At 42.3% G+C, this 202,363-nt stretch overlaps 3 protein-coding genes and 1 pseudogene across 6 annotated transcripts; 2 read left to right on the top strand and 2 right to left on the bottom strand.

Moving 5' to 3' along the window:
* Positions 1-57,119: 57,119 nt before the first annotated feature.
* POLR3K (RNA polymerase III subunit K) lies at positions 57,120-142,469 on the bottom strand. Of its 3 annotated transcripts, XM_072602308.1 has the most exons (9): positions 142,214-142,395; positions 82,926-83,021; positions 82,433-82,544; positions 81,332-81,510; positions 79,869-80,008; positions 79,222-79,438; positions 66,785-66,890; positions 65,932-66,016; positions 57,120-62,811 (listed from the first exon to the last, which is right to left on the bottom strand). In XM_072602308.1, the coding sequence occupies exons 4-9, from the start codon at positions 81,468-81,470 to the stop codon at positions 62,299-62,301; spliced, it is 1,200 nt and encodes a 399-aa protein (XP_072458409.1). In that variant the 5' UTR covers positions 81,471-81,510; positions 82,433-82,544; positions 82,926-83,021; positions 142,214-142,395; the 3' UTR covers positions 57,120-62,298. The 3 variants fall into 3 exon arrangements, with proteins under 3 accessions (XP_072458409.1, XP_072458419.1, XP_072458429.1); XM_072602318.1 differs by lacking the exon at positions 65,932-66,016 and having other exon boundaries at positions 62,538-62,811; XM_072602328.1 differs by lacking the exons at positions 57,120-62,811; positions 65,932-66,016; positions 66,785-66,890; ... (3 more) ...; positions 82,433-82,544; positions 82,926-83,021 and adding exons at positions 125,055-125,334; positions 126,631-126,718 and having other exon boundaries at positions 142,214-142,469.
* Positions 104,108-105,013, top strand: LOC140500061 (general transcription factor IIH subunit 3 pseudogene; annotated as a pseudogene).
* A 49-nt stretch (positions 142,470-142,518) lies between the features above and the next one.
* Positions 142,519-149,069, top strand: SNRNP25 (small nuclear ribonucleoprotein U11/U12 subunit 25). The gene is made up of 6 exons (XM_072602341.1): positions 142,519-143,063; positions 143,763-143,853; positions 144,196-144,301; positions 145,133-145,207; positions 145,947-146,005; positions 147,239-149,069. The coding sequence occupies exons 1-5, from the start codon at positions 142,680-142,682 to the stop codon at positions 146,002-146,004; spliced, it is 714 nt and encodes a 237-aa protein (XP_072458442.1). The 5' UTR covers positions 142,519-142,679; the 3' UTR covers position 146,005; positions 147,239-149,069.
* RHBDF1 (rhomboid 5 homolog 1) lies at positions 147,767-193,505 on the bottom strand. Of its 2 annotated transcripts, none has more exons than XM_072602294.1 (18): positions 193,406-193,505; positions 165,085-165,278; positions 164,660-164,790; positions 161,423-161,636; positions 158,550-158,756; positions 158,140-158,262; positions 157,699-157,859; positions 156,282-156,539; positions 155,203-155,314; positions 154,271-154,345; positions 153,828-153,989; positions 152,401-152,501; positions 152,046-152,109; positions 151,010-151,104; positions 150,728-150,803; positions 150,458-150,558; positions 149,877-150,030; positions 147,767-148,554 (listed from the first exon to the last, which is right to left on the bottom strand). In XM_072602294.1, exons 2-18 carry the CDS (start codon positions 165,250-165,252, stop codon positions 148,135-148,137), a joined length of 2,622 nt encoding a protein of 873 aa, XP_072458395.1. In that variant the 5' UTR covers positions 165,253-165,278; positions 193,406-193,505; the 3' UTR covers positions 147,767-148,134. The 2 variants fall into 2 exon arrangements, with proteins under 2 accessions (XP_072458395.1, XP_072458386.1); XM_072602285.1 differs by lacking the exon at positions 193,406-193,505 and adding an exon at positions 192,815-192,928.
* Between the last annotated feature and the right edge of the window lie 8,858 nt (positions 193,506-202,363).

Below are 202,363 nucleotides of genomic sequence, written 5' to 3'. Positions count from 1 at the left end.
CTACAGATGGGAAAACTGAAGCACAAAGAAGTTAAGCAGTAGCTTGGCACTGAAGCAGTAACACGGGTTTCCAGAATACTACCTATAAGACCCATTACATTATAAACTCCTTGAGGGCAAGAACTGTCTTTTCCTCTTTTTATATCCCCTGTGCTTAGCACAGTGCCTGGTCCATGGTAGGCACCTAGTAAATATTAAGTGATCAGCCCCTAATTCCCCAGCTACAGATACAGATACAGATACACAGAGAGCATGATGGGGATGCAGATGGGGCTGGGGGTGGGAGAAGATAAGGTATATAAAAGCACTTGACATAAGTTTTATCAGCAAGTTACCACTGAACGAAACTTTGATTCATATCCCAAAAAAGTCTCCCCCTTGGGGCAGCCATGGTGCCAGAAATTCTCACTGTTCATAAATTATTACAAACTGTGAGATTCTCCAGTCAGAAAAGACTTCAGAGGTCATCTAGTTCATCCCCTACCTGAAAAGGAATCCTTTCTTCAGCCTTTCTGAAAAATGGCCATCCAGCCAATATTTGAAGAATTTCAACAATGGACAATCCACTAGCTCCTGAGGCTACACATTTAAGCTTTAGATGATTAGGCAGCTTTTCCTTGTTGAACAGAAATTTTCCTGTTGTGGGCTGAGATGCCTATGAAGTAGACCAGCTTATCTTCCCCTCTCCCCCAGGTGGATTAACCTGAAATGCAGGGCAGTTAAAAAGATTGTTGACTGGAAAGGACCAGGTGTCTCAGGCAAATTCCAGAGATCTGATTTCAGGGGCTTTAGGGTCCAGGTCCTAAAGACATGGTCTTTTCCTTTTAGGGGTCCAAGGCTAATTTCCATCAGAAACATGTGACTATAGCTAAATTAAATCAATTTAATTTAATTTAATTAATTTGCCCTGGATTACGTGATGGTGGTGCAAATATGGCCCCACAGGAAAAACCTCCCAATTTGAGCTGTGGCTGATTGCTTGTCTCTGTTATGGTTAGGGCTCTGTAGGCAAGTTCTCCCTTTCTGTCTCCATCTGGATGAACAGCTGGGTCTTGATTCATTCTCCTGTCTAGTCACTGTGATGGGGTACAGACTCTGGGAACCCACTTGAACTCTGCTTGAATCTTCCCACTTAATCTGGTTTTTCATGCCCAAATCTGTTACCCTTAACCTAGCCTACCCCTCCATTCTCTGTTACCTTCAGATTGCCTCCAGCTGTTTCCCACCCTTGATCACATCAAAATCTCACTCTCTTGGTTCTGACCTCTAGTTACCCCAGTCCCATCAAGGTCCTCCTTAGAGTTCTCCTCAAGACCCTCCCTAAATCCCTCCTCCCATCACCCCAGATTAATAGACCACCCCCAGATCCATCCCACAGGCTTTCTGTATAGAATATCCTTCATCTCCATGAAGGTGTTCATATTCTATCTGGCCGGTTTGACAAGCATCACAAATGGTGAGACTTCTAAAGAGTCAACCCAGTATGGTGAATCTTTAATAAACTTTGTTTTACTTTGACTGAAAGAAGACTGGTAGAATTCATTCAGGCAGAACCTGGGGTGTCAGTATTTTGGTGTCCCAAGAACCCCATACTTCAACAACTGACCCAGAACCCTGCTACCCCAAAGGTCCAGGGGGCAAGACTATAAACTTAGGACATGAATCTTCACCTACTGCCTTGGCATGTAGGGGACGCTTTCATGCTGTCAGAGGGTTCCCTTGGCTTTGAAGCCATCCCCTATCTTACCCCTAGAGAATTTGTTGAGTCCTCATCATGGCAGAGAAAAACAAGGAAACCAAAAATATCCGGGATTGTCTCTCTAACAGCAAGATGAGGCAGTGAGTGCAGAAGTACCCTGTCATTGTCAAGCTTCTCCTCACACTCTCCTTCCCTTCTACACCCAAATGCTATGGATACAATGGATACAAGGAGACAATGGAGACATACCAACAATAACTGCTAGCATTTACATACCTCCAAAATGAGAAAATTCCCTCTCCTACTTCAGTCCCAAATCTTCTCTGCATTTTCTAAAGAGTACTTAGAGCACAGAGAAACTCTGACTTGCCTAGTCATACAATCTACATGTGTTCAGAGTCAGGACTTGAACCTAGGTCTTCCTGGCTTCAAGACTAGCTCTCTGTTTACCATGGCACACAGCCTTTCAGAAGTTTTGTCGCCGTGTCTGTGTCTGTGTCTATGTCTGTGTCTGTGTGTTGGGTGGAAAAGGAGAAAGAAGGAGACATTTCATTCATACCTTAGTTGAAACTGCATATTACAATTTTTGCCTAACTAGTTTTATACATACTCCAGCCAAACAGGACTAAGAGCTATTTTCCAAACTCTCTCTCTACATTTGTGTAGTCTGTCCCCCAAGCCTAGAAAACACACCCTCTTCATCTTGAGTCTTTCAAAAGCCTTCTTTTTCCTCAAGGGTCAGCTTAGATGCCACCTCTTTTCCTGATCCTCCAAGCTGTAAGTTCTCTCCCATCTATTTTTTTTCACTTGAGCACTTCAGCAGAGGCATGAAGGGTGCTAAGGGCTCAGTAGGTAGAGAGAAGAAGGGAGAGAATTCCAGGTGTAGGCAACAATCTATGGAATGCCCCTGAGAAAGCAGACAAGATGTCATAGGTTACCTTGCAATTTGAAAAATATTCATCTTTAGATGTTGAAATTAGTAGTATATTTTCTGTGTTCTGAGCAATCAATTGCTTTTGATGTCTTATATTTCCTTCTTAGAATTTCTAATAAGTCCTTAAAAATTCTGAGAACTTGACCTAAATTCTGATAGTTCACAAAATAAGTCACTATTTCTTCAAATTTGTTTTTTAACATATATGGTATCATTAACATTATGACTGATTGTAATAAACTTAAATTTTAAAATTCTACCATCTAAAAAGGGGGCAAATTGACAGTTATCATCAAAGTACACATATGCACTAGCTCTTCATTTTGTGCAGAATGGTGCCTTCTATAAGGTAACGTATTTTTTAAAAAATTTGTACAATTTGTGTATGAATGGAAATATTTTAATTTCTACTTTTCGTGTTTGTGTGTGTTGAAACTGTCATGAACTATAATAGCATAAGAAAAACCCAAAGTGGTGTTCAATTTTTAGTATAAAAATATTATTATATGTTGTTTAAAATGAAAACATTGTATCAACAATTAGAACATAAATTCTACTTGGTTTTTCTTTGCTAAATTATGATTTTGGTTAGGGGCAGCTAGGATAGAGCTCCAGTGCAGGAGTCAGGAGGACTTAAGTTCAAATCTCTCCTCAAACACTTGACACTCACTAGCTGTGTGACCTTGGGCAAGTCACTTAACCCCAATTGCCTGATCCTGGGTCATCTCCAGTCATCCTGATGAATATCTGGTCACTGGACTCAGATGGCTCTGGAGGAGAAGCAAGGCTGGTGACCTGCACAGCCCTCCCTCACTCAAAACAAAGTCAAGTGCAAGTCATGTCATGACATGAGTTTGGTGTGTTTTATATATTTATTGCAATTGTAATTATTTTAATTTCAAGAAGGAAGGAGTTATTGTATGACGTTTCAAAAAACAGGGTACCATGAAATGTAAAGACAATATCAACATTCTGTTCTCAGGTTTATTTGTACTGCCAGCATAACAAGTAGTACTTATTTTTAAAATAACAAATTTAAACTTCAGAGTAACAAACAATAAAAACTATCTTTAAAATGATCTATTTCATGAAACTGAATATGAAGGGCCATTTTTTCTCACATAGAACATGCCAAAACAGAATTCTGCTCTGTCAGCAAGGTTTTGTTCATAGTGTTTATTTTTGATACACATTTATTGCAAAAAGGGCAATATTTTCAGTATTTCTTATAATGTGTATTATTGAGAAGTCTGATGTATTCTAACTTCCAGATACCAACTATAGAACAACTTTGAAAATGCTTTGTGAAAGTAAAGCTATGAATTTATGTGGCATGTTATTGGACTGTTGGGCCACAAAGGAACAAGGTGAGTGACAACCTTTTCTGGAGTATATGAATAATAGTGTGGCAAAGAGAGGAGAGAATTAATGGTGCTTCATTCTTTAATTGCAAATAATTGTAACTTGAGTCACTTGGTGTAGACTATGATAGTAACATAGATTTAGACAGTTGTTTCGACTCAGTTCAGCGTTTGAAATCACAATATTTCTTATGGAAAGGTGAATGTTGTAAGCTAGTTAGTCTAAACATTCATCAACAAATCAGAATATCATATGGGTCCATGAACTTTACAATACATTTTAAAATCAAATTATTTATATAAAAGGCAATCAAAAAGATCTGCCCCACATACCCAAGGGGCAGCTCTGAGTTTAATAATAATAATCCTTTACATGTGTACTGCACTTTACAGTTTATTAAGTGTTTCCCTAGCTGTTATTTCATTTAAGCCCCAAAACCTTTGAAACAGGAAGGGCAAGTATTATTGTCTCCATTAGACTGATGGGGAAATGGAGGTTCCAAAAGGGGATGGTAATTGTTCAAGATCCACAAATAGAAAGAAATGGGGCTAGAAGTCAAACCCAGGTCTGCTAGCAGAATTTTTAGTAAGTAAACTGCCTTTCCCACTTCCTAGCGACCCCAGAGAGAATCTTGCTCTTCTCTCTCTCAGATCAGCCCATGAATGATTCCTTCCGTGAGACAATTTAGGACCACGACATAGACTAGAGTTCAAAGGGCCCTCGATTGATCCACCTAGAGTAAATGAATCTTTCCAGTTCCCTAAAGTGATTGGGATAATGATGCATCTAAGAGAAGGAAGAAGTTTGGAGAGGCTTTGAGAGAAGTGGACATAGAGAAATTGAGTGGTTTTAGGAAAATGATTCTTTAAAATTAAGTAACTAATGTTCTAGACTGATGAAGCCAAATGTCAACTTTTACCGTAACTATGTTTTATCATATTGTGAACTTTTCCTTGCTCAAGATTCCTCTAAATGTTACTTGAAAATGTCTTGATAGAAATTTGCAACAGCATAAGTGAACTCTGTCAGTTTCGGCATTTCCCTCTCCAGCAGAAACATGCTTGAATTTAGAATAATGATGAGCTTGTAATACTACTTCTGTGGTAGGTTTGTTCCTACAGAGTACAGTATTAATATTTCTTCTTTAACAAGTGGTATGTTGTATAAGTACACAGAGTGAAGTTAGTATAAAATCAAAGGAATTAAAAGCATTTTAAAACATCTTATATGGACTCAGTAAGCACAAAAGATATTTTCAGTGTTATATTATTTTGTACTGTGTTACAAATGGAAAACAATTACATTATCATTATTAACAAGTAACAATTACTTTATACTCTGTTCTAAGTTATGAGCAGGCAGGAGATTTACTATGTGAAATGGAATCTCTTGGGACTATAAATTTGGTTTATTATCTGTGCTTTCACTTTGATCCTGGTAAAAGTGTCTATGTTAATACTTTGACAGATCACAAACAGTCCCTCCAGTGTTTTCTACCTTGTGTCTCCAAGTATTACATCAGTTTTAGTGGTGGTAGACTGCTGGGAAGATTTGGAAAAGGCCTCTGAAAAATATATAGAATTCTGTCAACCCATTTCTCCATTATTTTGCTTCTCTAACAGATAGGAGATCTTTATGACCATTAGAAGATAGGTCTGGCTATTATATGCCTGAATAATGTGAAGTTATGATGTATAAATTCATTTTTAAAAAATATTTTCTCAACTTTACCTAGAATCAAACAGAATTGAGGTTTCATTTCAATATGCCTCATGAGAGGTACCAGTAACACTTAGAACCAGATCTCACAGAAAAATTTAATGTTGTTAGAGCCATGTTCCAATTCCCCTCTGAGGGGAATCCCCACCTTAGAGGGGTCAGTAAGACTCCTCTGACCAATAAATGCCTTATGGTAAGTTTCAGGTTCTCTCTACATCCTTAAACCCACAGTGGTGAAAATATAAAGAGAGAATCACTTTTTTTTTTAGAAGTCTGCCATTCTCAAATTATATAGAGCAAGGTTCAAGTGATTCTGTATACTAAAGGATGCTAATAAGGAATATGGTGTCCACTAAAGGAATGCAGCAGGTGAACCTCAATCTGTGAACTGACTCAAAGATACCTTTGTACATTCTTTTCCTCAAAAGCACACATTATTGATATAACCACAAGCAAAGGGGGAAAGGATGGAAAATACAGAAAGAATATTAGTTGATTTAAGTTTTATTTCTAAATCCAACAGTACTTTTCAAGTTGCCCTAATTATGAGACAAATTAGAAGCTTAAAAAGTTGAAATAAGCAGCTCACCCCATGCCCCTACCATGAAGACCTCTTGTAAACATACAGACTGGTACTAAATGTTCTTTTGGATATGTACTTATACGTGCTTGCTAACACTGAGGAGGAAGTGAAGGTTTTTTTTTTCCTATAAGAAAGCAGATACTGTTACAAATACTACAAAGGAATTTACTCACACAGATTTGGTATCCCTCTGTCTACCAGTAGAAAACAAAACCCATTTTACAGAACAAATTACAATATGAGGGAAATTTACAAGGCTTGGTACATTCAACAACATTCTCACTGCCCACATTACTCTAAGTCTGCAAGGGCAGTAGAATGACAAAATGAAATTTTATTCTTAAGAACAAAATAGCTAAGATTTTTGCTTAGACTAGAATTAAATGACCTGTTGGTCTTTCTACTGTTCTCCTGCACATTGGAAGCACACTCTTCTTAAAAAACACAACCTTAAACATATGACTATTCTTACATTTGCCCCAAGCAAATACCATCTAGACCTCCTGTTGTCCCAGTACCAAACAAATCTCCAACCATCGAACGAGTTGTGATCAGGAGCTAATGAAATGTGTTGTCTATTCATTAACAGCATTAGAAGTTGTGCCCCACACACCTCTTTCCCCAGACTCCAACTGGATAAAAGACTAAACCAACAATAGAAAGAATGCCCATTAACCCAACTGGAGAGGTCCATCCCAGGTATGGCTAACCACCATACCCTTGCCAGGGCTGTCAGTCATTAATTATGTATCATATCGCAAGGGAACCAACTCACCCTTTGAAGTAGACCTGTCTTCCTACCTACCTGCATTCCATCTAGAATAAGGAAAAACAAGCCAAGAATAGTCACACATATCTACCCCAATCATATATGAGACCTTCTACTCCTACACTACATGGAAACTCAAGACATGCATTAGAGTCTCAGATTCCCTGACTTTGGAATCTTACCACAGGTCCCCAGCTTAATGGAAGAGTTATATATTCAGTTCTTTGTTGCTGTCCTTGATATCTGTCACTCACCAGATCCACCATTTCCCTTTGTGCCACAGATCTCTAAGTACATGACCAGAGTACTAATAATTATCCCAACGCTAGCAACACCATCCAGTTGCTCCTCCTAACTCCTGCTCCAAAGGGTCCAGCTACTGATTCTGTATTTGTGCTATTTAATATAAATATAATTGAGTAAAGGAAGCTACTGGATTTTCAAAGTGGGGAGTGTGGAAGCAAAGAGAGAAGAACCCAGTATCTTCCTTCTTTCTACATGAGTAATTCCGACTTGAAAATTGGCCTCAATTCTATCTAAGCAAGAAGTCTCGCTTTCCTCTTTGTCTTTGTTCTTTAAAACCCTGCTCACCCAGGTCCATGCTACTAGGCAGATAATCCATACAGTCTTTTTTTTTTTTTTAGACTAAACAATAATAAAATTCTGCATGAAGGTTGAAATTCAAGATAAGCCTACTTACAAGGCTGAAAATGCAAATGAAAACCAGCTAGTGCCTTAGGGTACAAAAGCCCCCTCAGTTTCTGCAAGGAAGGGGCTACTTTCTAAAAGGACAGAGCTGTGCATGTTGATAGAATTTTCTGTGTCCCTAAGTGAAACCTAATGATCTTGCTAAAAATTGCAAGATGTGGTTTTTACCACAACATAAAGCTTAAAAGGACCTCAGAGGTCATCAATTCAGCCTCCTCGTTAGGTCTAGAGAGAGTTAAGGGATTTGTCTAAGGGCACACAAATGATAAGCCTTAGAGATGGAATTTGAACCCAGATCATGATTCTAAGGCAGGAAGTCTTTCCACTGTACCATGAAATAGAAGGATCATAAATTTTTATGAGGATGGCAGGTGGGGGGGGGGGGAGATTTACAAGAATGGGGATATTCAAGGACAACCATTGAAGGAATTCCTGAGTAGTTAAGAAAAAGAGTGAGAATGACAGGAAGTCAAAGACAGGAAGATGGAGTAAAAGGTAGAGAGGAGGAAGCAGGACAAGAAATAGGAGAAAAAGGCTAAGAGTAGGGAGGATTGGAATGGGAGAGAGGTGAAGGGCAAAGGTAGAGGAGAAAAGCAGAGAAAGAAAAAAGAGGGAAGGGGGAGAGGAGAGCAGAAGGGATAGAGAGAAGGGCAGTAGAGGGAGAAAAAGGAAGAAACAGATAAATAAAGGAGAGCAGGAAAAGAAAAGAGGAGGCGGAGGAAAGAAAAGGAAGAGAGCCAGGGAAACAAAAGGGGAGAGAAAAAAATATATAAAGAAAGAGGGAGAAGCCTAAAGGAAAGGAGGGGAGCTTTGGAGGGAGAGAGGAGGAGGTATATCAGTGAAGGGTAAAAGGAAATAGAGGAGGAAGAAAAGAAGAACAAAAGAGGAGGAGGGAGGAAGAAAAAAGGGAAGAAGGAGAAAGTAAGGGAAATAGAAAAAAGAAAGGGAAGGGAGACAGTACTGAGAGGTACTGGCAGAGGAAGTGGGGAAGGGGGCTCTGAAAACAAACGTTGCCAACTTTACATCTTGGCTGGGGACTTAGGAAAAGAGGAACATCAGTGTTGAAGTAGCTGTGATGGAGAAAAATTAAGTTCTTGACCATCTGGTGGATTTCACTTTCTTGGGGTCTCCTGGTTGCTGGGGTGATGCCTTGAATCACCCCTAACAGACACAGGCCTAGGTTAGTTCAGGCAGATTAGAAATCTGCAGAGCAGAGCTTTTCACCGTTTGCAGTTTCAAAATAATGTTTACTGAGATTTTGACTTTGATTAGTACTTAACTGTCAGAAATACTTGTAGGCTCAGATAAACATCTTCAAATTACATTTTCTTCTTCTCTAAATAAGGAGAGGTGGTGTAGAGCAATGCAAAGGGTACAGGACTCTACCTTTAACTGCAATGTGTTGGCAAGCAATTAATTTCATCTTTCTGGTCTTCAATTTCAATGAGTTTCAGTCCATGATTTCTGTCATCCACCAGATCCACCCGTTCTTTTTTCCGAGTTAAGAGATTCTTTCTAGCTCTGACTTTCCTGGACATCATGATTTTATGGCTCTACAAGAAGGGAGTAGAAGCCCTCAGGACTAGAAGATCAAGAAGATCTCAGAATTGTAGGTGCTTTGTACAAGTCCTAAAGGTATGCAGACCAGTTGGCAGCCCTAGGCTGAGATGCTTGGGCATCAGACATTGCATAGGAAGCCAAGATATCGAAGTCTATTGAAATAAACAGGGTGACAGACAACAAGATAAGGGAAGGGAACAAGCATTTTTTAAGCACCTACTGTTGAGGTTTGGGGCAGCTAGGTGGTACAGTGGATAGAGCTCCAGTGCAGGAGTCAGGAGTACCTGAGTTCAAATCTCACCTCAGACACTTGACACTCACTAGCTGTGTGACCTTGAGTAAGTCACTTAACCCCAATTGCCTGATCCTGGGTCATCTCCAGTCATCCTGATGAATATCTGGTCACTGGATTCAGATGGCTCTGGAGGAGCCCTCCCTCACTCTGAAAACAAAGTCAAGTGCAAGTCATGTCATTACTTCTCTGATGGCATGGTCTTCTTAGGCAATGAAGGATGAACACATACTGTTGAGGTTTAGGGGTGCTGGGAATCTTGAAATTCAAGGGCAAACAACACATGTCCTACCTCGAGTGAATTTGACCCAAGCCTTCTTTCAGTTAGACACAGGATTTATTAAAACACCAGTTGGGGTGGTGAGATTTTAAGAATCTGAGCTGTTGGCCAGATTCTTAAGGGATCTGAGCACTTTAACACACGCAAGATGGAACTTTTGTACAGACCATTGTGGGAAGATCTGGATGTGATCTAGGAGTGACCAAGTAGGAAGAGAGAAGGGCTCTAGATGGAGTTAAGAAGTGGTGGTCTAGGGCAGGGCCAGGTACAGACAATGGGTGCCCACAACGGAAGGGCAGTTAAAAGGATTAACTGGGAAGGTCCAGATATCCCAGGTGAATGCCAAGGACCTTGGCCATGTGGGAGAGTCCAGGGTCTTTTGGGGGTCCATCGTTACTACCCCATCATCCATTATAAGGCAAGCACTGTGCTAAGTGCTTTACAAATATCTCATGTGACACAACAACCCTGTGAGGCAGATGCAATTGTTATTTCCATGTTACCATTGAGGAAACTGAGGCAGCAGACCATTCCTAACTGTTTTGTGTTCTTACAAGGTTATGTGACTTGCTCAGGGTCACACGGACAGGAAGTGTCCGAGACTGGATTTGAACTCAGATGTTTCTGACTCTAGGCACAGCACTCTATCCAAAGCAATCAGCCTATTAGCCAAGTCACAGAAAGCAGAAAGTCTATTTAGTAAATCTACTTGTGGAAAGAGAAAAGGGAAATGTCATGGAAACAGCCCTGCACCAGCAATCCTAGGATTTTACAACTGGAAAAGATTTAGAGGCCATCTAATCCAACTCCCTAATTTTATAGATGAGAAAACTGGCCCAAAGAGCAAGGTCATTTGTTCAAAGTCACATGGGGAAGAATTTGGGTTCAATGTCAACGGATCAGACTCTAAATCTGGTGATCTTTCCCTTACACCTTGCTTTAAATCGTACATCTGTCATTAATTTGTTATGGGAGGGGTGAAGCCAAGATGGCGGAGTAGAAAGACGCACATACACATAGCTCCAAACCCACAACCCACAGAACGGCTAGAGGGGACCAACTCACGGTGAATTCTGCACCCAGAGGCCACAGAATATTGGAGCGAGGGAGATTTCTGTTCCGGAGAGACCTGCAAACCTCTCGCGGGGGGTCCTTCGCGCTGCGGACTGGGCGCCGGGACTGGGAGGAGAGGGCAGCCCTGCAGCGTCCCCGACACCGTGAGGAAAAGATCCGAGGGGGCTACGGGGACGGGATCTCCAGCGGCCACGCGGGTCCCTCCACCCACAGAGGGACCTGCAAACCTCTCTCAAAAGGTCCGTCCCGCTGCAGATGCGGAGCCCAGCCCAGACCTGCGGCGGCCGCGGCTCCGAGAGGTACAGATCCGAGCAGGCTTCAGGGACGGGATCTCCAGCTGCGGCACAAGCCCCTCCACCCACAGGTGACGGGGGTCAGTGAGAGAGTCTCTTTGGCAGGTCGAGAGGGGAGTGGGGTGCCCCCATGGCTCGGGCCCCCCCGGGAGATAGAAGCTGAGAGGCGGCTGCAGACAGGGGCTCCCCAAGCGGGCGGGAGCCTGGATCCATTGTGGAAGGTCTGTACATAAACCCCCTGAGGGAACTGAGCCTGAGAGGCGGCCCTGCCCTGACCTGACCACCTGAACTTAATTCTCACACTGAATAGCAGCCCTGCCCCCGCCAAAAGCCCTAAGGCGGGAAGCAGCATTTGAATCTCAGTCCCCAAACGCTGGCTGGGAGGACCAGGAGGCAAGGTGGGTGTGAGGAGAATATTCAGAGGTCAAGTCACTGGCTGGGGAGAATGCCCAGAAAAGGGAAAAGAAATAAAACTATTGATGGCTACTTTCTTGGAGAACAGACATTTCCTCCCTTCCTTTCTGATGAGGAAGAACAATGCTTACCATCAGGCAAAGACACAGAAACCAAGGATTCTGTGTCCCAGCCCACCCAATGGGCTCAGGCCATGGAAGAGCTCAAAAAGAATTTTGAAAATCAAGTTAGAGAGGTGGAGGAAAAACTGGGAAGAGAAATGAGAGGGATGAAAGAGAAGCATGAAAAGCAGATCAGCTCCCTGCTAAAGGAGAACCAAAAAAATGTTGAAGAAATTAACACCTTGAAAACTAGCCTAACTCAATTAGCAAAAGAGGTTCAAAAAGCCAATGAGGAGAAGAATGCTTTCAAAAGCAGAATCAGCCACATGGAAAAGGAGATTCAAAAGCTCACTGAAGAAAATAGTTCTTTCAAAACTAGAATGGCACAGATGGACGCTAAGGACTTTATGAGAAAGACAGATATCACAGAACATAGCGAGAAGATTGGAAAAATGGAAGATAATGTGAAATATCTTATTGGAAAAACAACTGACCTGGAAAATAGACTCAGGAGAGACAATGTAAAAATTCTGGGACTACCTGAAAACCATGATCAAAAGAAGAGCCTAGACATCATCTTCCATGAAATTATCAAGGAAAACTGCCCTGAGATTCTAGACCCAGAGGGCAAAATAAATATTCAAGGAATCCACAGAACACCACATGAAAGAGATCCAAAAAGAGAAACTCCTAGGAATATTGTGGCCAAATTCCAGAATTCCCATGTCAAGGAGAAAATATTCCAAGCAGCTAGAAAGAAACAATTCAAGTATTGTGGAAATACAATCAGGATAACACAAGATTTAGCACCCTCTACATTAAGGGATCGAAGGGAATGGAATAGGATATTCCAGAAGTCAAAGGAACTAGGACTAAAACCAAGAATCACCTACCCAGCAAAACTGAGTATAATACTTCAGGAGAAAAAATGGTCTTTCAATGAAATAGAGGATTTTCAAATTTTCTTGATGAAAAGACCAGAGCTGAAAAGAAAATTTGACTTTCAAACACAAGAATGAAGAGGACCATGAAAAGGTGAACAGCAAAGAGAAGTCATAAGGGACTTACTAAAGTTGAACTGTTTACATTCCTACATGGAAAGACAATATTTGTAACTCTTGAAACATTTCAGTATCTGGGTACTGGGTGGGAGTACACACACACACATGCACACACACACACACACATAGAGACAGAGTGCACAGAGTGAATTGAAGAGGATGGGATCATATCTTAAAAAAAAATGAAATCAAGCAGTGAGAGAGAAATATTGGGAGGAGAAAGGGAGAAATTGAATGGGGCAAATTATCTCTCATAAAAGAGGCAAGCAAAAGACTTATTAGTGGAGGGATAAAGAGGGGAGGTGAGAGAAAAACATGAGGTCTACTCTCATCACATTCCACTAAAGGAAAGAATAAAATGCACACTCATTTTGATAGGAAAACCTATCTCACAATACAGGAGAGTGGGGGACAAGGGCACAAACAGGGTGGGGGGGAGGATAGAGGGGAGGGCATGGGGAGGAGAATGCAATCCGAGGTTGACACTCATGGGGAGGGAAAGGATCATAAGAGAATAGAAGTAATGGGGGACAGGATAGGATGGAGGGAAATATAGTTAGTCCTATACAATACAACTAGTATGGAAATCATTTGCAAAACTACACAGATTTGGCCTATATTGAATTGCTTGTCTTCCAAAGGGAAGGGGTGGAGAGGGAGGGAGCTAAAGAAGTTGGAACTCAAAGTGTTAGGATCAACTGTAATGTTCTTACCACTAGGAAATAAGAAATACAGGTTAAGGGGTAAAGAAAGCTATCTGGCCCTACAGGACAAAAGAGAAGACGGAGACAAGGGCAGAAAGGGAGGATAGAAGAGAGAGCAGATTGGTCACAGGGGCAATTAGAATGCTTGGGTTTGGGGGGGGGAGGGGATAAAAGGGGAGAAAATTTGTAACCCAAAATTTTGTGAAAATAAATGTTAAAAGTTAAATAAAAAAAAAACAAAAAAACAAAAAAAAAACCTTGTTATGGGAGCTTATATGAATCACTTTATTCCTCTTTGTCTCATATGTAAAATTGGGATGATACTGATCACCTTTGCCTCTCCTCAACAAGAACACTGGGTTCACATGGACTGACTTTGATCCTGGGGAGGCCTTTGCCCCTTTACTGTGTCTACTTGGTGCTATTGAGTATCACTTCTGAGGAATACACCAGGAAAATTTCTAAAACAAATCTCAAGTATGATTACTGTGTAGGGTTTCCCCCTTGTGATAACAAGGTTCCCCCATTGGAAAAGTACTCAATGTGGCCATTGAGTTGTTGGTTATGGAACAGTTTTTTATTTTCTTCATTACAGAAAATAAATAAAATGTAAAGGACTCACAACAACTACTCAAATAGCCTTTTACACTCATTAGACTCCCTGAAAAGGTAAAGATTCTTTATGGGATAACTGAACAAACATTTCCTATTCAAGCTGGACCTGAACCATGCAAACATTTCAACTCAATGTCATATGAACAGTTGGCAAGGTCCAAATCTGAGGGCTCTTTATAGCATGGATTTAGTCCTTCACCTGCAGGATGCTTTCATTGGGATTCTTTTCTTTACCAGAAAGCTTGCTGTCAAAAAAGTCTCCCTCTCAGTTCTCAGTGGCTAACTCAGTCATTCTTGAACTCCAAGGACTCCTCAATTGCAGGTTACCCACCACGTAATCCCTAAGGTTGAAAATGCTCGTTCTCAGTCTAGTATAGGCTCTATATCTATTCCCTGAACCCCTAACCCTCTAAAGGCTGGACCCCTAGAGGACAGCTACTATAGCTCTCATTCCAGGCTCCAGGAATAATCCAGAGTATAGGGAAGCAGTCTTGATAATGCTATATAGCTCACAAACCCCCCATGGTGTGCTTCCTCTCCATGATCATCATTTGATGTCAGTTAGCCAGTCAGACTTAATTTTTAAATTTATACTTTAATTTTTTTCCAATTAGCAAGAAATTCAGTTGTTTTTCTCTCTCTCCCCTTCCATGGAAAAATAAAAAGACAAATCATGTAACAAATATGCATTGTCAAGAAAAACAAATTCTGATCTTGGCATCCAGATAACTAGCCTTTAGCAAAGGGTAGTTACTAAGGTGTGAACAATTAAGTGGTGCAGTGGATAGAGTGCTTGGCCTGGAGTCAGGAGATTTGAGTTCAAATACAGGACCTCAAATACTTACTAGTTCTGTGACCCAGGCAAGTCGTTTAGCCCTACTTGCCTCAGTTTCCTTATCTATAAAATGAGCTGCAGAAGGAAATGGTAAACTCTTCCAATATCTTTGCCAAGAAAATCCCAAATGAGGTCATGAAAAGTTGGATATGACTGAAAAAATTCAACAACGACAATAATTTACCAAGGTATAATGGTAAGAATAATTGGTACAAAAAATTCTACCTACTTAATGCATTGTTGGTGGAGTTGTGAATTGATTCAACCATTGTATAGAGCAATTTGGAGCTATATTCAAAGGAATATAAAACCATGCGTACCTTTTATCTAGCAATACTGCTATTAGGTCTATATCCCAAAAGAGGTTTAAAAAAAAAAAAAGGAAAAAGATCTATATGTATAAAAATATTAAAGCAGCTCATTTCTGAGGACAAAGAATTAGAAACTGAGGAGATGCCCATCAATTGGAGAATGTCTGAACAAGCTATGGTATATGATTATGATGGAATACTATAGTACTATAAGAAATGATGAGCAGGATGCTCTCAGTAAAACCTGCAAAGACTTACATGGAATGATGCAAAGTGAAATGTACTCTGTACAAAGTAACAACAATATTGTAAGATCATCAGCTGTGAATGACTTAGCTATTCTCAGCAATCCAATGATCCAAGACAATTCTGAAGGACTTGTGTTGAAAAATACTATCCATCCCGAGGGAAAGAACTGATGGCGTCTGAATGCAGATTGAAGCATACTTTTTTTACCTTTATTTTTCTTGATTTTTTTGTCGATGTTTTCTTTCACAACATAACTATTATGGATATGCTTTACATGACTATACATATGTAACCTAACTGCTTGCCTTCTCATTGGGGCGGGGGGGGGGGGGGTGGCAGGTGGGAGGAAGAGAGAGAATTTAGAACTCAAAGTTTTAAAAACGAATGCTCAAAAATTGGTTTATATGTAACTGCGAAAAAATTTTAAAATGAATAAATGAAAAAAATATTCCCTACAAAAGTATGTGACACAAAAGTACATGTGGAGTCTAAGGGAATGAATGTAGGCTCAAGATTAGAGGGTACATGTGGCAATGAGCTAACTCCCAAGCCCTGGAAGACCTTTTGCTGAAGTCCTAAAGATGTTTCTCTAAATGACTGAACAAGTTGTGGTATATGAATGAAATGGAATACTATTGCCCTATAAGAAATGACTAGCAGCCGATTTCAGAAAAACATGGAAAGACTTCCATGAACTGATGCAAAGTGATGCAAGCAGAGCCAGGAGAACATTGTACACAGTAACAAAAACATTGTGCAATGTTCAACTATGATTGACTTAGCTTTTCTCAATGGTATAACATCATAGCAATACAATGATCCAAAACAATTCCAAAAGACTCATGATGGAATATGTTATCCACATTCAGAGAAAGAACTAATGGAATCTGAATTCAAGTCAAAGCATACTATTTTTACTTTCTTTATTTTTTCATTCTTTTTTCTTTTGCAAATTATTATTTGCAAAATTGTTTTTTTCTTTCACACCATGGCTAACATGGGAATACATGATTACACATATATAACCTATATCAAATTGCTTACCATCTTAAGGAAGATGAAGGGAAGAAATGGAGGGAGAAAATTTGGAACTCAAAATTTTATTAAAAATGAATGTTAAAATTTGTCTTTACATGTAATTGGAAAAAATAAAATACTATTTTAAAAAATGTTCCCCTAAATAGTGGTATAACTTTTCTGCTGGGATCTTTGTAGAGCCTTAAATCTGCTTTCTCTTATCAGTTCCAAGTTGTCCTTGGCTCCTGATGCAAACACTGCCATCCTCTGTTCCAGGATCATGAATAAGAGGATGGAGGTCCAAATTCCTCTCAAACCTTTGACGTTTACAAGGTCTTTTTAGGGGAGTTACGGCTGGAAAAAAGATAGAGGAGAGAGCCAAGATGGTGGAATAGAAGCAGGGAGAGCTTAAGCTCTCCCTCCAAATCCCTTAAAAAACCTATAAAAAATTACTCTAAACAAATTCTATAGAAGCAAAAGCCACAAAATGACAGACTGAAGTAAATTTCCAGCCTAAGACAACTTGGAAGGTCGACAGGAAGGGTCTATTGCACCAGGCTGGGAGCAGAGCACAGTTCAGTGTGGGCCATGCTGGCATGGATGGAACTGGAGCAGGCCTTAGGGGACTGAATCACTGGCAGCAGCCATGGTTTCCAGACTTCTCAACCCATAAACACCAAAGACAACTTTGAGAGCTGTGGGAAGGGTTTCTCATCTGGCTGAGAGGGGAGCATTGTGTGGTCCCAGCCCCATCCCTGGGGCAGTGACAGCCACTGCTGAAGGTGACTGGCTACCTCTGGAGCCCTCCACTGAACAAAGAGCTCAAAAGTCAAGTAATTGGCTGGGAAAATGAATAAACAGGGAAAACAGAAACAGACTATAGATTCTTACTTTCTTGGTGAAAAGGAATTTTCTTATGTCATTGATGTCAAGGAAGATCAAAACATACAACCAGAAGACAACAAAGTCAAAGCTCCTGCATCCAAAGTCTCCAACTAAAATATGAATTGATCTCATGCCATAGAAGAGCTGAAAAAGAATTTTGAAAATTAAGCAAGAGAAGTAGAAGAAAAAATGAGAAGAGAAATGAGAGTGATACAAGAAAATCATAAAAAACAAGTCAACAACTTGCTAAAGGAGACCCAAAAAAATACTAAAGAAAATACTACCTTTAAATTAGACTAACCCAAATGGCAAAAGAGGTCCAAAAGCTCAATGAAGAAAATAATTTCTTCAAAATTAGAATGGAGGAAATGGAAACTAATGACTTTATGAGAAATCAAGAAATAATAAAATGAAACCAAAAGAATGAAAACATAGAAGACAAGGTGAAGTATCTTATTGGAAGAACAACTGACCTGGGAAATGGATAAAAGAGATAATTTATAAATTATTGGACTACCTGAAAGCCATGATCAAAAAAAGAGCCTAGACATAATCTTTCAAGAAATTATCAGGGAAAACTAATATTCTAGAACCAGAGGGTAAAATAGAAATGGAAAGAATCCCCCAATTACTTCCTGAAAGAGATTCCAAAAGGAAAACTCCTAGGAATATTGTAAATAATTTCAGAGTTCCCAGGTCAAGGAGAAAATATTGCAAGCAGCCAGAAAGAAACAATTTGAGCATTGTGGAAATATAATCAGGATAATACAAGATCTAACAGCTCCTATGTTAAGGGATTGAAGAGGGGGAAGGGGATAAGAGAGGGGGACAATAGGACTGCAGATTGAAGGAAGGGGTAATCTAAAGCAATCACTTTTGTAAAGGGACAGGTCAAAGGAGAGAATGGAATAAATGGAGGGTGGGATAGGATAGAGAGAAATATAGTTAGTCTTTCACAACATGACTGTTTTGGAAGTGTTTTGCATGACTACATATGTATAACATATTGAATTGCTTGTCTTCTCAATGGGGGAAGAAGGGAGAGAATGTAGAACGCAAAGCTTTCAAAATGAATGTTAAAAATTGTTTTTTACATGAAACTAAGAAATAAGATATATAGGCAATAGGGTATAGAAATCTATCTTGCCCTTCAGGAAAATGGAAGGGAAAGGGATAAGGGGGTTGGGGGTGATAGAAGGGAGTAATGGGAGGAAAGGATAATCAAGATACATGCTATCCTGGGTTGGGGGGAGGGGAAGATGGGGAGAATATTTGAAATTCAAAATTTTATGGAAGTATATGTTGAAAACCGAAAATAAATAAATTTAATTAGAAAAAAAGAAAAGATAGAGAAAGATCTGTGTCCACCCTATTCTCCCCTAAGTGATTTCTCTTTAAGGGTTTGACTTCCACATTAAAGGAGCAGAAGGCATGGAATGGAATATGATATTCCAGAAAGCAAAGGAGTTAGGATTACAACCAAGAATAACCTACTTAGCAAAACTGAGTATAATCCTTCAGGGGGAAAAAAATGGATATTTAGGAGTTTCAAGTATTTCTGATGAAAAGACCAGAGTTGAATAGGAAACTTGACACTCAAACACAAAACTCAAGAGAAGTATAGAAAGGTAAACATAAAAGAGAAATCATAAGGGACTCAATAAAGTCAAACTGTTTATATTTCTATATGGGAAGATGATATATAAATGATATATCCTAAGAACTTTATCATTATTAGGGCAGTTAGAAGGAATGTACATAGACAGAGGGAATGGGTATGAGCCAATTATGTTGGGATGATCTAAAAAAGTGAAGGAGTGGAAAAAAAGAAATGGAGAGGAAGAATAGGAAGAATTATCTCGCATAAAAGTAGCAAGGAAGAAAGAACTTTTTACAGTGGAGGGGGAAATAGGAGTGGTGGCAGGCAATGCTTGAACCTCACTCTCATCAAAATTGGTTCAACTGGTTCACACCCACTCCGATGGGTATAGAAATCTATCCTACCTAACAGAGCAAAAGGAAGGGAAAGGAAAAAAAGAAAAGGGGGGTGGGGGAGATAATAAAAGAGAGGATTAGTTAAGGGAGATAGTGGTCAGAAGCAAAACAAACTTTTGAGGAAGGACAGTATAAAAAAAGGATAAAGAGAAGAAAATAGAGTGGAGGGAAATATACAGTTTATAATCATAACTGTGAATATGAATGAGATGAGCTCCCCCATAAGATGAAAGCAGATAACAGACTGGATTAGAAACTAGAATTTAACAAGTTGTTTACAAGAAACACACTTGAAACAGAAAAACACACACAGAGTTAAAATAAGGAGACAGAACAGAATCTATTATGCTGTATTATTAGAATCGATTAGCAGAATCAAAAGGTGGGAGTAGCAATCATGATTTCAGACAAAGCCAAAGAAAAAATGGATTTAATTACAAGAGATAATCAGGGAAACTACATTTTACTAAAAAGTACCATAGACAATGAAGTAATATAAAAAAATTTGCAGTAAGTTTTTCTGGTAAAGGTCTCATTCCTCAAATGTATATGAATTTGAGTCAAAATTATAAAAGATCCATTTCCCATTTGCTACAGATATGAACAGGCAGTTTTCAGAAGAAATCAAAGCTACATATAGTCATATAAAAAGTGCTCTAAATCACTATTGATTAGAGAAATGCAAGTGAAAACAACTCTGAGAGACCACCTCATGCCTATCAAAAATGACAAATGCTGGAGGGACAAAGGAAAATAGTTACATTAATGAATTATTGAGGGAGTTATAAACTGGTCCAACCATTCTGGAGAATGATAAGGAACCATGCCCAAAGGGCTATAAAACTGTGCATACCCTTTGACCCAGCAATACCGCTACTAGATTTATACCACAAAGGGATCAAAAGAAAAGGACCTATTTGTACAAAACCATTTATGGTAGCTCTTTTTATGTGGCATAGAATTGGAAATTGAGGGGATGCCCATCAATTGGGGAATGGCTGAACAAGTTGTGGTATATGATTGTGATGGAATACTAGTGTACCATAAGAAATGATGAGTAGGTTGCTCTCAGAAAAACCTGGAAAGACTTACATGAGCTGATACCATTGTGCGTAGCAGCAACAATGTTGTAGTGATGATCAACTATGAAAGACTTGGCAACTCTAATTAATACAATGATCTAAGACAATTCCAAAGGACTCATGATGAAAAACATTATTTGTCTCCAGAGAGAGAACTGATGAACTGAGTACAAATTAAAGTATAATTTTCTCAATTTTTTTTGCTTTTTGTGTGATATGGTTAATATCAAAATATGTTTTATATTATTTCATGTATATATTTGATATATTGCTTGCCTTCTCAGTGGTGTGTGGGGGAAGGGGAAGTGGGGAGACTGAGGAAGAGATGTAAATGTGTTCATTAAGTGTTCATTAAGCAGTTATAAGTTTAATCTGCTTTATTGCCACTTAACTCTAGGCCAGGGGTGGGGAACCTGTGGCTTCGAGACCACATGTGGCTCTCTAGGTCCTCAAGTGCAGCCTTTTGACTGAATTCAAATCTGTTCTGTGAAGTTTGGATTCAGTCAAAGGGCCACACTTGAAGACTTAGAGGGCCACATGTGACCTTGAGAATGCAGGTTTCTTACCCTTGCTCTATACACAGCAAGGATGGGCAACAAATATACAGTGACATTTAGCTCATCTGGACTCTGTCCTCCTTATCTCCTTACAGAAACACATCTGATTAATGAGTCATCAGGGTATGGTGATTCCAATGGTCTCAGATATCCACCAAGCCAGACTCCAAATAACTGGGACTTTTTTTTTACTCCTTGGTGATCAGGAAGCTGCATCAGGGAAGCTGGGGCCAATCAGGTCCCAGGGACATCTTTGTCTTCTTTTAAGTAAAAGCCTCCCCATTAGTGGGTTGTAGCAAAGAATCTTTATCAAGTAAATGTTGATCTTATCACATTGATCAAGCTAGGCTGGAAAATCAAGCATTGGCTTGAAGGCTTCTGAAGAAGGAGAAATTACCACCCTTTGGGTCATGCTATTCCACTCTGGCATGGTTCTAATTATTAGGCAGTTTTCCTTGAGATCAAATGTGACAGTATTTGTAGATCATTGGGCACAGTACCAGAGAAATGGCAGGTGCTTCATAAAGGCTTGCTCCTTTCTTCTCCTTACCACCCCACCCCACCCCAACAATAATCCTAAATTGGCTTCTTTGCCCATTGCTCTAGTTTTGCCCTCTGGGGCCAAACTGAACAAGTCTAATGACCTCTGACACATGACAGCTCCTCAAAGGGATAACATCCCCTTGAATTCATCAAGGGCCACTAGCTGTTCTCTTATTATCTCCCTACTCATCTTTGGTATCAGATCCATACTGGTTATTGCTGTTCTATCATTTCCAGTGCAAAGCTTATTCTCTTTGACCTTGACCTCATTCTTGGAGGATAAATTGGTGGGGAGAGACTTGAAGCAAAGAGACCAACCAAAAAAAGTCTATTGCCATGGTCCAGGGAAGAGGTGATAAAGGCTTGAACGAGACCTTGTGTAAAGAGAAGGAGACATATAGAAGAGATATTCTGAAGGTAAAAAATTACAAGATTTGACAGTGGATGGGATGTGTAGGGTAAGTGAGAGTGAAGCGTAGAGGATAACACTTTGGTTTCTGGACTGGTGACTGGGAGGATGGGGGTAGCCTCAATAGTAATAGGGAAATTAGGAAGAAAGGAAGATTTGAGGGAGAAACAATGAATTCTGTTTTAGGTATGTGGAGTATGAGATGCCTATTGGATATTCAGTTCAAGATGACTAAGAGGAAGTTGGAAATGTGACTGCAAGTCAGGAAACAGATTAGGGTTACATATATGGATTTAGGAACCATCTACGTAGAAATGATCACTGAACCTATGAGAGCTGATGTGATCATCAACTGAGACAGTATAAAAAGAAAAGAGAAGGGAGCCCTTGAGTCTTAGGAGACACCTAGAAGTGTGCTGGTAAATGTTTAACAACTGGCTCTCCTCTCCAAAAGGGTTCATTAAACATTTTTAAATTTAATCTGCTTTATTACCACTTTCTTAACTCTAAATCAGGTGTGGGGACTCTGTGGCCTTGAGGCCACATGTGGCTCTCTAGGTCCTCAACTCAAGTGCAGTCCTTTGACTGAATCCAAATCTGTTCCATGAAGTTTGGATTCAAAGGGCCATACTTAGGGACTTAGAGGGACATCTCAGTGAATAAATGGTCTGAAAATTTTTTTTCAGTAAAATATGAAGTAAAGTTCTCAAATGAGAAGGTGGAGGGAAGAGATTGCCATGAGAGACATAAAGAAATATATGGAATAGCTGCTAAAAGAGAGTAAGACAATGAATTATTTAGGGAGGAACAAAATGTGTGCTTTGCTGCAGTGAGGGCCCAGATGAGACTAGAAAACTTGAATTTGTAAGGGGTCCAAGCAGCAGTTGCATGATTTCTCGTAACTCCATTCAAACACACACAAACAGACGTGAGAGGCATATGGAAGAAATAATCCAGGGTTGGAGCTTGGCAAGACATGATCAGGAATAGGACAAGTTGTCAAAGGAATTAAGGGAAGGTAGGATAGGGTTGAGTTGGTTCTCTAGGGATCTGAGATAGGGAAGGAAAGAGACTATAGTCAATATAGTAGTGACAGCCTGGGGCAGAAGTAGGGAATGGAGATCCCAATAAGAATGAAAATTAGATCATAAAGCAGAGGGAAGAGGGAAAGATTAAATGCTGTACTTGCAGAGAAAGTGCTCATCTGCACAGGCAGAGAAAGTTCTTCACCAGAGCCTTCCTCTATGGATGAAACCATAGCTCTGATTTTAAAAAAAAAAAGCTTAAAAATTCTTTGAGTTTATCTTTATGTTCCCTTGCCAGTGTCAGCTTGTTCTGAGTTTTGATACTATTTTTACTGGACTGTGCTCTCCTCTAATATTCATCTTCTATTACCTGGCCCTTATTCTATCTTTGGTTCTGTTTTTAAAATATATTTACACATATATGTATGTATTTATGTGAATATACATATATTCTGTATGTATATGTAAACTATGTGTGTATGTATATATACATACATACATACGTATACACATGTTGGAGGTGGGAAGGGGGAATCCCTGTGCTTCAGTCCCTTTAAACATATCCTATGTTTCCTCCTAATTGGAATTGTTTTCCTTTGTGTTTTCAGAACTTCCTCCCTGAGCATCTCCCATTCCTTCTGGGCTGGCTTCCTGCAGAATTTTTTTAGTTCATGGGAGCCTATCACTTCTCTTAACTCTTTGCAATCTGCTTTCCCCAAATCAAGGGTTCAACTTAGACTATATCCAGATTTCCTCTCCTCTGTCACAGACTCTAAGGAGAGAGTGATCACTTCTCCCAAGAGTTCCCATCATTTCTACCCCATCAACCAGTTCCTCTCTGTTAGTGAGAATCAGATTCAGAACAGAATTTCTCCTTATTGGTTCCTTCAACTTTATAGGATAATTAGTGATTATCACTAAGGTAGGTCAAGAAGTTATTAGTTGTTCTAGCTAAGTTATTAGCAGAAATAAAGCTCCAGCAGATGTCTGGATAATTAAAGCTTTCCATCACTACTATATCATGCTTCTGGGCCAGGCTGCCAATTTTTTTTCTCCAAAACTCATATATATTCTCTTTCTGTCCAGGCAAACTATAGTATATTCTAATGACAAAATAGTTTCTGTCCCCCCAGGATTCAGGTAACCAATCATCTGCAAGTAGCCCTAGTCACTCTGGACCAGTTGGAGATATTGCATATGTCTTCTCAGCAAGGAACTAGGATCTACCACTCTCACCAAGAGGCTAGGAGACATGGCTATCTCTGTGAGAGGTACTCCTTTCTCACAAATGTGCATGCCTTGTGTCCTCATCCAGCTGGTGAGAGATACTTATCAAATTAATCAGAAACTACACTGATCAATCCTAATTGCCTATCTATGATATAAAATTGCTATTATTATTACTATATACACTAAAGAGAAAAGAGTAAGACCTAGCTGTAGCAGATTTCTTTATTTAAAAATATTAAATTCTATGCCCCACAGCCAAATTAGTTGAAAGTCTCCTTCCCTGTCCAGCAAACCGCCCTCAGAAATACTCTTTTTACCTTCAGTACTTCATACCCAAGCATTAAGAGGCTGTTTGGCTAATCATTAGAACTAATGTTGGTATTCACCAAAAGTGGCTCCAGCAGCACTTTCCCAGTATAGAAAAGATTCCCAAGAGATAACTCAGGTTTAGGTTCACTTTGCATTGGGCCTAACCCAGGACTGTATAAAAATATAGGATCAATAAAGTTTTTGAATGATATTGAAGTGATGGTGGTTAGTGGGTGGAGATGGTGATTGTGGTGGTAGTAATGATTGCTGTGGATAATTATGATGGTGGTGGTAGTAGTGATGGCAGTGATGCCAGTAGCATTGGTAAGGCTTGATTTGATACCAATGACAATAAAGTCTTGATAATAGTGACTGGAATCTACGGTGAAAATGACCATTTTGAAGGTGATGATGCTGATGGTAGTAGCTGAGGATAACAGTTGATGAAGGTGGTAGTTGATGTTGGTAGTGCTGAAGCTGGAGAACCACACTTAGCCCTACCTACATAGATCTGAACCAAACAAGATACACATGAATCAGATTTGTCTTTACCTTTTAAAGTGAGTTAAAGACCAACTCATTCTTCTCTCAGAGTCATGGCTCCACAAAAATTGATCACCCTTCTTCTCCACTGTTGCAAGTTGGAAATTCACCTTTTTATGACAAGGCATACCTCCTGAAATACCACGTCTCAAAAAGGAGTGGGTTTTTTAGTACTACATATAGCAACTCCTCTCCCTAATGCTGAGGCCAGGGAAAAGGAGCCTCTATCATTGTAAAGTTAGCAAGAATCTCTTCCTAGGATTACAGTCCTCATAGTCTAGTGAGTGGTAGATATTGGCTCATGTTTTGGTACGTGTACCTGTAGATACTAATCTCACTTCTGATTGAGCAAAGCTGGGTGGCTATATATATATATTTTGAGTACTTTTCCCAGATCAAGATAAAAGCAGCATTTTAAGCTGAAAAAAAAATGAAGAGATGAACATTTTACTCTAACTAAAAAGGTCAAGGAGGGGCTGGGCTACCCAGCTTCCATTAAAAGGCCAGATAAATATAACCCTGAAAGCTGAGCCAGATAAGAGAAAGCTCCTAGCAGCATACATCTGCCCAAAAGCCATCTCTGCTCTGGGGCTCAATTTCACTATCTAAAATGAAGAGCTTGGATTACAGCTCCACTCTGACATTCTAAGTTTTATGTTCTAAGGTCCCTTCCAATTCAGACATTTTATGAGTCTGGATCTATTATCTGATACTCTCAAAGTTTTTCTGATGCTATGCTCTTCCTAATGCCAAAGTCAAGGCAGATAACTACCCCCATTGCCTTTATTTTTAAAAATATATACTTTTTGTTGTAAAATAATATTCCCAATAGGATGAGCCCTCAAACAAAAATTAAAAATAAAGTAAAATTCTAAATTACGTTTAATTTACATATCCTGTTTACAGGGCTGGGGAAACTGCTTCCTTGAGGCCACATATGGCCCTCTAGGTCCTTGGGTACAGTTTTTAACTGAGTCTAAGCTTTATAAGACAAATCCTTTTTGTAAGGGGATTTGTTCTGTGAAGTCTGGATTCAATCAAGGGGCAACACTTGAGGACCTAGAGGGCCACATGTGGCCTTGAGGAAGCAGTTTCCCCAGCCCTGTAAGCCATCTCCCTGAAAAGTACCACTTCTTTACCTTTATATCTTTGAATCCTTCCCTTAGCAACCTTTGAGGTTCAGCTCAAGTGTCATGCACAAGCCCCCTAGGACGAGAATCTGGTCATGGGAACATCCGGGTCTCCTGAGTATGATCTCAGGACTCTGCTCTCATTCTCAGTCCTCCATTATACTAGCAATTTTTCTCTTTAAATTACTTTAAATTGCCATCCCATTGCTCTAGGTCTCCTGCCTGGTCTCAAGCCTTCTACTGAAAGAGGAAAAACACCATTCCATCAGGCTACAGTCTCCTGCTTTGGGGAAAGAAAATGCAGTTCGATCAAATCTCCTGCCTTGGGGGAAGGGGAGTAGCATTAATTCTTCAGCTGCCTCCACTAGTCCCCGAACTTTGAGCTACCAAAAGCTCAGAAAGGGTTCCACCCTGAGGTCAAACCTCTAGGTAAATTGATAACCTACCAGAATTTATTCCTTACTGATTAACAAATTCCCACCTGGTCATACCTTCCTCATTCCAGTGATTCTGAATTCCCCTCCCCACCCTAATCATCATTCAAACTCTTTTCTCCATCCACCACTGCCTGACCCTTTATTCCCATTCTCTTTAATCCAACCCCCACCCAATGTCCCTTTCTAAAACTACCCACCCCCTCCACTGTGCTTGATGGGATGTCTGTTCAGTAGATTACAAACTTGGTTTCATCTTAAATCTCTTTCCTTTCTCACTCATTCCATCTTCTGGTTTATATTAACATCTAGCTCCCTCCTAATCATACAGCCTCCCTGGACTTCATTTCCAGCACTAATTGCTCTTTCCACTTCCCTCCCTCATTCATATGGTTCAAGGTGGGGAAATTGAAATAGTAATTGTTCCTCATTGTCACTTCCATATTCCCCATCACCATCATTCAATCAGTAACTCCCCCTCCTTGGAGGTTTGGGCAATCTCTATCTTCCACCCAATCAAAATGCTCGGGACCCCAAGCCAGATCCTGCTGAATGAATTCAACTCAAGCCTCCTTCCAGCCAAAGTAAAACACTTTATCAAAGGTTCACCATATTGGGTTAATTCTTAAGAAGCCTAACCATTTGTGACACTTCTACTGACAAACAGGCCAGAGAGAATCTCAGCTAGACACAGTCAGAACTGGATTGAATCTGAGCACCTTCATGCTGGCGAGACCGGTGAAAGATCCAGAGGTGGTTTAGTAGTCTGGGAGGAGGATCTTAATGAGACTGGGGTGACTAGTGGTATAATCAATGGTGGAAAACAATTGGAAGCAATTGGGAGTTATTAGACAATGGAGGACTTGGGTGAGGCAATCTAGAGGTAACAGAAAATGGAGGACCAGGTTAGGTTAAGGGTAACAAATTTGAGTATGAAAGGCCAGATTCTGTGCAAAAATTCAAGGGGAGTTCAAGGAGGTTCCCAGAATCTATACGCTATCATTAACCATTATCCATTTATCCCAAGGAGACCCCCCCTTCTTTCCTCAATGAGTTCTGTACCTGCTTCACAATCTTTCTCTCCTCCCCAACTCCTGCCCTCATACTAGGGAACATCAACAAACATTCTGATGCTCCTTCAAACATGCACCTTACAGGCAGTATTCACAGTGTGAGGGGTGGAAGATGGGGAGAATGAAATTGGATTCAGAATTCAGGATGAGAGCATTAGTGGAGTTGATGATGGAGGTGGGGGAGAAAAAAATTCCAATACACTAGATATGTTGCACACCAAACAATATCACCAAAAAATGAAAATAATGATGTCACAACAAACAGGAAATGAGTGTATAATAATGGAGAAGTCATTTCCAGGTTAGCTATTTGTCAGATCATTAACTAGTTGCAGCAAAGGTAAAAATCAACACCAAGTTAGAAAAAAAGATAAGAAAAGACAACAGAGTACAGTTGTAATAGTTTTAATTTGCCCTATTTAAACAAGCAATGGACGATGGGAAAATGAAATTAGAATGTGACCTCCTTGAACTCAGGGACTGCTGATGTTTGGGGTGCTGGGGACCCCAAAATACTGACCCACTAGGTCCTGCTCAAATGAATTCAACACAAGCCTTCTTTAAACCAGAGAATAGCAAACTTTATTAAAGATTCTCCATGTGGGAGGCTCTTAAGGAGCCTCCAGGTTTGTAATGCTTGTATTAACAAGTGGGCCAGATAAAATCTCAGCTAGGCAGAGTCTGAGCTGGATTGAATCTGAGTGCCTTCATGGAGACAAGATGGAACCTAAATACAGAAGAAGATTGTAGGAGGGATCTGGGGGTGGTGTGGTAGTCTAGGGTGATGGGAGGAGGGGTTTAGGGAAGGTCTTGAGGAGAAGTCCTAGGAGCTCCACAATGGGACTGGGGTGACTGGTCAAGGGTTGGAAACAGCTGGAGGCAATCAGGAGATATCAGACAATGGAGGGCTTGGGTGGGAAACAGGTGGGGCCATCCTGAGCAACAATGGAAGGCCTGGCTAGGCCAAGGGCAACAGATTTGAGTATGAAAGACCAGATTAAGTGGAAAGATTCAAGGGGAGTTCAAGGGGATTCCCAGGATCTGAACCCCATCCGGATCATGTTTTTCAAAACTTGGCCTTTCAGTCATTTCACATATGCCTGACTATTCATGACCCCATCTGGAGTTTGCCATTTGCCTCTCCAGTTCATTTCACAGATGAGGAAATTGAGGCAAACAGGATTAAGTAACTAGTAAATGTCTGAGGCTAGATTAGAACTCAAAGTCTTCTCCAGCCCACACTATCTACTGAGCCACCCAAAACAATAATGCTTGTTGACTGACTGTCAAAATGGACCAAGGAAAAAATATTGACTCCAATTTTCTAGCTGGGAGAGGAAAAAGAGAAGGAGGAGGAGAAGGAGGAGGAGAAGAACAAGATGATGCTGATGCTGATCCAGTTATATGTGCATCTTCTAAATAGTTGGTTCCCTGGATGATGGCTGCCTGGACTGGGCTAGAAGCAGGGTGGATGGTCTGGGAGGGTGGGTGTTGTTGCTATTTCTGGGACACTTAGTCTCAGGTTCCTGGTCTCCCTCATCAGGATCTGAAGGGAGGTGGTGGTTGAGTTGGTAGTTGGACTTGCCTGGCACATGCCATTTCATATCTCTCCTTAAGGGTATTTTGCTCCCATATCCCCATCCCCAATTAATATACAACTAATTCTCAACTTTTGTGGGAGTTATGTTCCTTGAAAGTAGTACAAAAATCAAAATGCAAATGTTAATATATTGAATCTATAGGAAATAGGGGGTTGTGTTCCCACAACCCCCCAAAACCATAATCTTTCACTGCCAGCAACAGCTACAGATATTCTGGCTCAAACACCTTTATTTTCTCACTAAGTCACATCCTTGACTTTGCACATCTGGGCATGGAACCCAAAGGACTTGCACTATGCTTTGGGGGCATAAGTTCAACAAAAAAATTTGAGTTTTAAGACAATCAGTGAAAATGTACATGAAATGCATGGGAGCTCTTTACAATGATAGGGTGAACAAGACCAGGGAAGCACCTATGGAGTCCCCACATCAGCCTCTAATATTTTCTTTACTGAGCATAGCCATGAATGTTTTGCCAATGCAAAAGTGAAAACAAGGTTACTAGTAAAATCACTCAGTGTTTGAAATCCCGAAAGATAAATGCACCCAGAATATTGAGGAGTGACTGTAACAAGATGCTGTTTGAGTTATAGAATCAAAGTTGTAAAGCTATCAATAAGTTTTAGATCCATCCATCAATCAAAAGCTAAGTGTACCATAGTCAATTGAGTTGGGAAGGAGTAAATGATTCAAGTCACTTGATGGAATCATATAATGAATTGTATTAGGACTGATCGACATAATTAGACATACCTCTGAACCTATAGATATCAGAGAAAGAAATTCCTTCAGAAACACTCTAGGAACTTTTTTGAAGTTAAGCTTTGGGAATACTTTGAGGAGCCAAATCTTTTGTGCTTCTCATCTGAGAGTAGCATTGGGGTGGGGTATGGGGAGGGAGTGTCATAATCCTCTCCTACTGCCCGTCTCTCCAGCCCCCATTGACCATATCTCTGAAGGTTTGAACAGTAATAAACCATGACTCTAGCCATGAACTGAAATAAAACTGGACTTGCTGAGGAAAAGCAGTTTAAGGGAGCATGACCTTTTTGGGGATAGAGAGAAGTACAGCTTTGGGACTCCACCTGAGAGAGTTATACATACCTCAGAGGAACTGTATGAGGGTTCTAGGAAGGGAGAAAAGTTACGCTTTGCCACATGTGCTCCCTAAGCTTGAGCCTGCTTTCCCCTAGGCATGCTATGTAGTTGTGGGGGAAGGTTTTGTAGCAACTCTTCTTATTATGCCACCTTGGAAATACCTTTAACTAAAGGCTAATTAATTCTGGCTGGCTAATTAATAATTGGATAATCAATAGGGAATATACCAGTGGGGGCTCATGAGCAACAGTATTAGAACTACTTTTCCCCTTCCTGTAACCCTTGAGGTTTACCCTTAAAACTCAGAAGTGAGAAGTAGTTAACCACTATTAGGGAACCAACTTGCCTGTGGGAATGGAAGTTAAGATAGTGAGTCCAAGAGCTGCTGCACTTAGGATCACAGCCTTAGCTGTATTTCTCTATGCCATAGAAACTAGAGTCACCGAAAAAAAATTCATTTTTCAGTATTTTTCCACCTAACCCTTTGAAGGAGGTCTTTGAGTCATTTAGTATTTTGGGCAATCATCAAAACTGCCACTATTCATTCCCAATTGGCTATAATGGATTCTGTCAAGTCCCCAAAAATGTGAATCCTAAGGTCCAGGGTGATACTTGATTGTTTAGACTGCAGGTATTCTATATCAAATTGCTCAGTCTTAGTGAGGTGGGAGGTGAGGAAGTAAGGGAAAAAAATTGCAACTCAAAATTTGAAAAAAATGAATGTTGGCAGAGCCAAGATGGCGGAGTAGAAAGACACACATATGCAGGGGCTCCCCACACAGCCCATAAAATACCTGTAGAGAGGGACTCTCAACAAATTCTGGAGCAGCAGAAGTGGAGAACAACAGAGTGGAGGAGATTTCCAGCCCAGGGTGACCTAAAAGGCCCATAGGAAACATCTGTTGCATGGGTCACGGAGCAGAGCACGGAGCACAGCCCAGCCTTGACCACAAGGCGAGGCTCGCAAACAGCCCTCAGGGGTGGAATCCCCAGTCCCAGCAGCAGCGGGATTGTAGATCCCTCAACCCACAGGCGCCAAAAGTCAGTGACGGGGTTTTTTCAGCTGTCCAGGAAGGGAGAAGGGCCTTCCATAGCTCTGGCCTTAGGCAGCTGCTGCAGAGGCCACATTGGCAGACCCAGCAGCCAGATCCATTATTGGAGCATAAAAACCCCTGGGGGCATTGAAGAGCTGAGTCTTGCCTCACCCTGTGTGGAGGCCCTAGGGGAGCTGGTCTTTGTCTCACACTGAATGGTGGCCCTGCCCATCCAGCTTGTCTGAAAATCAGCCCCCAGTGCTGACTTGGAGGAACTGGAAGCCAGGTGGCTGTGGAGAGGTAACCACTAAGATTCTGGGCACAAAAATCCCTCTCTGCATCCAGACCAGTACACAGTTGATTGTGCCACCTTGGAGGAACTGATATCTTACAGATTCCCAGAGTATACCCTACTCTTGACAAAGGACCCAAAAGGCAAGTAACTGGTTGGGAAAAATGCCCAAAAAAGGGGAAAAAAAAGACTATAGAAAGTTACTTTCTTGGTGAACAGATATCTTCTCCCATCCTTTCAGATGAGGAAGAACAGTGCTTACCATCAGGGAAAGACATAAAAGTCAAGGCTTCTATATCCCAAACATCCAAAATAAATATTCAGTAGGCTCAGGACATGGAAGAGCTCAAAAAGGATTTTGAAAATCAAGAGAGGTAGAGGAAAAATTGGGAAGAGATACGAGAGAGATGCAAGAAAAGCATGAAAAGCAGGTCAACACCTTGCTAAAGGGGACCCAAAAAAATGCTGAAGAAAATAACACCTTTAAAAATAGGCCAACTCAACTGACAAAAGAGGTTCAAAAAGCCAATGAGGAGAAGAATGCTTTAAAAAGCAGAATTAGCCAAATGGAAAAAGGGTTCAAAAGCTCACTGAAGAAAATAGTTCTTTCAAAATTAGAATGGAACAGATGGAACTAATGACTTTATGAGAAATCACAAAACAAAACCAAAAGAATGAAAAAATGGAAGATAATGTGAAATATCTCATTGGAAAAACAACTGACCTGGAAAATAGATCCAGGAGAGACAATTTAAAAATTATGGTACTACCTGAAAGCCATGACCAAAAAAAGAGCCTAGACATCATCTTTCATGAAATTATCAAGAAAACTGCCCTGATATTCTAGAACCAGGGGGCAAAATAAATATTGAAAGAATCCACCGATCACTGCCTGAAAGAGATACAAAAAGAGAAACTCCTAGGAACATTGTGGCCAAATTCCAGAGTTCCCTGGTCAGGGAGAAAATATTGCAAGCAGCTAGAAAGCAACAACTCAAGTATTGTGCAAATATAATCAGGATAACACAAGATCTAGCAGCTTCTACATTAAGGGATCGAAGGGCATGGAATAGGATATTCCAGAAGTCAAAGGAACTAGGACTAAAACCAAGAATCATCTACCCAGCAAAACTGAGTATAATACTTCAGGGGAAAAAATGGTCTTTCAATGAAATAGAGGACTTTCAAGCATTCTTGATGAAAAGACCAGAGCTGAAAAGAAAATTTGCCTTTCAAACACAAGAATCAAGAGAAGCATGAAAAGATAAACAGCAAAGAGAAGTCATAAGGGACTTACTAAAGTTGAACTATTTACATTCCTACAGGGAAAGACAATATTTGTAACTCTTGAAACTTTTTTCAATATCTGGGTAGTTGGTGGGATTATACATACATACACACACACACACACACACACACACACAGAGCACAGGGTGAATTGAATAGAATGGGATCATATCTTAAAATAATGAAATTAAGCAGTGAGAGAGAAATATATTGGGAGGAGAAAGGGAGAAATGGAAGGGGGCAAATTATCTCTCATAAAAGAGGCAAGTAAAAGACTTTTCAGTGGAAGGAAAAAGGGGGGAGGTGAGAGAAAAAACATGAAGCTTACTCTCATCACATTCAACTAAAGGAAGAAATAAAATGCACACTCATTTTGGTATGAAAACCTATCTTACAATATAGGATAGTGGGGGAGAAGCGGATAAGCAGGGTCGGGGGGATAATGGAAGGGAAGGCAGTGGGAGGAGGTAGCACTCATGGGGAGGGATAGGATCAAAAGAGAGAATAGAATAAAGGGGGGGCAGGATAGGATGGAAGGAAATATAGTTAGTCTTACACAACACGACTATTATGGAAGTCATTTGCAAAACTACACAGATATGGCCTATATTGAATTGCTTGCCTTCCCAAAGGGAGTGGGTGAGGAGGGAGGAATGAAGAGAAGCTGGAACTCAAAGTTTTGGGAACAACTGTTGAGTATTGTTCTTGCAACTAGGAAATAAGAAATACAGGTAATGGGATATAGAAATTTATCTTGCCCTTCAGGACAAAAGAGAAGATGGGGATAAGGGAAGGGAGGGATGTTAGAAGGGAGGACAGATTGGTGATAGGGATAATTAGAATGCTCAGTGTTTTGGGGGAGAGGGGAGAAAATTTGGAACCCAAAATTTTGTGGAAATGAATGTTGAAAACTTAAATAAATAAATTTAAATACAAAAAAAAATGAATGTTAAAAATTATCCTTACATGTAATTGGGAGGAAAATACTATTTTAAAAAAAAGACTACAGGTACTGTGATGAATTAAGTGAACTCACTGCTGATGAGGCTACTGGTTGACACCTGGTCCTCTGCATCCTTCAAATAAACCTCAATTCATTCCATAATTCTGACTCTATCATGTAGTCATCTCTTTAGGAAAAAAAAATTCTTTTGTCCTATGAACTTAACAATCGTCAACAAAACAAACACAGAGAACAAATAGAAATTGTGTACTTTTGCTATGCACCATTTATTCTTAAACGTGTATATTAAATTTAACCACACTACCACAATTGCTCTGGTTGTTTGGATCTCTTCAGAGCTTTTTATTTTCCATACATAGTCCTTAAATGTTTTGTTTTCTTTTAATCTCTTTAATTATCCACCAACTCAACCCCCACCCCCAGAATCCCTTATAACAAATGAGTGCACTCTAGCCAAACACATCAACATATTAGTCATAACTGAATATGCATGTGTCATTCTGTACCTCTAATCCACTACCTCTCAGCCTAGAGGCAGGAGGTTTAATGTAATCATTTCCTGTATCCAAAGATTCAAGTCCAGGCATTGATTAGCCAGTGCATCAGGCTAACACAATGACACAAAAAACAATTTTTAAAAAATTTATTTATATAATGTTTCCCCCAAAAGCATTACTTTTAAAGTAAAAGGATAGCAATGTTTAAAAGTCAAGATGATTTTAAGCAATTTCCTAGAGAAAAAGTCCAATTTCAGAAAAAACCCTTGACTTGGAGAAAGAACAAAAATAATCAAGACATGCTTAAGGAAATCTTGAAAAAGAAAAAACAAAAGGACCTGCAGGAAGATGGTGGTGTGAAAGATGTTACAAGAGAGCTCAGCTCTCCTTCAATGTCTCAAAAATAGAAAGAAAAAAGCTTAACAAATAAAAGAATGACCAAAAATCCTTGTAAGAAAATCTCCTAAACAAAGGGTGGAAATCAATTAAAGAAATAAGACCCGAAAAAGTCTCTAAGATAATTTTTAAAATTATGGGGTAAAACAGACTATTGAAAAGATGAAAAATGTTTAGAATGTTTAAAAAAAAGAAATGCATCAACAAGGACTTCAGAAACAAAACTGGATCAATTTCGAGGGGAAGAGGAATGCTTTTGAGTGTGGGTGTCACAGACTAAGAGCAAGCAAAGAGGTGGGAGGGAAAGGGTGGAACAGACAAACCCAAAATGTCACTCCTATTTGAGATTAAGCAAGCTTTGAAAAAATGTTTATCAGTACTACTAGGAATTTGGGAAGAGTGTTTAGGGTTGGATTGGGAAAGGGTTTCAGTGTATATGCCTGTGAGCATGCACATGTACAGTTTCACACAAATTTGGATAGTTGGAGTTCACACATTGGATTGATGCTAGTGAAATAAGGCAAATTATAATGTATTCTGAGAAAACAATATATGAAGCTATGGTTGAGGATGATTAGACTTTACCATTATAATGCTGCTGTTTGGTAGTGTCTAACTCTTCCTGATGCCCTTTGGGGTTCTCTTGGTTAAGATACTGGGGTAATTTGTCATTTCCTTCTCCAGCTCAATTTCCAGACTAGAAATTGAAGCCAACAGAGTTAAGTGACTTGCCCAGGGTTACGCAGCTAGTAAGCATCTGAGGCCAGATTTGAAGTCAAGAAGATGAGTCTACCTGACTCCAGACCCAGCAACTCTGCCCACCGTGCCACCCAACTTGGTGCTAAGCACTAGAGATTCAAATAAGAAAAAAAAAAGACAGTTCCTGCTGTCAGGGAATTTACAGTTTAAAGGGGGGAAAGACAGTACATCAAAAAAATTAAAAAAAGCTGCTTGGGGGCATGATCTTCTTGGAAACCAAGCAGAATAGCTCATGGAAAACAAAGAGTTAGCTGGCAACTTCTGAGCCCTCACTATATTATAATGTATTACTCTTATATTATAATATATAGCCCTCAAACATCCTAATAAGTGACTATAAATGTACTGAACTGCCTTCTACTGAACCATCTGAAGGTGTCTCTAAATTCTTGACCTTATTCTTTGATGAAAGACAAAGGTTCTCCGCCTTTCCAGGGATTATCCCCTCCCAATCCCAGAAAGGTAAACAACCAGCTCCCTTTGGTTTTCCAGAGATGACGATAGCAAAGCCTTTACATTTGTTCTTTTTGATCTTCATATTTTTGTGGTTACAGCACTCCTCTCCTTAGTTTGAGGGTGTGGTATATGCGTGATAAAACTATCCAATAATACTTCTTTGGCTAATACTGCCCCACCCACCAGGAAATTCCACTGTTCTCCTCATGATTTAACTTCATGCAGTTCTTTACTCATAACTTAGAAACAAAAGGAATCAAAACCAAATACATTAATTTTTTTAAAAAGAAATCATCATGTGGGCAGGCACCTATTACTCATTTCAGACTGCAAGTCACCCAACCCAGGTATTTAGGAATAGAGTTCAGATTAGTTGTTGTTTAGTTGTTTGTTGCTTAGTCATTTTTTTCTTTCTTGTCCAACTCTTTCTGACCTCATTTGTGGTTTTCGTACAAAGATACTGGAGTGCCTTGCCATTTCCTTCTCTAATTTCATAAATGAGGAAACTGAGGCAAATGGGGTTAAGTGATTTGCCAGGATCACAGGGCTGGCCAGGGTTCTAGTATTTAGAATCAAACCTCCCCCTTCCACTGTTTCAAGGAGGAAACAGCTAGCTGGGCAAATTCTAGGTCCTCAGAAGTCTTGCTCTTTCTCATCCCAATTTCTGTATGTTCTAGGTGTGTGTACATTGACTCCTGTTGTTACTGCTTTTCCACTAGCCACTCTTTTACATTGGTTGTGGGGGTGGGGGTGTTGTGGGTCTCCTCAGTCAGGACCATCATGGGTCTCTCTATCCTATTCAAAAACTGGCAAACAAACTTATATCCTCCGACCCCATTGTCCCTTTTCCTATTGTTTCTCCTCTGATTTGTGTGCTGGCTGCATCCTAGGTAACATCTTTCCCCCTCCCCTGCTCTTTGGGTTTGTTTGTTGTTGTTTTTCTCCTGTGATACGTTTTGGGGTATGCTTATCTTTGGAGTTTTATGGTCAAAGTCATTCCATATGCAAGGATTATGCTTCATCATCTAGAGAGATAGAAACAAAGCATAATGAAATATTCTGCCTCATATAAAGAGGGGCAGTTCAAAAATGTTTTAACCAACATCCAACTGTACTTTGCCTTGAGGAAACAGCTAATTCAAAAGAAGACAGATTCTGAATGAGTGACTGGAAAAGTGTTTATTAGGCTGAAGAGCAGCTAGGTGGCACAGTAGATAGAGCACCGGGCTTGGAGTCAGGAAGACCTAAGTTCAAATCCTGCCTCAGACACTTACTAGCTGTGTGACCCCAGGCAAGTTACTTAACCCAGTTTGCTTCATCTGTAAAATAAGTTGGAGAAGGAAATGACAAACTTCTTCAATATCTTTATCAAGAAAATCCCAAATGAAGAGTGAGACATGACAAAAAATGACTGAATGAAAACATACCTCATCTCTCATCTCCATGCCTTTGCATTGGCTACTCCCCAAACCTGCAGTACATTCCTTCTTCACATCTACCTCATGGAATCCCTTACTTCCTTCAAGGCTCAGCTCAAGCACCACCTTCTACAAAGTCTTTCCTGATCCACCCAATGCTAGTTCCTTCCCTATCTACCTTGTATTTATTTCATTTGTAATCATATACTATATAATACATATATGGGAGGGATCCAATGGGGGCTCAGTCTTTAGAGCATCCACAATATTCTCTTCTTGCTTCTAATCTACAAATAAGCTTGATGAGCCTTTTTTCAGAAATGCATGATATGGAGGGGAGGGGAGTCCTTCTCTGATTCAGAGAATAAGCAAATATTCTCTGATTTAATCAATGAACTGAAATGAATTGAGGGATTAAGAGAGATAAAGGGGGAAGCAATAATGTACTTACACACTCCATGGTCAATGAAACAATTTAGATATTAAATACATGTGTTAAAAGCAGCAAAATAACTAAATACTTAAAAATTAGATGAAATACAAGATTTAGGATTTTGAAAGGTAATAATAGGAAACTCAATGCTCTGCCAAGGGAATTAGACAAATCAAATAGAAAGGATAAGCAATGAAGAAGTTATAGACTTTAAAAGGATACTGGAAAAAAAGGGATTTGATAAAAACAGGGAAAAAATAGGTATTAGGAAATGTACTTATTCAAACATATATGGTAGTTATACATTAGTAACACTGGACATAAATAATATAAATAAATGCAAAAAGGCAGATATATTAAATACTTTATTTGGAAATCACAGTGATGAGGTATGGACCTAGACACCCCCTCCAATTCCGAACTTGCCCTGAACTTCCCCACAAGGCCCTGTCCCTGGCATTGACCTTTTACCTTAATTCTCCGTTATCTCTGACCCAACCTAGACTTTCATAGTCTGTTATCTACCACCCCAGGTTATTTCCCCAATCTTCAATTCTCTATTATCTCTGACCCAGTCCAGCCCTTGTAAAATGGAGATATTGCCCCCAATCACCCTTAACGACTTCCTACCCTTAATCTCCTAGGTCACACCTAGATCTCATTCAAATCTTCCCACAAAATCTTTTTCCCTTATAAAAGAGGTCAGTCTCATCTACCAAAATAGTAGGTTCTTAAAAGTCCTACTACCTCTGCTGACCAAACAAACCTTGTGTCTGAATTGTTGACCTGAAAACTTGGTTAGAGAAAAGGCAACATGGCTAAATGCATACATTTTATGATTTAATTAATTAATTGATCAATTCCCTATAAAGAAAACAGTTACATAGCGCTATGGAGTCAGAGGTGACTCTGACTACCTAATACAGAAATCATCTGTCTTAAGTACATTTTGCCATGAGAAAGAAACTCTCCTAATTAAGCAAATCATAAATTCAGTAAGACAGGACAATTAACAAAGCAATGTGAGTCAGGCCTTGAGATTCCAAGCTGGGTAAGCATATGTCTCGGTGATAAGGAAAGAAACCCCACCACTAGTAAGTGGCAGGCTTCCTCCCTTAAACAGATAATTGACATAGGAAAGGGTAAACAATGTTCAATAGAAATTATGATCTAAGATGTCTATATTTTCTTTATCATTAATATGCCATAACATAGTATATGTCTATAGATCAAAGGAAAGTCCCATTATTCATAACATAGTATGTGTCTATAGATAATAAGATTCATCAAAGGAAAGTCTCATTATTCATCAAAGGAAAGTCTCATTATTCAAGATATAGTGTCTTAGGTTAAAGGTCTCCTTAAGGAGTATAGAGTCGGCCTTGGCTGGCTTTTGCTGACATAGGAAGAGGCACTCTCTGAGTTTACTTCAGAGAGAACAAAGAGATTATTCCCAAATTTTATATTAAACATTATCAGAATGAAAGAAGGCTTGAATGAAATTCTTTCTAGGCAGAACTCATGCCTTTTGCCCTCGAATTACAGGTTCCCTTTTCCCGCCAAGTGATCTTCAGAATCTTCCTAAAATGTTTTAAATGGAAGCACTTCAATTTCCTGGCATGGCACTGGTAGACTGTCCACAAGCATACAACAATGAGATTAGCACAATGGCTCTGTACACCTTCAGTCTTCTAGTCAGTCTAATACCTCTTCTCTCCCAAACTTTTCTTTAGAGCCTCCCAAACACTGAGCTAGCTCTGGCAATGCATGCATCAATCTCATTGTCAATGTGTACATCCCTGGAAAGTACACTACCAAGGTAAATGAATTTAACCACAGCATTCAAAACTTCTCCATTTGTTATAACAAATTTGTTCCACGTATACATGGTGTGGTGGTGGCTGATGGAGCACCTCTGTTTTCTTGGTGTTAATGATTAGGCCAAAATTAGCACAGGCAACAGACAATTGATCCATACTTTGTTGTATCTCAGTTTCAGAGGCTGCATTGAGTGCACAATAATCTGCAAACAGAAAATCATGCACCAGCACTCCCTCCACTTTAGTCTTGGCTTGTAGCCTTTTCAAATTGAAGAATTTACCATCGGTACGGTAGTTGACCTTGATGCCATGTTCATCCTCATTGAAAGCACTTGATAACATGGCTGAAAACATCATGCTAAAATACATGGGAGCAAGCACACAGCCCTATTTCACTCCACTGGTGACTGGGAAGGCGCAAGAGCATTGTTCATTATCCCGAACCCAGGCAAACATGCCGTCATGAAATTGATGTACAATATTGATGAACTTCTCCAGGCAACCAATTTTGACATAATTTTCCATAAGCCCTCATGACTAACAGTGTCAAAGACTTTGGTCAGATCTACAAATGTTGTGTACAGACCTCTGTTCTGCTCCTGGCATTTCTCCTGGAGTTGTTGGGCAGCAAACACCACATCAACTGTTCCTTGGCCCTTTCTGAAGCCACACTGATTCTCAGGTATATGACCATCTTCCAGATGAAGGATCAACCTATTAAGGAGGACTCTAGCAAGAATTTTGCCAGTGATGACTAAGAGAGAGACCCCCCCTGTGTTTGTCGCAGGACTATCTATTCCCTTTACCTTTATAGAGATGGACAATGGAGGCATCCTTGAACTCCTAGGGGACAACCTCCTCTTGCCATATAAACTGGCAAATTTCAGTCAGTTTTTGTATGAGCAATGGTCCCCCTACCTTGCAAATCTCAGCTGAAATAGAATCAGCACCAGGTACTTTGCCACATGAAAGGAGACTAATGGCCCTCAAAACCTCTTCTTCAGTTGGAAGTTAAGCTAAGGAGGGATTGACGTCAACCTGAAGTAAACAGTCAGTGGCCTCAGCGTTGATTAATGATGGTCTGTTGAGAACACTATGGAAGTGTTCAGCCCATCTCTCCAGGATCATGTCCTTATCACTAATCAATGTGAGCTGAACTGCCAAGTATCCAAACTATGCTTCAGAGAGAGAAACTCGGATGGGCTGGCCATGTAGTTCAAATGCAAAATGTATGCTTGCCAAAAAGACTATTTTATGGAGAACTGGCAGGGAGCAGAGGATCACATGGTGGTCAAAAGAAAGGATAAAAGGACACTCTCAAGATCTCTCTCAAGAACTTTGGATTGGACTGTGCAACATGAGAGACATTGGCACAGGACCGCTCAGCATGGAGTGTCCACATCAGAAAGGGTGCTGTGCTCTATGAGCAAAGCAGAATTGAGACAGCACAAAGTAAACATAGGATGTGCAAATTTGGAGTAACCACCCCAAATATTCACACGGATTATCTGCCCAACCTGTGGTAGAGCATTCCGAGCTCGTATAGGTCTGATCAGCCACAGTTGGACACACTGAAATTTCACTTTCTCATGGTGATGTCATTTTGGTCCTGTTCGAGAATGAGGGACAGCTCTCTCCCTCTCTCTCTCTCTTTCTCCTCATTCAAGGTATGCTCTGAATCTGCACTGATACATTCACTTTTTATAGTCAGACAGTTGATGCAATTGGATCAAAACAAAAGCATTTGCTGACCTGTCATAGTGTTGTGGACTAAAGATGGTAGGAACCCTGAAATTCAAGGGCAAACAACAGGGTCCTGCCTCAAATGAATTTGACCTAAGTCTTCTTTCAGTCAGAGACAACATTTATTAAAACACGGGTTGGGGTGAGTGAGATTTTAAGAATCTGTGTTTTGAAAATGAGACTAACCCTTTTATAGGGAAAAGATTTGTTGGAAGATTCAGATGAGAGTGGACAGTAGGCTGGAGTGACTGGGAGGTAACAGAGAGGGGGTCTAGATGGAATTAAGGGTGGTAAATTGGGGTGAGGCATCCAAACAAAGAAGGATTGAGCTAGGTTAGAGATAACAGAGAATTGGAAGTTTGGACAAGGAGTCAAAATGAAAGGCCAGTTGAAAGGATTACTGGGATGGGTAATTACTGGAATGGGTAAACACCACAGGTTTGGCCATGTGGGAAAGTTCAAGGAAAGTTGGGAAGCTGGGGGGTTGTTTCCCGGGCCCATACCCCATCAACAGCATGAACAATAATAATAATAAAGTAGTTCCCCTATAAACCTGGTACACATTCAAGGTGGGGAGAGTTATGCTTCATTATTGTTCATTAGTTCATGTACATTTCGCTGTTTTCAGAATTTTGAAACATAGCTGAGAAACTAAAAATCAAAGAACTATTTGAGGACTATGGGAGAATTGTATATTGTTCATGTTATACCTGATAGAATTATGGATTTGGGGTTTCACAACCCAAATTAGAAATTGGCCACTGTTCATGAGGAGGCCCTGAATTGGGGCATTAGGAGTCAGAAGAAAAGATCAGAGGCATAAAGAGACACGGCTACAATCTGAGAAGAAAAGCTAATGATGAAACAGAAGCAAACCAGAGACTTCCCTCCGCTAAAAGAAGCGGAGGAAAGAAAAATCGGAAGATAAGAGCACCTGCTTCAAGGTAAAGCCAGGCAGATTCAGTAGCTGCTGTGGGAGCTCTTTTAATTGCAAGGGAGTCCTGTAGTTTCTGGGAGCTCATGGGAGAAAGTAAGAGATTACTTGGCTTGTCTGTGTTGGGTTTTTTTTTTTTTTTTGAAAGAGAGGAATTCCTCAGAGACCAGAGAGCAGATCTGAGCAGCTTTGTAGTTTTCCTCAGCTTAAGGGAACTGCTTGTTATTGAAATAGCTTAACACTGCTTCAGGGTCCAGATCAGGTTGCAGATCCAAAAACTGCACATTCCAGGCTAAGAGCTGCTATTTCACTGAAAATGTATAGTGAAAATGTGTAACACTGTGTCAGTGACCTAACAGTAGCAGAGGAGTCACTTTACTGAGCAGGAGAGTAGGGAAGCTTCTAAGAGGTGCAGATGACACTTGGTACAATCCCCTAACATCCAGGTTCGCAGTGAATTGTCCCAAAACCATGAGCTTCCCTACTTCTATGCCTCAGTGCTAAGTTTCTGCACCATTGTGCCCATTCCCTACCGTACCTTCTCCCCCACCATGGATATGGTGGGAAAGTGTAACCCAGATTTATTGGTGGACCATTATGTTTTGATTATTCCTGCTTTTGCTTTCACATTTAGTAAATGTTACATATTTAACAGTCAATGGTGTCGTTGTAGTGGATTTATATAAGTGGAAAGCCCAGCAGCAGAGGATTAGGAGTTACCATGGCCGGTAGTAGGAGTATATCCCCACTGCCAGCATTGCCCCCTAGGGCCCTAAGAGTTAGTAATAATAGTAGAACCACGGGTGAACCAACTCAAAAACTTCCAGACCTGACAGTGTGAGAAAAGTGGGGTATAAATGCAAAAATTGATAGAATGTCAGTGGGAAACAAAAGGAAACAGTTCTGTTTCCACAGGATAAAGACTTCCAGTTTTAAGTGGTGATAGTTAATCAGAGTTGTGACCTGGAGTGGTCAGGTAAAAAGGTCAGAAACTTGTGGGCAGGCTTGCCAAGTTGTTGGAGAGAAAGCCTATCAGAGAGGAGAATATAAAGTCATGTCCCCAATGGATGGTATGGCAGGAAGTCAAATGTGGAACAGTATAAAGGGCTTGCATTGGTCTGAACAAATTGTAGTCTTCCTGTAGCCTTACTTGGGAGCTACCCGTTCATTCAAGGGGAATGAACATAGAAGGCCCTCCTTTGTCCAGAAAAGAGGGGTGGGGCCTACTTTGACCAAAGCGTTAAATTCCTCTGAACTCTGCTGTAATAAATTTTCCTTGATACCTTTTTTGTGTGTCAAGCGTGTTTCTAACAATTTCCTTTATGGATTACACTCCCAGTATGAGGAGGTTGCTTTAATTTCAAGGCTAAACTTTCTGAAGCATTTTAAAGACAAACAGAGGAGATTATATTTTATCCTAGAGGCAATAGTGAGCCACCAGAGTTTTTGAAGTAGGAGAGTAGATTAATCAGAACTCTGTTTTAGGAATATCATTTTGGCAGTTGTTAAGGATGGGTCAGAGAGAAAGGAAAGAGTTGAGGAAGGAAAACCAATTAGGAAATTATTGAAATACTTCTGGGAAGAGTCCATCAGTCAACAAGCACTTATTAAGCCCTTACTAAGTGCCAGCCCACAGTGCTAAAGGCACAGGCCATATAAATACTATGAAAAAAGAAAGATTGGCCCTGCCCTCAAGGAGCTGAAGAAAGACAACACTTAAAAGAAAGCTGGAAAAGGGAATGAGGAAGTAGGGGGAGGCATGATGGAGAAGTTCACAAGAGTACAACCTGGTTGGGAACCATAGAGTTAGCTGGCTCAAGCATTCTCTCTTCTAGGAGGAGCTGTCCAGTCAGAGGGATGGACTCCAGAGGCAGAGGGTACTTCCAAGGCATGAGAGCCAGGGCAGAAGTTATCTACCAAGATGAAGACATTTCTGGGGCATGATGGAGAAGTTCAAAAGAGTGCAGCCCCATGGGAAATGAAGAGGGACCATGGACCCAGCCAGGGCTATGTGGGTAGAAAGAAGGAAATTGATATGAGAGATATTATGGAAATGGAATGGATAAGATTTGGCAATTGATTGGATGTGGGAGTAAGGGAGAGTCAAGTTGTAAACCTGAGAGACTGGAGGATAATAGTACCCATCACAGAAATGGGAAGTTAGATGGAAGATAATTCTATTCTGGATATGTTGAGTCTCAGATGCCTATGGGATAATTCAGATGGAGAAAATTAATGGACGGAGAGAGACTAGAACTGGATGCAGAGATCTGGGAGGGGTGTGTGTGTGTGTGTGTGTGTGTGTGTGTGTGCGCGTGCGCGGGCATTTGCCTCTTTTCTCAGTAATATATAAGGCAAGGACCTCTGCTGAAGAGGAGGAAGAGGGATAGGGAAGGAGGCTTGAGAAGAAAAGAAAGAGTTGCAATTAGATGCTGTGGGGAATGTAATGGAGAATCAATTAGGAAAAGAGCAAAAAAATTAACTTGCAACAATGAAGGCTCAACTGAGATTAGATTACATAAAGGTACATTGAACCTAGTCAGTAGCATGTTTGTAAATGCTGAGAAGATTCATTGGTTGTGGTTCAATCATTTTTCAGTTGTGTCTGACTCTTTGTGACCCCATTTGGAGTTTTCTTGACAAAGATACTGGAGTGGTTTGTCATTTCCTTCTCCAGTTCTTATTACAGATGAGGAACTGAGGCAAACAGTGGTTAAGTGATTTGTCCAAGGTCAAATGTCTGAGGCCAGATTTGAATTCAAGAAGATGAGTTTTCCTGATTCCAAGCCCGATGATCTATCCGCTGAGACACCTAGCTGCTTAAAATGCCTTGGAGAGTGGGGGTAAGCTAAGACAAAGCATGGAAGGCAACAGGACAATGGGACAAGTGTATAGATAGAGTGTAGAGGACGGTGTATGGTTAGACTGGTTAATTATGGGATCAAAATGAAGACAGGATGAAAGTGAAGGCTAAGCAGCATCAATAGCCTGGGAGGGGACTAAGAGATGAAGAATTTACATCGTGAAAATCATGATGAGGAGAAAACAATAAAATTCATGCTAAATAGGCCAATTAATTAATAAATATTTATTATGTTAGGTACTTTGCTAGGAACTGGGGATACTCAAATGAATCTGTGATTTTTCTCTGACTTAGCAATATATCATAAACTCTTCTTGCCTGCCCCATCCAGTGCTACATCTCTTGCCTGTATCTTCCCCAAAGTTCACCCCAAAGTTGGGCATCCACTCAACACAGGCTTTCTTTGCTCTCTCCTGACACCAAGAGGGTACCAGTGGAACTTATTGGTTGTCCGCTGTCATCTTTCCTTTTTATCAGGTCACTAGATTATCTTTTCTTTTTTTCAGAAATAAATGTATTATTTATTTTGACATTTTAAAAAATTTTTTTGAGTTCTGAGTTCTTTTCCTCCCTCCACTCCCTCTCCCACCCATTGAAAAGGCAAGTGATATGATATCACTTAGACATGTGAAATCATGCAGAACATATTTCCATATTAGCCATGTTGAAAAAAAGGCAAGAAAAATAACGCGAAAAATTATACTTCGGTCTACACTCAGAGTTTATCAAATTCTCTCTCTTTTACTATGTATGATGTTCTCCTGGTTCTACTCACTTCACTCTACATATAAGTTTCCTAGGTTTTTCTGAACCCATCCCACTCATCATCTCTTATAACCCAATAGTATTACATCAAAATCATATACCACAGCTCATTCAACCACTTCCCAACTGATGTAGCCCATCTTTTCTTCACAGGTGGAAGGCAAATGAAATATAACCACTGTAGCATAAGCAGATTAAACTCCATTATGTTTTTTAAAAAATAGTTAGAGGATGGAACAGAATCCAACCATATAGCAGATAGGAAATCTAATGCCAAAATAGGTATATGGATTCAAACTGAAAGCATAGATCAAAGTGCTACAGTTAGCTTATTTCAATCTGGAGTTGCAGTGGCAAAGTCCAACAAAATTGAATTCAAAACACAAAATTCTTAAACAGGTAAAGAGAGAAATAGCATGCTTAAAAAGTTCCTTTGATTAAAAGAGCATATTGGTACCATTCTCTGCTCTCATGTCTCCATCCAACTCAGCCCTCCCCTTGTCTGATTTCTTTCTTCCTCTGGGCACTTTGGAATCAAAAGCCATCATTAGTCATCTCCTTTTGTTCTACATTTCTTTTTGCACACTCTTTCCATTTTTTTTTTTTTTTGTACACACAAAAATCTGGTTCCTTTTTGGAAGACAGTGTATCCCTGGCAGCCCTCTCTAGGACTGGGCACTACTTCCCTCATGTCCTTGACATATTGGGTCAGGAGTAGTCAGGAACCAGCATGCTCCTTGATCCCTGTTGTTACTTTGAGACCTCTTTTAAACCACTACTCAGGTTCCATCTTTGGGGTTCTCTACAGACATCTACAATCTTACCAAATTATTTGAGTGTAAGCAAAATAATTACATTTATTGATTCATATAATATAAACCTTAACATATAATACACACACACACACACACACACACACACACACACACACACACATATATATAAAATATAAACCTTGGGATTTTTGGGATCTTAAAATAACCCCTTAAAGTATACATTATACTCTCTTTTTATTCCAGTTGTTTGCTTTACACAATTTGGCATTGAATTTAAAAAATCTTGACACATATTCTTTAATTCTCCATGGAACTATATTTGTTTTTAAACATATATTAAGGGTAACTTAGAGGAACAATCTTTTCTGCCAAGTCTATTGGTTTTCAGATGAGTTTCCAAATAATTAAAGCATGTTTGTCTTCACTTCTTGGATAAATTTCTTAACCATTTTTGACATGTGTGGCTTGATGGAAAGCCATGTGGCAGCATTCTACTCTAATCTGCAAATTTCTGTAATTGTAAGACATTTCTGCTTCTCAGTATATAAAAATATTTATCAGAATTCATTATTTCATCAATGGGGACAAGACTTCCAGACCTTTTACAACTAAAAAATACTCCAGACTTTTTTGGGGGTAGATGTTTTGCATTCTGATGAAGATGTCCAGATTATAACACTGTAACATCTAATACCACCCCCCCCCCAAAATAAAGTAGAATTGGTTTCTTCTGATAATGGTTTTAAATAGAGACTTGAATGAAAAATTTTCATCAAAAAAAATCAGCTCTTTCCAGTCTTCAGGACTCTAGTCTTTGTATTATTTTGCTCAGGAAAAGTATTTTTTTTTTTGCTTGTAGTGATAGTTAACAGCTGTTAACTGGTCTTCTCAAAGGTCTTCCAACTTTAGGCATCTTCCTAATGAATTAATAGCAAATACTACTGTAGAAGGATAAATAGTAACTCCTTTCTCTGCCAAGGTCTCTCTGAAAGTCTTTGCTTACTGTTTAAGATTTAAATAGTCTCTTTCACAGCAATAGTTTATTATTTCTTGGTGTCAAGTTTTTTTTTTTCAACCAACTTTCCTTTGCATTTCATTGTCACTGATACTGTTTCATTGTATGACAAATGATCCCAATAAGGTCTGACTTATCAACAGCTCACACAAAATCTGTAATAGTCATTAAAGTATGCTCTTTAGAGCTACAGATTTTGTGCATTTCCTTGGAATCATGTCCATTTTTTAAAATCATCTCTATATTTTAAAATACAACAAGAGAATAATGAAACACATGTGAATGAAACAATATCCAACACTCAGCTAGCAGAGAACTAACTAAAGGTGGGGAAACCATCCCAGAACAGTTTCATCTGGTCAGGATCAGATGTCCTAAGTCAGCTTAGTAGTAGAAGCACATATGAATGACCAACCATTAGTGTTACAAAATAAAACCATATCAATATTATTGCTTGTCACAAGTAATTCACATACTACTGTATTACCTCCAGTCTGAATCCTTGATATAATGGCTTCTAGGCCATTCTTCCTTTTTTCTCGAAGAATTCCATAACAGACCACACTCTCTCCACCTCAATCCCTATTTCTGGATTTGGGGACTTCAGTGCACATATTGATGTCTGCTTTGACACCAACTTCCTCAACTCCCATTCCCTACATTTTCATTCTATTTTAGTCACCCATCAAGATAGTGGTACCTCAGATCTCGGTGTCATCTATTACTGTACTACTAAAAATGTCTTACAAGATAAAGAAATTTTCTTTCCTGATTATAGCCTTTTGTCCTAGTACATAGTAACTGCTTAATAAATGCTTGTTGATTGAATAATCAGTCTCCACCAGTGAGGAGAGTCTTTTACAAATAGACTTGAACCTCTCCTTACATAATGAATAAACTAGGGACTGTGACCAACCCAGGAAAAGATAGCTCTCTCCTCAACACCCCTCATTCTGAAGGAGAGGGATTGCAAAAATCCTCAAAGATTAGAGAAATGTATGAAGGGCTTTGGAGGGTGCAACAACCACAATTCAGGAGAAAGACTGAAGCCTTAATAATGTGTGGAAGCATAAGCTGCTGTCAGTACCCACAACCACCTCTGTTTGCCCAAGCATAGGCTGCCCCAAGACTAGGGTAGAGATAGAGGAATTTCTGGTGCAGAGAAACCAGGCTGCCCTCCTTGCCTGCTACCACTGCTACTGCTGTTACTGCTCTTACCCTCAGTCCCTTACACAGCCTTTGTACCCAGGTGACTTTAACCAACAGTGACAGGAAACATTGCAGTCAGATGAAGTGGTTCCATCAAAAGCCATAGCCAAAAGACTGTAGTTGTCTTCCTTCGCCAAGAATGACAATGGGGACATTCTTCTCACCTTTCCCTCTTGGAAGAGCATGCAGCCATTCTAAAATTGATCTCTTTGAAGTGCATTTTGTCTTTCTGTTTACCTGGCCTCTAAAAGCTGATATTAAGATAAAACTGTGGTTAATCCAGTGCATAACTGTTCTATATGTATTTCATCAATTCAAAGGCAGCTAAGAGGGAGTGTATTGTCAATGTATTTTTCCTGCATAATGGAAAGATCTTTCCCATCCATTAATAGGCCCATGTGACCTGCTTGAGTTACATGGAAGCCTGAGTCACATGAGTCTGTGGTGGGAGGAACTCACCCAATGGGTGGAACAGGAAAGGGTAGAGCAGGAAGGGTGGAGCACAGCTGAGAAGAAGTTAGTCACAGCAGTTAGAGCTGAGGGAGAGAGAGGAAGCAGGCAGTGAGCTGTGAGTGTTCATTTGTGAGAAGGCTCTAACAGGGGGAAGGCTTGAGGATGGTGGTGGCCCCTACATTGTTATTGTGTATAGATTTCTTTGTTGCTATGACGGATTTGGCTCTCTGGTGTTTAAATAAATGTTTTGGTTCTGTCTTTCATGTGGAGAGTCTGTTATATTTTGCAATTCAGAATTATGCCAGCATATTCATAGCCACTGTAGGTACTGTGAATATCACATTGGTGCCACAGGAAGCTTATGATTAGTTCTACACAGAGAAAGGAGATTCTAGTTGGCTGGGATTGCCCATTGGAGGCTTGGGACAAACTAAAAAGATTTTATTGATGTCTATTATTAAAGTTCTCCAAAAGCAGGGGAAAAAATTAAAGGAATTGGTGTTCTCCTGGATTACCTTGAGCACAATTGTGACTCAATTGGGTCAAATGAGATAATATTTGTAAAGCACTTAGAATAGTACCTGTCACATAATAGACACTTCGTAAATAATTGCTCTTTTGCCTTCATTTGCCTCTGGAAAAATGGGCTGTTAAGGAGAAGAGACCTCTTTCTCCTATTTTCTTCTAAGGCAGGTTAAGGGCTCCATCCTCCTTCCCACCCTCAGAGTTAGAGTGGATGTCTGTGATTAAGGGAAAAAGGAGGATTTGGGAAAGAACGGTCCCACTTATGGCAGGGAAGGAGAGTATGAGAGAGGGAAAGGAATAGAGGGAAAGGGAGAGAAGAAAGGGGAAGTGGAAGAGGGAAGGGGAAGGGGACAAATGATGGAGAGAGAGAGAAGGGGAGAGAGGGAAAGAGAACAAAGTGGAGAAAGGGAAGGGAGAGAGGGAGTCACAACCCCTAATTTATTCATTATGTAAGGAGGTATAAAAGTCCATTTGTAAAAGACTCTCCTCATTGGTGGAGATTAATTATTTAATCAACAAGCATTTACTAAGTAGCTACTATGCACTAGGCACTGTGCTAAGTGGACAGAAGGCTATGATCAGGAAAGAAAATTTCAGAGGTCAGCATTATAAGGAATACAGTTATAGATGACACTAAGATCTGAGGGTAATACCAGAGAGGAGGAGAGAGGGCAGGAAAGAGAGGGAAAGAAAGGGACCAGGAGAGGGGAAAGAGATGGGAGAGAGTGGGGAAAGAAGGGAGGAGGGAGAAGGGAAGTGCGTAGGAGGAGGAGAGGAAAGAGAGGAAAGGAGGCAGAGAGGAGGGGGAGAAAAGGGAGAGAGATTAGCTTCACAACTCCTACCCCAGTCACTGTTAGTTCTATAGACAGATAAACAAAATACAAGCAAGAGAGATGAACCAGAGGTCCTAATTCTAAAGCAGGACATTTTTCTTAAGGGTCACCGAGACTCTGTAGAATGATACCTACAACTAAATATTGTCTCAAGAAGACATGGCTTATTAAAAAGGGGAACAGGTGGCATTCTCTATTAAAGTAGACACATATAAAGAAATCTAGGAACCAGAAAGAGGAAGCATAATAGAGAGCATTGGTGTAAAGGTCAATGGAGGGTGAAACAGAAGTCATTTTGTCATAGGAGTATACCATAGACCACCTGGGCAGAAAGAGGAAGTAGAACCAGAGTTCAGGAAACACATCACAAGTCTGGCAAGGAGTCATGATGTAATAGTAATGGGTGACTTTCCCCTGGGTAATGTTCTCTATGGTAGCTAGTGTAGGGAGTGTGTCATGACTATTTCTTCACTATCACCCACTATAGCAGAAGCGAAAATTATTTTCACTGTCATGATGCCTGACACCCTAGGTTGAGCCGTAATCCTCCTTTCCTCCCTCTCCATCCCCACTCACACTCCTCCCCCCACTCCTATTATATAAATCCTGTTTGAAACAGGAACTAAGAGGGAGCTCAGAAGCTCCTGATTCCGATCTGCTACACTGGACTGAATCTGATTTTGTAGCTTTTTCACCCTATCTCTGTCCATGCTGGATTATGATGTGGGCTTAGCTCAGCTCACAGTGGCCCTAATCTGCTACCCCAGCTCCACGTTTTTAGCACAGCCTCTGGTCTCATGACAAATACCAAAGGGACTGCCAAAGCTCATTCTCCTGCCCTGACTCTCACTTTCTAGTCAATCTAAACCCACAGCTTCTGCAGTCACTCTCACTCTGAACACCTCTGCAGCTTTACTTCCCAATCTTATTCTAGCATATAAACAAAATATATTCTCACCCAAATCACTGGTTCTTCCCACATTGCTGCATTCACAGCTCTACAAGTCAGTGTCTGAAACTACCAAAGGACATACATCAGCTCTGAGGCAGCCTCCTGATGCTCCTAAATTCCCCCAACTCACCTCACTCCCACCCTGGATAATTGCAAACACCAGGATCCCCATTGTAGTAGATGAAGAGGAAATCTTCAGTGATGGGGCACACCTGCTTTTTGCTTTTATCTTATTAACCCCACAGAGTTCCAAGTTCCTGAAAAATGTCTTCCCACTCTTTACATTTCAGTCAACAATAATTTTTTTCAGATTTTTTTTTTAAATCAGATCAGGTAAATATATTACTCTCAAGTCTTGATAGATGATCTCCATTTCCACAATTTCATATCTATCATCTATCTTTTAATTCCCTTTGTTTTATATCATATTTATTTTTAATTTGTGTTTATTTTATTTTTAAATTTATTGAATAAAACAAACATTTCCATAACATAGTATAATAAAAAGGATGATTGCACATGAAACTACATATCTAGTCTGTACAACTTGCTATTCCTTTTAATTAGAAGATATTTGAACATTTAAGAGAGGATTTTATATTTTATCTGGAAGTAATAAGGAACCATTAAAGTTTATTTTTAATCACTGAAGTTTATTATTATCATAAACAGACCTACGCTTTAGGAAGATAATTTTAAAAAAATTATTTATTTTTAGTTTACAACATTCAGTTCCACAAGCTTTTGAGTTCCAAATTTCCTTCACCTTCCTCCTCTTCCCTCTCCCCACAACAACAAGCAATCTGATATAGGCTCTACATATACATTCACATTAAACATTTTCCCATTAGTCATGTTGCAGAGAAGAATTATAACCAATGGAATGAACTACGAGAAAGAAGAAACAAAACAAAAATAGAGCAAATAGTATGCTTCAATCTGCATGTAGACTCTGTAATCCTTTCTTTGGATATGGATAACTTTAGGAAGATAAATTTGAGAGCTGCATGGTGAACTGAATGATGGATTGGAGTGGAGAGAGGCTTGTAGCAGGATAACCAATCAAAAAGATATTTTCTATGATAAGGCATTATTTTCTTCAGTATTTTGTGTGCCTCTTTTACCAGCTGTTAACTCTCTTGTCATAATTTTCTTGCATCATTCCCATTTCTTTTCTCAATTTTTCCTCTTGCTTGATTTTGAAAATCTTTGTTGAGCTCTTCCAGGAAATCATTTTTTGGGCCTGAGACCAATTCATATTTTTCTTTGAGGCTTTGCTTGTAGGTATTTTGACATTGTTGTCTTCTGAGTTTGTCCTGATTTTCCTTGTCATCATAGTAGCATTTTATAATCAGGTTCTTTTTTGTTGTTTGCTCATTTTTCCAGCATATTTCTTGACTTTTTACTTTATGTTATAGTTGGGCTCTGCTCCCTGAGTGGAGGAGGCACTTTACCAAGTTTCAGGTTTTTCATGCTGCTGTTTTCAGAACTAGTTCTGAGTGTCTGTAAGTTTTCTGTGCTTCTTAGGTGGTATGATCCAAGGAAAGTGGTCACTGCTCTCTTGGCCTGTGCTCTGGTCTTTACCCAAGATGGAATCTTGTTCCCCTATAGCCACAAATGTTAGTGTACCTCTTTGACCTGGAACTATGACTTGATTTGCTATTTTACTGCAGTCACAAACACTAGTGTTCCTTTCTGTCTGAGAACTGAGACCAGTGCCCTTGCTCCCTTGTGAATAACCATGATCACCCATGTGCACCCTTACGTGGCCTTAAGTGCTGGTGTTCTTCATTCTGCAACTGCATATGAGTCATGCAACAAGGTTTTGCACCCACTGCCAGCAAAGGATCCCCTATAATCTCTTTCTGACCAGTTGTCTGACCTCCTTACTGTCTGTGGGATGAGAGCTCTCAAAGGTGGAGCTGCCAATTTCACAACCATCTCCAAAGTCTGCTGCTGATATTGTGGTGGTATTGTGATAGTGGTTCTTGCCATAGCCTGTCCTGTACTGTGGCCAGAGCACCACCACAGATGTTTCCTGCCAACCTCCTAAGTTGTCTTGGGCTGGAAAAATGTCTCACTCAGACCTTTTGTTGGTTCTGCCACTTCCAAATTTGATTTGAGGTGTTATTTTAAAGCTGTTGAGAGGGGAATATTGGAAGAATTCAGTTGAATTGCTGCCTATGCTTCTCCATCTTGACTCCCCTTTCCCATGAGTTCAGTTTTGAACATGTTTGCTTTAAGATATCTATGAGACATCCAGTCTGAGATGTCCAATAGGCATTTGAAAATGTAAGACAGAGGTTGGGAAAGAGGATAAAATTGGATGTGTGAATCATCTGCATAGAGATGATAATTGAATCCATATGAACTGATGAGGTCATCAAGCAAAACAGAGCAGAGGGAGAAGAGAAGAAAGACGAGGAAAGATCCTTGGGGGTAATGCATGAGTAATAGGCACAGCCTGGAAAATCCAGCAAGGGAGACTGAGAAGGAGCAGACAGATGGCAGGAGAAGAAAGAAGAACTAGGAAAGAGACACTGGTAGTTTGGAGCCCCCTTTTCCCCCACAATTAATCCATACCTTTTACTTGATTATCTGCATACAAGTCATATTTGGTTGTCATGTATGCATGATGGAGAGTAAGACCAATGTAGTGTTTATCTTTGTTTTTCCAGCACCTAGCACCATATCTTGTGCACAGTGGGTGCTTAGATTTTGTGTTGAATTGAATCAAACAAATGGTCAATTCATCCATAATGTCCTAGAGTTTCTGTACCTTTTCTTTTGACCATCTGTCCTGCATCATCCTGCCCATTGAACTGTGCCATTCTACCATAGTTATGCCCTCTTGGTGGGGGAAGATTTAACCCTCTCAGCTTTGGAACTCCCAAAGGCCTGTGCTGCCCTGATGAGTGAGTATATCACACACTCCACTATATCTCTGTAGTCCCAGGCATACTTCACATTCCACCTCAGAGACAGCAAGGTGACACAATGGACAGAGCACCAGACCTGGAGACAGGAAGACCTAAGATGAAATCTAGCCTCAGAAACTTACTAATTCTGTGACCCTGGCCAAATCACCTAACCTCTGTTTGCTTGTTTCTTCAACTACAGAATGGAGACTATACTAGCTCACAGGGCTGTCATGAGGATAAAATATTTGTCAAGTACTTAACATACCACCTGACACATAGAAGGCATTTCCTCCCACCACTTCTTTGACATTCAGCTTTTCTGATGCTTCACCATCCTGGCAAGTGGACCTTGCCATACACCCCATTCAGGTAGACACATACCTTCCTTCCTCCCTCCCACCCATTATAATAACATTATTTCATTACTATTAGAAAGAGCATGTCAATCAAGTCCTCTATGGCTGTGTTCACCATTGATGTGACTTTCCAAACCAAAACACCCATGTCAGGTCACCATTCTCCTATCTGTATTATCTTCCCCTGCTGGAATTTAAACCCCTTGAAGACAGACACTTTTATTTTTAAAAAGTTTCACCTTTATATTCGTATTTCCAGCACTCTCAGCACAGTGCTCGGCAAACCATAATTACTTAATAAATGTTTTTGTCACCATTCGTTTCATCTTACTGACCTTGCCAAAGGTCAAATGCTTAACTCTACCAACAGGTTTTGCTGTTACTTCAGCCTCTTGGGATCTCAGACCCCAGAAGCAACCTTGGTACTGGCACAGTCTCGTCTTTTGGTTCACATAAGCTTAGGTTCTAATTTGAACTTCACCGTTACCTTTCTCCCAGGCCAGGATTAGGCTTGCCCTATCCTCACACTTGCCTACTCATCAGTACTCCCCAGATCTGGCCTAGGTAGTGAAGGACAGTGTTTTGAATATAACTTTCTAAGTCCACATATTTTTAATTGCCCCCTCCCACATTCTTCTTTCCCCGGTCCAAAAGTCCATATTGATCTGAATATAAGCTACATTTCCCCCCTAAATATGACTTGTATAAAAGTTCAGTATAGTAAATAGTCAACATCATTTGTTTGGTATGTTTATGTATCTTGCTCCCCCCCAAAAAAACCCAATAATCTCATTTTAGCTTATATTCAATCTAATTTTGGTATTTTGCAGTAAGTATTTTTGCACAGAGGCTCAAAACCTTCAGTGGACAGTAACACATAGGGATATAATTTTCAAAGCAATGTAGACGCAAAAGAGCAGCTTGCGACGTCCAATTGTGTTCCCAAATCTAGGCAAATCAAGGTTATATCATCCCCTCGCCTCTGAAGTATACTTTGACTACAGCTGAGTTTATGTATCAACATAATTCAGTTTCTACCTTCCCTCCCCAAGGACAGCTCAGTAACTGTCTAGTAACATAATATTGTTATGATAGTGAGTCCCTGGAGTTCTGTGGTCTGGTCAGCCTAGATAGGCAGGATGCCCAGGAAGTGAATTCTGGCTGGTATTTTTACACACCAAGTGGTCAGTTATTGATAATCCTTCCTACACCTATCTCCACAATTCTCTGAAATTGAAAGACATGCTCGTGACCTCACTACCACATGAGTATGTACAACAAGGCCCACACTATCACACTTCCTGAGGACTCAGAAGCCCAGACATCAGCAGACTTATTGTGCCAGGGAGAGGTTTATGTGTTGAGGAAAAGAACTTACCTGGAAGCCCAGAACAGGAAAACAGGAAACCAGACTATAATGGGCTAATGGACAAAAGCAGTTTTCCTTTTCCAGCTCTCAGTTTTCTCATCCATATAAGGAAGAAGTTGGTCTAAGTGATTTCTAAGTCCCTTTCTAACTGACCTTCCACATTTTATGTTGTAAGGCCTCTTACAGACATTCTGGACACCAAAGCACCTTCTAGTCCTGACAGTCTACCAGTCTTCTTTCCAAGGGACTTTCTGATTCTGACATTCTATGACCCTGTGAGAAAAATACATAGAGAAAAGAGACTGGTTTATTTGCTTTTCACTTTGAAAATTTTATTGATTTTCTCCCTTTCTCCCTCAATTGTACATGGTTGTCACTAGATTTACCCTTGGCTGACTTGTCCTGCTGTCTTTTCATGTCTCTCCTCTTCCCTCCCACCAAAAAAGCTGGAGTTATTTCCTCCCTGCTACAGTCTTTCCCCCTCCACCCATCCATCCAGCACACTTCAAAAGCCTTGCTTAATAAATGACCATACAAATGAACATACAACTGGGGGAAGTTTTAAAAAATGTTTTAATAAATAAATGATTATTGACTGACTATCCCATAATTCCTCTGTCGGTTCCCTCTTGTTAATTTAAGTCTAGCTGGTTCAGTCTGGTGGTCACAGCCCCTTTCTTCAGTTATGTCCACCTTGCATGTACACAGTTTCAGGGCCCCTCCAATCCAACTAGGCCAATGCTAGTTCTTACTGTCTCAGATAAGTTCTTGCCCTCTGCCCTCCGGTCCCATCATTGCTTCACATCATTTGTCATGTTCTCCTCCTCTGCCAAGCTTCAAATCCACTTCTGACCATACTTCGAAATCCAGCTTCCTCTTCCAGGGAGCCTTTCCATACTCCTTACCTTGGTATTCAAAGCTCTCTGGGATTCTTACCCCTATTGTTCCAACCTTATCTCCAACGTGAGCCACTTACTCTACCCAAACAAGTCCGCAGACCTTTCTACTGCCTTCCTGACGCCCACCTTGATTGCTTCTCCACCTGGATCCTTTCTGCTTCTCCAAGTCCTCAAAATCCTTCAGGGCCCAATTGCTCCTCCCAGGCCTTAATGATCACCATCCTCTCTGATCTCCCATGATAATCATGTAAGGAATACATCCACTGTGGACAGTGTTTCTACAGGGAAGCAGACTGAGATCATTTCCAGTTGGCCTTATGGATGGCCCATTCCAGATTATTTGCATAGTGAATGTGAGAAATACATGCTCATCGCTAGGATTATGGAGCATGAATAAGGGAGATGGGTCAGAAATGGTGCCTGGTGAGAGTTAATGAAGGGTAAGGCAGGTAGTGCAGTGGTATTCAGGAAGACCTGATTTTGAACTCAAACACTTATTATCTGTATGATCTTTAGTAAATCACTTAAGCTTTCTTTCATCCTGAATTTCCCCATCTGTAAAATGGGGATAATTATGTAGTGTCTACTTCACAAGAGTTGTGGTAAGGATCAAATGCAAATGCACTTAGAAAACCTTAACATGCTATATAAATGCTAACTATTATTATTTTTAATATCTGGGGCATATTATATACTCTCTCTGCACCCCAGTTTCTTTCTCTGTAAATTGGGGACAATAATAGTCTCTGGGTCATGAGATTTACATACCTGTATAATGATAATTCACCAATAGAGGGTGCTGAGAATATCAACCCACAATGGTTTGCCATTCTTCTGCTATCCTGGGTATCTGGGCTCTGCCTAAATTCAAATGTCTGTGTCCAAAGGTGTGTCTGTCCACCCAACCAATCAGTTCCGGAGCTCACCCAGTTATTCCATGTCAACTTTTTCATCTGCTTCACTAAATTACCTTTGCCAAGATCATCATTTTTAAAAATTTTATTGATATCTTTTTTACATCTCCTTAATTTCCAAATACATCCTTCCCCTCCCATACTCAAGGAGCCATCCCTTGAACAAAAAATAAAAAGAGAAAAAAAGCAATTTCATAAAACTAACTAATATATCTACTATGCCTGACAGTGCATACAATTGTGTGTTCTACACTCATAGTTTGTCACCTCTCCAAGGAAAGGAGAGGGATGCATCTTCTCATGCTTCAAGATCCTTACAGCCCTTTTAGAAGGCACTTATAAAAGAGGTGTTACCATACCCCACCTCAATAATTACAGGGGCTCAAATTGAATCCACTAACCAGAGATATGAACTAGGCATGAACAAGGCCTAAACATCCCTATTTAACCAATCAATCACTGAATGATAATGAACTAAATACAAATAAACTGATTAAATAAGCGGATGAGGAGTAAAAGTCATTGGATGAAGTGGGATGCTGTTTAAGAAGTATATTAGGATTGGCTGTGAACACTCAGTCACGTTCTAGGGGCCTGTATAATAATGTAAGCTAGTTTGGAATTAGTGGGCACTTTCAAGAGCGGCACAGCCCAGATGGAGAGCAATTCCAAACAAGGCCTTAAGAGGGAATTACTGAGGGAAACCAGAGAGGGAAAAGAGCTTCTTTCCTCCCTGTTGACCTTGTGGACTTTGAAAGGTTAGAGGATTTCGACTTCAAAATGTACCCTGGACATGAATTCAGACTAGTTAATAGCAACACCAGAGCCAAGGAGAAACTAGATGTTAAAGAAAGGCTACAAGGAGCCAGGATAGCTCCATGAGGAGAAATGGATTTCCAGGAACTATGAGTTATCCCCTTTCCTACATATGCTTTAAGCTTGAACCCACTTTCCCCTAGACTCCATATATACTGGTGGGAGAATGAGCTCCAATTTGGGCACTGATTTTTTTTTTTTTACCAACTGTTGTTATTAAATCATTTTCATAAATACCCATTTTGAAAAACTAAGTCTGAATGGCTAATTGATATTAATTGATAATCAATGGAGGAAGCACCCTAGTGAGGGCTGATGAGCTATATAGTACTAAAGAATCACCCCCAACCCTTCTGGGTTATCCCAAGAAAACTGAAGGGTGAAATAGGTAGCCACCCTCTGAGGATTTAGCTTGCCAATGAGAATGGGGGTTTGGGATAGTAGCCCCAGAACCTGTGCTACACATTTAACCAGACAGGCAAAAAAAAAGGATAAATAATAAATATAGTCATCATAGCAAACCACCCATCTCGCATATCCCAGGCCATCACTAACCTTTAGCCCCCTTTTCCCAACCTCCCAAGAAGCAGGAAGGGCAAAAGTTTGAAAAGTCAATTCTCAGTGGTATCCAGAGGGAAAACAACAATGATTAACTCACGAAGAACTGCCATCGCTTAGACTTTACTTATAAATACAGACTGTACATGATGAATGTAGGAAATGTAGGGTGCTTTTGGAGGCTGTCATGGCCCCTAACTTCCCAAGACTTGAGATCAGCTGCATGCATCCATTGATATCTTCATCCCATTAGAGTTAGAACTGAGGAAAGTTAGGCTAAAGAAAGGACGCATTGCCTTTTTATCAAAGTATTCCAATAGCAAGTGGCATGAAGGGATGCGGGAGCTGGTTTGTTTGTTTTTTCTATCATTGTCCCAAACCTTGGGGTTCTTCCTTTCAGATTTCCCATACCCACATAATCTTCTATAGATGGAAGCTACATGGACATGGTCTAAGTTTATCTGCTTTCATTACAGCTGACCAGGATAATGTAATCTGAGAATGAGAGGACCTCGGCTCAAACCCTAGTCTGATACTTACTATCTCTGTGACCTTGGGCAAGTCACTTTACTTCCCTGGGCATCAGTTTCCTCCATATATAAAATGAGAAGGTTGAGCTTCATGGTTCATAGGTTACTTCTAGCTCTATGATCTTCTGATAGCCCTTATCTCCTAAAGACCGATAAAATTGTTTACTAATCTCCAGGCTGAAGTGATTCTTTCCTGAATGTTCATTTGGGAGAATTGACTTAGATTCACTTTTCCCATAACCCAAAGGGACACTTTTGTGTCCCTTCTCTTTCCTAGGTGACAGTCAATGGGAATTCATGTTAATGTTAACCTTGAAAAATAGGGAAAGTTAACCTCTTGGTATGTCTATATATGCAATGAATCCCAAGCCAAGTAGAACATATTCAGACTCTCTGGTTTGGATGATCCAGATCATGGCTTCCTTTCATTGGTACAGGTCATTGAAAGAGAAGCATAGCAACCTGTTAGTGACTAATATTCCGTAATATTGCTCCTCAGAAACCTCTAAAGGACAATGGAGCAAGGTGGGAACATCCTCTGACTGACAGAGGTCATGGGGATTGGACATAGGGTTGTCTTTTGCTTATAATAGGCTGCCAGGTCCCGTTATACACAAACCTGAGCCTCCAGGTTGGGTTGGATTCACCCAAGAAAGAGATCAATCCATAATTCCTTCAAATGGGGTCATTTAAATTTATCCCCCAGAAGGGACTAGACCTTTACCTTGGAATCCAAAGGCCTCATTTTACAGAGGAAAAACCTGAGGCCCTAAGAGGTTAAGGGAATTGTCCAAGGCCATGCAGCTAGTAAATAAGAAGGGCCTAGGTCTTCTGAAGACATTATCAGAGCTTCTTAATCTTTTTTTTGTCCCAAGGATTCTTAATAGCATTCTTAAATAAATAAAAGAAAATACATTGGATTACAAAGAAAGCAAATTGTGCTGAAATATTGCTATCGGTATAAACGATAGCCTCATAGCCTCTCAGACCCCTGCACTCTTCCATATTGGTCCTGCTAAGCAGAAGAATGGGCCAGATAGGGGACAGCGAGGACCCAGACCAAGAAGAGCGTCAGGGCCTTGAGTAACAAGAGTCAGAACAGGGTTTAGCAACATGGACAACCCAGAGACTAGAGGGAGCAACTGGTAGACCTAAGGCCAAAGGATCAGCCAAAGAGAATAGAAGAGCAGAAGAGAAAGAGAAAGAAGGGTCTACAGGAAGGAGCTCGGGAGCAGCAGCATCTACCTTTCTACTCTACCAACCTTGAAGGAGTGAAAACCCCCACAGGACACCTGCCAACCCTGCTTCCTCCATCCCCTTCCCGGTACGTGAAAAGGCTTGTGGGAGGGGGATGTAGTCAAGGTCAGGAATGAAACCTGCACAGTTCCTTTCCTACCCCTTGCTCAGTACCTTAAAAACAAGGAATTCATTTGTTTGTCATAATTTATATCCCCAGTGTGCCTTGATCCCAGTAGGTGCTTTATAAAGGTGGAATTGCATTGAACAATTAGCTCAGGAAAGAAGAGGCATGGCCTAAAGTAACAAGCAAGACCCCTGACTCCAGGTTAGGAGGCAGGGATTTCCTGAAACTTTGATCCATTTTACTAAGAATTTAATGCTATGTACCCAGGCATAAAGAAGGTCTATCAGGCTGAACTCATTTAAATTAGTTTTGGCTAAGTTCTGGCACTTTGGGTACAAAAGAAAGAGGAGAAGGGAGTTGGGTCCAGGACCCAATCCATTCATCTGGATGGATTACAGGAGTGGGGAGGGGTCCACATACGCCACTCTAGGAAAAAGTAGGGAGGTGAGGGAATGTTTATAGGTGCTTCCTACCACCTGGCAGAAACCTATGGCTCCTGGAGAGATGAATAAACTTTGATGGCCTCCTGGTGTCTGAACCCACTGCCACTTAAAAATTGACATCATTACACAGGAGTCATCTGTGCTGGCTAGGCAGGGGTACCTGGATGTTGGTGAGCCCCAGGAAGGGGCCTGTTCTAGACACACTAGGGAATCACTGACCCACACTGGTCATTGGGCCCTGCAGCTCTCCAGCAGGTGCCAAGGCCTGGGGCATCTCAGTGCCACTCAGGGTACAGTATTCACTATTGCCAGGGGAGCAGCTCTCCAGGGTCTGGCCCTCTTGCTTCAGGGAAATGAGAGGGCATCTCATAACTAATGAACTAGCCTGGTTGGCTCCAGGGAAGTCTAGATGGCCCTGAGCATCACTCCTGTCACCATCCCTGTCTATCATCACCCCAGGCAGCCGCCACATCTCCAGTTCTTCAACACTGAGGTACTTAGACTCTGGTTCCCTCTGGGTTGCCTCCTCAGGAGGTCCTCTGGTCTTGCAAGGATCTTCCTCTTCCATGGCATCTACCCTCTTGGGCTTCATCGGGAAGCAGGTGAGTTGAGAAACCGACTCCTGGAATATGAGCCCCAAGAGTTCATCTCTGGTAAAGACCCTCCTCTCCACGGCCCCCTGCCTTCTGAGCTGGGCTCCCAGGAGATCAGATCTGGCCCACGTCTGAAACACAAGCAAGAACATCTGAATGGAGGGGCGAGGTTCCTCTGGGCCAGACTGGATCATGCACCAATTAGTCACACAAATGCTCAACCATGTTCTAAGGCTCCACAAAGCTGATATTCACTCATTCATTTGAACACACACTGCACATGGGAATTCCTACTTCCAAGCTTTTGCTAATGTCCTTCCTTTGCTGTGGAGTATTCTCCCTCTCCACTCCTGATTAGTGAAATCCTTCAAGCACTGATCCCAATACTGCTTCTCTTCCCTGACCATCCCTCCAACCCCACCAGCCAAGAAATGTCCTCTCTTCTGGACTCTGAGTATTTCTTTTAATCAATCATCTCTCTACTTGAAACTGTGCTAATGATTGGGGATATAAAGACAAAATGAAATAGTTCCTGCCTTCAGGAAGTTTACATACTACAAAGGGAGACAATGTGTACATGGGAAAGTATATGCGAAATAAATATAAGGGGAGAGGGGGGAGAGGTGGGAGCATTAGTGGGCAAAATCAGAACAGATTTCATGTAGAAGGTACTTCTTGAGCTGAGTCTTGAAGGAAATAAAGATTTCTTATCTGGCACTGATTGTACAATGCTGAGTGTTGCTGGTTATGACTCACCACCCATATATCACAATCACTACACTGTGGTAGATCCTTAATGGTAAAGACAATGGCTTAATCTTCTCTGATGCCCCTGCACGCACGCACACACTCATACAGGCCCACCTACACACCCAAGACACTTATTAAAGATGAGGAAGATAGTGTTAGAAGGCAATTTTTGTGAGAAAAAAAAAGATTTAGGGGCCTCAATGCAAGGGGAGGACAGGGTTAATGTGAAAAAAGCGTGATGTGGCCCCCAAGAAGCTAGTAGGAAAAGAAAAGAGACTTGTAGGATCTTAGCCTGTGTTAAAAGAAGTATAGTGTCTAGAATGAAAAGATGATAGTCATCCTCTCTCCTGTCCTGGTCAGACCGTATCTAAAGTGTTCCTGTTCAGTTTCTCCCTTGTCAACCTGGAGGAAGGCAATGACAATACTGAGATCTGAAACTATATCATGTGGGAAATTGAAGAACTAAGAAAGAAGCCTAGTAGGAAGACAGTTTATGTGGGGGAGAAGGTCTGGGGGCCTCTGGGAAAGAGGGAGATAAACTCACTATGAATACGCTTTGTAATAGGAAGTAGAAGGAGGGGGTTTTTGGAGGCACTCAGAGGGCGGGATGCCCTGACATTGAAAATGGGGCTCTCCTGTGGAAAAATGTTGGGTCCCACATCTCTGAGCCCTAAAGTCCAGTGGGTTGCCTTAAGAGATAGTGAGTTCCCTGTCACTAGAAGTCTTCAAACAGAGGCTGAATAATGCCTTGTCAGGAATGTTGTAGGGAGAGGTGATTCTTAGTCAGGCATGGGTTGGACTAACTAAATAACCTCTGAGATCCTTTCCAACTCAAAACCTCTGCATGATATCCAGGTGCTGTCTTTAAGTATTTGGGGGGGTTGTCATGTGGGAAAAACAATCAGACTTGCTGTGTTTGGCCCTAGAGGGCAGGTCTAGAGGGTACTAAGTTGCCAAGGCAGAGTTTAGCTCAATATGAGGAAAACCCTCCTAACAGGGCTTGCCAAAAGTACAATGGGTTGCATCAGGAGGTGGTGTTTCCCATCATCGGAAGTCTTCTATTAGAGAATGGATTGCCTCATGTTGGCAATGTTATAGAGGGAATTTCTACTAAGGTACCAGTTGGACCAGACAGCTTTCAGAGATTCCTTCAGAGGTCCCTTCCAACTCTGAGATTCTTTGGGGTCTGAGAAGACTTACTAAATGTCTCATTAAATTTGGTTTGGACCTTTCCTATGTTCTGATCTGTATTACAGTTAGTTATGTATGTCTTATTTTCTCCTTTAGACTGTAAGGTTGCTGAGAGCAGTACTTCTTTGCATCCTTCCCCTCTCTCCCACACACTGCTAAGGACACAGCCTTCCTCCTACAGAAAGTGACACTCGAGCACCATACCAAATGACGATCAGAACTGTAACGTACAGTTTGAGCTTATGCTCCCACTCCCAATAAAAGCCCTTCTTCCCTGGGAAGACTGAGAAAGAGAAGATGGTGATCTACTGACTTTGGTCTCTCTCTCTGGCTAGGGACTACAAATGATTTAGTGGCAAGAAGGGTGAGGAGACCAGATCTGGAGAAGGAGTTTGGATCTATCTGTGACAAGGAGAAAACAGGACCACACTGGGTTGGGAGGATCCCCCAGGAAGAAAGGGAGTACAGGGCACTCTGCAAAGGGAGAATTGTAGCTCAGATGAGATACTGAGCTGCTGCTCCATTAGTCATTCTCCATCCAGCAATGCCAGGTCACTAGGAATGCTGGGAGCTCATCTCTTGCTCACCACCCTCAGCCTTGGTGGTACGTGCCTAGGGCAATGACTTTCAGAAGAGCAGCCTCCGTTTCAGAGCTGGCTCTGCTATTCCTCTACTGACTTGTGGTTTTTGCCCTTTGCAACTTATGTAACCTTGGGAGATAGAGATTGCCAGCGTTATTGCCACCATTTTGTAAAACATAATAAAAACAAGCATTGCTGCCATTTATATGGCATTTTAAGGTTTACAAAGTGCTTTGCATACACAGTAGGATCTCATTTGATCGTCATAAAACCTCTGTAGAGCAGTGTGGTGGAGTGTTGGACCTGGAGCCAAAAAGACCCAAGTTCAATACAGCTTCAGAGACTTTCTAGCTATGTGAACCTGGGCAAGTTACTTAACCTCTGGCAGTTCTGTCATCTGTAAAAAGGGGCTAATAAACCTTCCAGGGTTGTTGCAAGGATCAAATGAGATATTTACAAAATACTTTGTAAACTTTAAAGTGCTCTATGAATTCTAGCTATTATTACTATTGGCATTATTGTCCCCATTTATGGATGAGAAAACAGGATCAGAGAAGTAAGTGACCTGGTTCTAGGGGTATTAACAGACAGGATTGTTCCCTCATGTCTCCTAGTGATCTTTCCATTAACCACCAATAAGGGGGAGAGGCATGAGAGGCCTGTCAGGAACTTCTGGAAACAATGTCTAGACTCTGGGGCATGGGGAGAAGCATGGGTTTCTTAGATTACCTGGAAGTTTCCATTGTGTACAGTGTAGAGGGGCCTGAAGAAAGCTTCAGGTGAGGGTACATTCTGGTAGAAGGTTTTCTTCACTCTGGAGGGCAGCAGAGAAATGGCAAGAGAGATCAGCTAGGGCAAGGGAGGACCAGCAGAAGCAGGGCTGGGATGAGGCACCAAATGAAGGAGTAGAGGCAAGGAATTCTTGAAGAATCTGACAGAAAGGAGCTCAGAGGTTATCTAGTCCAACCCAGGCCTGACCAAGAATCTCTCCTTCCTCCTCCTCCCCCAACCCTGACAAATTATTATCCAGCCTCTATTTGAAGATGTCTAGTAACAGGGAACTCACTACCTCTCCAGGCAGGCGTTCCTGGACACTGGGACTTATATATGTGGGATACCAGGGTCACATAGATAGTAAGGAGCTAGGCAGCATTCAAATCCAGATTCTTTGACTCCTAAACCAGCATTATTTCTATTACACTACACAGTAGAGTCATAATTAGGAGAGGATTCCTGGGACTTTGCACAGGGAGATATGCTTCCTCTCTGTGGCTGACTTACTCCCCTGCCTCTTCCTCCCCACAAATTGCCCCTGTTCAATTGCACAGAACAGGGATTCATTTGGTGGGAGAGGAAAACATACTCTTCCTCAACATCTGAATTCCCAGTTCTTCCTTTGGAACCCTAATCTCCTAAATGATGGATTGTCAAGATCCTCTTCCCCCATGAGTGTCTAGGGTAGGAGGCCTGGGAAAGGGACAAGTGACCATTCTGCTCCCAGTAGGCTCCCAAGGGAGGGGCATGAAGTTCTTGGAGACTATGACTGGGAAAGCTAGACCCAGTCTCCTCTGGAATCCTCTACCTGGGAAACAGCTTGAAAAGGATGTAAGGCAGGCTGATCAGGAAAAAGAAGACGGAGAAAATGATGATTGTGTTGATGGGGCCATCTTGGGGTGGGGAGGAGACACCTGGAAGACACCAAACCATTAATCCATTATCTCTGTCAGGTTATCTTCTGGGAAACCAATCCCTGCCCCCACTTCCCCCATGGTCAGTAAAATGAAGAGATGAATCCAAGTTCTTGTACATAAGAACTAGAGCTTCAGTTGACAAAGGCCAGATATCTTATTATTATAAATAAAGTCATCTTAGCAACCACCACTGAATGTAGTGAAAAGGGTCTTGGACTTGAAATCTAGGGACTTGGTTCAAGCAGAGCCACAACTAGGGCAGGAGAACTGAAGCTTTCCCCCAGAGCACTGAAGGTACTTTCTGAAGTTTATTAATAATAATAGCTAACATTTTATACAGTGCTTACTGTATCATGCTAGCCACTTTACAAACATTATCTCGTTTCACCCTCACAAAAACCCTGGGAGGGAGGTGTTGTTAGTATCCACCTTTTTCAGATGAAGACACAGGGGTGAAATGACATACCCAGGGTCACACAGCTAGGAAGTATCTGAGGCTGGATTTGCATCTTTCTGACTCCAAGCTCAGCACTGGTGCACCACCTAGCCCTGACCCTGCTACTTACCAACCATATGTCTTGAGCAAATCTTATAGCTCCCTTTAGACTCAGTTTTCTCGTCTATAAAATGGGGACAAATAATATATATACATATATATGTAAGCGTATATATAAATTATATATACACACATATATACATGTGTACATATGTATATATACATATATGTGTATATATACACACATACATACGTATGTGAACTATCATTATTATTGAGTTTGTTTTTGTATTTTTATAACTTTGGGCAAATCAACTAAACTTTTAAGCCTCCTGGAGTTCCAGCATCGTCCTAGGCACTTTGGGTAGCAATGAACATAATACAGCTTTTTTCCATCAAGGAATTTTCAGTCTACCTTTGCTATCTGTCTTACAGAATGAAGTGAAACAGCATATTTGGAAAATGCTTTGGAAAGTATAATAGAGAATTAGCAATGACACAGCTAAGTTCCTGATATATGAACATTTGACTTGCTATCATCTCTTAGATTGGTAGAGGGATTGGGAAAGTCATATTTTACCTCCTTTGAAACAGTATTATTTTCAACTATTCCACTTTTCATTGCAAATGGTCATAGAATGTTTCCATTTTATTAAGGATTAAATAGGCCTTTGTAGGTTAGTTAACCCACCATGAATAATGTGTTCAAAAAATGAACTTACTGCCATTCCCCTAAAATATCACCCATCCCTTAATGTCTATATTTGTGTTGAGGGCACTCACAGTATCTCAGGCTTAAAATTAGAGATGTATTTTTGACTCTTCTCTTAACTTTTATAGCCAATTACTTGCCAAAATCTGTCTGTTCTGCTCCCACAATAACTCTTAAATCAGACCCTGTCTTTCTACTCCCACCACAACCATCCCAGTTCAGGCCCTTACTCCCTCCTAGACTATCATAATAATTTCCTAATTGATCTCTCTGCCCTCCAGTCTACTTCTCAACCCAACCCATCTGTCATACTTTTTCAAAGCTAATATGTCACTATGATCATTTCACCCCTCAGCTGAAAAACCCTCATTCCCAACCCTACCAAATGAAAGGTAAATTCCTGGTCCTAGCTCCTGATCAAAGCTCTCCACAATCTGGCTACAACTACCTTTCCAGCCCTGGTCTCCTTCAAACTATAAGCAAGCATTTATTTAAGAACTTTCTTAAGTGACAGGCATTCTACTAGAAGCTACAAGTACATAAATGAAACAATCCTTGCACACAAAGAGATTACATTCTAATGGTGGAGACAACTAGTATGTCATATATATATAAATATATAATATAAACATAAACGTTGCAGGGGAACACTAACGGAAGGTGACCATCAGGATTTATGATCCTTCAGATCAAAGATGATGCTTGACTTACATGATCTCTGTGAGACAGAGGAAAGGAGTTAGTCCATTCCAGGCATGTAACACAGCCAGTACAAATGGGAGATAGGAGGCCATGTGTGAGGAACAAAGAACACCAGTGTGTCTGGACTGTAGAGTGTGGAAAGGGGAGTAAGGTCCAATGAGGTTGGAAAGATAGGTTGGGACCACTTGTTAAGTTTCAAAAGCTATACAGAGGAGTTTATATTTTAACTTAGAGACAATAAGACATCTCTGGAGTTGACTGAGTAGGGAAGTCATTATGTTCATGTTTGTGCTTAAGGAAAATTATTTTGGAAGAAGCTTATAGGTTGGACCAGAGTGAGGAGAGACAAGGCAGAGAAACCAAATAGAAAGCTGTTGCAGTTACCTAGGCAGGAGGCGATGGACACGTGAACTAAGGTGGAAGTTGTGTGAGTAGAGAGAAGAGATCAATTAGGAGATATATTATGGAGGTATATACACCAATATTTGCAACCAATTATGTAAGTGGGGTCAAGGAGGGTGAGGAATGTGGGATGAAGTCCAGGTTACAAACTTGGGAGATTGGAAGGATGGTGGTGGTGCTTGGAGAGAAATAGAGAAGGTTGGAAGAGGGATAGGTGTGGAGGGAAAGATAATGAATTAAGTTGTGGACATATTGAGTTCGAGAGGTAGCCGAGCTATCCAGTTTGCACTGTCTAACAGGCAGTGGGTGATGAGGGGCCCTTGCACTGGCCATCCCCCAGGTCTGGGATGCTCTGTCTCCTCCTACCCACCTCTAAGCATTGAGATTCAGTTCAAATGCCACCTTCTACAGAAGGCCTTTCCTGGTCCCCACAGTCACTCATGCCTTCCCCACTAAGGTTATCTTGTGTCTATTCTGTGTATTTAATATATGATGATTTACATACCTCTTGTCTCTCCCGTTACATTTTTAATGTCTTGAATGCAAAACTGGGTCCTGCTTCTCAAAGTATTACTAGCATTTAAGAAGTTATTTATTGTTGAATTGAATTGATAACACTCTTTCTATGGGGAAAGGAAACAAGGAGTATTTGGAGGGGGTAAAACAAAGGTGAAGGAGAAGGAGAAAGACTATGACAAAAAAAGCAAACATCTTTTTGAGAAAGAAAACTCATTCTAAGTTCTAAACAACCAACTCACCTGTGAACTTTTGGAAAACAGCTGCTTGATAAATTAGAGACTTGCAATGAATTCAACCCAACAAATATTTCTAAAATGCCTACTGCGTGCAATGCACTGTATTAGGCACTAAAGATACAAAAGTGAAAAAAGCCTTGTGCTCAAAGAGCTTAAGACCTAACGGCAAAGATTCAACATGATGGAAAGCACAGTGTGATGGAGGCAAAGAAGTGATCCAAAGTGATCTAGGAAAATTTGGGACGGGAAAGAATCATTTTGGAAGGATTGGGAGGTCAATAGGAGATCAGCAAAGGAGGTGGCAGCTGAGCTGGGTCTTGAAGGAAAGAAAGATCTGAACACACAGAGACCAAAAGGGAGAGTATACCAGGCACATGAGAGAGGCTGCAGGAACACAATGAAGGTGGGATAGCATGAGATGAGATCAAGGAACAGCTGGTAAGAAATAAGAAGTTTTCTAGGGTTGTATCTCAAAGAGATCATAAAAATGGGAAAAGGACCCACATGTACACAAATATTTATAGCAGCTCTCTTTGTGGTGGCCAAGAACTAGAAATCAAGGGGATGCCCATCAATTGCAAAATGGCTGAATAAATTGTGGTATATGAATGTAAAGGAATATTCTTGTGCTATAAAACATGATGAGCAGGTGGACTTCAGAAAAACGTGGAAAGACTTGTATGAACTGATGCTGAGTGAGGGGAGCAGAACCAGGAGAACACTGTACACAGTGACAGCCACAGTGTGTAATGACTGACTTTGATAGACTTAGCTCTTCTCAGCAATGCATGGATCTAAGACAATTCCAAAAGGCTCATGATGGAAAATGCCATCCACATCCAGAGAAAGAATTATAGTCTAAATGGAGATTGAAGCGTACAGTTTGCTCTCTCTCTCTTTTTGTTTTGCTTTGTTTCTTCTTTCTCATAGTTCATTCCATTGGTTATAACTTTTCTTTACAACATGACTAATATAAAAATATGTTTAATATGAATGTATATGTAGAGCTTATATTAGATTGCATGCTGTCTTGGGGAGGAGGAAGAGAAGGGAGGGGGAGGAAATATAAAACTCAAAGGCTTGTGGAACTGAATATTATAAACTAAAAAAATAGATTTTAAAAATTAAAAATAAATAATTTTTAAAAAGAAATTAAGAAGTTTGCTTTGGTTGTATCATAAAACATCTGAAAGGCACTGATGTAAAATAAGATGCAAGAAGGAACAAGACTGTAGGAATCCTTAAGTGCCAGGCTGTGGAATTTATATCTATGTTTTAGGAAACAGAGAACTCCTGAAGATTTTTGAACAGGGGAGTGACATGGTCATACCTGTGCACAAGGAGGATCATTTTGGCAGCTATGTGAAGGGTAGGTTGGAGAGGGGAGAGACTGGGGGAGGGGGCAGAAAAGCAAGTAGGACGCCATTATGGTAGTAACAGTAAAATGAGAAGTACTGATGGCTTAAACTGGGGTGGTAAAAGGGTATGTGGAGAGGAAGCAAATGCAAGAGATGTTATGGAAATAGGCTTGAAAGGAGTTGCTAACAGATGGGGGTGGGGGAAGATGAGGAAGAATAAAGGGTCAAAGATGACTCAGGTTTCAAGCCTGGGTGACTAGAAGGATGGTGGTACTACCAATGGAAATGGATGAGTCAGGAGGAAGGGCATGCATAGGCAGGGAGATGTTGAGACCAGTTTGGGACATAATCAATTTGATCCCCGGATATTTTGTAGTTATTTGGAATGAGATTTCCCTTTCTATTATCTCCTCTTGTGTTTTATTATTATATGCATAATAAGTCTGAGATGGATGTGTCCAGCAGACAATTAGAGATTCGGGTTTAGAGCTCTGGGGAACATTTGCACAGAGGTGATCATTAAAGCCATTGGAGTGAATAAGGTCACCATGGAAAAAAGAGTAGAGAGAGAAGGCTGAGGGCAAAGCCTTTGGGGACACACACACTTAGGGGGCAGGAGAAGGATGAGGGACAAGGAAAGGGATCAACTGTGATCAGAGAAGTCAAGAGAGGAAAGAATCCTCAGAAGCCAGAGAGAGTCGGTGGCATTAAATGCTGCAGAAAGAAGTCAAGGCGGGTGAGGAATGAGAAAAGGCCATCCAGTATTTGGTGATCAAGGCAGCTGGGGGCCTCACTGGGTACAGCCTTGAACCTGGGGCCAAGAAAACCTGAGTTCAAATAGGACCTTAGATATTTCCTAGCTGTGTGAATCCGGATAGTCGGCCTCAGCTTCCTCATCTCTAAAACAAGGATAATAATAGCACCTGCCTCCTAGAGATGTGACAATAAAAAGAGGCTACACATGGAAAGTATTTTGGGAACCTTGAAGTACTACACAAAGGCCAGCTATTATTATTATCCGAGTATCTAGCGAAGGGCAGGCATTAAGACAGTAAGAATCCCAAGGCTCTGTGCTTATCTCTAGAGCTCTTGTGAGAAAGGACTACCTTTTTTTTAGAAGGGAGGGGACCATGCGTCCATGGAGATGAGAGAATAGATTCAGAGGCTGAAGATCTGCCCCTTATTATGCCAGCTTGTCAGGAGGAGGAAGAGACACAATGTCTGTAGCACACAATTCAACACTTACTGTCTTGTGTTATCATCTTAACTCAATATGTGATCCTGTATAAGGTAATTTATCATGTAACTGTGTATAAATTGTGTGTATACAAAAATTGTGTAAGGCAATCTCTCTCTCTGGACCTCAATTTCCTCATCTGTAAAAGGGAGATAACTTAATATTAGAGCAATCTGTGTGGGTTCTCAGGATTGTTGTGGATATAAAATGAGACCATGTAGTGAGGGACACTGTGAGCCACGAGTGCTTTGTAAATATTTGGCTGATATTCCTCATATATTGCCTTGTCTCACAAATAAGAGAACGTGAATGCTGGGCATTTGTACAATTTTCCAAAGCAGGTTCATTTTCTTAATTTCATTCCATGGTCACAACAGTCCTCTGAGGGAAGTTGGGCAGAGGTTATGATCTCAGTTTACGGATGATATTCAGAGAAGTTATGCAATTGGCTAAGGACCACATGGAGCAGTTTAGGTGGTACAGTGGATAGAACACTAGGTTTGAAATTCCATGGGTTCAAGTCCAACCTCAGACACTTAATTTAACCCTGTTTGTCTTAGTTTGCTCATTTGTAAAATGAACTGAAGAAGGAAATGGCAAGTCACTCCAGTATCCCTGCCGAGAAAACCCCAAATGGGGTCATAACTGAAAACAATTGAACAGCCACAAGAAGAATCATATGACTAAAAAGCAGACTTGGATTCAAACTCAGAACCTCTAGCTCCAGTCCTGCAACCTTTCTGTCATACTGTATGGAACCCCAGAATCAGCCTTAGACGGGGAGAGTTGGTTTAGAGGTGCTGCATGGACACATCCAACAAGTCTTCTAATTCTTACCCCCCCAGCACACTCTAGCATAGTGCTGAACACATTGTTGGTGTTCAGGAAATACTTGTCAAGTTGAATGGAAATAATTTGAATTGAACTGAATTGGGAGAGCAAGTGAGTACAGAGACCTACAAGAGTTTTGGGTTTGGAACCAGGGCAAATGGGTTCAAATCTCTACTATTGGCTGTGTTGTTCAGCCATTTCTGACTCTGTGACTCCATTTGGGGTTTTCTTGGCAAAGATACTGCAGTGGTTTGCCATTTCCTTCCCCAGCTCATTTTACAGATATGGAAACTGAGGCAAATAGGGTTAAGTGATTTGCCTAGGGTCACACAGCTAGTACGTGTATGAGGCCAGATTTGATCTCAGGAAGACAAGTCTTCCTGATTTCCAGTCCACTGCTCTATCCACTGAGCCACCTAGCTGCCCTATTTAGCTGTGTGGCTTTAGCAAGTCACCTAATTCTTCCTGGTCCATGGTTTACTCCTCTCTAATAAAATGAAAGGACTGAACCAGATAATCTTAAAGGTCCCTGGGAATGTAACTCTAAAGCCCAAGATCCCATTAATTTAAATTCCAGTCCTTTCCTTCTTTGGGTTATTTCAAATTGATCCTGTCTATAGCTTGTTTGTACATAGTGATTTTATATGTAGACAGTGCGCTCCTTGAGGTCAGGTACTGTCTTTTACCTTTTTTTTGTATCCTGTATCCCTTATCACAGTACCCGGCACATAGTAGGTGCTTGATGAATGCTTATTGACTGACTGAATAACTGGATCCTTCCTTTCTGAGCTTAAATAGTTGATAGGATGCAGTCAGACCCACTATGAGTGCCACCGCCACAGCCCAGGTTTTCTCTACCTCAGGTCCTGGGAAGAAAACCTTCGCCTTGGAATGGAAAGCCAACGTGGAAGCTGGACCTAGAGAGAAATCAGAACCCCCAGAGGTGAGGCTGCTGTTGGAGCTCATGGCTGGTACTCTATGGGCCTCATATGTCAGACTGTCTACATTGCCTTTGTATTCTAGAGAGTTCGAAGGCCCTGCCTCCCAACACGCAGTCGGCCCCTGCACCCTGCTCCTGACTGTATGCCAGGGCATAACCAGCAGTTCTCAGGGGCTTCCTCCCTCCGATTGTCTTCTCTTCTTGACTTCTCTCTCCTCCCTCTATCCAATCCCCATCTCCTTAAATTGCCCTTTTCTTGGACAGGAGGAATGATCATCCTAATAATAGCTCACACAAACATAGGGCTTCACAAAGATTTACTCACAACGACCTGCTTGGTAAGTAATACAGATACTATTGTTCCTGTATTTTAGATGGGGAAACTGAGACTCAGAAAATTTAAAGGGCTTATCCAGGGTCATAGCGGTACTTAACTGTTAGATTTGGGATTCTAACCATGGTTTCTGACACCTAGTCTTGGAAAGCCAACATGGAATGTTAGGGCACTGGATTTGGAATTGAGAAGACATGGGCTCATATCTCATCCCAGATACTTATTAGATATGAGACACTAGACAAGTTATTTAACGGCTCTGTGCCTCAGTTTCCTCATCTGTAAAATGAGGTTGTAAAATAAGGAGACCTTCAAGGTCTCAATCTATGATCTTTCACTCTACACCATGTAAGGCTCTCAATTTTCCAAACTGAGCTGATGAATTTCTGGTAAGATTTTTGTCTCAGGCCAAGACTTAAATCTGTTTCATTTTGACACAATAAAACACTGCATTACTTAAACACTAGCACAAAAATACATGGTGAGCATAGGCTCCTCATAGTCTCCTGTAACCTATAAAGGTGCTTTGAGTAACCATATGTGGAGGCAGCCAAATGAAGCCTCAGATTCATTCCATCAGTCTAAGGCAGGGATGCAGAACCTGCAGCCTTGAGGTCCTCGAGTGCAGCCCTTCGACTGAATCCAAACTTCATAGAACAAATCTTTTTATTAAGGATTGAATTCTAAGGAGTTCATGAGAGACAGCAACTCTGTTTTTGTTCTTTGTGCTTTTGTTTTTGGAGGGGCAAATGCAAGGCAATTGGGGTTAAGTGACTTGCCCAAGGTCATACAGCTAGTGTCAAGTGTCTGAGGTCAAATCTGAACTCAGGTTTCCCTGACTTCAGGACAGGTGTTCTATTCACTGTGCCACCTAGCTGCCCCCAGACAGCAACTCTGGGTCCATATGCCCCACAGAGAGACTCTTCCCCTACATGTGTCCAACTACCCAGCCAAGGGCTCGTGTTTGTGCCCCAGTTCACACATCTGGTGGAGGTAGGAGCCAAGAGTGGTCCTGATCCACTAATGCCGCTGCTGTGTTCATCAACTGTCAGCCTGTTGCAGCCTGGAACCAGTGCCAGCACTGAACAGGGCTCCTCTGCAGAATGAGTGTCAGCTGCCACCACCACCACCTGCAGCCACAAATGCACACAAACCCATTCTGACCCACCGGGAACATCTGGGGATCTAGTGCCCTCAGCAGAATTGAACCCCAGACAAAGCCAAGCCCTTTTGGAAATCAGGTCAGGAAACATGAAGAGATAAGAGTGAATCATAGTGCTAACAAGAGCGCTTCCTTCTGCAACTTGTGGGCAGTCCCAACAGCTGCAGTTTCTCCTAGGTACTGACTGCCAACATAACAACCAGTAGCCCCACACAGAGAACCAAAGAACTTGGCTGGGTGAGGGTCTAGGGGAGGCTGCATCCTTCACTATAAACTGATAAACTGACCTCTGTGGCTTGGAGTCTAGGGGAAAGAGCACTGGATTTGGAGTCAGAGGCCATAGGTTGGAATTGTAGCTATACTCCCTCGCTAGCCTTGAGCAAGTCACTCTGCTCTTTGTGCCTCAGTTCCTCTCCTTGTAAAATGAGAGGATTGGACTAAATGATCTCTAAGATCCCTCCCAGCTCCAAATTTTACAATCCCAACTCTAAGTAGAAACAGGATCTAGAGAGTGTAATGAAGAGTAAATCTGAAGTAGGGAGACCTGGGGTGGTTTTGCCCATGATTTCAAAGCACCAACGACAAAGCACACTGCCCGCATCTTGACAGAGAAGTGATAAACTCACCATTACAGGAGGAAACACATTTTAGGACACAGCCAATGCAGGAATTTGTTGGGCTTGACTATGTGTGTTTGCTGTTGTTTGTTTGTCTCAGGCATATCCAACTCTTCATAGCCCCATTTGGGGTTTTATTGGCAAAGATACCAGAGTGGTTTGCCATTTCCTTCTCCAGCCCATTCAACAGATGTGGAAACTGAGGCAAACAGAATTAAGTGACTTGCCCAGAGTCACACAGCTTGTAAGTGTCTAAGGCTGGATTTGAACTTAGATCTTCCCTGACTCCAGGTCCGGTGCTCTATCCCCTCTGCCACCTAGCTGCCCATGTTTGCTACAATGGTGTATTAATTTTTTCAAGGCAGGGAGGCAACGTGGAAGGGAGAGAAAATACATACTTGTTAAATTGACCAAAAAAAAAAAAAGAATTTTAAAGAAAGATCTGATTGTAAGTTCTGGCTCTGATATTATCTAAAGGTTGACTGATAGATGGTATCACCTTGAGCAAGTCCTTTGACTTTTACGAGCCCTGGTTTCTTCATCTCTAAAATGGATAAAGGGGAAGAGGAGGTGGCCTCTGTGATGTCCAGGCTCCCTTCTAGTTCGAACACCATCACTCCTACTTTCCTAGTTTCAGTTCCCTTTTCAGAAAAATGGCCATGATGTTTTTATTGTCAATCCTATAGGATTATGGTGAGGCTCTCCCCAACTGCTAGCTAATGACCTCTCAGATGATCTTCCATCCATGTATACAGCTGATCTGCACCAAGTGGTTTATGTTTTGTCTCCTCCATTAGAATATGAGATCTTTGAAGGAAGAGACTGTTTTGGTCTTCCATTGTACGCCCCAGAGCTTATAGCACAGACACTTAATAAATGTTTGTTGACTGACTGACAAAATATTTTGTGAACCATTAAGGGCTTATGCTATTATTATGCTGGGAAGGAATCCTACGGTTCTGGCTATTTTAGTCCAGCCTGCTGTAAGGAATGAGGCTCGTGCATTCCTAGAGTTTGATGGAAGAGGAAGCCTGGCAGTGCCCTAAGGCCAGACCACAAACAGTAAGAAACAGAAAGGTATAATTGGAAAGAACATCATTCTCAGTCAAGATCTCAGCCCTGAGACTTGGTTTGGCACAACTCAAGATCAGAGCGCTGGACCTGGAGTTTACAACCAGCCTCTGATAAAGACTAGCTGTGAGACTGGGCAAGTCACTTAATCTCTGTCTGGGTCATTCTCCTCATCTGTAAAATGAAGGTGATAATGGCTCCTGCCTCCCTGGGCTGTCGTGAGGGTGAGATAATATTTGTAAAGCACTTTACAGTATAAAAGCACTATAAAAATGCTAGCTGTGTGACCTTGGACAAGACACAACATCAGCAAACTGTTGTCACGGAGTTACACACATGCTGGACACTCATTTGCTGTGTTCAAGATGCTGAAAATTTGTAAAACAAAACTGAATGAATGACTTTGGGTACCTTGCTATAACTGTCTCTGAAGAGAATACCTAGATCTTTCCAACTTGAGATACTGGAAGTTTCTTAACATGAAACTCTTAGGCAAGGGAGGAGAAACCATACAACTTTATAGTTGAAAGGAACCTTAGAGATCACCCAATTTTACGGATTGGAAAATCGGAGATCTGAGGAAAGATGTGACTTGCCCAAGGTAGAGTCAGTGGCAAGGCTTGGAAAGGAATCCAGATCTTCCTAGTTTCCATCAAGGCAAAGGTCATGTGCCATCTTAGACAAGAAGTCTTTCCTGTTCCTGTTAGCCATTAGTGTTTCTTCTTAACTTAGCAAATTATCATGCATAAACTGATCTGTTTATATATTATACCCTCCTCCCTCCATCAGAATGTAAGGTCCTTGAAGGAAAGGACTACTTTTCTTTTGGTTTTTCTATGCACAGCACCTAGCACAATGCCTTCCATACATATAGTAGGCACTTAATAACATAATAACACACTAGGCACTTAATAAGTGCATGTTGCAAGACAGTTCCAAAGGACTTATGATGAAAAATATTATCTACCTCCAGAGAAAGAACTGAAAGAGTCTGAATATCAATTGAAACCTATTTTTTTTTTTTACTTTATTTTTCTGGGTTTTGGGTTTTGCTTTGTTTTTGGTTTGTATTCTCTTTTGCAAAATGGCTAATATGAAAATATGTTTTGTGTGACTGCATGTGTATTATCTATACCAAAGTGCTTGCCTTCTCAAGGAAGGGGGAAGGGAAGAAAGCGAAGGAGGGAATTTGGAGCTCAAAAATTATGTAAGAAAAAAATGTTAAGCAAGTAGCTAAGTGATGAAATGGAGAGCAAGTCCTGGAATCAGAAGGACCTGAATTCAAATCTAGCCTCTGATACTTACTAGCTGTGTGATCCTAAGCAAGTCACTTAACCCTGATTGCCTCCCCCCAAAATTGTTTAGAATTGTTTTTAACATGTAAATGAGAAAAACATGAAATAAAAACATTCTAACAAAATAAGTGCTTCTTGAGTCACTTTGGTTCCTGACTCGGTCTCTTTCCTCAACATCATCGTGCCCCTACCCCTACAGCTAGGGAAAATTGGGGGAGCTTGGGCACAAGGACTTTGTGAGCAGGTGAAAGGAGTTCTACTCTTTTCTGGATATCCGTTGTGCCAAGGAATGCAGGACCTGTCCTAGAAAGGTTAGGAGAAAACAGAAGCTGTCCCTGTTCCACTGGTTAGAAGGGAGACTACCAGAGAGCTGGAAGCCTTGAAAGCTCCCAGGATAACCATAGCAGCTCACATACCTAGAGAGCTGGGAGACTGGAACTGCAGGACTGGACTCCACTCACTCCATTGGCTCCTATATCTGAAATCTTCTTCCTTTTCATCCAAGGGTTTACCGATTTCCTCGGAGCCCAGACGACAGCGCATCCGGGCCTCATAGGTCAAGTCAGGGCTAAACTCGAAGGCTTCGATGGTGGCTGCAGTCACCCCGGAAATGTGATCTTTGTGTCTCGCCCGCTGTGGGGGATTCATGCATATGTTAGTGGGCAGGCCCGAAGCTTAAGGCAGAGAGCCTGGATCCTGGGCCTCCAGAGTCCTAATCCCCACAGGCCCAGTCTGTATGAAATGTGACAATCTCCCAGACCACTCCTGCGTTATAGCAATCATAGTCTTGGACTCCTAGGTCTGTGTCAGGAGGTCTGTCTTAGGACAGCAGCCTCTAGAGAGCAGGGGCTGGGTCCATAACCACTTCTCTGGGTCAGATTCGGGTGCTAAAGAAAGGCTTAGGGGGAAGGAGGAGTGGGAATGAGAACACTGCTATTGGGTTTGGTCTATGAGCAGGTTAGAGAGGCTAGGAAAGATTTCCTATGTCAGACACCCCCACCCAAAAGGTTTCACAAGGTGGGGAAATTGGGGGATGCTGACACATCTAGGTCAGTATCCTTACCTCCCAGGCTTCCCCGAGCTGCCTCAAGGCCAATTCATAACTGAGGGATTTGTACAGCTCTTCAATCGGAGGGTCCCAGGAAATGATGCAGCCTCTAGAACTGACATTGCTTTGCAGGTTGGAGGGAGGATCGAGCTTGACTGGAACAGAAAGAACCCAACTGAATCTGGTCTTGGGATCTCCTGAAGGCTTCCAGTGACTGCTTCTGACTATTTGGTTGGAGAACTGAGCAAGGGTAAGTAGGCCCTTTTCAGATGAGAAGTCCACCTCCCCTACCCCATCCCATCTTCCAAAAGCTCAGTAGTGACAGATAGGGGACTGGGATCAAAGACATGGCAAGCAGGCAAGGATCTGAACAGGAAAGTGCTAGTCAGAGCAGGTGCCCTAAGAAGATCCTAGTGTTCTGGGTCTCGGAGGAGCCAGAAGAGGTTGTCTCTTTGACCTATCTACCTTCAGTTAAGGCTAGAAAACCTGGTTCCCCCTTTCCTTAAGAATCTGCAGAAGGCAGGTTTTAAGGCTTCCATTGGGGCTGTAATCCCTTCATTGTAGGAAGTTTTTGATTTTCCTGTGTCTAACTGAAGTCCTTCCTATTACCATTTAAAGTAATTCTCTCCTGTCTGATCCTCCATGGACACAGAGAATAGTGGCTCCTGGTCATCTAGGCTGGCCATCTCCGTAAAGGAAGGGTCCCAGAAAAGAATCATGCTCCCTCATACTGGTGGCAAGTTGTTAATTGCTCCCCACCCCCTTGCTCTCTCCATTCCCAAGGAATATAGAACTGTGTCTACTCTAGGCTCCAGGTCTTTCCTCCAAAACCTGATCTCCAGTCTGATTCTAAACAGAGACCCCAGACTTGCTCCTAATTCTAGGTCTTTCTTTGCAAAAGTTAGGCAGGACAGGAGGAAGCAATTGGGTAACAACAAAGTCCCATGGTAGCTCCCTAAGAGGCTGTAACATGCTCCTTCAAGGCAGTGGGTCCAAGCCCATCTTCCTTGGATCTAGCTACCCACTGAGATGTCTGACACATCAATATTTTCTTTTTCTTGGGAAGTGGGTTTGTTTGTTTGAGACCAGGTCTTCTTATCTCAGCCAAGGTGTAAATGCAGTTGCTACTTATGGCCTGATCCCAATACTGATAATTATGGAAGCTTTAATCTGCTCCATTTTTCCATCCTGGGCTGGTTCATATTTCCTCAGACAACCTGACCGTCCACTCCTGGGGATTTACCTTTTTAATGCTGGATTTAGTGTCAATATCCAATGAGCTTTAGCCCTACTCTCAGAACTCCCCAAATCAAGTGATCATCAGCCTCAGCCCCACCCAGTCATTGAGATTACAGGCATGCGCTACCATATTCAGCAACTAACACATCACTCTTCCTGAAGGCTAGAAAGTTTCCTTGCCTAGAATACCCAATGTTCCTACTCCCATCCTTCTGATCCTGGGATAAGAAAGCACTCACTGTTCTGTCTGGGCAGATACTTGGGGTCCAACAGATATACCAGGTCCAGTCCAGATACAATGCCATGGAAATTGATGGTGAACTCATCAAACACTGTTAGTATTTTGTCTGGTGGGAGTTCTAGTGTGCAGGTGCCCATCTGAAGGACGCAGCTGTAGTTTTCATGTGGTTCCAAGTTGCTACAAAGCACAAGTATGGAGGGAGCAGGCTAGTTAAATGTAAGAGGGATACTCCCTTAACAAAATACAAATGCCTCTGGATTCTTCATCTTTGATCTCGGGACCTAGGCCTTTTCCATATACCCACTCCTCTCTACCTCCACCAATTCTATGAGTCCCCAAGGTCCACCCCTTTCAGGAAGTGTTCCCTGATACTCTAGCCTATACTGATCTTCTCCTGTGAGCTTCAGTTACAAAGGATATAAAAAACAAATGAGACATGGTCCTGACCCTCAAGAAATTCAAAGTCTTAAAGAACATCAGAATGTAACATAAACGTGAAAAATTACAATACAGGTTACCATATGATGAGGGCGATAAAAGAGGGACAAGAAAAGGTATTGTGAGAATGCAGAAGATGGAGAGATCAATTAATTGAATGTAGAACTGCAAGGGTGCTTAGATATCATCCGGTACAAGTCCATCTTGCAAATGAGAAAATTGAGGTCTAGAAGTAACTTGTCCAAAGTCACATAGGAAGGAAGGAGTAAAACCAGTATTCAAACCCTTCTCCTTTGACTCCACCCCATTCCACTGCCTGGAGAAGGTAGCATTAGAGCTGGGCTCTCCATCTATCCACCCATGCATCCATACCTACATACACACATTTGTCTTTCCCAGAAATCCGGACCTACCACTAAGCATATAGTAGGTGCTCAGTAAAGACTTGCTGATTGGCTGGCTGTTAATATTCACTAACCACCTCTACTGGCCAAGTTAGGAACTGTCCTTACTGACCCTGAATCTGTCCTAGAATCCTAGGAGGGAGAAAGTATCCTCCCCTTCCAAACCCTCTCTAAAACTGGTGTCCAGGCCAAGAAGTCAATATTCCCCAAAGTCAAGGCTGGGACTCTCCCCCTTCTATGGGCCAGCTAGGCCTTACCTGGTAAAGAGGAGCTGATGGACTCTATCTTGTGTTGGCAGGGTGGTAGTCCAACTACAATGAATGGTAGTTATGTAATTATTGAGGCAGGTCAAGGCTCCAAGTTGCTGCGCTGCAGTAGGGAGAGAGCAGGGAGGGAGCAAAGAGGTGTTTGATCTTTACCTGGTGTCTTACTCTCCCTGGCACTCTTTCATTGGCCCCCAAGGGCAGGAGAGGGCTCTATTGCCTGAGATTCAGTTCTGGAGCTCTGTGGTGGAAAGCCATTTCTCCCTCCACCCTCAAAGCCTGAAGAGTACCCAGGCAACCAAGGGTTCAATCCAGTTGGAGCCAGTCCATGAAGGAAGGATTCTAGAAGGTGCCACAGTTTCCTACAGAATGGGGGACTGGATAAAAAGAAGATGGGAAGAAGGGCTCTAAGGGGTAACCTTTAGCTCCCTGGGGCAGCAGCATCTGTGTGCAAACTGGATCATCCCACCTCACCCCAACTCCTCACCTCCTCTTCCCCCTCCACTAAAGGACAGCACACAGAACCAGGTGAAAAGCTGTACACAGCAGGCTCTCTTCCCAGAAATGCCCACGGAACATGGTCCTGAAACAGAAACAACTGTTTCAACTCAATGAACATTTATCAGGTGCTTCCCTTAGTGCAAGGAACTGTCCTGGGTTCTGAGGGCTATGAAGATAAAAAAGGAAACAACCATTGTCCTCAGAAGCTTATAATCTAATAAATGTAGCATGGAAAAGGGCAATAAAAGACAGAAAGTGATGGGACAAAGGACATATCTAGGCAATCTGCCCTGGGAAAATTTGAGGAAGGAAGAGATACTTTCACCTGGGAAGATGAAGGAAGGCTTCATGGAGGAGCTGGCACCTGAGTTGAGCCTTGGAGGAAGAGAAGGATTATTACTGGCAGAAATGAAGAGGGTATGGTACATATCTGAGGGTTAACCTGCATCAATAAGAAGGAGAAATAGCAGCACATGATCCAGAAACAGCTAGTAGTCTAGCTCAATGAGACGTAGGCAAGAGAGGAAGAGGAGGTAAAGAATAGATTAGAGGAGAAGAGAGTGATGGCAGGGAGATCATCTAGGAGGTGGTTATAGTACTCCAGGGGAGAGATGATGAAGACTGGGGTTGTTGTAGTGGCAACGTGAGGAAGAGAAGCAGACCATTGTTCATCCTTCGTTCTCAAAGAGGACATCAGGAGGGTGACATCTCAACTTGCAAGTGAATTGAAGTGACAAAGTCATCAGCCTCTCTCTCCTCCAGAGTCATTGAAGTTCACTGGCAAGACATAGGTCAGGACAACCAAAGATGATCCCAAGAGGAGCAGACATATGCAAGGAGGTAGTATGGGTAGAGCAGAAATGAACATTAGAGATCATCTTCTCCAATCCCCTTATATGCATATGATAAAATGGTATGTGGGGGAGAGGGAGGATGGAAGTAGGAGTATCAAATATCCCTGAGGTTTTGACCCCAGGTGATTGGAAAGACGGGGACGCTATCAATATGAAGAGCTAAGCTGGAGGAGACTGATGGTCCATCTTTCACACAGGTGCCAAAATAGTCTTCCTAAAGTACAGCTCTCTGGCCCCCAATCAAAAAACTTCCTTTGCTCCTTACTGCCTCTGGGGTCATATGCAAACTCTTCATTCAGCTTGGCATTCAAGTCCCTTTACCATCTGGCCTCAACTTTCCATTCCGGCCTCTCCATGCTCCACTCCCTTTCATACCCTTCATGTTATAGTCAAAGTGGACTCCTAGGCAACCAACCCCTGTGTTCTCCCACATGATGCCCAGTCTCATGTCAGAGAACAGCAGAGAGTCAGGCTGGTGCAGTGGAAAGCACACCAGAAAAATAATCACAGTTCTGGGATGGAGTTCTAACTTTGCTGCTTGACTTGCTGTCTAGCCTAGGAGATATCACGTCTCTATCTCTCTAAACCTCAATTTCCTTGTCTACAAAATAGGGATGATAATCTCTACTGTGTCTACTTCACAGGGCATATTATGTCAATTACATGAGATAATATATGTAAAAATGCGTTGTAAGCAGCAAAACACTATATGAATGTGAGCTACCATCATTGCCATGGGTTAGATTTCTGAGGGATGAGACAGTTAACTATCCAGCAACCACTGAAATTCATCAGCAAATTCTCCTCTTCCATATCCTTCCCAGTAAGGGAGAAGGTGGCTGCTTTCCTTCCCAGCCTAATTCCACAATTTAATTACCATTATTACAACTTTCCCATCAAAGTTTCAATACACAGCAGGTTGGCAACAGAAATTTAATGGGAATTTAGGGGAAGTTTTGTGGAAGCCACACACAACACCCAAAAGCTAGTATATGACACAGAGCCTATGACCACGTACTTAACCTAAATTTTACAATAAGGTACTGTGAACACACCATAAAAGAAAATGAAAAAAATCAGACTTCTCTGGTAGGAAGGAGGGCCAAAAAAATTTTAGTCAGATTTTCTATATCGCAGGGTGATGCAGGGAAGATGGGCACTATGCCCCTCACCCCCTAGATGTGGAAGGGATAACTGTAAGCAATAAAACTAATTAAACACAGGCTGTGCTACAAAGGCAAAAGGGCAACAGTCCCTAGTCTCACAGAGTTTACATCGTATAGGAAGGGGTTTTAGGGATCATATAATTCAATCCCTTTATTTCATATAGGGGAAATTGAGTCCTAGAGAAAGGAAGCAACTTGCCAAGTTTACAACAGAACCAGGACCAGAACCCAAATCTACTGATTTTCAAGCTATGACACTTCTCACTATATTGCACTGCATCCCCTATTCATTCCTACAGTAGAGGAGATCCCATTTCTGAAGAAGCAGTTGTTACAGAAACACCATCTTCTTTCTCCCTCCCTCCCTCCCTCCCTCTCCCTCTCCCTCTCCCTCTCCCTCTCTCCCTCCCTCCCTCCCTCCCTCTCTCTCTCTCTCTCTCTCTCTCTCTCTCTCTCTCTCTCTCTCTCTCTCTCTCTCTCTCTCTCTCTTTCTCTCTCTCTCTCTCTCTCTCTCTCTCTCTCTCTTTCTCTCTCTCTCTCTCTCAACTATGATTATGTGTATCTAGAGAGGCTGGAACTACAGCACATGGTTTATCAGACCTGGAAGAGACATTAGTACATAGTATCTGGGCTAGGAGTGCTGGAGCATTTAATGTCCCAAAGAGCAAAAAGGGACGTTGGTGACAATCTAATCGAACCCTCTTACTCTATAGAAAAAGAAAATTGAGGTTTAGCTTCCTCTTGTCTCATCCAAGGTGTTACACAGTAATTGCCTGGCAAAGCCAAGACAAACTAAGGTCTCCAGGTTCACTGTTCATTCTTGTAAAGGGGAGAGCCCATTTCTGTCTGGTTTTTGGAAAAAATGGAAGAGAAAGACAAGAAGGCAAAGCTTCTAGTCAGCATGATTGAGCTGCCCTATGCTTCACTGTAAACTCAGAGGGCTTCTGGAGTGCAAGGAATCCTGGCTGATCTCTCAGTGTGCCTCCAGGATCGGGGGGCACAGGAGGTGCCCCTCAGAAAGGGTAGCTGGAGTGGGGGGACTGGTTCAGGAAGTACTCAAGGGGATAGGGTTAGTGGGGGCGAGGATTCAACAGCAGCTATCAGCTCATCAGTCATTCAAGATGTCACTGTGATAGCCCCAGGGTGCTACTGTACTTATTTGCCTGTTATATAAGTTGATGTTGCTCAGTGATAAGAGGCTTGTGGGTGACAGAAAGCAAACACTAAGACTCCCCAAGCCCTGAGATGCAGGACCTATGACACAGTCCCAGGCTGCCCTTATAAGCAGAGTAATCTTGAAGAAGTCAATTTGACTTTCTCAGTTTCTTTCTTTGTAAAACAAAGGGGTCCCTCCTTGCTCCAACATTCAATGCACTGCATTTCTTTCTAGCTCTGATGCTGTAACTAATTGATAGTCTCAGTGTAAAGATCAATCAATCAATAAGATTGATGGGCAATCAATGGGCAAGACTTGATGGGCAAGACTTGGTGCTAGACAGTGAAAATGCAAAGGCAAAAATGAAGCAGTCCCAGACATTAAGGACTTAGTTCTCTACTGGGGAAAACAAGACATACCCACATAAGTAAATAAAACAAACATTATTTCCAAGGATGTACTAACAACTAGGAAAACCAAGAAAAGCCTCCTGCACAAGGTAGCACTGGACTGAGCCTTGAAGGAGTAAGGGATTCCAAGAGGCGGAGTTGAGGAGTTCATCCTAGGCATGAGGGATATCCTATACAAAGGTACGGAGGTGGAAGATGAAATGTCCAGTGTGAAAAACGGTAAGACCATTTGGATGGGAAAAGCATAACTGGAGAAAATATTGTGAAATCTCATTACTAGAAAGATGGAATGAATCAATCAACATTCATTAAGCACCTAACGTGCCAGGCAGATTGTGAAAAGACATTAAATGTCAAAGAGATGAATTTGTATTTGATCATGGAAGCAATAGACAGCCTCTGAAGCATTTTCATCAGGAGAATAACATGGTCAGACTTTACCTGTGCTTTAGGAATCACAATTTGGCAGCTGTATGGAAGACAGATCAGAGAAGGTTATTAAGAAGCTATTGTGGGGCAGTTAGGTGGCACAGTGGATAGAACACTAGCCCTGGAGTCAGTAGGATCTGAGTTCAAATCTGGTCTCAGACACTGTGTGACCCTGGGCAAGTCATTTAACCCTGATTGCCTCAAAAAAAAAAAGTTATTGTGAGAGTCCAGGTGAGAGATGATTAAAACTGAGGGTGACAGTATGGCTACGTGGCAGGTGGGAAAGTTTGATTTCCAAGATGGTGTGAGGGCTGGGTTACTAAAGGTGGGTGAGCAAGAGGGGGTAGGGAGGGGAAGTAAACCCCTATGCTGTTGAGCACAAGGAGGAAGGGTAGAAGTGAGGGTCACTCAGGTCCATGAGTCCCTCAGCATGAATAGCCAGTGGAATGAGGAGAGGAGAAAAGGAAAAGAAATTGTTATAGTACCTGAGTGAGGACCAAGAAAAAAATTAGGGAAGACTGACAGCTTCTGAAAACCTTTTGTCAAAACTGCATTAGATCTAAGACAGGGGTGTGCACTAATTGTAAGGAGGTAGTACGTCTTCCCAGTCATGCTTGGCTAGGTTCAAACAATGCAATAGAAGTTTTCTCACAGTTCCCAAAATTGAATTGTAATTGTCACAGGTGACTAATTGTAAGGACCCATCTTGGCTCCAGAAAAGAGATGAAGAAGGACCTCCTTGCTGTCAGTAGATAAGCAGGGGCATTATGGGTACAAAATATTGCTGCACTATCAGATGAGATTGCTGGGTCAGGTAGTTTTGCTGAACTATTTTCCTTTGTTACCAAAAAGGGATCATTTGTTGTTGTGTTCTGCATTGTTGTTATTTTTGGTTTTTTGGAGGGGGAGGAGAATCTAGAAATGACTGTGATACAAAAACAAAAAACTTTGATTAAGCTCAGACTAAAATACAGTTTAAAAATAATAGTAACAAAAGGGGCCAAAAGACAAGAGTTGGACCCTGCTTAGCATCTTTCCAGATTTTCTTTTTTTGAATCATAAACTTGACAAACATCAATAAGAATGAACATTTCCATCCACAAAGAACAAAACAAAAAGAAGATGGCAGAAGAAAGTTCAGAAGGGGGCAAATGAGCAGACCAGCGTTGCCAGTATGAGGTTAGATTTAATTCATACTTTAAAAAGAAACAACCAAAATCTAACAGAGTTTCATGGTTTCGGTAAAATTTTATTTGTTTAAAAATAAAGTGCTTTGTAAGTCTTGAAGTATTTTTTTTTAATGTCAGGCAAACCATTCTCTTCATAAAAGGTGCTATACATAGACAAGAGTGACCAGGAGACCCCACTAAAGTCCCTTCCCTACAGTTCTGTAAGGCTAGGCTAGATACAGATTGTCTCATTCAATTTCACTGTGGTCCTTCCTGCCTGGAAATGGACAAGGAGAAGAGAAGTTTAGTCATGGTTCCTTCAGGCTCCTGTGTCCAAGTCTGCAGAGGACACAGCCTTGATGTGAGGGGTTGGGGAAGGATATCCAAGGTGGCCTATAGGTGCCAGTGGTGGGAAGTCCAAAGGGGCCTCCAAAAATACCAAAAATAATAATGAAAGATCACATTTCTGCTTTTCAAAGTCATTCCCTGTGGCAGGTGAAAGATGAAACGACTGAAGAAACAAAGGCACTAGCTTCCAAACATAATGATTTATCAAGCAGTGTATGACAACTGCACAACAAATTGCCTCCTCAGCTTTGGACTCCAAATACAGGGGGAAACAGAATTTTATGCCATAAAAACAATCAAATAAGACCAATTAATTAAAAAGAAAAAACAATTAGGGTTTCTAGGTGGCACAGTGGGTAGAGCACTGACCTGAGTCAGGAGGATCTGAGTTTGAATCTGATCTCAAATACTTGACACTTACTAGTTGTGTGACCCTGAGCAAGTTGTATAACCCTGATTGCCTCTCAAAAAAAAATTTTTTTTAACCAGGATATAAAATTAGGTAATCTGATTTCTAACTGGAGGAAAGATTAGAGACTTTCCCAGTTGTTAGAAGGACGAGTAAACAGGTACAATTCCCTGAAATCAGAAAAAGGAGTGTCCTGGTCTCTTAAGTGTCTGTATTCAGTCAAAGGAACAAGGAAATGGTAACTTATCAGTGTAGTTATTGAGTTGTTTCAGTCACATCCAACTCTCCATGATCCATTTGGGGTTTTCTTGGCAAAGATACTAGAGTGGTTTGCCATTTCCTTTTCCAGCTCATTTTATAGATGAGGAACCGAGGCAAACAGGGTTAAGTGACTTGCCCAGGGTCACGCAGCTAGTAAGTGTCTGAGGTCGAATTTGAACTCAAGTTCTTCTGACTCCAGGTCCTGCACCACTACACCACCTAGCGGCAGCTGCAGCTGCAGCAATTAATCAGTAAATCAGTAAAAGGGCCAGTTTTCAGATGAGAGACCTGAGTGTCTTCAGATCTAACTGAGTGTCTGGTCAGAGGTGATCCAGTTTCTCAGTCAAGCATGGTTAGGTTCAAACAGTACAACAAAGTTTTCTTCTAATTTCCAATAATGAATAAAGTTTTCTCACAAGACAGAAATTGGACTGGACCCATAACTGAACAGAAAGAGAACTGAGCCAGATACAGAATTGAGTCACAAGATGGAGGCGGTGTAGTTCACTCAATTTCCACAGAACTCTTCCCAAAAGTAACTAAACTTGCATACTCGTTAACTTAGTGATATTACTATTGGGCCTATTTCCTAACAAGATCAAAGAAAGAGGAAAATATCCTATATATACAAAAATAGTCATAACTGCTCTTTCTAGAGCAGCAAAGAACTGGGTGCCCATCAGTTTAGGAATGGTTGGACAAACTATGGTATATAGCAAAAGGGATGGATTCAGAAAAATATTGGAAGAATTGTATATGCCAAAGCTGAGTGAATTAAATAGAACCAGGAGAGTTGTCTATATAATGACAATAACATTACAAAACAAACAACTTTGAAAGACTTAAGAACTTCAATTAGCACAATAACCAATCATGATTCCATAGGACTAAGTATGCTACCTACCTGAGAGAGACTCAAGACGCAGAATGAGTTGCATAATTTCTAGACATGGCCAACATGGGAATGGAGTTTGACCATGTATATTTGTTCTAAGAACGTTGCTTTGCTTTGCTTTTTTTTTTTCCAATGGGAGGAAGTGTAGAAAGGAGAGAAAATAAATGAGCTAGTTAGTTCTTAAAAAGAAAGGAAATATTGACCAGAACTGATTCCAACATCTCTTCTTCCCCCAGTTTAGTTCTGCTTTGGTGTACTGGAGCTGCTCTATACCTGAATACTGGTTGACTGACAGGAAATGACAACTTGACTCCCTTGATCCTATGGGATATATCCCTTGATCCCCTTATGTTTACTCAGTCTTAATATCAAACTTAAACCTTGGTAAATGTCCTATTGACCACTAATTAGTCCTTGGAATCAGGCCAGAGCTCCAGTCTCCCTTGCCAGGAAATAAATGCCTTGTTGGAATCTCCATCCTCTTTTCCCTACCAATGTTACTGCAATCTGAGGGAGCCAGAAGCTATAGGAACTAAGAAGAATGTAGTGCTCCATGGACCCTGCTAGGGATTAAGTGCTCTCTGGGCCCAGGAACAGTTAAGTGGCTTTTCTTTCAGAGACAGGAAAAGCACCAGCAAAGTTATGCATTCACTTAAAAGAGATTTTTCCTCACTAGTTGCTTGCACATGAAGGGAACTGTCACGGTCATGACATGTTCCATGTCCAGAATTTCAGGTGGTCATCTTTGACTGGAAGGCTAAAATGTGGGCTCTGCCTGAGAGTTCCCCAAACAGTAAGACACACCAAAGGGTGAGCCTGAGATCGCAGCCCAGAGCAAAAGTAGAAAGTCCCTCAGACCAGGCAGCTCACTGGGTTATTTTGGTACCTGGAGCACACTGAGGACCTAGCATGCAGGGGGCTGACTTCTCCATAGCTGTGGGTGAGGACTGTGTGGTCACTGCTGTTTCGGGACCCAGCAGCCTTGAGGACTTCTTTTTTTAGCTCTCCTATTTTGGTGATGAAGACCAATCACCATCATAACCTTTACATATATGAAAGATGTTTTGTGGTTTTAAAGTGCTTTACAATCATTTGATCCTCAAACAACCTATAAGGTAGCTGGGCAGGCTTAGAGAGCTAGCTAGGGATTGATGTCGCCATCAAAGGCTCCCTCCAGGAGAATATTTCATGGGACTGGTTTTTTTTTTAGGAATAAATTTTTTTTGCTTCTGTTGTTGAGTTATTTCAGCCACATCCAACTCTCTGTGACCCCATTTTACATTACCTACACTTCCTAATGTATCCTTTCTCTGTTCCTTAGAGCCATTTCATCTAATAAAAAATTTAAAAGAGGAAAAAGACACATCAGCAAAACCAACATATTGAAAAAGTTTGACATTCTACCCAGTGCTCCCCACCCATGGTCCCCCTACCCCTTCAAGGAAGCAAGAGGAAGTGACTTCTCCTATTTCTTCTTTGGGGGTCAAGGCTGGTTATTGTAATTTCACAGCATTCCATTTACTTGTGGAAGTGTTTTACAAAATTTTGTTAGAGGATCTAGAATTTTAAAATATATCAATTTATGATGAACATTGGTCCTCCCAAACACGGCTCCAGAGAATAGATGAGGAAATATTCCTCCCTCCTTTTACCAGAGAGGAAGATGATGAGCGTAGAATGATGTCATTCAGCTATGTTCAACTCTTCCTAATTCCTTTTGAGGTTTTCTTTTTAAAGATGCTGAAGTGGTTTGCCATTTCTTTCTCCAGATCATTTTACAGATGAGGAAACTGAGGCAAATAGGATTAAGTGTCTTGCCCAGGGTCACACAGCTAGTTAAGTATTGAGGCCAGATTTGAACTAGGGTCTTCCTGACTCCAGGCCCTGTATTCTAGTCGCTGCCCCACTGTAGAGTGTATGTATACAATTATTGCACTGATTGTATTGATGGATACATACAAAATTTTTTTTCTTTAGAAGGGAAGACTCATGGGAGACAGAAGAGAGATAGCGGGACTACCTGGAAAGGACTGTGATGTAAAAAATAAAAGGCATTATGAAAACTTTTTCAAATATATTTGTTAAGGAAGCAACATGCCTGAGTAATCTTTGACCCTAAGTATAAGCACCACTGGAGGGTCTCAGTCTTAGGCTATAGAAAAGGAAAAAGGAAGAAGAAAAAGAGGAATCAAAGTGAGAGTGGAGGGAGAAGGAAAATGAGATATTTACGGTCCAAAATATTGCTAATTGTCCATTAAGTCATGCTCAGAAACTGGGGAACAGCTCCTAGTACAGCAGGGCTGGAGCCTTTTCCTCTTCCTCATCCCCAGTCTCCTTGTTGTTGCTTTGGACCAGCAGCCATGTCCATCCTAAACTGTCCAAAAGGGACCAGAAGTCCCAAAGGACTTCACCCATGGAAACAAAGCTGACTTCCCTCAGTCTCACTTTACACCCATTAGGGGCTGTCTGTCAAATCCTGCCTTCAGAGGCCTCCCAGCCCCCACAGCCCTGAAAGACGATCTGAGTCAAAAAGGAAAGAGCCTCTACCCGATTATTAACACAGTCAGACCCACTCTTGAATTTCTCTTCTTCCTCCTGCCAGCTTGCTTTCGAGTACCTTAGTGTGGTGATAACTTAGTGCCCCAAGCTTTCTGTGGGGAAATTTTTTCTTAGCAATACTGGAAATCTCCTAGTCAGTCATAAATCAAGGGTTCCCTCTCCCACATATATACCGTTAGTGCCTTCCTCTGAGAACACCTACCACTGATGCTGTACCTATCATGTATACACAGTTGTGTACATTTTGTTTCTCCTTATTAGAATGTGAACTCCTCTGGAGCTGGGACTGGGGTTTTTTGCCCTTTTTTTTGTACCTATCATTTAGCACAGTGCCTGAAAAATAGTAGGTATTCAATAAATGCTTGTTGATAATGATAATAAGCAATCTCTCCTCACTCCCCCTGTGAGATGCTCAAAATGGGGAATAGCTATTTGTCTCTCCCCAAGCTCAAGGGGGTTTGGGAATGGGCAAAAGTTGTAGCCCTTTTGGGATCTTGAAGGAGGTCTGAGCCTGGACTGGGACTACTTTTTTTTTAAATCAGTATACCTTCTTAGCCATGGAAACAACCAAGCTTCCTCTGGAACTCGAGTAGGGCAGACCCTCGGGGTATGAATCATTTGTTAGTTCTAACTGATGTCTCCTGAGGTTTAGCAGTGATGTTCATTGAAAGGATACTCACCTATCCAAAGGTAACCGCCAGGCCACATCTCCTTGACTCACAGCCCTTGGAGCAGATGAGAATTGTTCCTCCTGATCAGAGGCTGACTTATAATTAAACTTTTATTAAAGCAGATTTCGCCTGTCTAATTTCAAAGACAATCCTTCGGGCCAATGATATGGTGCCGAGCAGAGTAGGCTGCAAGAGAGCCGCCCACATCTGCAACCACAAGAAAATGTGTGTGTGTGTGTGTGTGTGTGTGTGTGTGTGTGTGTGTGTGTGTGCCTCATAGCTTCAACCAAAGGGTTAACAGATCTAACTGTAAACTGGTTGACTAGAGCTTTTAATTCCTCTTCAAGAAACAAGTGAGCTGTATTCATGGCAATGGTGGAGAACGGGGCAAATCACTAGAATAGTTGACTGTGGGGTGCTTATAAGGCAAAGATATTACTTCCTCTCTCAGACTAAATATAACTGTTTAGAAAAGGGGAATTATACCAAGGATTTTTTGGTTTTGGTTTTTGATCTGAAAGGGTGTTAGGGATTATAGGTTCATGAAGGTTTAGGGGCAGCTAGGTGGTGCAGTGGATAGAGCACTGGCACGGGAATCAGGAAGACTCATCTTGAATTCTAATCTGGCCTCAGACACTTACTAGCTGTGTGACCCTGGGCAAGTCACTGAATCCTGTTTGCATCAGTTTCCTCACCTGAGAAATGAGCTGGAGAAGGAAATGACAAACTTCTCCAGCATCTTTGTGGAGAAAACTCCAAACGGGGTCATGAAGAGTCAGACACAACTAAACAATAAAAATGTTAAAAATTGCATTCCAGTGGCTGGCCACCCACTTGCTGTGTGCCCCACATTTTATTTGTTGGCAAGATTTTACTCCTCATTCCAACTACTGTGATACAGAGAATTGAACTTGGATTAATGAGATATGAACAAGAATTTCAACTAAGCCACATTCAACCCCAATGTCACCACTTCCCCTCTGAAAAAATCAGGGTCTAGATGATTTCTAAGGTCTTTGCAATTCTAGATCTGGGATCTATTTTCTCTCTGAAAAAAAAAATAGCATAAGCATTCCCCCATCTAGGTTAAGTCTAAGCTACTGTATTTCCAAACAAGAACACGAGAAATTATTACCTGAACACCACCACACCCTCAAATTTTGTTTTTGACTGAGACCTCAAGAGGGGAAGTAGTGACTTACCCAGTCATTTGGGTAATAAATAGGAGAACTAGGCAAACCACTTCAATATCTTTGCCAAGAAAACCCTAACGGGATCACTAAGAGTTAGACACAACTGAAAAAACAACTGAACGATGACAACAGAATTCAGACCCAAGTCCTCTGGTTCTAAATCTCTTCCTTTTTCCTAGCACACCATGAAGATCTACCCTCTCACTCTACAAATGAAGGAAATGGCTCCCTATTACCTCTAGGATAGGATACCATCTGCTCCATTTGACATATTACAGTCTGGTTTCAGTCCACTTTTCTGAGCTTCTCCTACTTTATATACAGCAAGTTCTAGACAAACTAGCCCACCCAAGTCCATGACTCTGCATAGGCTGCTACCATGCCCAGAATACTCTCCTTACTCACTCCCACCTCTTCACATCCCTAGCTTCTTTCAAGGCTCAGCTCCAAGCACCACCTCCTACCTCAGGCACCTACCCTCGCTCCCCATTACTTTTTTTTTACTTTTATATGTCATATCATTTTCCCCCCAAGAGAATGTAAACTCCACAGAGTATTTCATTTTTACCTTGGTGTTATGGGCAGCTAGCCCAGTGCCTGGTATGTAATAATCACTTAATAAATGAATGAAAGAATGAATGAATGCATGAATGAACATAAGTAGAACGAAAGCCTCTTGTAGGGACTTCTTTTTTTTCTTTGTATTCTATCGTTTAGCCCAGTTATCTTTCATAATGTGATAGACTTTAAGCTAAAAGGGATCTTAGAGTTCATTCAGTCTGACCCCTCATTTTCACAGTTAAGGAACTGAGACCTAGAGACATTAAATGATAAATCTAAACTCACTGAGGCAGCCTAGGGCCCCAAGACAACTGGGGGGAATTTTTTCTTAGCAACACTGGAAATTTTACAGAATTTTACTGTACCTTCCCTCTGAGATCACCTCCCATTGACACTGTATGTATTTTGTTATGTGCATAGGAGAAGAATCAAGATTTGAGACCAAACCTTCTGATACCAGATGAACATTCTGGGTGCTTAAGGAACATTTTCCTGCATTGGAATGGAGGTGAATTGCCCCTGGTCCAAAAAGTTAGCTGAGCAGAGCCAGGAACTCTCCACTGTACCCTGCCCTTTACCCTTTCAGGATACTTTCAACATTTGAATAAATTAGACAGAGGATGAATTAGAAATTATTTTTTGCACTGTTTATAGGGAGGAAAGAAAGAGATTCCTGGAGAAAAAACCAAAACATTCATTCCTATTTAGATGAAAATTCAAATTTACCTTAAACAGAGAGGTGATTACTTATAGTAGAAAAAGTTTTACAGGATTCCCCTGCATTGCAAGCTCTCCATTGGATATTTAAAATCTGATTCTGTTTTTAAAAGTTCAACTTAGAGGAAAGTTCATTCATTCTTTAGAGCTGGAAGGGACTGCAGAAGTCAGGTAGTCCAATTTCCTCATTTTACGGAAGTCTAGAGCAGTGAAACGATTTGCCCTATGTCCCATCACCAGGAAGTGGATCAACCAACACTAGAACCCAGGTCTTCAGACTTTCCAGCCATTCTCTTTCTATTATACAATGTTTACTCTCACTTAAATTTTCAGGCACATGCTTTGTATCATGAGATTTGTGTTACTCAATAAAAGGCACTTTTCAATCACTCTTAAAACTATTTTAGCAACACATTTATATATCAACAACAATATGTTAACTATACATGATTCTTATCTGTTCCTTGAAACGGCCGATAAAATCTCTGTTTTGTGAAAGAAAGCTGAACCAGGGAAACAATACGCACAAATATACAATAATTATAACCCTGTAAATGGAAAATACAAAACAAAAAAATTTGGCAGATGATTACTGTGTAGTGATAATGACCAAGTGTTTTCCTGAAGACATACTAAAAATACACCTCTCTCTCCTCTTTGCAGAGGTAAGGAACTGTAAGTATGAAATTGTGCGTAGCCCCCCTTCCAGGATCCTCCTCCAACTTGTACTATGAATCCCAAAAATGTTGAGTGCTGTGTCCAGGTTGGTTTAAAGAGGACCCTTTGGGTCTCCACTCCTGAAGTTATAGCTCACTACACACACACACACACACACACACACACACACACACACACACACACACACACACCCTCACCATGTACTTCCCAGTAACAGTCAATCAGCAGCTAGTTGTGGTAACACAATTGAGTACCACAAAGGCCAAGGCATTTTCTAAGATGACATAGTTAACAAAAAAATGGACCTGCAAATACACACAACATATGTGGGAGGAGTGGACTCAAACTTAGGGAACCCTCTCTCTCCAAACTACCTTGCATCCATTTTGCGTGTCATGGATGTTACATGGTACATGTAACTGGTACATGTTGTTTCTCCTTTTAGAATGTTAGCACCTATTCCTAAGGCTTACAACAATGCCTGACACATAGGAAAGGTTTTAGAAATATATGCTGATTGAGTTACTTAGAGATTACAGGACAGAATGATCACTTCTAACTGAGAGTTTCATCCAAGACTATGTGGAGTAGGAAGCATTTGAACTGATTCTTGAAGGAAAAGAAGGATTTAAACATTAACTTGTGGAGGATGCCATGTAATTATAATATTTACACAGCACTTTAAGATTCACAAAATTCTTTTTTTAAATTAATTAATTTATTTTTAGTTTCCAACATTTACTTCCATAAGCTTTTAAGTTTTAAATTTTCTTCCCCTCTCCCCTTCCCAAGATGGCATATAATCTGATACAGGCTCTACGTATACATTCATATTAAACATATTTTCACATTAATCATGTTGTAAAGAAGAATTAGAACCAATGGGAGGAACCACAAAAAAGAAGAGACAAAAAAAAAGAGAGAGTAAAAAGTATGCTTCCATCTGCATTCAGCTTCCATAGTTCTCTCTCTGGACGTGAACAGCATTTTCCATCATGAGTCTTTTGGAGTTGTCTTAGATCTTTACATCGCTGAGAAGAGCTAAGTCTATAAGAGTTGGTCATCAGACAATGTGGTTATGATTGTGTACAATGTCCTCCTGGTTCTGCTTATTTCACTCAGCATCAGTTCATCTAAGTCTTTCCAGTTTTTCTACAGTCTGTCTGCTCACCATTTCTTATGAAAAAACAGTATTCCATATACTACAACTTGTTCAGTCATTCCTTAATTGATGGCCATCCCCTCAGTTTCCAATCCTTGACCACCACAGAAAGAGCTGCTACAAATATTTTTGTAAGTGTGTATTGTCAACCTGAAAGTTTGATCAAAGGAGGCAAACAGGATAGGTGATATGTAAATTCATATTGTTTATTCCCTTAAAGCTAGATGAGGCCAGTGAACTCATACATATAAGGAGCCAAAATGTAAGTTCTGACTGACTGATAAAAGAATGACCAAGCTTAAATATGTTTTAGAAAAAATCCCAACTCAGTATGTCTGCGTCACTCAAATTTATGATTTCCACATATATTTAATCATATTATGAGAAAGGAATTTTTCTAACTGAATAGGTAGTAAATATAACAAGATAAGAGAGTTGAAAAAGTGTCATTTGAAATTACAACCCAGGATATTTGTGTTTTCTTTACCATTAACATGCTATAACATAGTATGTGTCCATAAAATAAAAATATTAAGAGAAAAAAAGTCCCATTATTCAAGATAGTGTCTTGGGAGGGGAGGAGCCAAGATGGCGGAGTAGAAAGACACACATATGCTAGTGCTGAACCCACAGCCCATAAAATATCTGTAAAGAAGAATTCCCAACAAATTCTGGAGCAGCAGAAGCCACAGAACGGTGGAGCATTTGAGATTTCCGTTCCAGAGAGACCTGAAAACCTGACGTGAAAGGTCTGTTGTGCACCAGACCCAGAGCGGAGCCCAGCCCTGTCTTGGAGGCACAGCACCGAAAGAAGCAGATCCCAGCAGGCTTCAGGGACAGAATCTCCAGCAGCTGCGCAAGTCCCTCCACCCACAGGTCAGTGAGAGAGTCTTTTTGGATGGCTGAGAGGGGAGCAGGGTGTCCCCATGGCTCAGGCCCCCTCAGGAGGCAGCAGCTGAGGCAGCAGCAGAAGGGGGCTCCCAAAGCAGGCAGGAGCCCAGATCCATTGTTGAAGGTCTCCCCATAAACCCCCTGAGGGAACTGAGCCCCGTGAGGCAGCCCTGCCCCTACCTGAGCACCTGAACTTAATCTCACACTGAATAGCAGCCCTGCTCCTGCCCAAAGCCCTGAGGCTGGGAAGCAGCATTTGAATCTCAGACTGGCCGGGTGGATCTGGAGGCATGGTGGATGTGGAAAGAAAGCTCAGAAGTCAAGTCACTGGCTGGGAAAATGCTCAGAAAAGGGAAAAAAAATAAGACTACAGAAGGTTACTTTCTTGGTGAACAGATATTTCCTCCCTTCCTTTCTGATGAGGAAGAACAATGCTTACCATCAGGGAAAGACACAGAAGTCAAGGTTTCTGTATCCCAGCCCATCCAATGGGCTCAGGCCATGGAAGAGCTCAAAAAGGATTTTGAAAATCAAGTAAGAGTGGTGGAGGAAAAACTGGGAAGAGAAATGAGAGAGATAAAAGAAAAGCATGAAAAGCAGGTCAACACCTTGCTAAAGGAGACCCAAAAAAATGCTGAAGAAAATAACACCTTGAAAAATAGGCTAACTCAATTGGCAAAAGAGGTTCAAAAAGCCAATGAGGAGAAGACTGCTTTCAAAAGCAGAATTAGCCAAATGGAAAAGGAGGTTCAAAAACTCACTGAAGAAAATAGTTCTTTCAAAATTAGAATGGAACAGATGGAGGCTAATGACTTTATGAGAAACCAAGAAATCACAAAACAAAACCAAAAGAATGAAAAAAATGGAAGATAATGTGAAATATCTCATTGGAAAAACAAATGACCTGGAAAATAGATCCAAGAGAGACAATTTAAAAATTATGGGACTACCTGAAAGCCATGATCAAAAAAAGAGCCTAGACCTCATGTTTCATGAAATTATCATGAAAACTGCCATGAGATTCTAGAACCAGAGGGCAAAATAAGTATTCAAGGAATACACCAATCACCGCCTGAAAGAGATCCAAAAAGAGAAACTCCTAGGAACATTGTGGCCAAATTCCAGAGTTCCCAGGTCAAGGAGAAAATATTGCAAGCAGCTAGAAAGAAACAATTCAAGTATTGTGGAAATACAATCAGGATAACACAAGATCTAGCAGCTTCTACATTAAGGGATCGAAGGGCATGGAATAGGATATTCCAGAAGTCAAAGGAACTAGGACTAAAACCAAGAATCACTTACCCAGAAAAACTGAGTATAATACTTCAGGGGAAAAAATGGTCTTTCAATGAAATTGGGGACTTTCAAGCATTCTTGATGAAAAGACCAGAGTTGAAAAGAAAATTTGATTTTCAAACACAAGAATGAAGAGAATCATGAAAAGGTAAACAGCAAAGAGAAGTCATAAGGGACTTACTAAAGTTGAACTGTTTACATTCCTACATAGAAAGAAAATATTTGTAACTCTTGAAACTTTTCAGTATCTGGGTACTGGGTGGGATTACACACACACACACACACACACACACACACACACACACACACACACACATACACACACACAGCACAGAGTGAATTGAAGAGGATGGGATCATATCTTAAAAAAATGAAATTAAGCAGTGAGAGAGAAATATATTGGGAGGAGAAAGGGAGAAATGGAATGGGGCAAATTATCTCTCATAAAAGAGCCAAGCAAAAGACTTTTTAGTGGAGGGAAAAAGAAGGGAGGTGAGAGAAAAACATGAAGTTTACTCTCATCACATTCCACTAAAGGAAGGAATAAAATGCACATTCATTTTGGTATGAAAACCTATCTTACAATACAGGAAAGTGGGGGAGAAGGGGATAAGCAGGGTGGGGGGATGATGGAAGGGAGGGCATGGGGAGGAGGGAGCAACTTGAGGTCAACACTCTTGGGGAGGGACAGGATCAAAAGAGAGAATAGAAGCAATGGGGGGCAGGATAGGATGGAGGGAAATATAGTTAGTCTTACATAACACGACTATTATGGAAGTCATTTACAAAATTACACAGATATGGCCTATATTGAATTGCTTGCCTTCCAAAGAGAAGGGGTGGGGAGGGAGGGATGAAGAGAAGTTGGAACTCAAAGTTTTAGGAACAACTGTCAAGTACTATTCTTGCTACTAGGAAATAAGAAATACAGATAAAGGGGTATAGAAAGTTATCTGGCCCTACAGGACAAAAAAGAAGATGGGGACAAGGGAAGGGAGGGATGATAGAAGAGAGGACAGATTGGTGACAGGGGCAATTAGAATGCTTGGTGTTTTGGGGTGGGGGGAGGGGACAAATGGGGAGAAAATTTGGAACCCAAAATTTTGTGAAAATGAATGTTAAAAGTTAAATAAATTAATTAAAAAAAAAAAAAGATAGTGTCTTGGGTTAAGGGTCTCATCCTTAATGGTTATAAACAGAGGAAAAATGCTCTTGTCAGCCACATTTGGCTTTGTTGACATAGGAAGAGGTATTCTCTGAGTTTACTTCAGAGAACAAAGAAGCTGTTAGGTTCAGGCTCTTCTTCTGGTTATATTAGCTCAGGCTCTGGCACTTATTAAGGTCCAAAAATTATATTAAATGATTATCAGTGTCCTTTTCCCATGATCTGCAGAATTCTTTACATATGTTATCTCATTTGAACCTCACAACAACTTAGAGAGTTAGGTGCTACTGTTATCTTCATTTTACAGATAATGGAAACCGACATATATTAAATTACACACTTAACCTCAGGATCATGCACCTAAGTAAGGTTCTGAGGCAGAATTTGGACTTGGGTCTTTTGTCCCTAAGTCTAATCCTTTATCCATAGCTGTACAAATGTATAAGGTAGTCAATTAACATAATGCAGTAACACTAAGCTGTAAAAAATGAGGAAAAATACAACTCCGAAGGGCATGGAAAGACTTGTGTGAACCAATGCAGAGTAAACTAACCCAAACCAGAAGAACTATTATACAATAATATCAATCATATAAAAATGAGTATTTTTATTTAATATTTTTCCTCAATTACATGTAAAAACAATTTTTTAATATTCATTTTTAAAATTTTGAGTTCTAAATTCACTCCCTCCCTCCCCTCCCCCCTTATTGAGAAGGCAAGCAATTTGATATAGGCTATACATGTACAGTCATGCAAAATTTATTTCCATATTAGTCATGTTGTGAAAGAAAACACAGACCAAGAAAGCCAAGAAAAATAAAGTCTAAAAAGTATGTTTCAATCCACATTCAGATTCCATCAATTCTTTCTCTGGATGTGGATAGTATTTTTCATCAAAAGTCCTTTGGAATTGTCTTCGATCTTTGCATCACTAATCGCTAAGTCATTCACAATTGGTCACTGCACAATATTGCTGTTGCTGTGTACAATTTTCTCCTGATTCTGCTAAAAAAAAATTTTTTTGGAAAGACTTAAGACATCTAACCGATTCTAACCCTAATCCTAACCCTAACTCTGATCAACCCTGATTCCAGAGCCCAGAGTAGGTACAGTGGGCAGGAGGAGGGAGGAGGGGCAGGAACAGGGGAGTCCTGCCCCTCTCAGCTGAAGCGCCAGCAGTTCACCATGATCTCCAAATGTTGCTATCTAGGGGTTCTGTGAATCCCAAAATGCAAGAGAAAAGGGTGCAGGTCTGTCTCAAAAGAATCTGACCACTCAAGCCTTTTTTCAGTCACAGACAAGGTTAATTAAAACACCAGTTGGAGTGGGTGAGATTCCTAGTGAATCTGTACTATTTGTGATGCCAATACAAGAGGGCCAGATTTTAAGAATCTGAGGCATTTAATGGGGGGCAAGATGGACACTTTTATACAGAAAAACTGTGAGAAGATCTGGATGTGATCTAGACAAGTAGCCTAGGGTGGGGTCTGGTGCAGACAATGAGGGTCACAATGAAAGGATTGTAAAACAGATTATTGACAGGGATGAGTGATGCCTCAGGGTAATACCAAAGACTTGGGCTGTATGAGAAAGTCCAGTGACTTTTCCTTTTTGGGATCCAGATTCCAGAGACATGGTCTTTTCCTTTTAGGGTTTCAGATCCCTTCCCCATCACAAAAATGATAAACTAAACCAGGGTTGTACAATATACAGCCCTTGGCCAAAAGATTTTGGGTGGCCCTCGAAAAATGTAGGATTGCTACTGTACACATTCCTGTTTGTCATGTGATCCACAGCAACCAAACGTCCATCTGTCTGTAGTCTAACCTATCTGTGGCCTGAAGAAGTCTGGCCTATTTTAATTTTGACCCTTACCTATTGCCAAGTTATACAAGTCTGAATTAAACCTTCAAGTTATCATAATTGATATGAACCCAGTTTGGGGGAGAAACAAGCTTTGAAAGCATCTTAGTTCACATTATCAATATGATGAGGGTTGGAAAGATACAAGAACCCCAAGACTGGAGTTCTCTGCATGGGCCATCTGGAAAAGAATTCCAGGACTTGAGCATTCTTGAGATCAAGGTGGTAAAGATTTATTAGGCTTTTCAGCGGGCAAGAGTTCTTAGGGAACCTGCAACCTTAGAGAGGTACAGTTAAAGTTTATATAGGCTATTCTATAGTAAAATGTGTGCCAAATATGCTAACTAAGTGATTTAAGATGGGATTAGAGAGTGGTTAAGAAGTGGTTAGTTCTTAAAGGAATATGCACTTTTAGTATCTACTGAGTAGGTATTTTATCCAGAGTTCATTGGGAAATAGCCCACGATGGAGCTACAGTCACTAAATCAAGTAACGGTGAAGGCTGACAAAGAAATACCCAGGCTGCTCCCATCAATGTCTTGTTAGACAATATAAACGTAAGCGAGTATATGTATGTCTAAGTCTATGATACATATGATTGGTTAGTGACTAGTAAATACCTTTATGACCCAGTACATAGCTGGTTCAAACTGAGATGAGGAGATTGTGAAGACTTTTCATAATAAAAATATGAGGAATATTGGATTTTCTAAATAAAATTTCTCTTTCATAAGGCCTCCGTCCTTGGATACCTGAGTTTCAGGTACCCAGGGCTTGTGGACGGTCAGTTGGTCCCCACCCCCTTACCAGCTACCAACTTTCTTTGTGAAACTGCTGTGGGCTGTAGCTGAAACTTGGACTGTTGCCACATCAACGCTACCAGCTCCCGCTTCTCCCCCTCCCGTCCTTTCTAAAGCCACATTAGCAGTTAAATTAGATATTAGATGAGGTAATTATGTTGGGGTAGGTGAAGATTTCCCAGGGTTTGTGTAGTTCTTCACGCTTAGATTGTGAGCCTGTCTCCCAGACAATGGAGAGGTGGGATAGTGGGGAGGTGGGATTCTCTGCGTTGTGCTTCATTTTCTGTAAGTTGCCTCCTTCCATCAGATTCTTTGACCTGGTGGAAAGATGCCCCTTTCTCGAGAATTGTAATAAATCTTTTCTTTTCTGTTCTTACTGAGAAGCCTCTTCATTTATCTAAAATTTTGAGTAAGGGTCTTTTTAATCCCATACAAAACTAATAAGTTCTGTAGATGCAGCTTTTTACTGTATCAGAAAGAGAGATCTAGGGCAGGCTGTCCTTGGGCTGGGGATAAACTGCTTGGGATAGTGTTTTGAGGCTAGGTAGAAATGTGATTTTAGAACTGGGTCCAAGCACAGGCACCCAAACACCCCATCAAAAATTCATAGATTCTGTCATGGTGATGGGAAATTCTCCCTTGTTTATGAATTGTTCCAACAAACTTGCTGTGGTAGCAAGTCCTATTTAAGAGAGTCCATTCTTGTATTCTGGAAAGAACTGAAGATTTGGAGACTTATTTGGTGATCCTGGCAACAACTTTGGTGAGTATAATTCTTCAGGTAATAAGGATGGAAAATATGAGTTATTAAACTGCAGAAATGAAGAAATTGCTGAAGAGATTAGAGATCTCATGATCAAAATGACATTGGAGGGGCAGTGTACAGAAACGCTGCTGGCAGGATCTCTCGCAAAAGCATTCTGTTATATTCAAAGAATGGGCAAGGAAGTAAAAGATAACCAAGAAATGAAGTTGAGAACATTGGTCGTTAAGGTTGCAGGAGACAATGCGGTGCAATATGTTAATCTCGTGAATGTCCCCTTTGCATCACAGAAACAGAATATTGTGATTGACTCTTGTGTCTTAGATACTGATTCAGGGCTTCTCTGCCAGGTTTGTATTACAGGGGGCATATACATGAAGGTGCCCCAGATGCCATTTCTTCTTTAGCATTTATTATGGGTATTTCTTCCTGATCAAGACCAATAGTCTCAGTTAAATCTCTCCCTTCCTATTCACAGTGACTACAAAGCTGCTTGCTTCTAACAAAGAAATCTCATTGAAATTGGTTATGTCTGTTCTGTATGTTTGTCAATATTCTACAATTTCAGCTCTATTTGCATCACATGGGAGACAGCTTTTAAGATTTCACTGCCTCCTGTTCTGAAAATCAAGAAGAAATTCCAAGTATCCTCCTAGTGACCAAAAAACCAAAAATAACCCCAAACACTTAACTCTCTTTTCCCCAACCTGTTTTCCTACAATAGAGATTTTAACTGAGAAATCTGCACTGAACATGTTGTTAAAAGAAATGATACTTCAGAAATATCTGGAAACACTTAGATGCTGAGTGAGGGGAGCAGAACCAGGAGAACATCATACACGGTTACAGTCACATTGTGGGATAACTGACTTTGATAGATTTGGTTCTCAGAAATGCAAGGTTCTAAGACAACTCCAAAAGACTCATGTTGGAAAATGCTTTATCCACATCCAGAGAATTCCGGAGTCTGAATGCAGATTGAAGCATACTCTCTCTCTTTTGTTTAGTTTTGTTTCTTCTTTCTAGTGGTGCGTTCCATTGGTTATAATTCTTCTTTTCAGCATGACTAATGTGAAAATGTTTAATATGAATGTATACGAAGAGCCTAGATTAGATTGCATGCCATCTTGAGGAGGGGGAGAAAATTTAAAACTCAAAAGCTTGTGGAACTGAATGTTGTAAAGTAAAACTAAATAAATTAAATTTTAAAAATAAAGAAATAACTGTACATACATTGGTATATTTTACAAGACCATTCCCTTAAGGGCATTTTTTCAAGAACGAATTCCTACTGTGTCTTGGGGGGAGAGAGTTGGTTGGGGAGGTTCTGTTTCTGGGTAATAGGAGGGGGAGAACATTTTAGCTCACCTCTGAATTTTTAAAGCACTGTTATTTTCAATTTAGTTCAATAAGTATTAAGTTATTTACAATGTGCATGAGTATAGTGTATAATCATTTCTCGGGTAACCATTTATTAAAGTAACCGCTATGTTGATTACTGAAGTTATTACATGAATGTTTTGTCTTATGTTTGGTAGTCTTTTGTAAAATGCTGAATTTGTGAAATTTTCACTTAATTATGACAATTTAAATATATTTTTACTTGTCTCCAGTTCCTGTGGCTTTAATCAAGTCAGAGATTCTTCCTTAAGTAGTGAGCTATTAGCTTTTGCAGTACAAATGTAAACAAAATTCTCCATTCGTTAATTTGCTACTCTTTCTATCTGTCAGACATTAGCAAGTGTTCAGCCCTTAACCTTGAAAAAGTTTCTACTAAATAGTTATTTTCACCCAAACAATAATCACCGAATGATTACAGAGCCTTTATTTTTTTTTTAATAAATTAGGAAAGTGAATGTTGTATGGCAAACATATAAATGTTCTTTTCAAATGCAGTTGCCCTGAGAAGGGCATTGGCAAAAGCTAACATGTAGGCATTAAAGGGCGGTTTCCCAGAGAATGGAAAAATCACAGGAGCTTTCCCTTGACATGACTCCCCATTTTAATAATTTACTAGAAAATCTCTGGAAGTATTCACCATTCTATTGCAATCTTTCTTAAATTCAAAACAATTTTTAGATTCAGTTTTAGAGAAATAACTTTTCCATAAATAACTGGTTATTGAAAGTCCTTTTGTCTTCCAATGTATAGAAGAAGGATTACAAAAAAGAAAAATTATGGTACCAAATCAGAAAGTTTTCTTAGCATAAGACTTTTCTTATTTCCCAGAGAAACCAGACTCTTAATTAAATTCTATCTGCTGAGGGAATTCAAGACCAACTTTTCTGGTTTTGTTAAAGACTGTAGTAAAAAAAATTTGTGATAATTTTTGCAAGTATTTATTCTTTTAAAATTTAAATTTTTTTAAAAGTCTTCGCTCTTTCCAGTATGTTAGCTATTGTTTTAAAATTGTTGTTAAATATTGTGGGAAGAGGCATGAACAGGATTCATGTGCAATGGGAAGAGTCCTAGAGTTGGAGTCAAAGAACCTAGATTCAAATCCTGCCACTGGACTGAGTTTCCTTATACAATGGACGGAATTAGCCATCACCAATTGGGTTTCTTCCAGCTCTAAATCTTTAATCCTGTAATTTGAATTTAAATCCTTTTTCTGATATATTAATTTTGTGACTGTAGACAAATCATTTCATTTCCCTGAACCTTAGTGTTCTCATCTGTAAAATGGGAATTACAAATCTGTCTACTTCACAGGGCTGTTGTGAGGACAGTGTTCTGTAAAAACTGTAAAGTTTTTTACAGCTGTAAATTAAGCTGTTATTCTCATACTGGGCATTTGGATGTAATGGGGATCACTCTTTTAAGTCTAGCAAAACAGTTGGTTCCTTATAGGAGCTCTTATAGAGCTTCAGATGTTCAAGGGATCAGAAAAATTTCAGAACACTTGAATCTGGATTTTCTTTTCTCTTGTCCCATTTTAAAACTTACTAATTTGTTCAATTCTGTTACATTTTACCTTCATTGTATTTATGGTTAATTTTAATAGGAAATTTTTTCAATGAAACAACTTGCATTTTTTTTCAAAAAGAGAAAAAAACAGACCTACGTCATGACAGAAAAAGAATGAACTAATGTGCAAAATAAGAAATGCACTTTGGGATGGGACTAATATAGGAATATGTTTTGCCTGACTGTGTTTATGTGATACAGGGACTTCGTATTTCTTTTCAATGGGTGTGAGAATGAGGGAGGAAGAAAAAATGGATGCTGAAAATTTTTTTTTCAATTGTAAATATAAATATCTGTGCCATTCAGGAAATTTGTGATTGCCACAATGCATTCCATAAAAGCAAATTTTCAGTTGCTGTAGCCCTTTTCATAATATGTATAAGAATGTTGGAATTTCGTAAACTCTTCTTTCGTTGTGAATGAATTGACATTGCTTGCTAGAAAACATCAAAGAAAAGCTACAAACTCTTTGAGCAAAGTTTCATTATCTTTTCACCAAAGATGATTTCTCAATTAGACAATGGTCAAATTAGCAAGAGATACGTTCCATTCCATTGGTTATAATTCTTCTTTACGACAAGACTAATGTGAAAATAAACTTAATATGAATGAATATGTAGAGCCTATGTCAGATTGCCATCTTGGGGATAGGGAAGAAAATTTAAAACTCAAAAACTTGTACAACTGAATGTTGTAGACTAAAAAGAAATAATTAATTTTTAAAAAACTATTGAGAGATAAAGAAAACTTCATTAGAATACTTAAGTTCCTATTGATTGTATTACTGCTTGCCTATGCAACTTATTGGTTGTTTCCTATATTGCTTTACATCCCTTAACTCTCTGCTGTATCTTTTCTCTTCTATTATTAATTTGGCACTCATCAGCAAACATGAACAAATAGGAGGTTCTTTTAATGCTCCAGGTGAGAGATGATAAGAGCCTGAACTAGAATAGGGCTGTGTCAGTGAAAAGAAGGGGGCTGATAGAAGAGATACTGCAGAAAATGAAATGAGATCTGGCTGTCAATTGGCTGGTGGTGTGAGTAATAACGGTTTGAGGATGAACGTGACAAACAACAAACTTGATGATTTCCTGATACAAAGGACAGGAAAAAAATATCTATGAATCTCTGTTATATACAGCTTGGGTTTTTTAAAAGTACGGAACAAATAATTAACATTGTTTTTCTTATCTGGGTCTGTCTCTCAATTTCTTTGCACTCCTTTCTGTGCATTTTAAAATTGTTTTCTTGACCTTTGCTTTCTTTTCTTTTGGGGAAGGGAGGACATTGTTATTACTACCTACCGTTCACCCCGTAACTCTTCTTCCCAAAGAAAAACCCTGCCCTCTCTTTTAAGAAACAAGTATGGTAAAGCAAAACAGATCCATAAATTGATCTTATCAAAAAATACGTCTCAATATGCCTTCTCTGTCAAGAGGTAAGAAATACTTGTCATTATTACTCTATCCTCACTCCCACACAGATGCCATTCTCAGTCTCTCATAATTTTTTCTCACTTAGTTTATTGATCTATTCTCTCTCTCTCTCTTTCTCTCCCCCCCCCCACGTATATGTGTGCATGTGTGTGTGTGTGTGTGTGTGTGTGTGTGTGTGTGTGTATTGATAAAAGTGTTCAGAAATACAAATTTTCCCCTAAAAACTGCTTTGGTCACATCCCAAAAATTTTGATGTTTTGTCTTATCATTTTCTTTGATGAAATTATCTATTATTTCTACAATTTTTTTCCCTTAACTCATCATCTCTTTAGGATTAAAAGATTTAATTCCTCCTTCAAATTTTTATTATAATTATTTTATTTCATATTTTTATTGTTAATAAAGGATGTGGTTTAATATTTCTGCTTTTCTGCATTTTAATGAGGATTTTATGCCCTAGCATATGATCAATCTTAGTAAAGGTACCATGTGTAGTTGAGAAATATGCATAATCCTTTCCATGTATATTCCCATCCCAGAATCACAAAATTCTATCATATTTAACTTTTTAAAAAAATTCTACTTTTTTTATTCTAATTTCTTTCTTGTTTGTCTTTTTGTTAGATTGCCTCCTTCCAAAAGGTCTTACTTCAAATCTTCACCTACTATAGTTTCTGCTGTCAATTTCTCCCTATAATTCAATTAACTTTTCCTTTAAGTACACAGATGCTAAGCCATTTAGTGCAGATGTATTCAGTATTGATTTTTTATTTCATTTTCTATGTTGCCTTTAAATATAATCATTATGTTGCTCTTCTCATTTAACCATGTATATTACTACTACTGTCTGTCTAGTCTGAGATTTCTTGTTTTTAAAAATTTGCCTGAAGCATAATAAATTCTGCTCTTACCCCTGATTTTTTTAAATTCTATTTGTTTTCAGTGTTGTACAATCACTTCCATATATCTTAGATATTTCTCCCCTCCCTCCCCCACCTTCCCCCTTACCTCTCCACGCCCTCCCTGAGACAGCATACAATTTTATATAGGTTCTCCACATACATTCCTATTAAATACATTTTCATCTTAGTCATGTTACATAGAAGAATTAAAATGAATGGAAGAAATCATAAAACAAAACAAAACATAATACAAAAGAAAATGGTCTGCTTCATTCTGTGATCAAATACCATAGTTCTTTCTCTGGATGTGGAAGGCATTTTGCCCTAAGAGACCATTGTCACCCCTGATTTTATCAATGATAAATACTTATGTTTCAAGTAAGTATTTTTTTTTAAATAAATAACATTGTTGTATCCTGCTAGTTCTAATCCATTCTGCTATTCTCCATGCTATGGGTGGGCTTATCACACTCATTATCTTTTACACCATCATATTCTTATATATTTTCTCTCTTTTCCTCCTGTCTTCTTAATTTTTGCAAAGAAGGAGGTATGTGTGGGATAGGGGCAAAAGAATTTGACCAGCACTCCTATTTTATATTTGATATGATCTAATCCTATTCCTCTTTCTCTACTGTCTTTATTAGGTCCAGACTGCTCTCCATTTTCTTTCTCTTTTTTACCTTCTCATTGATGATCTGCCCTCTAAAGTAGTGACTTTCTACTTGTTTTTCTTATGCCTATTGCTCCCCTCAATCTTCCCTTCCTCTTTAAACTCCTTTTTCACCTTTTTCTGTCCTTGCTTATTTCCTTGTTGAGTTTAATATAGTTCTACACCAAATTTTGTGTTTGTTCAACCCTCCTGCATGTGACTGAGATGAGAATCATGAGGTGTCTGTTCTCCTACCACTTCCTCCATGTCCGTATACTTCGTTCATTCACCCCAATTATGGTAAATAATACGTTCCCCCACCTTCTTCCTCAATTATTAATAATCATAACACCTAACACTTAAATAGTGCTTTAAAAGGTTTGCAAAACATTTTATGTGTGTTATCTCATTTGATGTAACAATACTATGAGATAGGAGCTATTATCACTCTCATTTTGCAGATAAGGAAACTAAGCCTGAGAAAGGGTAAGTGACTTGCCAAGGGTCCCTGAGGTAGGTTTTGAATACGTGTCTTCCTCACTAGACTCAAGTCTAGGGCTCTAGTGACTTTGCCCTGCTGTGTCCCTAATGTATTCCTTTTTCTTTCCCCTGTTAAAATTAAGGAAACAGAACAAAACCACACTAAATCAGTGTATGTTTTTTAACTTCCTCTGTGACCCCTGAAGACAGTTGGATTCCAAAGAGACACTAATCTCTTCTTATGAGAATGTAAGCACTTTTATGATCCTTAGCCCCTTACATTTACTCAACTGCTCCTGAGTTTTCTAGGTTTCTTTCAACTCCTTGCTTGTGTTTAAATATTTCTAATCAGTTCTGCTCATTTTGATTACGTCCCATTAAAGTCTTCTGTTCTTCTCCTATTCTAGTCTAGTCTAGTCTAGTCTAATTTATTCAAGGTACATTTTTTTTCTCCTGTAGACTAATACACTGTTTTGTTGGATAAGTTATTCTTGATTACATGCTTTTTTTTCCCTTTTGCAATATATATTCCAAGATTTTCTTTCCTTTCTGTAATTTCAGCATGATCTTATGTAATCTTGGTTGTTATTCCTCTGTATTTAAATTCTTTCTTTATGACTGTTCAAAGTATTTTTCCCCCTGAACCTGAAAACTCTGGAGTTTGGGTACAGTACTCAAGAATATTTTCATTTTAGGGTTTATTTCAGGAGGTAATCATTCTTTATATTTTTACTTCGTCCTCTAGTCCCAACAGATCTAGGCAGTTTTATAAAATAATTTCTTGAAATACAACAGCAAGATTTTTTGTTTTGTCATGGTTTCCAGGGAGATTAAAGTAACTTTTAGATTATCTCTCCCCATCTGTTTTACAGGTCATTTATTTTTGGCAGTAGATATATGAGATTTTCTTCTGATTTTTTTTCAGTCTTTGAATTTTGTTCTAATATTTCTTCTTGTCTCCTGTAGTCATTGAGTTCTAATTGCTCCCTTCTATTTTCAGGGAGTACATTCCAGGATAAGATTTACTGCCTTCCCTTATAAGTTATTTATTCTCTTTCCAAAATTTTTTCTTTGGGAAAAATTTACCACAAGCTTCTCTGATAAAGATCTCCTCAAATATATTGAGAATAGAGCAAAATTTAAAAAAAAATAAAAATCATTCACCAATTGATAAACAGTCAAGGGATATGAATGGGCAGTTTTCAGAGAAAAATTAAAGTTATCAATAGTTGTATGACAAAATGCTCTAAATCACTAATAATTAGAGAAATGCAAATTAAAACAGCTCTGAGATACTACCTTATACCCATCAAATTGCCTAAGATGATAGAAAAAGAAAATGACAAAGGCTGGAGGGCATGTAGGAAAATAGATACACTAATGCACTACTGGTAGAACTGGAGAACAATTTGGAATATGCCCAAAGGGCTATAAAACTATGCATGCTTTTTGACTCAAAATCACTGTTACTAGGTCTATATCCCAAGAAGATAAAAGGAAAAGGACTCATTCGTACAAAAATGTTTGTAGCCTCTCTTTTTGTGCTGGCAAATATTTGGAAACTGAGAGGATGCCCTTAAATTAGACAATAGCTAAACAAGTTATGGTAATATTAATGTAATAGAATACTACTGTGCTGTAAAAAAATTATTAAGGGATGGTTTCAGAAGAACTTGAGAAGACTTTAATGAAGTGATGCAAAGTGAAGTGAACTAGGAGAATATTGTATAGTTATAATAATATTTTAAATATAATAGACTGTGAAAGACTTAGTAATTCTGATCAATAGAATGATCTACCACAACTTCAATGGACTTGATGAAAATGTTATCTGCCTCCAGATAGAGAACTGATGTACTGAGTATAGATTGAAGCCTATCTTTTCTCTTTTTACTTTTCTTGCCTTTTTAAAAATGTAGCTAATATAGAAATATGTTTTGTATGACTTCACATGTATTTATAAGGATTGTATTTCTTGCCCTTCCCAATGGATAGGTGAGGGGGTAGGAGGACAGAGAGGATTTGGAACTGAAAAAAATAATAATTTTTTTAATTGGTAAAAAAAAATTTTCTTTCAGAACTCTTAATTTAATTCAACTTTTTTAACCACTTGTTTCATTTTTCTGATATCTTAAAGTGCCTGGGGTGGTCTTTTTTTTCCTCTGATGCTTTATTTATTATTGTTATGAGTTTGTTTTTTTTAACAGGGACTATCTCATGGGGTTCTCTTAATCCATGTTATTCTTACGTTGCATTAATATTAGTATTATATTTACTGTTTTCTTTTGTTTACTCATATTATTCCCAGCATGGTTCCTATTGCATCACATGTAGGCTTAAGATCCCCTTACTATAGCTTGTGTTGATGTAATGCCAATGTCATACCCACAGCAGCTGCTATGAAAATGCATGTGTATTTCCAGTGTAAATTCACAAAATATAATACACTCTCCTCCTCAAAAGCAAAACCAAAATATTTATTTGGGACATCATTAGAATATCAGGAGGTAGGATTTAATTGGGTACTTATCACTAGTGCAGGGAGCACCGACATCTTAAACCTTCTTTCTGTCAGGCTTCCCCTCAAAAATAAGTTTCCCTAGACAAATTCCTTGCTCTGCCCACTCATAGCTTGCTTCTTTCTCTCTGCTCTGCCTGCTTTCATTCTCTGCCCCTGCTCTCTCTCTCTCTCTCTCTCTCTCTCTCTCTCTCTCTCTCTCTCTCTCTCTCTCTCTCTCTCTCTCTCATTCTTCCTTGGGCAAGCTCTTCTCAGTCTGAGCTCCATATGATCCAGGCTCCATGAGACCACAGGCTCCATGTGTTAGACCTATTAATGGGCAGGGAAGTTCTTCCTATTCTATTAGCATTACAGTTGGCTTCCCTCTAGCACCTCCAAGTGTATGGGATAGGTGATAAGGTAATAAGGGGCTAGAGAAGAAAGACAAAACTGTTCAATTCATATTTTGTTTTAGTTTCCTCTGTCAAGAATAGTTTTTGAACTAAAGAGGACAAAACAAAAATAAATGGAGAATTGATGCCAAAAATAATCAAGTTAATCAGAGAGAAGCACCTAGCTACCCTTGATGAGTTCATGTCACTCAGCCCATATGAACTATATCCTAGAATACTAGGGGGGAAAGAGCTGGAAAAATTGACTGCTGAGCTACTGTCAGTGGCTTTGAAAGACTGTCACAGGATTATCACCACAAGGCAGGAGAAGGGTAAATTTCCTGATTTTTATAAATAGGAAGGAGGAGGAAAAGGAAGAAGAGAAAGAGGAAGAGGAGGAAAAAGAAAAGGAGATAAAAAAGAACAACACCAACAATGAGGAAGAGAAGGAAGAGGAGGAGAAGGAGAAAGGAGAAGAGGAGGAAGAAGAGGAGGAAGAGGAGGAGGAAGAAGAGGAGGATGAGCAGCAAAAATGGAAATAGCAAGAGTAAGAGGAGAAGGAAAAGGAGGAGGAAGAGAATGAGGAAGAAGAGATGGGGAAAAGTGGAAGAAAAGGAAGGAGAAAAGAAGGAGGAAGATGATGGGGAAGAAGACAAGGAGGAGGAGGAGGAGGAAGAGGAAGAACTGAAGGAGGAAGAGAAAGAGGAAATGGAAGAGGAAAAGAAAGAGGAGAAAAGGAGGAGGATCATGCCAGACTAATTTTATTTTTTCATTTGATAGGGATGCTAAAGATATAATTTACAAGGATTTTCACAAAGTATTTGATAAAGTCTCTTGTGTTTTTCTTATTTAAAAAATGGAGGCCAAGATGGCGGAGTAGAAAGACACACATACGCTAGCTCCGAACCCACAGCCCATAAAATAGCTGTAAAAAAGAACTCCCAACAAATTCTGGAGCAGCAGAAGCCACAGAACAACGGAGCAGAGGAGATTTCTGTTTCAGAGAGCCCTGAAAAATGGACAAAATGTCTGTCGCGCCCCGGACCCGCAGCCCAGCCCAGCCCTGCCTTGGCCGCACGGCACTGAGAGGAACAGATCCAACCAGGCTTCAGGGACGGAATCTCCAGCAGCCACGCAGATCCCTCCACCCACAGGCGCCGGGGGTGAGTGAGAGAGTCTTTTTGGCTTGCCAGGAGGGGAGCAGGGTGTCTCCATAACTCAGGCCCCCTCGGGAGGCAGCAGCAGGAGCAGCAACGGACAGGGGCTCCCCAAGCAGGCAGAAGCCCAGATTCATTGTTGAAGGTCTCTGCACAAACCCCCTGAGGGAACTGAGCCCTGTGAGGTGGCCCTGCCACCACCTGAACTTAATCTCACACTGAATAGCAGCCCCGCCCCTGCTGAAAGCCCTGAGGCTGGGAAGCAGCATTTGAATCTCAGACCCCAAGCACTGGCTGGGAAGATCTGGAGGCGCAGTGGGTGTGAAGAGGACATTCAGAAGTCAAGTCACTGGCTGGGAAAATGCCCAGAAAAGGGGAAAAAAATAAGACTATAGAAGGTTACTTTCTTGGTGAACAGGTATTTCCTCCCTTCCTTTCTGATGAGGAAGAACAATGCTTACCATCAGGGAAAGACACAGAAGTCAAGGTTTCTGTATTCCAGCCCATCCAATGGGCTCAGGCCATGGAAGAGCTCAAAAACGATTTTGAAAATCAAGTAAGAGAGGTGGAGGAAAAACTGGGAAGAGAAATGAGAGAGATGCAAGGAAAGTATGAAAAGCAGGTCAACACCTTGCTAAAGGAGACCCAAAAAAATGCTGAAGAAAATAACACCTTGAAAAATAGGCTAACTCAATTGGCAAAAGAGGTTCAAAAAGCCAATGAGGAGAAGAATGCTTTCAAAAGCAGAATTAGCCAAATGGAAAAGGAGGTTCAAAAGCTCACTGAAGAAAATAGTTCTTTCAAAATTAGAATGGAACAGATGGAGGCTAACAACTTTATGAGAAACCAAGAAATCACAAAACAAAAACAAAAGAATGAGAAAATGGAAGATAATGTGAAATATCTCATCGGAAAAACAAATGACCTGGAAAATAGATCCAAGAGAGACAATTTAAAAATTATGGGTCTACCTGAAAGCCATGATCAAAAAAAGAGCCTAGACATCATCTTTTATGAAATTATCATGAAAACTGCCATGAGATTCTAGAACCAGAGGGCAAAATAAGTATTCAAGGAATCCACCAATCACCGCCTGAAAGAGATCCAAAAAGAGAAACTTCTAGGAACATTGTGGCCAAATTCCAGAGTTCCCAGGTCAAGGAGAAAATATTGCAAGCAGCTAGAAAGAAACAATTCAAGTATTGTGGAAACACAATCAGGATAAAACAAGATCTAGCAGCTTCTACATTAAGGGATCATAGGGCTTGGAACAGGATATTCCAGAAGTCAAAGGAACTAGGACTAAAACCAAGAATCACTTACCCAGAAAAACTGAGTATAATACTTCAGGGGAAAAAATGGTCTTTCAATGAAATTGGGGACTTTCAAGCATTCTTGATGAAAAGACCAGAGCTGAAAAGAAAATTTGACTTTCAAACACAAGAATGAAGAGAAGCATGAAAAGGTAAACAGCAAAGAGAAGTCATAAGGGACTTACTAAAGTTGAACTGTTTACATTCCTACAGGGAAAGACAATATTTGTAACTCTTGAAACTTTTCAGTATCTGGGTACTGGGTGGGATTACACACACACGCACACACACACATGCACACACACACAGAGACAGAATGCACAGAGTGAATCGAAGAGGATGGGATCATATCTTAAAAAAATGAAATTAAGCAGTGAGAGAGAAATATATTGGGAGGAAAAAGGAAGAAATGGAATGGGGTAAATTATCTCTCATAAAAGAGCCAAGCAAAAGACTTTTTAGTGGAGGGAAAAAGAGGGGAGGTGAGAGAAAAACATGAAGTTTACTCTCATCACATTCCACTAAAGGAAGGAATAAAATGCACACTCATTTTGGTATGAAAACCTATGTTACAATACAGGAAAGTGGGGGAGAAGGGGATAAGCAGGGTGGGGGGGATGATGGAAGGGAGGGCATGGGGAGGAGGGAGCAATTTGAGGTCAACACTCTTGGGGAGGGACAGGATCAAAAGAGAGAATAGAAGCAATGGGGGGCAGGATAGGATGGAGGGAAATATAGTTAGTCTTACACAACACGACTATTATGGAAGTCATTTACAAAATTACACAGATATGGCCTATATTGAATTGCTTGCCTTCCAAAGGGATGGGGTGGGGAGGGAGGGATGAAGAGAAGTTGGAACTCAAAGTTTTAGGAACAACTGTCAAGTACTATTCTTGCTACTAGGAAATAAGAAATACAGGTAAAGGGGTATAGAAAGTTATCTGGCCCTACAGGACAAAAAAGAAGATGGGGACAAGGGAAGGGAGGGATGATAGAAGAGAGGACAGATTGGTGACAGGGGCAATTAGAATGCTTGGTGTTTTGGGGTGGGGGGAGGGGACAAATGGGGAGAAAATTTGGAACCCAAAATTTTGTGAAAATGAATGTTAAAAGTTAAATAAATAAATTAAAAAAATTAAAAATGGAGAGATTTTGGCTAGAAAATATTAGAGTTATATGGATTCAAGTTAGAATGGATTCAAAGCAGATTCAGTGGCTGGACCCAAAGAATAGTAATTCATAGTTTGGTGACCACTAAGAAGGAGGTCTCCAGTAGAAAGTCTTAGCACTTTGCTGTTGAACACTTCTATCAATAAGTTGGACATCTGGTCATGGAGGGCAGGATTAGCAAATTTCCTTAGAACACAAAGCTGGCATCATAATCCAGCCAAACTGACCTTCTCTCTGTTTCTTAAACATCCCCTCTCCTGACTCCATGCCTTTGTACTGACTAGCTCCCACAACTGGGATGTTCTCCCTCTTCATTTCTGCCTCATAGATGCCCTCTCTTCCTTCAAGACACAGCTCCAGCACCACCTTCCACACAAGCTTTTTCTGATTCCAACTGTACTCACAAACTACCCAGGCCTTAACTACTTTGTATTTGCTTTCTTTATATATACTTGTGTATTAATGTATACTATAATACATATACATATAATACATGGACTTGTCTTATCCATTCAAATTTAAATTCCTCAAGAGAAGGGATTTTCCTCCTTTGTATCCTTAGAGTCCAGCGTGGTGTCTGGCACAGAGTAGGGGCTTAATAAATGCTTGGATCAGCTGACCAATTGATAGACAGGAATAGTAAATACAACAGGTGACATCAAATGGGTTGTGGAAGGAACCAGGAAAGGCAAGACAGTATTTGAGCTGAGTCCTGAAGGAAGTTTAGGGAAGTCAGGAGGAAGAGATTAGAAGGGAGAGCGTTCCAGGAACAGGGGACAGCCAGTGAAAAGGCATATAAGCAAAAAATCTAATATCTTGTACAAGGAGCAGCAAATAGGCTCGTGCTGCTAGATCATAGAGTACACAGAAGGGAATAAGATGTAAGAAGAATGGAAGAGGGGAGGGGCAGATTACAAAGGAGTTTAAAAGCCAAACAGTATCTTATATTTGACCCTAAAGGTAATAGAAAGCCACTGGAGATTATTGGGTGTGGGGAGGAGAATATAGTCAGACCTGCACTTTAGGAGAACTCCGTTGGCTACTGATTAATTGGTGGATGGATTAGAGTGGAAAGAGATTTGAGGCAAGGAGATCAATTAGAAGGTTACTGAAATAGTTCAGTTGTGAAGTGATAAGGGCTTGTATTAGAGTAGCATCTACATGAGTGGAAAATAAGGGTATATATGAGGGTTGTTGTGAAGGTAGAAAGGGCAAAATTTGGCAACTGGTTGGATATATAAAATATATATTGGGGATATAACCACATAAGGAGTACAAGATGACACCAAATCACCAAGTGACCCTGAGTGACAGAACAATGGTGGTGAATTTGGCAGTAAAAGGAAAACTGAGAAGAAGAGATTTGAGGAAAGATAATAATTTGTTTTGAATGTGTTAAATTTGAGATATGTAAGGGGAATCTAGTTCAAGATATGCAAAAGGCAGAGGGTGATATCAAACAAAAATTCAGGACAAAGAGTAGGATTGGAAATGTGGGAATTATCTGCAAATGACAATTGAGCCCAAAGGAGTTGATGAGATCACTGAACAAGATAACAGAAAAAGAGGGGAGTTGTGAAGAAAGCCTAAATCAGTCTTTTGGGGGCCATCCATGATTAGAAAGTACAACCTGAATAAAGATTCTGCAAAAGAGATTTAAGCAACAGACAGGAAGGAGAACCAGGAGAGAGCAACGTCATAAAAAGCTGGAGGAAAGAGGGTATCCAGGACGCAAGGGAGACCAATATTGGCAAAGGCTGTCAGAGATTCGGAAGATCAGGACTGGGAAAGGTCATTAGGCTGGATAATTAAGAGATCTCTGGCAACTGCAGAGACAGCAATTTCTGTTGAATGATGAGATCAGAAGGCAGAGGTTTAAGATCAAGGGAGAAGAAAAGAAGTGAAAATAATGAGTATAGACTGCTTTCTCAAGTTAAGCAAGGAAGAGGAGAGCTATAGGATTATAGCTAGCTGGGATGGTAAGGTCAAGTGAGAGTTTTATTTATTTATGTTTTTAAGAATGAGAGAGATATGTGTGTATTTGTAGGTAGAAGGGAAGTAGCCAGGAAATAGAGGTTGAAGATGAAAGATGCAATGAAGGTGATAAAGGGAGACGTCTGCTGGAGAAAATGGAATGGGATGAGATTAAAGACACTTACAAGGGTTTGCCTTGGCAAGAAGGTTTGGGGTTTTGTTTCTAATGTGAGACACAAGTGGAGGAACGAGTAGGGGAAGGCATCTGAGGAAAGAAGAGCGAGCTGTGGACAAATGGCTTCAACTTTTTTCAGTAAAGTATGAAGTGAGATCCTCAGCTAAGAGAAGCTTGAGAAGAGATGAGGATGTATGGAATAACTGCTATGATGACTGGCATCGTGAACTGATTAGAGGGGGATAAGAAGATTGCCTTGTTGTAGGAAGGGCCCAGTTATGATTATGTGACCTGGTTGCATGATTTTTCTCTCATTTTTCTCAACAGCACGTGAATAAGGTCAAAGGAGCCAGATGGTAGGGATAATCCAGGCTGAGGTCTGGCCAAACAGTCAGTCATAAGACAAAGGGGCGAGGGCTTCCAGTATAAAGGATGGCATAAAGCAGGGGCATCAAAGGCAAAAAGAAGATACCTGGGTCCCTAGACCCCTGCAACTCAGAAAACCACAAATTAACACCATCTGTCTTGTACTGCATTTTATTTTGTCAAGCAGCTCCCAATTACATTCTGGCCATGCAGTTTGACACTTTGGGTATGGAATTGATTCAATAAGGAGAACAAGGAAGGGAAGAAAGTCGAGTGCGGTCATCACATGGATGAATGGCCTGGGGAAAACTGAGAAGTAAAAGGATGAGGATAAAGAACAGGGTAAGGGGTTGTAAGGCATAAGGAAAGATGGAACGACAAAATATTAATATCAGAATTTCAGAGCTCATGAACATGGAAGTGGAACACCTGTGTGATGATAAGCTCAAGGGTCTGGCGCTCTCTGGGGTCCTGGGAGTAGACTGAGGAACTGGCAATTTAGGGAATTTGAGGAAGCACCACTAGGTGTATTGAAGTCTAACATATTCAAGCAGGAGTGGGGGAGCTCAGCACTGAACTCTCTGAGAAAGGGAAGAGACTGATTTGAGCGTTGATAGGTAACGCTCCAGCCAACACTGATCTCTCTCATTTGTTATCACTCACTCCCAGTCCAAAATATTCTAGAAGAATTTTGCTATAGAATCATCTACAAATGGCTCTTACTCTGGCTGTAAAATTGTACTCCAAGTCTCTGGCTTCTTAGCTAGAGTCTAAATTCAGATCCCTAACTCTGCCTCAACCTTTTCATTCCTAATGTTTGGTGCAATACGGAACATTTTAAACAGCGTAAGAGATTTGGCCACCGCATGAAATTCATGGCAATCTGCTTCAGGCACATTTCAAGAAACTCTAAGATGACTAGAAATGCAATGTCATTCTCTGTTTTTAAATGTATTAACAATAATACAGCAAATACAGATAACAAAAATAGTATCTAACTCTTCCTTTAAAAAAAGGCAGATGATTGCTTCTTGGTAAATATTTTGTAAAAAAAAAAATAGCAAATGTGTATTCTAAAAAAAAGAGTTAAATACACATAAATACATAATAAATAGCATGCATATTGTGTTTTAAGATTTGCAAAGAGCTATACGAATATTACCTCACTTTATCCTCAAAGCAACCCTGGGAGGGAGGTGTCATTAATATCATGCCCATTTTACAGAAGAGGAAACTGAGGCAGATAGAGGTTAACTGACTTTCCCTGGATCTTACAAATGAGTTGAGCATGAGGCAAAGGATATGAATTCAGGTGTCCCTGACTCTATCCACTACACCACCTAGTGGCCAGTATATATATATATTACTACATGGCATCCTTGACAGCTGACCATGAGAAAAATACACCTATTATTTAATCTTCCCCATGTTTATTCTTCAGGGAATGGGATAATAATGGTTCACATTTCTAGAGGACTTTATGACTTACAATGCACAGTCCTATCAATCCTAAAGGAAGGCAGTAGTAAGGTACTTGGATCTAGGAGTACTTTCCATTCTACTTCCTCATAATAGCTTTTGAATCCCAACAACCCTGTGAGGTAGATGGTACAAGAAATACTATCCTCATTTCACAGCTAGGTTTCCAATGGGGTTTTGTCTTTGCTCTTTCAATTGTGGAGAAAGAAAACAGATCCTCAAGAAAATAAATAAAGCTGAATTTTAAATATATCCTCATTTTACAGATGATGAATCAGTCTCATAGAAGGGTGGTGAATTATCTCGGGTCATACAGCTAATAAGTAGCAAACCCAACACTTGAACTTGGGCCTTCTCACTCCAATTCCAGGTGTCCCTGCACTAAGTGGTGGAGCCAAGACTCCAGCTAAGCTCTTCTGACTCCAAGGCCCAGCAGCCTTTCCACTATATCGTCCTGCCTTCCTTCTGTATCAGTTCTCCCATGAGCAGGGCTGGAGAAGTCCCTAGTATCTGATGTAGGCACCCTAGAGAACTACTTTTCCACCTCTTAACTTGTTCTTGTCTCTTAACTCTGGGGAAAATGATCAGTTCTTTCTTCCTTCACCAACAGTGTCGGTGTCTCTTTGGGGATAAAACATGAACATGAAAGTCTAAGAAGAACTTTCATGACAGTAAAACGGTGCAGTATAATGGCTGCCATATTGGTCTTGGTGTGTTTGGACCCTGCTTATGATAGCTATTAACTGTGTAATGACCCACATCTCAGCTTTAATTTCCTCATTTGTAAAATGAAGATAATACTCACTGTAATGCCCACCCTACAGGGTGGGGCCATTTTCTCTGGTCCGGGATTTACTGCCAAAACATATACTTCTGAAATCCAGAGGCAATGACCAACGATGGGGAAACTTTGGCTTTGAGGCCACATGTGGTCTTTTAGGTCTGAATATTTTGTTCTCTGAAGTTTGCACTCAATCAAAGGGCACCTGAGGACCTAAAAGACCACATGTGACATCAAGGCTGAAAGTTCCCCACCCCAGGACTAAACCTTCTAACTAAACCCATCAGTCTTCTGCTCCCCCACTGCACAGTATCCTGTGTCCAGCCCAACCTCACAGCCAACTCATAATCCAAATAGTATATGAGCAATCCCAGCCTCAAGACTCTAGCTCTCTAAAATTTACTTCCCTCATTTATGAAGCAGGGATAAGGCTTGGAATAGCTATCTTAAAAGATCATTATGAGAGCCTTTTGCAAACCCTAAATGCATGTTACATAAATGCAAGTTGTTATTACTACTGTACAACAACGCTAAGATAACCTGTCTTCCTAAGGGAGAGCTTTTCATGTTTTTGAATTACTGCCTCTAGTGAGGGGATGTAAAGCAACTTGTTGAAAAAGGAATTAGCATTCTGGAGAGCAATTTGGAACCATGCCCAAAGGGCTATAAAACCACGCATACGTACCTTTTCATCCAGCAGCACAAACACTAGGTCTATATCCCAAAGAGTTCATAAAAAAGGGAAAAGGACCCACATGTACAAAAATATTTATAGCAACTCTCTTTGTGGTGGCCAAGAATTAGAAATCAAGGGAATCTGGGGAATGGCTGAACAAGTTATGATATATGAATGTAATGGAACATTATTATGTATAAGAAATAATGAGCAGGCAGACTTGAGAAAAACCTGGAAAGACTGACATGAACTGATACTGAAGCAGACAGAGCCAGAATACTGTACACGGTAACGGCAACACTGTGTGACGACCAACTTTAATAGACTTAAGGATCTAAGACAATTCCAAAAGACTCACGACGGAAAATGCTATACACCTCCAGAGAAAGAACTAGGGAGTCTGAATGCAGATTGAAGCACACTCTTCTTTTTCTGTTGTTTTTTCTTTCTCGTGGTTTTTCCCTTTTGTTCTGATTCTTCTTTTACAACATGACTAATGTGGAAATGTTTAATATGATTGTACATGTATAGCCTATATTAGACTGCTTGCCATCTTGGAAAGGGGGCAGGGGACAGAGGAAAATAATTGGAACTCAAAATCTTATAAAAGTGAATGTTGAAAACTAAAAAAAGTAAGAAAAGAAAACAAGAAAAAGGAGTTAGGAGAGACTTGGGGATTTTTTCACCAGATGTATGAAAATACACTACTAGCTGATAGCTGGTAGGAGAAAACTGTTTAATCACGTGAACCACTTACTTCCCAACAGGACCCAGACTAAGTAAATGAGTGGAATCTTCTGAAATCCAATGAAGTCAACGTCAACAGCCTTTGATAAGTCCGCTAGTTTCACTAGGAGTAAGGACCGATTTCCTTTGATTTCATAAACGTTTAATCTTAGGTTGTTTACAATCACCTCGAAGAAAATGTTCCTTTCCTAGTATGCTGAACAAATGCTAAAAGAGTAAAAACTCAACTGAGGACTTCATGGACTCAGACAAGAGATAAAAATTAAAATTATAGAGGAAATGTTCACCTTATTAAGGGAACAAAATTTTTCCCCCAATTGCTTTACAATGCAATAAAGATGCTTTAATAGGATAATTATCTCATTATACGGCAAAATGAAAAAGGTCAGGAGAGTGCAAAGACTTGGGCATTGGCCCCAGCTTTCCCTCTAATTGTGGACAAGAAAATGAACATCTCCAGAGCTCCTTTTCTCCATCTATAAAAGGAGGGTTTAATTAATAACTTTAATGCTCTGAAGTGTGTAAAGATCTTTACCCTACTGTCTTATTTGAGCCATCCAACAACCCTGTAGGGTGGGCATTACAGTGAGTATTATCTTCATTTTACAAACGAGGAAATTGAAGCTGAGATGTGGGTCATTACACAGTTAATAGCTATCATAAGCAGGGTCCAAACACACCAAGACCAATATGGCAGCCATTATACTGCACCATTTTACTGTCATGAAAGTTCTTCTTAGACTTTCATGTTCATGTTTTATCCCCAAAGAGAATGTCAGGCTCGTGAGGGCAAATATTATTTGCATTTTATCCTCAAAATGAAGCACATTGTCTTCTACATGGTGTTTAGTATTTGTTGAACTGAATTATTGAATTATTTCAAAATAATGTCAATAAACCATAATGTTCCATCACAATCAAATAAAACCCAGAGAGTAAAAAAGGAAATACAAAGCCCCTCCACTCCCACTTCTAGATAGGCAGAAAATAGAAAATATTGCAACCGAAAGCTTTTAATACTCAGGCCATTCAGTAAATCGTTGCCAGATCCACATCATCAGCAAAATTAGGTGCCTGCCTACAAGTAGAGCTGGGCAGGATAACACAGGCCTTGTCCCACCCTCCCCAACTACGTACTGACCGACAGCTGTGTGGAGCCGCCCCTCCTTGCCTTTGCCTTACTTACCTGCATCTCTTGAGCAGGCAACAGGCAAAAGGCAGAGAAAGGAAAAACAGGAATAGCATAGCAAGGTTTATAGTTAAAAGTCTTAAAAAATGTTTAAGCTTTCATATTCTGAATTTTGGCTGCCCAGGAACATATTTCACAAATTGCAACTGTTCCTATGGAACTTGGTGGCCTCCTATGTTTTACTTAACATACTGTTTTCAAGAAATCAATGAACAATTCCATTAAATGAGGGTATCCTTAGATTCCATATTAGCAAGGCCAATTCAGTCATTGGGCTGTTAACTGTTTCCCTCCTTGAACCAGAGGTCCCAAGAGAAAATTAGCTTGCCGCCACACAAAAGAATTCCACCATTTATTTCTACAACCTATCATATATTATATAATAAACATTCCCAACTTGCAGCTCTCCCCAAGTCACAAAGCAACCAGAGAACACTGGGTATGGCACACATCCACATAGCCAGCCAGCCAATAGGAACAGGCTCCGGGACTAGTCCCGCCAGCGATGTCCACACTGCGCGTTGCAGCACTTGTAGAAAGTGGTCATAGGCTCATCGGCAGAACGAGTCTGAATCTGCATGAAGTAGGCTCGAGGATGTTCGCACTTGGGGCATGGCTCTGTGGAGGAAAAGAACAGATGCGCCATCCAACTTCAGTTTACAATTTCTCTCTTCTTTCTTATACAAAAATACTACTGAGCCATTACTAAACAAGTGCCTCTGAGGTGTTCTTTCTGTATTGGAGATGAACCCCAAGCACCAGTGTGGCCTCTGCAGGGGGACTGGCTCAGCCCCCAACGCTGCCTTTGTTGTTTCGGCTCCACTCTGTGCCCAACCAAAAAACTAACTGGTTCTCAATAAAGGGCACCACATGCCATGGGCTGCCCCTGGCTGTGGACTTTCCTAGAGGCCTTAATTCCATTTTAGGACCCTCGCCCTATTTTAGCCTTTATATGATTAAAAGCACCAAGGAAAATCAAAGAAATAAAATCGGCTTTCCCCCCACCATTCACCAGAAAACACCTAGAAAAGGGACGACATGTAAAGACAAGTGAAAGCTCAGAGCATTTGGACACAGCTGAGGAATAATGACGATAACTACCTCGATCTGGAAGCACTGATCCAAGCCCTGACTCACGTGGTCAAGCAGAGATACTATCCTATAGGGCAATGGCTTATTTATAAAGTAAGGATTGGAAAAAAGCTATATACAGGGGGTCCCAAAAGTCTTAGTGCAGCTTAAAGTTCTAAGGCTAGCTTTAACAGCACATTCCACATGTCTAAAAAGTGCTGTGTGGCATGTAGTTTTAAAAGTGACGTGAACCAAAACTCATTTGTTTTGAGAATTTTTTTAATACCCCTTTAAGAAAAGAGGAGTCCAAGAATATATGTGCTTCAGATAGGCATTCAGACAAAGCTTTCTATACCAAATTCTAGCAATGTCACTTACTTTTTTTAATCTAAAGACATACTTTCTTAAGAGAGAAGTACACGGTGGGACTGTGCTTTGCCTCCCAGGTCTGACACGCTGAGGCTTTTACTACTGCTCTTCTGCCTCTTCCCTCTCCCCCAGTGGCCTGATCTTTTTCTCTTAAATGGTAGTTCATACAAAAGTGAAGAATATTCTTCATCTGTTACAGATTTTATATTTCCTAATCTTAATTTAAGAAGTGGATGAGAGGCACATTTTCTCTGGGAAGTCATGCAGTATAAAAAGCATTTTAAATGGTGTAAGTAAAATGCTTTGCAAACTTTAAAGTATTATAGAAATAGCTCTTGCAAAAAAAAAATATCAAGCACTGCTCTGGTCCTCGTTACATGGGGAACAATTTCAAGCATGTGATGTGAAGGGAAGTGGTCAGCAGCCACTGGTACAACTGCTGTTGACGCCCTTGGCAGGAGGCCCGGCTCTCACCTGCAGTGGAGTCAACATTCTCCCAGGCAGCAGCTCCTCCCAGCACATCATCCACTTCTTTCAGCTTTGGATACTTCCGATTTGTTACCTAGCAAACCACATCACCACATCAGAACCCCAGAGGATCGAATGACACCCATCTGTCCCATCCAGGCAACATCATTTAACTCATCATTAACGTCATCCTACAGGGTTCAGAAAACTACTGAACAAGAGACAGACTGACCAAACAGATGGAAATGTATCAGTCAAAGCAGACCCTTGAGGGGAGGCCGCAGAATGGGAGAAAAGAAGTTTAGGTGTAAATAGGATAATCCAGAGAAGTTAGAACAGGAAGACCAAAGACAATCAAAACGAAAAAGCAAATGGTACACAACCGAGAGAGGACTGAACTGAAAGTCAGAATACCAGGCTCTGAATCCAGGCTTTCCCACAAGAAGTGTGATCTTGGGCAAGTCATTTCCTTTCTTTTGCTATCAGTTTCCACATCTGCAAAATTATAGGACAGGACCAGCTAGCCTAGAAGATCTTTCTTGGTTCTAATACTCAGTAGGTCAAATGCCAACACCCCTGAATAACAATACTGTAAAAACAAACAACTAAGAACAACTCTGGAACAGTGATCAACACAATGACAAGCCACAATTCCAAAGAACTCATGTTGAAACATGTCACCCACATCTAGGTAGAGAAGTGACTGACTCAGAACAGAGGTTGAGGCATATATTCTTCAGATGTGACTAACAGAGGAATCTGTTTTGATTGACTATAAATGTTTGTAACTGGATTATTTTTTTCCCTTGCTTCCTCAGTGGGGGAGAAAGCAGAAAATGTTAAGCTGAAAATAAAAATAATTTTTTAAAAAAAGAAACAATATGGTATTGAAAAATGGAGTATCCTGTACAAGTGTGTGGGATGGCTCAGGTCCCTACATAAATCAATTACTCAGAGGCCTCTCAAAGTGATGACAGAAAAGTGATTTATTCGATTCTCGAGAAGCGGGGCTCACCTGTAGGAGTAGGAAAGCCGAAGACAAAGAAAAGGACAGTGATTTATATAGACCCTAACGCAAGTCCCTCCTCCCCCCACTGACCATTATCCTCATTAGCTGAGAATATGGTCTTACATTCTAGACATGAAATCTAACCAATCCCTTTCGAAATGAAGACATCGAGGAATTATGTAAGTTTTGTCCAATCATTGAGACCCTAATTCACTACACAGTTTTATATCCTTATATGGAACTATTCTATTCTAAAAATATTGTAACCTTGAGCCTTTAGGACTTACCTCACCCCTGGGAGAAGAATTACAATCTGAGAAGTCTTTACTAAACCTATCCCACTCAATCCCTCCTCTTACTTATTAACCTGAAGACTTCTCACGGATATTTCAACCACAGCTCTGTAACATGATCTCACACTGTCTATTAATCTCCTCATCCCAATCAGGATCATTCCTGTCTCTTGTCTCCACAGGTGCCCAACCTTCCTTCTTTAATATCATCAGTCGAATGGCTCCTTCAGTCCTTTCTCCTACTCTAGCAAGTTTTAGCAAAGAATTTCTAACTATTTTAGTAATTAGTGAAATCAAAGAAGATAAACAAATAGGAAGTAATACAATACCACTAATTGCTATAAGGCCAAACCACAGTAACCTCTTCCACCAGCTCCCCTCAAACCAGGACCACCAGGATGTATTGAAAGGGGAGCCCCAAGTTTGTATGGGAACATGAGCAACTTTCCTGATATTCTTGGTGATCTCTTTCACTATCCTTCCATTATCATCAATTTTTAAGCAACATGTAGATAAATTGAGTTTCCCACAAACTCCTTCTTCTGCAAGTAAATAATCTAAGATTAATCTGTGTTGCAGTACTGCTTCCCTAGTTTGTGTGGCTTGATCAGCCAATAAGTCCAAAGGCTTTGCTGTTTGATTGGTTATAATTTCAACTACTGCTTGGAGTCTGATTAGTCTGTTTAACAGATATATAAGGGTTCTATAACCCCAGCTCCTGTATTGAGCCCAAGTTGCAGGCCCATACTCTCTGATTATCCTCTCAGGAGACCAAGTATCGCCCCACCCATTTGCATTTCCAGTCTGAGTGAGGGAGGTGTCGATGTTCCTCTTTCTTTTGCTAGATCATCATATAGAGGGACCCCTAGATGCTGTTTCCCTGATTCAGGCAAGAAAAAGAATTTAGGTCTCACCAATCCAATGTAACAAACACCTCTCCAGTTTAGCGGAAGGTGAGTATAGGCTGTCTGTCCACATATTCAATAATGCCCTCTCAAAGCAGGATTTTCCTCTAGAAACAGTCTTACTCTATAATCCATAGCCAGAAAGTACTTCACATCATCCGGGCCTAATGGTCCCCCTTTCATGATCTCTGACTTACCCTTCCATAGTTGTTGTTTCCTCTTCCATATACAATGTTGATAATTCTCCCCAGTTCTATTGATTACACTCCACAAAGTATCAAACATCATCCTATGTGTTCCATTCTCCCACTTCCATACCCATTCTTTATATTCTGTGTTATTCTTAATACTATTCATATTTACATATCTCCACAAATAGTCATGGTCGTGACACCCTTCACATGGTTTTCTGGGATCAGAGGGGTTGTAAAACTTATACCTACAACTTCTGTGATATTCCCCTTTTGTTCTCTCTTCGTATGAAGAGGGTGGGAAAAATGAATGGGTACAGGGAATCACCCTACCATCTGAACAGGTAATACCATTCTGATTCCATCTGTTTGCATACTGGGCACAGTCAATACGAGCCAGGGTTTCTGGCCTTTGTGTGAATGTCCATTTACAATTACATTTTCCCAGCCATGTCTTCTGCAATTCAGGTCCTGTTTGGTTTAAACAATGTTCACCTGGAACTGATTCGGACAAAGACCATTGGTGTTTCTCTTGGCTTGTCCAGAATCTTGTTCTGTCATGTACTACAGATCTATTACTTAAAATCCAGACTGGACTCAGCGGTACTGCTACCCATGGCCATTGGCTTAACCGCTGAGGTCCCCCACAAATCCAACAGTCAGATACCTCAAAGGTGTCTGCAATGGTCTGAATTAGGGCCAGGAAACTATTTTCAAGAGTGGGGTTGGTAACTGGGGCCTGGTGTCCCAGCAGTGGGAACAGGATCATGCCTAAAAGGGACATTCCCAGGGTATTACATTTTGGTTGCATTGTTCCCACGGTTTGTCAAGTCCACACAGCCTTAATAGAAGAGTCCTGTTTAGATATTGTGATTAATGGCTTAGGACAATTGCTGAACAGAGAATCCTGTTAAGAACAAACAATAATAATCCTAGTATAGTTCCCCAAATAACAAAACTTATAATGAATATATATATATATATGCCTCATTGGCTATCCCTTTCCAAATTCTGTGTGTTCTCACACACGCTTCAAACGGAGCTTTTAAATACTGACAAAGTGTGTCTCCAAGCATGAAGCTTGAGAGTTTAATAACTAATAGCAATAATTATAAATGACAGTAAACAACTTTAAAATTTTTAAATGCAATAACTTTCCATAACTTTGTCTACTGGCTTCCCAATCATGCTAAACATTTTCTGAATTGGGATGGGGGAATAGATAGTTCAAGGTTCAGCTTACCCATATTCCTCCCCTCCTCTTATTTTTCCTTTTTCCATACCTAAATCCAATCCATAAATACCTCTTCACATTCTTTCCCTTATGAATCCTTCCCTTCATCTATCTTCCTTTTTTTTTTTTATGAATATGGGAAGGAAGCAAAGTTGACTGACACATTAGCAAATTACAGGGGGCAGTCCCCTTGTCATAAGTACAGATACAGAGATTTAAATTAATGAACTGTCCATTTAGAGGTTCCATCTCATACAGCAGTCTGGGGAGAAATATCATCTTATGAAATTTTCTGATCTGGATGCTCCTTCAAACAGTCGTCAGCACAGCATCTCAGCATCTTCTTCTCTTCATCTTCTTGTAGAAATCCAGATGTCCACTCTCCTACAGAACTGAACTTAATACCATCTTAGATTACCACTCCTATCATTCTTACAAAAATCAAAATTGAAACTTTGACAAATTGTCATTTAACAAAAAAAGAAAATTCACATTAAAATGCAGCTTCTACATTTCACAGTAAGTCATTATTTATTCCCTCATTAGGAAGATGAGATTTCAGTAAGGAGTCAATACCAGGCTCCAGTACTTATATAAATACAATAAATAATCATTTTTAACACAGTGCATATCACATCATAAAACAATTCCAACTTCTGATCATGTGATGCTTCTTTTAAAGCATTTACAATATAGTCCACAAACCATTTTTCATTTAACACTAACCAACTAAGACAAAATAATAACTGTGCATGCTAGTCTCACAAGCCCTTGACCTAATCATCTCCACACTATTACTAAGAATTAGAGGACCCTAACTTATTGTTGTTGGTCTAAAGTCCTAAACCTGTTAGCTCAATTTTAGACTTAACCTCAAATGTTCCCCTACCAACAATCTATTATTCAACAGATCTGGTATTATTACTTACAAAACTTCTGATTTTAGGAATTTGCCACTAAGAGTAGGGACATTACAGGGAAACAACATCTCCCTTACTTCATGTCAGTTCCAGGCAGGAGTAGATTGTCAACTGGCATTCAGCCAGGCTTAAAGTCTACCAGGTGTCAGTGGGGAAATTGAGTCAGGAGAATCCTACCTCAGCTCAGGCTGAACAGCCGCTCTCCCAGCCTTCCCATGAGATCACCTTTTTGCAGTTCATACCAGCATCTCACAGGCTTATTGGCATCATGGATCAGTGGCTCAGACCACCTCTCTTGCTATCCACACCTGGAGTTAGACTCAGAAGAAAAGTCAGTTAATAGTCCCAGAAAAATCTTAAAATAGCAAGCTCCAATAATCAGTTTCAGACATGACTAATTTCACATTGGCCAAGGAACATCTTTGAAGAAGGTCTAAGTAGCCTACATGCCTTTCTATACATGTTCTAATTCCTGATTGAATAACGATCATAAGTCATTGCTCTAATAGATTTATATCTGTTTTCCAAACTACTTTATCCCTTTCTAACCCTGCTCAATCTAAAAGAATGAGCTACACATGTGATAAGTTCAAACACTAACTTGAATTTTTATGTTTATGTAATGGATTCAAATCAAAACAATCATTTAACTTTCAATGCCAAATATTACCAGAGGCTACCTACCTCTAAGAAAATTAGACTGAAATTCTTTTTCCCAAACTGAGGATGTCTCTGATTTAGTCTCAGTAATTAGTTCAGTTAATTGTTTTAATACTAATTGCTTTTACATCATTTTGTAACATGTAAAGATCTCATTCCAAGTTGGGACCTTTGTCCATTACCCCAAAAGAGTTTTAGTCTCATCTGTCTAAAGGCCCTGGAAAACCTCACCTTGAAAACTCCTTGTTTTTTGTTTTTTCCACGTGAACCGGCTCTTCTAAGGTCCACTCTTTCACTATGCCCAAGTCTATTCTACTTCCCACTCTTAATTCTATCAGTCCAAATCTCCAGTTCACTGGCCACTCCCATCAAGACCATTCCTGGAGCTCCCAGACCACCTGCCCCCCCCCCCTTTTTTGTAAGGGATTCCTTTCCTTGAATCCCCCTGTAAATAAAATACAATTACAGCTAACTTTGAATCCCAATTTTGTTCTATGTAACAATGACACAATATCTACTTATTCCCATTAAATTTAGAAAGAATGTTCCCAGAGATTTTATTTACCTCTTAGATCTTAAATTTGCCCTAAAGAGCCAATCACTGAAGATCATTTCTTGTACATTTTCAAATTCTCACCAAAGCAAGTTCTATATACAATCTCCTCAGCTTCTGGGTCTGTACTTGTTACTAGCCTGAGGACTGCTTCTTTCCCCACATATTCACACAGTGTACCAGCTTTAGGTTTTAGCATTAGAATTACAAATGGCAAACATAATTTTCATAAGTGATAACAAATTGCTTCAGCTATGAACCCAAACAATAAATTTCAGATGACACCAATTGCATTTTCATATCCTATTAGAGAAGCTAAATTCTTCCCACTTTTGTAACTTACAAATACAAATTGGATAGGTAGGCCTTCCAAAAACCCATACGAAAGATTTTACAAAGTATTTCTTAATACAACAAATATTTCCTCTCTTATGAACAGTTTGCAATTTATCACAATCCCCTTGAAACTAATTGACAGAAATCACAAGAAAAGACCTAAACCCAAAGCCTTTTCACATTTGCCCATAAACTTTCTTTTACAAAAATAACTTTAGAGTAAATGCTTGATTCATGGCAAAAACAATTTTAGGTAAATTTCCTTTTCAACAACAGAAATAAACTGTTAACATAATACATGCTCAGATGAAACAGGCTTGAAAATCACACCTATATATATATATATACATGTACATTTTTAAAGTGTTCTCATTTTCTTAATAAGAATGCTACAACAAGGAAACTCTTGTAAAAAAATTCATAACAGCTCTTTTTAACCAATTCATTAATTAACTTAACAATGCAATTTCTAATACAATATTTAGATGGATTACCTAAAAATTTAAACTTATTTAAGTTTACTTAAAACTTAAAAGAAGCCATTAACCTATTCAGCTCTTTTTTTATAACCAAATGTAAGTTTCAAATTATCAAATTTCTATCACATCTTTTTAAAACCCCAATCTATATGTAATAAATTACAAAATTTAAAATCGTGTAACAGTTACATTAGATCAATGTTGCATCTAACAAATACCTATCCTTTTGTTAATGGATCTAACATTTTTGGCAGAAATGCTACTGGGTGTCTCTGCCCTCCTCTTATTTGTGCCAGGATTCCCAAGGCCACCCCTTTCTGGCCCTCCCACCCTGCAAAGAAAAAGAAAAACCTAAACTTATTATCTTTTTACTTTAAATACATTGTCTGGCATCAAATATATTGATCTAATTAAACCTAAATCCAAAACTCTCAGCTCTAAGTTGCTTACTTGAGATTTTTTTACTTTCTAATCTTCTGCTTACTTCCACCAAACTTTAATAAATTCTAACCTATCTGAAACATTAAATTAAGAATGACACATTTCACCTATTCACAATTCCAAATACGACCAGAATGAATTCACTTAACTTTCTGTTATTCCCCATTACACTAAAATTTCTTCTTTTGGGTGAGGCAGGAAATGGTTAAATGGTTGCCAGCATGCCTCTTAGGTCTGAGGGAAAAAGATTTTTTTTTTTCCTTTCTCTCTCTCCTTGTCCCTCCGCCCCTCTGAAACTAGTCTGGAGGGGTTGAAGAAAGGGAGTAACAGGAATTTCAAGGACAGTTCAGCTCAGCCTTTCTGCTCCTGCTGGCTGGCTGGCTAAATTTACAACCTTATCAGATAAAAACAGAGACACACAGACTTTCATTCACACAGAAATACCAACACAGCATACACAGACAAAACATTTAACAGAATAGAATAGTACATATAGGTTTAAATTTTTGGCAAACCCAGTCCTCGGAGGAACCATATTTGAGCCAGACTGTGCCTCCTCCTCCTCCAATGTCTTTTCACCCCATATGAAACAACAGTACTTAATCATCTTCTTCTACATTCTTTTCTCTATAATTTGGTAATTCATGCCAATTTTGCAATCGGTTTCCCAAGGGACTATTTACCGGTATTTCTTCCTGACTCCACTCCGAAGCTCTATTCCTGGACTGCTTTTGTCCCATTTTGGTCAAGGGTTGTCGCCAACACCTCCGAGTCTGAGACTCAACGAATTGTGCTAGCTCCCTTGCTAGCTCTCCTGCTAGCTCCCTTGCTAGCTCTCAGGTGAGGGTCGCCCATCACCAGCAGTCACCCAGAAAACGTTTTTGGGGGGGCCCTTCACCCTGGGGTCCTGCAGTCCACTAATTTGGTTGGGAGTCGTCACCTTCTCCCCGAGTCTATCTAAGACTCAACGAATTGACCCCCAGGCCCCACCCTGCGCTTACCACTGGGTCGTATACGCGTACAAGTTGCCTGACTGCAACTTCAACACCAACCGGCTGGCATTTTTACACACTTCACAGCTTCGGAGTCTTTGGAGTCCCTATCTCTATTCTTTTCTGTCTTCACTTAGTTCCTCTGCTTCGGGTCGTTACCTTGCAGAGAGGGAGGCCCGGCAGCCCTTTTCAAGGACAATGGGGAAATCTCCCCACGGGCGCCCAGTCTTTGAACTGAGCTGTCAGCCGTCTCTCAGAAAGGTCACGGATCCCGGGCGTGCCCCCAAACTGTGTGGGATGGCTCAGGTCCCTACATAAATCAATTACTCAGAGGCCTCTCAAAGTGATGACAGAAAAGTGATTTATTCGATTCTCGAGAAGTGGGGCTCACCTGTAGGAGTAGGAAAGCCGAAGACAAAGAAAAGGACAGTGATTTATATAGACCCTAACGCAAGTCCCTCCTCCCCCCACTGACCATTATCCTCATTAGCTGAGAATATGGTCTTACATTCTAGACACGAAATCTAACCAATCCCTTTTGAAATGAAGACATCGAGGAATTATGTAAGTTTTGTCCAATCATTGAGACCCTAATACACTACACAGTTTTATATTCTTATATGGAACTATTCTATTCTAAAAATATTGTAACCTTGAGCCTTTAGGCCTTACCTCACCCCTGAGAGAAAAATTACAATCTGAGGAGTCTTCACTAAGTCTATCCCACTCACAAGGAACACCAAAAAGGCAAGTATCATTGGATCAAAGCGTATTTAGTGAAAGGGCAGAGCCAAGATGGCAGAGTAGAGGCAAGCACTCACTTGAGCTCTCCCAAATTCCCTTCAAATAACGTTAAAATAACACTAAAATGAATTCTGGAGCAGTAGAACCAACAAAAGGATAGGGTGAAACAATTTTTCCAGTCCAAGACCCCTTAAAAGGTTGGCAGTAAATGTATGTCCACCAGGATGACAGTAGAGCACAATCCAACACAGGCAGTGCCAGGCCAGGACAGCAGCAGGCCTTGGAGACAACTGAATCCAGCTTCCAGAGCTCTCAGCCCATAGAGGGTAAGAGAGCTGGACGACTGGTCAGAAGGCGATTGTGGGGGATCCTTTGTTGGCACTAAGAGAAAGACTCTGTTGCATTGCCCATACACAGTTCTGGGTCACAGTGCCAAGATAAGGAGGAACACTAGCACACTAGAGTGTGTGGCAGCAAGGAAGCAGTTCCAGGGAAGAAAAGAGTATTTGTGGTCACTCATAGACCAAAGTACAGGACAGGAGAACAGTGACAACACTTCTTCTTAGTTCATGCTACCTTGAAAAAACTAAAAACTTACAGACTCCCAGAACTAGCTCTGAAAACAACAGCACAAAAGCCTGAAGCTTGGGATAGTGCCCATTCTACCCCAAGAGAAGAGTCCAACTTTAACATACATAAAAAGTTACAAAATAGATTAGGAAAATGAGCAGACAACAAAACAGTAACCTGACTATGGTGAAAAAGAAGAGCAAAACACAAATTTAGATACAACAATGTCAAACTAGCTACATGAAAAATCTCAAAGAAAAATGTGAATTTGTCTCAGCCCCCTCAAAAAAAATTCCTGAAAGAGCTCAAAAAAGATTTTTAAAATCAAGTAAGAGAGGTAGAAGAAAAGCTGGGGAAAGAAATGACAGTGGTGTAAGAAAACAATGAGGAAAAAAGTCAACAGCTAAATAAAGGAGGCACAAAATAATATTGAAGAAAAGAACTCCTTAAAAAACAGAATATCTCAAATAGTAAAAGAGGCACAAAAAATCCAGTGAAGAGAACTCCTTAAAAAGCAAAATTGGTCAAATGGAAAAGGATATGAAAATATCCAATGAAGAGAAGAACTCCTTAAAAAGTAGAATTGGCCAAATGGAAAAGGAGGTACAAAAACTCACTGAATAATTCCTTAAAAATTAGAATTGAACAAATGGAAGCTAACGACTCCATTAGGCATCAAGAAACCAAAAGAATTTTAAAAATAGAAAAAAAAAGGTGAATTATCTTATTGGAAAAACTTGACCCAGAAAATAGATCAAGGGGAGATGATTCAAGAACTACTGGACTACCTGAAAGCCATGATCAAAGAAAGAAACTAGACACCATATTTCAAGAAATTATCAAGGGAAACAGCCTCAGTATCTTTGATCCAAAGGGCAAATTAGAAATTGAAAGAATCCATCATTCACCTCCTGAATGAAATCCCAAAATGAAAACTCCCAAGAATATTATAACCAAATTCCAAAGCTTCCAAGTCAAGGAGAAAATATTACAAGTAGACAGAAAGAAACAATTAAAATATTGTGGAGCCACAGTAAGGATAACACAAGATTTAGCAACTTCAACACTTAAGGATGAGAAAGCTTGGAATATGATGTTCTGGAGGGCAAAGTGGCTAGGATAAGAATTAAGAATTACCTACACAGAGAAACTGAGTACAGTCCTTCAGGGGAAAAAAATTGATACTTAATAAAACAGAGGACTTTCAAGCATTCCTGATGAAAGATCAGAGCTGAATAGAAATTTGATTTTCAAATAAACATCTCAAGAGAAGCATAAAAAGGTAAACAGGAAAAGAGAAATCACAAGGGATTCCATAAGGTTAAACTGTTCACATTCCCACATGAGAAGATGATACTTGTAATTCCTAAGATTTTTATCACTATTATGACCGTTGGAGGCAATGCTTGAACCTTACTCTCATCAGACTTGGCTCAAAGAAGGAATAATATACACACTCGGTTGGGTACAGAAATTGATTTTATCCTACAGGAAAATAGGAGGGGAGTTGGATAAGAGAGGCAAAATGATAGAAAGGAAAGCAGAAAAATCAATGTAGTCAAAATTAGAAGGAAAGCAGAAAACTGGGAAAACAATTTTTACAAGTAGCTTCCACTGATAAAGGCCTCATTTCTCAAATATATAGAGAATTGAGCCAAATTTATAAGAATATAAGCAATTCCACAATTGATAAATGGCCAAAGGATATGGTCAAACAGGCAGTTTTCAAATGAAGAAAAAGCTATCAATTGTCATACAAAAAAAGATCTAAATCACTATTGATTATTAGAGAAATGGAAATTAAAACAACTGAGGTACCACCTTATACCTATCAGATGGGCTAATATTACAGAAAAGGAAAAAAATGACAAATGTTGGAGGAAATATGGAAAAATTGGGACACTAATGCACTGTTGGTGGAGTTGGGAACTGATCCAACCACTCTGAAGAACAATTTGGAAGTATAGCCAAAGGACAATAAAACTATTCATAACCTCTGATCCAGCAATACCACTACTAGATATGTATCCCAAAAAAATATTTTTTCAAAAGGAAAAGGATTTATATACACAAAAATATTTGTAGCAGCTATTTTGGGGGGAGGTGGCAAAGAACTGGAATTGAGAGGATATCCATGAATTGAGGATGGTTAAACAAGTTTTAGTATGACTGTGGTGCAATATTGTTGTGCTAGGGGGTGGTGCCAAGATGGCAGAGTAATAGCACGGACTTTCTAGAGCACTATCCCAAGCCCAGCCAAATACCTATAAAAAATGGCTCTAAACAAATTCTGGAGCTGCAGAACCCACAAAATGATGGAGTGAAGCAAATCTCCAGTCAAGACAGCCTGAAAGGTTGCCAGGAAGTGTCTGTCACTCCACACAGGGGCAGGGTGCAGTCCAGAGTGAATCGCACCAGCACAGACAGGACCTGAGCAGGTCTTGGGGAGACTGAACCTATCACACCTGGGGCAGTTTCCAGACTTCATGACACCAAAACATCAAGGACAAATTGGAAGGTCAGTGGGAAAAGCCTGTGGGACCAGTGTGGGAGAGTGGAGTGGTCTGGCCCCAACCCCAGGGCAGAGCCCCCAGGAGGGGACGGGGGAACCTGCAGCAGCCACAGCAGCAATAGGGGCAAAGACAGCAACTGTTTCTGGAACTCCAGGCCCACAGATTGCGGGGGAATCCAGATGCTGGCAGTAAATCCCCTACCTCCACTAGAAGCAGAGACCTATCTTGACAAAAAGCTCAAAAGTTAAGTAAATGGCTGGGGAAATGAGCAAAAACCAAAAAAAGAATCAGACTATAGAACCTCACTTTGGTGACAAGGAAGACCAAAACATGCAAACAGGAGACAACAAAGTCAAAGCTCCTCCATCCAAAGCCTCCAAGAAAAATAGGAATTGGTCTCAGGTCATGGAAGAGCTCAAAAAGGGCTTTGAAAAACAAGTAAGAGAAGTTAGAGCAAAAACTGGGAAGAAAAATGAGAGCGATGCAAGAAAATTATGAAAAATGAGTCAAGTGCTTGCTAAAGGAGACCCAAAAAATGCTGAAGAAAATAACACTAAAAAAATAGACTAACCCAAATGACAAAAGAGATCCAAAAAGCTAATGAAGAGAAGGCCCTAAAAAGCAGAACTTGCCAGATGGAAAAGGAGGTCTAAAAGCTCACTGAAGTAAATGATTCCTTAAAGATTAGAATGGAGCAGATGGAAGCCAATGACTTTTTGAAAAATCAAGAGATTATAAAACAAAACCAAAGGAATGAAAAAATAGAAGACAATGGGAAATATCTCATTGGAAAAACAACTGAACTGGAAAAATAGATCGAGGAGAGACAATTTAGAAATTATGGGACTACCTGAAAACCATGATCAAAAAAAGAGCCTAGACATCATTTTTCAAGAAATTATCAAGGAAAACTGCCCTGATATTCTAGAACCAGAGGATAAAATAAATATTGAAAGAATCCACTGATTGCCTCCTGAAAGGGATTCCAAAAGGAAAACTCCTAGGAATATTGTAGCCAAATTCCAGAGCTCCCAGGTCAAGGAGAAAATATTGCAAGCAGCCAGAAAGAAATAATTTGAGTATTATGAAAATGCAATCAGGATAACACAAGATCTAGCAACTTCTACATTAAGGGATCACAGGGCTTGGAATATGATATTCCAGAAGTCAAAGGAACTAGGATTAAAATCAAAAATTACCTACCCAGCAAAACTGAGTATAATACTTCAGGGGAAAAAATGGTTATTCAATGAAATAGAGGATTTTCAAGCATTCTTGAGGAAAAGACCAGAGCTGAAAAGAAAATTTGATTTTCAAACACAAGAATCAAGAGAAGCATGAAAAGGTAAACAGGAAAGAGAAATCATAAGGGATTTACTAAAGTTGAACTGTTTACATTCCTACAAGGAAAGATAATATTTATAACTTGAGACTTTTCCCAGTACTAGGATAGTTGGAGGGATTATATGCATATAGACAGAGGGCACAGGGTGAGTTGAATAGGAAGGGATGATATCTAAAAAATAAAATTAAGAGGTATGAGAGGAATATATTGGGAGGAGAAAGAGAAAAATAGAATGGGGCAAATTATCTCTCACATAAAAGAGGCAAGAAAAAGCTTTTTCAATGGAAGGGAAGACAGGGGAGGTAAGAAGGAAAAAGTGAACCTTACTTTCATCACATTTGCTTAAGGAGGGAATAACATGCATACTCAATTTGCTATGAAACTCCATCTTACACTACAGGAAAATAGGGGAGAAGGGGATAAGTAGGTGGTCGGGAGATGACAGGAGGAGGGTGTAATTAGAAGTAAATACTTTTGAGGAGGGATAGGGTCAAAAGAGAGAACAGAATAAATGGGGGGCAGGATAGGATGGAGGAAAATAAAGTTAGTCTTCCACAACATGACTTTTTTGGAAGTCTTTTACATAACTACACATATATAACATATATCAAATTGCTTGCCTTCTCAGTGGGGATGGGTGGGGAGGGAGAAAAGGAGATAAGTTGGTACTCAAAGTTTTAAAAACGAATGTTAAAAATTGTTTTTACATGCAACTGGAAAATAAGATATATAGGTAATGGGGCATAGAAATCTATCTTGTCCTCCAAGAAAATAATGGGGATAAGAGAAGGGAGGGGTGCGATAGAAGGGAAGGTAGATTGGGGGAAGAGGAAATCAGAATGCATGCTGTCTTGGAGTGAGTGTAGGGGAGAGATGGGGAGAAAATTTGGAACTCAAAATTTTCTGGAAATGAATGTTGAAAACTAAAAATAAATATATTAGAATTTAAAAATAAAAAAAACTGTTGTGCTACAAGAAATGATAAGTAGGATGCTTTCAGAAAAAAACTGGGAAGACATACATGAACGTGAAGCAAAAAGCCAGGAGAACACCATACACAGTAACAACAATGTTGTAGGATGATTAACTGTGAATGACTTAGCTATTCTCAGAAATACAGTAATCCAAGACAGTTCTGCAGGATTTAAGATGAAAAATACTATCCACCTTCAATGAAAGAACTGATAGAGTCTGAATGTAGATTGAAGCATACTTTTTTCAAACTATTTTTCTTGGGGTTTTTTCAAGGGGGTCTGTGTTTTCTTTCACAACATGACTAATATGGAAATACACTTTTCAGGACTACACATGTGTAATCTATATCAAATTGCTTACCTTCTCAAGGAGGGGAGAGAGAAGACAACGAACTCACGAGAAAAGGGTTATGAGAGTTGGACTGATTCACATAAAAAGGGTTAAGATACGGAAGGCAAGAGAGTATAACCAAGGCAAGAGTGATGACTTGGGAAAGAACTGGGAAACAGGGACTGGAGGTCATGAGACTAAAAAACGGAGAACGCATGAGGAGTTGTACAACAGACAAATCTAGAATCCCTTAGTTTCTCCTCTTTAGCACTTTACCCATTTAATAGGTTTAGTCTTTAACCAGTAACTATTTGAAAAACCAGAGCTCTTTGATATCCCACTCTTTTATTATCAACTTGCCCTCCAATACTGTACTCTTCCCCTATACTCCACCACCACCTTTCTTTTACCTCTAACAACAAAGCTAACAAAACATTTCTGTCCTCAAGTTTGAAAAATGTCCCCTTAAAGTCAATAATAGATTTCCCCCTGTAACCCAAGCGATTTGTCATTTTAAAAAATACCCCAAAAAAAGACAGGGAGGGAAGAATTTTCTGTCATTAAAAACATGCATATTTTTTAGAAAGATGGAATCCGAGCCCTTACACAATGCCCGGCACATAGCAGGCGGCTTAATAAATGCTCATTAATTGCCTGGTCACCCTAACTGGCATCTCCTGACTGCCAGCTCCACCTAGCACAGTCTATTTCCCCTGTTCCCTTACATCCCACTTTGTGTCTCACACCCCCAGCCCTGGTCTCCCCAGCCTTCCTTCTTCCAGGGCAGGTGTAGCACCCCCTGCCCCAGCTTCTCCTGCATCCCACAGACGACTGCCCTCGACGGCTTAGGCTTACAGGACAGACTGGGAGCGCAAACTGTCCTCAGAGGCGGACGACGAAACTCCGACTCTGGGAGGTGGAAGTGACTTTTCCGGTCGCTTTGTTAGCCAAGGTCTGGGAAGGAACGTGAACCTCCCGGCCCAACGCTCTACATCCCCTAGACCACCCCCACCCGCACAGACCACGGGGCCCCCCGCATCCTTTCACTGCAGACACACGCCCCTGTCCTCTCCTCCCCACCCAGCAGGCCGGCCCGCACCTTCCTGGTGATGTTGTGCACGTAAGGGCACGTGTTGCAGGCGAAGCGATGGCAGCGCTGTCCCTCCTCCACGATCAGGCCGTTCCCGCAGCCCGGGCAGAAGAGCAGCATGTTCCTGGAGGTTCACCCAAGTCCACCATCAGAGGACCGTTCGACCTCACAAATCCGCGACGGCCCCGCCCCTCCACCTCCACCAATGGCGGTTCCCCATCGGCCCTGCCGACAACCCCGCCCCTCGTTAGCCCCGCCCTCTCTCATTTCATCCAAGGCAGTCCTGCCCTCCTGCATCCACCAATAGCAATTCTTCATAGGCCTCGCAGTAACCCCGCCCCTTATCGGCCCCGCCTCTCCCCCACCAAAGCCGCCCTCCTCTCCTTTTCCACCAATATCTGTTTCCCATTGGCCCTACGGCCGTCAGCCCCTCTCCCTCCACCAATGGTTGTTCCCCATCGGCCTAGCTTCAACAATGCCCCTTCCAACCCCGCCCCTGTCCTCTCTCCCATCGACCATCCCCCAGCCGCCCTTCGGAAGCCCCGCCTCTCTCTTTCCACGAATAGCCGTTACCCAGCAGCCCCTTCGGCAGTCCCGCCCTTCTCTCCACGGTTTCTCTGGTGTTGGCTTGGTAGCACTCGCCGGAAGTTTCCTGCTAAAGGCTGGCATGGAGGCCTGGGATGCGGAGGAGAAGCTGCCGGTCGTTAAGGAGGAGGTGGAGGCTGCGAGCAGCGGAGGCGGCGGGGAAGATGAGGATGACGAAGAGGAGGCGCTGCCTCACGCCGAGGTGGTGGACGTGTTTCAGGAGGGTCTCGCCATGATCGTTCAGGATCCGCTGCTCTGTGACCTGCCTATCCAGGTGTGCGAGGTGGAGCTTGGGGAGGGAGGGCACGGCCGCCCGGACCCAGGCCCGGGCTCCCGAAGGCTCCCTTCCTCCGCGGCCCTGTCTGGAAACACGTGAGAAGAACCCGCCGCGTATTGACATGTCTGTTACTAGCGAGGAAGGGGTTAAAAATGGTCAAGAAACTGCTGCGTGCCAGGCATGGTGGGTGCAAAAGCTAGAAAAAAAGACAGGTCCTGCCCCCAGGGAGCTTGCCGTCCAATAGGAGAGGGCGGGGAAGGGGAAGGTGCAGTACAGTGGAAAAGCCAAACAAGTCCAGTAGGACTGCAGCCCCATCGAAAATTAGCTCCTGGAATTTCTAGCTTGTGAGATCTCTATAAATGAGTCCGTGAGGGGTAGAGTATGTGTGTGGATCAGACAGGCCAGCAGCTGCCTATGGCTCCTACTCGGTTCCCTCTTATTAGTCCAGAACAGCGGAAAGTGTCAGAGTCAGTGTTACCATCTAAAACTAGGTGTGTAAAATGAGAACCTTCCTGAATCTCAGTTTTCTTCTCAAAAATGAAGATAATGATACTTCACCAGTCTCCCTTATAGGCTTGTTGTGAAAGGGCCCTTTGTAAACTTTAAAGAGATTGGGCCTCACTTCCCAGATGTAAATACAAAACCCTTTAAAGCCTATGATCCTTTTTTCTCTAATTAGTTATTATTGTGTTCTAGGTCACTCTGGAGGAGATAAATTCTCAGATAGCTCTGGAATATGGCCAAGCAATGACTGTCAGAGTTTGCAAAGTGGATGGAGAAGTGATGCGTAAGAACTTTTTAGTTACCCTTTACTTTTCCTGACTGCCATGGAGATATATTACACTTATGTTTCCCTATCATAATCATTTGTGAGACTTTCTAAGTGCTGATAAATTAATATTGGGGGAGGGGGATGAAACACAGGGCTAACAGGAGAAGGGAAGTGTTTTAAGTCAGGTCCGGGTCCCAAGATTCCTGCCCACTTCTTCTCTAGCAGTCTCTGAGGCACAGTTGCTCTCCTTGGAGAGCCCTAGCCCATTGTGGGCAGTTGGATTAAAGCTAGGTAAGGTGCACAGGGCAGGTTGTCCACTGGTAATTTTTACACACTCTGTCTGTGTCCATATTTCAGCTGTTGTTGTGGTACAAAATGCCACAACCTTAGACCTAAAGAAGGCTATCCAGAGATATGTGCAGCTCAAACAGGAGCGGGAAGGAGGCATACAGCATATCAGTTGGTGAGTTGTCAAAGTAAAGAGGATTTATCATCTTTTCTCTATCCCCTAGCTTGAGTAGGAGTGGAAGTTTTGACAAAGAGGTAGATATCGGATCAACCTCAGAAATCAAATAATTAGAGATCCTCTGTATAGAAAAGGCTGTCTTGTATGATGATGTGCTCTCCATCACTATGGGTGTCTGAGCAGAAGCTCAGTGATCCACTAACCCCCATTTCCCCCTCCCCCAAGCTGAAAACTAGATGCCTGTATTGGATAGGAGGTTGGACCGGCTGACCTCTACAGTCCCATTGGGCTTTGAGAATAATTTTTGAACAGCAAACTAAGATTTAGGGCACCTAGTTTGTAATCTTGGCTCTGCCACTAACCCACTATATGATCTTGGGAAGGTTACTTTCCATCCCTGGGTCTCTTTCTCCATTTATAAAACAAGGATTGAACACAAAGGTCCTCCCTAACATTCTGTGATCTGTAGAAGGGATTCCACCAGGTGGGAAATTTGAACAGGACCTCCTTTAAGATTCCTTCACCTGAAATTTTTGATCTTTGGAAGTACTTAAGGAGAGAGTGGTCTCAGTATATCAGTGAAGATAGACTACGAAAGGATCTTCTTAAAGCTAGGATCCTAGGAGAGAGCTAATATTTATTCGTTTATTCCAGGGTCTCTTTCCTCTTGGACAAAAAGGGACACTTAAATGGCCTTACTCTCCAGAGGAAAGCTATAGTCTTAGAAGACCTTTGGGATCTGTCTTTCGTAACAGGCTTTGTTTATCTTTCCACTGAGTTTCTGATGTTTGATTTTACTCCCTCTTAAATTCTTGGGGAGGTCTCCAGGTCATATATATGGAGAACATACCATCTCACTTTTGCTGGAGAGAAGTTAACTGAAGATGGGAAGAAACTCCGAGAGTAAGTAGGTCATTTCATTTGTGCTGCAGGAAGTTCTGGAGTCCCTGCCCCTCTACAATATCACCTGTGATCCCAGACATTCATGGTACCCATTTAATGTATAAAAGGACTGAGTAAGTGTACTCCTCCCTCAGGGTAGTCTTCTGTACATATGTACTAGAAGATGTGTACAACACAGGGTTCTGCATGTGCTTGATAGATGTCTTCCTTTCTGGGAGGTTTGGCTTTCCTGGAAAGCTTGGCCTGACCACAGTTTTGATAGCAAATGGGAAGAGAGGAGGAAAGGATAGGCGGACAAAGGTTTGAAAATGGAACAAGGTTGAAAGGCCTTAATAGTTGAATATTAGATGTAAAACACAAATTAGAAATGTGATGCTTGTTAGTCCAAAGTTGGCCTTTAGCCATGGAAACAGCTCTGGACCAAAGGAACCACACTGAAGGAAGGTTAGAACATCATCTGAGGTTAAAGAGATGGACTTGGATACTTTGCATCATCTTTTCCCTTAATGTGACTCCCTCATGTTAGTGAGTTAAATTTAGAAAGGGCTCAGAAATATTTTGAGAAGAAAAAGAATAAATTTTTTAATCCCACTTAGCAGGAAGACAGGAATTTTTACTGCTCATCTGAGCATCAAGCCCTCCATTCTCTCTGTCCTTTGTGACGGATCAAGGCCCTTAGACAGTGAAGGAGTCACCGTGGTGTCTGATTCCAGACTAGTAATCAGTGTTCCCTTTTCAGGTATGGCATCCGAAACCGAGATGAGGTCTCCTTTATCAAGAAGTTGAGGAACAAATGAGGTAATGCTTATGAAGGCCTTGTAAATAGTAGCAGGAAAGCCTTTTTATTCCAGAGATCAAGATGGAGTTGAACTTTGCAGAATTCACTTCAGTCCCTTTAGGCTCACCCTAGTATTATACTTTCTTTCCCTAGCCCCACCCCAGGGCTCAGTCTCTCTGGGCTCTGTGGCCTTCTTAGGCTAATGTCCCCTAGTTTGGGACCTAGGAGTCTAATAATTCCCATAGCTGATGGGGATGGGGATCAGGACTGGGCAGTGGCCTTGGTCTGTGTGACAGTCATCCTTTTTGTGCTATTTCCAGCCTTCTGAAGAAGGAGGATGCAGGAGGCTGCCAGGATATTTCATCTTCTCATTCAGATGATTTATGAGATGGGTAGGGAGTGGTGAAAAGAAACAGCTTTGAGGCAGAGATTCATAGACCTTTTTTTTTCCTTTTAGCTCAGCGGGAGCTTAGGGATCATTTAGTCTAACTTCTTCATTTACAGATGAGGAAACCAGGCAAGAGGTTAACATCTTGGCTCAGAGTCAAACAGCTAGTCAGTGAAAGAGCTGGGGTTCGAACCCTCATCTCTTTGGTCAGTTGCTCTTTCTACCACAGCATAAGACCTGAGTTCAAGTATTTGCTTGGCACTTATCACCCACACATATTTTATTGGATGTCACATTTTATTTTCCACATATAGAGAGGTAAAGGCTCTCTAAATATCTAAACTCTTCATCTCTCAGATTGAGATAATCATCTTTGCATGACAACCCAGAGTTATTGTGAGGCAAGTGTTTTGATAGCATTAACACTCTGGAAGTTCATAAACTTCTTAAAGAGTTTCTTTGCAACTTCTTTGCTTTCCACACAAGTCAGTTTGGATCTTTTGAGGGCAGGTACCAGTGACAGCTATTTCTCAAATGACTCTTCAGCTACCTCCTCCCCCAAGTACTTGCAAACTTTTTTAAAAAGTAGCTCTTTTTAAACAGGATACCTGTTAAGGCCTTTGTCCATCCACTTCCTAATCTGGTCTAGCATATCTCTAAAGCACCACCACCCTCCCCACCCTGACCAAAATTCCCTGTGATTTACCTAATCTGCCTAGTCCAAGTCTTTCATTAAAGGTAGAGGGCCCTAGGTCACACATCATCCATCACATTCTCTGGAGATCATGGGTCTAACTTTGTGGCAAAATAACCAAAGATTTTATTTATTCAGAGTTGCCTGATTGGAACGTTTCTTGTTTTACAGGGATCAACCTGTCCAAGCTCAGGAGTTTTGCTACTGTGCTGGGATATTTTCATCCAGCCCTGAACATGAGTGGAGAGAAACAAGATGACAAGATGGGGCTAGCTCCCAAGGAATAACAAGACCTGGAACTTGAAACTTGGTGTCTTGGGTACCACCTGCCTGCTGGGCCCATATAGCTTTATTTTGTTTAAAACAAGGGAAATGGGGCTCCAATTTCTATGGAGGAGAAGCACTGAGTCATTTTGCTCCCTCGTGTCCAGAGGCATCTTTTCTCATGCTGGTGAGATAGGGCCACTTTCAGCTTCCCCTTGCCCCTTTCCCACCTTCCTTCAGTTCTTAAAAATAATCATTTTGCCCTTTCCCCAACCCTAGTCCCAACTCTTGAAAAGCTGGTCTGAGTCTTCCATAGCTTTGTGGCTGCATACTATCTCAATATCCCCAGTACCCATGGTTCTTATTCTCTGGTTGCTTTTTCCCACCTCCCACCATCAAGGCTGGCTGCTAAGAAAGAGAAAGGCACAGGTGTGATCTGAGTTAATGGCAGCTAAAACGCTCCCGTTCCATTTATTGGCCACATGTGGTGGTCGTCAGCTGGGCTAGTTAAAAAGGTAGTTATGGACACTAGTGTAATAAAAACCTGGAGGCATAAAAGGGGTTCAACAAAACTGAACAAGGCACAGTCATTCTGTTTTCAGGAAACATGTGAGTCATGGTGAGATGAGGCAGGACCAGGCTGCACTGCCAAGTGCAGAAGCCTGAGTGGGAGATGGGCAAGGTTGGCCAGTGGGATGGGATCTGGGTCTGTCCCCACCTGGGGGAAAGGGAGATGCAGCTCCTGGCTCCGGTCCCAGCACCACTGTCCCCCCCCTCCAAGTTCCACCTCCCGTGGCCCTAGATCAGTGGAGTTGAGCGTCCAATTCATACTTCTCACAAAACTTGTCTGTGAAGGGGATACATGTGAGGAACTCGCACCACTCACAGCGGATTGGGTAGAAGTAGAAGAGAATCACCAGGCCAGAGAGGAGGCCCAGGAAGGTGACCTGGAAGACGATGATCTGGCACCGTTTTCGATACAAGTCAAACTTGCCAAAGCTGATGTAGGGCAGGAAGGCAAAAGAAAGGAAGAAGCCACTGACAAAGCCAGAGATGTGGGCAAAGTTGTCGATCCAGGGCAGGAGACCAAAGGCGAACAGGAACAGCACCACGGCCAGAAGCTTGAAGAAGGCTCGCCAAGGCCGAGCCAGGATCTGCCAGCTCTGGAACAGCTCCACGAAGAGGCAGGCAAGGATGCCAAACTGGGAGCCTGCGGGGCCAACCTGCAGGAAGAGGAATGGTGGGGAAGAGGGGGAACACTGGGGCTGACACAGACTCCTATAAGGAAGGAACTTGGAAGATTGGGGGGGGAGGGACAGGGAGAGTAGATTGGGACAGGGATGAGAGATGCCCTAGAAGGCCTTGCTGAAGGTACACCTGTACCTAGGGCACCACCTCTATAGTGGTTAGTACAGTGGTTGGAACATGGTAAAACCTTAATGTTAATGACCCTCACCACAACTTTCAAAGGAACCAAGGATCTGCCATGGTTCAAGATTACCTGATTGGGAGATTCTAAATTATCATGAATAAACCTGAAGTTCTTCACTTTAAGAAATTTGTGTAATCTTTGTAATAAATACAGACCTTTTCTAGTCTGTAAGTTGTAAGTCCAACCTTACAGAAAAGGAAACAGCAAAAAGAAAGTGAGGTTACAATGAACCAGGACTGGAACCCCATTAATTCCCTTCCTACATTAATTTTTTTTAAATTTTGTAAATAAATTTTATTGAAATGATTTTTGTTTTCATATCCCAGTCATTTCTGGATAATACTGCCACCTACCCCCTCTCTCACCTACACGCCACTTAATCCATGAGCCCTTCCCTCTGTAACCAAGAAAAGCAGTTTAAGAAATGACAAAGTGTTCCCATCTGTTAACATGCACCATTTCATTCCTATAGTCCCCAATTAGCCAAAAACAAGAAGGTTCATTTTATAAAAACCTTCCTGAGGCCACGATTTCCATATATTTAAGAGTTTACAAGTTCCATGGTGGCGGTGATTTTTGTCAAATGCTTTTCTTAAATTCTCCCCTATGGGGTCCAATACCATACTAAGGACAAAGTGGTTCAACATTTCTGATTTACAAAAACTGTTTAGGTATATTTTCTGAATTGTGTCTGCCAAATGAAATGAGGCCTCTAACTCTCAAAGGTGTCTTTATCAAGTACTTGGTATGTGCTCAGTTAAGTTCTTAAGGGAGATGGATACAGGCCCTGCACTTGACTTGACATTCTAGTTACAGAAATGAGATTCAAGAACAATGCAAAACAGAGCTGGATTCAAAGACCAAACTGAAAGGGCATAGGGCCACAAAAGGATGCTTAGAACACAGCACATAGGCTATCAGAGCTCAAAGAATCCTTACTGATCACCAAGTAAAATCCCCTCACTTTAAAGAGAAAATGAAACCCAGAAGGGCAAACCCAATGAGCCAGTGGCAGAGCCATCCTGAAGGGAGCCTGAGAGATAAGATAGATTGTAACAGCATCCAGACTGACTACCGTGCGTGCCCCATGGGACACCTCAGCCAGAGCCTTACCTCAGCCCGGTAGGGCAGGAAAATGGCACTGGCCAGGTTGCCTGTGATACCACTCAGAAGGTAGATGATGGATATGCGGTGCCACCCAGCTAGTTTCTCTAGGTCCCTAAGGATCGTCATTTGGAAGCAGACAGATACCAGGCAGTGCAAGATCCTGTTAAGGAAAGGGGAGCAGAACACTTAGAACAATATCGACACCCATTTACATACCCTAAGGTTTACCCTACCTATATTACTAGGGTTCATATGTTGTCCCCCTCCATCAGAAGGTGAGTTTTTCAGAGCTAAATGTGGCACTTTACACACAATCGTGGTTTCATAAATGCTTTTTCACCCATCAGGTATATTTCCTGAGGATCACTAAAGAAATCTGTATGTAAGATTAGGTTATTGTATAAGATGCAGAGTTTCAGGAAAAGTTATTTACTTTTCTACCCTCCATGCCTAACCCTGGTTCCTAACAAAACTGGATAGTGAGTATAGGGAAACCTAGGAGAAGGACCTGGTCATTCATATTCAACCTTGCACCACTTGAAGGCTAGAAAAGCCCCAGGCCCTAGCCCAGCAGGGCAGTGACTCACCCAGCATGTAGGAAAAGGGAGAGCCAAAGACGATAGAACTGGTCAGGAACCTCGGGGTTAAGGAAAGGCAGAAGGCCACAGACATCATCCATGCAGTGCACCTGTGGGAATAGAGTGGTCTATCGGCATCCCAGGAAGTAAAAGAGGTGGTTGGGGATAGAGGGGACAGCACCCAGGTGGGAAGGGACCCACAGAATCCTTTTGCCAACCCCACCCACCCACATCTTGCTCTGCATAAAAAAAAAAAACTACCTCCATCCCCATACCTACCTGAGAGCATAATGTAGCCTCCTCATGGAAATAGCCCCTCATGAAGTCACAGTATTCTCGAGAGGTGATTTCACACCTTGGAGGGAAGAAAATTCAGACAGAGGTCATCAGAGGGGTGCCCTGTAGTCTAGTCTCATCCTTCCCAGCCCCATACCTGTAACCTTCCCTAGGATAGTCTAATCAATTAAGTCTCCCTCCACTAACCAGTCTGTCCCATATGTCACCAGCACCTTCTGTGCCAGTCCCTGAGAAACCAGGTGGGGGAGGCTAGTCCTCTCTCACCTTCCTTTGGTACCAATGCAGCAAGGCCTCCCGGTGATGGCACAGTCCATGTGGAGGTGGTTGGTGCGGTTCCCAGCGCTGTTTTTGGTGCAGATCTGGGTTACAGATGGGTTAGAAAAGAAAGCAGGTCATTCCCACCCCATATGGGTGAGGAGGGGCAGGATTAGTCCAGTAAGGTGTCCCCTGGCTGTCTCCCCCACCCTTATAGTACCCAGAGCTAGCCAGAGCTGGGGATAAGGGTAGGGTCACTGGATACCTCCAAAAGACCCCTGGGCTCTCAGGCTGCGGGCCGAGGTCCTTGTTCTATTTCCAGAATTTACTTACTGGCCCTTACACCTATCTCTTTCCCTCTCTGAGTCTGTGTCAACATGACTTATGGGGACCATAAGCTTTGCTCTAGACTTTGATGAGATCATGGCTTTAGAAGAACTTGTTATTTGACTACAAGGGCTCATGTTCAAGGTTGGGAGCTGGTGTAATGGAGAAAATGGATCTGAAGTCAGAAAACTTGGGTTTGAATCCCAACCCTGCTATGACCTCAGGCAAGTCACTCTTTGGATCTGTTTCTCTTTATGTAAATTGAGGCACTGGGATGACATGATCTCCACGACTCTCTCCACCTTATGATCCTATGATGCTTTTCCTGACTGGTGTTTCCAAAATGAGCTCTCTGTCCCAGTTTTTACCAGGCATAGAAAGTGAAGCTGGGCTGGGAGAAGAACTGAGATGGACAAGACCATATAAATTCCAGGGATTGATGTTCTCCTATTGCCTTTATAAAGCAGGATTTGAGCCACTCCCAAACAATCTGTTTGGGAATGGAGTGGAACTGCCTGGAGACACCTGGACACCTGCCTGGCCTTTTTCTTCAACAGGCCAGCCCCACCATCTACCCAGTCAGGAAGAATAAGAACATTTGGCCCAGGCCTAATTGTTCCTGATACCCTCCAGTATCAAAGGATTTGGGGACAAATGGATCTCCAGAGTTGAAGGTGCCTATGGTATCCCTCACACAGATGTTGGGTATCTCGCTTACCGGCCATTTAGTGATGTCATCTGGCCATTCGTGTGGGCCCTCGGAGGATGGCTCGTCACATACCCTGTAGTGCCACAGCTGGTCAGACCCCCTTGCCCACTGGTCCCTCATCTTCCCAGGTCCCCTTTATGGTGGCCTCCCCACACCAAGCCCAAATATTTGCAGCCCCAAGAATCTAAGCATCTCTGATCCTATAGGCTCATCCCCTTCCACCTGCTCCACCCCTTCAATAGTAATACTATTGAGATCAAAGAGCCCAAATCTAGCATGTTGTGGTCCCTAACCCAGGGCAAGGGATTGGGAATGGGAGGGCCATCTGGGGAGGTCCCTCCAAGAACCTAGCATGGTGACCTACCTGGGGTCCTGATGGCAGACAGACCCAAACTGCCTCTTGTTCCCGGCCAGGTATGGAGTGCTGGGGTGAACAGGCCACTTCACCCATACAGCCAGCGTGGACTGGAAGAGAGTGATTAGGGTCAGCCTCACTAGAGGATTCTAGGTGAAGGGCAGCGAACAGGGTTGGGAGAAAGGGAGAAGTGCTGGCCCAATCCCTGGGGGAATGTGTCTTCTAAAGTATGACATTCATAAGAAACAACAAATAAAAAGAATTCAAAGAAATACGAGGAGACATAAGAAATGATGCAGAGTAAAGACAGCTACTCCAACATGCAGGGCTACAACAGAGGTGAGGGCAACAGCAGCACCAAGTTCATGTTAAAGACACAGTTAAATATATGTTTAAAAAAAAAAAGGAATATAAAAACAAGATGGATGATGTGGACTCTACTAAGGCAGCAAGTTCTAGTGGAAAGGAGTCAAGAGGCCTGGGTTCAAATCCCATCAGACACTTACTAGCCATGTGATCATGGGCAAGTCACAACCTCTCAGAGACTCAGTTTCCTCATCTGTAAAGCGGGGATAATAATACTTGCACTACCTACCCCACAGGGCTGTGGTGAAGATAGAGCTTGGCAAATCTTAAAAGTTCTACAGAAACGGGAGGTTATTAACATCACACAGTTTGGGGGCCAGGGTTAACAATCAGAAAATAACAGAAGCTTACAGACATGTATCACAGACAGACAGACAAACCCAGGTTTTAGTGAAAGTGTGGTGGGTAGTTTCTGGGACCTCATCATCTCCCTGCCTCCATCTGTCTGCCTCAGGGCTGGGGACAGTGCTGGAGCACGGAGCAGGTAGGGAGGCACAAACAGATTAAAGGTCACAACGTTAACTAAAAAACCAAAGAAGGGTGGTAATAGCATGCCAAGGTTTACAGGGTTTGCCTCATCATAGCCAGGCAGCACAAGACAAGTGAGGAAAATGGAGCTCAAGAGATAACTGACTCGCCACACACTCATTAGCCAGGTCTTGAGCCTACATCTTTAGAGTGCAGATCCACTGTTCTTTCTACTCTAGCATGGTGCTTCTCATAGAGCATCACCCCAGCCAGAAGTGCCCTTAGAGAGCATCCTCTGAACAGAGGACACCACATAAGTCCCATAAGGAATCGTGGTGAAGCCAAGCCCAGGAGCCTGGGTTATCCATGGCTACAAGACCATACCAGGCCAAGGCTATGTCAATGATATGCAAACCCCAAACCAGTCTCCACAGCTGCAGCCGCTTGCAGGGAAGCAAGAGACCCAAGAATCTTCCCTTCCTGTCCCTTCATCTGTACAATGAAGAGAAATTGGATGAAATGATCTCCCAGTTCCCCTGTGCTCCCAAGGTCACTAGGATCAGGGCAGGGCAGGGTCATTGGGAAAGGAGACAGGGACTCACAGAGCACTCCTCCTCGGAAGTCTGCACACAGCCCGATCGGTCATTCCGCACACAGCAGGCTGAGTGCTTCTCTCGCTCCCGAGTGGCCTGGATGAAGTTGTGCACTTGCTGGTCTTGCCGCATGCATGGAGAAAACTTGGCCCCGAGGTGAATGAGTGCCTCCTAAGGGAGAGTGAGCCAGGGGTCAGGTGGGGAAGATCACAGATCAGGTATGGAGAGACACCCCTTGCCTGGCCCCCCAAGCCCTTAAGGAGTTACAGAATTTCTAGGTGGAAGAGACTTTAGGGTATCACATAGTTCAAATCCCTCATTTCACATCAGAGGTAACTGAGGCCCAGTGAAGGGCCTCATCTAGAGGGTAGAAGCAGTGAAGGCAGGGATTCCAACCCTTGTCTGATTCCCAATCAAGGGCCCGTGCCACACAATGCCACAAAAAAACTTACTGAGCTTGGCCCAATCCAGAAGTTCTCCTGTTGCACATACTTAACATTCTCATAAACCCCTCTGTTCCTCAGGACCTGTTGGGAAAGTGAGGAGGTTGAAGCAGGTGGGACTGAACTGAGATTGGGTGGGGAACCCCAGGAAATGGCCACAGAAAGATGGAGCAGGGAGTACAACAAAGCTTGGAAGGGAAGGATACCAGAGACACCAATTAGGGAGACAGAACAAGGGGCCATGAGATCATTCACAGAACCATGTCTAGAGCTTGGAGGCAGTTAAATGGCTCAGCAGATAGAGCACTGGGTGTAGAGTCAGGAAGACCTGAGTTCAAATCCGACCTCAGACCCTGGGCAAGTCACTTAACCTCTTTGCCTTAATCCACTGGGGAAGGAAATGGAAAACCACTCAGTCTCTTTGCCAAGAAAACCCCATATGAAAAGTCAGACACAAACAACAAGAGGGACCTGAGATCAGGACCTGAGATCATCTGACTTTAGCCCCCATCATTTTACACATAAGAGAAAGGGCCAGGGCAACAAATGCCAAGGTCGCATAGACAGTATGTGGTAGGGAATAGGAGAAATGAATCTAGGTCCTCTGATTCTAAATCCAGTGGCTTTGCTTCTATATGCCCTCAGCCAGTGGAGGAAGAGGATTTCAGGGTCATCCCATCTTCCCTCTTTGGGACGTTCTCCATTCCCAGCCTAACCTGGCAGAGCCTTTGTCAAAGGAAAAGTTGAGGGATGGAGTTGAGGGCACAAGGGGCTGGTCCAAGATGGGATCCAAAGACCAGACATGGCACCAAAAAGAAACAGGCAGTATTATCCCAACTCCTGCCTTGCCCTGGGATGGCCTAAGACACCAAAGGTGGAAGCCAGGGAAGCCAGTGAGGCTAAAGGGAAGGAACGGAATCCCGGCCACCTGGGGTCCTCACCGAGTCTACCGTCTCATGCTGAGAGAAGCCAACAGGAGCAATTCCATAGATACACACAGCTAGGATGGTGATGAGGGAGTGGACGAAGGTCAGCCAGTAGGTAAAGAAGGGCCTGGAGGAAGAACACAGAGGTTCAGCACTGGGCCAGGCCAGCACCTGTCTCACAGCCCCAAGGAGACAGTGGCCAGACTACAATACATGGAGAGGCTTTACTTTCCAAAACAGACCTGCTCCCCCACACTCCCTCCCAAAAATACCTGGACAGATCCAATCTTATGAATAATAAAAGTGGGAACACAGGGCAGAGGACAAAATTCAAGTCTCAGCTCTTATGTTACCAACTTTTCATGCGATCATCTCTTTCCCTCTCTGGGTCCTCAGTTTCCTCAACTGCAAAATGAAGGAATTCCTAGCATTTAGAGCTGGAAAGGACTTCATCTTCACTTTGGAGGTACAGAAAGTGAGTATCAGAGAGGGAGAGTGCTTTACCCAAGATCCTGCAGGCAGCAGAGTCAAGATTCGAACCCAAATCCTCTGACCCCAAACCCAAAGCTCTGTGAAATCAGCCTACCCACTCAGTGATCTTAAAGTCCCCTTTAGCTCTCAAACTGAGCAGTCTATGATTGAACTCCATGGTGAAGCGTTCTGAAATATGGTATAATGGTGATGCACCTGACATCAGGCAGAGTGGAGTTCAAATCCTGGCTCTGTCACTAACTATGGATCATGAGTAAGTCACTTTCTCTCTCTGGGGCTCAGTTTCCTCATCTGTAAAACGGGAATAAGTAATACCTAGATAATACCCACTTCAGTAGTTACTATAAGGTTGAAATAAGGCACTGGACATAAAGCATTTCTCAAATCTTAAGGCACTATATATAAGGATCAATTATTATTACTAATGGAAGTCTTAGTACCAAATTGATCTTTCACACAAATCCAGATTTTCATTCTATGGGTGTGCTTAGAGGACTTAGCCTCTTAATTACCCTGTTCCTTCCACCCCTCGGTATCCACTACACTCCTGGTCACTCCGACTCCCAGCATCTGTGCCCCCATGCCCATTGGCCACTCCCCACCTGTGGTCATCCATGTCCTCAATCTGCCGCTTAACGTAGCTGTCTATGCGCTTCCGATAGGTGCGATTGGTGAGCCGACCCACCATGCCCAGTCCATAGGGCCTCTTCTCTTTGGCAAACAGCTTCCTGACTGGCACAGCGATGCGCTGACCCCGACGTGGCCCCGCCACACTCACCACCTCCTGCCGCAGCCGCACCTTGGGCTGGGGAGCTACAGCTGCCCCCTCCTTCTGCTTCCGCCACCCCCGCTCCAGAGGTCTGAAACACAGACAATAACCAGGCTCAGGCATGGGGATTCAGCTAGCCAGGCCCATCCTCTGATACCCAGAGGCTCGGTCACCTTCTCCTTCCCCACCTCCAAGAGTAGAAGTAGACTAGTACATGCAAATGACATGTAACTGTTATTATATATAACTGTTCATTGTTATTGTTAAATTTTAAAATAAGTTATATGGTATATGTGTACATATATGCATGTGTGCATGTGTGTATGTATGTGTGTATATACACACATACATACACACATACATACACACACACACATACATACATAACCATTAAATAAGCTCCCTGGAAAGCTCATCTATGAATATGACTGATTCAGGGAGAAATCAATAAACTTGTATTAGGATAGCTAGATGGCTGGGGCTGGAGTGAGGAAGACACATCTTCATGAGTTTAAATCCAGCCTCTGACACTTACTAGCTGTGTCACCATGGGCAAGTCACTTAACCTTGTTTACCTTAGTGTCTCATCTGTAAAATGAGCTAGAGAAGGAACTGGCAAACCACTCCTGTATCTCTACCAAGAAAACCCCAGACAGGGTCATGAAGAGTTGGACAGGACTGAAACAACTCAACAAAAGCACTACTATGTGCCAGGAACATAGGGAGAGGAGAGAGCACACAGATGACTCCTGTAGCAACCCCAAGCTAAAAGGCTCTCAGAGGTTATCTGGTCCAAAAAGAAATCTCTTCTCTACCCTTTGTTTCCTTCCAACATGGTTATTCTGCTTTCACTGGAAGATTCCTAGTGCTAGAAAACTCACTACTACTACCCCTTCTCTCCTGGAAATCCATGTCAGTTTTGGATAGAACTTCTCATTCCTTTTATCAAGCAAAAATATGCCTTCATCTGTTTAATGAAAGGAGGAGGAGGACAATGAGGTTGAGAGATGGGAAGTGATTTGCTCAAGGATACATCATTAAGAGAGAGCTTCAGGGATTGAACCCAGGACTCCTGACACCCAATCCAGGATTCTTTTTTACTGTCCCCTGCTGGGTTCTCCATCAGAGGATAAGTGGCTCAGTCTTTGGAGATTCAGAGGGTGAGCTCCCCCCAAGACTTGCCACCCCACCCCAAGATCAGGGGCACCTGCCCCCAAGAGACCCGTCCACCCAGCGAGGGAGCAGCTCACAGCATCAGATGGCTTCTTTCCAGCTCACTCTTGTCCAGGGCGCCCCCTGTGAGGTCAGCCTGCTCTGGCGGCTTCTCTTCCCACTCTTTGAGCGCGGCTTCTGAAGGTGATTCAAACACCTCATCTGGGTAGGTGGACAGCTCCTCATGGAGGACTCCTTCCTGAGCAAATGGGGTTGTGGGGAGGATGCTCATCACAGGAACAGCGAGGGAGGGGCTGCAGGGAACAAGCCTCTCGTGGGGGAGAACACCCAGTGGTAGACCAAGGAGGAAGAGGGCAGGGGACAGAGCTATGATGCAACAGGAGAAGGGATCCTCTGGGTGAACTAGAGATGAAGCAGGAGAAGCAAAGATAAACTCCCAAAAAGATGGGGCAGGGCAGACAGAGGGAAGCCATACTCAGAGTCCCTGCATCTGGGGACAAATGTGGCTTTTCATTTACCCGAGCAAAGAAGGATGTGTCCAGTTCATCAGGGAAGTCCACAGTATCTTCCTCTAGGAAGCTGGCAGGTGTGAAGCTTCGTCTCTGGGCCCTGCGCAGGGTGCTTTCCCTCATGGACCGGCCCTGCGAGGAGGAGAGGGAAGGAGGTGAAGTTCTGTGGACCCAGGGAACAGCCCCAAAGGGAGCCCTCATGTCTTCTCAAGACATTTCACACATGACGTCCACGTCCACATGCATGTGCCTACAGACACACAAGCACATTTTAATGAACAGGTGTTCGTGCCTCTCCCTACATATGTGTATATATGTGCAAGCATAAGACTTCTTAGTACACACACACAGTACTTATATGACCTTCCCCAAGGCCTGATGCATCTGTAGCTCCCCAGTGAGGTCCCAGCACTGCTTACCTTCACGAGAGCTGCAGCTGCCCGGAAGCTCATCTTGGCGACAGATTCCCTCTTCCGCCTCCTTGGCAGGCGATTGAAGCCGGAGCGGGAGCTAGTGAAGGAGCAAAGGGAGGTAGCCCCAGGTGTGATAGGTGTGTGAGGGATGCTGTAGCCATCCGTGTCATCCGCCACGCGGAATGCCCGGCCTCGGGCCAGCGGGTCGATGATCTGCAACCAGAGACAGGGCCTGGTTGGGATGGGGGAAGGGGCCGGGGAGGGAGGTGCAGGGAACTATCCTCTGTTGTTAGGGTCACACATACACACTCTTCTGTCCTTGTCCCAGGGGATAGAGAAGCAGTTGTCTCAGTGTCTTCACATTGCCTCCAAGGCCTTGTTAGTTGCCTCCAAGGCCTTGTTAGAGGACCGGGACCTTGGAGTTCCCAAAAAGTGGAGGTGATTGTGAGGGATGGGGTGAGACTATGTCCTGCAGGGGAAGCCGGAGAGGACCTCAAAGGTCATTCTGTCCAACCCCCTGCCCCAAAACAAAAACTTCTTCTACAAGAACACTGACAAGTAGCTTTCCAACCTCTGTTAAGAGACCTGTAACAAAAGGACACACAGCCCTGAAAACATTCAATTTTCAGATACCTCTTAACTGTTAGGAAGTTATTTTGTTATACTGAGCCAAAATCTCTGTCCTCCTTCAAATTCCACCCTTGGGTGTCTAGCCTCATACTGGGGACCCCCAAAGACAAGTTCCCTACCTACCTGAGGCAGCTCTGTTGGACTACCATTACCACAGTAATTCTTAGGTTAAACATGTATTTGTCGGCATTCTGTTCTACATGTATATTCTCTAGTTTTACTTATGGATGTCCAACCTCACCGACCACAATTGAGTTCTGACTGGGGAGGAACTACTCCTGCTCCCTGCTCTCTCTCCTCCTCCCCTCACCCACTCCCCGTGCCCATTGCCAGGTTCTGCACACACAGGGAATTCACTCTTGCTATGATGGTGACTAACACACCAACATCAGGGCAAAACAGGTTGGGTCAGATCCCAGCTCCAGGCAAGACATCCTAACTCATTCTGGGGTTCAGTGGGATACCAGTCTCTCATTCCTGTTAGAGTAATGTGTGTATATGTGTGTGTGAATAGATAGATATATACGTGAGCATGTATGTTTACACATATGCATATAGTCATGTGTCGATAAGCAGCACTGTATACCTAAATGTACACATACTGTGTATGTGAGCATACACATGCATGCCTATATGGATGCTGACATGTATAGCACACATGTGCATATGCATGAAAGCATAAGGGATTATCACTACGCATGACAATGGCTGCCATCATCGCCGTCACGTTGGGACACTGTAGAGCAATAGTGTTTCATCCCTTAAACCACTTTTCAAATAAATAAAATTCCCCATCGGATTTCCCCACTCTCTAGGCCTCTTCCGTGAGGCTCAGGGAGTAGGACGTGACAAGACAGAAAGAGAAGTTGACTTTAAAATGTGTAGGTTTCAAGAAGTAAGAACTCTTCCTAGAAACGGGATTTAAAGCCCTAAGGATCCCATAGAGAGTATAATCCAGGCTAAGCAGAAGATAAGTAAGCTGCTTGAGGGCAAGGAGATTCCCTTTTGTCCTTTTAGCCTCTGTACTTAGTATAGAGCCTACGCAGCAGGAACTACTAAATGAGAGCATACTGAATTGAACTGAACTGAATCCTCTTATTTTACAGAGGTAGAAATCAAATCTCTGAGAGATTTTACAACATGTCAAATGTCACAGGGCTAATGGAGCTAGGGGGCAGCTGGGTGGCTCAGTGGGTGGAGCACTAGGCCTGGAGTCAGGAGGACACAAGTTCAAAATCAGCCTCAGACACTTACTAGCTGTGTGACCCTGGGCAAGTCACTGAACCCTGTTTGCCTCAGTTTCCTTATCTGTAAAATGAGAAGGAAATGGCAAACCATTCAAGTACCTCTGCCAAGAAAACCCCATGGACAGGACGGTCCATGGGGTCACAAAGAGTTGGACACAACTCAACAACAACACAGAGTTAGGATCTGAACCCAAGTCTTACCAACTCCTAAGTCAACAAACTTGCTCACTACCATATAATCCTGACTTGGAAACAACAGGATAGCTCAGAGGATAACAGAGTGCCAGGTCTGGAGACAAAAAAATCTAAGTTCAAATCTGGTCCCCAGACACTTATTGGCTGTGTCACCCTGGGAGAATCACTTAAACCTGTTTGCCTCAATTTCCTCATTTGTACAAAGAAAACGCCTAGAGTCGTTATGAAGATCCAATGAGATAACATTTGTAAAGTGCTTAGCACAACGCCTGACACATAGCATGCACTTAATAAATACTTGTATTCTTCTTTCCTTTGACAGCATAAAGCTTTGAACATTGTTAAAAATTTGCCAGGGATCAAAGTCAGTTGGGACACACTGGTGTGGGGGAAAATCTCACACCGGGTGAAGTTATGTACAGTATTTCTTGTTTACATACCATTTTTCCAATTACAAAATCCTTTAAGTATATTACCCAATTTTTATCTTCATTAATATCCTTGAAGTAAGAAACAGTAAATACTAGAACCAGGACTTGAATGTCCCCAGATGCCTTACTCTCTGCTGCTCCCCAAAGTCTTACCATCTCCACTTGGTAGACAAGGGAGCTCAGGCTCAGACAGGCCCTCAGACAAGGGTGACACGATCCAGGTCACACAGCCTCAGAACCCTTTGACTCCTACTCTAATACCCATCGTCACCCACAGCAGCTCATTGGATGGGATGATTTCTAAGACGTTATTCCCCATATCAAACCCCGTAAGGTTCACTGAATTCCTTCCTGCCCCTGCTCCCTGGGCTCTCACCTTCTGCATGCCCAGCTGGCAAGGCCCTACGTAGAGAGGGGGAGGAGTCTCTGTGCTGGTGAGAGAGATGTTGTCCTGGCTTGGGAGATCCATCTCCCGGATCACTTGGGGCTTCAACTTCCCGTATCGCTGGCTGCAATGACGAATGCTCTTGCGCTGCCATTTCTGGTTGGTGTCACTGTCCTTGCTGACCCCAAACCAGTCAGCTGTGCCCCTGGAAGATGAGTGAGAAGGAAAGCAAGCCTGAGACAGGAAGAGTGGGAGAAAGGGATACCCCTCCCCTTCCAGAAACTAGGGGCTTTAAACTCCGCTACCCATCCCAATGCACAGTCCATTCTTCTCCGCTCTCCTTTCCCAGACCCCTGGTTTTACACTGTATCCCACAAACTTCTCTCCTTCCAGAAGGCTCAGGCCCACATCTCACACCCCCCTCCCTCTAACAGCTGGATGATGTTTCCCTCTGGCTTCCCATCCCAACTCCAGTCCTTGTTCCCTTTCTTTTAATTTGACTGCAGCTTTCTCTGCATCAAGTAAGAATCATCTGGTATTCCTCCTCCCAGTTTTGGCAGCCTGGGGAAATCCAAGTGTAACCAGTCTGGCTCATCTCTCCAACACAGCACTAATATTCCTCCTCCACCACTGCCTAGGCTATGGGGAGGAACCATGAGCTCCTCAGTCTTTCACCTTTCTCTCCACTTACTCCTGGTCAGGGGGAGAGAAAAGACACTGCCAAGAAGCTGGACAGCCCTGTGGACAGAAACCTAGTGCCAGGCCTCATGGCACCCTGACCCACTGCATGCCTATGGACAAACTGCCAGATGTTCCCAGAGTCTTTCCCCACTTACCCACAGTAAATGCACTGGGATTAGCCATCACTCAGGGCAGAAAACTAATCCCTGGCATTTGTACAGCAGGTTTTAAAATTCTCTTTCCATTCTTTATTTAATTTGATCCTTACCATAGTCCTGAAGTAAGGTAGTCAAGAATAATCAATAACCATTTGACAGAAAGGAAAGAGTAACTCTGAGAGATTAAAGTGCTTGCCCAGGGTCACACAGAGAGTTACAGAAAGAGCCAGGATCAGAACCCAGGTCCCCTGCCACTCAGGGCAGGGAGGCCACTTCCTACTAGGCATCTGCTTATTGCATGGAAGCCCTGGCACCAGACGCTCAAATGGGCAAATCTCTAGGCAAGAGCAGCCCTACTAAACACAGAAGAACTGAAGATACTTACAAAGCCTTTAGAATGAAGACAACAGAGAAAAGAACGGGGCCGAGGACAAGGGACTTTGGTGCATTCAGACATTCACTGATCAACATGCAAGTGGTATGAAAGCAGCATGCAAAGCAGTGGCCATCCCTGGGCTCCCACAGCCTGCTCAGCATCATCAAGGTTTCCGTCCATGTGCCCAGCAGGTTACACTGGCTCCTACAAAAAGTCTACACACCACACACTTACACACACACACATACACACGTGCAAGGGGCCAAGATAGTACAATGTGAGTGCAAAGTTCAAACACGCACACATACACACACACACATACACACACACGCATACACACACACACACACACACACACACACACACACACACATGCACCCACTTGCCCTCCCTCCAGATACCTGAGCAGGGAGCGAGAGAGCGACTGGCGCTTTCGTAGGGGCCGGCGGGAGGCCTGGTGGCCGAGGATGGGCAGGGTGTGGATTCGTTCAAAGTGAACCTGTCGGCTGCTACTTGGGAGGGATGGGAATGAGGGAGTAGGACAAAGATGCAGGTGAAAGATAAACAGAGAAGAAGGGGGGGAGAGGGAGAGGGAGAAAAGAGAAGAATGAACTGGAGGAGAAACAAAAAGACCCAGAGCTGGAAGACATAGGGGAGAAGTGAGAGACTGAGAGCGAGACAGGAAAAAACTACATCAGTGGCCACGAGAGGCCCAGGAAGCTGTTAGCAGGGGGTGGGAAGAAATGGAGAGAGGACAGCACATGAGACAGACAGAAAGTGCTGGCAAAAGGGAGAGGAGGAAAGGAAGGTGCGGAATAGAAACAGGTGGCATTCTGGAGACACAGAGGGAAAAGGAGAGCAGACAGCCCCTAAAGGGAAGGTATAGAGAGCCCAAGGCATGTCTCCAGGTAGGAGAGGGGTCCCTGTGTCTCCCAGACCCTACTCCTCACATCTACTTAGCAGCCTATGGTAAAAGGGGATCCCTGACCGGCCTCGTGGGAATCTGGGTCTCTGAGATCTGAGCCAACTGCAGCCAGGGAGGACATTTTGCAAGGCTGATTGGCTGTCAAATTACAAAACCCCCAAGATTCAGATTCAGGTAAAAACAGAACAAGACAGTAAACTTGGAATTGCTGCCAAGCGGCAATAGTGTGCTCAGGAGGGTTGGCTTCGTTCCACTATCTTCTAGAGCAGAAATTCTCAACTTTTTGTGTATAAATAATCTTTTGACAATCTAGGGAAGACTCCTTCGAAAAAATAATGTTTGTTTTGAATAATGTTTTTAAAGGCACTAACTAAAATACAAAGGATGACAAAGAAAACCAATTAGATTAAGTAGTTATCCAAATATTAAATAAAAATTCAAATTTAAGAACCCTGCTCTAGGTTTGGCCACCATGGGAAGGCAAGCACCAAGCTCCCACCCTCCTGGAAGGCTGACACACCCTGATAACTCCTCCTGCTGGCCAAGGCACAGATACAGAAAGATCCTGACCCTGGGCCCCTGTTTCCCTTTACATACATTCCCCTCTCCCAAGACAACAAGGGAAGCCAGTGGGTTCCCACTGCCTGTGTCTCCCAGGAATGGGCTCTCTGTGCCTGCCAACAGATGCCCTCTTTCCCCTTCTATCCCCTTCCCCCTACCCTAATTCTCCTGCAAACCCTTGTTCCTTTTTCTAACTGCTGGCCACTGCCCATCCTCCCTCCACCCTACCCAGGCTTTGTGAATGCACATGTAGCACACAGGGCCCATGACCAAGTCCCAGCCAGGATTCCAAGCAGATCAGAAGTTATTGGGAAGTTTCCCATTCCTGGAAGAGCAGCTGGAAGGGACTGGAGAGTTAACTTCCCTTCTCTGGAATGGGACCTTTCCAGTGCACACGGCCAGCAGAAGAAGCAGCATTAGAATCCAGTCCTTGGACTCTAAAACTTCTAGTCAGAGAGGCTGAATGACCTCGTGTATGGGAATCCAAGCTGCAGTTCTCAGGGGCCCTGGGAACAAGAGACCATTACCTGCGTATGGTCTGGGTGATGGACGTCTGTCTTTGCAAGGCTGGGCGCCGGGTTGGTTCATGGGGGGATGGTACTCGGGCACTTTCAGCTGGCATGCTGATACTCCGAAGAAAGGCCTGGCGCTTCAGAGGCTATTGGAAAGAGGGGAAGTAAGGAGGGTGAAGGTTACCACTGTACTCCCACTCAACATGCTCCCAGTCATTTCTATACCTCCTTTTACTCATAGTTCTTGGAAAGTTCAAGGGAATCAAGGAGATGAGATGAGACAAGATGAACCACCTCCCTTGGATCCCCACAGCAAGGCTCTGTATTCCCCTGTTTGTGCCCAGGATTTAGAGGGACTTGGTTTGGCTGGTAACTGGATCTCTGAGGGAAAGAGCAGACTCTTCTGCCCCACACCTGAAAGGTCCCCAAAGAGTTCTTACCGGCACAAAGATGGGCTCCTCAACTGCTGAGGCTGGGGCCGGGGCTGGGGCTGGGGCTGGGGCTGGGACCGAAGCTGGGGCCGGGGTCGAAGCTGGGATGTCCAGTTTGAGCCATGGTGGCTTCTTTCGCTGTAAGCTGCTAGAGCTGTCCCTCCGAGCCTCAGTCATTGTCCCAGCTCAGGCGGCAGGCGGGCCTAGGCACAGAGAGAGGTAATGGAGACAGAAGCCTGGCTCTAGGGCTTTTCAATGATAATATGATGTGTACAGAGGGACAGACCCCTCCACTCTCTTCAGCTGGTGCTCCTGATGGATGGATTCCCAAGGGCAAGAACCAGCTTTTTCCCAGATCCCACAACAACTAGTATGAGAGAGGTTACGGAGATGGGCTAAGAAAACAGAGAGACATAAAAGGAATCTCTCTTATCCCATCCCATTTATCTGGCAAAATGCCCTGGCATGCATGCCCCTCTGGCCCCAGGGCCACTTCAACTTAGCTACATATTCCCTAAGAACCACCAGAGGGAGCCAGGTCCTAAGAAATTTTGCAAGCAGTGACTAGGAACAGGACAAAGAAAGTTTCTAGTATCAAAGATTCCCAAAGCAGATTCCTGGTGGCTATGGACAGAGCATAGACCCAGATCCTCTTAAACCTACTGGCCTTGTCCCGAGGCTGGCAGAAAACCATAGAAGGTTAAACCTGGAAGACTTCGGAATACAGAGTATGTTAGACCATCAGAGCTAAAAGCATCCTTTGAGCAAAGAAACAAAATAGCTGGCAGGAAGGGAGCCTGGAAAGCACAGTCCCAATCCCTTTGTTTACATTTGGGGAGACCGAGGAACAGAGAAAGGCAGCAATTTACCTAAGACAATGACAGAAATGACTTCCCTTCCCTGTGGTATACACCTTGCTACTGTAGAAAAGCACTCACTCAGCATACGCCTGGCAATACTGAAGCATCCGTGCGCCGGGTGGCGTGAGACTCATTCCCATTCACCCTTCAGAGAGAAGTCCCTCTGGCTGAACCCCAGCCAAGCTCCTCATATACCACCCCCTTCTCTCCCCACTCTTCCCCGACAAACACATACTCCTAAGCCCACAGCAGGGCCCCTCCCTGTCTATTAGCTGTGGAAACTCAGCCAGGGCAGGAAGGTTTCATAGCCTTGGAGGGAAAGGGGTCAGACATATGAAGGGCTGAGCTCACAGGACAAAGAGCCCTTTGACAATCCGTGCAAGGAGGGTGTTAAGCAGGGAGAGAGAGGAGATTGAAACATGAATGCGGGGGATGCTCAGCTCTTCCAGGGTCCCTGACCCCACTGGGGATGGAGCCAAAAAACAACAGAATCTTACAGCAGGAGAGGACCACAAAGACCACCTAGACTCATGCCTTATTTTTAGAGAAGAGAAAGCTGAGATCTGAAGAGGGTAAAATATCTCATCCATGGTCCCACAGCTAGAATGTAGGGGAGTCAGAGCTAGAACCCAGGTCTCCTATATCCAGTCAAGGCCTCATTGTATGAAGCCACAGTGCCCCTGCTTCTCTGGGAGTCCCGTTCTGTCCCTGCCCTCAACAAGGCCAAAAATATTTTTTTAGAACTATCAGACAGAAGCTAGAAGCCCAGTGTATCCAGGCCTAGAGAACACAGTCAGGCACCACATTGCTGAATTCTAAAGCCCAATAGGTATTTAGAGCAGGAAGCCAGCAGCTTCAGAATACATAACAGCTGTCCAGACTGGCTGAGCTCCTGAAAGTACCTGACAGGGGCCACAGCCCAGACTGTAAAGAGGTTCTATAAAGGTCCAGATAAATAAATCCCTGGATGACAAATCCCAAACAAGTTAGCATCCATATTCTTCAAAGCCCAGTTCAGATTCCATAATCCTCTGACAAGTCTGCGAATTCCTTCCCTTCCACCACTGAGGTGGAGTGAGTGCAAATTTCACTTCTGACACTTGCTACACATGTGACCATGGGCAAGGCACTTAACCCAAGCCTCAATTTCCTCAGCTGTAAAATGAGGAAGATATTTAGTGTCTACCTCATATAACTATTATGAGCATCAAATGAGATAATTTATGTAAAGTGCTCTGCAAATATTAAAATGGTATGTAAATTACCTAAGTTATTACTGTTACTCTAGGCCCAAATCATCACCTCCTCCAAACTAATCCATAAAATGAACAGGTTCGATCTCCCACTTATGATGTTTTCCATACTAAAGGCCAAATTCCATAGTAGATCCTCAATCTACATTTCCTGTAACTTTGAAAGACTCAAGAACTCCAATCAATTCAATGACCAGAGTTCCAGAATACTCAGGATGAAACAAGCCACCCAGATCCCGACAGGGAGGTGACAGACTTCAGACTGAGACATGGCCAATGTGGGGGAACTGTCTTGCCTGATTTTGCATATTTGTTACAAGCATTTTTTTTTCAATAGTGGGGGAGGGAAAGTTATATTTTCATGAACTGAAAAAAATGAAATTGAAAACATTCTTATATTTGTTCACTGATATTGACAGCAAACTTCTCAGGTAAATTTGCATCCTTGGCCAAACCATCTCAGTGCTGTCTAATCAGAACAAGAGGGAATCAGGGGACCCATACCACAGAAATGCAAACTAAACAAGAGGTCAGCTACCAGAAGGGCTGAATGAGGGAGCACCCTCCACCTCTCTTCTCCTGAAGCCTCATCCCAAGTCACCAAAAAGCCAGGAGGCACAGAGAGAGATAGAGACAGAGACAGGACAAACAGAGAGACAGACTCTGGCCAGCTCTCAGACACAGAATTGAGAACACCTTATGGGGCTGTAATCAAGTTAGGATTACCTTTAATTAATGCCCTGTCCTGGACCACATGGTTTCATTTTAAGGCCAAGGAAGGAAGGAAGGAAATGAAAATTGGGAAAGGAAGCAAAGAGAGGAAGGAAAAGGGAAAGAAGTAGAGGAAGAGAAGGGTCTCACTCAGAGAAGTCAAAGGTTCTAAAAAAAATCACTGAAGGTTAGAGCTAGTAGCAACTCAAGCAGTCTGATGAACTCATTTTCTGCCTGGGAAGACTAGGGTATACCCCAGCCTCAGCACTTCCTCCCTGAACCCCCTGGAAATCTGCTAAAAGGGGAACGAATCATAGGGGACTCCACACCACTGGACACCCCTAGGGACCCTCACTGCTTGTGTTCTCAGAGGTTGCTAGCCCTGTATCATTCAGAGGAAATCCTTCTGGTGCCAGTGCTGCTGACTCTGGTGTTGGGTTCTAGCCTCAGCCCTACCACTGAGGAGTTATGTTTCCTTGGGCCAGTCACTCACCCTCTCTAGGTCCCAGTTTCTCCTGATAAAAATGAGATCAGACCAGATCTCAAAAGCTCCCCTATAGTTCTAAGGTTTTACCACCACTCATTCTGGTCACACCTAGTCATGGCCCCAACCCCATATTGGCCATTTTGATTTTAGATTCCCCTCTCCTCCAGGAGAATCTCTGACTACGGATTACCAACTTAGATCTCCCTGATCCATAGGGTTCTACCCACTAATGAGGCTGAAGCTGTATATAGGGCAGAATGGAAAAGAACACTAAAATTAAAGAGAGAAGACATGGGTTCAAGTCCTAACTCTGGCTGATTCGCTATGTGACCCGGTGTAATTACTTTCCATCTCTGAATCTCTGAAAGCAGGATGAAGGCAATGGGTTAGATGACCTCTAACCATCCATGGATTTATTTCCTGGGCTGGAAGGGGAAAGAGGGAGGGACTGGCATTCTCCTCCTTCCATTCCCCTAGACCTCTGGCAAACCAAGAATGAGGTTGGACATCAGTGAGTAAGCAGGGTGTGTAAGGTCACTCAGGGAAGATGGCTCAAATGACCAACTGTCCAATTCCTCCATGTCTGTCTATCTGTCTGCCTCCAGGCCTGCTGAGGGCTGCATTTCTGCAAGATCCCCTTTCCTTTGTGTCTGGCCTCTCCATGTAACCCCTAGCACAGTTAGGGGTCCAGGATCTGTCCCCTTATCTTATCCTTCTCCCAAGCCCCTTCACCCTTTCTCCTATGGGTTCTGAGAATGAGGGAATGTCCTGGACTTTACTCCCCTACCCCACCCCAGCATATTCTCAGTTCAGAGCAGAGCTCATATTTGGGGGAAGGAACATCAAGATTCTCCACACCCACAAGGCCAACTGTGCTAGGGGCCTTGGGAATCCAGGCACACCCTGTACACACATGGCAGCCCCCAACTAACTGTGCAGTATCAGACAGATAGGAATAGGGACAGGAATGGAAAAAAGAGAGGGAGGGAGAGAAGAGGGATGGGGAAAGCGAGACAAAGAGAGGGGAAGGGGAGAGAGGGAGAGAGAAAAGAAGAGGGAGATACTTTTCTTTTCAAAAATGACATCGTAACAATAACAGCCGCTCACATTTCTACACTAGGGCTTACAAAATGCCAGGATTCTCACCCTAAAGACCCACACGGAGTACGTAGTGAAGATAATAATACTACTTACAGATTGCCTAAAGGTTTGCAAAGTCCTTAACATTTTATCTCCTTTGAACCACAACAACCCTAAGGAAATTAAAACTAAGGAAGGTTGTGATTTACTGCAGTCTACATAGCTAGAAAGTGTGTCCCAGGCAGGATTCAAACTCAGGTCTTCCTGACTCCAAGTAGGAATGAAAGAAGTATTCATTAAGTGCCTACTACATGGCAGGTACTATGCTAACTAAGCCTTTACAAATATTACCTCATCTATTCCTCATAACAATCCTGGGTGCTATTATCGTTCCCATTTTACAGTTGAGAAAACTGAGGCAAAGAGAGGTTAAGTGATTTGCTCAGGGTCACACAGTTAATTAAGAATCTGAGGCTAGATTTGGACTCAGGTCTCTTGAGTCCAGCTCCTGAACTGTTTCTATGGACCACAAGGCATCAAAAACAAATCTCGCCAATAAAGTCTTGTGATGTTATAATGTATAATGTGGTTGGTCTATTATGATGTTCTGGAGCCCCAGGTTTTGACTGATCTGACCCAGTGATCCTCTCACTAGGAGGAAGGTCACATATGCAGCCCTTGGCAAGTCAATTCCTGACCTGCCCTGGCTTGGCAGCATATGGTTTCTGTTTCTCTTGAGTAGTCCGTCCTGACAAATGCATTCATGAAACAGTTTGTGGGGTGAAAGGGTGAGCCTAGGACTGGTCTGGTCCCCATCTTGGGTCTCTTCAGCCCTACAGCAGTCTCTTACCAGTACATTTGGTCACCATCTTGACCAGCTGAGGTCTACACATCTACTGACTGAAGCAGGGAAATGGCTAGGGAGGTGACAGAGGGACAGGCATCCCTGAAGGAGCCTGAGAAATAGGTTATCTTCATGGGATCATTGATTTAGAACTAGAAAGGGCTAGAAGTAGAACTTTTAAAAATTATCTAATCAGAAAGCAATATGGCAGTAATTAGGTTTAGAGCAACATCTAATACCATATCACAGTAATCTCAAAAAAGGATACATGACTCAAACATTAAACTCATACCAGAAAAAAAAAATGGAAGAAAAACAGTAGATCAAGTACACTTTACAACAATGACTAGGGATAGACCTGCCAAGCAAAAGACAGAATCAAACACAAAAGAGAAAATAAGCAATTTTGATTACAAGTTAAAAGGCTTTTATGATACATATTTGTAATGGGCTTTGTTTTTCTAGCCTTCTCAAAGAGTGGGGGAGGGGGAAGGAGAGAAGAGGGAGAGAATGTGGAACTGAAAGTCAAACTGAATTTAAAAAAAAAGCTTGACAAATAAAATTAACATGACTAAGACATGAAGGGAGGTGGTCAATTATGGAAATATATGAAAACTTTTTTCAAAACCGTGATCTATTAACAACTACACAAAAAATTCCTCTAAATCACTAATAACCAAAGAAATGCAAATCAAAACATCTCTGCGATCTCAACTCAAACCCAGCAAACTGCAAAGATGTTAAGTCAATGGGGAAGGGTTGTGGAAAGATAAGCAAGCTGTGGGACCTTTAAATTGCTCCAACCATTCTGGAAAGCAACTTGGAATTGTGCTAAGAAAGTCACTCAAATATCCTTTTGACCTAGACTGCTATGACTATGCTTTGACTATGACTGCTAGGCATACAGCAGAAGGTGATTCTATGACAAAAAGAAATGCACCAAAATATTCATGGAAGCACTTTTTGCCATAGCAAAGAAGCGAAAACAAAGTAGACGGCCATCTATTGCAAGGGCTGAACAAATTCTGGTACATGAACATGATGAAATGTTACTGAATGTAAGAAACAACGAATTGGATGAATTTCAAGAAGCACAAGAGAGCTTATATGAACTGATGCAAAGTGAAGCGCAAAGACCCAGGAGAACAACAGACACATATGACCAAACAATCTAAATTCTGTGGAAATTACAAAGGTCAATCTTAAAGAGATGAGAATGTACTTCCTTCTCCTCTTGGCAGAGGGGAAAGACCATGGATGCAGGACATTGTATATTATGTCAGACTTGGCTGCTGTGATGATTAATTATGGGGTTTATATTCTTTTTTTGAAGGATAGCTCAATGAGAGGGAAAGAAAGGAATGTTATATTGGGAAATAAAGAGATATTAAAAACAAAGAGGTTAATAAAAAAAATTTAGGAAAAAACCCATCTAATCCAACTTCCTTATTTTATTGACGAGAAAAGTTCAGCAAGATGAAATGAATTGGCCAAAATCACATGAACAGGGAGTAGAAAATTCATGATTCAAATCCAGGTTGTCTGACTCCAAATCTAGTGACCTTTTCTGGGCAGGCATCTGTTAAGGGGATGCTACCTAGTCATCCTATCACAGAATCTCAGAACGTCTGAGGAGAGGGATACTTCAACACCCTCACGGAATGATGAAAAGCCACTCCCATTTCTCCAGTCTTTAGAGATTTATAAGGCACTTTTTTTATAGAAACCTTGAGTTTTATTGCTATTTGGGTAACTAAAGCTCAGAGAGGTGTAATTACTTAACTGACTGGGATTACAGAGCTCTGGTTCATAAGGTCACCAACTGGACCAGCTCAGGAACGTAGGCATACGCTGCCTAAAAATGCACCAACCAACTTTATTCCCTCTTCAACAAAAATAATCATAATTCTAACAAAGAAGTGCCCTCATTCAAGGTCAAACAGCTAGTTAAGCTTCCAACTTAAGGTGAACACAGGTCTCCCTGGCTCCCTTCCAGTATGGTAATTTTATATCATTTATATCAGACTTCTATTCCTAGTTATCAACCTATTCATGAGTGGGAGACTCTGGATAAGAACTCCATCCAAGCCCTCAGGCATTTACGTGTAACCAAACAAACAAAAAGCAAAACAAAAAAAACCTGTTAAGCAAAACAGATCAACACAAAGTCCTCATCAGACAGTGTATGTAAGGTTCCCCTTCTGTAGTCCCCCACCTCCTTACTTCAAAGAGGGGGAGAGATGCATATTCAACTCTTCTACGGGGATTGAGATCAATCAATGTTGGTGGAACAGCATGGATCAGAGACTTAATTACAGGAACCCTAATTCACACAATCTAAGGATTCCCAGACTCCTCGGGAGGAACTAGAGCTAAAGCCTCCAGTTTGGTAACAGAGAGTAGTTGGAGCTGGGGACCCTGGATTACTACAGCAATTACTACAGTAATCCAGGTTGTGCTTAATGGTTTTTCTTTGTTAGAAGGGATGTATCATTGGGTTGTTGTGGGGGAAGGGACAGTAAACCTGAAATGACTGATATAAAAAGGCATCTCTAATTTTTTTTTTTTTTAAGAACAGTTAATAAATGCTTTTGGTGTACACAGGATGTACCCAGGATATTCAGCCATGAGGGAGGCAGGAAGAAAATAATAACAGCTCATACTCCCATAGTGCTTTCCTCAAAGTATTATTATCTCTATTTTACAGATGAGTCAATTGAAACAAGGAAAGACGCAGTAACCCAGGACTAAAAAAGGTCTCCTGACTCCAGGTCACCTGGGCTCCAAATCTACTGCCCTTTTCTTTACACCCCAGATGATTTGTATATACGCATAAACTGTATATTTGAATATGTGATCCTGGACTCCTCATTCTCCCTGATCCCACATATCCCATGAGTTGCCAAACTGTGTCATTTCTGTCTCTAATATAATATCTCTTGGATCTAGATTCTCCTGACTACTGGAGACCCTTATGACCTCTCCTCTGGACTATCACAATTGCCTCCCATCTGGTCTTCCTGCCTTCAGTCTCTCCCTTCTCCAAACCATCCTCCACAAAGCTGCCAAACTGATTTTCCTAAAGCTCTCCACTACTTCTAGTACCTTTTTTTTGTGGAGGGAGGAAATTGAGGTTAAGTGACTCACCCAGGGTGACATAGCTACTAAGTGTCCGATCCTTTCTAAGGATCCTGTTTAACTCAGAAGGCCCTACCCAACTCAGTTCCAACCTATTTTCTCATCCTCATTCTATGTTACTCCCCTTCCATCCAGCCCCCGTTGTCCTTGCTATTCCATCACCTGTCCTGGTGCCTTTGTTACTTACTATCCCTGCCTGTCTCACTCCGGCCAGGGCCAGTTCTGTACCCACACCAAGAGACATGGGGAAACTATTTCATTGTGGTTTCATCTTCCTTGCTTTTGTCTCTTCATGTATTTTATGAACCTTCTCCCCCTCCCCCTAACTAATGGGAGGACTCGGAATTGTATCAGTGGAACAAATGCCCCCAACAGAAACCCATCCAAGTATGCCTATTTATATAGTCAATCTGACCTAACCATTCTTATGCTTCGACTGCCACATCACAAGTCAGCAGTTACAAGGCAGCCATCAGAGGCCTCAGTGGGGTGGGAGCTGAGAATCAGGTGGAAGCAGAGGCAGCTCCAGGCCAGGAAGGGTACCGCCCAAGATGCCTTGAAGAACCCAATGCTCTAAGGAACCTTATGCAGGTTATCTCCACTAGTTGAACCTGATCTGGACCCAACCTAATCCCACTGTCCTCTTATTGGTAGCCAGGAAGTCTCCCTGAATTGGGAAGGCTCTCTATTCCCACATCCAAGAAGGCAAGGAAAGAAAATGAAGGAAGTAAAGCTCATCCTGGCCCCTCTTGGCTTCAGCTCTTGTTCATTAAAAAAAATATCCCCGAGGCTTCACCTCAGGGACATAGGATCCAGAGAAAGCACTGGATTTTGAGTCTTAGATTTGCCACTTACTGATGAAGTCATAGAGAAGTCACTTCTACTCTCTGGCCTCAGTTCTTCATCTATAAAATGGGGATAATAATACTATTACTGATATAAAGAAAAGTACCCCCAAAACCATAAAAAGGTATACTCATATAAGCAATTATTAACAAGACTAACATTCTACTTTTGCTGCATTTTCAACATCTCTCTTCCTACTATGTCCTACAACTTTAGTAAACTGTTAGAAGATAGTGAATGAAGTACTAGATGTGGAGTCAGGAAGATCTGAGTTCAAATCTTGCCTCAAGCACTTGGTGGAAAGGTGACCCTGGAGAAATCACCTTTCAAAGCCTCAGTTTTCATATCTGTTAAATGGGGGTGTTAATAGCTCCTACCTCCCTGTAGGGTTGTGAAAATCCAATGAGAGAACGTATGTAAAACATCAAGTCAAGTAATAATAGTAGGAGTGGTAGTGGTGCTAGCTAGCAGCCTTTATTATCACCCCCTTATAGTAAGGTATTGCCTTCTAGTTCTTTCCACCTCCACTCTTTATTTTGCATATTTCTAAGCATGTCACACTTCTGATCAAAAATCTTCCCCCACTCAATCAACTCCAGTGGTTCCCTATTACTTCCATGATCAAACAGGGTCTTTTAGAGCCCTTCATAGCATAACCCCTCCTCTCTTTCCAGTCTTTTTACACCCCACTCCCATCTCCTCCTCTTCCTTCTTACTCCATTATCCAGCGGCAATGGCCTCTTTGCTGTTCCTCCCAAGTTATGTCCCCGGTTGCCATTTCCCCGGCTGCCCTCTCCCTCCTCCTCTCCATCTCCGGGCTCCTCAAATCCCACCTTCTACAAGAAGTCTTTCCCAGCCTTCCTTAATTTTACTGCCTTCCCTCTGAGATTATCTCATTTATCCTGTCTATACCTTATTTGGACCCAGGTGTTTGCACGCTGTCTTCCCCCTTAGGCTGTGAGCTCCTTGAGGGTAAGGATTGTTTTATGCCTTTCTTTGTAGCCCCAGTGTTTCACACAAGCCCACCACAAAGAAGGTGCTCAATAAACGCTTATCAGTTTGACTTGACTTACCCCATTATTCAAGAACTTCCAACACCTAAATTCTACCTACCTTTCCAGCCAGATCTCATATCAATTCCCATCCTTTTACCCACCCTACGTTCACCCAACTTGAAAATTCCCCATACATGACCTACCTCTCCCACCTCTGAACCCTACCTACATCTGGATCCCCACTCAACTCCATCTACTGAATTCCCATCTGCCCGGTAAAAATCTATGTTATGACTAATGTGAAAATGTTTGGTGTGAATGTATATGTAGAGCTTATATCAGATGGCATGCCTTCAGGGGGAGCAGAGGGGGGTTGGAAGGAAAGGAGAGGGAGGAAATTTGGAACTCAAAAGCTTATGGAATTGAAGGTTGTAAATTAAAAATAAATAATTTTTTTTTTAATTTAAAAAAAGAATGTATATGTAGAGCCTATAACAGATCCCATGTTATCTTGGGGAGGTGGGAGGAAAGGGAGGTGGAGAAAACTTCAAACCTCAAAAGCTTACAGAAGTAAATGCAGAAAACTATAAATAAATAAATATGTCTGTTGGCTAGCATAATTATATTACTACCACAAATGCCACCTCCAGGAAGCCTTCTCTGCTTTCCTCTGTTGGTTCCGAAGTTTCCCCCAACTAGACTATCACATACCAACATTGCTTATATCTCATGTAATACAATGTAACAGATATCATTGTCTTAACAAAACTTTGTATCTCCTTCAGTGCCTAACTCGTAGCCTGAGCTCTCCGAAGGCACTCTCTGCTCCCTAATAGGACACTGGAGTCCATTCCCACCCCACCCTGTCCTCTATTGTATTCAAATCCTCCTCAGTCTTCCAGGCCTGCAGCCCATACCACCTTTATCAAGATGCCCTGTCTAACCACCCCAGATCTGCCAGATTTCCCCATCATCTAATTCCTCAGAGCACCTGCAGAACAAGCTCTTTAAACTCCATCCTCCTCCTCCTCCTTCCAATCGTACTCTTCTCCTCCCATCACCCTGCACACAGACACACACATACAGTGTCTCTCTCTGCCTCCTGTCTCTCAGTTTGTCTCACTAACACACACACACACACACACACACACACACACACACACACACACACACACACACCTCTTTCTGGGTACAGGGCATGGCATAGCAAAGTTATGATGACTGTCAGTCATGTAGCCCTACACCATACCTCAGCCTGGCATCAACAGTGAGTGGGAGCAGGAGCAGCAGCAGGAGGCTGGACTCAGGCCCAGTTCCCACCCACAGTCTCCTACTGCAACAAAATCCTGCATTGGAGGCAAGTTCTAGTCCCCTTTTCCTCACCAGCATGAGCAGCCTGCCCTAGCTCAGTTTCCCCATCTCTGCAGTCTTGATACTCTTACTGGCTACTCTGGGAATATGAAGCCCCTCAGCTTCCTCTCCCTTCACTGAAGGATGCCCCTTATCTCCCACCTTCTCTTCTCCAGGAAAAAAACCACCACCAATTCCTTGGCCCTTAATCTGTGGCTCTTCCCACAATGCTTCCCACTAAGCATGACTCTCCCACGGCAATCAATCCCATCCAAGGGTCATAAAGGTTTCCCAGCACCCTTATCTCTCCTACACTGTCTCCCCAAGGGGGATGCTCTCAGGCAGAAGTAAGGGGCTGGATAACAACAACCCATTTGATCCTCATAACAATCCCGGGAGACAGTGCCTATTATCATCCCTATGGATGTGACCAGGCTATGACTGAAGTTCTTAGGTTGTTTTCCCCAGAACTTAGCAAGAATGAAGGAATAGGGAAACAATGCTCTGTATCTGAGGCTCCAGACTCATTTTAGGATTATCTTCCAACTCACTAAATCAAATCAACAAATATTTATTGAGTCACATGCAAAGCCCTATCCCTAAACACCAGCTTCAAGTCAAGACTTAGGGTCTTCTTCCTGGACTGTGATCTCAGGAAACAACCAATTCCCTCTGCCCTTCCTTCTTCCAACATCTGCAGATTCAGTAGCTGCAAAAGCCCAGAGTGAAATCCTAGGCTCCATCAGCTTACTGGCTGTTTGGCCTTGGCTAAGTCACATAATTAGAAGCTACGCAGTACAGAATTACAAAATCTGAGAATTGGAATCTACACTATGAAAGGAATCCCTACTACAGAAAAGTAATCCAGCCTCTGTCTGACCTCCTCCCAAAAGAGGGGACTGTCTACTTCTCCAAGCAGCTGCTCAATTTCTGGAATGCTCTAAGTGTCAAGATGTTTGTCCCAAAGTTGAGTCTAAACTTGTCTCTTTGGACTAAATGGGATCCTAGATCACAAGATCACAGGTTTAGAGATGGTAAGGACCTTTGGGGCCAATGAGTCCAACTCCATTCTACTGATGAGTAAATTGATACACAGAAGTCAAATTACTTGCTCTGAGTCATACAGTTAGTAAGCGTTTTGAGTTTGAGGCAGGACTTGAACTTGGGTCTTCCTCCAAGTTCAGCACTCCACCCACTAGGCCATCTAGGTACTACCTGATCGTTTTTTCACTTTGTTGGGAGGTGAGTAGAAGGTGAATCCCAAGGGGTTCTCACTCCTGGCACCAAGAAAAAAACCACAGTAGTCTGGGAGTTTGACTAGGATAATACATCTGTCAAACCATAAGGCAGGTATCCTAAAATGAGTTCAGAAACCTCCCATAAAGCGGAAAGATAAAAGCTCATTTGGTCTTGATCTTTTCAGTATGAAAATACACTATGAAAGCAGAACCTCACAATCCTTCTAACTTTTAGGGTATTGGAAAAGTGACCCCAGCCAGAGGACAACTGGCTTGTGGTGATCAAGCATGATGTCAGCTCTTCCTCTCCCTGGGAAGCAAAATTCACCAAGAGTTGGATTATTCACCCACAAACAAGCAGCATGAGCTTGGATCAGCCCTTTGTGAGCTAGGTTAGATGAAGGGTTGTCACCATAGCAATCCTACTCAATCCCAAAGGACCAAAGGTTCACACACTTGGGGTTTGTGCGGAGTGAAGCCACCATCAGCAGTACAAAGACTGAATCTCCCTAAGCATGATGGTACCACAGCTCTGAGGAGCGAGCCTTACTTGTATCTCTCAGTTCTAGGTCTGATACAAATGTGTTGTGTGACTTCAGGCAAGCAGCTTCCCTTCTCTGCACCTCCTCCCTTAGCCAAGAAATGAAAGGGTCAGATGAGTCCTCAGTTAAGTCTCTTCCAGCTCTCTATACAGGTCTATATCCAAGCACCTCTAAAATCCCTTTCAGCACTAGCATGCTACATTTCACAGTCCCACAAAACGCAATGCACAAAGAAAATGCATTTACTATCAAAGTAAAGGCACCAAGGATAAGAAATTAGTATTCCAACTTACAAAGAGTCTGGACATTTCATCTGGATCTAAAAACTGCTGTTGTTCAGTTATTTCTGACTCTTCATGACCCCATTTGGAGTTTTCTCAGCAAAGATCCTAGAGTGGTTTGCCATTTCCTTCTTCAGTTCATTTTACAGATGAGGAAACTGAGACAAATGGAGTGAACTGACTGCCCAAGCCAGATCTATACTCAAGAAGAGTCTTTCTGATTCTGGGGCCAAGGCTCTATCCACTGTGCGACTTAGTTGTCCAGCCTCTAAAATACCCCATGACGTTATCTAACACAACCATTTCACTCATCCAATTCCTCCTCTTTGCAAGTAGTCTGTAACCTTTGGGTGAGAGGGCTAACTTCTTATCAATGAGTGACCTGGAATCCCAGGCTGATGGCCACCATTTCCAACTCCACCCCTCCAACAACAGCTTATGGTTCTCAGACATACAATCCTAGCATGACAAAGCTATAGAATTCAGGAGCACAGGTTCAGAGCTGAAAGGAACTTTTGTCAGCCATCTTGTCTAGTCCAACAGTTAAGCTGTCTGTAAGCTGCCTGTCCATCCTTTCATTTTTGAAGTGAAAAGAATATCAACTTCAGAACTGGAAGACATTGATTTCAAGTTCCAATTCTGATAATTATAGGCCATGTAATCTCAGGTGAGTCACGCAAACCTCCTCTCCTTTGCCTTATCTACCACACTTGTAAGATTAAGGTACCACTCACACAAATCTACCTCACAGGTTTGTTGTAAGCAAAGTCTTAACCCAATCACCCCACATGGTTTCTTCCTTGGGAGATGAAACATTCATCCCACCAAAAGGCACGAACCTGGAGTAGGGCACAGGATCCAAGCTCTGCTCAGCTTCAGAGTTATCTGTCCTGAAAACTGACCTTGAGGAGTCTGCTGGATAGGAAATAGGTTTCTGAAATTCTGCGACTTCCCTTTTCTCTAGATGAGAAATAAAACTTACCTAACCTAATAATGACAGAGGATTTCAATAATAAAACTAACCTTTATATAACTGACATTTATATAAATGCTTACTATGTGCCAAGGACTGCGCTAAGCACTTTACAATTATTATCTCGTGATCTTCACAATAACCCTGGGAGGGTTTACATTTTATATATGTGTGTATATATATATATGCAATATTATATATTATACACATTTTACAAATGAGGAAACTGAGGCAAACAGAGGTCACAGAGCTAGAAGTGCCTAAGGCTAGATGGGCTCTCAGATCTTCCTGACTCCAGACCTGGTGTTCCATCCACTTGCCACCTAGTTACCCTCATGAATATGGAGCATCCCTGTGAATATTTATCACTATAACTAGAGTCCTCTGATCACTGAGTTGGGGAGGCATCCAGGCAGCCAGAAATGGCCCCTAAGTAGGAGGTGGGGAGAAAGCCATTAGTATTAGTATGAGTCTCCTTGCTGTTAGTCACATGGCACTCATCTCCCCTCTCCATGGCTTTGCCCAGCTATCCCCAATTCCCAGAATGCTCTCTTCATCTCCCATGTCAGCGAATCCCTCATCTCCTTCAAGACTCAAGTACCACCTCATACAGCAAGTCTTTGCTGATTCCCCCAAGCTCTCAAAACTACCCACTATTTAGTTTATATTCTCTATACATTTATATGCATGGGACATGTAGTCCCCTCCCAAAATAACATAAGCTCTTTGGAAGCAAGGACTATTTTATTTTTGTGTCCCACAATGCCAGAAACACAGTAGGCATTTAATAAATGCTTGTTGATTGACTGATAGGATGGAAGTCGCAGGATGTCAAAGAGAAAAGAGAAAAAGGGACTCTGCAGGTGAGGCAAACTAAATCTGCCTCCTCCCATTTTATGGAAGGAAAATGAGAAGCACAAGTAGAATGACCTGCCTAAAGTCATAGGGAAGGGCTTCACAGACTCACCCCCAAACCATCCCTCACCTGACAGAGCAGTCATAGCTTTTGCGTCTCTCTCCGATGCAACTACCTACACAAAGACCTCTGATTCAAGTGAGGGAGAGCTCACTGGAACTCTTATGATCATTAAATCAGTTCTCCCCACACAAGGGGAGGAACTCAGAATCCACTAAATTGAGGAGACCTGAGATCCAGCCACAACAGCTAGAATTTAGCTTTTTTAGACAGAAGTTTTTCCACAGGGTAAGGGTTGTGATGTGATATCCCAAGGGAAGCTATGAGACTGGCCCCTCCCCTAAGGTGTGGCTGCTAGGGGTGGACCTCCCCCCTGCCCCAGGCACACTATTGAAAAGGAAGAGATAGATCAGCCAGTCTCTAACGCTGAAAGGGGGAAGCCCAAGACACAGAATGTCAGAACTAAGAATCTTCTCTGACCTGGCCACCCCCTCGTTTTACAGAGGAACAGAGGCATTTAGGGGCTGTGGTTTCTGAGAGGGGGGATGGGGAGTAAAGAAGAAGCTCTAAAAGTGTTTGCTCCTAGAGAAACTCTTTCCCCCAACCGCCTGTCAGGGTGACCCAACCCCCTTCCCGGCCAGCCCTGTGCCCAAGTACAGAGTTCTGCTGGCTAGGACGGCCTCCTCCCAGAGACAAGCCAGGGCTTGTCACAGCTCTGGTCACCTGAACAGGGATTCCCCAGAAGGGCACCAGCTTTCCCAGGCTTGCAATCCTACAGGGTTCTCGGAGGTCAATCTCTCTCTCTCTCTCTCTCTTGTCCCAAGGTAAATAAGGAGAGAATCTGGTAGCCCAGCCCCAAGCCTCTGAACCCAAGGCCACTGACCACCAGTTACACCCCCTGACCCTTTCTGCACCAGCCAGAGAGATGGGATCCAGGGACAGTTCTGTGAAGTTGTGACTAGCCATCCAAATCCCAAATAAATGCCCCAGGGATGGAGAGAACCTAGCGCACCATCAGTAGCTTTATCCCCACACATTCCGTAGCTATGCCAAAAACCCCTGGATTCCCTCCTCCCTGTGCCAATCAGCTCCAGTATCAGCCACAATTCATTAATTAAGGTCAGCTCAAAGAACCATGATCACAGCAGTGCCTCCTCACAGGGGGCCTCATACACAACATCCCATCCCCTCCAACTCTGCGGACCTCACAGAGAGATGGCAAGGATCTCAGGAAGTAACCGAACCTAAAAGTGCTTTGGAAACTGAACAAATGCTAATAGCAATAAGGGTGATGAGAAAAGCCTCCGGCAGTCCTAAACCAGGAAGTGTCCCTCCTCCTTTCCCTCTGCTGACACTGGGCTCCCTTGGGAAGGGGGCTGGGGAAAGGCAATGGAGAAAACAAAAAGGCTTTTGCGAAGGGGGAGCTGGGAATCCGGGAGTAGGGGAAGAGGGGGCCTGGATGGCAACAAAGCTATTCATTCGTCAACAGACTGTTCCCCAACCAATGCGAACAGCCCTGATCAGAAGGAAGGTCAAAGAACTCTGCCCCGTTCACTGAGAGACTATCAATCAACAAACATATTTATTAAGCATCTACTACATGCCAGACACAGAGCTAGAAGCTGAGGGTACAAAAAGAGCCCCAAACAGTCCCTGCCCTCAAGGAGCTTATAACATAGCCAGAATAAAACCTCCCGCCAGCTCATCCACTCCTCCCTTATGATTCACATCGAGGAGACTGCTTCCAGGAACCCTTCTCCATCTCTGATCCAGTTAGCCAAGGCTGATTTTTTCCCTACCATCATCCCATCCTTTCTTTCCCTGTTCAGTGTACTTCATTGATTTTAGAAGGAAAGACCCAGTTAAACGCAATATACTACATTCTAAGGTCCCTTGCAGCTCTGATCTGTTCAGAAGTTTATTCTAAAGACTCTGATGGTCTAGGTCCTTCTGCTTCTTGCCTTTCTTTCCTCCCACTTAATCACTGGTCACAAGTCCCCTGACCACATTACCAGGAGTTGGTCTGATTCAAGTGAGCCCTCACTAGACCCTGGCACCCAAGGGTGCCCAGTGGGCCTGTAACATTTAATCCTAATAGATACTAAGCCCCAGCTACATCTCTGGGTCAATGCAGCTGGTTCTGGGGAACCCAGATTGAGCCTACTTGTCTAGGAGGATAAAAGGACCCCCAGGAAGCAGAATGCCCTCTTGATCCAGGCCGATGAGATAAAGGCCCCTTTTACCCAGAGGAGAAAGGGGAACATGCAGAAAGAGACAACATGAGTGACTGATGAATGGGTGTGCATATTTCGGACTATATAAATATATGTAATATGTAACAATGTTACGTTTATTTCTGAGAAGGGGTCCATAGGCTTCACCAGCTATCAAATGGGTTGTTTCAGGACACCCACAAGGCTAAGAATCCCTGACTTAGAGGTACCTGAGGTTTGCTTACACTACAATGGTGCATTTATATGTAAGAGGCTCCAGCTCCCTTGGTCTATCTCAATATCTACCAAACAGATCTGGACATCGGTGCCCACCCAGACACCACCTGCTGCTTGGATGGCAATTGTACAGCTTCATTTCCTTGAACCAGGCCAAAGTATGGACCTTGGATGACAGTGAAGGGCACAACTCCTTATATGAACATGTCCTTTAAATCAACTTATGTATTACAAATAAATCCTACAGTTATATCAGTTTTGTCGGAGGTTCTGTGGTCCTTAACAAAAACCTTTGAGCTCACTGGACCCACCCCCAGGGAGTCCAGGCCAAGAGTACAGTGTCCAGGGGATCTGACCACACCATTCTTACCTAAGGGGCCTTCAGTTGGAGGAGGAAGTACTCAATTAATGAGATCAAACAATTCACCCCAAGGGCAACTGATTAACTCAGAATCATAGAATTTAAGAGTTGGAAGAGACCTATGTGGCTATTCAGTTCAACCCACAACATATAAGGTATCCCACTACAGTATACCCAATAAAAAATGTTTCCTACCCCCTCAAAAAAAATTATCCTGCCTTCATGGGTGGCTCAAAAGTCTCCCTCCTCCAAGGAGCCTTCCCTGACTGAGTCAAAAGAAACACTTGGATTCCTGACCAGACCCCAGCTTGACCAATGATCCTTTTCTCCACTGGATTATATATATGGTTTAGCAGGACACTCTCCTGTTCTATTGGGAGCTGCTGCTGGTGCTCACTGGCTGTGTTTGAGACAAAACACATAAATAAATAACAACGCTCTCTCTTTGCAGCATAAGATTACAGTAGTCAACGCCAACCCTTAGAGACAAAAGATACCCAGAAATTCAAGACGGCATACAGGAGAACCCCTCTGCTATCAGAGAAAGCTACCAGGGATCAAATACAGCACTTGGTACAGAAGACCCAGCGAGAAAACAGAGGGGAAAAAAAAGCATTAAAGAGGGGAGAAAGCAGCACTGGACAATGGAAAGAAAAGCAACCTAAGGAGTCAGGAGACTTGGGATCTGGTTCCAGAGCTGCTGGTCACTCCCTGTGTGGCACTGTCCAAGCTCAAGATCTTAATTTCTCTAAATCTCCTTCCAACCCCAGCATTCTATCCTAGGATGCCTTTCAGCTTTGACATTCTATGTCCTAAGAGAACTACCACCTCTGACATTCTCTGTACTAGGGTCTCAATGTAATATTTTCTAAGATCCCTTCCAGCTCTGTCATTCTATGTAGGTTTTGTTTGTTTGCAAGCAATCAGGGGTGAGTGACTTGCCCAAGGTCACACAGCTAGTAAATGTCTGAGGCCTGATTTGAACTCAGGTCCATCTTCCTGATTCCAAGGTCAGTGCTCTATCCTCTATGCCACCTAGGTGCCCTTCATTCTGTTTTAAGATCCCTTTCTACTTGAACACTCATTGTTCTAACATGAGTAACTTAAAGGATCTAAATCAATAAATAGTTTAGGAGGAAAATGGGGAAACCATGCTGACAAATTTATGCTAGCTAATCTACAAGTAGGCCCTCACTGCTACTCCTTTCTAACTGATTCCCTATTCTATGCCCCATGGCAGCTTTCTCATACCTTCTATTTTCCCCTCAAACTCCCTAGGAGTCACATTCTAACCCTCTCTGCTAAGGAGCTCACTTCATTCTTTACTGAAAAACTCTGAAGCCAGTGACCAAGTCCTCCCTTTTCTCCCCTCCTCATCTCACAGCCCTCTGATATCACCTCCCACTATCCCCTCCTTCACTCTGATCATAAAATGGTGCTTCACCTTCCCAAGGCCAGATCCTTTATTGTGTCCCATCTTCTGCAGCAGAATGCCCCTACCCATCATGCCCATTCTCTTAATCTTGTCTCTCCCTAACTACTGGTTCCTTCCCTTCTTTGGTCAAGTCTTCTCCATCCTTAAAAAGTTATCCCTAGTTCCAACCAATGAGAAAAAAATTTATATGATTATTTTACTGACTTTTAGGCACAAGTTTACCAGGAACAATTTATTTAATTGAACATTAATTTAATATCCAAGATTTCTAGCTTGAAGGGAGAGATGTCCAAATTGGCATAGTCCCTTCCCTTGTGCCTCCACCTTGAACATGCCTTTCCTCTCAAGATATTTTGAGGCAATATCTATAGGAATCCTGATCAAAAAGAAGATCATAAGTTAAAATACATTTTGAGATTAACATTTCAGAATAGCTGATTTCTCAACAGTCCCAATCCCATTCCTTCCTCCCTCAAGCTTTGAGAAAGGTCTCCTCCCTGTGATCAATATTAATTACTGGCCTTGCTGAATGGAGAAGGATGGGGTTCATACATACATAGTACCACCTCTTCAGGGTCTTGGGGAGATAATGACTTCATTTAGATAAAGGTTGAGTTTGATTAACAGCTAAGTAGAGCTGTGGTGAGAAAATTGGAGCTGGAGTCGGGATGACCAGAATTCAAATTTGACCTCAGGTATTTACCAGCTCTACGACTCTAGGCAGAACATAACTTCTGCCTTCCTCAGTTTCCTCATCTATAAAATGGAGATAATAGCGCTGACATCTGAGGGCTGCTGTGAAGATAAAATGAGCTCATACTTGTAAAGTGCTTTCCAAATCTTAAACTGTTATATAAATGCTATCTATTGTCACTCCACCCCCTTTCTGGGACCTTATTAGCCTTTATTATACCCACTTTCCTAAAAGAAAAAGGCTGGGAAGTGTCTGAGGCTGTAGAAGATATTATTTCTTAACATTTCAACGGAACTAGACAGGAGGTTTTATGTTCTCATCCTACTATACCCACTAGTTATTGTTCTATATCGTCTTCTTAGCTCAACTGCTTTACAAAGCTACAGTGCCTATGACTGATGCCTCTACTTCCTCTCCTGTCACTCTTAACTCTGCAATCCAGCTTCCAATCTCATCATTCACTTGAAATAGCTCTCTCCAAATTTATCAGCGATCTCTTATTTGCCCAATCTAATGACCCTTCTCAATCCCATTCCGCCTACTGGACATTTCAAACTAGATGTCCCCTTAGGCATCTCAGCCTTAACACGTCCAAATCAGAACTCATTATCTTTCACTCCAAATCTTCACCTCTTTCTTACTGGAAGGACAGCATGATCCTGGAAATTAAGTGGTGGAGTGGAAAGAGCATGAAACCTAGAGTGAGGAAGCCCTCAGTTCCAATCTAGCCTTCGCCCTTAGTCGCTGGGTCAGTCTCTTAACCTGTCTGCCTCAGGTTTTTCATCTTTAAAAATGGACATTAATAGCCCATAATAATAACCCTCCCAAGGTTGTTGTGAAAATAAAAGTGCTTTGCAAACCTTAATGTGCTATATAAATGTTAGTTATTAATATTATCTTTCTAGTCACCTAGGCTCACAATTTTTCAATGTCATCTTTGACACCTCTTTTGTTCATCAGTATATTCCATCAGCTGCCAAAACCAGGTCATTTCTTCTTCTCCACTCAGCCCTCAATCACCTGGGCCTCACCGTTTCTCACCTGGACTACTGAAATCCTCATTGATCTTCCCGATTCATGCCTGTCCCCACTCCAATCTATATTCCACACAGCTGCTCAAGTGGTCTCCCTAAACTGTCTGACCATGTCACCACCACCCCCACACACCCCAATGCTAGTTACCTCTAGGAGTAAATATGAATGCCTATGGTTAGTATTTAAAGCTATTCACCACCTAGCCTCTTATCTTTCCAGTCTTTCAATGCATTATTCCCCTCCATGCAGTAAGTCCAACTACACTGCCTATTCGGTGTTCCTGATACAAAGCATCCCCTCTCCCCGCCTTTGCACCAGCTGTCCCATAAACTGGGTATGCTCTCCCTCTCAACCTTCACCTGGGAGAATTCCTTTATGACTCGGCTTAAATGCTACTACCACCTGCAGGAGGTCTCTCCCCCAACCTCACTCCTAATAATGCCCCCCCTCCAACAACCATCCAGGTACTCTACATCTATGTGATATGTACAGATGTATGTGTTGTCTCTCCCACTAGTATGTAAGCTCCATGAGGGCAGGGACTGTGTTTGTCCTTTCTGTGCATCCTCAACACTTAGCACAATGCCAGGCACACAGTAAGAGTTTAATAAATGCTTAATGATTTACCGATCTTTATACATGGCATATCTCCCCCACTAATAAGCAGACATTCCTTCAGAGCAGACTCTTTATTTTTGCGTTTCTATCCTCAGGCCGTAGCACAATACTATATGTGTGTGTATATACAACATATATATGTGTGTGTGTGTATGTGTGCATATACATACATATATACATGTGTATATATGTAGTACATGCTTAATAAACGTGTTAAATTGTATTGAAAACCATGGAGAGAAATTGTGATATAGTGGGAAAAAACATTCACTTGGAGTTAGAAGATTTGGATTTGAATCCTAGTGCCAACACTTACTACACAGATAAGTCGTTTAACCTCTCTGAACATCAGTTTCCCCATCTGTCAAATGAAAATCCAAAGGATCATAGATTTACAGATGGAAGGGACCTTGGAGAATAATAATACTTTCATTTTCATTCTTTGTCTCTCCCCCTTATCTCTCTCAATACATAGAATTCCCATGACTTATAGACACACACACACACACACACACACACACACACACACACACACATACATCTCAAAGAGCTGTTGTGAAAAAAGCACTCAGATAAATTTTAAAACACTACAAAAAAATTAAGTGGTCAATATCACTGACAAAACTCCTTTTGGTGCTAAGATTCTACAGCATTCTATAATGTGTAGATTATAAAATCCTTGAGGGCAGGGATGGTCCATTTTGCATTTGTATCTCCAGATGCCTGGTACAAAGTAGACAAACAAAACCTGTTTGTGAACAGATGGATGGCCAATACCCCTTACTGGCTAAGACAATAAGATGCCAGTCTAAGCTCAGAATCAAGTGAAGTGTTTAAAAAAAAGGTTCCCTCCCTTGTTAGCCTGGAAACTTCTCTATGGTGAGACAAAAAAGTCAGTTACTCATGATCTCTCAGGCAAGGCAGAAGCAAGAAAACAGGGAGAACAGCTAGATAATGGAAATTTGTGGAGAAACCAAGACATTCATTTGCACCAATGGTTTTGTCAAAAAGGATGAAAAGAAGTAATCCTGCTATCCACCCCGACCTCTCTAGTATAGGTAGAAAGGGAAAAAAATTCCAGAATCTAAAAGGAAAAAAGAACCTTCCCATAGAGGTTAAATTATGTACACTCTAGATGATGAATAGTTATTAAGGCTATGTAAGGAAGTGTCAACAACCCACCCAGGCTTCGCTGCCATTTAGCAATGGGGGAGTGCTGTGAGTGGCCACTGCATCTCCAGCTTGGGGAAAGATGGGGAAAACTAGTCTCACGAAACAAAATAGAACACAGCTGAAATAGGAGCCACTGGAAAAAAAAAAGCAAGGAGGCAGGGTAAAAGTGGGGAGTGCCAAATGGTAACTAAGTACCAGGGACAGAGGGCTTTCCAAATTTATTATATTGATTACTGTACTGATCCAAATATATGCCATCCTCTGCTGACTATGATGGTGATCCTTTAGAAGTAAAAAAAAAAATACAGTATAATGAAGTTTATAACAAAAAATAACACTGAGCCTTACTCAGATTTCATACATTTGGTGTTTGGGAGAAAAGTATGGCCTACATAAAGGTCAACATGATAGAAGGATATTACTTTACCCAAATTTGAAGCTGAAGATTAACCCAGTAACCCCTCACCAAGCTATGTGGCCTTGGGCAAAGGCTGTCCTTGGCCTCTCTGGGCCTCTGCTTCCTCATCTGTGGAATGGGGAGGGTTGCAAGCTGAAACATGAAAACCAGAGAGACGTGTACACACACCCCTCATACACACACAAACACAAACACACACATACACACGCACAAATACCAGACGCAAAAAAAAAGCCACCATGTAGGCATCCACATCTGGATTCCCCCAGAGAATAATATGGCACTCTGTACTCTGGGAGATCTTCCTGCAAAGCAAGCAAGCAAGCGTCCCTGAACACATCTGGAAGGGAGAAAGGAGGGATCGTAGCCAGGGAAGGCTGGAAGGATTAGAGGAGGAGCAGGAAGAGCTATGGGAGGAGGTTTAGCCCTGAGAAGTACTACAGGGGAAGCCCTTCTCAGGGCCAGAGCTGTTGGTGTGCCCCTGATAATTAGAATGGGGAGAGGTAAGGGACAGGACCCAGAAGAAAAGTCATAGGTGAGGGAGAGTCAGAATTCTCCTCTGCTCAGCCCCCATGAGCTGCCAGAAGGCTGTCCCAGACTCCAGCTGGGCCCCAAACCTGAAAAGCCAGTTTCATCCTTGAATCCTCTCCTTGCTCCAAGACAGTCTGAGCAAGGAAGGCTGAAGGGAGGGGGGAGAGAGGGTTCCCAGCACATGGGTGTGGTGCCACCTTCCCTCTACCTCCTGGTTCCCCCTTCCCCAGTATGAGCCAAGTAGCTGTCAGATTCCCCTCTTCAAAAATCAGCCTCCCCGCCAAATCATACACACACGGACACAGACACAGACACACAGACACAGACACAGACAGACACAGACACAGACACAGACACAGACACACACACACACACACACACTCTGCACCTGTATGAGACAAACCATTCCTGGAGACAAGGACATCCAGTTTAGGTAAGGAATAGGTGGCAATTACACCCTCTTCCCAACAAACCCTATCAGAAAGATTCCAGGTTCTAGGGACTCCATCCATGGCCCTGAATAACCAAGCACCAAGGTATCTGATACAGATTTCCTGTATTCCTTCAGCCTCTCCCATGGTTCCAAATCAGCCATAACCATTCTTCCAAGACCCTCTCCCTCAGTTACTCTCCCACACCCTCATACCATCCCTGAAAGAACCCCCTACTTTACCCAACCTACCCACAAAGTCACTGTCCTTGATTACCAAAATCTAGTCTCAATCCCTTCCCCAGGAGGAAGGCACGTCAGAAAACCAGCTCTTGGGCTCCTCCGGACAATGGCCACAGGCCTGTGGTATAATAGTGGATGGGATGGGCCGAGAGTCACAGAACACAGAGACCCAGGTCCTCAGTGACTAAATCACTATGTGACCTAAGTAAGAGGCTTCAACTCTCTCTAGGCCTCACTTCCCTCATCTGTAAGAAAATGGGGGTAAACTAGTTGGCTCTAAGGATCCTTCCAGGCCTAAACCAGTCCTGGGATTCCCTTTTCTTTTCTTTTTTTTAAACCTTTGGATAACTATTTCAATATAATTGGTTTCCTTTATAATCCTATATATTGTATACATTTAAAAACATCACACTCAAAAAGGTGTCCCTAGGTTTCACCAAACTGCCAAAGCAGTCCATGACACAAAACAGTTTAAAAATTCCTCTAGTCCAATCTCATTACTTCACAGAGTAGAAAACAAAAGGCCCAGAAACATGAGATCCCTTGACCAAAGTCACACAGGTATACATGGCAAAGGCAATACTGGAACTCAGGACCTCTGACTCAAAATACAAAATTCTTTCCACTGGGCCACAACACCTCAGGTCCCTCCTATCTATCATGGTCTAAAGCCCCCTTCTAGTTCTGACATTCTATGATCCTTACCCAAGGGCTAAACAGAGAGAGATGGAAGAGGAAGAGGACCCCTTACAGTGTGGCCGGAGAAATGAGGACATCCCAGGCCACAAGGGGGTGCCCATGGCAGGGTAGAAAGCCTGTCAGAGGCACTGGTATGAATCAGGTATGGGTCAGTGTTGATCTGCATAGTGTAGGTCCCGGAGCATCTATGTTTGTTTATATTTACTCTAAGAATGACTAGCCACATACAAGGCAGGGAGAAGGAAGGTGGCCAGCATAAATGGAGAGAGAATTACCACGTGGAGGGGTAGGAGCATGTGTGTGTCCCCAAACTAGTTATTCCAGAGAAAGGGGGAGGGGGTGGAGAGGGAGGGTCTGTTCTTAATCCCAGCTTCCTCCGGAGTGGCTGCATGATCTTGGGCAACTTTCCCTCTCCTGGCTGAAATTTCAATGAAAAGTATATGGCCTGCTGCGTGTTGGGATGGGAAGAGGGTATTATATAGGATAAAAAGACCATGGAAGGAAAGAACTGGATAAACATGAATCTTGAACCCCAATTCCAACTGCTTTGGTTTTTGGAGAGAGCCCAGGTGAGAATCATCCATAATTTACTGGGAGTGAGGGCAAGTAGCACAAGTTCTAGCTTTCCCTGGTCTTCTTTATCCTGTATTGTATTCTAAATCCTGCTGTCCTGCTCCAGGTAACTAACAGAAAAGCAGCAACGACAGGAAAGGGAAGGAGACCAGCTAGCTGAACTATTTCGACCTCACCAGCACACCACCACACACAGAAGCAAACTTTCTCTCTCTCTCCCCACTGTCCACCCAGAGGCTTCTAGCGGGTCATTCAGCTGTTCCAGGGGATGGTTAGAGCTGGAGCCTCCATGTCCGGCCTGTGAGTGACTCCAACCCCACAGTCTGGCCCAGGGCCAGCTCAGGGGGATGTGCTAATCCTGCCTGGGGCTATTTTTACAAAACTCCAGTCCCAGGAGGAATTCAGAGGAGGAAGAAACTTGCTTCTCAGGACCCCTGACTCCAGTCTCTTCAGCAGCCCCTTCCCCAATGGCCAACCACTGAAACTTGCTTCTGAGGACCCTTGGCTCCAAGTCTCCCAAGCTGTTCCCTCTCCAATGACCTGCCATTCTAAGTCTCTTGGCATCAGCTATTACACAGGCCATATATTCTCTGCTGCAGTCTCCTCTTCTTACCTCCCCATCCCTGCCCGACTCTGCAGCCTTAAAGCAAGCCCTTACTTCTGCAACACGCCTCCCCACCCCCATCAGGGCCCAGGGTCCCAAGGCCAAATGGCTAAACTGCCTTAAACTTGGACTTATCTACTAAGCAGTTCTTCTGGCTCCTAAAGATTCTGAAGGAAACTAAACTTCAACTCTAAGCCCAGTGATTTTCCCGGGGGTGGGGTGCGTGTCTCTGTGGGTGTTGAACAAAAAATCTCCTCGGAGAGCTGGCCTTTTAGTATGGGAGGGGCAGAAGGAGGCTGACCTGGGACACCCCCTCCACCGTCCCTCTAATCCCGACTTTCACGGTCGCTGCGGACTTGGTTAGATTTTCCAACATGAGTCTCCACTATGTGTGCTAACCCATGGAGCCCCTCAACACCCCCAAACCTTTATCTTCGGAGACGGTCAGATTCTTGCTCTTGCTTTCCCACTCCGTGACTGTCCAGTCCAGAACTGTCTGAACGTCACTCCCGAACCACCCACCCACCCAACTGGACCCACGTGCGAGCTAAGGTGGAGGGCTAGGGGAGGATAGGAGCGGAGGTGCGGGGTGCTGCAGGTGGCAGGAGCCTGGAGACCCCTGGCGCCTCTCCCTCCATCCTCCAGGAGCCGGGGGCTCCGCGGTCCCCACACAGGTACCGCCGGCCAAGCGCCAGCCTAGCCCACGGCGCTGCCAGATGGGTCCCGCCAGCCCGTCTCTCGCTCTGCTAGGAGCAGCGGACAGCAGCAGCCCCCGGGACCCGCCCGGGGAGGAGTGGGGAAGAGAAGGCAGCTAACCCCAGGAAAACCGGCTGCTTCTGCTCCGGCCGAGCCCAGAGACGGCAACGGCGCTCTCGGGCCGCCCCATGCCAGGCTCCGACCGGAGCTCCCCAGGCGCGCCCCTTCGCCCTCCCTCGGCTCGCCGGCTCCCTCGTCCACTCACCAGCCCGCAGCCGCCGCGGCCGCCGCCGCCTCCAGCAGTCCGGTCCCGGGGGCGGGCAGAGCCGAGAGGACGGTGCGCCAGGGGGCCGCCGGGCCCCGCACTCGGGCCGGCGGGCAGGGCAGGGGGCCGGAGCCGGCGCGGGGCCGCGGCAGGGGAAGGTGTGTCCCGCTCCAAGTTTGCCAGAGTCCCGGCGCCTGCCCGCTTCCCTCTCTCCGCCTCTCCCAATCCCCGCTTCCCCGCCTCCCGTCCCGTCCGCTCTCCTCTCCGCCCGCCGGGCCAGAATGCCATGGAGCGAGGGGCACGTAAATGAGAGGAGGGATCATGGGACAGAGGGAGGGAGCAAGGCGGGAGGGGGCCCGAGCGGGGGCCGGGGGCCGGCTGCGCGCCCGCCCGCTAGGAGAGCGCGCCGCGCGCGGCCAGATGGGCTCAGTCATTCCCAGCGCGCTCTGAGTCAGGGCTCAGGAATGCACGCGGGGCGAGCTCATCTGCCACCCGGGCCCGAGCGGAAGCGCTTCCCTCCCACCGGCTGCCACCCCGGCCAGCTCCAGGCCGGCTGCCCGGCTCCCCTGCTCCCCGACCCCAGGCCCTCACCTCGGGCTGAGCCGCTGCGTGCCCACCCCGCGCAGACGGATCCCAGCAAAGCGCCGCGCCACTCCGCGCCCGTGTCCCACCCCTGGAGGGAGGTGACCCCCCCCCCCCCACCAATAAATAGGTCTGGTCCTAGAATCGCACAGCTGGAGGCGGGACTTAGAAGAGGTCCAGTCCAACCTCCCGGCCAAACTCGTGGGCCTGCCCTCGGGCCACCACCACACCCCATCCAGCGCTCTGCTCTCCGGGTCCTGACCTCATTCTCTGCCTTCAGCTGTCCCCGGGAAGTGGCTGACATTGCTTAGGTACCAAAGGACCTAGCCACGGAATGTTGGAATTAAGTCAGGAAGACCAGGTTCAAAACCTTGCCTCCGATCTGACACTTGCATGACCTCAGTAGTCCTCTTGGAGCACGGAGGACAGCGACTGCTGCTAGCCATCACTGGACCTCTCTGGTCCTCAGCTTGCTCATCTGTAAAATGGGAATGAGGGCCTGCAGTCCTTAACTCTTCGGGTGGGTGCGAGGTTCCAATGAGATATTTGCAAGTAGGGCATTTGAATAGGCTGCCATTATTGTTTCCTGAGACAAGACTTGTGGCTAGATTAGGGTGGGGAGAAGAGGGAGGAGAGTTGCCAGTTTAGCCAGTTCATTAGTTTAAGGTCTAGTCCATGTAATAACTGAAAAGCTCAGAAGCAACTTCAATTCCAACCAAGGCTCAAATGACTCAAATGGAGTTTCCATATATCCCAGACCTCAGACTATCTCCTGACCCAGGCTCCAGAGTGAGCCCTAATCCTGACTCCTAACTGAACCTGGAATCCAAGTCTCTAACCCTGGCCAGCCTCACCTATGACCCTTCATTACCCAGCGATGAGGGTGACAGGGTCTCCACTAATGAAGACACATATTAGGCAGGGTAGGAGAAGCATGAACTAGCAGCAAGTCAAAGGAAACTCCTCACCACTGATCATTTGGTGGACGTGCATTTACGTGGCATGTTAAAGTTTATAATACTTTCCTTTTTTACCAACCTTCCCTGTCTAAGGCCTCCCCCTCCTCAGGAGAGAGTCCCAGTTTGGAAGTTTTGGAGCCCAAGCCTGCAATCCCTTTACCAAATCTATAGGCTCTGAAGACCAACCACCAACCAGGACTCAGTTTAACCATCCAAGGGCACAGCTATGGACCACTGAGTGGTTGGATTCAGTGATGCTAAAACTCCTTACTGAGTCTGGGGACTCTGGGCTCTAACACTGGTGTGGGAAAGGTTGAGAGGAGATCTACAGAAGAGGAAGATCATTCTGACCAACCTGGTCCCCAACTTGGTATGCTAGCCTTTGGCAGGCTTCTTCTAGGTGACTTCCATCAGTCCTTCCAGGATGAAGTGTTAGAGTTCTATGCATAGAGTTGCAGAAGGAAAGGTTCCCTTGCACTCTTTAACCAGAGCCACATGGGTGATTTTGGAAGGGGCCACCCTCTCTTCTCAACTCCCTTGGGCCATCCATCATTCCCTGCCAGTGCCAGGAGCAACCTGTCCCAGACACAGATCTCCAAACGAGAAGACAGACCTTATTTTATACAGTGATTTGTTCTGAACAGTTATGTAGAAAATAGAATCATATTTTATATGCACCAGAGGAATAATGCACAGGATAATGGAAAGAGCCCTGAAACTGGAGTAAAAAGTCCTGGGTTCAAATCATAGGTATAATAGTGTACTTATTAACTGAGATCTTGGGCAGTTATGAACTTTAGTTTCCTGCTCTGTAAAATATCTTGGACTACCTGCAGAAGAGCACTATTATGAGGAAAAAGTTTTTAGTGATGCTAGACTGAATATGAATTTGAGCTATTGTTATACAAATGAACCAATCAGGAATCCTACCTTAAACTGAATTAACCTCCTAATTTACCTGTGTGAATATGGATTTTCTTCTAAAATGTTGGCTGAAAGTGAAGTATACCCCTTGGGCTGGGCCTAAGTATCTGGTACTTGAAACTGCCCAGAAAGACTGTCTGCCCAAGACCAGAGAGAGGTATATCTACTTATGAGAGATTGTATCACTAAATACCACAGAGACATCTCTAGGCACCTCAGAGACAACATTTCCACAAACCAGAGACTATCTCCAGGTATCACAGAGAGAGTATGTCTATGCATTATAGAGATATTGTTATGTAAGTAAGTCGGGGTAAAGAATGAGTCCCTGGAATTCAGGCACTAGATCTCTCACTAACTTCTTAATACAGTTATTTGAGGGTAGGCCAAAGTTCCAAATTACCTCCAGTAAACTCCTCAGGGATGTTAGTGTGGTGTAGGGACAGAGGCATGGACAGCCATCTGGTCCTCTTGTGAGGACAAGTTCTGGTCCTTACTAAAGCTGCTAGCTTAATTAACCATGTCTATAGGTCTTCAGAAGCTTAGCCTTTTATTATTAAGGCCCCACATCCACAGCTCCCTTGAAGAACCTTGGCCTTGAGAGCTGGGGTGTTACTGCTCTCACCACAGAAAAAGAACCTCATTCATGTCTTCACTCGATGGTTTCTTCATCTCCTCGTTCTACCTTAATGACCATGGGGAAAGTGATTTGAGCAAGACAGGGTGTGGGGCCTGGGAAGTCATCAGGCTTCTCAGGAGAAAATTAGCTCATCCCTACCCCACCCAGCCTGGCTGGGCCTAATTCACATTAAAGTGCCATTCCGTGTGGTGACCACAGAAGCTCTGAGCCCACTGGGACAACAGGAGTAGAGGGTAGACTTTTGTTGGTTTTAGTTTTTTGGAAAGAGAGGGGAGTCTTCATCAAAATTTTCTCTCTGTCCTAGAACCACAGAACGCAGAGCTGGCAGGAACATTAAAATGGAGAATGTCAGTCAGCACTAGAAGGAAACAGTGGAATATTGATCGGTATAACTAATATAGCATGTGATGGTTTATAAAATGTTTTACATGCTTTTTTTATGAGAGAAGGTACTAGATTTGGAATCTGGGTTTGAATCTTTTCTTATTACCACTTTTTTGATCCAAGGCAAATCCCTTAACTTTCCTGCTACTGTTTCTTTATCCGTAAAATGAAGTTAGACTAAATGATCTCTAAGGCCCCCTTTCTAGTTCTAAGGCTTAGGATCTTATCTGATCCTCTTAACAACGCTGAGAGGTAGCTAGTGAAAGCATTATCCGTGTTTTAACGATGGAATTGGGTGACTAGAAGGTGCAGTGCATAGAGTGCAGGGCTTGGAGTCAGGAAGTTCAACTCAGGATGTTCCTGAGTTCAAATCTGGCCTCAGACATTTACTAGTTGTCTCATCCTGGGTAAGCCACTTAACCCTGTGTGCCTCAGTTTCCTCATCTGTAAAATGAGCTGGAGAAGGAAATGGCAAAACACTCCAGTATCGTCGCCAAGAGAACCCCAAAAGGGGTCACAAAGATTGGACACAACTGAAAGCACTCAACAAGAAGTTTGAAATGGAAATAATAAAATCTCTCAGAATATAGAGTGTTGGAGCAATAAGGCAGAGATGTCAAACTCCTGCACGAGTCAAGCCCAAATCAGATGAAAATGTAATTGAGAAATATTTTTTGAAATAAATAAAAATATTAATACAACATGGATAATTTTCTAAATCAATATTTGGCCTTCAGGAATCTGTTTTTGAAATCAACACAGCTGTACTAAGGGACCTTAGAACATAGTAAGTCAGAGATGGAAGGAACCTTAGAACACAGAATACACAAATGATTTGCTCAAGTTCAACTGATGGGGTTGTCTTTGAAAGTGACCCAGTCCCTGAATTTTCAGTTTTCCGTAGCCCAGATCATTAGCACCTCACCCAAGGCATCCAGCCCACCCCAGCCTACCTAGATCACTTAATTGACATATTGACAACCCTTTCCCAGTTGCTATTGGGCCATACAGACTACTTGCATATTCTGACCACTCCTTAATCCCATCTAGATCACCTAATTAAACTACTTACTGTCACTATTTCACCTGACCCACCTCAGACCACTTAATTCCTTTCACTGTCTCACCAGAAGACTCACCTTGTACACTGACATTTCAGGGTTCCCAGCAACCCCAGACCACAATATGAGTTAGTGATAAAGCTGGAACTCAAACCTAGTTCTCTTGACTCCCAGGTAAGTCTTCTTAATCTAGTCTATGAGTCTGAGTTCCCTTAGCCTATGGCACTAGATTCCAAACCTAGGCTATCTTTTTAGTTTTATTGATACCTATTTTATTTTTAGACCACAGACATTACTGAATACGCCCTTAACCCTCTCTCCTAACCAGGGAGTATTCACTGTGGCAAAGGAAAAAAATGCAACCAACACATTGACTATGCCTGACAGAGTATACAACATCCCATATCCACCGACACCCACCTCTCCAACAATCAATTAACAGGCATTCATTAAACACCTAGTGCATTCCAGGCACCATGGGAGGCACTGAGGACATAAGGACAAAAATGAAACAATCCCTGTTCTCTGGGATAGTACATTTTTTGGGAGACAATAGGAGGAAAAACCATTTCCTCAACTCTTCTTCCAGGCCAATTTGAACCTATGTTATTCTGGAGTATCTTCTTTAGACTCATCCCTCCCCTTCACCCCAGGACAGGGAGAATCTAAGGCTACATATTCTCTCCCCAATTTGAAATATAAGCATTGTAGAGTGGCTCAATGACATTAAATTACTATGAGAAACATAGGCCTCAGTTTCCTCCAGGAACATGAAGAGGATGGACTAAGTGATCTCCAAGGTTTCTGACAGCAATCTGGCTCTACAAACCTGTAAAACAGCATTCTCCCTCCTCCCTCTAGCACCTGTTCCAGGGACTGCCAGTAATCTTCTCTGCTGAGTCCCTCTTATGATCTAATTTCAGTTTCTCTCACTGGCATCCCAACTCTTTTACTCTGTTCCTAAGAGACAAAGAAAAGTCAGTTCACTCTGTCAGAAGACGATTTTCTTCCCAAGGCATCCTGCTCCCATTCTTTTCATTTTTCCTTAGCCATTCATTTTTAACTGAGAGGCAATGGCATGATGGAGTAGACAGCCAGCTTTGAAGCCAGGAAGACCTGGGTTCAAGTTCTGTCTCTGGCACAGCCAAGTCACTTAACCTCTAGACAACTCACTAAGACTAAAATTTGCAGAAAAAATGAGTGAAAACTGCATTAATAGAAAGAGTTCCTTTACTAGAGTTCCCAGTACCATTGAAATCAGAGGCTCTGCCCTTATCCCTATTCAGTTTTCATTACTTTACTATTATATTTGTAAACAAACACACAGACCCACTGGTATGCCTTTGTCTCCCAGTACAGAACAAATGGACCCTCTACTTCCTCCTCATTTCCTTCCTTAGGAATCCTCCATGGGCATAGATGGGCTGCTAGTACAGCCTTGGGAAGAAAGACCCAGCAACAGTAGAGAAGAAAGCAGAGTTTCTCCTCTACTTGTCCTGTTTACATTGTGCCCAGATCTAGGCTACAAGACCAATGACTATTCCCAAAGCTACTTGAAGATCTTGCCTGGCCCTGCCCACTCTGTGCCTCCCCGTTGGCACTAAAGACATCTGTTTCAGAGGACACCCACACAAGCCATACCGTACTCCTCTCAGGGACTGGCTTTGCCCCGGCCCTTTCTTAGTGGGACAAAATTAATTGTCTCCACCCTGAGGCGGGTGATTTGTTCTCCCCAGAGGGGAATTTCCCAGCCTTCCTTTCTCCTGACTAGGCCCAATGAGTACTCCTGGAGTCAGCAGAGCTGACCCGCCCCAAGAAAGTCCCTTCCAACCCCAGGACCTACCCTTTGGCTAACTTCTGGGCTCCAGTTCTCTGACGGTAGTGAGGGGGAGAGAGGGAGAAAGGAGGAGAAAAGAAGGGGGAGAAAGGGAAAGAAGGGGGAGAGCGAAAGAGTAAATCCGAGTTGCATTCATTTTGCTCTCCCTCCATACCCTGAAATTCCCTTCTGTGTGTAGGTATGCATGGGGGGGGGGGGGGGAGGAGTTAGAGGGAGGGGAGAGCGCTCAATCTGGCTGATGTTTAATCTAGGGGGAAGGAATGCAGTAGAGAGTGACTGACCAGAGGGGCCCCCAGTTTAGTGAGTCAGGCTCTGCTGTTCCCCTGCTCCCCCCAGGCTGACCCCCTGGGTGAGCTCCTGCTATCACTTCTCCATAGTCAGCAGGATTTGAATATTTTAAAGGGTTGGGAAGGTTTCCTACCCATCCTGCCCCCTCCAACACTCCCCCACAAAAAAAATCTCCCCATAGCTTTACAGTTTTATAATTGATGCTTAAAATTCCACCACAGAAAAATTCATTCCACCTATCTCACAAGCTCCAGTTTCTCCCCACTCCCCTCAACTCATTTCACCCAGAATCCTTCAGGAAAAGCAGGGGAGAAACTAGGGGTGTGATTTTAGGACTCTTCATCTTTCAGTGAATGATTGGGGAAGGGGGAGGAGGAGAACTTGCAAAGGCAATGTAAATAGCCTTGGAAGGGGTAACAGCTAAAAGTTCTTATCAGCTTTAACACCTCTGGAGAACGAGTTTATCACGCTCTCGCTATCTAAGGGCAGGGTGAGCAGGCTAAGACTAGGGAGGGGAGAGAAGGGTGTGTGATTGAGCTGAGTTCCTAGTGAAAAAGAGGCGCTTGAAATGGAGGGAGAGGGTCCCAGAAACAAAGATCTGACTTCCCCCCCACCCTCAGGTCTAGATTCCAAGGGTCACGGTCAGGAGATGGGAAGCCTCCTTTTTCCCAAGGGAGTGAGTCAGGCAGTTCCATTGGCCCTGTTACTCTGCAAAGAGGAGCAGAGAGATGGGAATACAGAGGTCCTGAGCCAGATAGGCAACTCCCACATTTCCTTCCACCCACTCTCCCCTGGACCTGTGGGAGATACCGGGCTCTTCCTTAGAACAGAAATCTACCCATTGTTTTTGGTCAGCTTTTGGCTTTACCCCTCCCTTCTTCATCCTTAGACAAAAAGGCAAGAGTCCCTGAAGTAACTCCTCCAAGTATCTTTCCCTCGCCTCTCCCATCAACTCCCATATTCACCTCTAACAATGATTTCTGTAAAAAAAAAAAAATTGTGCCCCTTTTCAAGAGAGGTAAACTGAAACCAGAAAGGCAAAATGATAAGACCAGATCAACCCAACGATAGGGACCAGCCTGTCCCGGGCCGAGAGGAAGAAACAAACCCACCACACACACACCTGGCAGCATTCAGAGCGTAGAGGTTCAGAGGGCCAGGTACACTCGCTCTGTGACCTTGGACAAGTCACCTCACTCCTTGAGACCTCAGCTTCCTTATCTGCAAAATAAATTAAAATGATATGTTCTCTCATGTTACTCTCCAGTCCTAACATTCTAGGAGTCTATGAATTAAAGAACAGTACAAAAAAAGACAACTTTATATATAATTAAGAGCTGTACTGAATCAAATACAGGCTTCAGAAAATAAGCCCTCTGGGCTGGTGAAGGGAGCAGGGTGGTTTGGAGTATCCTAAAAATCACAGCAGATTAAAGCCTAACGGGACTTTAGAGATGATCTAGGGATAATCCCTTCATTTAGCAGAGGATTGAGGGCCAAGATTGGGAAGTGACTTGCCCAAAGTAATACAGAGAGTTAGTAGCCTAGCTGGGGAATCTATGCTTCTCTGTTGCACCCCACTACATCTTAAAGAAAGTTCTCTGGAGGAGGGTGACCAGATCTATCTGTCAATAATCAGAGAAAGCAGGCAGGAGGGGAGGATAGTTCAGGTAGGGTGGTAGACAAGATGGCATAAACAGGTGAGGGTGAATTTGGTGTGCCTATGAGACACCAGCCTGGCAGCAGTGGAGGATGAGGGCTATAGGAGGAAGGAGAGATAATGTCCCCAGATACCCTGCAGGCCCCTGCCAGAGGGCTCCTTCTCCCACCTCATACCAATGCCAGTTTGGCCATGCTGAGCTCCCAAGGGAGACACCCATGTTTTGATGCCTCAAATTCTTGGTCCCCTGCCAAGGTCCTCATCAGCCAAGTCAGAGCTAAAACAGGGCTATGGACAAGCCTGGAGGGATGGTACTCAGACACACTGGCAGCTGGTGGGCAGGCATTGCTGTCCCCTGGGCAGTCTGGATGGGGATGGGCAGAGGCGTCTGTTGGGCAGACTGACACTCCTGGCCAGTCTACTAAGGATCCCTGTCTCTCACAGTTATGCATACACACAGTAAAACTGGTACTTGAACCCAGGCCTTTTGACTCTAAGTCCAGTGTTTCTGCCATTGTGCCATGCTACCTCTGATACACCCCTCTCACATTCCTCTTTGGTGTTTCATCAGTCACTTTCCTGTTTCCCAGACCCAGACCCTACCCGGGAACCCTGAGACCACCTAATCCCAGTTGAATAAAATTCCTCCCCACCCCCCATGTAGTTCAGTGGAAAGAGCTCTAGCTTGGGAATCAGGAGACCTAGATGCAAGTCCTGGCTTTGCCATTAACTCATTGTGGGCAAATCACTTTTCCTTTACATGCCTCAGTTTCCTCTTCTGTCAAGTGAAGGGCTAAGTTTCCTTCCAGCTCTAACAGTTTATGTTTTAAAGTCCCTTTCCGACTCTACCATTCTGTATTCTAAGGTGCCATCCAGATTACATATTTTCTATTCTGGGGGTCTATGGTTCTCTTTTCTGGGCAGGCCCTGAGAGACAACTCTAAGGATAGCTCTTTCCCCTACTCCAGAGGGTCCCTGGGGAAGAAAGACAGTCATCTCCTTTGCCAACTGTCCCAGGAACAAAATGAATCCTTCTTCTTTCTTCCCTTTCTCTGAGACTCTGTACAGTTGGTATTGAAACTTCACTTTTAAGTCCTACACAAATGATGTATACATGGATGAACTTTATGAGCCCATACTAAGCGCATGGGCATTCACACATATATACATTTTCTCATTTTGCCAACCCCACAATTTCAGCTTCCTGTTTCTAC

The sequence above is a fragment of the Notamacropus eugenii genome, chromosome 1, assembly GCF_028372415.1.
Source record: "Notamacropus eugenii isolate mMacEug1 chromosome 1, mMacEug1.pri_v2, whole genome shotgun sequence".
NCBI lineage: Eukaryota > Metazoa > Chordata > Mammalia > Diprotodontia > Macropodidae > Notamacropus > Notamacropus eugenii.
The sequence above is the reverse complement of the archived record's forward strand: the minus strand, read 5'-3'. Positions and strand labels throughout refer to the sequence as shown.

Excerpts from the sequence above, each read along its gene's own strand:
- POLR3K (XM_072602308.1), bottom strand. The coding sequence starts at position 81,470 with ATGGGCACCTGCACACTAGAACTCCCACCAGACAAAATACTAACAGTG. Across the intron at positions 79,439-79,868 it reads AGCTCGGGGAAGCCTGGGAG|CGGGCGAGACACAAAGATCA; the intron begins GTAAGGATACTG and ends AATCCCCCACAG. Across the intron at positions 66,891-79,221 it reads CCAGTCTCCCAGCTCTCTAG|GTGTCTCCTCCCCACCCCAA; the intron begins GTATGTGAGCTG and ends GGTGTCTTCCAG.
- SNRNP25 (XM_072602341.1), top strand. The coding sequence starts at position 142,680 with ATGCCCCTTCCAACCCCGCCCCTGTCCTCTCTCCCATCGACCATCCCC. Across the intron at positions 143,064-143,762 it reads TCTGTGACCTGCCTATCCAG|GTCACTCTGGAGGAGATAAA; the intron begins GTGTGCGAGGTG and ends ATTGTGTTCTAG. Across the intron at positions 144,302-145,132 it reads GGCATACAGCATATCAGTTG|GTCATATATATGGAGAACAT; the intron begins GTGAGTTGTCAA and ends GGAGGTCTCCAG.
- RHBDF1 (XM_072602294.1), bottom strand. The coding sequence starts at position 165,252 with ATGACTGAGGCTCGGAGGGACAGCTCTAGCAGCTTACAGCGAAAGAAG. Across the intron at positions 161,637-164,659 it reads ATCACCCAGACCATACGCAG|GGGCACAGCTGACTGGTTTG; the intron begins GTAATGGTCTCT and ends CTCATCTTCCAG. Across the intron at positions 148,555-149,876 it reads TCCTGCCCTACCGGGCTGAG|GTTGGCCCCGCAGGCTCCCA; the intron begins GTAAGGCTCTGG and ends CTCTTCCTGCAG.